Source organism: Pezoporus wallicus, unplaced genomic scaffold (genome assembly GCF_028554395.1).
Source record: "Pezoporus wallicus isolate ANWC-B61680 ecotype Strahan unplaced genomic scaffold, APGP_CSIRO_Pwel_v1 contig_7000, whole genome shotgun sequence".
NCBI classification, from domain to species: Eukaryota; Metazoa; Chordata; class Aves; order Psittaciformes; family Psittacidae; genus Pezoporus; species Pezoporus wallicus.
In genome coordinates, this window is record NW_026642512.1 from 420,564 (window position 1) to 708,921 (window position 288,358).

Consider the following 288,358-nt stretch of genomic DNA (forward strand, 5'->3'; position numbering starts at 1 on the left):
CGCACACTCCCACGCTAGCTACATGCACAGTCACACAAAAGAAACAAAGGAAAAAAAAAAAAACAAAGCCATTTTTCCCCAAAGAAGTATATGCAGCATCCTTCTGGAGCAGCAGGTAGCCACAGCAGGAGCCTGCCTGCCTGTCCTCGCTCCTTTAGCCCTGCGTGCTGCAAGATGTGCGGCCAGGCTTTCTGCAGGGCTGACCCCTCTCCCCGGTGCTTGTGGACAAAGGGGAACATACCGGCAGGGAACACACCAGCCCTGTTGGACAAAGGTGTTGGCAGGTTCCTGCTGCCCGGTGAGATGATCACCACACTGACAGGCAGTAAAGGGGGAGCAGGAGGTGGAGGAAGGCGGAACCCCCAGCATGGTGCCTTGTAGGTGGTTTTGAGGGAGGACTTGGCACAGCTATAAAGTCAAATCAAAGTGGAGGATATGGTGCTAGCCTAATTTCTTAAGGGACATGGGGTTATGACAATAACCACCACATTCTTCATTCTGTGTCTTTACTCCAGTTCTTTAAAGGGCTTGGAGGAGGAAGGATCAATAAATATTTGCATTACTCAAAGGGGAAAAAGAAAGGTTTTTACATACTACAGCTCACAAGTATACACAACTGAGGGTGTAAGGCACAAATTTACATGTGGAAGAAAACAGGCTATTCACAGATATATTTCCCACGAAAAACCCGTGTGATAAGACCATAATTTATGCATGGTAACAGCCGGCATATTAATTAGTTCACACTGTTTGAGGATTTTGTTTGCCGTCTCACATGCAAGGTGAAATGAGATGGCACATCACAAGCTGGTGCCTTCACAGAATGTATTAGCTACTGACAAAGCCATGTTGATAGCAATGGTGCACAAATGTGCAGCTTTTAAAGAGTTTCTCTTGCAGTTGCTTTAAAAGTTATGAACTCGCAGTATTTGTTTGTTGCTGTCTTAGGTCAGAGGCCAAGCCAGCTAATTAGCCGAGAGACTTAAACAGATATCCCCTTATTTTTTTTTTTTTTTTTTTTTTTTTTTGTTCCAGCTAATCAGGCAGTCCAGGCACAAAGTTCAGAATTTCAGCTCCAATTTATCTACCTCAGTGAATTTATTGGAAAAATAAAAGAGTTTTAATTACTCCAGTTAATGGGCTTCATGTTAAATAGGTATAGCTTTCAAGGTACTTCTCTGAAGAGCTGCTCTCAGGATGATATGCAGAAGTCATTTCTTTAGGAAAAAAGAAAGTTGAACAATAAATAAGAAGAGTTACTTGCGTTAACAGTCATGTGTGTTATTCGTTAAAAGAGAAGGGTAGCAGAAATCTATGACATAGTTTGCCCAACACGGCATTTAACTGCTGTAACCAAGTGGTTGTAATACTGATGGGCATCATTTCACAGTACCTGCACATAGTAAACTTCTGCCACTGTTAAGTCAGAGTTAGCTTTATCAATGGATTATTTTTTTTTCTTTTTATTTTTTGTATTTTTTAAATGTTTGTTTTTGTAATTATTTGTTTTGCTTTTCAGAGCACTCTTTCCCAGTTCAGGAATGCACCGTGCAGTTGGGGGTAGGGGGTGAAATGTCACAGTCATCTTTCACCTGTGTGCTTTTGGCTCAACGTTTCTGATGGAGGGTTACTCTTTTGAGCAAAGAACTGGTGGATTGTGGGGGCAAGTCCTGCAATTGCAAACCTTCAACCATGAGTCATATGGCTCGGGTTTAAAAAAATATTCCACTTTTCCCAGAGAGCAGAAATTCAACACATCTTCAACTTACAACAACCATCTTCTCAGAGGAGCAAGCGATAACAGTTGCAGAACAGTGGATTTTGAGGGCAACCTCTGCTTAATTGCCATCATCCCCCCTCCCCCCCCACTCTGATTATGTACATGCATCATTGGACTTCATGGACGTGGAGAGTGGAGCAAAGGAAGGTTTGGGAGGTACATCTGGCTTTAGCGAGGGTGTGCGTTTCAACCCTGACCTTGTCAGCGAATTGTAGGTGGTAAGACTTGGCTGTCGAGATACAGTCACAGCCTGTGCCTGCGCAGCGTGGACCTGTATGGAGTCCACCCGTTGCGGGGCTGGTGGCGGGTTGTCACCTCGGCCGAAGCTCTGATTGCGGGAGAGGTGGGACGAGTTAGAAGAGTTAGTGTTGTTTCTTTTGAGGGTTGACGTCTGGTGGCTTCTTGTGAGCGAGTTTGTAGGGTAGCTTCTCTTGTAGTCCACGTTGTAAGCAGAAGAGTGCATCTCCAGCCGCTTGCTCAGGCCACTTTGTGACAATGAGGTGTTCGGGGGCCCGAGGGAGGCTTCCCGCTGGGGTACTTTTGGTGGCATGCTCTCTAGATTTTCCACCAGGTTAACCCCATGGCTGGGGCTTTTGCTGCTGAGATGGTCCTTGATAGTTTTGTACTCAAGGGTGGCATTCTGGTCCTCCACAGACATCTGAGCTCCATCACTCATTTTTGGCTGGTCAACGTACTCATGCTGGTAGCCTTGCTGGGCTATGGGCAGGACGACAACACTGGGAATGTGGCTAGGAGAAGCCCTGAGTGGCAGGTCAGTTGGGATCACGGGAGAGGCCATTGGGGGGATATCTTTCGTGCAGGCATTGATGAGGTTCTGGTTTCTCTCCCATTCCCTGCTGCCACGGCTAGGCTTTCTCTTCTGTTGCAGGGTTGGGGTGGACTCAGGGGTTGGCAGGGCGGCCAGGTCCAGATGGTGCTGGTCAGCTTTGATTAGCATCTTGGCAGTGTTACCTGGGGTAGCCAGCTTGCCGTTGTGCATCAGAGGTGTGAGGATAGCTTCAGGCTTTGGCTCCTTGGACTGAGCATCCCCGAAGAGGCCACTGAGCTTGGTAACACTGCTCATGGAGTCACGGCGAGAGTGGGTCAATTCCTTCTCCTTCCTCTGCACAACGGCCACATCTCTGCGGCGGTGGTCACAGATGCAGTACACAATGATGCCCGAAAAGACGGCCCCCATGACAAAAGCAAGAATAACAGCAATGGCCAACAGGGTGACTGGCACCAGCTGATCATGACCCTTCAGGTAACTCTCACGAATCACTCCTGCAATAAATAGCATACAGTGGTTAAACAAACAAAGGACAGGGAAAAGCTACTTATCATTAACTACTTTGTTCAAAGGCATGCTCTGGAAGGTTGGTTTGTGTTTTGCAAGGTGATTTTTTTACCAGCTTGCCCAAATTTGAAGGCAAACTGTACCTGCCAGCTACATCTTGTATGTGCAGCCTTGGGCTTTCAGAACAGCTTTCAGATCTGGAGTTGAAGACTATGAAGTTCAGCAAGGGAGAGAAAATTCACTTGCAGGGCAAGTGCAATCAGTTTGAAACACTGGCCCTGGGCAACCACTCCTGACTTCAGGAGGTCAGAGCTATCATTTCTCCTACTCTGACATACTGCTTATTTCTCTCCTCCCTTCACCCAGTCTCTCCTCAGCTAATAGCATCTTATTTTTACTACGGTAAACTATTTACATTGAAAAATCTTCAAAAGGAGGAGAGGAGACAGAAGCTCTGTAAATACCAGAGAAGTGCATCCCATATTGTGTAAGGCTTCTTTCTCTGCTCATCATTCTGTTCTTTGTCATGTGTTTCAAAAGTCAGTGTCACATGCCTGAGAATCAGGAGGATGCTTAAATAACTTGGAAAGATAGAGCAGTGTTGAAATGTATTGAGACTGCTAGATGACTGCCTTTGCTATTTTCATTTTAAAAGCTCTCTCTTGTTCTGAACACATGATTAGGGCAACCTCTGTGCTGGAGCCTGCGCTTTCTCATCCGAAAGCCCTTACTCTGGGGGCCTCATCTTGTCTGCTGCTATGGTCAGAGACCACTGTCACACCTTACTTGGCCCTCCAAGAGCCCAGTGTCAGTGAAGGCATCTTTGGCAGAGTTTTCCTCCTTCATCTCAAGTCCCTAACTCAGCAACAATCAATACCCTGAATTTCTGAAGAAAGTTGTTTTTCTGATATAGTTGGGCACCAAGCCTGCAGCCCTAATGAAGCACAAACTTGCAGTTTGCTTTTCTTTCATTTCTGTTTTTGTTCTTCTGTGCCTAACAAGGAGCAGCCTCAACCTGACAAGGACTTGAAGAAACATCTCTTCCACCTCTTTCTCCAGACAGGGTCCAAGTGCCAGGGCATTAAAAGCTCCACATACTTGTCCTTATTACAGAAGAGGCAGCAAGACAGAAAACGTACCTCTAAGGCTCTCCTGAGACTTCATAAAGATACAAAACTTCCATGTCATAACTTAACTTCTTCTAGAATGTCTTTTCATGTATTTGGCAGAGAAGGTATTAATGGCCCAAAATTAGAAACAATGGAAAATTCTCCTCAGCAAACTATGCTAAGAAAGCATTGAAAAGTTGCCACAATCTCACAGAAATCTTTGATATAGTATTGCTTCTATAGCATGTATTTTTCTGTGCCCATTTAATTGCAGAGTTTAGGTGGGCAAGAGGTATTTCCTTAAAAGACAGGAACTTCATATGTAAAAACAAAACAGCTCTTGAAATCATAAGCCCCACTGTGTGACATCACAGCTGGTTGCTGTGGAAATTATTTTAATGTGAAAAATAATAAAAGATTATGATTTCATAAGGAGAATAAATAGCAAGAGCAGATGATCATTTACGAAAATAAGATCTGGCATTCATATAAATGTCTTAATAGTCAAAAAGTAAAGGGGGAGGAAGAAATAAATCTCAGGAAACAATACGTAATTAGAAACAATCTTCCAATTAAGTGTTTCTAAGAAAACCCTCTTTTAAAGCCCAGCAGCTTTTTAAGAGGCAGATTTTTCTACTCTTTGTCATCAGCACTTAACGAACAGCGGTTAAAGCCTAGCTCTGTAATTTAAATCCACATGCAAAATTGCTGTATTCAGACCAGAAGCACAGTCTAGTGGTTACGGCACAGTCAGCAGTAACTACATTTCACTGGAAAGGTGCTGGTCTTCTGCAGACCTTCATGTGCTGATATTTCCAGCCTAGACTATGCAGCATTTTGAGGCCAAATTTATTTACATTTCTAAAACTGTCTGTAGTCATTAACTGGAGAATCAGTTGGAAAGATAGTCAGGGAAGTGCGAAGTTTTATCGAGAAATGCATTGCTGGGAGTGGAGTTAAAAAAGCTCCAACTGAAAGAGCCTAATTTCACAGACACATTCTATCCACAAACTTCTAGAGATATGCCCTTTTGAGCACTGAAGTCCAATGTTTTCTGCATGAAAAAGGCTCAAAATCCCTGCTCAGTGCCTGTGTAAGGGTGTAAACATCTACGTCAAAGCCAGCATGGGTTCAGGAAGCGAAAGTCATGCCTTACTAACTTTATACCCTTTTATGTATAGACTGGGGGACAGGAGTCCTGCAGAAAGGGATCTGGCAGTTTTGACTGATGGTAAGCTTAATAAGAGCCAACAATGATGTTCCCTGTCGTCCAAAAGGGCCAACAGTAGAAAAACATCAGATTGTGTCCAAAGCTGGGCAATAAAGGTGTTGAAAAGACTACAGGGCATGACTCATGAGGAGCAGTTGAAGATACCCAGTTCGTTCAGCTTAGAGGAGACCTCACTGGATCTAAAACTTCCTTATGATAAGGAATGGAGGGGGAAGTGCTGATCTTCCTTTCAGGTGGCTGGTGACAGGATGCGAGGGAATGGCTTATACCTTGCATCCATGCCTAACACTTCCTACTGCCTAAGGGAGGCTGTTCTACACTCTCAGCCTTCTGCCATAGGTCGTATCTACTCTCTGAATGATAGCCTTAAGCACAAACTTGCATCACTGCATAAAATAGCATTTATACTACCAATGGATATTGAATCATTACAACTCATAAAATTACCACACAGTTCAGACTAAGTGACCATGTATGTTCAAGAAAGGGGTAGTTGAAATGATGTTGCTCACGCTGCAGGATTTTTATCAGTAGATATTTATAATGGTCTTAAACCAGACTGATTCCAGTTAGTCCCTCTTGAGCTAAAACCTTCCTGATGGTTTAGCTAGAGTTAAAGGATATTTAGCATTAGTGGCTTTGCTCTAGGCAGGTGGATCTTCTCTGGACACAATGTCAGGTAAACAATATAATTTGATTTTATCATGGATCACATCTATGTGTCTTCAAGCAAGTAATCCAAACAACTTTAACCTAAATGAAATAAGATGAGCAAGATTTGACCCTGCATTAATGTTTATGGAATAGTTACAATTAAGTAACGAAAAAGTATGAGGAATGTTTAGCATCCTACTGTCATGACCACATGGAAGGAAATTCTCATATGAAATAGACTGATAATTGCAGTCATTGTCAACATCTCAAGCCTCCAGCCTCAGTAGCAACTGCCTTCCCAAACTAGGAAGGCATCACACAGATATGTGATCCTAACTATGTCCCCAAAACAAGCCAGTTCGAAAGCAATCAGATAGGACAGTGTTCGTGTCTCACTATTCAAACAATTAAAATAAAGTGAGAAAATAAGAAGAAAAATGTAGGGCTTCCATGTTTGAAAGTCAAATAAGGTATTTGAGCTCCCAGCTTTGAGGAAATCCCTACTATTGAAAATTCTTAAAGCTATTTATTATCTGACATCCTTCTAAGACATTATGTATTGGGAAACTAACTGGGCTAGCTGCATAAAATGCTAAGGAGCCAGACTGTAAAGTATGATCGGTATAAATATTACTGTATTATTTTTATATTTAATAATAAAACAATTATTCTAAATTGGTTAGTTTTAAAATATTATGTCTAGCACTTCCCTGTTTGCAATATGTTCTTTCCAAATGTGAAAATACATTGCTTATTTCATTATGTGATCTGAAGTGCTCAGCCATATTCTTGACTGTATCCTGTAGTACGTGGATAATACACATATCAACATAGATAATAACCATCTATTCTTTGGAAAGGGATATTGTTGATAGAATTACTTGCATTAACATTATATGTGGGAGAGGTCTGGTGGTAAAAATAGTAGCAAAACTGAAAAAGCTTCAAAGACACAGATGAGATTAAATATTTGCACCTTCAAGGATCAGACCTTACATGTTGCTAATGCTGCAAACATACTGACACTTACCCATCTCCTTGAAGTCTTCTAGTTGGGTCAATCTCTGTCCCTTGCAAATCACAACTGGGCTTATGACTTCAGGATCTTCCCACATGTAATGTACCATTATTTCTGGCTATCAAAAGAGCCAAGCTAGTCCTCTGATATCCTCCACTTTTCATAGCATTCTGATTCCCATAGACAATCTGATCCTTCCTCCTCCACTAACTTTCTGTAATTTTATCCCATGTCCTTTTGTCTGCATATCCTAACATCCCCCTTCATCTTCTTAGTCAGTATGCCCTGTACTGTAACAGTCTGGAACTTGCAAAATCACCTCTTACTCATTCAATGAGAAAGAAGACCCAATATGGTTTCGTATTATTCTCCTATACATAATACATTCTTTCTTCCAGCAGTCCTTGAAGGTAAGGTACACAGTGTTGGGTGCCTGGTTGTTTAAGAAAAATGTTTCCAAACCTTCAAAGTGTTTAAATTCTGAAATGAGCTAGTGCTCATGGGTAAATCACATGAGCAGAGTATCAGGCTAGCTTGTTCACTAAAAGCAGATAGGGAAAAAAACAGGAGATGCGAAATTTTATGCCAATAATACATATGATTTTTCTAAAGTTCTGGAAAATGTGGGAAGCAGACTTGCTGAATGTCTCTGGGTGAAAATAAGAGAGAAAACACTGGAAGTGATGCAATGACATAGATTTACTGTACACTAGATCTTCAAAAGCAGGAAGATGAGGCTTCTTTTCATCAATTAAAAAAAGTATTTAAGGGTTAAGGTTGTGTCTCTGTATCTTCTAAAAAGACAAGTTAAAAAGCTAAATGTGCACAGTGAGGAAAGTATCATTGTATGGAAACGCTGATGAAGCTATTCTGGGCATGTTCTGTTCCTTCTAATGCTAACAGAAAAAAACTTCTGAGGGCAGAAATGTAATTAGGATGAATAATCACAAAGGGATACAGTTCACCGTTCTAAAGAATACATGGTATAAGCTTGACCAAATAAGAATAATGAGTATTAGTGCACCAAACTTCAATAAAGGAGAATAGATAAGGAAAGACATGGAGACTGATGCATTTACTCCTTTTCCCACTACACTTGTCAGCAAAAATCCCCACTCTGGTCTATGATCAGAAATGTAATAAGGTCAGGAAGTAAGTGCTGTCCATGACAGAAAAAAGAGGTAAAAATATTTCGGTAATGTAGGTGTTTTCAAGTTGGCTAAAGGAATTCATCCCTGACTGCTTACGGAGCTAGCCAAAGCAATCTCTAGGCACTGTGCAGTACCTCAGAGAATGCTTGAGGAAGTGTAAGCATCATAAGCTCTGGAAAAAGACAAGCATATTACCTGACTTTGAGATGAGCCAAAGAGAGGGCCTGACAAAAGACAGACCTGCCAGTGCACTTTTTAGAATGGGAATGACACTAGAACAAGTGACTAAACAATCAATCTTAGGAGCATCCAAAGGATAATAAAATAATTATTTAAAAAACAAAATAAATAAAAAAGCCAATGCAAATTTGCCAAGAATAAATTACATTAAACCAGACAAACTTCCTTTCTTCGCAGGATAAACGGCTTACTTTTTATGGGGAAACATTAAGCATGATACCCTTTGACTTCTGTAAAGTCTTTGACTTATTTTCTCAGAAGCAAAGGAAAGGGAGCTAAAATCTGCTGAAAAGCTGTGGTTAAAAAGTACTCTTCAAAGGTCTGCCTGGAAAGAGATCTGAAATAAGGTGTCTGTCTCAGGAGAACTGCACTTAATAGGAATCTGCTGAAAGGAGACGTCAACTCCAGAGGCCTGGTAGAAGAGCTGTGTCCTTTTAGCATGTAAGGTATAAAAAGAAGCATCCCATGACGAAGCCTAAATCTCTTCATTGCACCTATGGCCAGGGACAGGGATAGCAGTACATGAAGATGAGCCCCACAGTCACATTCCTCTAAGTCTAGGCTCTGGCATACACTTTGCGGTGAGCACAAATTGAAATTCCAGCTTATAACCTTCACAGCTGCTTGACGAATGAGAACAAATAGCAAAAAACTTCCCAGTTTGAATAGCTTAATGTGAGGCTGTTTAAGTGATACAACACTCTGGACATTGCCTTCTCTCACAACCAAGACAGTGAGAAAGACTCAGGGCAGACAGCAATACCTGGTCCCATAACTGCAAGTTCCCGTGTGTGAATAACCTAGTTATTTGTTACCAGAAATAACCTCTTCAGTCTGCTCACCACAGTTGGCTGTAGCACAAAGACAAAGGCACCTCTATCCTGAAATGATTTATGGTTGTGAGAGGTGTACCCTGGACAATGAGATGACTTCATGCCCTGTGCATCAAGAATGCTCTGTGATCACTTCTGCAGGAGCTGTCGTTGTCCAGCTTTCCAAAGTTGCCTGCTACTGATGGTGAAGTAATAACCCAAAACGGTGGCACACACAAAACTGAAACATGAAGAATGGTGTTTTGGCAGGGAAGTGAGGAATAGCTGTCAGGGAATAAGGTAATATTTAAGTCTAGACCACACATAACCAGCAGTCAGGGAGTGTCACTGCTTAAACTTCCCCTCTCTGGCTAAATGAGGATGACCCCACTTCTACCTCCAACACCTAGAAAATCACTTGAGACGTGCCACAGAATAACTCATTGCTCCAGAAAGGCAGAATGATTTCTTTACTGTTGTTATTTAAGGGGAAAACCTTGCAATTAATTTTGTTCTTCAGTGCAAGCTTCTCTGATGTAAGTCTCCCCTTTGCTTAGACTTGCAGGAAACCCTGGTACAGACTCATTATGAATGGAGGTTTTTATGGGCTTCAGGATATCTTTTTTAAATACCAGTGAATAAGTTTTCAACATGTGTCTCCAGGTGTTAGAACTGTGTTTACAGGCAGTCTCATGCTGCTAAAAGACTATCTCATCCTGGAAAATCCCTGCAGGTATTAACAAGCTTTCTTCCTCCTTTTTAACCAGCAACAGAAATAATAAAAAAACAGAAGATAAATTTAGACCAGACACCCAGATTTAAAGTTATAGCACATTCAGGAATGTCCAAAGTCTATCATGCATTTCTCAGTTCATATTTCATGTCTTTCTTGAAGGAATGGTTTCAAGGTTTAACGCAATCCAAACACATTATAATCCCAATGATTCGATGCTTGCCACTTTATCAGAACTGTTTTGTTGAAAACAGTAAGCAAACTTTTTCTTTCTGGCTGCAAAGACTTGTTCTGCTGACTCAGTGCAATTCTACCCAATACTCATTTTTCTGGACTCTTGGTGTCACCAGCTAGAAAAAAACAGCTTAGACATTTGTAGTTAAACCTGCTGGCAAATGCTTTTTTCTCCCACCCCTCGCAGTAAAGCTGTATTGTTGCTTTGTAAAGGTCTGCAACTGTAAGTTTTGCATGATTGTGCTGAGGAGAGCAATCCATCTTGATCCAGATTCCACTCTACAGCTCTCAAAGCCAGTTACCCAAGCTAGCAGCCTGAGATATCCAGCAAACAAAAAGTGGATGCATGCACTGGGAGAGAAGAACGATTCTGTTAAAGAGAAAATCTTCAGCGACAAGAGGCCTGAGGATCATTGAAGATATGAGGAGAAATTGTGCTTCAAAACTATGAAAAGAAAATCAATATATAGTGTGTCTGAAGTAACATATAACAAAGCCTTGAAAAAGATCTAAGCAATCAGATCAGCCATAGTGGCCTCTGTCAGGGTTTTCTGGCCCTTAATCAGAGCAGTTTCAGAAGCAGTCCCTCTAGGATAGGTTCATTTACTGATCTCTAAGGGTAGTTTTATTTCTTCTTTCAATTGGTCAAAATTATATCACTTCTCTCCACTTCTGATGACTGACAACATGACTCTTTACAGAAAAAAGATGGTCGTAACTTAGTAAAAGAAGGCCATGTCCATATCAGATAATCAGAGATTCTTGAAGTAACATTTTCAGAACAGAATTCAATTACCTGTTTTTAGTTTGATTATGAGTATGCAACCCAATTTTTCTGCATGTGACAACTGCCATACAAAACTACACTACTACGCCCATACCTGTGAATTTTAAGAAATGAGAAACAAGCAGTTCTTTTTTTTAAAGGGATTATAAATGGAAATTACAAGATCTGAACCAGGAAATTCATGCTTAGACGAGTTCCACTCTCACTGAAACAAAGGGGTGGGAGACTTGAAGAAGACTGGAAGAGCAAACTCTTAGAGCTTTTTAAATTGTGTCACTTCTAGGCAATATCTCTAAATTAATAAACCAGTTTATTAATTTTGCAGGTACTGGAGAAGGTTTGAGATACATGACCTCCTGGATCTATAATATAATGACGAAAGTCATTAGAGTCCTGAAGGTAGCCCAGTTGCATTTGTCCCAGTGGCTAGGCTCAAGTTCTTGCACTAGAAAGTGCTTGACAACCTTTCTCCAACTGGCAAGTGGTACACAGTGGCTGATCATTTTGAACTTTCCTGATTTCAGCACTTTCCTTCACCTCTCACCCTCTCCCAGTGAGCAATGATAATTTTAGATGCCTCTGTGTGATGTGGAATAATCACACATAGCAGATCCTTTAAAAGAGTAAAACACAGGCATTCACAGTAGTTAAAAAAAGATGTATAAAATCCAAATGTCAAGGAAAATTAATTCTTTTGTAGCCTGCTTCAGTGAGGCAAACTTTATGCTGCTTTGCATCTTAAAACACAAGTTCCCTTTAAAGTCTGCTGTGTTTCCTCTAATGACGTAAAAAAAGTTCAGTGCACATTCTGGGACCTTTCTACTATGCCTCGGATGAGCTTAAACATATCCAGCTGCTCTTTATTAGTTTACTTCAGGGGATCTTTCACAGCTGGCTTAAGCCAGATTTACATATGTTTGGCTGAATATGCATGAATTCAGGACTCCAGAGAAGTTGTTGTAGCCTGTAAAGTGAATCTCTCATCTTCACAGTTCCCATTTCACTGCATGGAGCTCCTCTGATGGCGCAGAACAAATGCTTTTTTTTTTTTCCCCTGCTGTGGGCATTATGTATTCTGGGCAGCCCAGTGCCTTTCTGGAAGCAGTTTTTATGAACAGTGTCAAGGAAAGAGAAGCTGTCACTGAGAAATCTGTGGCTTTCCCCCTCCTTTTTTACAGCCTGTTCTGAACTATGGCCTTTCTGCACAACAGGGAAAAGTGAAGTTCACTGAATGTCAACATAAGCAGCGCTGCTTAGCAGACTGAAGCTCAAAGCAGCCTTATGGAAGAACTGGGGTTAAATTTCAAACACTGCATATGACCTAAAAGCAAAAATTTTTTCCTCATCAGCTCTGATCTTCTCTAAAGACACAAAAATGGAAATACTAGTTTTGAGCTACTAATGCGACTGAACACATCACAGCTGAACTAACAAAGGAGCCATCCATTAAACATCCAAGGCTTTTAAAGAATAAGACTGTACCCTATATATCCTATTTACTGAGCTCCCTGGAAATTACTATTAAACTGCTGAACAGCTACATGATCAAGCTAACAATGTTTACTCATACACATAACTATAATGCTTAGGAACAATCCTTCTGCCCACAGCTGGGTTGCTGCTGCTCATTAGGAATATGGCTGGACTCCACAGAAGGTCTCTTACACATAAGAAGGATGAAGCCTCTTCTGTGATTAAAATGCCAGCACTGTATATTTTGTGACAGAAAGCAAACACTGGATTAACTCTTCATTTCTCTGACACTCATGAACACTGCAGGGGTAGTCAAAAGACCTGCTCCCTGTGATCAGTAAAGTCAAGACTGCTGCTTCTAGAAGTATTTGAAGGGCTGGTGCTGTAGATAAAAGGTAGCTTATACATGCCTGCTGTTAGGTTTATCATTTCCCTCTGTATTGCTGTCTCATAGCCTCATCTGCCTTTGAATACACTAAGTAACTGAGGAACTGCGATAAGTTTGAAACACTGGCCATAACAATCAGCAAGACTAATTTTACCACTAGTTGTTTTTTTGGTATCTCTCTACTCTTCCAATATAAATATCAGAAGCCTTCTTTCCTCTCAATTACATTAATTTGAATCCACAGCATCTCCAGTGAAGCAAGCACAGTTACTCCAGCCACATCCTGAGTTAAAAGCATTTCCCTGATGGACTTCTTGTCCTGGTGCTGCTATCATCTCTCTCACTTCATTTTCTGCATCTCCAGTGGTGGCTTCTTTCATGCATTTTTTCTTTCTGTTGAATTTGTAGTTCTCTGCATTTTTTAAGCTATTTTTTTTTAACCACCTGCCCATCTTGCAGGCACTTTGATGCCATAACTTCATTGATGTGTCCTGTCTGTGTATCTTTTTTTGTGTACTCAGTGCTTACTACAGCCTGCCTGCTTCCCTGAACAAGATGACTGTAGACAAGAGGGAATGGCTTAAGCTGAAAGAGGGGAGATTTAGACTAGATATAAGGAAGAAGTTCTTCCCTGTGAGGGTGCTGAGGCCTGGCACAGGTTGCCCAGAGAAGCTGTGGCTGCCCCATCCCTGGCAGTGTTCAAGACCAAGTTGGGCGGGGCTTGGAGCAACCTGGTCTAGTGGGAGGTGTCCCTGCCCATGGCAGGGGGTTGGAACTGGATGAGCTTTAAGGTCCCTTCCGACCCAAACCATTCTGTGATTAATCTCAGAGGACACATTTTAGCAAGCTGTGGCTAGTAGCACTCTAACCACAGAGCACTGTGGGCAAACGTGTCTTCTCCAACATACATTCTAAGCCCATCCAGATATCCTTGACTGTCCAGTGGCAGGCCAGGCAGACATACCTGTGTATTTGCTTTACCACACACCTCACAAACAGCAGTGTTTCTGCAATACCACTCCCCAGTCTTTCCCTCAGTTCTGGTACTGGATCGAATCTCCATTTCCTAGATTTACGGTAATGTTTGTTCAGTTTCTGCTCATGCTCTTCCTTTAAGCCAGTATTTTCCACTGCTGCATTCAAACCAGGCAACTTACACAGCTAGTTAATCAACATGAAGGTAGGTGCTATAACAAGGCTTTTTCATATCTGCAGACTAGCTCTCAAGGTATGTTTATGGATCTGCAAATACACAAACTTCCATGTGAGCGGTTAAAGCCTCATTTTTTTTCCTAGCATTCTGGACCCTAACAAATTTTATCACAGTATCTTTTCTCTCAGTGATATGCATTTATTCTCCCTCCCCCTTTCTAAACACAGTGCAGCTGAGACCAAACCTTTCAGGGAAGCACAGCTTATGTTATCAAATTGTCTTGCCATGAGCAAATAGAGATAAACTGTATTGTCTTTCCAGGTCTTGATGCTGCGTATATGAAAGTAGCTGCTGATTTCATATTCGTAATTCAGTCCCATGAGTGAGAACTGCACACTTCGATATACAAATCCCCCTGGGTATGGGAAATTAATAGGTCTTACTGTATGAGTGCCTGAGGGTAGCTTGGCCATAGCTTGTCCATATTTAGACAGACATATGAAGTGCTGCAGGACTGTAAGACCTCTTTAAAACACTGAATAGAGACTAGTGTATTTTGTAGAGATAAAGCTGCAAAAAAAAAAACCGGTGCTCTTTATGTTCTTCATTATGAGCCACGATTGCCCAAATCTCTGGGCAGGCTCTGTGGCGAATGCAAGAGGTTCAGTGGGGAGAGCATGCAGGAGAAGGGACAGAGGGCACTCTTGCTCCGTGCCCTCCTTTAAGAGCCTTTGACTGGGACTCACTCAGCAACAAATACACATGGAGAATTGTTGAACTGTTTGGTGGAAGCTGGTGGCAGGAATGAAATTTCTCCAGTGGTGATCACTGGGTCAAGCTACTAAAACATGCACCACATGACAAGATCACTTCTGTTGGCTTCTTTAAAAACAAGCACTGCTCGATGTTTACTCAGTATTATGGATTCTGTCTCACTCACCCTGCTCGCCTGCAAACAGGAACTCAGTAAGAATTTCTCACTTGAAGAATAAGGATACACCTGGAAAATATGTGCCTCTCAACAGACTTTTGGAACTATTTTAATGCAGGCTTCAGTGTGCGACTCTTCAGCAGGTGTTTCTGTGCATTCTTAAATTACCTGTGCTGGTAGTGTTTGTGTTTAGCAACCGCAGATCTTTTAGGCTCTCCAAAAAACTCTGTTTCTTTCTACAGGAACATGATAGTGAATAACAGTAGCTTTGTAGTGCTTTAAAAATGTGCCTGCTTCTCTCCCCAGCTCTTTTTTTTTAACAGCTGTTCTTTTATTTTCTATCATAATTGTGGGTAAGATGGGATGGAACATGCACAAGATGGCATATTATTGACAGCACGCAGCTGGTGTTATTTTCCAATTAAAAAAATCCTTGTTGGGCATATGAAAGAACTGTCTAGTTTATACCCAGTTTTGACAATGCTATCAAGCTGTACCTTCATCTGAGATTTTATTTCACAAAAGATAGCAATCTTTGGTTGCTGGTGGGAGAACTACAGCTTTATATCCAGGGCTAACCACTATAGTAGATGTGGGAGGTTGGAACTGGTCTGGAGGCTATCACTAGGACTCACTATTTCAGAGTATTACAGCTATTCTTCCCACCCAGTGCAAAGCTGGTGATGAATGTACTGTTTGCCATTTCCAAATTTTTGCTGTATTGTACAGTTGTGCCAGAAATGCCTCTTAATTATTCTTGAGCAACTTCTCTATAAATTGCCCTAAGCTCTTCTAATGCCAGTGGAGCTGTTAAAATCTACTTCAGCGGGGACTGTGACTTACTCTGATCTGCTGGGGCAGAGACAGCTGTCAGACTATCAGCTGGTCGTTAAAGTGCTTATCAGTCACAGCTCTGATGCTCAGTGTACACTGTGCTGCTGTGTATTTAGTTGCCTAATTGTGACAAGTCTCTTCTGGATATGAGGGACTGAGATTTTTCAAAAGCTTACAGCCTGGCCAATAAAACTCATTTTTTCCCTTACAGGGATGTCAGAATGCACATTTTTGATGTAAAGGTAAATTTGCACTATCTGCTTCAAAACTTCTCAATAAAATGCCCTTAAGAATCTTTTCTTTTCATAACATGAGAATAACAACATATTTTTCCCAACCCTTTTTCTCAGCTACTGACACAAAAATGTTAGAACACACAATTAAAATAATCTAGCAAAAGTCACAGCAAAAGTAACTGGATACCAGAGATTACAGTCTCACTAAATGACTGTCAAAGAGCTCGAAGCAGCACATGCCTAAACACCTGACTAAAGTAAGGATATTCACAGGAACAACTAGTTTCCAAACACAGTGACATTGGTCATCTGTATTTAATGTTCAATAAAATTAACATTGCAAAATCTACATTATGCCCTCTCCAGGTTCTTCTTTTAATTAACTTCATGCTGTTAATAAGTAAGCACCAGCCCATCCTGACATAAAGAACTGAGCTTGCCTTTTTTTTACAGTCTTAAAGAAAATCAAGAAAAAGGGAAAGAGTCAGACAGTGTCCTTCCTACATACTAAATGGGATGTTGACCCCATTCACTAAAAGGTTACCTGTATGAGAAGAATGTAGGTGGTATTTTGAGCAGAGGAATGTAGTTAACAGTTCACAGTCCACAGATCATATTAAAAGTGCTCTGAACCAGGACTGTTAATTGTTTAGGTTGCTGTAAAACTACTACAGGACATCTTACCTATTAATTAATACAGTTATTGAAACTAGGAACATCCTGTATGAGATAAATTAATTATTCAAGTATCTTTAACAGCATATTGACATTTTAATTGCATACTGGCAGTAACACCAAAAGGTGCTGTAAGTGTCTTTCACCTAGTATATTGTCTGCTCTCAAATCCCTTCAAATTTTAAAGCAATTTCAGACATTTCTTATTTAAAGGGCTAGGTTGCCCTCCCAATTCAGCATCTTTGCATGGCACAACATCTCACTATACTCAATATAAATGGCACAAAAATCAAACTGAGTGTTACTTAACATCCTGTCCACCAATTATGCTTTGCTATTTTCAGATAGAGTAGTGACACTGTAGGGCCAGCACACCCTACAGCAAATTCCCAGCTCTTGATAAATAAGTCAGTGCCGCAAGGGTCAAATAAGAGCATGAGGCAGTCTGTGCTGTCCTCACCGGGTGACTGCGGATGAATGCAGCTGGGGTTCTAGTCCATCACACAACAGCTCTAATGCCCTGAACCTTGAGCAGCTGCCTTGACAAATTAGACATGGCCTTTTTTATTGAGAAAGCAGATCAAGGTCCCAGGGCAATGATAGCTTTTCCCTGTTTTAGTAAGACAAGCTTCTATTGCTCATTGCAGCCTGGAAATTGATAGCCTGACTTTAAATCTACGCAGACAGACAGTTACAAGTCAAGGATACCTGCTGTTTCCTGTAGCCACGTTTACATCTTATGAGCTCTATTTTAAACTTCACCCTTCTTTTATTTGTAGGATCCAGTAACTTGGGAGCAGAAAAGGTCTGCTGATAGTTTTCCTAACCAGGGGTTGCACATTGACACAGCCTCTTCTATTACCAATGATGTCTTTTTTCAGCTACTAAGTAGAAAATGGCTCTTGGTTCCAAATTCACTATTCATATTTTCACTTTTAGATAGTTAAACCTGAAATCTGTACTGTCAGTGAAATGTAGAAATATTCTGATTTCTAAAAATTTTAAGATAGTGCCAGTGCTGAAGTATACTCATTTCTTCATCTGTGGCACTGGCAGTTGGTGTGTTTTGGAATATACTCTTTCCATTACTTTGATTTCCCTATACTTGTCTATGTTTTGCAGTGAAAACTGTTCCTATCCTTATACTTTCAGAAGGTTACTGTAAAAAAAACATGGTTAAGTTAGCTTGGGCTTTTTTTTACGTAAGGTTTGAAAGGAAGACTTAGTCACAGAAAAGACGCACTAAATCACGCCCTGTATTCTTTTACAATCCCCATGTTTGATTAAAATTGCCTTAAGAATTTGGTCCTGCCTGGAGACTTAGCTTCTGTAATTTTTTCTGCCTTATCTTCTCTCTGTCTCTTTGCTCTTATTCTCATAGAAACTCAGAAAAACACAATGAAAGCGAGTTTGAAGAAAGTCTATTGTCAGAAAAATCCTTCCAGCACTCTTTCATCAATTTTATATACAATATCCATTTTATTAATTAGCATCTAGTTTTCACTGCCACTGTTTGAACTTGAGGATGCATTCTGAGATGATTAGCTGTCTCTAGCCCTGGAAGTAGACAGCTCGTACATGCAAGACAGAACAGAGGAAGGATCAGTGTCATTCCTCTGGACAAGTCTTGTGTGTTCCCTTAATCCTACTGCACAGCCCTCTGGTGCATGTCATGGGATACCAGGAACTCCAGCATGGTGGGGTCATTCATCTGGCATGTTTGCTAATAATTAGCCTCTTATGGTGACACTGGTATCTGGCCATTAAAAACTCTGCTGAGAAATTTGGTCCCATTTAACTGATAACATGGCTTTCTGGTATTTATCTGATACGGAGCTAAAGTGGTGCTCCACAACATGTATGCCGTGATTAGTCTCTGAGACATTCAGTTCCTGGACAAGTTGCTCATTAGAGCCATTCCAGACAAATATATGGTTGATTGGTTGTTTTTTTTAAAAAGGATTTTTTTTTTTTTTTAGTATTTCACCCTAGCAGCTACTATATGTGACAAACACCTCTGCAAAACAGGGATGTCTACATTAAGCTGATGCTAATTTACGTAAGAACATTATTGAAAAAAAATAATCTATAGGGCTTTGTTTGACAGACTCATCCAGCCAACCTCTGTTAAAATCCTAATGGGAAAAGTAGGTTTTAATCTACATGTGAGTCTAGGATATCAGAGAGGGACTCTTCATCAGGGACTGCAGCAATAGGACAAGGGGCAGTGTGTTCAAACTTAAACAAGGGAAGTTCAGGTTAGATATAAGAAAGAGGTTCATGACTGAGGGTGGTGAGGCACTGGAACAGGTTCCCCAAAGAAGTGGTAAATGCTCCATTACTGGCAGTATTCAAGGCCAGGCTGGAAAGAGCCTTGAGTGACATGGTGTAGAGTGAGGGGTTCCTGCCCATGGCAGGAGAGTTGGAACTTGATGATCTTAAGGTCCTTTCCAACCCAAACCATTCTGTGATTCTATGATATCGTCTTGTGTAGGTGAAATTCCTTTGTGAAAAACTACAGCTTCAAGTAATCACACCTCATGCTTCATTTCTCAGTCACATGCTTACAGAATCATAAACAGAATAAGGGCAAATCCCCTACTCCCTTTCCCACAGCACTCTTCTATTAGACTGTGGGCAAGAGACATCTTTGCAAATGCACTTCCTGGTGTAAAATTCAGCCCTCCCAAGCTGAACACCAGTTGTTTATGCAAAAAAAGACTCCAAAGCTTTGCTTTGACACAGTTTTTTTTCACTTATTTCATGTCTACTTGTAAAGTATCTTGTTAAATCAGCACTTACCACTTTTTATCATAACTGTACCTGAAGTTTCATATAAATCTGTCTCACTGCAGCAAAATCTGCCTGAACATTTGCAGTCTCTCCAGAGATAAGCATTGGCAGCGCTTGGCAAATCTTCCAAGTAGCAATACTCACAGTAAAATTTAGTTAACAGAGGCTTGTGTACAATATGAAACATCTGCTGGAGTCAGGTTTTGAAATGAACATCCTTTGGGCTCTCCAAGAGCACAGCCCTCCCCAAACCGAGAAGTTGAATATTACTACTTATGTCTAATTCTGTACTGTAGGGCTGCAATTATTATTAATAACAATATAGATTCTACAATCTGTAATAGGTGCTATCAGACTCTTGTATCTACAGGAGCATTCTTGACAACCATATACATGAGCAACTCAACTCTGTATCCACCACATCCAGATTCTAATCAGCTTTTTAATTTTGTTACATAGATGTTGACAAAAGGATTGTTAAGGAAAGGAGGTACCACCTCATAATCTTCACTTAATGAGTGTTGAGATAACTAAGAATACAAACATTAAGCCTGCTAACAGCAATGCTACACTTTGGTCTTTCAGTGCCCAGCTCAGCCATGTGCACCTGAATGCTCTAGAGAAGAAGGTGTAACAGAACCACAAAAGTGAATTTACAACCAATTTATCAAAACTGTGATTAAAAGGTGGGCTCTGGGCATTCAGGGAGCAAGTGAGAAAACTAAACAGTAGGCTGCATTTGTGCTAATGAACCCTGGACTTGAAAAGCATGAGGCATTTCTCAAGGAAGCCTGGCAAGGACAGGAGGCAGCAGAGAAGGGCAGCAGGGTAATGAGGGGCAAGGCCAGCTTCTCCTGAAGAAAATCACTTTGTTTTCTTCCTGCAGGCCTTTTGACAAGTGGTACATGTCTAATCCCCCCTTCGTTAGTATTTTGACTACAGAGAGACACAGCGCTATGGCACTACTGGGGTGTAGAGGGTAAAGCCTTGGAGCGCTCCACAGAAGGAGCTTCATGACTGCGGAGGGAGGGAGACCAAGTACAATGGCAGCAGGGGGGAAGGTTAGACAGCAAGGAAAACTGTTTCAACAAAGGTGAGAAACACACAATTAAATTAACACTAAAACACAGCAAGAAAGCAAACAAAATGTAAACATACTCTAGAACTTTTTTTGTTGTTGTTGGTTTTTTCTTACTTTTTTTTTCTGGGGAGGAAAGAGGAAGAGAAGAGGAAAGAGGGGTGCAGTTTGCCCAATCAGAGCCAATATTTTTGTTGTTGTTCTGCAATATAAGGGCAGAATCCTTAATGGCTAAAATGAAAATGCCAGTGGGATGGCAACCCATAGTTCCCACTATATGGATTGCACTACACATTTTCATCTTGGCAAGAAATGTGATGTAGATCAGAAACAACAATCCCAGAGTATATTTAGCTACTAAAGCTGTGGCACACAAATGTCACATTCCCATGAGTCAACCCTTTTAAAGAACCCCCTCTTCACGCCCCCACAGATATTCCCCAAGATGCCTGCACTGAATTAAAAGTGAAGCATATGGATGGATGTGACATCATCAAAGCACCCATGCTACAGAAAAGAAAGCAGCAAGTGGATTCTGTACAATTAGTACAGATCTGTAAGACTCTGTTTGTGAGCACAGAAAAAGAAAGAAAACACTGTCCAAAGGATTAGACACAACCAAAGAAGAACAACACAAAGTACCTTGCAAAACAAAGAGAAAATGTTAAAAAAAAAAGTATTTTTTTCTTTGTGAATGTGTGAAAGTAAAAAAAATCACAGCAAAAGTGAAAACAAAATCTTTATAAAAGGATAGTATGCATAACATTTTCTGATTTATTTTTGAACAAGAACTCTTTCCGTTGCCCTTTTAAAACAACAAAAAAACAGTAATTTTGGAGCCAGCTGGCTCTGACTGGGCAAGGCAAGGAGTAGCAACACACAAGTGGATGGTAATGATAAACAACCATGCGGTCACCTCTGCCGCCATTGTTTTGATTCCGTGTAGACTGCTTCCAGCTTTGTTAATATTCATAATTAGGCACCAAAGAATGCATGATATTTAAATGACCCTGTCAAGTGCTAATAAGGCCCTTTGGTAACCATCACTCCCTGGGGAGGGAACTATTGAATGTAAGCTTCATCAGCCAGTGAGCTGAAGTGAAAATGATTAGAATCCAACAGCTATACATTTATTAATATTTTCAATGCACACTTTTCTGAAAGCTTCTATTGGCATACGAGATGCTTTTAAGAGCTAGCTTTCCATCTATTAAGCATTGCTTCACGAAAGATTTGTGAAGTAGGGACCCACACATAACAAATAGTGCCATTAAAATGCATGCATCTCTGCATTCCTCTGGGTACATAAAGGGCCAGATCTTTCACTGTCTGTGTTTCTGATGTCACTCCCCTGTCTCCCTTTTCTTCTCCTTTCCTTTCCTTTCCTTTCCTTTCCTTTCCTTTCCTTTCCTTTCCTTTCCTTTCCTTTCCTTTCCTTTCCTTTCCTTTCCTTTCCTTTCCTTTCCTTTCCTTTCCTTTCCTTTCCTTTCCTTTCCTTTCCTTTCCTTTCCTTTCCTTTCCTTTCCTGTCCTTTCCTTTCCTTTCCTTTCCTTTCCTTTCCCTTTCCCTTTCCCTTTCCCTTTCCCTTTCCCTTTCCCTTTCCCTTTCCCTTTCCTTTCTCCTTTCCTTTCCTTTTTTCCTTTCCATCCCTTCCTTTCCTTTCCTTTTTCCTTTCCTTTCTCCTTTCCTTTTTCCTTTCCTTTTTCCCTTCCCTTTTCCTTTTTCCCTTCCCTTCCCTTTCCCTTTCCCTTTCCCTTTCCCTTTCCCTTTCCCTTTCCCTTTCCCTTTCTTTAAATCTGCTTAATGAGATCCCCTCCTCTCAGGGTAGAGGAAAGAAGATACCACTTACTTTCAAAAGAGGGAACAACAGACTTTCTAAGAAATGTCCTCTCACCTCAAGCATTTTTGAATACCGGTGTTACTATCAGACTGGACAGAAAAATAAAATAGCTGTATTTTTCTGGCTGTCAGCATTATCACTGATTTATTGCTGAGAAGAAAAGGGACTGCTAGGTAAATCACATGCCATCTTTAGAAGAGCATGCAGGTTTATCTGCCTTCCCTCCTCTATATATCTGATACCTCAGAATCACTTTTTCTAAATAGCCCTTCTACTGCTGGAGAGCAAAGTATAAGGAATTAAAAAAATGAGGACAATATCTCAAACTGACCTTAAGTAGGAATATGAATCTGAGCTTTCACCTTCAGCACTCTCAATCACTTGCACCCTAAGTTATGAGTTTGAATTTGAGTTTGGCAGCTGTCTGAAGATTTTCCTTTGCTGAGTCCCAGCAGCTCACCCGCCTGCAGGGTGTAGAGAGGTTCTGTGTTTAACCCACATGTAAGCCTGTCGGGTTCTAGAAATTCACCTTTTTTGCTTTAGATTTACTTTTAATCCCCCCAGATGTCTACAGGATCAAGCTCTGACAAAAATTGTTCAAACAGGGGCCACTTCTAAAACCTAGCTGAAGGAAGAAAAGCAAATGGCAGTTTTCCTCTTTTTTTATAGGAAAAGATAATTGCTGAGAGGTAGGAGACAAATCTGCATCCTCTGCTTGAGGGAATTCAAATCTTCATATTCCATTTCCTGTCAATCAAGCCTAAAAGCCAAGGCTACTAGATTAATGTTTGCTATGGCATCTTCAGAAATTTTACTGCATCTCCTGCCTAATTTGACTGGCTGCCTCAGCTGGAAGAGAGCTTCACACTCTGTCTCTGCTGGGCCAGACAGGTAATGCCCATTGCCTTCATGGGTAGGAACCATGAAGGTTCTTCGAGGTCAACCCTAGGGAATTCAGTGAGAAATCCAAGATGTCCCAGGACTGTGGGAGGCACTGTGTATCTGGAGCTGTTGTGAATAGCAGGCACTGAGTTCACAGTCTGGGTTCAAACTGCTGCCAGCTGTTCATGCAGCTCTGCTGGAAACTGTTCTGTGATGTTAACAGGCTCATCACTCCCTGCTCAAAGTCTCCATGGTCAATGCAGAGAATTCAAGATTCACTGGGTCAGATGGAGGGGAAGGAATGAGAGTTAGTAACCTACCAGCCTGGGCAGACAAGGCAGAGCAGCAGGTCTGGCATGCCAGTAGCTTCTCTAGGAACAGCTGAGGCTTTTGTCTAATGAGTTTTTCATGTAAAATGCATGAACAATAGAGACCAGAATCCACATTTCAATTAATATTTTAAGTGTTTTATATCAAGTATTCATAGCAGAAAGGACTGAAGCTCATGTATGTTCTTGCCCCTGGTGACTGCCCTAACCACTCAGCAAGTGAGTTTTGCTCATTCCCATCCTTCTTCAGGCCCACTGAGTACTTAATTAGTCCATACAGAGTGAAATATCTTCAACAGGGAAAGAGATTGAAATAAACTACCTAAGAACACCCTGGAGAAGAGTAACAAGGACTCAGATCTCTCTAGGCAGTGGAGCTACTTGAACCTAAGTCCCCTATTTACAAAGGAACAATTTTAACTTCTTTTGAGACACAGATTAAAAGCAGATGGGATAACTATGGAGGGCCAAGATGGAATGAGGAGGAAACACCATCCTCACACAGGAGAAAAACTTCTTCTCTAAGCAAGTCCAAGTGGCAAGTTTTGGCAATTCTCTGCCTAATTCTGTGTATGTATAGCAAAGGTGATTGGAGGCCAGAGGACAGGGCTGTCACTTGTACTAGACCCAAGGGTTCTTCAGCACAGGGTTGAACAGTGTGAAGTGACACCTAACTCCAACCTTTTGATACTTTAAAAATGCAACACAGAATCTCTCTCCACCAGCAGTCACCTCAGCTAATGACGACCTCAGCCCCTGCTCTCAAAGGTATTTGATGCTCAAGTCTCACTGGGAGCAGGACTTAGGGCTAGTGTCTGGGACTACTGTCAGTTTTACTTCAATGGTTAAACTAGAGCAGACTTTCAGTATCTCTTATATGTTATTGAGAGGTGGAAGTGATGTAAAATCAGCCAAGATCTGCTGTGCTGCCCTGGGGATTCAGACAAAAAGGCAGTATAAAAACGGACCCTTAAGATCAATGGGAAGCTATAGATCTTCCTCTGCCAGAGAACAGGGCAGATCAAGTTTAAAGAGAGCTAAATCCCCACTGTTTCCCTCTTTCCTGTACACATGCAAAACACACTCTGCAACGGCATACACTTCTGTTTGTTTTGTGTGGTTTCCTCAGGCAGTGAATTATCTAGGACTGGGACAGAAATTGGCTGTTTAGTTTCAGGCTTTACAATAAGCTTTTAATTATAGCACAGGAGTTTCATTACATGTTACTCCGAGCCAGCTGGAAGCAGTTACACTTTAGTCCTCCCCCCACAATGCTCCTCACCACAGGACGTAATTTCCAAGGCCTTACCCTTCTTGTCTTGATGATTATGGGATGAAACTGCCACATATGGATCTGTATTTTCAGATGAACCAAGCGGATCCTTCCAATCCAGCATGCGTCCCCTAGCATCATTACCCTGTCGAGCGTGAGAGTCGGAAGTGGTGGTGCTTGGGACTAGGGAACTGGAGTGTCCTGTTTACATTATAAATACAGGTAGGGAAGACAAGTCTCATTAGTCACTTACCATGCTATCTTCCCACACTCAGGAACACACATACTGCTTTCTTTTGGTGATGGGTGAACTTCTTGTCTTAGGCTGAGCAGTGTTTCCAAAGTCCTTCAAAGCATGGCCTCAAGGAAATGGAATGTGAACCTTCCAGATCAGGGTGTTAAAAGGCGTGTGCACACCTTCAGCTGCCACTGAGCTGGCGGTTATGTTCTTTTATTCAACAGAGTTATATGCATGTGAAAGAGGGTGAGCACACTTCATCTGAGTCAAGCATCCTCCATCTAGATTTATACACACCTGACTGATGCTGAAATGTCAGCCCATGTGTCTAGTACTGGCTTAGCTAAAAAGCAATTTTAAAACCAATCTGAAATGGAATAACTTCTAATATGGCTGAAACAGAAGGGGAATGCCAGAAAGGCTATAAAATGGTGACAGCAGTGGCTCTCTGTCCCATGCTCCCAGAGGAATGAAGGACTGCCAGGCTGCAGCACTGCCCTCTGGATAGGAGATGTGCAGGGCCCAGCAGCCACTTGCACCTGTGTGCACCCTTGCTATTGGTTCTGTCTGAGCTCACAGAACCAACTGGCTCTGAGACAAGCATGAAGCCAAACATCATTACTGCTCAGAGAGATAGTGAAGATAACGTTTGACTAAATGGACCTCCCCAGAACCTGCGACTCCATCGGCTCCTGGACAGAGGTCTTGCATGCCTTTTTTCCATTACAGCTACTCTAGACATTGTTACTGTTGTCCTGAATAAGGCTGAGAAGTTCCTTGCCTATCAAATACATCCCAACAAACAGCACATTCATAGGACATGCCCTGAGGGAAACACCACACAGTTTTACCAGTGATTTGGCTGGGGTAGAGCTGTGTCTGTAGGCTCGCATGTCTTTCGCTGCTGGATCCTAATAAGTATGTCAGCACCCAAAATATTTGGATTGCATGGAGTCTGCCGTCTCTGAAAGATGGCTCCAACCTGGACTTCCCAGTGGCTTGGGCTGCTCTGTTGCTATTGTGATGGGGACACCAAAACTCCATTCATACCACAACATTTTGACCTCAAAACCACGCATGTCTCTGAAAGTTCCCTTCTGGCACATGTTTCCAAATGAATTATTTTCAGTGAGACTCAAGGAGTTCTGGGCCTAGTTAATTTGATGTGTAGTAATTTCCCTTTCCTACCTTCCTGAAAGACACCATCGGAAGAGGTTTCTGAAACATGCTCAAACACAAACTAAGAGAAGTGGATTATTCACAGGACAGAATGGCAGATAACGCTTAACTCTTCGGATAACACCGGACAGACTGACAGCAGCCCTCCTTTCTCCTGCCTCCTTTTTAACAGCCCATCAAATTTATTTTCCTTCCTTCGATGTGACTCCTTGGAGAGGAGTCCAATCACCAGGCTACACATTGCGAGGCAGTGACTCTCTCCTGCATCCTTCTCTTGACATTGTTTCACTGCTCAGAAAAATAACTTGAGACTCACTGGGGTGGAGGTAGAGCAACACAAGGAGCCCAAATTTAAAGCCTCACAGAGAAGGCACAGAGCTGGGCAGTTGGAGACTGTGCTTCTGTAGTTTATTTTAAACAGTCACTGGATAAGCACAAAGCTTTTGGATGCTTCATCTCAAAAAGGCTGCTTTGAACGGCTTCTAAAGCCATCCAGACCCAGCTCTCAGATGCACAAGAGAGAGCTGATGAACCCAGTTTCTCTCCCTCAGTCAAAAATCTAAATGTTGGCCACCAATGCTGCCACGCCTTACAGGCATCCATGTGCTTTGTTTTATCCATCCCTTTCACTACCTTCATGGGGCTGAACTACTGGCAAAGTCAGCAAAAATGCTGCAACTTCTGTTAAGATGGTGCTGTGATTTAAATAAGTACTGCTGAATATTAATGATCTTACAGGAAGAAAATGTCTGCTCGTCTGTATATTTTTGAGGAGCCCTTTTAATTTACTGCAAACAAATATATATATAGCAGCACTTTGGACAGTGTTTTGCATAGAACATAGACAAAACTAACTCCTGTAACTGGTATACTTAGCAGAAAAAAATGGTCAAATTCACAGTGTTCTCACCATGAAGCCAACCTTTGGCTACTACAGCTAATCATTAACACAATTCAGCTCTGGACCTCAGGCTGAAGGCATATGCTGACAAGGGCACTGGATTAATTTTTACCTCTCATGATAGGTACTGTGATTTTTCCCAGCCACCTTTCTTTAACACAACAAATTAGAGGCTGTATTTTGTTGAAGAGCTTTTAATGTTACTCAAATAGAGAACAGAAGCCAAACATTATCCACTTCTAAAAGGTTTTGATAAGCCACAGCATGGCTGGGAGCACTGGTAACACACATGTAGATGGGCGATACACTCTGATCCAAACGGGCTGCCTGCTCTGCAGCAGTCCTGCAGCAGGGCTGCTTATTTCCAAAAGGACAGGTAGAGGTACAGCAACTGAAAAGATGTGCCCTCTTGAAGCAAGAATACGCTGGAGCATGAAAGCGTTCAACTCTGCACCATTTTACGCTTGTCAACTCCTGTGCTCATCCCCAAGAAATAAGAGAAATAACTGGACAGAGAACAGGCCAGAAAATGGAAATCATGATATTTCTATGTCTTCTATTCCCTGAGGACTAAACCACAGTGTCAGCATTCATGGGGTTCGCCAAGTTAATACCCCATTCAGCAACCACAATTATGTGTACGATATTGGTCAGCCTGCAAAAAGTGCTGCATGCAACATAAGAAAACAATTAGTTGTAGCTTGATAAGGAGGCAAAAGAGAAGAAAATCTTGCCAAGTAGCAATCATATTTTATGCCTGTGTTTGATATGCATTTATATACTCATATATATCTTTGCCCAGACACTTGCACTTTAGGTGTGCTTAAAGGCGACATTCTAAAGAAAAGCCATAAGTATGGTTAAAGAAAAACATTCCTTAATACAGTAATTTAGAGGAAATATATGCCAAAGGGATACATTTTCTGGGGGAAAAAAAAAAAAAAAAGATTTCCTGAACCATATGCTGCAAATACACAGAAAACTTCTTTGTAATGGAAAGCTAAGGCTTTGTGAAGATACTGATGTGTACCAGATGGTCGTTAGGTAGAGAAGAGTTTCACCCAAACAAGAAATCAGTCTATTCACTCTGTTACTAAGGTGTTAGTCTAGTACACACTGAGAAACAACCTTCCACACCTAACCAAGACAACGTTTCTTCCACCTGACTTTGGGGAAACAAAGCAGGAGTAGATTAGACCTTAACAGCCTGTCCCACTTGTGTTTGAGCTGTATTTTGCAAACGCTTACTACTGGACAGTGGCTGTTCCCGTAAGCGGAATCACTGTGTCCTGTAAGTGCCCTTACAGCCAATACTGCTGGATGAACTTCACCTCTGAGCATAGTGGCACCACATATGCATGAGGTAGTTAAGTTTCTCTTATAAACAGAGAAAAGACTGAAGTGGCAGGCAATGCAGTCCTGGCCCTTTCACACACAGTCATTATTAAACCTTTACAATGTGTTGTATAGCTTGCAACATGTAGTGAGCCTTTTTTTCCCATTATACCATTTTTACCTGTGTAAATAAGCTTTCCTGCAATTTAAAGAGAGTTTAAAATTTTGAGGTGTGCCGAGGACCTCTGTTAATATTGGTTAATACCTAAACATCTAAGAAACAATTCTGCCTCTGTTTTAAAACAAACCACCTGAAAACCTGCAGAGACAGTACTTTTCAAACTTACATGTTTAAAGCAAACATGTAAAAATCAAAACATACACTCTTAAAAAAAAAAAAAAAGCCCAACTGGTTTACGTGCTTCCATTATTTGGAAAAACTTTTCAAGTAACAGAAGGAGAGGAAAAGCATTTAGTGTCTACAGGCATGGATAATGATTCAGAAGGGCTGCACTTTGTAACTATAGCTCATTCTGAAGTGTACTTGTAAAATATAAGCAGGTTTTTTTCAGGTTTAAAACAAAGACAGGTATTCAATACATATTTGATAGTTGCTCTAATATGTGCAAGTCATTAGGATCTCAGAGGTTAAGATGTCTGCACACTATCCTATTAACAGCTATAGCTGACAATTAGAAGGAAAGGCTAAATCAATACTACAGAGGGAGAAAGAACTATGTCTAGGGGGTAAAATAAGGGCCCAATTCACTAAGGATTGATGTTTCCAAAGGTAATTGAAGCTGCTTGAAATTTTGCAGAAGAATCTAGCCTAATCTCCTTGTTTAAATATGTGGTTCTTGCATCATTTCTCTCTGATGTTCTTCAGCCAGACCTTCAGCCTGCTATCTTCTCCTTGGGTTTCAAAAGGGATGCACTTGAGCAGTCACCTGTGTGGACTTTACTTGTTTACAACCCATCACATGAGACTGCCCCAGAAAAGGGAGCCCACCTGCCAAATTCAGGAGGAGGCTGATGACAAGAATACAAAGATTAAGGGCTTGGTTCTCCTTTCATTCATAGTGCCACAGATGGGGAGTAAGCCTGTTGAAGTGAATTGATTTACAGTGGAGTAAATCAAGGGAATCAGGCCTTATGATGTCTTTTGCAACTGGTGTTTCAAATGCCTTTAGATACATTTAGTCTACTGGGTCCAAAAGCACCCTGAGCATTCACTTGTTACTATTCTGGTATATCCCAGCATGCTGCAGTTTAATCTATTAAGAAATACAATTTGCTTATGCATTTAACTGTACTCAATAAAAATGCACCACTGATAAAATTTTCATTTTCTCAAGAAAAAGATTCAGAGCAGTCACTACAGTTACCAAACATGAGCATGTTTACTGAGACTGGTTTACTACCTCATGCTGTAATTTTATACACTCCTTATGTGGAAGATCAATAGAGGTGACTAGCACATTTCCTTTCATATTTTGCCGTGGTAGGTGAAAAAAATAACTGCAGTAATATCAGAATGGGTATTTTCACTAAACCCATAAAAGGAAGAGCTGACTTGTCTAAAGAGCTGACTTGTCTAAAGACCACTTTATCAGGACGTACCTGAGAGGGGTCAGTGAAGTCATCTGTGAAAGACAGGGCGTAAGTGGGAACCAATGCTAATGTTGGGTCTGCATTTCTCCACTGCATCTGCCAGTAGGGTCCTGCTCAAAGAGCTGGGTTAATTCCTGGAGTCTGTCTTGCCTGGACAGTAAAATGGACTCCCTTCTTACTTGTACTCCCAGCTTTTTTCACTCTGCTGCTCACTTGAATAACTTTTCAGGTTTCCTGGTCATATTAAAATATCAGCTTTTGCTAAAGTCCCTACTAATATGGTAGCTGATGGGATCAACAGCCCCAGCCCCACAGATGTAACTGTTCAGCCTACAAACGTGCTTAGAAGCAGGAAATCTAGAACATTTCTGGTAGCACATCAGCACTACGCAATGGCCATATTCTTTATCTTTACATTCAGCAGTACAAATTTAATTATTACTATTCTTTAATTACTGTTTTGTGCATTGGAAATACAATTTTCAAATGAAAGAAAGTACAAGCTGTATATGCAGATGAAACCATGAGTCTTCCACACGTTATTCAACTTGTCTTTGATCTTGTACATTTCCTTCAATGGTTTTCATTATCATACTTTCAAACAAGTTTCACCTGCACATTTTCCATTTCCTGGTAATAAAGAATATGGCGAATTTGATTTTATTTTTAAAATGCTGAACAGCATTACTGTGCCTCCAGTCATTTATATTCTGCTGTACTGAGCTGTCATTGGTTCTGGTTTGTACCTACATGTTTTGCAGGCACAAGATGAAAGTCTCTATTAAATGGTCATAGTAACTGCACGCTAACCTACCTCTTGCTACATTGAGCCAAACATATGGTGGATCTGCCCTACCGCTGGTGAACTACTAGTCTTTTGCAGCCTGCAAACAACTTCACAAGCAAGCTCCCATTCCACATGGCAATTCTCTGTTGACTTCACTGGGAGCTATACCACATATCCTCTTAGCTTGTGAGTACTTCTCTGTGTGCAGGATGTATATGAAGACAAATTACTGCAATATAGGTCTAGGTTTGAATTTAAAGTGATTATTTATTTTGCAATAATTCCTCATGAAGACATTTATTCTGTATTCCAAGTACTAGAGTAATCCACTTCCAAATATATAGAACAAAGTAGTGGAAAGCACTATGAGCACAGATTAACAGCTGCCTCATGGGAAACTGCTACTCTAGTCTTGCAGAAATGCTCTTCTTCAGCTCAGGTAATTTAATTTGCTATGTGAAACCCCCATTTTTTTTTTTTTTTTTTTTTGACAGATCAGATACTGCGAGCTTGGGTAACAGAAATGACTCACCCTAGCAGGGCCCTGCAGAAGTCAAGGCATAACCCAGTCTCAGCTCACATGGTTAACAGGTTAATTTTCCTTCTGAGAGATCTTTCTGTAACCCAGGGACAGTTCTGCCCCTTTCCCTGAGGTATCTCTGACTGTCTGCTGCAGCAGTCATGACACCAGCCTCATGACGAAACATGAGTGGGAAGTTGCTATCTTGTTTTTCCTGGTAAATAGGTAGGATGCATCATTGTACCCAAGTGTTCCTTTCTCTGTGCGTTCAGATGAAGCATGCTCCTGATGTCTGCTCATATCCCATTAAAACACGCCAAATCTTACTTCAATTCAATGGAGATAGTTTTGAGGGAAGACAAGAAAAGACAGATTGAAAATCAAGAGGTATGACTCAATCCTAGTTGTGATTAGTGAATCAGGCCCTCACATCAAGACAAAACAAGTATTATAGGGCAACGACTATTTGAGTACAGAAGCTACTAGCTAAGACAAGGATCAGGAGGAATTTTTAAAAACACCCATAAACTGACCATACACTGTGTCGTAAGACATTTCATGATCAGGTGAAGCTGTTGAGATGTCTATGAACAAAATAAATTGGGAAGAAACATTAAGCAAAACAAAAATATGAAAATACTTAAGATTTGAGTAAAAAGTGATTCCTCCAAAATGGATTTGCTGTCAGTAAATAATGAAACTAAGAACTTCCTTACCATTCAGGGCTACGAAGGAATCTGAAAGACAAATAACAGGGGAAAAATAATTATTTTTCTCTCTTTTTTATTTTTTACTCTTTTGCTGCTAGCAATCTTCTATTCTACAACTGATACTTATGTGATTAGTACCCTAATGACCCAGGCAAAACTAATATTCAGATATACCTGAAAACATTGTCTGTCTCTGAAAGTGTTCATGGCCAGCCTTGTGCAAGGGAAACCAACTAGGAAGGCCAATGTCCTCCCTGCCATGGCTTTCTTTGTAAGATCAAGTCTTTACCTAACATGAGGCAATACAAGTGATGCAGCCAGCAGTGGGAGTCAGTGAGGACGAAACTCAAATGACCCAAGACCACACGAAGTAGTAAGATCAGCTGGGTTATCAGGGAATTAAATCAATGCCTTTGCAGTGTCAAGGTTCAATGCATCATTCAGGGATAAAGAGGGATTTAAGCAGGGTATAGGCTTTGATCTCTCTGCACAGAAACAGACGTTTCACCATGAGCAAAATGTGCTGTTTCTGAACAATTTGCTACCTCTATTTTATATTTAACTGATATTAGGTACCCTTCACTTTTGTCTAACCTATTTGCCCAAGGAGAGCAGAACAGTCTGAAAGGGCAAAGTTGCATCAGCTGGGAATTGACCTGATTTTGGTGCTAACAACACTAACAGGGAGAACAGGAGGGACTATGTGTACATCTCCTTCAAAAAACTTTGAGACAGCCTACATAACCCTGTCTTAGGGCAGAGGAATGCGTAGCTGAGAAGAAGGGAGGGCATGCAGAGGCTGAATCCTTGTACTCCCCCAAGCACAGTGACCACAGTAGTAAGTGGCTCTTGAACAAGGATGCACAAGGCATGAGAAGGCTCTGTCTTTCTCCAGAGCAGCTGGCCAGCACTGTATCCCAAGGCACATTCTAGCCCTTCATTATTTTGTTCTGTATTCCAAAAAGTAATGACTCTCTCACTGTACATTACTTCCTCACCTTCAGCAGTTTTATTGCATGTACAGGCATCAGTGCAAACTGCACTGAAAAGAATTCTTGATTTTGTAAGGTTTATAAACAATATTCAGGGCTCAGAATTACACTTGGCAAGAACATTTGGAAAAAGAGCTGCCCTGAACATAGACGTTGGTATTCCTGAAGGTTGAGAAACTAGCATGTAAGGTTTCTTTGCATGCAGTGCAATCTGTACACTTTTAAGCACCTCAGTGAAAAATGTAAATGGTTAAAGACTGTGTTTAAGGTTCCAACTCAAGCTGTCAGTACCTAAGGTTTACCATTAATATTTCTTAGGCAGGGTCAGTACTGACTGGCTCTTAATACTGCTATGTTGTCCAGCCTGTATGTAAAATCCACTAAGGTTCACAAAGTAAGTAGCTGCCACTTCTTGATCTGGATCCAAAGCTGAAGATATATTTCAGTCTCTCCCTGTCCTTCATGGGAATGTAGTACAAGTCACATTCTACATGAAGAAACCAAGCCGCTTCTTGTGCAGCTACATAAACAACCCAACTATGATGGGTAACAAAGACAATGAACATCCAATTCATTATGTCATTGCTACAATCAATATCCTCTAGAACTGAGGTTTTCTCACAACTAACTGCTTTGAAGTCTGGTGTTTGCATAAATCACACCAACTGAGCAATTTTCCTTATAAACATTTAAACAACCATTCCTCTTCTGAACCTGTACCATTAGCTGTCATTGCTGTCCCTGTTGTGGCTTACATATTGCTACCAAAGAACGTCCAACAGGTAATGGTGATTTGAGGCATTCAGAAGAACTCTGTGACACATGGTAAATAGAGGGTAGAAGATTTGCTTACTTTGGCAGTCACCCAGTCCATCTGTATTGCCATGTTCTATGTCCTGTTCAAATGCCAGTCTAAATAATAGGAAAATACAAAACAGTATGAATAACAACAATCATAGGCATGACCAGAAAGAAATTATCAAATGTTCAACTGAAATAAAGCCCTGCCATAAAACTGGCCATTCCTTTGGAACCTTCACAAAAAGGCTGAAAAATTGCTACACAGAGCTATTTATCATTGCTTAATGATTTCTTGGCTTCTGATAATGCTTCTTCTTTACATTATTACTTTTTAAAAATCCACTGTATGCCTTGTTGTCAAAGAAGGTGAACAGATTCAAACCTTTTAAACTCTTAACTCTATCATAAATTATACTATCAGGAGCAATTATGATACTACCTTCACTTGTCCATATAGTAGACAAGGTGCACTAATACTTGATGTGAGAAGGAAGGTCACCCATTGGGTAGGTAGTGCCCTGGGGAAAGACGACCTGTGTTTGAACAGTCACTTAGGTACTGCGCTGGATGAGGATGCAAGGCGTTAAGTACCAGTCCACTGATGGCATTCCACTGAACTCAAGGGTCTTTTCTGAAAAAACACTCACAGGCTATTCTAGCTGGCATACCCAATTTACACTGCTAACCTCTGCCTGTGATTTTGGGTAACTAGTCAAGCTGTTCTTTCAACTTCCTGTACAATTAAAGATGAGTGACAAGAGCCTTGGAAAACGTCCAAAACAAGCCCTTGTCTGCATTAGTTAGGATCCTGCCCTTGAGGCATAATCATCCTTGCAGACACCTCATTCCCAACTCCGTATTCTTAAAATTCCTGCTCAAGTGTCACCTACTTCAGGAGGGCACCTAACATCTCTGCCAACTGTTGGCTAGTTTACAAGTTCCCTAGACATCTTCTCTGCTGAGCTGGATCCCCTTCCTAAATGTTATGCACTGGATGGAGAGCGACCTGCCTTGCTCACCTCTGGAATGCACCACTGCAAATTGCGCTGCCTCTGTCTCTATGGATCTATTGATAAACATGGAAGCTGCTTTTATAGTAAGGTATGTAAGTTCCCTACAACATGCTATCAAAGTGCAAAAAGACTCAAGCATTTTGGGAATACTGAGAAAACCTGGTATGGACACAGGTCAATTTTAACATTATTCTACCAAATGTCCAGTCAGGAACAGTCCACACGCTCACAGTAAAGCATATAAAAAAAAAATACAGCTGTAGCATGCCCAATGGACAAAACCATTTAAGTTGAATTAGGAAATTAAGAGCAAGACACAAGCACAGGAATAGTAACTCATCCATTACATATTGAAGGAGCAGGGTTAAGTGGGGGGAGCAGTGGGTCTGTCGAGGTTGTGTGGTGTTGTGCTACATTTGCACCGCTACCCTGAGGAAGTATAGCTGTACCTTAGAGTGGGCAAGCATGAGGTGTGTCAGATGTGGCCAAGAAATGATATCTCTGAAGGGGATCAGCTCCCTGCAAGAAGGCTTTAGTAACCACATTTAAACAAACCTTCACAGACTTTCATTATTGTAAGATAATTAAATTCCATGGTTAAGGAAGGGGAGATCCAGCACTTCTCTGAATCTGCTTTAAGCTCTTATTGTGCTCTGATTCCTCTTAGTAATGCACAGTAAATTAGAAGGACTGGTTTTGTTTTCAATGGACAAATTGCTTCAGTAATTTAATTTGGATTCTACTGCCTCTTTAATCAGCTGTGATGGCTCCAGTGTGGGCTGGTCCAGATATACCCATCCAGTTCCCTCCTTTCAATAACACACGACCTTAGTACAGCTCTTTCATTTTCTTCCTCCTCCTCCTTTAGCAGTTACCAATCAGCTGAGAGTTCACATCAGAAAACTTTGTAAGACATTTCAGGGTTGAATGCAAATAAGGTAGAAACAAATACTTCCCACATTTTTCCTTTCCTAAGAGCTCCATGTTTCACATAGCTCTGCCCAAGACTGCCCGGCGCCACTGCCAGACCTTCACGTCCCGTCCAGCCAGAGCCCTTACTCACTTGGAGCCAAGGACCAGCTGTGTGCACACTCCGCTCTCCTTCATCCACCCGCAATATGGGTCCCTGGATGCTATGCAGGCCCTTGAGAAAGAAAAGCACAAGGTGGCATTCACGATTGCTCCCGCCTTCCCCATGCCTGCAGTGGCAAGAAAACATGTTCTGACAGCCACCTGAAAACACGTACTTTTTGCATTTGCCATGACGCTCGCAACGTCCCAGGGGAACCTTGATGACACAGGTGGAGAAGGCGACATACAGGGCACTGCTGGGCTTGTCAAGCTGCATGCCCACAATCCGCTTGTCCTCCACACCGTCGTAGCTGCACCTGATACAAAAACAAGTTTCAAATGGGTTCTGCTGGGAAGCCAGATGAAAACTTAATGATTCCTCAAGCTAAAGAATAAAACAAATCAACCCCAAAAGCTCCCCCAAAACAACCCAAGAATGGCAGAATTGAATACGGCAAAGACCACACAATATAGCCACTAGAGCCACTGATACCATAAAAGTCAGTATTAAAAATACTGACAGGGGAATAAGAAGTGGAGAAAGACGGCACATCAGACAAGCTTTCTGAAGGGCCCTTCATATTTTTGTGTTTATTCTTCTCCAGTACTCAAAGTAGCTGAAATTTCTACATGATTATGGCTCACTTCAAAGCCCTTTAGGCATATTTGAGGAAGGTTGAAATGCAGGAAATTTCCCTTGGAGAGCAGCTTGCCGGTTGTTGAGTTATTTGGAGAGGAATCAGGTATTTTTTACAGGATTAGAAAATTAATCTTCCTTTGCAGAATTCACTTTTAATTATCCAGCAACGGCTGCATAGGATGGGCTATTTTCTACACGTACTGGAAAAAAAAATCTTGTTGCAATGTAGAGACTGATAAGCAGACATCCCCTTCTCAAACAATTTAAAATTACTCAAAAAAACTTGGCTTCTCTAACTACTTCCCTTTTCATGGGACAATCTACTCTGAGAAATTGGAAGTTCAAAGTCACCCATACACAAGTACAAAAAGTCAGATACACACTTTTCAGGATTGTAAATGTTCATCTCCTCCAGGAAAAGGCTGTCATTCAGGAAACCACTGTTTCCTGTCCGTGCCAAAAACTTCAGGATGATTCCCTTCTCTGATCCCAAGAAAACCACAGTGTAGTTCTGATATGGCCCAGCAGCAGAGTCCACAGCAATTTTGGTCAGGCGGTATCTAGAATAGCAACACAGCATTTTGCATCACTTGGGATTAGACTGCCATTTATTTTATTACATTTTCCATTTCAGAGAACTGCGCAGTAGCTTTCTAGCAACCATGTAACGTATTTAAGCACTCTTCCTAGCTGAATAACCCTGTAAGTCAACACAGACAGCACCAGTTTGGGTACCAAATGGTGAGGAATTTTTGTGCGTTTGCCTGCAAGTCCACGTGTCCAACAGCCAGCAGAAGTGTTTGCAGAAAGCTGAATGGGGCCATTTAGGAATTACCCCAATCAAAAGCAAAGCACTGGCCTGGTGAGTTCTTCAGGCAGGGAAATAAAATTAGCACAGTGAATTTTATATTTTAATTTCAAGCTCTGTCACATTAAAAGCAGCAATAATGATAACTGATCTACATCCAACTTTCTTGGCAGGAAAAGCTGCGCCATTGCAATAGTGAAAAGCTAAAATGCCTTTTTCCTCACTAAAAATAACCACACAACTGCCAGTAAGTGAGTTGGGTGCTGAGATGATACTGAATCTTGGGATGACACAATTTGTTAAAACCGAGTAGTGGTGATTTGGTACCAGTTATTGGGTACTGGTGATCAAAGGAAAATATTTCGTAGAACTTGCTGCTCTCACCTTTGGTTAGAGGTATAGAACCTGACATAAAAACCTGACAGAAGGTACATTACTAGAACTAAGTCACACCCTTCCAAAGCTAAACAGTACCTGGCATAAAACTCTACCCTTGTTCAGAGGGAGTGAGGAAAAACGGCAAAAGTTAGTCATTCTATTCTGTTCACAACTGAAGGGTAGATAAGTAGTATAGTGACCCCAGCAGAGAGTGGGAATGTATTTGATAGGAAGGGGAAGGTGTACTTGAGGCTTGCTGATTCATGAGTCTTTGTTCAAATCCTTTCATTATTATTTTTCTCTTGTTGCCATAGAAAGGATACAGATTATGTGATTACTTCTGCCTGTACACTTCTGTAAACATTAAAACATACCAGCACATAACCCGACAGACATCTTCATATCCTGTGAACATATCCTGGTAGACATATTTGTATCCTGTGTACATATCCCTGGGCTCTCTGCTGATCCTTGCCCAAAGTTTTCTACCGAGATGCCCCAAACACTTGACCCATAAGCCAAGAGGAGGGGTCAACCTTCCCCTCACAGCATTTCCTCCAACATCCGGTTTCAGCACAGCGTGGCTGGAAAGGACTGAGGTTTTTTCCTATCTATCTTGAAAGCTGCTCAGGGAATTCTGCAGCATCTGCTCAGTGCTGCCATTGTTCCTACTTGGATTCATGCCCAGCACACCAAGGATGTTTAGAGAGTTTAGGATTATTCTGAGCAAGACTATCAGCACAACTTGACAGCTACAATGAGCACAAGAGGTACGTACCTGACCATTGTTCTCAGGAACCAGGGTCGATTGACAATGGAAGGTACAGCCTCATCCATCAGAGGATGTGTTTTGATGAAGTTCAGAGTATCATCCGGGAACTCGTTAGAGGTTACGTATTTTTCTAAGGACACAGAGCCAGCACAGCAACCAGGCCTAAATAAAACAAGAGGGTAAAGCCAGAACACTTACTTGATGTCTAGTTCAAATCTCCTTTTGTAATGAGGCCCTCAGTGAAATCTGACATGCATTACAAGGATTTAAATGGGGGATTGAAAAGTTTGGTGTACTTGTTCAGCCCCTCAGGGAAGGCCTAAAATCCTGCTATATCCTCCACTCAAAAGGACTTAACATGTCACCTAGAAGCACAAAGACAAATTTCTTTAGCAGGAGTGTGACATGCACAGTTTGTACTTCATCCACTGACATGGAACATAATCACTGCATGTGTGCATGGCTTGATGGGGCAAGGCGCAAGGGGCTTTCTGATCTGTAAATATCCTAGTGGACTGCTCTTTCCTGGAATAAAGGTAGTCCCTAACATACAGAAGGAAGTTGATCTTTTCAGCATCTGTGAAAGAAAGTTGCTTTCAGTCCTGTCAGGTAGAAAGTGGACTATCGGAGAAGACAACCCAGCAAGCAAACATCTAAACATAGGTTTTACCCTTCTTTCAATTTGGATGAGACAATTCAAATACAGTAAAACATTGAGGCTTTCACTAAAACTTAAATGCAAACCCGCTCACCCTATTTCCTAAAATCCACCCTGCTCTTCACAGGTACATTAACCTTTCTTTCTGGAGAGGTCATCTCTACACAGGAAGAAGCAAAATGATTCACCTATTATTAATATTTTGTGGGTTATTTTCGCCAACAAAAGGTCTATTTGCTCCCATTTCATAGAGCATTATGATTCTTCAAGCCTTTGAGCCACTCTGAGATGGGAAGATAAAAGATGGACTACCCACTCATAAGTATGCTGCAGTGCCCAATTTTCATCTGATTTGATGTGGGTAGAGCCACCATCCTGAGTGGAATTATGCCAACTTGAACAAAATATAGAGTGGTTCTGTCATATCTGTCGCTTAGATTTAGATAAATATTCAAACCTTAGGAATCTAAATGTTATGTAGGAAGGTAGCATAGGACTAGAGGAGATTAGCTGGGTCAGTGGGTCTGGTCCCACACAGCTGCACAATAAGCACTACATGTAGAGACTCTGTGTTATTTCTTTTTGTATCCAAAATATTTTGGTTGTTTTGTAACTGCATATAGAATTAGCAATAGAGGCAGAGAAGGAGAAACCAAAGGCATCAGCAGTCCTTGCCAGGGCACTGATTCATAAGGTGACATTCTCAGAGAACTCTAGGGAGCAGCCTACCCCTTTTGGCACCATGGTCCCTATCATTTATGTATACCTAATCTGGAGGCCTATTTCCTCCTAAATGCTAATCACATGATAGGATTAATTCTTCTTTTTAATCTCAAAACTGATTTAATCGAATAAACATAAAACCAAGTAAACCCTGCTGTGCATCTCAGCCAAAAAAGGGAAGAGAGGCCCCTGAAAGGCTCAATGTGGTTCTTAGAAACGTTAGGATCAATAGGAGCACTAATGTTTCTGCACCATACAAAGATACCCAAATAAAACATATTATTTCAAAGGTGTCTTTTGGCTCTCATGCATTTCAATATGAGTTATAAGTAATGATTATTTCTACTAAGCAGATTAATGGCCAAATGTTACATGAAACAGTGTTCACCACTTCACTAGTGGCTAAGAAGGAGCTGTATTTTCCTGTCTTCATCATAACTGTTAGCTTGTTATTGGCTTATTCCACAAACTTCTGATGCAGCGCTCCCTTCTTCCTTCCCATCAGAAGAGAAGATTTCTCTCTCCTTTCCCCCTTTCCTGCCAGTATTTTCTGAGTAAGGCCCAAACAAAAGACCCTAGAGCCCTCAGGCAGCCCTGCACTACCAAGGTAGTCCATTGTGTCAATGAATTGTTGAAACACTGCAAAAAGGAGAAGAAAATCCAGCAGCAGTGCTAGCAGGTGCCTTACTAAGGCTGGGACTGGAAAAAGACACAGAAGTTACCAGATTTTCCAGTCATCTTCAGGCTCTTCTTTTGAGTGACAACTTCAAAATAAAGACAGCATAGGAATACTGTACTCAGCAACTCTAAAACATGATGGGTCAAATCTGGATTTAGGCAGAGACTCAGTTGCCACTAAAAAGTTTCATGCAATATTTTCTTCTGAAGTTATTTAGGATACCCCAAGCAATGTAAAACATACATTAAAGTGGTAGAGCTCAACTGAGATAGATAAATTAATTTGCTTCACCTACATTCATATCATGTTCTCAGGGCAAAGTGCCATTGGTGTAAATGAGTTAACAAGGGGCTGTCAACAGCAACCTGTACAAAACGAGCGCTTGTAGGAAATACGAAGAGGGTGTAATAGAGGAGCCACATGCAAAAAGGATGGAAGTGGAAGCAGTGAAAACAACTCATAGGAGGAATGAGGTAAACTGAATCTCCATTTTGATGGAATGCTGGTTTTTTGTCCCCATGATGCTTCCTCTGTGGCACATTAATTGCATGTTAGCTGCAGAACAGCAATCCACAGAACTGGTGCAGGCCTTGTAATAAGATATCCATTACTGAACCAATTTGCAACAGGTGTGTAATGCACACCACTCTTATGTGATAGATTATTCTGACCAAGTGGATCTGATGTTGGTTTGATTTATGTTACACAAATCTTGCTAAAGTGGAAAAATTCTCACTCAAATACCTTACATTCAAATGCAACTCAACTTCTAATTCACTGTTACAACATATATTTTCAACTGTATATGCACCTTACAAGGCTGTTCAAATTATCAAACCCCTCTGTTTTCTGTGCAGGAACAGAAGAACATCACTATACACGAAACATACCTGGGCTTGGGCACTCGTTCATCAGGAACTGGTGTCCATGTTGAGTCTGGAGACTTTTGTTCTTTGAATCTTCCAGTAAATACATTGGCAATGTCAAGCATGTCATAGGCACAGACTGCAGAGCCAGGGATGCTGCAAAGTGACATTTCCCATAAATTGTTACTGATTCTGCAGTTACGCATTAGATCTTGACTGAAAAAATGCTATATAGAAGACTTCCTGTCAGAGGCTACTTAATCCTGAACTCTGTAACCTCTGAGCATTGACAGGAAAAGCCAGCCCCATGGAAAAACCTGAAATATACCAGTTATCAGAGAGCTCCTTCTAGAACAGTATGTTGCAAAGCCTCTACAGTAAGAAGCAATTGTAATAATCCTGAAGAAATGAAAGAATGTGTGAGACTCTGGGTACCACTGACAATGCATAAGGAGTAATAGCCAGTCTCATTCAGAGCCCATTATGTGAAAATTCAAGTTCTTGTAAGTTGCAACATCTCTTGGCATTAATTCTCACAGTCCCTGTCATGGCTTCACTGCAGAAAGCTCAGAAGTTGGTGCTGATCAAACTGGGAGAATGCTGGAATGTACCACTGACCTGGCATTTACGTGTTATTACTCCATCCTCCCACAGCCTGATCTCCAAGTTTTCCCAGAAGAAAGGAGTGAATTATGCTCAAGAATTTGCTTAACTCAATGAGGTGTAAAGAGCTTATAGAAGCAAATTCCATTTTATTTTTAGATCATAAAGTTGTAAATTTCAGCTTTTTGATTATATGCATGCAAATCCCTAAACCTAATGATATCCTTACCTACATACTCTCTAAAAGGCTCAGGGGTTTTCCATGGTCAGTTACTTGGAAGCATGAACTATTCATTTACCCACCTTTCATTTTTTTAACACGAACTACTATGTTTATGTCCGACTTCCACTGCTTGATTTTATCAGGTAAATAGCATCAACCCAGCTGGCTGAGGCTTTCAATCTTGCTTTTAGCTACTAGGTTATATATACACCAAAGAAAAATTGCAGGAACTATAATACTGTTGCAGAGAATAAAATTAAATTCATAAAGGTATACACATTGATAGTAACTGTTTAAATATTAAAACATTTTGAAATGATTATTACTGAAGAAAACAAGAAGCAGGGAGACAGTATTAGTCTTACTTCGATCTCCCCAGATTGTGTTTTTTTATGGAAGGGAGATTCAAAGCTCTGTATTAATCTGATACTACACAGGAGGAGTTTTAAACAGAGGCAGCCACACGTATGTTGATGTAAGAGTTGGTGAAGGGTCTATTTGGCCACACATAGGACCTCACCCTAAAAGACACCTCGAGCTAAAAGACCCACTCCAGCTAGAAGATTTTGCACTTTGTTGAATTAAGCCCTAAAGAAAAAAAAACCCTAAAGTCTTGAGGAGTGCTGTAAAGAACTAAAAGCTCTGAGAACTGTGCTCAACCCATAACTACACAGTGACTACACGGAGTCATTGTGCTCAACCCTTAACTACACAGAGAAGACTGCAACAACTTTCACTCTTGAGGATGGCATTTTGCAGGTCCACAGTGTGATAATGCCAAAAGGATGGAGTACTGTGGCTCACGGCTAAGGCATCGCCCAACCTGTCACCAGCTCCTGTCCTGAGTGAGTTTAGATTAGACCAGGGAGCCTCTTTCAGCTCACCCAAAGAGAAAACTTTGTTCCAATGATCAAAGATATTTGTTGTAGCTTTTTCTCAGTAGGGGAGGAAGGAAAGAGATCTGTCCATGTGAGAGGCAGGTTTGTTAATGAGGTGCCTCCAAACCTATGCACCTTTCTGTCATCTTCAATATCTGACAAAAAATGGAGCCTATAAAATAGTAGCTTGATTTTAACACCAAGTACTTAGATATTAAATGTGGGGAAAACTATTATTCATGACACACCACAGGAAATACTATAAGAATGGGAAGACAATCTCAGTTTTGAGATAATGTTAAGATACAATCTATTTTCTGATGCTGAATCTCTGTTCGTTCACTTCTTTTTATTAAGCTAGTTTGCATAAAAAGAGATCATCCTAATTTAATTCTTATTCCCTATTGGTGTCATAATCATTCCACTGCAGTTCCTCGCGTTTTGATGTCAAAAGCAGCAATTATGCATTACAGGCCTGGGCTTACTCTCACATGAAGTCAGTTCACTGCATGACCTCACTGAGGTCAGGCTTGAAAAGACATGGTGAGTGTACAGCAAAACCAGATGAATTTCAGCAATAAGGTTCTCCTTTCAGCTCAAACATTACTCTGTGAAACAGCAATATATTTTTTAATTAGAGTGCTACTATTTTTTTAACTTCTCTGGGGGACCTTGATAATTAGATCCAGTTACTTTCCTAATAACTTCTGGAGAAACATGTTATAATGTGCAGTGGTAATAAATTCTTTGCAGATGAACTGATGCTTTGGAAAACCACATGAACAATGAAATTCGTATGTTCTCAGGACCCTCTGCCCCAGCCAGCAGGACGGTTTAGGTTCTTGGCTCTCCCAGGAGAAAATGTAAGAACCTGTAGGGATACATGAAATAAAGGGAACGAGTACTAATGTGGCTTAGATGTAAACAGCACAGGCCTAGTCCTCTCTTTGTGAGAAAAACAATAATCATATTTTCTCTTCGGAATAACATTCTGCTAAACTTCTTGGTGGCTGGTCTGAATTAGTCCCACGTATAAGAAAGTATGACCAAGGAACATGTCCAGATAGTAAATGGCTGAAAGCTGCTCTAAGTTATCAGATATAAAATGCAGTAAGCAATACAAGGGTATCTTAAAATGAAACATGAACTACTGGTATGAACGTGGTAAATAATAACTACATTGTGCGAGCAATCACTTTTGGTACCCTCATAAAGTAAAAAGAAACTGCAGTGAAAAGCAAAACATGAAGGAAGTAGAAGGTAAAAGGTTATTGTCCTTATTACCTATTATACGGAGTGGAGAAGGTTGCTAAAACAACATCCCGACCATTGAAATGGATAACATCTGTAACTGCCTGGAGTATGTTAAAGTAAAAGTGTGAATCGCCAGGAACTGAGCAGTTCAAACGAGCCTTGAGAAAGGAAGTCCACTGTTTTTCCAGCACTCTCTGAGATCCTCCCATGTCATTTTTGCAAACCTGAGCCACCCTTGGGAAAACTACCTAGAAGGAGTAGAGCAAAAATAATGGAGAAAATTAAATGCTTGTTTGAACTAAAGATTTTGTTGGAATTCTGCTTTTACAACAAGGTGCTTAATTTAATCCCACGTTTCCATAATCTGTAACAAATAAGAAACAGAGAAAAATTAAGCTTTGGAACAGTGTGCTATAAAAGATAAGGCTGTAGCATTTACTATACAGCCATAAATCCTTCAGGAGATCTGTCCTCAACCCACATAAAACTCATTTCCATACCAACTGCTTAGCTTTCTATTTCCCCAAACAAAAGCACATTTTATATTCACAATCCCTGCAACCCATGCTGCCTGTTCTGACTCTTGTGTTTTCAGCACTTAAAACCTATGCAGATCTCGCTGGGCTTTTATTCCTACCTTCCACCTTTCTGACCTTGGTCAGCTCTTCTGACTACTTAGTCAGAAAGATATTATGAAATTAGCAAAAATGCAGAAAGTGTTTAATTATTCTTTGCAGAATGGCAGAGCACAGAATGCCTGCCCCTGTTTTTTCAGCACTCCAAGTCAGATTTCTTAAAGAATAATATCTCCCTGCTTTGGAGTTTGTTTTCAACAATTTCCTACTAATCTGAACTACCTACATTTGCCTTGTTCTTTTTATGATTTTAGAAAAGAGGCTCAGGTATACACCATCACTGTAAGAAACCACCCTGTTTCTTTTCAAGGCAGAACGTTTCACTCCAACCAACCTTTTGGCTTAAGCGATAGGAATCTTCTCAAAATGATGACCTTGTCATCATGATTTATGGTTCTCATTTCAAGGTCGCTCCTAACGGCATTGGTCCAAGAATAGCATATGTTTTGTTCCTCCTGAATCTGACAAAGTCATTCAAGGCAATATTTTTGCCCTTACCTTTCCCATGCTGTTGTACTCCACTGCTATTTCTCGGAAGAAGAAGTAAATGTAATTGCCATAGTCCACTGCCTGGACAAAGTATGGTTCTAGGAAAAAAAATGAGACATCCTATTTAGGCACCGCGTACAGCATATAGCATGCAAAGAGAAGCCGAATACATTCACACTAAACACCCAAAGGTGAAATGCTTGCTGAAGCTTGCTCAGATTTCAGAACTAGCAACATCACCACTGCAGAAGAATCACCGTCTGGGGAGAGGACAGCTGGGGAGAAGTCTGTGCCAACATCAGTGCAAGGTAGTTAAAGTGTTTGCCACTAATACGTCTGCCCTGCTTGAAAGTATGAGGAAAGGTAAAGAGGCAATACATGTAGCAGTATGCCTGAGGGGTCCAAGCAGTGCTCTTCATGGCTGTGTGTGGAGGGAAAACCAAACATGTAACTGCTTTTGCCCACACATGACCGTAGTAGCAAGCAAAGTGGGACTAAGTCAAGACCTGGCAAAACATTTCTGCACTCAGAAAAAGACTTCAAACTATGACTTTGCTCACTGTTAAAATCATTCCAAATGCTAACTATTTGTAATGCCTACATGAAGCTAAACAGCACTGTTCTTAATGAGGGCATTTAGAGCACAGAAATTGCCTAATTCAATGGCAGCTGTACAGTCCCTAAGAACCTAAAAGAAAGGCTTTGTGCAATATTCACATAATTTTATTTTCATTGATGAATCTTAATGTTACAGGACAAACCCTCTATCCTTCATGAAGCCTTGACTGTTACCTAACACACTCCTGGGGGGCAAGAATATTTTCTAACACAGTTCAAGCACACCTAGGTCTGCAAGTTCCAACCTTTACATCCAACAGCTGTAAGCTGATGGATTTCAGCTTGGAAAGATGCTGGAATATATATTGTGATCTACCATGCTCACAGTTTCTGCCAGGTGCAGTAACTTGGGGTCAGGAGAAGAAGGAGAGAGATAAACAGGAAGCGGTGGTGAAATTAAATAACAGAGAGGTCTGTCAGGAATACAAGACTCATCAGAGATGCTGCTTGTTTTGTTTTGTTTGTTTATCTACCTTTCAACCACTTTGAGTCATGCTTAACTGTCCGCAGAGTTGGGCTGTCTCCAAGGCTCCGGTATATGACTGCATCTATTGCAAGGAAGTCGGTCACTGTGGCAGAATACAGCTTTCCCTCTGAGGAGGAAAGAAATTAAAAACAAGAGGGGAGGTGCATTAGAAATAACCTAATTCGTTTCTCTCATCAGTCAAATGAGATGGGGCAAACAATATCATCACAATCTCCTTAGGAACATGAAGGGAAAAAATTCAGCTAGGTAAAGGGGACTGAGCACTGAACAAGCATGTCACCAATTTTCAGAACTGTCATATCAGAGGGATGCTGTGGGAGAAGAAACCTTATGGGGTAATTTTTCTCCAGCTTAGGTAAGTCATACCCTGTCCAGTTTCTTTGCACATGCCTCTGGTTCAATGCTCATAAATTCTGCCTACATTTGTAAGCAAAACAAATATGGGAAAACTGTGACAGAACTGTTAGTTTTAACTGAGAAGGCAAGCCAGACAGGTCTTATGGACTGCAAACTAATTGACATGTAAATTTCTCCCTTTGAGAGCACTCTTCCTCTGCCAAAGATCACTAGCAAAAAAATCAAACAGCATGCACAGAGCCCAGGAGAAACAGGGATACAAAGAGATGGAGGAGGATTGCCTATCTATGTTTCTTTTCTAAAATGTGTTTTAGGCATTTTCTGCATGAATTATGCATTCCTCTCTGTTAAATAACTGAAGGACAAGCAATCAAAAGGACAACCAAAAAAATTCAAACCTATGAGGAGGTAAAAGCATTAGTTCCAAAATTTTTAAATTACATTTGCTGTTTAATCAGTTTGCGGGTCATGGTAACTGTACAGGGCTGTTTTCCTGTGTGAGACACACCTTGGAACATGAGGTATGGTAGAAGCACAAATATTGCAGCATGAGGACACAACTCTGTTGTGTCTACATAAAAATCAGAATGGCCTTCATCTCATTTGACAGAGATTATGTTGCATGCTGGGCCTTAAAGTCACCAGCACTGAGGACATATCCAGCAGAAAGCATAGAGGCTGCTATTGGTCAAGATCTTCTCATTGCACTTAGAGACAATGTTTTATTTCAGCTTAAGATTTAAAACTCAGACTCTTCTTTATTAGCAGGACTATACTCTGAGCCTTCATATTTCCCATCATTATTTGGCTATTTAAAAATGGGCTTCTTCTCTTAGCAAAACAGAAAAAAATAATTACAAAATAAAAAAGCGGATAGTAAAAATGATTTTAAAATAGAATAAAAAGCTGAATTGCTTAGATATGGATATCTGAACTCATATTAATATAATCACACTTTTATTTCCTGCTAAATTCCTGAAGACCATGTGACCAATTATAATTTGCGCATGTAATAGCTACAGGCTGCAAGAAGAGCCATATTCATGTAACTGCACCCAACAGACTCGGATGAGCTGGATCAGTGCCCTAAACTGCTCTGAAAATGCTTTTCACTGCACTCCAAAAAGTTACCATGAGTATTAATATGTATGGCATATAAAATGGTGATTTCCTGAAGCTAGCAGATTTACACAGTATATTCTACAAGAATGTATTTGAACAGTATCACATTTATTCTGAATCATCATGAAAGAGCATGATCATTTCCATAAATATATTTTTTATTTTCAAATACTGCGAGGACTTCTTCAGTGACTGGGAGTCATCTTACTAAACTTCAGCTGCATGTAAAGTAAATTAGTCATAAGCGCTTCCTTGGCCAGTACTGTGAGAAGTGCTCTTCTGAAAGATTGTTCAGACTGCCCTAAAGATAGGGAATCTGAGACACATGGGATAAATCTTTCCCTGAAGGTGTCTCTCTCTTTCCATGGTTTATGAATTACCTGCTGCAATCAGAGAATTTCTACTTTATGTTCTTTTGACTGCAATTAAGAAACTACATACTACCACCATCATCATCACTATTTTGAAACAAAAAGACCCATCTATTTACACTTTAAAAAGTAAAAAAGAAAAAAAAATTGCAACCTGCTATAAAATCTCTCATTTTTGAGGCAGATGATGACCCCTCAAACACAGTAGTGCTTACTACAGCTCTTCAGCCACAGATTCAGTTGAGAATGGATGAAATACTTGCACTCTTAAATCTTCAGAGGAACATATAAAGTATGTCCATGTGAGCACCCAAGCTCTGCTTTCTAGTATCACATCTGCTGAAGAGGACTGACATTATCATGTCTGACTTTGGTATTATGTTTACCACCTAGTTTACAGGCAAATCTAACAAAAGATCAGCATGGTTCACACTAAGGGAAGTTCAATAAAGAAACAATTTAATCTGGAACTCATGAAAAGAGGTAAAAAACTACCACACAATCAACAGCCCAAATCAACTCCATTAATAATCGCTCACTTTTCTTAAATATTGTAATAGAAATCAGAGTTAACTGTATTCTGCTGCATGCAGCATAATTCATTATTAATCAACCCATTTCTTTTCATGTCTGCAACAGCCAGTAACACAACACTGAGATGTTTTCTGCTTTAAAATAAAATCACCTTCCCTCTCCTCCTAGATCTAGAAAAGGGTACACCACAGCATGTTACCTAACTTCCTTTTATTACGAAGTTTAACTTAAGCTTAGAGTTGTTAAAGTGCATGTCATAGAATCACAGAATCATTAGGGCTGGAAAAGACGTTATGATCATCTAGTTCCAATCCCCTGCCATGGGCAGGGACACCTCACACTAAACCAGACCACCTAAGACTCCATCCAACCTGGCCTTGAACACCACCAGGGATGGAGCATTCACAGCTTCTTCGGGCAACCCATTCCAGTGCCTCACCACCCTCACAGTAATAGAATCACAGAATAGTTAGGGTTGGAAAGAACCTTAAGATCATCTAATTCCAAGCCCCCTGCCATGTCCTGCCCACCTCTCATTAAAGTTCACATAAACCTTGACTTTCCTTGACTTCTGCAGAAGCTGGATGCAGCCAGAAATGGTGCCTCACACTGGTCTGGCATAATATTATCACAAATCCAGGAAATACTGAAGTATTGAATCAGGAAACTGAGCCTTTGGGCAGTGTTCATGATAGTGAAGTTACTACCAAAGAAGGCGAAGCTTCTGTGCTAGTGATTTCCTTATGTCGCTTATTTTTAGTCACTATTCACTCCCTTTGCCACTTCTTAGATTTTCACATTCTGTTGTCAAGGGTCAGAGTGTTATGTCAAGCCTGGGCTGCAGGACAGAAAGCAAAACGTTTATCTCTGTCACTTTACCTGCAAACAATGCAACGTTGGCATGCTTTGCATCATAGGGGCACCTGGCCATCCCACTGAATTCATCTCCTAGAACTTCCAGGGTATCCATCTGAAAAATGAAAAGAAGCTCCTTAGAGAGAGAAAAAACTTCTTACACAGCATGAGGCTTGTGACAATGTTTCTTCTTTTCTGGGCAGGGAGGAAGGTGCTTTCTCTAACTATGCACCTACTACGAGTTAAAAACCCGACAAAAGTCATGGTGTTAAAATCAGTCTGAAAAAAGTGCATGCAGTAAATCAGGCGTTCTTTCGGATCTGATCACTCTTACCCCAACACATTTTACAAAAGTCTTCAGTCTATATTTTATCTGTACACAAGCTTCCTGTTGAACTGTAGCAGGCTATGTGGCCCGTGGTTCTGGCAAGGATTCAAAATTTATCCTCAACAGTGATCCAACAGAAGCGCTCTTATACACAGAAAAGACTGCAAGCCACAGCAGTCAGAAGAAACAACACTAGGACAATTATCTGTGTGTGCATTTTTCTCCCCAAAGTCCAGAGATCCTTCTGCTCTAGTCTCAACAGTGGTGCTCTCTTTCTTGATTTGCATACTCAGAAGGATGCTCTTGAAGTCTAACTCTATCAGTTGACTCTGTGTCACAGAGAAATCCTCTTAACTGTCAGGCAAGAATTAATCTGTGCAGGAACTGTAAAATCTGAAGCTTAAGTATAGCTCCTGGGAAATACATTCACCCTGAGCACTGATAATCATACAAATGTACAGGTCAACTTCACACTACATTCAAGAGGGTTTAGTGAGCTACGGGGGAATGATACAGTGCTTACCTCTTTAAGATCCTTATACTATCATATTTTGGGAGTAAGAATCTTTCTAGTATATTCAAGTCACTTCAGCAGCTCATACTGTATAAACCACATACAATACAAATTCACAGAGCATGAAAAATAACCCACCTGGCACCATCAACTTTTAGCTTGCATGTTATAGCACCCAAGACCTCCACTGGTCACCATTTGTTTTCTGTCATGTACCCTTCCTGTCAGAACCCACTCTGAAAGGAACTGTGTTTATTCAAGGGCCCATCCACACTTCCATTGGCAGGATGGACGAACAGCCCTGTTTTCTGCTTGGCACAACTTTAGTTCTCTATATACACTGCAGAAATACATGGAGGAAAAGCCAGGACAGCTACTGGAGAGACCTCCAGCTGACTCCAAGAGGTATGACTATCCAGCCTCTGCAGCTGAGCAGCAGGTGAAGCAAGTGTGCAGAGGCCATATGTCAGTGAATGAGATGTCTGCAGTAAGGGTAAGGAGGGCCATTTATATTCCTTCCATCAGGATGCCAACGAAATAGCTGTATTAAAAGACACCTTTCTTACAAGTGGTCTGGTTGAGATTTGTCAGCTCCACTAATGGCATTAAAAGCTAAACAATTACAAACTGTGCTGGAAGACTAAAGACAGCATTGAGACCAAGCAGCTTCATTACATGCTAGCAGCAGGAAGCAAGAAAAGAAGAAATGGCTGTCAACAAAGTAGCTATCTGCACCACACAATTAGCATGACACAGGCATGTGTTTTTATTCAAATTTGATTCTTCCTTCACAGATGGAAAGAAAAGCCTATTCTGAACTTCAGTGTTTCCTAGAACTAGCCATCACAGTAGCTAAACAAGGTAAAGCAGCACTGCAGAAAAAGCAAGGAAGAGAAGCAGTCACAGTGAATACCAATAAGGAAGTCGATTTCCTGGATGTTTTGGTTTTTCTCTTACAGTAACTCTGAGCCCAGTGAAATGAATGAGATTGTACTGTGACTTTATCAGAAAAAGCGCTATCAAAGCTGAATTTTCTTTTTCCTAAAGAAGGATGAGAAATGACCTGTGGGACGTAGCAGTGCCTGGAAAAGCAGAGTCTGTATATTAAAAGGGCCTAAATAAATTCACTTCAAGGTTACTTTAGAGACATACACTGTTGGGGGCAATATCGGATTATACTGGTGCAAACCTGAGAAAATGGGAAGCATTTGAATAAATGCAGATAACCAGGATACACTTTGTCAAAGGAAGACACTGGGGTCAGTGAATTAATGTTGAGTACCCATAGATCAGCACAGTTTTCTACATTGCTCAGGACAATGTTTTGGTTTTACAGGGTCTCCGTTAGTGAGGAATACATCACCCTCCTGCTGTACCTTTCCCTGTTGAGATCTGCTGTCAACCACTTTTACAGCACACAGTGCCATAGGATATCCACAGCTATCTGCTGGGTGCCAACACCAGTCTTCTTGGAGTTTCCTGTGCTAAGCCCTCAAGCGTCTTAAGTACTGGCTTTGGTATTGAGAAAAGTACAACAGAGACATTTAAAATGTGCTACTCCAGAGGTAACCCTTAGCATAAGCCTACAACTTGATATGGGTGTCAGTAACATGCTGAGGAACTTTCTGAAGAGTGACTGCATCCCCAAGAGATCTGAAGGACTCTGCATCTGTGGAGGGCAATACAAACTAGCAATAAACTCTTGACGTGCAGGAGTTGAAAAGAGGAAGGTAATCAGCCCAAGAAATCCTCAGAAATACAATCAATATTGAGCTCTGTAGCACTGAAACAAGTGGGGATAAATGCTACAGAGCTGAATGATGCACTGTTGAATGACAACCTCATGCTGCTGCCAGCAGAGTCACAACAAATCCAACAGAAATACAAGGCGCAAACGAAATCTCACAAAAAGATCACATACCTTGTAATTCCTGCAAGAAGGGTTGAATGCATTTGTTCCACAGATAAACAGTGTATCCTCATTTCTTTTTAGGAGAACCTTAATAAAATTATGACATTCATCCTGAAGAAAAATAATAAAATAATTTCAACTACTGTATTTTAAGTGTCTGGTTTTATTTTTATGCCATGATATTTCATTATCAGGTCTAAAATGAAATTGGCTGGTAGCCACTGTGATATTTTCAGCTTTATTTCATCTACATTTAACCGACAATGAGCAAGATGCAATTGATTTATATTCCAGTGGTTTAAAAATGGTTACAAAGAGCTAAAGATATTATATTAATATCATAGCTCAGATTTTGCTATTGTTCACATAGGTGAATTCTGTTGTAAAGCTGCTGCTTTTCCCAAGAGTGAAAAATCTGATCTTCCTCTCACCTACGTTGCTGTAAGACAGTAGCATCACCAATGCAATGTATTGGCATAAAGCATCTGTAACTAGAAGGGGAACAGGTGTAAAGAATCAAAGAGTCTGCATCTAATTCTGATACCACATGTGCTAATCATAGGTCATATACAGTAGGCTAAAACTGGTGTGAGAAACAGTCCTTCAACATCTGTACACATTCATGCTTTCCGATGCTTTACATGCTTTCTGATGCTTTACACAAACTTATTCGTAAATTCCTTCCGAAGGATGCACAGCAGCATTTACCTTTTGAGGCAACTGGTAAGCAAAATCGGTACACTAAGCATTATGTCCAAAATCCTCAGTGCCTTAAGTATTTCAGGATATTCCTCTGTCTCCTGTTGTAATGTTTTATCACATTAAAATATTTTTGCAAATTAAAGGCTTCAGTAAGTTGATGGAAAAAGCAATTACTGGCAAGAAGTGAATGGCATGATCCATTCCACATCACAGACAGCAGCCTGAGATAATAGTGAAGCAACTAAACTAAAGTGGCAGATGCAGAAGAAATGAAAATTGCCTACCTTATGTTTTCCCTTCATTCTGCATGTGTCTACATCAGCTTGTCTAGATTTCCATGTCAATTTCTGCAAGGATCAAGAAAGAAATCAATTAGAGCCCAGAGGTTGTTGCATTTAATTTCAGAAGTATAAGTCCCTTAGGGAAGACTAGCTGTTGAACATATATTTATTGAAAGCTTTCTGCACACTTTCTCCATGATTAATTCACCACAACAATGAAAGATCAGTGATGTGGAGCATGCACTTAATTTTGTATTGTCATCTATTCATTAGACTAGAAATGTATCCCCTTTTTTATAAAGCCTAAGCCAACAAAATTCGGCAACAGACCAGGTTGCAGAAATATGTGAATTTTTCTTAAAAACACTAGATCCTCTCTTCTTTTAACTTGATGTTGTAAATCAGAAGAAACATTTATGGATGAGATACTCTAACTGGATTCTAAATAAAACATGTATTCTGGAAGATAATATTTTAGCTTAGAAAAGAAATCAAATTCACATAATTCTTATCACCTCAATTCAGCTACCAGACCCAGGAAGCCCTCTACCTATTAAGACACTGCTGACTTTATCTGCTAACACTCTTTTACCAGAACATTTACAGGCAAATCCTAGCCTGGATATTTTTGTGATGAGTTTCAGGAGTGGTCAAATGTGGTAGGCTGATCAATTATAATAAAACTTTAAAACCATATAGCCTAAATTAGTAATTCCTCAGGCACTATTGACACGATAGGCCTGATAGTGTTTCCCATCAGTAAACTGAGACACTGTGCATTCATGAAGGGCTCCAAGCTGAAAGAGTAACCATGACTGTTTATTTCCATTACAAGCTTGTACCCTCACTTCTGATGAGTAACTGGCCATAAGCTCATCTTCAACATCACTCACAGTTACAATGAAATCTCTGACCTCCTACAGTAATCTAATGTCCAAATTCATATGATTTTCTGTTGGACCAAGGCTGTATATGGCACATATTGCACTGTATGAATGCAATGCAAAGAAGATGAAGGGAAATTTTTTCTAGTGTGTTTATGTTAATACACAATATGGTAATGCAGACAAAGCTCTTAGGTTGAATGAAACTTCCCATGGAGATAATGTGAATATATCTACAAAGTGATGTTATAATAAGATTTTATTTAGTGAGTACTTGCATGAGTGAATAAAATTTGTGTGCATGAAAATATGTAAATAGCACTGGCTTTTTATGATGAAAGTTCCCGTATACTTAATTGGGATAGTATAGCTATTACAGAAAACTGCTGAATATAAATTAATAGATGTTTGACAGATGTTCCATCAGGGACTTCACAGTATTTCAGTATAGATTGCTTATCAGCGCAGCTAAATCACTTATCAGAAATTCACAGAGGACATGATTGCTATTCTAGCTTTCCTCAAATATGATTAGCAATGCCATCTTACTTGCTTGTTACAGCTTTTACAGCAGCACAGGCAAGTTGTTTGAAACAATGCCATCGCTTGTTCTAGTGTTTTGAAGTTTGCTCTAGTGTCCTTGCTTTTTGGATGATGATAAAAGCTACTTACTTTGCTGAAATAAATTTCTTCTGTATGTGATGTGTCCATATCAACAGTATAAATATGGTCCCTGTAAACGAAGACAAATGAACACAAAGTCAAATGGAATAGTCAGTTCATTTTCTATGAAGAGAGTTATCTATCACAAGATAATCCATAATCCATTCAAAAAAGATCACAGGTTTTACCATGGAACATTACTGGCAGCACTGAGTGCTTCTCCCAGAAAAGCACTTTCATATATAAACTGTTTTCCTTCCCATTAAGAAAAAAAAAAGAAAAACGCTACAAAACTTCAAAGAAAGATTCTATCCCAAAAGCAATTATTTGAACAAATGAGATTTTGGAAAGATGAGCCTCATATAACTTCTGCTCTATAGGTCCTATGGCAGATGTCACAATCTAGCATGCAGATGCTTTTGCTCTCTTCCTTTCTTCCTCTCTCCCTTTTTATTTATTTATTTAAAATTACATGCCTAACCTCAGCTGTGATAATTTGATTGATAATTTGGTAGATATGAGGCTGACAGCCACAAAGCTATTCACAGAAATCATTCTTCACACACTGGTGGCCAAACTAAACTAAATAAATACTCTGCTGGAAAAAGTTCACATTTCTTAATTGCAATCCCTTTCCTGTTTTCCTGAGAACCTGTCCTTCTCTACAATTAGCTGCCAATCTCTCCCTGGAAAGAGGAAACAGGCTCAGCTACTCAGGTGAAGAGATATTCATAAACATTCTCCTCTCTGGAAACTGAGAACAAGGACACATCTATATGAAACCTAAAATGTGGGAAAAAAACCCAAAACAAAACAAAAAAAAAAAACAAAACAAAACCCCACCAACCCCTTAACACTGTAGTAACTGCCACATCAAATTTGGACTGAGCATCTCATTTTTCCTGGAAGTAACACAGGCTTTTTTTAAAATGCAGGAAATTGTGCAGCTGGAGCATGATCCACAGCATTGAAGGGGTCTGTTGAAAGTAGGATACAGACTCCTTCCGTTATTAGAGAAATCCTTGCTCTCAGAGTTAACTTCATTTCTTGGGTTTTGGGGAAACAATGCTAGTCTCTTCAATAAAGCAAACACAAAGTACTGCCATAAAAGGAATAAGCAACACTTCTCTCACGTGGAGAAAAGAGGCATCATTGTTGCAGGGAACTGGCTTTTAAAAATCTGTTTCTTATGGTGCTCAAGGCTGTTTGCTTTGTGTGACACCAAAGTGAGGAGTGGTTTGTTTCTTCTCTTCCAGACACTGTAAAACCAGAGCTGTCATTTACTTCCAAGATTGGTTTAATTTTTCAGTTTACTCTTTGCCCGACTTTACTGGCAGAGCATTAGTTTGGGGTTGGTACTGGAATATACCAGTACCTATTATACCAGCTTCATAGATTACTGCACAGTTACCTTTTTATGTACATCACCCTTTGTTACTGTCACTCATACTACATAAAAGTAGGCACAAAATCTCTTGAATTGCAAACTAGGTGCAGCTGGAGCTCTAAAATCCTTCTTCCAGTGAAGCTCTTGATTTTAATCATTGGTGTTGCTTTCCAACGATTATGATTTTTTTCTTTTTAAACAAGACAATTAGAAAACATAGTGGCTGTACTCAGAATGAATCTTGAGTTATTTAGTTCTACTTTCAATAAAAGAGCTTCCAGAAGAGCTAACTTTCTGGTTCAAGAAACAGTTCAAAGAAAACTCTGATGTTAAGTTACAGGATCATCTGAAAGAGAGTTAGTATCAGGCAAATTACCTATCATTTTCTCATGCTGTACGTGAAAGGTAGTCACTGACAAGGTCAGCAGAGCGAAAGAGGTGTCAAATTGAGGGGAGGGCTCTCTAACCACAGACAATGCGGGATTGTCCTTGCCCTCCTTTTCCCACTGCTGCCCGACTGCTACTATCTACTAGCCATGGTGTGTGTACAGCTCACTGCTAATTAAGTTATTCTAACACAAATTGACTTAATCCTGGAGCTTCCGTTTTTCCTACCTCCAGTCAGCAGAACCCGGTTTTGTTGCCATGGCATAATCTTGCAGAGGAAGGGAATTTAAATAATGCCACCGGCTGTGCATGACCCTTGGCCACTCAGTGCATCATCTGGAAATGTGTCACTGCAAATGAGGAGGCAGCCATCCCAATGCTTCAAGGGCTCAATAAACTGTTTTGTACATACACATGAGGGGTGGCAGATAATGTGAACAAAAGCTGCCACCACACAAGACATTGGGAGGAGTAGTCATGGAAAACCTATAAAAGCGTGTGTGTGCTTGGGTGCGGGTGAGTGTGAGACAGACAGTGAGGGAGAACCCTTCCCACGAGAAAAAAAAAACCCAGAGCTGCTCCTCTGCAGACTGCAAGCCAGATATTTGCACAGCATGGCTACATGGGCTTCAGCTAAGTTACTCTCATTTGTATTGGCTGGATACCTTTGCCTGATAATGTGAAATAAAGGCTTTCTGAAGTGACACAAGATTTTATTTGGTATTAGCTAAATACATGAGTCATGTATCCTGTATGACAAAATGAGCAGCTGATAGACAGAGATTTTGTTCTACACCAGTCGATCAGTAATAAACTGTTAGAAGCTCTCGAATCTTGAGTTAGTCCTCTCCTGCACACGGAAATGGTCTCCAAAATCAACGCTGTATTTTCTAAAGCAAGCAAACAAACAGAAAACCCCAACCCAAACCCAGCAACCCCAAAATAGAAACTATCAATGTTTACGCATTTGTTTTGATTGCTTTTCAGATAATTGGGTACAAACAATAACTCAGCACCACTGCATTTCAATGTCTAAAAAAAGCATGAAAGCAACATCTGATATGACAGCTAAGGGATTTATGTTAGCTTCAGTTTTCAATCTTGCTACAAAACTCTTTGAGAAACACTTTCAATTGTGTAGAAATTTGCCTCAGTGTCTAGATTTACTGTTATCTCTAAAAGAGATGCAGTATTGCAGTTATAAACTTTTATTCACACTAGCTATTCATGGATGACTCATTTTCTGAATTTTATTACTTAAAGATAAAAATGACCTTTGAATTTTAACTGGTATCACATAGGCTTCTCAGCCCAGCAGGGAATTCATTCAGTTACATGTGGAGGGGGAAAAGAATACGTCAAAGAGGTTTTGAGTTACCAAAGTGTAAGAAGATATTTTTTGTGTTTGTGTAAGTAAAAAACAGATCAGGTCTTTATTCTTTTTTTGTAGGTTGCAAGAACCTAGGAGTTATATGAGCACTTTCAGTGTAGTAAACTGTTTTATAAAAATACATAGTCACATAATACGTAAGAATGCATGTTTCACATCCCCCAAGTGTTAGCATTCTTTATATAATTTGTGCATACAGTGGTTCCATATCCCAAAATGTTTGCTGGGTTTTCCTGCTGTAATGCCAGTTGCTCGGGCACCGCGACAGTCTAATTGCGTCAATCTCAGTCTGGGAATAAACTATGAATACAGCAGACCAAAATCCACAAAGCGGATTTACCACCTTCTCACTGCAAATGATTTCCTAATTTAAAGGAAAACAAGGAAAACAAAGGGAACTCAGCCATGAAAAGGAGGAAATCCTGCCACAACTTTTCAAACGCGCTCAACCCGCTCCCCCGCCCCTCTCATTATCACACTAAATGCAGCAAAAATACTAATCCCTGAGCTCAGGCAAAGTGCAGGGAGGCCTTGCTGTGGGCTAGCTGCTTTTTGTGCTGTACAACCAACACCAGGGCAGCTCCCGTGGAAGGGTACATGCTCTCTGCATAGACTTGATGCAGGGGCTTGGCGTGAGTGAGAACCCAGAGCTCTGCCACCCCACACAAACTGGCCTATGTGAGAAGCCTGAAGAAGCTGCATTTAGCTGGCACAGCAGCAATGCCTGGGTAGGAGACCAGGCAGAAGTGTGGTTGTCTCAGCCAGGGACATGAGCGACAACAGCTCTCAGTGACCCTGCTGTTGTAGTGCAACTAATTACTTGGTGCCAAGTGGAGACTGACAGACAGATTTATAACACAGGACACATCTGATCACCCATAAGATGGGGAGAGACTGTTGGAGAAGAAAGACAGGCAGCTCCCGGCTGCTGCCAAGGGCTCTTAGGACAAGGCTTGTGGTGAGAGGCTGCCGGTTCAGCAGCTGTTCCCTCTCACCTCCTGGCCATCCCACCCACCACTTCTCCCATCTGCAGCAACGGCCTGGTTCCCTGTGGCAGGTCCCAAATGGGATTTGGGACCAAGAGCTCCTAAACTGGACAACCCATCCTTGCTAATCTGGACCTTTCTCTCCTTCTGCCTGCATCCGTCAGGTAATGGATCTAAGATCATTAATCTCCTTTGCTAGCAACAGGCAGGGAGAGGAAGTGTTAACGTCTGATCCGTGTCAGGTTGGAAGCTGTATATATTGGTGTAGCTCCATCATCAGTATGGCACTCATGGTGTCACGCTGAGCTATTCAAACTGAATGGGTAGCTCCACATGGAATTTTGACAAAAAGGCATGTGCTTATATCTGCACAGTATAGCTCTCCAAAAAATCCATGCACCAAATTCAATTAACCTTGCTGAACACAGCAAAAGAATAGCAGCAAACACATTTGCCTCTTTTTTGTCTTAAAACGTTAAAAATATGCCTAAACCAGCAATGTTACAGTTTAATAACTCTTGTCCCAAAACGCATTTGTGCACCAGCTGAATCATTCTTTAGAATATGTCATTAACGGTGTGCACAAACAAAATTACAGGATGAGGACAAACTCCCTCTTCCATGGGACTAAACAATCTCTCTGGCACCTTCTCGGCTGCTGAGGCAAGGTGCAGTCCAAAAGGAGATGGAGGTGTGAAGATCTGAAATGACTGGTTCAGCACCTCACAAAACTGAACCTCAGTTGAGGTTTCCAGCATGTCTTACTAACAGGCTGCAAACCTGTCTCTGAGTGTGAGAAAATCCTGAAATTAACATGAAAAAGAACTTGGAATATCCCAAGTCTTCTCCTTTCTCCTCTGAAAGCAGCAAGGGAGGAGCAGCAAAGCAGGGGACTACCGACCTAGCAGCAACGTAGAGGGTCCTGTTCATGACCATGACCAGCTGGATGTCCAGCCGGTGCCTCTGCGTGGTGTTCCGCCCTGGTTTGTGACCCACAAACACCGGATACTGTCTTGTATCTGTGGAAAGGTAAAAAACCAAACAGGGTCAAAACAGAATCACAAACTGAAGCAGTGCTAACATGGAGCACCAGGGGGCCCCGCTACAGCCAGCTCCTGTGGTTTCTGTTCTACCCCAGCAGCATAGCCTGGAGTTGGAAGGCAGGAGTACAGAGGGCTGGAGAGTTCTTCAAGGTTACAGTCGTCTTTGCAGCTGTAAAGGAGAAAGTCATCACCTCTGTAGAACACAAAAATTGCGAGGATTTTTAGAGTGTAAAGCCATTCTGGAGCTCTTGGCACAAAGGTACACAGCCCTTTCTCACAGTTTTTCTTTCAGTGTTTGCAAAGCTTAAACACTTGCTCCTGGCTGCCAAAGTGTGTCTAGCAGGACAAAGCTGTTTCACAGTGGCCTATCAATCACCATACTGACTGGACTGGTAGTGGTTAAAGCAAAAGACTTGGCTTTCCTTAGTCCAAACTGCCAGCTCCCTGGGTTTCCTACAGGATTGGACTGCCATCATAGAACAGCTGTGGGGATTTCTGAGAAACGGTGGGAAACCATGACTTGAACTTTATAATATGAAAATCACTGCATACTATTTGGCAACCAGTCTGATACTCCAGTTCTTCTGGCAGCTGGACAGCAATACTGATTGGAAGCCCTGGACTGAGCATATGCTATTGACAAGTCAGCTCTACCCCCCTGCTCTATCAGTGTGTGTTTCCATGATTTTTTTAATGAGACCTCAGCATACACGGTGTCTACTGCTGCTCCCCAGCTATTTGTGTGTACAGCCTATAACAAGAGTGAATACTTCTGCCCAAGGGCCACCTTGCTGGTAGACTTCACATGTATACATGATCATGACATCTAGATGCACAAAATAAGGTACCCATTAAGTAAACAAAATGACAGAAAACAGGAGGAGGATAAACCTCTGATGAGCACCATCATCAATGCAGAACTGCTGCATGTGCATGTTATACAGAGTTGACTAGCATCTAGCTGTCCCTGAGCTTTTTCCCCATCAATAAGCCTTACCAGAAACCTGGAGCTGTTTGAAGGAGCCTCCTTCTTCTGAAACTCACCTTCTGCTTTAGTGTTTTTAGCTATTGTCTTCTAAAAGTATTTTCTCTGTTAAGCTTGGTTGAAGTATTGATTCCTATCATGGCTTCAGCAAAGCACCCAAGAGTGCTGTGTGTCAGAAAGCCTGGGGATAAAACTGGACAGAAACAGGAACTTCCCTGTGATCCGGATACTGAGAACTCTTGGAGAAACAAAATAAGACAGCCCAGGCAGGATTTATGTTCAGAAGCTTAATCTTTCTGACCAAGTCCTACATGCAAATGCCAAGTTTAACTGTCAGTCTGTTCTTTGTCCAGTACCAGTAGTTTCCTCTGCAACTCATGGATCCATCATGAGCTTGGGGCCTGCACATTCATGTTCATTTCAGCATGCCATGCTGCAGAGGAAGAAGCTCTCCCATGTTCCATTTCTCCCAAAGGATGAAGACTGGCTATTTCTTCATTTTCAAGAATGGCTAGTATCACGCTTCTGGAGAGTGAAAATATTGGTGCTAAAGACCCAGTGGTCACACTAGACATGTTTCAGTAGGGTGTGCCTCAGAGCAGTTCTGCTCTGTTCTTCTGTCCCAGACACAAGATACTTATTAGCATCTGGAACACATCAAGTGTGTCCCTGGAGTCTGTCCTTTGGCTTGGTGTTACCCAAGACAGACAGGTTTACAGGTGCCAAGGCCACCCCAAAGCACAGTAAGCAATGACAAGCAAGAAATTCACTTTAAAACCAAATTCCTGACCCAAAGTAGGCTTAAACGTAAGCCTATTAATTTCTGTCTTGCTTCCCCTTAGCATATTTTTAGAGACCCCAGCGCTAAAGACTTCCTTTTAAACATCTGAACCTTTGGGACTTTGTAAGCCTTTTCTTCGTTGTAACTGTAATTGAACTGAGGTACATGTGAAACAATCAGTTATGCTAAGCCTGACTGGCACGGTAAAATGCACAGAAAGCTCTCCACCTGTTTAGCTAGCAAATCTCAATACTGATTCACAGCTGTTTGCATTACCCTAGATTTTGGAGTGTTTGCAAATTACTGCTGGTAAGAAAGAAGAGAGATTTCTGTTACAAAAGATTCTTTGTCTTGATTTGCTTTTTACCTACATTTCCAGCTTAGCAAAAAATGCCTAATGCTAAAGCGGAATCCATCAGAGCTTAAAAGAGTAAATTTAATTATTAGTATTAGATCAACAAATTATACTTTCAAAGCTCAGTTACTTTAGTATTCTATGCCTGATACTCTGAGGTACTTCACTGGATATTCAGTACTACATTTCCACAAGTCAGGTGAGGGACACTTTGATTACAGGACAGGGAAGGGGGGAGAAGGCTTCTCTTCTTTGCTGCTGGATAGAGCAAGATACGTGGTTTGATTATGTGATGGAAATGTCTATTTGAGAAGGAGGAGGGTAATGGTTCTGGAAGTTCAAGCAGTTTTCCACCTAGTAGCCATAAGTCAATGTGAAAAAGTCATGTTCCAATTGTTAACTGGCTGATCTGAGATATTCACTGCATTCAACAAAATACTGTTGAAGTCCCCTGATTAAGCAAATGAAGTCCTCTGGCCTCTTATACTTACAGTTGCCATGCGAAATACTGATTGGCTCAGAATCTTCTGGGAAACCAGCCCCAGCAAAGTGTAGCAGTGTGAAATATAGCAGCAAGGCTTCTGACCTCATAGTAATTTAGCTGGGAGGCTTCACTTCTTCACTTCACCCTGTGGAAGACAAATGGGTTTAAGCACCTTCTGTTGGTTCAGTTTTAATCACTGCATACAGAAAACTAAAAAGAGTCAATGGAAAGCAAAGGGAGCTTTCCTTCTCCTCAAGCGTCTCACCATACCTGAGGAAGTATGCTATGTTTTCAAGCAGAAACTGCCCTACCACATCAGTTTCCCTTTAGCCCATGCCCCAACAGTGTCCCATCTTGCTTGAGGATAGACTTCATTACCTGTGAGTTACAAAGAATTTTCTTCCTCAACTGCTTATATGCAATAAAGAACCTTAATCCCCTACACTGATCAACAGCTGGCAAGAGTTTTCTCGGAAATGTTTTACTTTCCCCTTTTTTGGTTTACATAATTAGATGATGATATAATGATGCATACCATAAATAAAAAAAAAAAAATCACACTATATTTTCTGGTTAAAAAGAGACTAAGGATTATACCATGGGCTTGATTCATACCCTGCAGAGTTGTGAATCAAATGAAGAAACACTGAGAGAACTTGATGGAGCATGCATAACATGTCATTGGGCTTTACCATAAAAATATGTACCCATAAATCTAGGTGCCATAAAACCAATACTCCAACTTGAGATAAAATAAGGGAGAACAGAACTGTCTAAACCCAGCATTTTTTCCCCATGTTCCACTGACGCATTCACTCATTCACATTTCATGTACAAAAATATCCCTAAATCTTTAAGATACAAGGAACCATAGGGGCCTCTGGATACAGTGAAAGAAAACAGCACATAATACAGTAAATAGCTCATAATTCGCAGGCAAATTTCACAGAGACGTTGATCTACAGGGGAAATTAGTGTAAAAGTGGGGTTTTCTTTTCATCCCTTCCAGAGTTTCAAACCTTTGATGCCGCCTGCCAAAGATTCCTTTTGAACAAAACAGTTTTACAGTACCCTGTCAGTCATTCAAGATTTACGGGCAGAAAGTCAAACTTCATAACCTACATAGTCTTTGAAACTTAATTTGGCAAACTAAGTGCTACCTTGCTCTTCTGCAACACCATTTAATATTAGATACCTATGTCTCCTTTCTCAGTGGCAAAAAAGTCATTAGCAAGCCTGGAGAGTTGCATTTTCATTTGTAATTTCATAGACACAGTTGATTCCTCAACTTTTACCCAATTAAAAAATGTCACAATAATTAATTTGTTTTATCAGATATTTGCTTTCAAATGAAATTTTTGCTCCTACAACTGGACTGGAGTAGGGACTCCATTGTAGGGCAATACAGTCCGTAAGGACTAATGATTTATTATACTCTGCGTTTGCCTATTGCTATTCAAACACACAAATTGGAAACTTGGCTGATTCTCTCTCAACAAAATAACTGAGAGGCTGAGCTAGACTGAGACTAGAAAAAATAAAATTTAATGTAAATCAATGACTGACACCTTAACTGAACAAAGTGTCAGATGGATGGCAAAGGATAAAAATAGCAAGAATAAATGAAACACAATGCAGACACTGACTGTCTGTTATACCTTATGTGAGAATGCCTACTAGAAGACAGTACACACAAGCCCCAGGAGAAGCATTTCTATCTAGCACTGGTTAGGCCGATAGCTATGCATGATTAGTGACACAGCTGTGTCTGCCTTCAGACACTTTCTTTACCCGTTTCCTTCATTTTTCTATTTAATTACCTCTTACATTTTCTCTTCACTCCTAGCTGTCTGGGGCAGGCACTGTTTCTTTCTATTTGTTGCCATCTGGGGCCCTTAGGAATGCCCCAGGTAGAAATAAGCAGCAGAAGTAAATATAATACTTGGAAGCATACTTTCCCTCAAAAGGTTTGAATTAAGAGTAAGATATACACATTACAGGGATTAAATCCTTTCTCTCTACCCAATTTTTCAAGATGTAATTTTGCTGCTTTAAAAATTTTGCCCCGTAAATACACTGCAAAATGACAAAACAAAGTGCCTTATCTTCATTCACAAACAGACTGAAATTCTTGACTTCCTGAAATTATTACAGTTCAATGCAAAATTCTTTTCTGAAGCACACATAAGGAGAAATGGTTTAATGGGAAGAACTTATCAAGCAATCCAATTCTTCCACTTAAACCGTATTCATCCACGGTATCAGCCTGCAGGCTGTTGATTCAAAGCACTTGGCTCACAGTAAGACTCTGGAGTGTAAGAATAGCTTCTCTCTGTTACTCCCTATCAGCACATCATCCACCATCTAACAGTGTGTGTACTCCATGAGGAAAGCATTATGGTACTGAAGACACATAGCTGCCACTCCCCTTTACAGCTTAAAAAACTTTTCCTATGGGTGATTCTGCACCATGACTCCCTGCTTCTCATTCAGACGTGTACTGCTCTGTGTAAATGTACATGGGGGACAGCTTCCAGGAAAATGAACAATGCCCAGCACATTTACTTTGCCATCTTACATACATGTGATTAGGTCAGATCTTTTCAATTTTACCTGAAAAGAATTAACCAACAAATGAACTGACATGTTGCCTTCTAACAAAGACTAGATAAATAGGGTTTTAACTAAATGAAATTCTCTGTCATTCTTAAGGGTAGGTTCTGGGGAACAAAAAGGGAGAAGAGAGAAAAAAAGCATAATTCTCTGTTACTGTAGTGTTAACATAATTGTTCAAATTTGTAAAAGTATTTGCAAAATACCTACTTCAATCTGTCAATGATTCAAGTGGACTACACATCTGTATTAATGCCGGTGCCAATAAAAACATCAAGTAGGACTCAAGGTGCATGCAAAGGCAGCCTTTTACTAGGAGGTAATTATTCAAACATAAAGGTTTGCTGTTCTTACAATGGTGGAGAGAGCCACACTGTTTCAGTGGAATTTCAGAAAAGTGCTGATTCGAGAAGGTCACACTTATTTTTAGTAAAAATTTCCTTTTCAGCAAATACTCAGCTCTGGTTGGGCTCCTGGGAGTGATGCGAATGTTCTCACTTGCAACTGTGCTGAAATGACTTTCTAATCGAAAGTGCTTGTGAACACAGCGTCTGATGAAGCATGAGTGACTAGACTGTGATGCCGAGCAAGTACAGGCACTGTCTTCACACAAAAAATTTGCAAACATCAATGGAGAGATCTTCAGTCAATGTAATGTAGACCACTGCTGTTCAACCTGGCCTGCATTAAGCCATACTTGTTGAGGAGAACTTGCTCTGAGAACTCCAGTTCTCTCCACTCAAAACATGATCGCTGCTCCTATTGAAGGAAACTAATGGTGACAAGAAGAGTGAGTTTTGGTGGTGTTCTTTTATTAGTGGTCATGAGAATAAAATACAGCACTGCAAATATTTAAGAGCGTATTTTACAATCTGTGTCTAGTGCAATGACTTGTAGCCATTGAGTAGGTGGAATAGAAGATATTTCTTCCAAGTTTCAGACTCATAACTAATCTGATTCTTGCATGCCCAAGACCAATGCAAGTATAACTTTATGCAAGATACTTAAGATACTTCAGTGCTCTGATTCTTCTTTCTGAAGTTGATGGTTTCCAATACCTGTGTAAGATGACCTGTTTGGTTATTTCTGTGCTCCCTCCTTTCTGTCATACTCTATGATTAAGTATAAATAAACCATATGATCTCTTAACATACATACGAACCAAAGTTTTGCCTTCCTAGATGGAATAAGCTTTTCTATTTGCACACTGCATCCAAAAGGCGAACCACCTCTAACTACGACATTTGGATACCAGTGCAATATAGTTGCTATTACTATTATATTTAATCACTCAAAGCCTATGAATACATATACATATAAATATACATATTCATATACATGTATCCCTTCACATACATAGATGCTTGACATAGAGGCATTTAATTTCATGAAAATGATGTTACTGGCATGATGGGAGTTTCTGAAGCTAGGAAAGTAATGATCATTCCAAACCAATGAGAAAAGTCTAATTTTTCCATGTCAAGTGCCTCCCACTGTGGTGATCCATGCCTGTCTGAGCCATCCAGAGGCCACCATGATGAGCTCTGCTTTTTGCTGTCTGATATTTTTAGCATTTAATAAACAATGGTCAGGATGGCAATGCATATAAAATAACTGCTTGGCTATTCCACTGCAAACGATTACAAGGCTGTTGCCATAATATCCTAGTAATCAGGTTATTGTATCTACAGCTTCTAAGTTCCAGCAAGGTTGTACAAATAGCAAGAAAAATCTTAAATGGAAGAGCTAACTTCTTGGCAAACTCCAGAAAAGTGTAAGGCCAGATTTCATCTGGAGAACAAATTCAACAGCAATGCCAATGACTGCATTGATATATCTATAAATAACTATCGAAAGGGACATTCTTCCATGTTAGAAAACCTCCCATCTTATTTCTTTGGCCTCACTGTGTGTTCAGCTAACCCCAGCGTAATTCCAAGTAAAATCCAAGTATGTAACCACGTCAGAATTTTCCCATGGCACAGTAAGCCTCCTCAGTAATGGACAGACCTTGTTACAGTCATTTATTACAAACCTTCTTTATACCATGGTGGGTTGTGTTCATACATGACAGCTGCACTCCGATCCACAAATTATTAAGCTTAATGTGAAAATTTCCAGACAAATTTTAATGGTCTGTGTTATGCATGAAGCAAGACTAGAAAACCTAATGGATATAAAAAGCCATGACTGTCTTCAACAAATTCTTTTATTTCTACAAACATGCAGAAATAACTTACTCTTCAAAAAGACAGTAACTCTAGTGAGAAGAAACAGCACTTAACCAAACAGTGAGGAAACTAAAAGCTGAAGCCAAATGAATTTCAACTACTGCATAAGGAAAAATGCATGACCAAAAAAGCAGCAGCCTCTGTGAACTGACCCTGGAAATGCGCAGCAAACAGCCATTCTCACCACATTCAGCAATTTCTGGGAAAAACAAAAGGACCATAAAAAAGCAGGGAAGAAACTGTTCTGAGCTTCGTAACAGAGATAACAAAAAGATTTGAGATTCTCTTGGGGTAAGAGCTTTGAAGGCATACAAGTGAATCAGAAACCCAAATCCTTCTCAAGTTTCTCATTGAAAGAGACTTACAGAGCGAGAGCTACCTACCCACATTAAAAAAGTACGCATTAATCTAGACAGCACATGCTGAAGGGAGAGTGCAGAAACCAGTAGGCTGACCTGACTGCTGTTTCCCTGCTATGGCAAGATTTTCCATGCAATGCTGCAGGCGTCCTTCATCTCTTTTGGCTAACCACTAGGAAATCTCTGGAAGATGCCGTTACTGCCATTTACCCCTTTAAATTCACAGATTTTAAAAAGTGAAAGACAAGAGCTCTGTGCAAGACAGAGAAAGGAATTAGGAACAATGCAACAACAACAGCAAAAAGAGAGGAATACAACCTGCAGGCTGCAGCTTCCAGAAAATGAGGGAAGGTGGGCCAGCACAGTGGAGCTGTTCAGGAGAGCATCCTTTGTCTATGCCTGTTTCAGTGGTGGGCTAGTAGCCTCTCAGCCACCTTGCACGGCTGCACCTGGCAGCAGAAGGCATCATGCAAAATGCCTGGGCTGAGTGGTGCCAAGGGGATCAGACAGATGTGAATGAACAGAAGCTCAGCAGGTGCTTAGGGAGCTCAAGAGAGAAGAGACACAAGTGGCTATCAGCAAGACACAGTGTGGAGTGCCAGACACTGCGACTGAATTGGCACATGGCAGGACAGTGCCTGGGATAGCCAGCTTTTTTGCTCATGTTGTCCTTTCTCTATCAATTGCTGCTCAGTCACCTGAATGGTGGTGCAGGTGGCCATTGAGACTTAACGCCAGCTCTGTGCCCATCATTGCTACTAACCTCCAACATCCTTCTGTGACTGATGATGCGGCTATCATTCATCTTTTCTCTCCTGCCCTGCTCCTGTTGTCTCTACAGCTGGCCATTCATTTCAAGTGGCCAGAAAATCACTTTAGCACTCCAGGTAGCTGGCCCGTATGCCAGAGAGGCCGGTGTGCGAATGCATGGGGGGTAATCACCTATACTCCTTCAAATTATACAGTAACAAGGGGTTGCTTCTGAGTGCTGGTGAGGGGAGGGAGGCACTGCCCAAAGGAAGTCCCCAGCTGTCCGGCATCCCTGTTGACCCTGGATTATGCGTATGAAGCACTCTCACTCATCTCTGGCACGTATAAAAAAATTCTCCCTGACTATAAGAGGAATACATAGGTGCCCTCTGTCATACATGCTTTACTAACATTTTAATTGGACTCAGTACTGCTTACTCATTGCCCAGCTGCTGTAGGCTCCATGCCAGATGTGACTATTAGGTCCAAGGGATAGACATCAGTGAGAATGATTTTACCACATATAGTAAGCAACAGCATCAACCTTCATTGAAAAGAGTAATAAAAATTTCCTTACTACTTTGATGAAACACAGATACATGGACCATGCGGATCTGCTCACTAAGACTTGCAAAAATGCATGTCTAAAATAAAATTTCAGACAAAATACAGAGTACTTTTCATGTAAGTTTCAGTAGTACTTGCTTATTTTGGTCAGGTTTGTGCAAATGGGAATCCTTACCAGTTTCCCTCTCCCCTCATTTGCAACTTTACAAGGCCATACATCACGCACAATAATGTCAGCTATGATATGTAACATTACTAGCTCCTGCTTCAGTAAGTGATAAGCTGAAAAGATTTGGACAACCCCAGGCAGCAGTGATGAGCCCCGGCCTGCCGAACAGTAGTAGCAGGTGTCAAGTCAGTAGGCAAAACCCAGCATGCTTAATGCTGGCAACCTGTCTTGTCAAGATCAACATTACTACTCGATCCAGCGCAGTGCAGAAAGAAAATGTAAAGAACAAATGGAGGCCTAAATAGAAGAAACCTTCTGGTGACCCGAGTAAGACATCCCTGATGACTGCAGCATTAATAGGATGCTGCTGTTCAGAGTGGGAACAGTCAGATGGAAGATGAACATCTCCCAGATGGAATGAGAAGCATCTCAGGCCCTATCGATTTTGGTTGTAACCTTTACTGTAAACAGTCCACGGGGGCCTCATCAGCCACCTGTTCAGTGGTATTTGCATTGAAACATAGAGGCAAGGCAAATGAGAAAATTGCCACAGTTCCTTGCTAAAGCATCTGCTGTGTTCTGTCCCTCTATCTGCACATCACCAGCAGTAGCAACGGTACACGTTTACAGGTTTTAAAGGCAGGGGTACCACAGTGGCACTAGGTCTCTCACACAGTACCAGAAACAATGAACACTCCATTTGTCATGATGTTGACCGTGGTGATAGTGGTATTATATCATGCAATATTTCACTTTCTAATAATTGCTCAGTTATATACTGAAATCAGGCTTGCCAAAACTGGGAGGAAAGCCATCTGTGCAGGGAGGATGACTGCCAGAAACATTTTCAATTTTATTTTTGGGGTTATAAACCTGCAGAATAGAACAAAGGCAGTGCCTAAATAACCCCTTTCACTCACCACCCCCAACCACACAGAGTAACAGACCTAAATCTGGAACAGCTTGGTTGGTCATTACAAAGATGTCTTTATTATTTTTAAAAGCTTCACTCATTTAAGAGATAAAAATAGCTCTATTGATTATTTGAGGGACTTCAGCAAACCTCTGTCAAGATTCTGAATTGATTTAAGAGCTAAATGTAGCAATCACTGCCTTTTGACAGGAGAGAATGCCATCTCTAATATATACTTTGCTGTTTTATCTCAGCATGCTTAATAGAAAACAGATACACTAACAGAAACACCATTACTCTCCCCAACACTCACTTTGCTTGGGAAATAACCAGTGCCAGTCAACTGACCTTCCATTCTCTCATGTGATGGATGGTGTAAAAATCATGTAGCTGCAGGTGACCCAAAGCTGTAATGGGAAAGAAATGCGGCCTCCCTTTGTTTTCCTCTCCTTTTAGAGAACAAAGATGAACGAGGAGCCTGATACATTTTCACAACAATATTGACAATTGCCACTAATAAGAAGTTTGACACAGCCCTGCAGACATCGTCTCATCTTCCACGACTGCTGTAAACGTAACATTAGGATAAGCCAGTAATCCTGAAACAATTCCTACCGCTCAACCAAATAATCATGTCAGATTCCCCCCTGATACTTAGCACTTACTTCTTTTTACTGCTGGTATATACTTAAATGGATTGCAGTCCTACTTCATCCTGTAACCAGTTAGAAAAGCTTAATTTCCAGTCCTCTTATGTCTGCATAACGCATCTGATCATAGAATGGTTCTGGTTGGAAAGGACCTTAAGATCATCTAGTTTCAACCCTCCTGCCATGGGCAGAGATGCCTCACACAGCCATGTTGCCCAGGATCTCTCCAGCCTGGCCCTGAACGCTGCCAGAGATACCTGTTCTTTGAGCAACCTCTGCCAGTGCCTCACCACCCTCACAGTAAAGAACTTTTTCCTTACATCTGATCTGAACTTCCCTTGTTAAAGTTTAAACCCATTGCCTCATTCCTATCACTACAGTCCGTAATGAAGAGTCCCTCCCCAGCATCTTTACAGGCCCCCTTCAGATACTGGAAGGCTGCTATGAGGTCTCCACGCAGCCTTCTCTTCTCCAGGCTGAACAGCTCCAACTTCCTCAGCCTGTCTTCATACAGGAGGTGCTCCAGTCCCCTGATCATCCTCGTGGCCCTTCTCTGGACTTGTTCCAACAGTTCCATGTCCTTTTTATGTGGAGGACACCAGAACTGCACACAATACTCCAGGTGAGGTCTCACGAGAGAAGAGTAGAGGGGCAGGATCACCTCCTTTGACCTGCTGGTCACGCTTCTTTTGATGCAGCCCAGGATACGGTTGGCTTTCTGGGTGTGAGCGCACACTGAAGCCAGTTCATGTTAAGTTTCTCATTGACCAACACCCCCAAGTCTTCTCCACAGGGCTGCTCTGAATCTCTTCTCTGCCCAACCTGTAGCTGTGCCTGGGATTGCTCCGACCCAGGTGTAGGACCTTGCACTTGGCATTGTTAAACTTCGTAAGGTTGACATCAGCCCACCTCACAAGCATGTCAAGGTCCCTCTGGACGGCATTCCTTCCCTCCAGTGTATCAACTGAACCACACAGCTTGGTGTCATCGGCAAACTTGCTGAGGGCGCACTCAATCCCACTGTCCATGTCACTGACAAAGATGTTGAACAAGACCGGTCCCAACACCAATCCCTGAGGGACACCACTTGTTACTGGTCTCCAGCTGGACATTGAGCAGTTGACCACAACTCTGTGTGTGGCCATCCAGCCAGTTCTTTATCCACCGAGTGGTTCATCCATCAAATTGATGTCTCTCCAATTTAGAGACAAGGATGTCATGTGGGACAGTGTCGAACGCTTTACACAAGTCCAGGTAGATGACATCAACTGCTCTACCCCTACCCATCAGTTCTGTAGCCCCATCACAGAAGGCCACCAAATCGGTCAGGCAGGATTTCCCCTTAGTGAAGCCATGCTGGCTGTCACCAAGCACCTTGTTGTTTTTCATGTGCCTTAGTATGCCTTCCAGGAGAATCTGCTCCAAGACTTTGCCAGGCACAGAGGGGAGACTGACTGGTCTGTAGTTCCCCGGGTCACCCATTTTCCCCTTCTTAAAAATGGGGCTTATATTTCCCTTTTCCCAGTCATTGGGAACTTCACCTGACTGCCATGATTTTTCAAATATGATGGACAGTGGCTGAGCAACTTCATTCACCAGCTTCTTCAGGACCTGTAGATGGATTTTATCAGGTCCCATGATCTCAAACCTGATCCTCTCCTACAGTGGGCCTGAGGTCTTCATTCTCACAGTCCCTGCCTCTGCCTTCCAAGACTTGGTTGGTGTGGTCAGAGCATTTGCCAGTGAAGACTGAGGCAAAGAAGTCATTCAGAACCTCAGCCTCCTCCAAATCCAGGGTAGCCAGTTCTCCTGATAGCTTCTGGAGAGAGCCCAGCTAATTAATAATGCTGCACGTTTTTTGCTACATACCTATAGAAGCCTTTCCTGTTATCTTTAACATCCCTGGCCAGACTCAATTCCAGCTGGGCCTTAGCTTTCCTGACCTGATCCCTAGCTACCCAGGCAGCATCCCTTTATTCTTCCCAGGCTGGCTGTCCTTGCTTTCACCTTCTATAAGCTTCTTTTTTTCCTTCTAAGTTTTCTAGTCATGGCAGCCAAAAAATTCAGTACAAACTTCAGCACTGCATTATGGAGAACCCCGCTCAGCACAAGGATACACAGACATACTGTGGTCAGGCAAGCTGAGTCCTACAAGCAGAAAAAAGGATAAGGCTTTTTCTTCTGGAAACCAGGCAAACTCATCGTGGAAAGTTATGTTTGTCCCTAACTGATAAAAAAATGCAGGTAGGCAAAACGAATTCTCAATATGTATTTATGATTTTAGCCCCTAATTTGTTTATGAAATCAGTTCTTTTCCAGGTTTCTTGGCAGCTTGCAGAAAAGCATGAAATATATTACTGTAAAAATGAAAAATGTACACAAACCAAATGTAATCCTAAGGGAAATTTTAAAAATACCTGTGGATAAGCACAAGTAGGTAGGGCAAAACTCCCAGAAGATTCTGAGTGCCAAGAAAGCAATCAAATTAACTGAGAACATTGTCTCTCAGCACTGCCTCTGACATCTCTCTCCCTTAGACCTCCAGCCATGTGCCAATACACTCATAGATATTCAACCAAATTTAAAATGCTCAAATATCACAGGACAGATTTTGTATTAAAACTTCAGAAAAAAATCATAGATCTCTGTCTTTCATGATTGCTCTTTGTTGCCCAATGTTTTTTGCTGATAGTTTCAGAGACCATAAAGGAGTAGAATAAATCTGATGCTGAGACAGACAATCCATGTAGTTTGCTTTTCCTTTGAGATGAGCATGATGCTTGCAATAATCCAGTTCCTGCAGTTTGCTAGTAATTGCTAGCTGCAAGTGGCACACTCTGAGCTTTGCTGTGCCTAGATTCATGCCCCAAAACCTCCAGATTTTACATCATATATCCTTTCCTTAAGAATGAAGTCTGAGTGAAGGGATCACCTCAATATGTGAATATGACACATTTTTTTACTCTTCATCACTTCAGGGTTATGAAGAAAACAGTAGGCAAAGCAAGAAGCCAAGAGATACGTAAGAAACCCAGCTTTCAGCATACTGCTAAGATAAATGATATTGTCTGTTAACCTGGACAAGGTTAATTACTGTAATTCAGTTTATTTTAAGGGAAACTGCTATATGCAGATATCATCAATTAACATCTGAATATAGAAATTTCAATTCCTGTAATTAACAGAACAGTGTAAGATCCTTTTAATTACTGGGGGTCTGTTTCTGCGAGGAAACATGAACTATCTAATGTGATTTCAAGGGCAAAGTTAAAATTGAGGTGATGTAGGTCAGAAAAAGTAAAAAAAAAAAAAACTAAAAAGAATACAGTCAGTCAGAGGTAAGCCCCTGCACCACATAAATATACACTACTCTTCTTCTGACACACATTCGCCCATATATTGAAGAATACAAGCATCCTTACACATTTGTTCACACCTGCTTCTTAGCACAGCATGAAGGAATTAGAGCAGCATAGAAAATTAAGTCAAAGCAGCATTGACAAATGCCTGTAGTACAAGTTACAAAAGCAATAGCTCTGTTATTATGTGCTCTACTTCTTTGGAAAAGCTGTGGAAAAAAAGATTCAGTGTAGCAAGAGAGAACAAGCCCACTGAGTATGACTGCCTGAATGGGGCATGATGGATGATCTTCCTTGTGGATAGGAAAAGCCTCTAATCTGTTCTCTGTCTCATTGGTAGAGCAAGGCAAAGTCATTCTCTTCTGCAGGAAATATCCTCTGCCTTCTCGGTACCACGTGCAGGGTTTTTGCAAAGGACAATCCAGACTGTCACCCAGATGAGACAGCAGCCTGTTTCCAGGTCCTCTGCTAGGGCAGGCTCAGCTATGCAGCTCAAAACCCCCCAGCAAGACAAAGACGTTTCTATATTGCTCATGCTTCCTACGGCTATTTTAGGAATGATTGGCTGCATTCAGGTTCTGACTGCAAATAAATCTCACACACGGGAAGAGAAGTCATTTTCATGGCACCAGCACACAGTTAACGACTGATGCTGAAAACATCATTACTAATATTCCAGCTGATTTTCTGAAGTTGAAGAAACCCACACTGTGCAACTGACAGAAGAATGCAGGCATCATCCCAGTGAAGCAGTAACATCCACCAGCACCAGGACAAGAAATCCCTCACTCCTGGGTTCACTGAAGAAGTTTGGCTCTAACTGGAATACTAAAGCTTTCTCAGACAAAGACCTATATCCAAAACTCTTCCTCTCCTCCCCACTCCCTGTAACTTCACTTCTTAAAGGTGGGGGATGCAGGAAAAGCAGTGGCTCATTATCTAAGTGCATCTATGTGAATTCAGCAAGATTGCTTGATGAGTAGGCACACAGAGTTACAGGTTTTTAACAAGCCTGCCAGGTGTTTTTGAACCTAAATGATCCTTCTCAGCTTGCCTGAGAGAACAGAAATTCCTGTGTAGGAACAAGGAAGAAGACAGTGTAGCTGGCAAACTGCTGCTGTTATTTCTTAATCTGCAGTTCTGCTGCTTATGTGATTTATATCAAATGCTGCAGAGAGAGTTTCCTCTAACTTTGGGTTGGCCTCAATAATGGGGACATTCAGCTGATCAGCTGCCAGGAGCTGATCTACAGCCAAGACCCAAATTCCTGCCAGCAGAGAGAAGAGAAAAATAAACAAAACACAGAAGACTTTAGACCAAAAAATCAAAAATCACATTACTTTTTAAAGAGACTGAAGGCTGTATGCATGGGCCATGCTGAACTCACTAGAAAAGCTCGAAGAGATCCAGGTTGACATCAAGGTGTGACGTTTGCTGGACTGGACTCCAATTCAGCAACCCCATGTCAAGCCTTGCCTACATATATGAATGATGTCTAGCAGATTATGGTTGCTTGTACCACAGGGCAGTGACTCTCCAGTCTGCAGCACAGTCACATAGTTAGCAGATACAACTAAAGGGCATTGGCTTGTTTTCATTTATGCTAGTGGAAATGGTGACACTGACATCTGCTAGATTGTGAAGTACTGATTCCCAATGGACTTCACAAAGAATTGTAGTGGCTCTACCACCCACTTCATCTGCATCAGCTTGCAGGTGATGCTGCTTTATCTATTTATAAGCCTTCCAGTTATAGAGAATTGTATATATTTAATTCTTTAATCCTTATAAAAGTACACATCCTTACCTAAAGACTTAGTTTAATTCTGCTAACTGGCTTCTGGGCAAAGTCTCCCAAATAATGTGAAGAAAGGGAAATATCACATCCAAATTTCCTATGAAATTTGAAGTTATACTTCATCTTTTAAAAGAAGAAATTCTTTTTAATTCTTGCTTTCTTAAAGTAAGCAAATTAGATGCTCTTGGTGATATTCCATGCTGCATTTTTTTCTTGTTAAAATTTGCCTGTAAGGAAGTCAAAACAAAATCTCGTGGGTATTAGTCTTCTGTGGTAAACATCACTACATCAGCTTTAAATAAGACACTATTCTTTGCAAATGGATGTCCCTGTTTTCAACTTGTGGTTGTTGAAAAGTCAATTTTGCAGTGTCTGTGACTATGTACATTGATATATTCTGAACAACAGGACCAATGCCACCTACAAAATGGTCTGTGATGCCTCTACGAAAAAGCTTTTTTGGAAGAAGACTTCTAATGACTTGCAGTACTACAAAGAGATCTGAAGGCCATCTCTTCAGGCATTCCCCTCTTCTAATGGAAAAATGTAATTCTGAAAGAACATACTAAACCTACAGAATCTTTTCTGGAAGCTCTGAGGGACCCTGTTATTTGACAACTGCTTTGCCTCAGGTTTGTCAGAAATAGCTTCCTGGACACCAGCCATAGAGGTACGTTCCTCAATGGGACAAACAGCCCAGAGCTTCTCCATGCTCCCACAACACTTCCACAAAGGAGAAAGACCTTTATTTATTTCAGTGGATTCAGAAACGTATACAGCCACAGAACAAACAGCACTCTCAGAACATGCTGAAGAAACAATAGATAAAAAAAATTAAAAAAAAAAAAATTTGCTTATGTTCCTAGATGTTTAAAAAACATAAGAAAAAAGGTGGAAATTGATACTTTACAATTACCTCGTTGATTATTGGTGCCTCTCACATGTCCCCTCCCAGTTTAGAGCTAGAAAACAATTCTCTTCCCTTCATCAACTAACCATACTTTTTTTCCCTGGTGTCCTAAAAGTATCAATTACTGCCTTGAACAGGAAGACACAAACTGCACAGTGTCTGCATGGATAAGCCTGCAGCTGGGAGAGGCAACACAAATCTATGAGTAGCAAGATGAAGTTGCAAGCCAGCAATGCTCTAAAATAAAGTGCTTTTATAAAGAATGGTTTCTGAGGCGGACAACTCTGATGCTGCCCTGATACAGGCTGTGAGAAATGCTTGTTCACTCCCCTTCTCAATCCTGAGGAGCTCTCCACAATCCCTTGCCTTCCAGGCACTTACACACAGGGTCTCTCTCTCGTAAAAGGACTTGGCTTTCCTCATGCAAGAACAGATTTGGCTTTCCTTACACCAGAACAGATTACTCCCCTTACTTACACACACCCTTACATTCCCCAAAAGCTGAGAACCTTATTTCTGCTGCAAGCTCATGGAGACAGATGGTATCTTCCCTCCTTTTTTGGACAGCTTTAAGAAGATTGCTAGCGCTTCACATAAACAAAAACCCCCCGCTCTTTATGATCAAAGGATGACTAAACTTGGAATATACCTCTTAATGTCCATTTTAATGAAGCTGACTTGTGCCTTAATTTATCTTAGCTGAATGCTGGTAACCTCTGTAGGCAGGTTTCATATGGAGAAACCAACATGGAGAGATGCAGTAGCTTTCCCCAAAGGGATGGACAATGAAGAAGATGGAGAGAAAGCTGTTTCCTCCTAGAGCTCATAAGGTGTGCTCCTTCTTTCTCCATCATGGAAACAGATCAACTGCTCTGCTCTTTCTGAGTTGACAGAGATAGGCAGCCTCCATTCCCCCAACCCGCCGAAGACAACCATTTCCCTCTGCCAGGAACGAAGCGCGTTGCCCTGCTGTGCGTTCCCCAGAGGCAGGACATAGTAACCCTGAAGAATTTTGCCTGACGGGAGATGCAAATGAGGTCAGAAATCTTTTCACCACAACTTCCCCTTCAGCCTCTTCTCCTGCTATGCATGCTTAGCAATACACAAGGTCAAGCATATCAGGACAAAAATGCTAAGCCACACATCCTCTGTAGGGTCTTCCCTCCTAGATCTCTCTCAAGTAGGATTAATTGTAATGCATGAATCAACACACACAAACTCTATGAAAACCTTTCATTTCCATTATGCTGCTTTCAAGGTATTTCTAATGTAAACGCAGACAAAACGTATGCTCTCTTTTATGACAGGCCTGAAATAAAGCAGCTCTAATTAGCAAAACCAGATACAACTTCAGAGGAAACACAGTTTTGAATGCAAGAAACCTCTCCTTTGAGCTTATTTAGTAGCAAGCAGTCTTCCACCTTTCTTCTTTCTTATACCCTTTTCTCTTTGACATTGCAAATCTATACGATAGATGAATTGATGACTTCCTACAATAGCAATTTCATTACTGATTGCTGTTTTGTCACAAACCAACTGCACAGCATCTACAGTCAACCAATATCCTGCATCAACTGAATGAAGCAGTGCGCTATGCAGCCCTGTCCATGCTATCACTCCTATTGCTGTTCGGAATTAACTATAAACTAGGATGCTGTAACCTACTTTCTGTCTGTCACTGGTGCAATAATAAGTTTGGGCTACAACTAGTATGCCAAAATACTGCTTGGATTTAAAGTACTGCTACCAGCAGAAAAAAACTGAAACCAAAAAAAGTACCTTCACCAGCAGATATATTACTGCACTGTATTTTCCCTTTTAGTTGTTTTTCCTATTTTACCCCAAGAATGCAAGGTGCTGTGCAATTTTTAAGTAAAAAAGGCTTGTCCTGAAAAGTTTACAATCCACATAGACAACACATACATGTATGGATAAAGGAGAGTTGCTGGTGTCTTTTAGTTTTTACAAGTATAAGAAAAACTGTTCCCACCTGCAGTTCTCCTCATTCAAAAACACAAGTTTTCCTTGGCCCTGTTGTTTCTCTAAGCAAACATTCTAGTTACTAAACTGTAAAAATATTAACAGCATTTCTACAGCATAACAGCATCCCTAGTTACCGACTTCCAACATCCCAAACTGCTCAGATCAACGTTTTGGGCTCAAACAAATGCATTTAATTGCTCACCTCCAGCCCAGCACCACGTCCTTAAAAACTGAATCATGCACACACGCACACACATGGGATGCATTCTCCCAGACAGATGAGTTATTGCTTGCAGTTTCTGTTTCAGCAGGGACATGGCTTCAGAGTACAGTTTTGTAGTTCAAGAAGCACAAACAGACAAACAATGATTCATCTCACATTAAACTCATAATCCTGCATTTGTTTAGTTTTTCCATCGTTACCAACTGGTCAGTAAGAGCTACATTTCTTTTGCTATACCTGCAAAAGCTACCCAAATAATAAAAGAGTCATTATCAAATATTTCTCCTAAACAACAGACTTTAGAAACATTAATGTGTGAAAAACCCTGGGCAGCGTCCGGCAATGGACTGCAGAATTAACCACTCAGTCTTGCTTCAGTCACAAGAGAGATGATGCCCCGCATTTTTCACTTGGTTTAAGAAAGATTTCCTCATTCTGTCTAATCAATCAAGTTAAATTATGTTTAATTATTAGACTCCACCAGCTGGGCTTAAACAAAATCATCTAGTAATCACAACAAATTCACACTTAAAAAGCAAACCTCAGTCAGAATGTCTTGGACAAATTGAAGGTTTAACATGCAAACAGTTACTAGATGATACAACTAAAAGAATATGGTTTCACCCAACAGTCATTAAGTTTCTATTCTAGAAGTAAGAAGTAGGAAGATATTAAATATTACCAGAAAGAGAGAAAGAGAGAAAAAGAGAGAAAGAAAAGAGAGAAAAAGAGAGAAAGAAAGAGAAAGGGAGAAGAAGGGGAGGGTAGGGGAGGGTAGGGGAGCTGAGGGGAGGGGAGGGAAGGGGAGGGGAGGGGAGGAGAGGGGAGGAGGGAAAATGAATAGGAAAGGGAAAAGGAAAAGGAAAGGAAAAGAGAAAAGAGAAGAGAAAAGAAAAAGAAAAAAACGAAAAGAAAGAAAAGAAAAAAAGGAAAAGAAAAAGAAAAGAGAAACGAGAAAAGAAATGAGAAAAGAAAAGAAAGATTGAGCTCTGAAGAAGAGTGTCATGAGCACAAGGGTCTTTTAGAACAGAAGATGTAGAACAGCCATCTCAGCACATTGCAGCTTTCTGTTAAAGCCACATCTAGATCTGGTACAATCCAAACAGCAGCAGCAATTCCCTTGGGACTGCAATGTTGTGTGAACCTACACACAAAACACTTAATTGATGTCTCCCAGGGACTAGAAGAGGCTAAAGGTCTATTTTAGCTAACTACTCTAATCCTCCCATTTCCTCCTCCCAAACTAACACTTACCTTCTTCTTCAACAACAGCAGTGGCTGATAGCCTAACTACGCACTGCTTTGAAGATCTTGCACTTAATAAAGCTTTGCAAGTTTGATTTCTAAGTAGAAATTACTAAAATAAACTTTATAAAGCTTACTAGTCTGTAGCTTTAATATCCAAAAGCAATGGAGAGATTAGCAAGTATCTCTGAAAAAAGGAATAAACACCACCACATCTCAGTCTTGCATTGCTTAACATTTACTCCTCCAGCTGCCCCTTATTTTGCTGACAGCAAGATGGACCATACATGAAAATTTGATTCGTGGTAAGCCTAGTCATGCAAATTAGCTTAATGAAATAGATGACTGTGTATGTCCCTTTGATACTGATTAAGCTCAAGTATCCACTCAGCTAATGACTAAAGCAATACCATGAGAGCTCTTGTGGAGGTGTCATAGCTATACTTTTTCTTCCTTTTTTTTTTAAACAGCCCTTTACTCAGCACTTATTTCCATCTCAGATCCCCTGGCCAGGAAAACAGGCCAGCTTCCAAACAGCAGACAGAAGCAGTTAACTGCTTAAGACACATCTGATGTAACAAAAATCTGCAGCTACTTTGCACAGCTTGGGACTGAAAACATAAAGGAGATATGCCTTTGTGCCCCCAGTTTTCAAAGCAGATTACCAGTGCACTGCAAGGGGCTGCTTTGACTCTGTAATTATAGCCATCCTAGTAATGATCTGTTCAATGTCTGCCTACTGCTGGTGCCCAGACAGTTTAATCACTATGCATTCGGCTGGAGAGAACTAGCTATCCTGTCATTTGAAACATGGGACATGTTATGTGAAGGTGGTGTAAATGAGCTCCCCCAGAACTAGTAGGCTAATACACTTTCATCATTTAAAGCCTAAATTCTAAAATAGACTAGTAAAAATGATAATACTTTGCCTCTTATCACAAAAAGATGTCTCATACCAGCTGCACTAGATGAGCAGTCAATCCCTACCAGGCCTATACATATATTATTTATTGAGCACCAGCTGTGTGCTCGGCACTGTATAGACACAGAAAGATGCACTCCCTACTCCTGGGAAGCTTTTATATTCTGAAGTAGTGGGGTTTGGCATTCATTCTGCATGCAGAAATCCCACTGACTTCACTATGGGGAGCAGTTGCAGAAGCAGGTATTTAGGCGTATTGTACAAGTTAGTACAGTATCAAGTGGGAGGTACAGTGAGAGATAAAATTCAAGCACTACTCCTACATGGACTATGGTTTAAGTCTTGTGGAAACTACTGTAAAGACCAACACAAAAGAGGTATAAAGACAGCTGAGCATATGCGAAGATGGAGAAAGATGATGCAGCATTAGAAGTTCCAACAACCCTTTACACTGATGCTGGCTGCATCCCTCTACACCCCACTGCGATGTGGCTGCTGTCTTAATCTGTTCTCATAATACAATGGTTTTAAGGTAACACTGATCCAATAACTACCATCAACAGAAGAACCAAATGTCCAAAATCCTCCCATGCTAGGGATTTCCTAGGACTCGTAACTAAATAGTAGGTGTGGGCCTAATGTGAGGAGGCATGAATCACCACCACCATCTCCAAAATGCATTTTACACTTGAGATTAAATTCTACTCTCTAATTCCTACAAAAAAAAAAAAAAAAAAAACAGAAGTGGCTGAAGGTATATTTACACACAGTGGATGGAAAACCAGGGAAAGAAATGGGGAAGAGTAAGGCTAAAGTGGGAAAAAAGGCAGCACACCTGAGTACAGGCACTGGGAAGCAGAGAAAAAAAAAAAACATGAAAACTGAGGAGTTGGAGGTTCAAACAGATGAAGCCAGCCAGGGAGGGATAGCTGTCGTGGCATTTGGGCATGGGGCAGAAAAATGATCGGCAAGTGGAAGACGAAGCAAAAAATACAAAGATGAGAAGGACATTTCAAAATGAATATAGCTGTAACAAGACTGTGAGACAGAAGGACAGATACAGGTATGTGTAAAGGAATCTTTAGAATTGAAGGAAGGCAATTATAGGCAAAGAGAGAAGAAAGGGAAAAGATGCAGAGGAGATTCCTAAGAAAGTGGAAATTAGAGAAGAACATCAGCTGGATGGGAGGAATTGAAGAGTAAGAAAACACATCGTTAAAGCTATTATTGTGTTTCACACTCATTTTCATTTTGAGTCTGTGCTTGGAAATTAGGTCTCATGGGTGTATGGTTTTTTTGTTCCTTTTCTAACGCATCAACTTTTCAATCTTAAGAAATAATTCAAGAAGAGGAAAACACAGAAGGAAGCCTGCGTATTGACTAATGCCACATATTACAGGAGGCAATGATGCTGCCCTCCCAGCATCTGGCTCAGAGGATGACTGCTGGTCCCAGTAAGATGGCTACATCCAAACACAGGTTCACAGTTTGTTGCATGGGTCACTACTGGATGAAAAACAATTCCCAATCATTTCTGTTAGCACCTCTCTGGTCACAAAGCCATCAAAATACATTAAATACTATCTTATATGCACTCTTTCCATGTCAGCAATTACTAATTGTCCCAGAGATGCAATTTAATCATAAGTGAAAAGGAACGTAAGTAGCTTTTAGATCATGGGTGGGAACGCAGGTGGTCCACCAAACAAAATCACTCTTGTGAGATCCAAACTAAAAAAACCCTGGAGACTTACCGAGCCAAGTGAATTTTGCCTGGGCATGAGAATTGCCCTTATGTTTCAAAGATGACGTATTTGGAGTCTGGGCCCAGTTACTGTGTGTATCCATGTGTGCCTTGATTTATATAGTAATGGTGTTTGCTGCCTGCAGCACAGGGACTTGTTATAAAAGCACAGGAAAATGTCTTCCTGCAGAGCCCTATCGCACACCTCACTCAGCGGCTGCATCAGAGAGAATTGAAAAATGGCCCACAAGGAGAGGAAAAGACTTCTAAGCCTCAAGATGGGATAGGAGAAGAGCAAAATAGGAAAGACAGAATTGGGGGAGAAGCACAGGCAGTAGAACAGGAATCTGCAAGAAATAGGACAGAGCAAGGATATATAAAGAAAGCCCAACGCAATATGCACCTAACTTGTCTCTTGAGAGTTAGGTAGACAAGTCTACCTGGAATAGACCTCTATTTTCATACAGCTGCAAAGATAAACATCCTTCCCATGAAACCATTATAAATCCCTCATCTTCAGGGTTGATTTAAAAACTGTAACTCAGCTGTTGCAATTTGTGTCAGAGTGGAATTTGGCACTCCCAGACATCAAATCAATTCCACATGAGAAAGGGATCTACAATGCTCCATTTTAAAGTCTGAAATTGTACTTTCAAGGGTTTTAAATGTTTTCTACACCACTCAAAAGTGAAAGAAAGACAAGGTTAATTTTTAAAACGAGGTACCAGTTCAGCTTTCAGTAGAGTCAGTGGAAAGATTCCCACTGTATTTAAAGGATCCAGTCAGAAACACAGATGACATGCCTCCAGCATTCTTCCTCTCAAGAACCACCAAAAAAAATGAAAAAGCAACAAACAAAGCACAAATATTTAAGATGAGAACATTTAAGTCCTAAGCATATATAAATATAGATATTTGACACTGGTGTATCACTTAGCAGCCTGCTATGCTGTTATCCAAAACACTGCTGATGCTTGCACGCAGTCAGTCATTCATTGATTTCCATGCGTTTTTCCATGCTTTTTTTGTTTTTTCTACTACTATCTTAATTTAATGGGGGTTACATCTCCCGCACAAGGTGCACAAGGTTAGTATCCCATATGGCAAAGATCAGGAGCCATGCACTGTTATACCTTCAAACTGTTAAAAACATGCAAACTGTGGGTCTGGATCCTGAAAAACATAGGCAAACAAAACTGCCATTTAATTTAATAAAGGCAATGGGAGTGTAGCCAGCAAGTCAGACCTTATGAAATTAATATTCTGCACTAGCTAGTCTGCTAGTTTACGTTATAGGATGTGTCGGGCACTGCGAAATGCAACATACCAAATTCAGCTTCACACAACCCTACAGGAGGAATGTTCTGTTTACTTATACGGAAACGTCACTACTAAACAAGCACTGGCACCAGAGCCTGGTTGTTAGGAATTTATGACCTGATGCTGATGTCTTTAAAAGGACAGAGTTCCCCACATGCCCTTGGCCTCTTCGAAGGTGCACTCTTTCACCCTCTTGCCTGAGTTCAGGAGGGATCTTGCAAACCCATCAACTTGCAGCCTGGGCTAAGTCAACCCAAAAGTTCACAAGTTACTGGGAGCTGTCAACTGTGTATACACAGACAATATGATCACACAAGTCTTGTTTCTTTAGGATGCCAGGCTAGAAATATAGCCATTTGCAGTAATTGCTCAGAAGAATTTCAGCCTTCAGCTACAGTGGGAATTGTACCCTCAGTTGCACAGAGCCAAATTCAGCCCTGGAGCCAGAATGAGGCTGGGCTTGCCCCTTATCCTCCTCTCTTATGTGGATTTCAGACACTTCTTTCACCCTGTGCTCACGCAGTTGTTTGTGCTCAACTGGAAACCGTTGAATTTCCTGTTAGCTCATAAGCAAACAAAGCAGCCTCTCCACCAGTCTTGGGACCCCTGCTCGGCTGACTTTAAATAGATGAGGTTGCCCAGATACTGACCATCAGTTCAGTGAAGAAAGGGCCATTGTGGGAGAAAGCCTCACCCCGCCCTAACTCAGGGACCCAGGCAGCACAGTGCTGCCATTGCCCACCACAGCCCCACACTCAGCTCTGGGGAGGTGGGCCTGGAAGACAAAAAGCATGGACCTTCATTGCATTGGGAAGACATCATCATGCAAAATCCCACAACAGATGCTGGCAGGTGGACAAAAATTTGTTACTTATTTACAAGGATTTTGGAGTGGGAAAGGCAGAGGAAGAGAAAATACCTCTGCTCTCCACACAGGGATCTGACAAATCCCGAAGCCCAGCTCCCCTGAAAAGCTCAGTGTGCCAGTGTTTCCTGCAGGTACCGCTTCTGTGTCAGCAGCAAGATGTTCTCAGCAGCAGAATAACAGCTGCACAATACAAGCAGCAACTGAATGGCTGAACGGCTCTTTATACAGGCATGGTGTGATAAAAACCTGGTGTTCTTTTGTGCTGCACAAAGCCCCTACTTTGCTGACTCCAAGTTCAAATCTCACGGGCTATTAGGAGAAGGAAGGAGGACAATGCACTAACATGCATGGTAGAAAAGAATGTGCTTTATTCTGGAAACCAAGCCTGAGCTAGGCGCAGTGTTACATCCTAAATACCAAGCCAAAAGCTGCTTTCATGTCAATTAGAAGGTATGCATGCGGGGTTCAACAACTTAATCAATGCAACTCAAGCCAGCTCTTCATGCTGAGGTGTAAATAGAGCATTTTACCTTACTATTTGTGCTCCCCAGTAGGGGCAAACACAGGAGATACAATGCTGTCACCAACTGATGATCTTGCCGCTTATTTTTCTAAAGGTTGAGAAATGTACGATTTTTCCCAGTTCCCAATATTTTCCCCCCAAAGAACATACCATAGCCAAATAAATGAGAAGTGGGAAATTCTTTTTAGACTGCGGAGCTGAACCCTGCGTTTGCAGAGCCAGCTAAGCCACTGCTAACTCATTTGAATTGCATTGGAGGAACAAGAAGAGAAACAAAGCAAAGGAGGAAAAAGCAGAGTAGGGCTAGGGTGGTTGTTCAAAGTGCTAAGACAGTAGCCAAGTGAAAAAACAGGTCTCTAAACTTGTTTTTCTGAGGTAGGGGGAGGGAAGTTCTTTAACGCTCTCCTCTTCACATTCAAACCCGATTCCTTCCAGGAGAGGAATGTCAGGCAGCCATGCGGAATTAAGACTGAGCACTGCATGGGTGGTTCACTGGCTCATACCAGTCTATGGTATGTTAGTTTGTCTTTGCTTTCTCTTCCCAATCTTCCCTTAAGAACATTTATGATTGTGCTGAGAGTCACAGGATTGCATGAGGCCCTTGATTATTCATCTGCAAATCAGTATTTTAACCCAGTACCTGCCTCTCAAGGAAGTTATGAGGCTCTATTAATTCTAGTAACGCACTTCAAGATAATCAAATAAAGAATGCCAGGCAAGTGTATGGTAATGTTATTGTTCCCTGGAAATTCCCTCTTTTCCTAGTTGGCACAATTCTCCCTCTTCCCTGCTTAATTTTAATCTCTTTTTGCCCTTAGGCTACAGTTTATTGCTCTGTCTCTAAATCGAGGCCAAAACCTGTGCAAATAAATTTCCACCAGCAAAGCTGAGTCAGTGTCAGAGCTTTTAGTGTAAACTACAGGAATTAGAAGAAGCCATATCGTCAATAACATAAAAATTCAGTTCTGTCATCCCTGCTGCTAAAGCTTTTTATGGAGCTCTGTAAAATACGACGAAGTGTGTGAAGGTCAGCAATTGGTTTTGTGCCATATGGGCTGAAGGCTGAATATCCCTGTAAACACACAAATTTTGGGGTAAGGGGTAGGTGCAAGGTTTGGTGAGAAAAAGCCCATCAGTAAAGGAAAGCCTAAATTTACATGCTGGACTTGCTGAAGCAAACTACTAAGTAACTGGAATTAGCTTAGTCTAAAAACCCTGAACTTGTTGAAAGTGAAATGAGACAACACAGTCCTTCCACCTATCAGTCTTAGAAAAACAAGGTGTCCATTTTGATAAAAGAACAACTGCAGTGATATTTCATTTGAAAGCCATGATGTTCTGAATTAATAAATCATACAAGGCAGAGTACTAAAAATATAGTTGAAGTAACTGCTATAAAGGAGATTGCCACAGGAAAGGGTTAATGATTATATACTGATAATGACAGTCCACTCACATAATTTCTGGCTGCCAGCACTTAACGCATTATTGTCATTACAGGTTCAAACACTGTAGTAATTCTAGCACACTTGCTACTATGTTAGATGGGGCTGGATATCTAGGACAGGAAAAAGCTCTAAGTTCTGTAAGCCTTTAAGAAGATGGATTTATCCACATGGGAGTTCTCTGGCACAGCTGTATCATGCCCTTGTTCTCATGATTTTTGCTTTCTGTAACCCCCATTACTAAATTAGAGCGCTGTTATTTCAGTGAGTTATTTCACTCTGCTAGATTTTATAAAATCCCTTCAATCGCAACAAGAGCATTCAAAAAGCATTCATAGCAGACCCTGTGCTGGTGGACTGCAGAAAGCACTTTCAAGGCTTAGAGACTCAGGATAACCTCCATGGGTATTCGTTCACTGACACGGTGTTCCTTTCAGTGGAACAAAAAAAAGTACTCAGGCTTCAACCTACCAAAAAATACGCACCCCACTAGTCTCAGCAAAGAATATCATGCCAGGAGTAGTGAAAACCATGCAGGAACTCTTGCTATTTAAATTCTGCTCTGCAGGAAAATTCCATGTTAGGTTCCCACTGAAATAAAAGACTCTTACCAAACTGCCACTAGGTTGACTCATACTCAACAACGGTATTTATTTCAGTGGTATAATTCCTGCCTTCCTCTGCTGTGAGAGCAAAATGAGTTATGATTTTTACTAAAATTTAATGGATAGCTAACCTCCATGGTTCTCATTAGAAGGTAGACATTTTTAGTCTTTACAGTGCTTAACAACAAATTTTTTTTGCTAAGCCAGCTTTGGGGGCCTTTCCCCTGAAATAATAAATGATAAATATAATGCACATCATCCACTGCCCTCCTCAAACTCCAATTTACTTGTTATTTTTCTCTTTGCCTAATGAACTGGAAAATCTGGTTTGCAAATGACTAAGAACATGTAAGTTCAAGTATAAAGAATATTTTTTCTCAAGAAGTGCACACATGAAGGTCATGGCATTTCCCACGTCAAGGAACTTTCAGAATACCCTATTTTTTTTTATTTTTTCTTTTTGAGGCTTTTAACTTCATTCTTTGCTTCTTAAATAGTCCAGCTATCCAGTCACAAGGCTCGCTTCTCAAGACTTTCTGCACTCACGTTTGTTGACTCTGCTTGTGATGAATAATCAACATGTTAAAACAAGCTGATAAATATGAGCTTCCATAAATCCCAGCATTGTGACTTGAGACCTGTTTTGAGCCTAAGTGGCATTTTTATTTACTTGAAGATTATAAAAAGTTGGGCAGCTGAAACACGGGAAACAGCATATGCCTTCACCTCTTAGCAAAATGTTCTTTCGAAGGCGGGAGAGGTGATGACAGCTTTGAATAAGTGCCAGCTGCAACTGCAGCAACTTTAAAGAGTACCAGAGGGTGTGCTCGCTATTTTTTTCTGGCCAGACCTGAGCAACTGTGTCTTGGATACACTGCTTGTTAATACACCGAAACAACCCCTGTCACTAGGGATTCCAGCTGGACTGCTTCTGCAATCTACTTGCAAGCTGAACCTGGGAAATGAAAGGTGAGCTGACTCTTCCCTTTCTCGTCTTCCATTTCTAGCTCCTTTAGAGAATTTGTTTTCAATTGAAGGGTTATCTCCATCTCTACTTTCACTTTTGACCGACCAGCATTAAAATCAACAGAACAAACTGCAAGCTATGTATGGCCCACAGTTAATGTAAAAAATGCTTAAATTACTACAGGCTTTCCAAACTAGGGAGCAGTATATACTGCTCTTAGACACACAGAGCCCGTGTATGCACTAGTACTGCTTCTGAATTCCAGCTTTCAGAATGGGAGAGAAAGCAGCCTTGATCCAGATGCAAGCAAGAAGAGAGGCATCTGCACCAGAGGCAGCTCTGACTGCTACCAGTTCAGAGGGCTTGAGAGCACAGACAGCTCTGACAGAGAGTAATGAAGGACACCTCAGCTGTTTCACCCCTGGATAAATCCACACGTGTTCAGAACAGTCGAGCAAGAACTTGGAACAAAATCACATCTAGTGAGAGTTTTTCCATTGACCTCACAAGAGCAAGTATTTCTCTGTTGCTGCAAGGCTCACATTCACTCTGACGTCAACAGGAAAGCACCCATTCTTCTACAATGGAGATCTGTTGGTGGATATTTCTGCTTGTTTTGCATGTAAAGGTTGATAACCTAAACAAAAGGCTAAAAAGGTACAAGATTTGGAGCTAATCATGTAGACAGATGCAGATGACTGGTTCCTCTGACGCTCATTCCCAAGCACACACTATAGCTAATACTTTCTGTTGCTGCAAGAACAGGCGTTATTAAGAAAGATTCAACTACCAAAACAGTTCTGCTAGTGATGATTCTGCTTATATTAGTAGGTTAATTATTGGTCAAAGTATTTTTGATTATACTGAAAAATTAAAACAATTTTTTTCCTTCAATACAAAATTAAATCTTGAGTTAGCAGTAGTTGCTTTAGTCTGGGGAAATATTGAGAACCAGCCGCAACTGGAACTCCAGCTCAAATCATGAACCCCATCCACATTTTCTTTACATTTGCCTTATGTCTATGCCAGGTTCACAATTTACAGAAAAAAACCTATGTTAATATAAGGGGGGGGGGGGGGGGCAGCAAATGCAAAGTTCTCTGCTTCTCGAGAATCTCCTAAATTCAGGAGATTCAAGTTTTCCTCAAAGATTGATAGTACAATGCATCAAAGATCCTGAAGCTCAGACCTTCTGAGATGTTGTCACATACTGGAAGACAATGGCAAACAAACAAGAGGTAAAGAGTCAGAAACTCAGCCAAAGAAAGAAGAATACAGAGGAGCAGGCTCCACTGCAATCAAGATGTAGAGAGAAAGGCAGCCACAATTACAGAGAAGAAAGGAGAAAAGGAGAAAGGCCTGAAATATGAACCCTTCAAAGGGAGAAAGGATTTGGTTGAACTGCAGTAAATATTGGGAGCTTGTCAATACTGTGATCCTGAAGAAAGTCAGGACAATTCAAGAAACTTGTTTATTTAGAAGTTAATTCCTAAAACATACTAATCTTCCAAAGCATGAAGAGTTAAGGTGAGGTAAGGCCACTTCAGAGTAAGATCACTCATATGGGATCAAGGCACTTTAATTAAAGCATAGCTGTAGATAATGAGTCTTACCTCTCTATGCCCTGAAGAATAAGGGCATGGTGACACACTGAAAAGAAGATATGAGAAGACAAAAGACACAGAGAAAAGATGAGACCTGAAAAAGTCTGGTCGACAAAAATAATGGTAAGACTTTATTGTAGCTGACCAGACCCTTGACATCTTCATCTGTACTCAGTTTCTCCAAAACCTTTATATGCAGAAGCAATATTTGGTATTGCTAACAAGTTGTAGAAGTTTATTCTGCAGGTTCAGTAAGAGATTACACCCTAGAAGGTTCCTTAGATGTTGTGAAGATCACATAGCCTGCTGTGGCTAATCAGCTGGATATCCTGTGCATTACTACAGGAAATAATGAAAGCAGCAAAGGCATTTCAAGTAAGAGCACAGGATATTTCACCGCCCTTGTTCCTGTTATTTAAAAAATTAGCTAAGGCAGTAAGACTGCAGGACTTTGACATGCATCTGATGGTTTCCTCACACATGAACCCACTTCCCACTTCAGTCCTGCCAGCAGTGGTTGGCAAGCTACCCCTAACTCCTTTCTAGCTACCCGTATGACATCTGCACACAGAAGGTGTTTATTTCCCTCGCTCCTTTCAGACAAAAGGTTTTTGAGATGTTTTTGACTATAAGCTACAAGAGCTCATAGAGCAAATAAAATAGAAGCACCTTTCTCAAGTAACTTGTTGAATTCTCCAATGAGGATAAAGCTAGTACAAACAACTGCCTGATGCGGGGTAACTTTTCCAACCATTTCCAGCCAGCAACGTCTGGAGTCTCTGTTTACACTGGTAGAAGATGGCTCCAGACCTATCAATGGAGAATTCAGTCCTGTGAAGTACAGGTGGTGCACGCCATACGGCATCCAAAGATGCTGAGGTCTACTGTAATTAGTTATTAGATCAAGTTTGGCAGTTTAGCATGTTTTATGTGCAATGAGTAGCAAAAATAAAAAAAAATGTTCTAAAATTAAAGGGAATTTAAAAAAAAAAAAGACAGCAAAGCTAAGAAATATTTTCTTGTCCTTTCTTGTTTCATGATAAAGAACTATTTCTTCTTTTTGAACTGCAAAAGAAGTTCATAGCAGAAGTTTTTTTGGTTTAGACCTTTTCAGTGCTGTCATCCCTGCTCTGAGTGTAAACTGGAAGCAGACCTTTGCAGCCTAGCTGCAACAAGACTTTTCCAGAAAGAGTTGTCTGATGTTGGCACAGCACTGCCATGTTGTTCCCTTAATTATTGCTTCCTAAAACACCACTGTGTGGGAAATAAAGAAAGGAAAGAAGCTGTGAACAATGCATCTTTGTGTCCTACTGACTTCCAAGAACAGTACAGGCAGCCCCTGGCTGTGATACACCTCTCCCCAGCACACATCCAAGCCAGCCCTTCGTAACTGAGGGCTGCTCTAACGGCCCATGATGCCACATGCATGCTTCCCGCAGGTTCCTGCCACTCTTCGGAGAGCTTACAAGCTATTTGAGACAATGGGAACTGTCTTCTATAGAGTCTTCATTCAGGGTCTGTAGCTTCACCCCCTCCTTTTAAAACCTGAAAATTACAGTATTGTTAGCTCTCTAAAGCAAGGAGTTTGAAAGAACTGCAAATTAGTTATGTGAAACTGGGGTGAATAATACCTTCTAACTGTGGCGAATTCCAGAAAGAAATTCATTCACACTTACTGACTTCATCTCAAAATGTTCATACACTGAAAGGCTGGCTCCACATATGGTTTCTACATGAACTGAAAAAGTAGTGTTTTTTTTTTTATGGCAAGTATTTATTTAGACAAATATTTGGTCTTTCTGTAAGGAAGAGAGATATGCCACTTAGCATCAATTTAACATATCTACTTTACCTGGTGGCTGTACCCTGTTTTTGAAAGCAAGTGTAAAATCTCAATATCCCTAACATCCATAAGCTTATCTGATTTATTTATGAACATCACCAGAAAATATTTCTGTTTACAGTTTTTATATTACATTTCACTTTCTATACAGAAATACCCAAGTAAATGAGTTCGTTTCCTGGAATATTCCATTGGAGCAGTAAGTATTACCTTGTGTGAGCTTCATATGCATTGATAAGGTAAAGCAACAGTAAGCCTATATAAAACAAGAGAATAGGTATATTACAACGCCCTAAAAGGAAGAGTTTATTCACCCTGCACCGCTTCTGCACAAAATCACAAAACACCTCTGCACACTGAACCATGATGATGCTCCTCCTGTTTCTACACTCCATTGCCTACATACAGGGGGTTAAAAATGCTGTTCCTCATCAGTTTGCTCTCAGGAGCACCTAGTTGGTGCAGGCACAGGGCTGCTGCAAATCCATTCAACAGAGAGTGCAAGAACTTGCAGCAAATTTACTGCAAACTGGACCAATTCCCAGCTCTTCAGCAGATTTTTTTAATAGCTAGATGTCATTGCTAGATGTGCTGGTGGCTGTGGAACTACCCTCAGCCTGTTCACAAAGACCTTCACTTTTCATATATATTTTCTCAGTCATCCCTGATTCAGAACCTTTGGTTCCTACTTTCAAATCCAGTAGGGCTGACAATCGGATAAAATCCTGGAAACTGCTGTGGTTTTGGGTGGTTTTTGAGAGAAGGGTTCACTGCAGCAAATACTTCTTTTCCTAGTGACAGTCTAATTGTTGATGACAGCCTAAAATTCTTATATAAAGTTCAAGAATCAAACTGCAATGCCACTGCTCTTCATATTCTTCACAAGTTGTAAAGAAGTATTTCCCAAGAGTCATGGTCTTCCAAATTTCCCACTCCAGAGTTTTTGAAGTTATTCTTATTTTTCTCTCAGAAATACATGCTCACTGCCTAAAAGACCCACACAACTTGAGATGCCTTTTCTTTTTTTTATTTTGCATTTAAATATGCAAAACAGCTGTAGATGTCTGCCTGCATTTTTCAACCATCTGCTTCAATAACTACAGGATGGACTCTACACTGACCTTGCTTTCCAGTCCCATAGTCTATGAATAAAGCTGCTTAAAACATGACTTAAATCCAATGACTGATTTGCAAGGAAGCCATCACTACACAAGCCTGGAGTCTGAAGGCACACCACTGGTTCACACATTGTCTTCTAACAGTGGAATGTCTCCTTGTTTACTCTGACATACCTGGCAATGACTGGACAGTAACACCAAAGTTTACAAACTTGCTTTCTTTACTCATAAAATCATCTTTTGGGGTAAGTGGCAGCTGACAAAAACATATACTCTTTTTGAAGATAACTTAAGAGTCACCAGAAGACCACTTGTCAGCAAATTCAATGCATATTTATACCTTTATTTAAAGTTTTTTGTCTGGGCCAGCCTTGTTAACTCCTACAATTTTTCTCACAAGGCTATATAACATTGTCTATTTTCTTTGATGCTCTGGCTTCTGTAATCAAGATACTAGATTAATTTCCAGGAGTAAGAGAACTCCTTGGTCCCCCAGGACATCTTGCAAGCTTCTCCATTTCATCGTGAAGCCCTGATCAGTAGAGCTTGGCAACACTGTGTGTCTCTTCACAGAGACTCCAGAAAACCAGCACTCTCCTATGAGTGTTATGAAAGGCTCTGTGATGTATTTTATCGCCACTTGTTAGACCCAGGTTAAGGAATTCAGACCACTGATAAAGACAAGCTTTTCGAGTACCACATGTGCCAGAAAGAGGTGGGCTTGTTCTGACCCTTGGGCAGAGCCCAGCGCAACCCAGCAGAGCCACGTGAGGGGCCGAGCAGGCTGGGATGGCTACACCAGGTGGGCTCACCCTACCTAATCCCAGTGGGCTATGGGGATTTTGCATCTACAGAAGGATCCAGTTAAAGAAAAGACAAGAAAGAAAAGAAAAATGAGAAGCATAAATCTGTGGCCACAAATGCAAATGAAGCTAAAGCATAACAGCAACCCCCTGGAGAAAATAAAACACTAAAATATCTTTATTTGTAAAGAGAAAAAATTATCAAATGCATCTCTAGTAAAACATCCCCGTTAGCATTAACCTTCATTATCGAGCAAAGTAACAAAACTGCTATCTCCTTGATATTTCCACTAAAAATACAAAGCAGGTGATTAATATTGCACTTCTTCATGTCTCTATTAAAAAAAAAAAATCTGTTTTGAAAGAAAAAAAAAAGAGACAATATATATTTAGTGGTCAACCCAAGACATGATCACTGAAGGAATGAGAATGAAAATAACTACCTACAATGCTTCCCTGCCAGTCCAACTCTCCCATGCACAGCCTGCAAGTAGGTCTCTGATAATTAATTCACATTCCTCTTCTACATAATCCTACAAAGAAAAATTACTTAGTCATATTTCTATTTTCTTTACAATATCTAGACCAGCTCTCATACATACTGAATACTTGCTAGATAAAAAGGCTACCTTCCTTAGGAAGCAAAATGCAAGTAAGGTCATCGAAAGTGTGTAATAAATGCTATTTAGCCTCTGACTGTCATTCATCATGGAGGTCACTGGGCATGTGTGGCGTACACAAAAACATTAATAAATTTCACAAAATGCATTTCCCACACAGTGGTTTTTTTTTTGCTTCTAAACTGTAGGCTTGGTCTAGGTTAAGCTTTAGATTTTTTTTAAATTACATTGCATTATCTGTGTTAGAAGGAACAAAGCAGTATTTTACAAACTTTATTTCAATGTTGATAAAGCAAAATACAAACTCAGCAACCACTTACCAGACCTCTTCCCTCAAGACCACCCTGAAACTCTGAACAAGTTAAAAGGGCCGCACTGAGAATAAGTATCAAAGACATTGCCAACTTTGTCTTTCTGTTTAATTAGGAGACAAGCTCATTAACAGAACAGCTGTATAGGAGAGTATGCCTGCAGTCCTTGCTCACATAAAGGAGCGCGGTGACAAAGGTTGCAGTCACACATGCAGAAAGCAGCCCAGTGCTGGCAGCAATAGCACTAGATATAGCTGAGGACAGGGAAGCCTGTCCCCTAATGAAGGTGAAACGGCAGCACAGTGTCATAAAGTGAGATTGGGCATCTCTTGGGACAAGCCACAGAGTGGATTCAATAGAACAGAGCACAACAGATAGAGCAGATCCTTCCTCCGCTAACCAGCATGAGTAGGTGGGAAAGACAACCCATGTCCTCAGCATCCAAATGCTGTCTTTTCCCATGGATACCGTATCATGAGCAAATGAAAACAAACATGGGTGGCAAACGAACATTACCATCAGAAAACATATGTGGTATATGTGCGTGTGGGAGCAGTGAGTGTGGGCACCTAGACTGTGTGGGGTAGGGAGGGCAACGCACATTGCACCACAGCAGCCTGCTTCTGGGTTCAAATAGCCTGTCACTGAGCAGCACTATTTATAAATTAGTTAGATTTTAGTACTTGTTCAGCAAACAGCAACTAATATTCACAAAGTGCTCCAGGAACTGAAAAGACGGTTTGAACTAAAGACAGTTCATTGCAGGCTCTCCAAGCAGGAGCGTGTCCACCTAATTATTGCTGGGATATTGTCAAGCACATTTTAGCTTAAAATACAAACAAAATCTTCATTTACAATAATTTGAGGATTTGTTCAAATTTTTTCTATTGAGAAAATAAAATTTGGGAGACTTGAGTCACAGCTGTTACTAATCAAATTTATTTAAGAGAGTAATGTGAAACAGCATGTTTGCAAAAGTTCATAATCACAGCAGAATTAAATCATTTTTACAGAGCATTTATTTGAAACATTCTGTACACAAACTTTGAACATGGCAGAGAATATTTCCCTTGCAGTTTAGGTTTGATTTCATTCCTGGAAACCGCTATGAAAATCATGCTCGTTTGCAGCAGGGTTCTTTATTTACACTTGGTTTTAGTTTTAAGACCTGTGACAAACACCAGATTGCTCACGTTCATCATGACACAGGCAGAGCTGCCACACATCCTGCCTTGCCTCCTGTACTACCCGGCCAGCATGCTGCGTTCCTGGCTCACTCAGGAGGAGCTGGCTCTGCAGGTTTTTCCTCTGTGGACATCCAGGTCCAGAGCTGGAAAAGGTGCTTTGAACTTCATATGCCTCAGCCACATCAGCAGTTACAGCCATAGGGTGACAGACACACCTCAAAGTTATGATCCTTGCACTGGTTGATGTTATTCTGTCCCTACTACAAAGACCAACCCTGTACTCATTGCCCACACAAAGACAAGCCCTGAGAATCTCAGCAGGAGTTTTAGGTCCAGCACAGACCTGGGGTCCTCTTTCCTCCAGAGCCACTGGCTTCTTTCTCTCCCTTCCCCACCCACAGACCCCTTCTCTTCAAAAAGACAGGCTGTGAGTCTTTTAAAAAGGGTATAATACATCAAAATCTAACTTTCAGGGATTTTAATCTGTGTTCTGTGAGGCTTTTGTTTCCCCATGGAGGCTACTGACAATTTTCCTAAATAGTGCCAGGTGTAGGTGTTTTTTTTCAAAGGAAGTTTTACTAGTTCAATGGAAACTGGCCAAAAGCCATGAACTTGTTCCAGACACCTGACCAGCCAGCTGCAAAGGGTAATGCCTGCCAGTGCCTCATGGCTGCAAACATGTCAACACACCACTGGCCCGGCAGCAAGATCATACAGCCCACTAGCAGTTTCCCTCAAAATGCACATACTGTAAAGCCTCCTTCCACCAATTTGCCCAAGATTTATTACAACAAAATTGCTTACTGTACTTCTTTCAGTGCTTCTTCTCCCTGCACTGCTATGTGTCAATCTCTCTTCCATACAGGAAAAACACCTTTCTGAGCCAGTGACTCGAGATGCTCAGCAATGATGGAAAACCTTCTTCTCTTCTCTACCAATAGTTTGTTAGAGAGGAATTGAAGGAGTCTTGTGAGATCTCCCAGGGCAGGGAGGAGGGTGTGGGGATGGAGGAGAGTCCCATCTGGGCTTTTTCTCTCCCCCACCTACCAAATTCTGTGTGAAGGGTAAAGAAATCCGGAAAAGAGATGAACGATGTCACCTGCACTTCCCGTTTGCCATCTGTGGTTTTTTTTTCACTCCAAACTTTCTATATAGTTTAGACGGTGACAGCTCATCAGAAACAAACTGTCCCACAGCATACTGCCAATGTGTAAGGTAGAGAGAGCAATGAAATACAGCACTTTCATTTTGCCCTCCCCTCTTATACCTTGGCACTTTGGCTATCCCTCTGTACCAGTATGGATATATATCTACAGTTACTACCTTAATCCCTGTGCCTGTAGAAACCTTCCATCCCTCAGCCTTGACCTTACAGCTGCTTTCCTTGCTCCCTATAACCATTTTTTCCTTAGAAGTTACTCTATGTATCTGTGTTTGCCCCACCACTTCTGGGGGTAGCTGGGATCCAGCAAGAGCAGTATGGTACTGCAGCTGTATCCACTCATAATTTCAGGATTTATAGGTTTCTTCTGGACTTAGTCATGATGCTATCTTTTGAAAGATAATGTTTTTGAGAGATTGCACATACCAAAAGCCCTGATATGCCTCCATAAATTTAACTTCAACTTTATTAACTGGGAAGCACTTATCAAAACCAAACATTTTTCTCTTGATTAAAGTATTTTGAATGAAGCTGTAGTAAAAAAAAAAAAAAAAAATGCAGTCAAGATAAAGCGATACGTCAACACAGACCATCTTAGTGGGTTTGCTATGGGGGAAATAAAACCCTAACAACCAACCCAAATTCTGCAAACTATGACTAGCTTTCTTGCAATCTCTCACCTCGCACAAGCTCTCAGAGCAGGCATTAACCTGACATACAAACTTTTCCAAATATTTTTAACACTTCAAAGACAGATATATTCTCTACTACTTATTCTTCTTCAATGCATCCTTCAGCAGGCCAACACAGCTTCCTATCTTTTGCCTGCTGAGTCAATGCTAAAAATACAGATTAGGCATGAAGTACTTGGTTCAATAAAATTTAAACTGATAAAAAGTGAGGATTTTTCCTGCAGTTAAGGGTGACATTTTGTCCTTAATTTCCCATTTAATCTCTTTTTATATTGCATGCTATCACATAAAGTTGCAATGGAGTTTAAAGCAGAGAATGATAGCAGTGACTTTAAGCCATCCTAGTGTTTTCTAAGACAAAACCATAGCCAAAGACAGTGTCCTTGTTTCGCACCTGCTGTTGTAAATGGAAATACTGCTTATGTTCCTAGGAGATCACAGGTTCATCATGAGAGTGTAACATAATATTTTAGGGACTGTAGTGACAGGACAAGGGGTAATGAGTTAAAACTTAAACAGAGGAAGTTTAGATTGGATATAAGGAAGAAGTTCTTTACTGTGAGGGTGGGGAGGCACTGGAATGCGTTTCCCAGGGAAGCTGTGAATGCTCCATCCCTGGTGGTGTTCCAGGCCAGGTTGGACAGAGCCTTGGGTGACATGGTTTAGTGTGAGGTGTCCCTGCCCATGGCAGGGTGGTTGGAACTTGATGATCTTAAGGTTCTTTCCAACCCGAACTACTCTATGATTCTATGGAGCATCCCACCTGTTTCTTCAAAGAGGATCAGTCTTGTTAGTATGAGCCATGTTGTCACTCAGCAGCACCTCATAATTCTTTTGGAACATGTAACTTACTTCTGCATGCATTTGAGTTGTGTCTCTAGATATTTTAAACACATGCAACTCGCTATTTTTTTTAAAAGTGAGACTTGATCAGATGCGACTGAAGAACTGAATGCTTTCTTTATGAACGCATCACCTTTCTTCTACACACAATGTCAGCTGTTCAACAGCAGCTTTCTACCCAAGGCTCTGTCTAAAACCATCTGCAGGCTTACACGTCTAAGTCTGAGGTGTGGATTGAGAAGAGGGCAAAGGTGTGAACTAGGATCAGAAGCAAGCATCTGTCCACACAATAACTGCAGGGTACAAACACAAACATGCCACCTTTTCAGAAAGGTTTTCACCACTTGGGAGTCCACCGTACCCGGACAAAACGGATTTAGGGAAGGCATGAATTTAAAGCACATGAGCACAGGCGTCTTGATCAGCAGCTGTGCCCTTCTGCTGATTTCTTAGCCTGTGTGGGTGTCCCAAGATCAGCAGGAGTGGGAGCAGAATGACTCCAAAACATAAAAAAAATCTCTCCCTGGGTATCTTGCTTTGAAGTAAAAAAACAACCAACCAATAAACCTAAAATATGCTAACCCCTGCAAGTTCTTGGGCTTGAGTCCTTAATGCAAAAGTAACTCTTGGATGGCTGAAAGAACAACTTCCAGAACCTGCATTTTGCCTGTTCTGGACCCATAATATGACTATTGTTAAGAAAATGAAAGCTGAAAGATGCTGTGTCTCAAGCGAGACACAAATGAAACGGTTTAAAATATGCACTGAGTTCACATGGAACTCACCTGAGGCAAAATCCAAATATGAATGCATGCTATTTCTTTAAAATGGGATTTGAGTTAAAAAAAAAGAAAAAGCAAAATCGAAAATTTAAATTGCCTTAGATTTGTGGGTCAAGCCCATTTCTAGCTGATTTCTAAGTGACTTTTAAAACAAAGAATTATTTGAATTACCATTTCTTTATTCTTCCAAACACTTGGGAAACATACAGCTGCTGCAGTCTATTTTTCTACATCTTGCAAAAAATATTTACAGTTCTAAATTCTGGAAGCTCTTTAAGAGAGTATTTAAATACCTTTTGAGCTACAGAAAATATCCTTCATACGAGCAAGGGGATGTGCTACAACTACTGCCAGAGACTATGTAATAGCTTGAAGCAATTTCTACCCTCCTGTTTGAGCAGGAGAAAAAAATAACAACCCTGTTTAAGGGACATGGAATCTCTTTCTATCTTCCCTTCTCTTTCTAAAATCCAACTAATTTGCCTCGACTTAAACTGTGCTTTTAGTCTCCCTTCCCCATGATTACTGAAGAACTAAGCAGTAAAGAGAACAGGACCCCAAGACAGACCAAGCAAATGTTGATCTGGGACTCTGTTTTGCTAATATGCAGAACCACCATTTCTACTCAGTGCAAATTCTGAAATGTGTTCAACTGGAGGCACTTGTATACCTATCCTGTAAGGCTGAGCAAAAACGGTGCAAGCACTGAAACTAAACATGAATATATTTTCTGTAAAAGCAAGGCTGAGACATGAAAGCTGTGAAAGAATCTTGTTAGCAATTCCTTGTGTAGGCAGCATGTCTCACTTTAATCATATGCATTACGGCCTTTACCCGTCACTGTGAATTCACTCCTAGAGCTTTTCTGCACATCAGTTTGGCTAACCCACTTTCTAATGTCTATGTCTCTGTGTAAGAAAGCTGAAAACTATATTGCTTCTTATACTGCAAACAGCAAGACAACACACACACAGACAAAATCAGTGCCTTTGAAGAGCATGGCTTGTGTCCATCGTTTTTTGGTTTTGTTCCATGTTCTTCACTACCCTTCATTATCATCTGGATGCCTGAAGCATCTGCACTGAGATTTTGAAACACAAGAGGGCAGGGTACATGCGAAGGAAAAAGCACAGTGCATTTTCCTGTTATTTTTTACAGTGTAAATTGCCTAGTTGAACAGGCTGCTGTAAAACTTTAAAAAACTTATTTCTCACTTTCAGCATAAAAAATACGCGACCAAGCTCCTTTTCTTTCTCTCTAGACATTATGCTGTTAGTTACAGCTGTACCCTTGCACTTAGAAACTGTGTGGAAAAGTTCTTTGTCTTGAAATCTGTAGCAATTTCTAAGGCCACTATGTAACAGTAGACAAAGTTACCTTGCCCTCTTTCCACACTGACAAATACCCATTTCATTCAGAATTTCTATTTTCAGCAGATTGACATGCAATCTGATATAAATGCAGTGGATTCTCTCTCAGTAAATTCCACCCATTGAAATTGTTAAGGCCCTCCCCGTGTAAATGTATTTTGGTAAATGTGTTGTGTTTGTTCTTACACAACCCTGTTTTTAAACACGGGTAGTTAGAGCAGGCTGTCATACAATGGTTGTCTACAAGCAGGCAGCACAGCTGCGAAGTAGCACTCCAGCCTCCCCGCTAACACATTCTCTGATGGTTTACCATTGAAAAATTTCCACTACTAGACTCTTTGAAGCTAAATGTCAGTTCAATGTACAGATACTACTATGGTACAATGCCTCCTTGATGGTTCTGATATTCATTTGCTTATGAATTAATTTCCTCCAAAATTTTTAAGTGTCAGTAATTATGACTCCTGAAGTCAGCAAGGTTTGTCACCAATATAAACAAAAGCTTGTTTAGTAATTAGCTTTTCTAGACAAATCCCATGTCTGATGAAATAAATATGGACCTGCAATCCGAAGCAAAACTGTGTCCTCATTTTTCTGTTTGATGTTAACAGATCAAATGTTAGATTCTGCTTTTAATCCATATTTTTGTGCTGTGGCCCAGCTCCTCTGCACTTATCTACATGAGCAATGTAATTGGTTCTGATGACATACTCATATGAGATAAGGCAACTAGTTTCAGTAAAGGTTTACAGCTGGATATACAGGTATTTGGATCTTGGGAGCCTGGGACAAAGGAGGAGGTCAGGATTAGTCCTTCCATAAAACCAGTGCTGTAAGCATCCATGAAGGTGCTCCATGTTTTGAAAAGTTCTTTAAGTTCTTTGACTGTGACAACAATGAATTCTTTCATCCATTTGAAACTAAAGCAGATTACTGACTATTGGGGGGGGAAGAGGGAAAGTCTAAAGAACTGATTTGCTATTCAAGGTACATCAATGCAAGCATTCTTACAGACCCCTTCTTCAATATTAGCAGTCATTGTACAGTCTACCCTTCTGCAGCAGGCCACCAGCATTCAGTAGCACCAACATGTTACCAGAAAGAGCCTGGCTGAATTGGGTGCTCTTCAGCTGCTTTGATTTTTGCAAATGACATTACCTCCAGGATTTCAGCTGCTACAAGAGAGCTGAACAAGCATGGATGAACACAAACAAAAACAATTGGTCAGAAATGTAAAGGGTGCACTGGAAAGGAATTAGAATTTGTGTGTTAGAGATGTTACTCTATGCCACACTTCATGTTTTATTTTCTGTGTTTTCTCTGATAGATACTTTAACACATGTATGTAGTATTCTAAGAAAAATGTCCCAACAAATCAAAACTGCATTATTCTCAGTCAGCCGGTCAGTCACCAGCCTTCATCTCACACCTTCAGGTTATTAGCTCCAGGTTGGTTAAATTTGCCTTTTGGACTATACATGCTGTTGAACAAGCACAGGATTTTATTTTTTTTTTATCTTGGGAAAGGAAGTGTTCTGGCAGTATCTCCAGGTCTTACGCTTAAAACAGGATAAAGCAAAAAAGACACCACCACCCTACAATATACACATCTCGTGACGGAATTAATCAGTGTATCTGAACGTGCTGAACTTCCCTACAACAGAATTAAAAAGGAAACACCTTGCAGATAATAATGAAAAAGTGTAGCAGCTCATTCAAAAATCTTTCCTCTTCCCACAACAGCTCTTCAAGGATTCAGTTCTTAATTTCTTCTGAAAAAAACCCTCACAAACTAAACAAATTCCTATTCAAATTCAACAATAATTTCCCTAGGTGAGATAAAAGCTTACCAAAGAATCACCACAAAAAAGTTTGCCTTCCAACTTCTTCATGAAAGTTGAAAACTTCCATCTTTAATTCCTTTCCAAGAACAAACAAACAAACAAACAAAAAAAAAAAAAAAAAAAAAAAAAAAAATTCTACACAATGTGTTTCTACAAAATGCAAATGATACGAACAAGTCAGAGATTTGCACGGACACAGTTCTTAAAAAATATTTCATCTAATCACCCTCCTATAACAGACTACAGCAAATTTTAAAGATCAATTTAACTGCAGTAATTTCTGATTAATATGGCTAGGATCAGTAAGTTGTAATTGCAAAAGCTGTGCATTTCTAATTAATAAGTACAAATGGCTCAGAATTAGAAAGGGTTGAATGCTATTAGAAGTTTATACACATAGTACCAAACACTGTTCATACAGAAAACTAAATTCAAAAGTTGGTTTTAATGCATGATGCTCTTCTTTGATTAGACAGATATGATGAAAAGCCAGTACTATGCTGTACAGACTATGACTGGAGGTTCAAGACTACAGTTAAACAGCCTGTGATGCTGATATAATAAAAAAGGCATTTTAAATCAAATATCAGGCTGTATTTAACCATGCTCATGGTGTGTAGTACTACTCAAGAAAGATAAACCGGTGGGACTCAACCTCTATTTTGCCATCAAGCAACAGACAGCGGGCTGTACAATGCATTGAGAGCAAGTGACATAAACGCAGCTCCAGACAGCACATCTTTTTCCTTGTTCTGTTGTTTTGGGGCAGGATGCAGTAGTATCCTCTCAGCCCGTGTCAGTGGCAATCACAGCATTTCCCAGGCAGACCTAGGCATGTGGCCAGGGCTCCGGCTGCCCTCGTGTCCTTCCTTCCCATCCACCCACTCCAAAGGACCAGTGGGCAGTGGCGTACTCTGCCCAGAGAGGAGGACTGGCTGCAGGCAGCAGGGAGCTCTGAGGCTGAAGAGAGGACAGCTTTCCTGTCTCTGAGGTCCCTTTGTGAGCAGGAAGCCAAAGCCAAGCTTTAGCCTCCCAGGAATATTCAGGCAGTAAGATGCTATTCAACACGTGCAAGATTTGTGAAGCAAAATCCCTAACTTTGCTAAAAAGACACAAATACAGCAACTACTTTCCCAGAAATTGTCATTTTTTTTTTCCTTGATGAGGTTAGTACCTTTGATGCTTGAATTCAGCTGCTTAGGGATGCAGAAGAACTTCTATGATCAAAGATAAATGAACTGAAAAAACTATACCGAAATGGAGTTAAGGGCTTGCTGCTGAGGTGTTCAGTAGAAACCCTTCTTTACTCTCCATCAGAAACAAGACTGGGCGTCTATACTGACTGTACGATCACTTATCACTCTCTTTTCTGTTTCTTGGAGGTATACGATTAAATAATAAGCAATAAAAATAATGTTAAAGAAGTGTAAACATACCTTACAGAACTGCCTAAATTAATTTCTGTGCAGTTATTCTATACCTAACGTGCAACTAAACAGCGTAAAACAAACTCTAAGAAGAAAAACACAACAGAATTTGTATCTCACAAAATGACCATGGCATATTATTTTGTTACATCAGACTGCCAACCTGCTAGATACATGCACACTGTGAGTTTAACATGAAAAAAGACTAGGATTAACTTCATGTAAATATGCATATATAACTGAGTACGCAAAAGCCAGACTATAAAACAGAAACTTCCATACTTTGTGAGAGTATAAAATACAAACACAGATTTTCTGTGCATCTAGCAGCAACCAGAGCTTTGTAATCTTCAAAACTGATGTGAAATTTTTAGACTCCAATTTGTTCAGTTGGTAGGACTCCTGAGGATGATTACAAATAACACGCACATGCTCTCAATCTGCTTGTCGATCTCACTTGAAAAAATGACCACAAGATTGGGTAGTAAAGTCCCAAGCTGAAGCTTTAAAACTCATCTCTGAATGCAAGCTAACCATCTGAAAGTTAAAAAAGTGGCCAGTTTTCCAGATTAGTTCCAATTATGCTGAATTCTTTCATCTACACTGCACAGCTTTTAATATTATTTACTTGATGTGAATATTCAAGGCTCTCATTAATTTTTTTTTCAAGCACAAGATACATATCAACCTTATCTGTGCAAGAACCAAATTGCTTTATTAGAACTGGAGGGAAATTGTGTTATTTTGGAGACACTGTAAAGTGCAAAAGAAATGGGACTGAAGTATCTGGTAAAACATGGGCCCTGCTCACACAGATGTAATTAATTTTTTTTTCTCAATGGGAAAAGGGGAGCATGATTTGCTTAGTGAAAAATGTTTGTGCATTATTTTATATTACGCATAACTGACAAAACAATTAATACTCAGCACTACATTTACCAGTTGGTCTCCCAGCTACTTTCTTGTTAGATCTATTTACTACTTTCCCATTTGTCAAAAAGCTATTTCTGACTACTCACAGCTCCGCATTTCTCAAAATATTCATGTTTTAATGCTGAAGTTGTGGACAGATATTGAAACATTGTCAAAAAAAAAAAAAAAATACCACCACGCCAACACAATGCTGAAAGAGCACTGGTGCTGTCTGAAAGAAGTTTATTTCCTCTTCTCTCCTTTGTAATTCAACCTGCTCTGCAGCTAACAAAAGGGTACTTACTGTCATTTTATTAAATTTAAGGCAACAATAAACATTAACTCGGTCTCAAACATGATGTCATGCAATAAAACAAATTACCTGGATTGCTTAGGAAACCCTAAATCCCCTAATTTTTATCAGCAGAACTAATGAAAAGCCTCTTTTGTTCTTGCAATGGATAAAGGTAGCCATTAGTCTCTGAAGTGTACCATTTTACCAGCAAGAGAAAGCAAAAAGCAAATCTTAGGAGTAAATATCAGCTAGATGTTCACATAACAAGGTCCAGAGAGACATATCCAGAAGTTTCCTCTTTTAATCCAACTCTGAATAATGTTGGATGCTGTTTTCTGTTCCTTTAGAGCTCTTCTACTGCCAAAATAACTGCAAGGCTTGCAAGTCCAAGTATATCTTAAGCCTTTCCCAAGGCACCCCAACACTATGTGAGGCACTGAAACTATGGCAACCGAATAAGAAAGCAGCTTCCATGATTAATAGATGAAGATCCCAGCGACAGTGCCTAGCTAGGCCATAATTCAGGAATGCGGGAGGAATTAGCATAGAATCCATCTCAGTCTACCAATAAAAAGTAGATTTTGAATGGCATCAACAAAACAGCAATTTTTTTTTTCTGCTTAAAAACCTCCAAAAGTACAGAACTATAAACTTCAAATTCTCATTAACATTTCAATGAAAGGCTGCCTCAAGTGCAAGTAATGGATAAATGTTCATGAACAATGGTGAAGGAACCAACACTGCAAATTTCCCATCTGATTATCAAAGCCATACACAGGAATACTCAATATATAGAACATCTGAGTGAAGCTGAGCAGATGGAGATGATAAAATAGAAATAATGTTTCCTGCAGTCAGGAATATATTTGGACACAGTTTTTCCCATTGTGTGTGGGATTCATGAGAGTACTTTTTCCATCCACTGAACTGAAACACCCGACCATATCTATTATATACTCCACACATTTTTATTACTAGAAGGCCTTGTGATTCTGTCAGGGTCATTGCAAAATTGATGAGGGTTAGAAATACCTTTTTTTTTTTTAAGTGCGTAATCAAACTTACGCTATTATCGCCAGTAAAAATACTAGTATTATAATCTTCATCCACTTGATGGTCTCAGACTAAGTTGAAAGGGCATGATAAAAATATTCTTTATTTATTTCCACTTTCATAAACATTATGTTTTCACTAAAGGAAATTGGCTACAGAGGACATAAAAGCATAGGAAATGCTTCTTTTGCCTGTATCACACAAAGAGTATAACCCTCCAGTCAAGGCAGAGCTTTACCTGGGGAGGGCAAGGGAGAAGAAACCAAAGACTTCTCATATCAAGGACAGCACACATGCTGTCATGTCGCACAGCACATGCTGTGTGCTGCAATCCTGTGCACCTGCCCCTTTAAACTCTAACTTCAGCACCTCATGAATGTTGTAAAACTGTATTTCTGCAGAAAGTTCCTCAGTAGCAGTTTTGTCAGTAGCTAAAAAAAAAACCTGGAAAAAATGGCATGGGGTAGTCCACAATATGTGAATTTCAAGTATCCAGTATAAATATGTAGAAATGCCTATTATTAACAATACTTTTAATGGAAAGTCATCCTTGAATGTAGTGAATTACCATATGTCCCCACTCTAGAGATACAGCAACTGGCAGTTCTGTTAATAGCTGGTTTATCTACTTCATTTTACATCTCTATTTCAGCCACTAAACAAGCACATTGGGGCTTAGGGAAAAATTCCTTTCATATAAAAATGACTGTAATTCTCATAGAGCATACTATACCCCTCCTTTTGGCTGATAAATAACTATAGTTCTATATTGGGACTGACTTCAAGAGGTTTTGCAGTGAATTATGGGATAATTCATGTTGGGTTTTTCTTGTTTTCTTCCTACTTTTTTGAAAGCTGTTTGGTGGGGTTTTTTTATTTTATTTTTGTTTGTTTTGTTTGAAAAAAAACAAAAACCTACTTCCTTTTTAAATCAAACTGTAGCTGGAGCTGAACTCTGCATTTCAGAGGGCATAAGTCTGGCAGCCTCATTTATGTTCATCTGGTGCACAAAAGCTGGCAATATGATTATTTTATGGGGGAAGGCGTAGCTCTTTCATCCCCTTCCCTATTTCCAGTGGCACCACTATTAACTGTGAGCAGCTTTTATAAGTCTGAAGTGACAAAACCTGAAAATGCCTCTATGCCTGTCTTTTACTGAACCCCTCCTAAGACTTCCAGAATACCCTGCTGTTGTAGGTGCCTACATCTTCTGTTTTTCTTTTCTCCCTCAGTTCCCATACCACATTTAATTTTGAATCCTTTCACATCTTCCAGCTGCTAAAATAGGATAGGCAAAACGAGCAGCTTGGGAACTCTCTAAGACACACAGGACACGTAATATATGTAATTATATCACAGTAGGTGGCACTCTTCCCTTTAAATCTTAAAGCAGTGCCCTTGAGCTGTGCTGCCATATTGCCGTGCTGCAACCAAGACCCACAGCCAAAGCATTGTTCACCATGGACAATTAAAAGATCTCTTAACACTATATAAACGTGAACATTTTTTTATTTCCATGACCATAGGTAATGGTTTGTCTCAAAGACAGTACATAACGAAAATAAAGACATGCAAACTCCAGTCTGTCAGGTTTTCACTTGAATTGGGTAAGTCCACTCTGCTTTCACAGACCCTATCGTATCTATGAAAATATTCCTATGAAGAGGTGTCAGGCTCAGGCACAGGCTTTCCCCCAGCTGTTTGTTTCTGCCTTTGAACACTGTTCATGGTTGCTGCATGCTGCTGATTAGCAGCCAGACTCCATGCTATTATTGACTGCACCCCATTGCCAGAATTATCTCTGTGTATATCTCACCCCCTCCTGATACACAGAATTAATGTGCATAAAGTGCTCAAATGGTCACAGTAAAAAACACTGATTATGCCTCTTCGTTTACTGTTGCCCCATCAAGACAAAGCTTGTCACAATTTGTCAGATGCGACAGGCAGACCTAGGTCTGATCTTAACATTAAAGACTGATCTAGAGCAAACATACTTGCACAATAGCTTCAGGTCCTCACAAAGACTCCCAACAGAGAGCAGTATTTTCAGACTGAGGCCTAAACATCAGAAAAGTCCCATTTTGAGTAATACTGAAGCCTTTAATCTCAGAAAATTAAGCAAGCAAGGCTTCAACTGCATAAGCAAAGCTTACTTGGGGGAATGAGACTGGGAAAGATAAGGGCTAAAAAATTACCTTCTCAATAAATGAACAGTAGGAGGTAAAATACTGCAGCATCTGTACCAAATGGGATACTTCTCATTTAGTACAGTTCAACTTTTCTCTAGCATATGCTGCATCTAATAGAGTTGAATGTTATTTTCCAGAATTTACCCGGTGGTTTGTTTCCAGCACTCTGCTATAGTGTATGGGAATCAGGTACTAAACACAAAACAGTTGTTTGGGTAGTATAACAACATTTTCTCGCAAACAAGTTGGATGTAAAGCATGTATTAGCTCAGGTCAATTTAATCCTAAAACATTTTATGTCTCCCCTGCTGTAAACCACGTGAACTCCTTTCATGTGTATTTATGTGTGGCTCTTCAAAACAAGATGACAAATTTCCCCTTCCCTTCACAAAACAAGCACAAGCAAGTTCACAGTCACCTACTTCCTTTTTAATGCAAACAGTTTCTAGTCTGATTTATCACAGGTCATTAATTTGATCTCTGTCTTGTCTTTGTCTTTTTTTTTTTCTTTTAAAAAATTCAATGAAGACAACTCCTCATCCTTAGCCCAATCTATCTCCTTCTTCAGTCTTAAATGCAAATAACTCTGATCCTCTATTTACAAACATTAAGAGGAGACTGGCTAATATTTGCTTTCAACTTCAAGGATCTAGAGACTTTAGCTTGTCATGTTTCTCCCAGCTGTTAATGCACAGTTATTTTTGGTTCAAGTAGTATAAGGTCAGTTGATAAGGTTGGTTTTGCCATTAAGTAAGAATATACAGTTTTAATGTAGACTAATTGGGAATACATAGAACATCTGTGACCACGAGATTTATCTTTCCTGAAAGTATTCACCCATGCTTCAAGAATACATGAAAAGTAAATGTTGCACATACACTTTACAGTATTACCATTTTAAAATTCGTTTAGCATTCAGACAGAAGATTCATCTGGGCATTTGGTACTAAACTTCCATGAATGCCAGAGATTTCCTCCAGTAAGGAATGGTGGAGAACAGAGATCAACCTTTTTATGCATAGGAAATTGTTTGGCTTTAGAGAGAGTTAGCTCTCTTTGCCTTATACTTTATGAGAAGCTACCATATTAAAACCAGGTTCTTTTTAGATAAAATTATACCCTAGAAACTGAAATGCCTTGGCAACTGTACTTTTTTTAAGAGTGACAAATGTTCCTGATTTTACTGAAGCTACTAGTATTTGCTTTCAACCATGTATGAGGCAATTCCATGAAGAAAGGGGGTTGCTGGAGCAGACCCAAATTTCTTCACAATACACTAGACTGGTCTCATTTAAAACAAAAACTGAAAAAAAAAACCAAAAAAACAAACAAAAATCAGAGCAAGCTCATTTTGCTTTTCTGGTCTGGAAACAAACAGCAAAGGAAGCCCTGAACATGATAACAGCTGCATAAATCTTCCTCTAAGAGAAACGCCACAGACTCCTCAAAATCTCCTCGAGTTCTGTGATTAAAAGAGCCTGACTCTGCTGGACTTTCTCATGTTGATGCCAAAGGATTTACCCGCCAACCAAAGATTACTTGGATGAGAATGGTTTACTGGATGACAGATTAAATGAATGCAAACCAAAAGCAGTCACTGAACTAATTTTTGCAAAGACAGTGGGAAAATCACACCTCTAGTTGCTAACTTTGAGTTAGTTTGATGATTAATACTGCTCAGGACTAAACAAAAATTAGCAGAATCTGTGTCAAATAATAAGACACTGCGTAGAGCCTCATAACTGAAAATGGCTGTGGACATACAGCTCTTCATTATTTAGAACACCTGCAAGCCGCATATGCTCCTCTGGAAGATCAAGCATTCACCTTACAGTCAGGAATTATTATCTTTTACAGTTTATTGCAGAACCGACTAAAGCTTTTACTTCTTGCCATTTCATTACCGGAATAATTTTCAGCCTACAGCAATCAAAGATGCGCGCTGAACAGATGCGATCACAAGCGCGCATGTTTACAAACTTCAAAAGCAGCAATTAGTTCAGGAGCGGAACAAGAGAACGAATCTTCCCCTGAACAAGAGGTCAAGGTTAGAAAAAGAGCCATTTGCCTAAAGAAACCCCAGCAGTTACCGCCTTGCTACTCACCCTGGGAAGAGCCGGGCAGGACGGAGACGGTGGGCAGAAGGGCATCTCCGCTGCAACTGTCCGGGATGCAGCCTCAGCCCCGCTCCTCCGACAGCCCCCGCCCCCACGACGGCTGGAGCCACCCCCGAGAAACGCCTCCCTCGGATGGGAAGGGTGGAAGGAAGGAAGGAAGGGGCGGTGGGACGGCCGAACCCTCGCAAGAAGCAGGTACTTTCTGCACGCGTTATGCAGGAGACCCAAAGTTTTTGCCGCCCTCCCCGTCAGCGAGGCGGTCTGACGTTCACCGGCTGCAGGGGCTGCCCGAGACGCCGCTGCTCCAGATCTCTCCAAACTCCCAACCTCCCAGCTCCGCGTTCCCCGCGTACTGCCGGCGGGAGCACAGCCCGGGGAGTGCTGCGGACTGCCGCTCAAGTGGAGCCGCAGCCACGGCACCTAACGCGCTTTGCTCTCAGTTGGGAGCCTTCTCTGCCCGTGCCTCCACGGGGACGGGGCGTGCAAACCTATCGACCTCCTGAGCATCCTTTACCCCGGCACCACTCTGTCCCCTCCTCGGCATCAGCTGACCAAACGAGCCCCGCTCCCGCCCCCCCCACGTCCCATCAGCCAGTCCCGGGGCTCCCCGGCGGGGCGGGACGTGTGCGGGGCTCCGCGCTGCCAGCCCGCAGCCCCTCTGGGAGGGCTGGCCGAACAGGATCTCCTTTGTTTCGGGTGCCTCTGTTATTCCCCCTTAGAAAAACTTTCTTTCTTCCGACCTTTCGCCCGGATTCCCCATGGAGGAGAGGGGCTGAAGGAGCCGTGGTGCGAGGGCGCGGGCAGAGGCAAAGGAGCTGGGCTGCCCCGCGGCGTCCTGCCCCGCCGGGCCTCCCCGAAGGGTCCGGTCTGCCCCATGGTAGGCGCCCTCCCGCCTGCTCTCACCAGCCAGGGAGAAGTGGCTCGCAGAGCCACCGGCCCGCCGGGGAGAGGCTGGCGGCACCCGGTAGAGAGGGGTGGGGAGCAGCCCTGCCCCACAGCCACCCTTCTCCCGGGGCTGAGGGACGGCAGGCTGCAGCCCTCCTCGGCCGGGACCGGGTCGGAGGGAAAGGGTAGGCGGCCGCTGTCCGCGGGAAAAGGGCGCGGAAGGGAGCCCGCGGCCCCAGCCCACGATCGCGAACAAAGCCCGCGGCAACGCCGGGGTCTGCGCCACGGAAGAAGTTTCCTCGGTTCCCGGCCACTTCCCCCAGAACACAACCCCAGCCTTGGGAAAAAAAAAAAAAAAAAAAATATATATATATATATATATATATATATGAACCACAGCCCAAGCACCCCGCATGGAAAAGCTGAGACCGCAGGGTTACGCCTCTGCGTGGAGAGCCCACATTGTCCCTCTAACAAAGACACCCCCCTCCGACCCAGCCCCACTCGATGCCCTGCTGCCCCGGGGAGAGCGGGCGGCAGCCGCGGCCCCAGCCCCGCAGGCGGCGTCCCGCGGCCGCCCAGCTCCCCGCTGCGAGACCCCCCGGCTCACTGCGGGCAGGGCTGGGAGCTGGCGTGGCGGAGGGGAGGCCGAGCACCGCGCATACAAGCCTTGTCAGGGGGCTGGGGAGCACGGCTAGCGCGTTAACCAGGTGGGGGTAGAAAAAGAGGACAAAACAGGAAAGAAAGGCGAAGCCACGGTATGCCTGGAAAGTGGCAACAGCAAGCGCAGCGCGTGCACTTGCAGGCAGCTCTTCTCCTTCTCCCTAAGCGCTGCAAACGGTGTCGAGGCAGAACGCAGCAGCCAGCCTTAAACCGCACACCATCCTCGCTCCTCCCCATCCTGCCGGGGCGGCCCGGGAGCCCCCCTTAACAAGCAACCCCAAAACATCAGGTAGAGATACGGACGGGGGAGTACTGTACCTTTTCGGTGCATGTATGTAGGCAGCTAGAGGACAACTAGCTGATGTAGTGTCCCATTTAGTAATCCATTTAAGGGGATCTCTCTGGGAAACTGGTGCCACTCTCTCCTTTGCAATCCTTTGTCATTACTACATGTGTGATTCCCGGGGGATGGGATATTTAGTATTTCTACTTTCTGAATTGCAAATGCAATCTGTTCATTTCCAATGATAGGCGAGAAGAGGGGAGGGCACAGACAGAAGAACAAAAAAAGACAAAAAAAGAAAAAAAACAAAAAAAAAAACGAAAAAGCGTTAGCAACTCCTCTCCAGACCCAAATTCCACTACGTTTCCACTCCAGTTAAGTCCCGTTCAGTCGCGCTTCTGGAGGTAAGTCATTTCGGGGTCTCCTCCTGCTCCCTCTCTACCAAAGTGCTCCCGGTGTGACGGCTGCTTCAGGAAAACTCCGAGGCCGGAGGCACTCGCCGTGCCGCGACAGGAAGACGCAGTAGCTCCTCGCCCCGCGCTGCCAGGCATCGGACCGAGGAGCCGCTGTGCCCCGCCGCTGCCCTGCCTCGCCGTCCTGCCCCAGGGACGCTGCTTCGCCGGCAGAGGCGGAGACAAAGCCCGGACTGGAGCAGGGCGGGCGGGGGCGCCGCGCCCCGCCCCCTTCCCCGCCGCCGCTCACCGAGACGGGCGGGGCGCGTGCCCGGCCGTCCCGTCCCGCCCCGGCGGGCGGCATCCCCGAGGGGGAGGAGCTAGCGAGTGAGGGGCGGGGCCCCGGCGGCGCGGATTGAGGTGTAGGTGGGGGTCGCCCGCTTTCGGTCCAGTCGTGCTCCGACAGTGGCAACTCCCGGCCGGCCCCGGCCTTAATGCGGGCAGGTGCAACCGGAGGGTACCCACTGTCCCCGGCTTCCACCCGTTCCCTCGGAACCGCCGAGGGGCGGCGGGGTGGCGCGACGAACGCGGCGGGACAGAGACACGACCGGCCAGAGTCGCCCGAACCGCCCATACCGGTGGAGGCGCTCGGTGCCGGGCCGCTGGCCGCAGCCCCACGGGGGATGGGCGGCTGTTCCGCGGGCTGCGGGCGCGACGGCAGGCGCTGCGGAGCCTGGGGCGGCGGAAACCCGCACGTGCTGCAGCCTGGCACAGGGCGCGGGGATGGGCCGTAACCCCAGCGCGCGTTCACCCTGTACCCGGCGGGAGCGGGCACCGGGGCAAAGGGCCCTGCCGGCTGCTTGTCTTCACCTTCCTTCCGCCCGAGTCCCGCCTTGGTGGTCGGTGGCGGCGCTGGTGCCTGTGGGGGAGACAATCCAGCCGGGAGCAGAAGCAAGCGACGCTAAAACATGAATCTCTCTCTCCCCGAGCCCGCGCCGAGGGCCCCCTCACGCGCCGACGGTAATCCCCCTGGGCGGCGGGGCGGCGAAAGGCTGTGTCCGGGACCGCTCCTCACCAGCTGTGCTCGGAGCTCAGGGTCCCGCGCCTTCCCCCCGCCCCGCTCCGCCGCGGCCCCCAGTGCGGGCGCTGTGGAGCACTGGGCTCGCAGAGCCTCCGGGGCCCGGGTTTGCTCCCGCCGTGGCGTCCGACCCGCCCGTCCGCCGGTGCGGCCCCTCGCGCCCCGCTGACCTCTCGGAGCGTTGGGGCTCGGACGGACGAGCTGCGGGAGTGGGCTGCGGTGTAACCCCGCCAAAACAGCCCAAAGTGGTCAGCTGAAAATCCGCATGCACGCTCCTTTGGCGGCGGCATGCGATCGATCGCTCAGGAGTTCTAGCGGTGATTTCCACCCTCTGGGCTTGCCGGAGTAGCGCTGCGAGGAGAACCTCTGGTTGTTTCAACGCGAAGGCATCTAGTTTCCAGAGGGTTCATTTACATGTGCAATTGCCTTAACATGATTTATACTACTTTTTGGGTTTGTTTTTTTTTTTTTTCTTTCAAGCCAGATGCGTGAAAGGACAGAATGGAGCTAGGGGATTTGCTGACAGGACACGAAGTGTGGCATTAAAATTAAAATAATGACTTGTTTATGACAGCTGTTTCTCTGCCTTTTATTTTCAGATAATGAAAGGACTCTCAAAAATTGGTTTTGGTTTGGTATTTGATTTGGGGTCTAAAATAGCACACGCATTCATTCTATTTCTAGTTGTTAGATTACAAGGGAAACATTAATCTGTATCAGGGAAAAGTTTCTTCTTTCCTTTCAGGCAGTTTAAACTGAATGTATACTTAAGGTAATTTTCTGACCAAAGGAACTGAGACTTAATATATATTTTCTTTCTTTCCCTGAAAATTTAAAACAGAAGCGAGTTCTGCACCAAACAGAGTAATTGCTGGGGACAGATAAATTTTAGTGAAACAAACTTACCCTAGATCTGAAAGCAATTAGAGAAACTGAACTGGTACAAATAATTTCTGGGTACCCATGCATGAGTCAGAGGGGTAAACCAGATGAATGAACCTTGATTTGCCAAGACCCCCAACTCCATTTCCACAAAGAGGCCCTTGATCATCTCATGCTGCTTCTCCCTCTGTCAGGAAACAAGAGTAGAGACTGAACACAGTCAGGATTTGCAGGAAATACCCATTCAACTGTATACCAAAGGCTGACATTCAGTCATTACATATGCTCAATCACTACATAAGTTTTAAGGTGTTCAGGGCTTCCACTGTCTTTGTTGGGGTTTTGAACTATAAGCAGATCTAGATTGGGGCCTAACAGTGTGCTTCTTCAGATACTTCACAAATATTTCCTCAATACCAAATGGTTTATTTTACATTTGCATCTCTTCATTAATCAAAAAAGACTCTCGTGACAGAAAGCCCTCCTATACTTAGGGTTTTGAAAAACACAGACCAGATTTTTGTATTATGAAAGTTCTACAAGAAGCAGAAAGCACTAAGAAAATGCTATTTTCCAGGCACTAGTCTTAGCTAAGGCATCAACTGCTAGAAATTTGATATTCAGGTTCTTCCACAAAAGTGTTTTCCATTCATCCATTTTCTTTCCCTTTCATTTCCAAGCCTGCACTGGCTAATTTCTTCACTTAAACCCACATTGCAGCCCTTTTTCATTTAGCTGTCTGCCAAAACTGAAGTCAGCTCTTCTGTCCTTCATTCCCTTACTGCTCCTTCTGCTCTTAACTTACTAGAATCAATATGCGAAATCAGATGTGTCTTTGTGGTTGAAAAAAACAGTCTTCTCTATTACCTAACTCCCTGTGCTCTTTACCCCACTCCGTAAAGTATTCTCATTTTTAATCTCTCACCATTTTTTAGGCTATTTTTGTGAAACTTTAATGTCAATCTCAATTCTCCGTGCTATCAGATTTTCTGAAAACAGAGACACAAGCTTATTTATTTTGCCTGAACTAGTTAACAACTGTGGGCTACTCATACTGGCTTGGGGAAGGGAATTATTACCCTTATTGATGAGAAAAGACATATTTTCTCACTGGCTGCTTTTTGGCAGCTGCAGAGGTAGAGTGCAGTGGGATTTTTCCAGTCAGGAATTCTTGGTGAGGTCTCAATGGAGCTGTGCATTTTAAAAGCCTTATCTGAACAATTCACTCAAGCTATAGCAAAGTTCTCCAGCTCATGCCAACCCCTCTACCAGAGACTTGATTTGGGTTTATATGAAAACATTGACCTCTACCCTTTTCTTCCTGATCACGTATGAAATGTTGACTTGAAGTTCATGGGAGTCCTGGCCTATGTGTGGGAAGGGCACTTGAATCTCTTTCACTGGCAGCAGCTGACTCCTTCACTTGGGTTGTGTGAGGTTCAACGCCAGCCAGCATGCTGAGACCCACACTGTTTACAGCCATGTATTTTCTACTTTAGCAACTTCCATGTGATGGCAGGAGCAGCATCCCATTTGATACAGCTTAGAGGAGCTGGGGTACTCCAGGGGTTCCGTGGCACTTTATTACTGATCACGTCCCCATTCACTGTCTTCACACATCAGGATAACCTGTGCAACGTTTCCCAATTTCTGTATCAGTTGTTATTGTCAGATTCAGTACCTATTTCCAAGGTTCAAAGTGCAGCAGACTTTTACATTGACAATAAACAACACGCGAGAGTGGCAGAGCTGAGGCTTTTGACAGCTGTCTGAGAAACACAAGGGGTGTTAGCTCCAAGGAAGGTTTGAGATGGTTTCAATGCCTTAGAGGCACTTGAATCCTGTCATCTTGAGATGGGTTGTAACTCCTTTTTCCCCTCTCCCATTGTGGCATCAGAGGAGATTCCTTTACCTGTGGGGATGCATCTCATTACCAGCAAAAAGAAAATGTTGAGTGCAGGGACATCTTAATATAAGGTAGTGTTGACTTCTTTAATCTTACAGCGATAGTGAAAGCTTATGAAACTTGAAAATATGGTTCTTGTCAAGATGACGTTATTGAATGCCTGGCAAAGTAATTACTCCTACACAGAGAAAAATAAGATCTTTCTTTTAATCACTTCAGAGGAATTCACCGAACTCAGCTGTATTCAGAAAATGTGGTTGGAAGTGGGCAGGTTTCTAATCAGCAAATAGCTGCTCTTGGGCACACTTCAGCTAAGGGAAAGAAGATTCATACAATCCAACGTGCACCCAGTTCTCAGTCTCTTAATGTAAAATGGCAAGGGGTCTTTTGCTCAACTAAATCCTGCAGACTCAGGCTCACAGTTTATGAGTGCTAGACGTTTAACAGATCTCTGTAAATGTAAACTGAAGTTAGACTGAGAACAGGTAGGCCATGATCTCCTCCAAGGATGTGATTTTTAATGGTTTCTGAGTCTCTGCAAAATTCTGTCTGTAACTAAAAATCTTACTAGAAATGCCACATTTTTAGGTTTCTGGGTGGTGTACATAGATTTGCTTTTCTTAATCACTTTTTTTGGACATCTTCCAAATGGGTACCAATATAACTGTAGACTGGCCTGGGGTGTGCTCAGCAGGAGCACCCAGAATACTAAAAATCCAGGAAAGTAGTTAAAAATATTTGCTGGAAATACCAGAGACTCCACTGGAGGATTTGCCTCTGCCTGGGAACCCAAGGGGAGTCTCTCTGTGCCAATTGTGTGCAGGTTGGTCTCTACAGCTATGGAGGATTTTGGAAGGCAAACAAGGCTGTGGAGCAGATGTTTTATGCAGGAGGCTGCCCTGGTCAGCCCCTGCTGTACTGTGCCAAAAAAATCAGCAGAAATTCATGTTGTGCTGTGAGCAACATTCACATGTCACCGTGTCATCTAGTTCCCAGGAGAAGAGAGTGTTACATGATGGTGAAATAAGCAGAGAATGCTGTGGATAGTGGCTGGACCATATGGTGAAGGGAGTGGTTCCCTGTTGAAAAAACAAAACAACAAAAGCATAGAAAATCAATATGGAAAAGTGATGTAGAATTTAAGAGTTGTTAAAAGCAACAGAAATTTGCAGAGATTCATTATCAAATTACTCTAAACACGCACGGACTGGATCTTCCTCTGAAGTAAATTGGCACAATCTTACTAATATTAGTGCATCCATATAAATTTCACCTGCTAATGATCTGATTTGTAAAATTTCAGCAGGAAGGGAGTGTATGGTACATTTAACTAGGTTGTGGAGCTCCATAACAGGAGCATAACTGATCTGTTGTATTCCATAGACAGTTGTTTAAGTCACTAGAAAAATTATTTGCTATTGAACTTCCCATAAAGGGAAACTTACTTTCTTCGCACACTGGGTGTTGATGATCTCATATTAGTCTCTTCTAGTTAGTCTCTGAGAGGAAAATTAATCAGAAGCTGTAGAGGCAGCATATAAAGAGAGTTTCCAAGGCTTCTTTCCTATCAGTTTTATTATGGGAGAAGACAGCATGCTCCTCAGTTACTTCACAGTGGCTTAATTTCAGGTATTGTGCTCCACATTTTTAATTCACTATTTCACTATTCACTGCCCCTCCTCACACCCAGCTTTTCCAGAACTGTGTTTAGATGTCATATCCTTTTAGGTACAGTGAGGAACTGGACAGAATAAAATGTATCTCTCAGCTGCTGTTTCTCTTTATGTGATTAAGGTTTGATACTAACTACTGAGTTGTTTGGAGAGCATGTGAAGAGGTGTAGAGACTCTCTGAAAACATGCCACATGTATTTTGATTGGAAAGTTAAGTCAAATTCATAGAATTTTCCTGGGCTAAGTCCAGTCCTCTGTTCCTCTGTAAAATCAATGTCTTGATCAACATCTTAAGGAAAGCAGTGAGAAAAGAGATTTGGCTTTGCCTGTGTTCTTGCAGTCGATAAATATGGTCCAAAGCGAACCTTTGCAGTGGCTCTGAAAAAAAGCAATGAACATTTCAGATCTAGATGGGTGAACTAAGTGTAAAATTATCATAATGAAAAGACAGCACTGAAAGAAGTCAATATTATGATAAAAATATTTGAAATACTATTACAGCATCAAACTGAGAGCAAATCCAATTTTAAATAGTAAGAAGTGGTTAGTTTAATAAGTCAAAATAATTTCTTTCAGTGTCCTTTCAACTGAACTGAGCCCTCAGGAACACTCACTAAGTGGAATTGCCAGACAATACGGTATCACCAAAGAGAACTCTTTAATGGTTTCAGTGTCTGAAATAAAGAGGCTTTATTCTATTCTCCTCCCCAACACATTCACCTTAATTCATTATATTACATCTCATCCATCTGACTTTTTTGACCCTTCGAATTGATGGCAGTTGGAAAAAAAAAGACTCTGTGACTGACAGACAAAAAAACATAGAGGAAGAAGAAAAGAGGGGAGAAGAACGGCCAGGACAGAATGGAAGAGACGAGGAGAAGGCTCCAGCTGGGAAAATTTGTGAAGCTGAGTGTGCAGCGGGTGAGAGGAAGGGAAGCCAGGGAGAGGTGATGGGGGGAATGAGAAAGAAAGAGGACCAAAGGGAGACAAGAGCAAATAGTCTCTACGTGAAGCAAAAGATTAGCAAGATGTAGTAAAGCAATATAAGGATTGGTTAAACATTGATAAATGAGCAGCTGATGGAAAATGATCTTTTAGTCAGGTTTTATCCTTTGATCCAATGATATTACTGATATTAAATCAACAAGAAATGAGAGGATGAGTTGCTCTAGGTTTACAATTGCTTTTAAACTATATGAATAATTTTACATACTAAAGGAGAAATTAATGTCAAACACATTATGGCATGCTAAGATAGAGAAGAGTGACTGAAAATGTGTTGAAAGACATGACAAAGTATTTGGGGAGAAAAGACCATGTCCTGCTTTTGACAGAGCAGTTTTTATCAGTGTCAGTCACTCCCCAGACAGACTGATCAGATATTTGGACCTAATTCTGTGTGGAAAAAGTGACACAGGATAGCCAGGAAACAACAGTGCTCAGGGACACGGATGGTGGGTCAGTCTAGAAAGGCACTGGGGTGACCAGCAGTCGTCATCCCTGGGTGGGCTGGCTGGAGTTCAGCTCCTCTTGTCTCACACCTGCGAGCAAGGCAAAAACAGGAGGCAAGCAGAAACACATCTCTCCCAGCCTCACCGAACACCTGCCCCTCACCAAGGGCAAGTTAATGTCTCTGCTGTCTTGTGGGGAAGAACAGAAAATCATTCCTCTCCAAGGGGAGTGTGGGATGAAGCGTCAGTTTATAGCACAGTGTGCCTTTTACAGGATACATTGGGAAATTGGCAGTAGGGAGTTGATGGGGTCTTTTCAGTGATTTCTGAGTATGCTTTGTCTAGCAAAGAAGTTATTCAGCAAAAAGAGCTGAAATGGATATTTTCTTTTGGCTGCTTGTCTGTAATCTTTTTCCTAAAGGGAAAACTGACAGGATGGCGTTTCTAGCTCAGGTTCAATTAACTGGTGTAGAAAGAGCTCTCTTTTTGCTTTTCTCTGTATTTCATTAGACCAGGAAAAGTAATAATAAGAATGCTGGAGATGCAAATTCAGTGGTCTAGATTTTTCCAGGTGACTATATGTACTCTGCCAGTGGTACTTGTATTTGAAAAGGTTTTACTCGACCAGAAGTTGCACTGAAGTACAGGTATCTGTGGAGTCTGGTGTTTCTTACTGTGTACAGGAGTGATACCTTCTGGCCCCTATGATGATGATAACAGCATTCAGCATTACTGCCAGGTACAACCCCACCCTCCCACCCACAAGGCTGGTTGCTCTCTGGAGTTTCCTGGTGATTATTAGAGCTGAAAAACATGTGCTAATGGAGCCTAAGCTATTATCAGGGAATGAGGGAAGCAGAGTGGAGACTTCCTGTGTTTGCTCAGTCCTTGGGATTATTAGCTAGCTCTTGTTTGGAGTGTGACTGTCCCAGGTAAATCACAACCCAGGCATTCCAGGCCTGCCTAAATTAATTTCTGTCACTCTACTGCGCCTGATACCAGTGCAGCAAAATTGAGAGGAAGTGAGTGAAAGCCTTTTGGAAGATTTGTCACTGATCCAACAGAAAGGGCAAGACACCAAGCAGAAACTGGCTGCTAGCAGAAGCCTGTTTGACTTATTGTGAAAGAAGGGATTCCATTTCTTAGAGGCACATATTTGATTTCTGAGGCAATCCATTGTCTTTTCCTTAAACCATCATATCAAACAGTGTGTTAGTCTACTTGGCATTGTGCTGTGTGGAAGCTTAGTAGGTAAAGACAGATACCTCATAGGTGCAAGAAGTGGCAAGACTATGCATAAAGAAGAAGAAGTGTGGAAGAAAACATCGACTTGCATGAAATAAACCACAGGCGTTCTCATTTATGTGCCATCAGTGATGAAACTCCCACTAGCTGAAAAATAAATTCACATATTATTACCCAGGGTATCATTTATAGCAATATTCTTGGTGTCTAACTCTTTATTTGGCCTGTCCTGAAGACTTTGGCAGGGATTTCCTGAGGATGTTGCTTGGATTGTACATTCAGCCCTGTGTGGAATATTCATTAGCGTTCACAGAAAATCAGTCAAAAACATATGTGCATTTTAATATCTACTTACATACTATGTCAAAGACGCAAATCAAATTTGATTTAAGAGTATTACAGTTTTGCTTTGGAGTATTCTATTGAAATCTTTAATTTGCATGTTCAGTTTATAAAACCCAAAGTAGATTTATAAATAAGCTACATTTGATGTGGGCTAAAGTGCTTGGGGTAAAGAGGAGGCCTTATAGAAGTCTTTGGGAGTACTGTCATTGACTTTCATGGGACCAGGACACCACCCAAGATGCAGAATCTGTAACATTAATCAGTTTGTAACCGTCCTAACTCTGTGAAAACAGAAGATTAAGAAGACTTTAACTGTAAAATAAAATAAATAAGATAAAAGAGGCATCAAACCAGAAAATCTGATTCCATTCTTGGTCTCGCTAGAGTCAGTGGCTAAGATTTAGCTGACCTCAGTGTGGTGAGACACTGTGTTTCAAGTTCAAATCCAGATCTAGCATGGCTGTCGTGTATGTCAGATAAGACATCTGCAAGCCACCCTTTCCCACAGTCTACTTCATGGTAATGAAATTAATATCCCATTACTGCTTCTTAGGAGGAGTCACTTGGTGTCAGAGTGACCTTACCTGCAGTATTTGCAATCTGGGTAGTGTCTGACACCAACATATATATCATATAGATCTATATATATCATTTGATTTTTTATTTTTTTTTAATGTTTTGGTATCTTCGGAGGTTAAAAATAGGCAAGAGTACTGCAAAAAAGACTCCTTGATTATCCTTAAATTTTCCAGCAAAGTTATAAAACCTTGCAAGTAGGGGGCTTATAATGAAAACTCTACACTGACCTTAATGATGGTGTCAGATTATAATTTGCAGGTGGCTAAAATGTCTACTTAATGAATGTCAGTAGGATTAGAATATGATGAAGGCATTTTTTAAGGTAGTCATGCTGTGATAGATCTCTATCACTTGTTACAGTGAAAAGTGCACAGGAATCTATGGACCCTGCCCCTTTCCTCCAGAAATTGACACCGTGTCTTATTAATTGAATTGAATACAGAACGATATAAATCTCCTAGTGCTTTTTCCACTCATTTCATACATACTAATGAGGATGAGCTTCTGAAGCTGGTGGTTGGGATCATTTATTCAGTGGTGGGAAAAATAACATCAGGTTTCAGACCCCCTGCTGACTTTGCACACTGTTGTGCTAGATTTATATTGGCCTACTAATAAGTAACTGAATACATTAAATGAGGCTCTCCTCACTGCAAGGGTTACAAGGTAACCCTTGTTTTTCTTCGTTGTGTATTCTTTGGTGAGGAGATTAGGGGAGATGGGCCCATTATGTAAGTCTCTCCTCCTTGTATTTCATCCACCACTTCAAAGCCCTCTTTTCCAAACAGAAACTATGCCAAAGCTCTCATCAATCATTAAAAGTCCCAGCAGTTACAAACTCACTGATTTTGATGTGAAGTGCAACAGTCCTGCCTTTTTTTCACATAAGAAAGTAAATCATACTACGCTGAGCAGTTCAAACTCTACAACACACAGTATGCATGATTAGTGAAGAGAAAAAATACAGGGCATTCAGCAGCCAAAGAAATGTCTCCTTAGAACTCCTCTTTGGGAGAAAATACAATGGAACAAGCAAGCTGGCTGTTCCAGTGCTGCATATGTGGCAGCAAAAAAAAAAAAAGAAAAGAAATGCTGTGTATCCACATTTAATTTTGAACTGATAGACTCAACTTCTCAGCCTTCTAGATTTAAGGATGAGAAAACAGTATGCGCTATGCTGCCAGACAAATGGTTGGTGTTACAAACCTAAAATACAACACTGTTACCACACTTCATAGTGAATACCCTGTATCTGTGTGTTTAAGTTTCGTGGGAAACCACTGAAAACAGTACTGTGCAGCAACTGGCAATAAATGAGGATGTCTGACAATCAGTGGCTGCAGTATTCGCTCCGTCCACCAGTTGCAGAAGACGGGTAAAATGCACCAGCTGTATAGATCAGCAGACTGATTCCTTCTACAGATGAGTTTACAGTATGACATGGGAAACTCAATTGGCCTTATTAGCTCATCTTGTATAACGGCACCGGTAATCAAGTAAGGGTGGCCACCTCTTTGAAAAGCCCCAGCTGTGGTGTTGGCCTGTACACAAGGGTGGGAAGCACTTTTAACATGTTTTGCAAGTAAACTTGTGGGAAAAGACAACAATTTCTGAAGAACAGGTAAAGTATGGGATATGGATTTGTTCAAGTGGGGCTTCTATGCAACCATTGTCTCCAAGGTGGCCAAACAATTTTCTTTGCTTGAATGAGCTGAGCAGAGCATTCCAGTATACAGCTAATTGCCCTAAAGTTATTTGACTGAAAGATCACGACTCAACGAATTCAGTGGTGAATGAGGAAACTAAAAAAATGTATAGTGGAGTTTACAGTCAATTTCTCATTCGTATTGTAGTGGCAATGTACAAATGAAGCTTTCTAAGAGACTTTATTATATGATGTATATGGTCAGGTTGGCTTTGCATAACACCCTCTGGAAAAAAAAAAAAATCTGTAATCTTTGCATGGCCTTTTTTTTTTTTTTTTTTTTTTTGAGTGGCGGTGGAGGGAACAGAGGGAAGGGGCTACTGCAGGATATCTCAGTAAACGTACTTTCCAGTTTTATGGAAGGAAAGCATCTTGCTTGCTGTGTTTTTCTTCCTCATGCTGGTGACCTGTTTTGTGACTGGAGCTATGCTTTGAAGTTGCAATTTGTCTTGGAAGAACTACCTAGGAAGCACTGTTTTATTATTAGACCTTGAAGGAGGGTGGGGATTGTTAGTCACCTCTGAGGATGTGGGTAAATCACAAATAGTATCTTTCACCTTAGAAACTCGGTTTTACGTTATAACTTTTCCCTTGAAAGGTGATGCTCTGCACACACTTTCTTGTTTATGGAAATTAATGTTCCAACAACAGTACTAAATGTGATTTATTTGTAATGTGTATATTTATTTATAACAGGTAGCATGTCAAATGGTAGTGTGTGGAAATAGTGACTATGAAGTAAAGCAGCATTTGGAGAAATTAGAGGAAATACAGACAACAGTCAATCATTTTTACTATACTGATAGGAGAAAAATGTAGAAATCTTATCTCATTGAACTTACCTCCCTTATCTCACTGCTGGTTTGGGGTTTATTTTTAAATTTTTTTTTTTTTTCCTCATTGCTTCGTCATAGAATCACAGGTTTTGTGGAGGTACTTCACAGTATCTCCTTGTTTTTTTTCAAAGCCATGACCTTTTTCTTCTGGCCCCAGTAGCTGCAGGACAGAGTTTTTATAATGCATCAGCTATGTGCCCATGAGAAAGGAAATAAAATAAACTCGAGAAACCTCTGTTACTTAAAGTATGTGTACTGAGTATGGAAATAGAGCTTTAGCAGCAATCCTTTCTTTGCAATCTTGAGAGCTTGTTGCTCAGTGTATTTACTGGAAGTATCTATGAGTCTATCCCCTAATTGTGGGGCAGAAGGAAAGCAGTCATCTGTATGGATGAGTCAGAAATGGAAGTTGCTATGGTAAGTCTCTAAGAAGTTGTAGGAGCCTGAAGATCTTCTCTGGATGATATCCAGCTCTGGGATGCAAATTTTCCTGGCTGTAGTTAACAACATTAAGAGTCTAAAATTATGGCAGATACTTAGCACTTTTAAGCCACTTCCTGCTCAAATGTCTGATTCCTAGACTTTTGGACCACATCTAAAATTACACCATTACATGCTGAAGATTATAATCCATTCTCCATTAAAAGAGGTCCATTAAAACTACATGTGTTTATTATTAATCACTTATTCTTGCAGGTGTTCTACTTCTGTGCACTATTTACCTTTTGCATTACAAATATAATGAGAAAAATGATGTGTAGGGATTTTCTAGGCAAAATATCCTATGTAAGCAGCACATAATATATGTAGGGCAATCAGGAGGAGTCAGATCCACAAAGGGATGTATGTATCTTATATGCAATTAAGATACTGTATCCACACTGTAACCTGTATTTGTGACTTGACTTCCAAAGCAAGCGACTTAACTAGCCACAGTGATACTGACTATTGCCAGTTACCTCTACCTTTTTGAAACTGGGATTTAATTCGCAGTGCTTCCCTGGGCAAAAAAAGTCATGTAGGAGAGGGGTCGTGCTTAAATATGTAAACTTATAAGTGCTGTAATTCTGTATGTTAGATCAGGACCATTATAAAAGAAGTCCAGTTAAAGCTGGACCCAGATCCAATGCAAATTTCCATAAAGGAATAAAACTGTCCAGATAAATAGCTTAGAAAAATTTCTGCAACTTAGATATGTTGTAATCGTTACCTGACCAGTTTTTATATGGATTTGAATCCATTAAATTCCTTGGCATTATTCCTGATTTCCAACTCTAGTAATACACATTATGTTATTAATGTCTCATATGGTATAAATGCTCAGTTCTCTCTGCTTCCTTATATTTTATATATATATACATATATTAAATGATATCCAAGATACGCGTTCTTGTCTGTGGCTGATAGAAATTCTTAATGAATTACCGCGTGACTGAATTCACCTGTTTGTTGAAGCAGCATGCAAATGATGCTTTGCTAGCTTAGATCTCCTCTCTTTGCTGATGTTTTCTTCCCTTGCAACACTCATGTACCTTCTGCAAGGATGGGGTAGGCAGGTCCTCTCATGACCCTCATCTTGCTCTATTTTATTAAGAAGCAGTAAGAGAAGAACACACCTGTGTGCATGATCAATAGGCCTTGGGGGAGGCGAGGTGTTTAATCTCCATGACATGTGTTGTCTCAAACAGCCCTAGGAGCTGGGATGCCAGGGCTGTTCCCAACACTGGTCATTTGGGTATGTCCACAAAGTAAGCAAGTTGGACTGACCTCCAGAAAACAATTTTTAACTGCAGCTAGTAGGAAAACACTGTCAAAGCTTCAAAAGATTTAGCAACATTTCTACACGAAACATTTGAAGGGTCTTGTTATATTGAGCATTCCTATCTAGCTCCAGAGACATTCGCATCCCAGGCCTGCAATGTTTGGTTACACTGCTATTGTTTGATGTAGAGCCTTAGATCTTCAAGTAATATGCAATTCAGTGTTCACTGAGACAATGGCAGGATCTACTCAGCATTTTGGCAGCTTGTGAAACTCAGATAAACCCTAATCTTTGCCAAATACAAAGGATGATAACAGCAGAAGCTGCTGTTTCCAGCTGAATTAAAATAAACTGCCAATGACTTTGTAGTCCTCATCTTTTTTGCTGCTTTACTGTAGTAACCTTCAGCTGGCATTGCATGGTGCCTGTAAAATACCCACTGCAGAATAAATAATTAGAGCTTCAGCAGCAAGCAGAAAGCCAGAGAGGTGAGTCTGCCCTCAACCACTTCTCATCCATTAGATTGCTAGATTTCTCTAGGCTATTCCTGGAAATAGGTAAGGAGTCCAGTGCTACAGCAACTTACCTTAAAATGCCTTTGAGTTCAGTGGGGCAGGATTTCACTGAGGTGTTAGCTGGGAGCAGATTGAGATAGCACCATGAAGATCTTTTCATGTGCATATCTCAGGGCTGAGATACTGAAAAAGCAGAGTACAAAACCTATATGAAAACCTGGTTTCCTGTAAAATTATTTGAAAATTATGGGACCACTGTTTTCTGCAAAAAAGATAAAATGTAACATTATTCTTTACAGTAGTAAGGAGACAGTACAGAGGCAGGGAAAAAAAAATGCAAAACCAAAGACCTAAAATATGGTTGAGGGTTTTTGTTTTGCATCATTTGAAAACCTGTGTGTGTGATTTGAGAGTTTATCCGTCATGGCCGAGATCTGGTCCCGTATAAAACAGGATAGCACATTTATGATTGTTTTTCTCTCATTTCACCAGACACAGGTTAAAAAAAGAATATCCCATGATGTGCTATTTTTAGTCACTCACAAAGTCGCAACAGTTTTACATTTCTCCTGCTTAGTGCAAGGTCTGTTTAGTTTCTGAAATATTTTCGGGGAGAATAGGTGTGAAAGGCCCTCACGTGCCTGTTTAAACAGTGTTTTATCTGACTTAAACAATTCAAATGGTAGGGTTTTGCCAGCCTGACACATCTAGATTGAAGTTTATTAAAAAGAGAATCACACAAACAGCTCCCCTGGCAGATCGAAGAGGGTGATAATCCAGGCGAGCTGCAGAAAGCTGACCTCAGAGAGCTGGGGTGGGCACTGGCTGATGGAGTTTTTAAAAGATCAAGTGATTAACCGTGGTCATGTGGGACTTTGCATCCAAAGGTTAACACAACGTGAGTTGCAGCCTGGATAAGCAGACCAGGAGGCTGAGGGGTAAACAGAGGAAAACTTCACATGCTCTGTGTCAAAGTGGAGCGGAGTCTGCTTTTGTTGGGAGAGTTTTTAGTAGTGATACATGGGATTGATGTAGCTGCAGTGGCAGCTTCATCCATCTGGTAGTCTGGGGACTGGTCTATTTGACAGCTTGGGCAAGGCTGGGGATCAATCCTCTCCTTTGTGTGAGAAAACTCATGAGTTTGGAGGCCCCAGTGGATGCTGCTGCTGTTGTGCTACCAGGCACGCGAGACTGAGTTACTCACAGCCTCGTTTATGACACTGTTCCACTTCACGTGACAGATCCAAAGAGCCATTGCACTGAGACAGCAGTGCGGCTGACAAGATACGAACAGGGAGATTGATCGTCCTGGAATAAACTTTGGCATGTTGATAGAGGCAGTGTACTGCAAGAGATGTCAGCTGAAATCCCCATCAGAGGGACGAGGGAGCTGATTGCAGGTGAGCACACATATCACTAGTCAGTGAGCTGAAAAAGGGCATAGGCAGCATCGATATCTGTTCCTCAGTTTTCTGAAGCCTACTTTGAAGATTGCTTTCTTCTCAAGTCAAAATGATTTAGCGAGTTTATAACTAGTTTCAGAACCACTAAGCCAGGGTTATGGCTTAAATAAATGGGCTTGTAACTGGTTTCAAAAGACAAAATATAACCCCACACAGTTCTGATACTGTCTAATTCTTGTTAAGTGAGCGCATCAGAAATCACACTACATAGAAACCAGTTTAGACATGCAGTTTATACTGAGTTATTTCACCACAGGGATATGAAGTCAAATGCAGGCATTTATGGGAAAATATTTTAAGGTTATTTTTACTCACATTATGTATATTAAGTAGCAATTGCACTCCTAGTGATCTTAAAGAAAGACCAGCAGGAAGGGGGATGAAGTTTACATAACTTATCCATGACCAGAAGAGTTGATACCAGTTAAATCACTGGCCATTTAAGTCTGTTCACGTTTCCTCTGTTGATTTGCTGCTTTAATTTTCTACATTTGATTTATCCAGGGATTTTAAATTAGCTCCTCTTCAATTTTAAAAAAAGGTTAGATCGTCAAGCTTTCAAGTGAGTTTGCTGACCAGAAGAATCTCTTAAGAGGCTCACAGTAAATCCAGTAGAACAGTGCATTTTGTTTAAGTGCTTGTTGTTAAAGGTTGGAGTGCACAGTAGGCTTGAAAAAGAGTTTGGAAGACTGATGCAAGAAGCAGCACTATTTTTCACATGAGTGCATCAAGAAAGAGCAAAAAGGGTTATAAGAAAAAATGGCAAGCATGGCAAACAATCGATTCACATTCTCATCTCTTTTTAATTAACTTGACTTCTTTATAGTGTTTGTCATTTACACATAGCTAGTAAGGCATACCTTAGGCCCCACTGTTTTGACAGATAGAACAAGGAATTAATTTATAGCAGTGATTCTGCCTATATAATAATTATTATCTCTGAAAAAGAAAGAAAATCTATGAAGCCCTAAACAAGTCTTATTTATTCTAGATGAAAGCAATTCATCTAGAATAAACAATAGGATATTGCTGGTTGATTGACATGAATGTGTTCAACTTCCATGGTATCTTTTCGCTTTCTCTTGGTTTACGGTGTTTGAAATTAGTCACTGAGCACCATCTTTACAGCTTCTTCCTTAAGAAATCTATATGATAAAGCTGTGAAGTCTCCAGTACAAAGCTTTACTCACAGAACTAGCACAAATTCCCCCATCCAAAATCATGCACTTTCTGGAACAATTTGTAGCACAAACCTGTATACCCGAGAAACCATAACACCATAAAAACCATAAGCCATAACACCATAAACCATAGCATCAGCACAGCACTGCACAGTGCAGCACATTACTGCTGGGGTGTTTGTAGAGGCTTAAACTGTCCCGCTAGCAGCCCCCCCAAATGATGGGGCTGCTAGCGGGACAGGCTCAACATGTCCTCACAGGCAAGACTTTCTTTCCCTCTCAGCCCACGGGTTCTCTGGCTATTTTTTTACACCTACCCAATGGTACTGCAGGCTTGCCTTTTTCAGGCTTGTGGGAGTGATAGATGTGAGCAGCCCAAGCAACTACAATAGCAGCTAGAGACAGAACCACATCAAAACTGACACCACAACCAATGGTGTTCACACCAATGCCTTCAAGCTGCACTTTCTGTCTTCCCAGTGGAGCTCCTGATAACTGGCTGCTGCTAGTAGTTGCTTTTTCCTCCTCACCACCGCTCCTCCTGCTCTTTGAAGAGCCATAATCTTCTTCTTTTCTTCCTCCTTTCTCTCTTATTCTCACTCCTTTGCTCTCTTTCTCCTGCTCACCTTCTCTCTCTCATGTTCCATGGTGACTAAAGGGGATAAATGTTGCATAGCCATACCAGCAGGTAGCGTGTGGTACATTGCTGGCTGCGAATATGCGCAGCCTCCCATTGCAGCGCCTCTTATCTCTCCCTGAGGATGTGTTATTGTCGGATCTAGCCTTAAGCCTGTCAGTAACCACATGGATTAAAGGAAAGGCATTCTGTTTAGTATGAAAGTCATTAAATATTTCTGTCTTAATACAGAACCTGGACAGTAGAGCACTGCACTTGAGGGGAAACACCAAAGCAATTGGTGACTGATGCTATATATTTGTGTATGTATTTATATAGTGACCATTATGGAATTAAAAGATCTTTGACTTGTATCTAGGTACATGCACTGATTGATGCTTGAGATGATGAACCTTTACTGCATGACAAAATGTTCAGAGGTTAAGACTGCAAAATAGGTGGAAGCCCTTATCAGAGATTTTTGTTACCATGAAAGAGTCTAAAAAAGAGAGTTGCACTGTTACAGGAGACTAATAATGTCTAGGTGATTGGGATGTGTTTATGGAGGATAAGCGAGAGCTGGGTACTAACTGGATAGGTGCAGATTTTCGAAAGCTGAATATCTGGGGCTGGTTTTATAGACAATGGCACACCTATTATAAATCTGTTGAAACTGGAGCCTTTATACACCAAGAGCAAGTGTAGCAGGGGTTGAATAGGAGTCAAGGATAAGCCGTGCACAAATAGCTCCAGTAATAAAGAAGAATATCTGCTGCAGCTTAATCTTTGATTTACAGATATTTTATTTTATCTCTGAAAACTAATTATAGAATCTCCTACTCTGATTTTCAGTTCTCAGATCTAAAATGTAATTTTGTCAGGATACACTATTGTCAGGGGTAATTGCCTACAAAAGAAAAACAGAACGGGGATACAGTCCTCAACAGAGTGCATTATGAAGACAGAAGGTACTTGTAAAGCATACCTCTACATTGTGATTAAAAAAATCTTTCATAACATGATAACCTAATGATTCAGGATCCAAAAATTAGTCCTATTTATAGTCTTTTCTTCATGAACAGGCATTGTCTAAGGTATCTAAATATATCTTAAGAAAACAGTTTTAGCTTCAGGTCTTATCTTCAAAAAGGTAGAGATATTTATACTAAAAAGTCATTGGTTTTTCATAGATACAGATGTTTGGGTATTCTGAAGGCTAGAAAAAGGTACCATAAAAGAACTCATAAAAGAACTCTCTTTTATATGTGAGGAGTCTTGTGAGCTCTAGATTTTAATAATCACCATCACAACCTTGGTTTGCTGAATGCCAATCATACGAATTTCCCACTCCAAGATCTCTATTCATTCTTACTTATGAGCTTGTAAATGAAAGACTCCAAATGACTTATTTTTTTAGCCTCTTTGGCTGCGATAAAAAAATTGGCTTGTCTCTCAAATGTGAAAGGAAAAAACGAGGGGCAGGCGCTGAGGGGACAGGTGTGAACACACGAGTGAGATGAAACAGCTCACCCAGAGTTTATGAAGTGTCACAAAACACTCCTCTGTGTTTCACAAGATGAACACCTGCAGTTATCTAAGGCACTTGGTGTTTAAAGCTCTGGCCCCTGTATTTCAATTCCCTCTGCTTATAATGCAGGAGATTCACAAAAGTTTGTCTTAGAAATGAGGAACAACAATGCACTTGTGGCAGAAAACCTGTCTTTCCCAGTCAAATGACACAAAGAGGCTGCTGTTGCCGTGACACATGTGAGGTGAGCTGACCTAACAGAAATATTAGGTTGCAAAGATGCGGCTATGCCAGCATAACTCATTTAAGACCATCCCTCTGAGTCTGCCCAGGCTTCTATATGGATATTTGCTTCCCTGCTAGCTGCTTTCTCTGTGAGCTCACGTTTGCTGAGGACCAGGGAAGGCAACACAGAACACGTCTTTGCCACAGGGAGCACGAGGGAAGGCTTGCTCAAGCTTCCTCCCTATTTTTAGGCATGCACATATAAGCAAACCCTGACTTCACTCTCACAGTGAATGCATGCATGTACCATATCAAATCTCCTTTGCAGCAGTTTTTTTTTGAAGGTGATTACTGTAGAAACTAAGGAGAAAGGCAATTGGTTGGGTGTTTGGAGCTAGAATGCATATAGAGTCTAAAAACCAGAGTAATGTGGAGGAAACAGTGTTGCATTCACAGCTCTGCAGATCACAGCCGTGCTACTACCAAATGTAATAACACAGGCATTCTACAGGGCAGTTTTTATAGACAAGTAAAACTCCTGAAAAGAGATGCAGCACTGAAATCACATGAATACATGTGTCACACCTCAAACTGTGTGTGTATATGAAGGTGTGACTTTCAGTTGCTGTTTGTGAAGATGCTGAGCATACGTTTGCATTCTGAAAACTACTGTTACTTTCAAAATTATCTGGGGTTTTTTTGTTTGTTTTTTTTTTCATTTTTTTTTTAATTGGTTATTTCACAAACAAGGTCAAAATTATAGAGTTCACAATCCTTAGGTTTAAAAAGATTAGAAATTTCCTAATTTCCCTGGCAGTTCCAGAAAGTATTCTCACTCTCTGCCTAACACCACAGATGGTCTTACCTCTTTATAAGCCTTCCACTGATTCAGCCAGAGAGCTAAACGATACCATGCAAATAAGAGGATTGCTTCAACAATGAACAAGGAGAAAGGTATTGTCTCAAAACTTTCAGCAGTAGACAGCTGTAAAAGGTCTGGATATCTTGCAAGAAACTCTGTGCTTCAAGCAAAATATTTGAAAACTTCAGTATTTTCAGTTGTGTAAGTTATCTATCCTCTAATATCTGTGAGTCTCTCTTTCTTTTTTTTAGGGTGTGGGGTGGTGGGGAGGAGAAGGGTAGAAAACAGTATGTCTTTTTAAACTTGACAAATGAGAAATTTTGCATCATATACATAAGGGTGAAGCAGTACTTCCTTTGAATAAACAAATAGAGTAGAGGCAACACCCCAACACCATATATATTGCCAATTAACAGCAGAGTTAGATCATGTCAAAGCAAATAATTGATTTCTCTTTGATTTGCAGCACTACTCTGTTGTACTTACTGTTTAGGAGACAGTGAGGCTCATCAATTTCCACACATGGCATTATGCTATTCAATCCAGTGCACATCAAGTAAAACATAAACCCAAGGCAAGAGATTTCACTGACAGAAAGCAGAAGAGCAGCATTATTTTTTAGTGGGACTTGTTCAAAGTTAGCAGACAAAGCCTGTGTGGTTTGGTATATGCAGCAGTAGTGAAGCGAGTGACAGGAAATGACCAGGTGCTTGACAGTTTCTGTTGGCTGCATCAGGTTCTCTTCCTGTAGGATACAGCTGTTCACGTATTCTTTAGTGAAAGCAGATGGAAAATGCATGTATCTAATTGGTACTACTGACATGGGAGTCAAAGAAATGTTGTTACTTTTTTTTTCTTCCCTTTGACTTCCTTTTCTTTATGCCGAGTATTAACATTCCAGATGGGAAACATTAAATTATGTAGAATTTCAAACAGAAAATGTCTGAAAGTTGATGAAAAATGTCCATAAAATAAATAAAGGCTGCTGAAGTGAAGACACATGTTATCTATTTCTTCAATTAGCAATAAAGTCCTTGTGGTATTCTTAAAGAACTATGGGAGTTCTAACTGGAACATTCATTATTTTTGAGGATACCACTGTTGAATAAAGGGAAAATAAAACTCCCAAACTGAGCTGTGGAAAGATGCTGCTCTGTAGATGCAGAGGTGCTGGTAGTGAAGCTTTATATAAATATGCTTAATGAAGTATTTGTAAATTCTTTCTCCTTAGGACCCTAAGAGATTATTTTAATCTGCAGAGTTGAAAGTAAGACAGACCACTTGATTTCACTTCCAGGCAAAGTACGAATATATAAAAAATTAAACTACATAAGTATACTGTGTCTAGGCTTTACTTGTAATGCCTTCCTCAGCTTAAATATGTAGGATCATTAAGAGTAGTTCTAGAAATAAAATGAAACATCTTGTCTACCTTTCCTAAAACATTTCCTATGATTTATATACTGAAAAGTATTAATATATTTTGTTTTCTCACAAAGCCTGGTGTTTTGATTTCTTATATATCCCTAAAAACAGAAACAAAGGCAGAAATTTGTGGAAAGACCCATCAAAGGCTGCTAACAACTGAACAATGAAGATAAAAAATTTTAGTGTAAATGCTGCCTTAGCTAAAAATGCTGTTAATTGAAAGACACATGAGACTTAGTTCCTTTAACTACCATTTTTAGTGTTGTAATTTTTCACTCAAATGCAAAATACTTCGCTGTACCAGCTGAACTAATAAGACAGGGTTTTATAGGGCCCTTACGTCTCTCTTTCCTATTCAGTCAAAAGAAACTTGAATGGAATTAAAAGAAAAAAATTTTTTTTTTTTTGTATTTTCCATTTTACTAAAGCCCAGCGAGGAAAAAAAAAATCACACAGCCTCGTTTTTCAACAAAGTGCCTGATGAAATTATTAGCTTTACTTACGTGCTTTATATTTCTTCTAATTACTTGGGATCGCTATCCAAAACACTGAGGTATCTTAGAAACCATAATTCATTTACAATGAGGGTCTGATTGTTCCCCTGAGAAGCCTGTAATGAAGTGACCTGTTTTTTTTTTTAACCACAGGGAAGGGAAATCTTAATCACCTTCCTCTGCTTCCCTCACCAGATCTGCTGGAGGTCTCTCTGCAAGATCAGAGTGCAGTAACAAGACAGGACAAAGCAATAAATAGGAGCAACAACATTTTTATTAGTCTTATCTTGGACTGTGGCTTTTCCTTAGAAAATATCGTGCAGCCTAGGCTTACATTATTTTGATATGTTCCTGGGAATAAAGGAGTAATTTCAGAGTTGCACTTCTGGGGAATGAGGGAATGGGAGCAATAAATGGCTGGAAGACCCCTAGGCAAATGTACATCTTATTGGGCATCTATATAGGTCTTGGAGATGGGTTTAGTGACTATTAGGTGAAGGCAGGGCGGCAGAACCACAGGGCAATATGCTGATGTAATGTCAGACTGAACAATTCTGGTGTGTTAGTAAAATACTGATAATATTGCTAGTGGTAATGGCTTGGCACAGGGCTTTAGCAGAGCTTTAAGTTTCATTTCAAAGCCTAATCCAACTTGCCTGAACATCTTTGGGTGAGAAACAGGCCTGTAAATTTCTGAAACTGTAACTACACTAAAAACTCCTTTCCTTCCTTCCTTCCTTCCTTCCTTCCTTCCTTCCTTCCTTCCTTCCTTCCTTCCTTCCTTCCTTCCTTCCTTCCTTCCTTCCTTCCTTCCTTCCTTCCTTCCTTCCTTCCTTCCTTCCTTCCTTCCTTCCTTCCTTCCTTCCTTCCTTCCTTCCTTCCTTCCTTCCTTCCTTCCTTCCTTCCTTCCTTCCTTCCTTCCTTCCTTCCTTCCTTCCTCCTTCCTTTTCCCTCCTTCCTTTTCCCTCCTTCCTTTTCCCTCCTTCCTTCCTTCCTCCCTCCCTCCCCTGGAGGATGAGCTCTCACAATATGGATTTTATGGAGCTGTTCAGCAGCAACAGATCTGGACTGTGCGACTCCATGTGGATTGCATATGAGATAGAAGTGTGCTGTGTGGTACCGTCAGGGCTTCCTAGTCATTTTGGGAAAGTGCTCAAAACTTTCCATATTTAGGCAACAGCCAAGGGATATTTCTGAGGACTGTAATTTGTATTTAGGCAGCTAAAGCCTGTCTCAGATCCGTAAAGGCTTTTATGGATACTGGCTTATGATCTGAGAGACAGGAGGCATTTTGTACGATAGGTTTTACACCACAGATCCTTGATCTGACCAGGATACTAGGAGGGTCTTAAGCAAATGCATGGAGTTTCTTCAGTGCCTACAGCCAACAGCATCACTTGCAGACTATTTTATGGCTTTTTTTTCCAAAGAAGAGTAGATAATTTCATATTAGTTTTAGGTATGAAGGAGAAGGAAGACTACATGAAACATCTAAAAAGAGAAGCTTTGCAATATCACATCCATTTCAGGACAGTAATGGCTTAACTGTTGGACAGCTTCTACGGGCCATTTATAAATGAAGCTCAGACTGTCATAAAAATTAGTATGCTCATGCTCATAGAAAGTTATGCTCAGACACACCCTTGAGATGGTTTTCATGCAATTTGCTTTTAGCACTAGGAGAAGGTATTAAAGAGTGGATTACCGCTGTAGTAAGGTTTTCTTGCAGGGGTTTAGAAAGAAAGGTACATTATTAAAATACGTATTAATGGGTTTCTAACACTAAATTCCCTGTCTCATATTAGTAATTTTATTTTTACGCATATTTGGAAAATTTAAAAGGGAGAAACTTAAGCATTGAGGAGCACTCAGCTCCTGAGGACATTTAAACTGAAACTGAACTTCCAGAATCAGCTCTCTATGTGATTCATTACTACTGAATATTAGGAGATTAGAGTGAAAAAATCCCTATCTCTCCTCACATGCATGTTTGGAGGACTCATCTCGCAATGACTACAACTAACTATCTATAAACCATGAACACACTGTGACAAAGGTAAACTTCCACATAGTTAAGGGATGAATAACTTCATCCAACATCTTGCACTGCATGTGCACTTCTTGGAATGATTCAGAAGCAACTTCAAAGTTGTTTAATGAGGATCTTTTGAGGGCACTAGTTTGGAATAGACATGGTGAACATGAAATAGTTTCTGTTTCATAGGCCTCCGTAATATGTAGGGCATGTATATGGTATTACAGGGAGAAAAACAATTACGTAATTGCTGGTAGTAATTTCAGAAACTGCAATCAGTTGCCCTTTAGCTGTGATATTTTTAGCACATTCTCTCTCACACTATGGGTACATTACAAGCACCTCTATATCTGATGAACTACTTGGGGTTTTCTTTGTAAAACATTATTATTCATTGGTTAAGGAGTTATCATCAGGAAAGATGCTGAAGTTTCGTAGTTTTGTATATTTAAGAATTCTTGAATTTATTCCGGAGTTAGGGACACAAAGTGTGTTTGCAAGGATAACTCTACTTGAGCCTTCCTGAACGCATGTAGTGCTGAGCAAGTGGGGTTTTATGGATTCTGGAGCAGCCTATAGCAGCAACACTGTTGAGCTCTCATGCTCCCTTCCTGCAGTTCAACCTCATTTTTCATCTGTTATACTGAAGGGCCTACTTCAGCATAACACATGAAGAAGGTTTTATTTTAGGGTGAAAGAAATTTTTCTTTGGCATGTGGCATGCAAGGGAAGGTGAAGTAACGATCTTATGGATCTATGCGGTTTAAAAATCTCTTGCATGCTTGTCTATACTTGATGACCAAAATGGCCCTTTCTAGGTTCTTTCTTTCTATACAAAACCTATGTGGGCATCTTTGATATGCTAAGATGGGAAATACTAGTAAGTCCCTTCATGTTCACATTACAAGGTCTGTATCTGCTGTTTGATATGCTTGTTACACAACTGTCATTCTTCTGGGACAAGGTGGAGCAGCCTGAAAGCTTAAATGAAACTAGAACAAACTAGATGCTTTTCCATATTTCAGGTCTCACTGGCATGTCTTACCTTCAGACCTTCATCCAGCCTCAGTCTGAACTCCTGAATGGAACATTTCTTTAAGCTTTTGAATATGTTCAAGTTTTACACTCCTCCCTGATGCCCATCTTTGGAGTAATTCATGAAGACTTTACTTGTTTTAATTATGTCAAAGCTTATCAGGAAAGATAAAACTTAAAGGTGTCACAGAAAATTACCTGTTTTCTTGTATTTGCAGCCAGATTTGGGTTGTTTTGTTGTATGGGCTTTGTTTGTTTGTTTGGGGGGTTTGTTTGTTTTTTGGTTTTGATTATGGTTTTTTGGTGTTATGTATGCTTGTATGTATGTATTTATATATTTATTTAGTGTTTGAATTTTTCACATGTGATGACAGGAAAATATACCAAACAGCTTTAACTAATTTGCATTAACTTGCAAATGTTTGTCCTAGTACAAATCTTGATTGAAAAGTAATTTTGCTTCAGTTTTGCAAGCTCATGTTCAGTGAAAAGGCCCATAGTTCACTGGATATATTTTGGTCTAAGAGACCCCTTGTACCAGCTTGCCAAGCCACAGCCCCTCTTAGAAATTAAACTATTTTGGAGAGAAAGTTACATTCCATGTCATTATATCATCTTAAGTTATTAACACAGAAACTCTGCATCTGGCATTAATGAAAAAATACAAACTTACTGTTTCCACTTTTAGAATTATGACCTATATTTAAAACCAGGAAGTGGTTTGTCATCAGAAACAACATGCCAATACCTAGTCTGATTTGCTCCTTTAAAGTAATTGACAGCTTTTTTAAAAAGCCTATAAACTTAATCATCCTTTTCATTCTGGAAAAACACAGCCGCTTTTCCACCTTTGAACACACCAGTGTTTGACAGACAGTGGAAATCCACTTTTTTTGAAGAGGCTTTTACAATCCCTGTCCAAAATAAAAGTAAAGTTTAATACCTCTGTAGGCTTGTTCTTTATCTTAGCTGGTTTTGCAATCTTTTCCAAAGGTAGCTTGCAGTTGCCTATTGTATGTACCTTTACTTCAAGACCATTATGACCACCTAAGGAGAGGACATACACAGGCCTGCACCTGAGAACTGACAGCACTGCTGATGCATATGTTGATGATCTAGCTGTCTTCCTACTCATCCATAGCAGGCTGCTGCTTGCCTGGCTACAAATGGGCAACTTCCCTTCTAGCCCAGGCTTCACAAGAAATAACACTGAAAATCAATCCTGCTGCTTTCAAAGACAGCTTCTCTTCTGAAGGCGATCGTCATGTACTGCCACTGATGCCAACAAAGCAAAGAGTAAGACTCTAAAATAGGTTCAGCTGTTTGGAGGGTCCAGTTATATTTGTAGATCAAAAAATGGGAAGCTTTTTATGCCTGAAAGTCATTCTTACAAAGAAATTTAAATTACAGTCCATGAACAGGGAGACAGACAGTTGCACCTGGGCATGCAGCTCCTCTTGCATCTGTTTAATTTGGCTCAAAGTAGGCAGATTTTACTTGACAGTGAAACTGAGCCACAAAAATGCTGTTTATTTGTTTTCAAGCAGCAGAGAAGGCACCTTCATAGAGCTGGCACTCAGTAGAGAGCTGCTGTTTCATTTTGGGTAATGCATTCCCTATTATACGTATTGTTCTGCATTTATTCTATTGCCTGGTACTGTAATACACTGCTCTCAGTGTGCTAATGGGATTTCATGGGGCTGCCATCACCAGCTTGATGTGTAACAGGAAGCCAGGACAATAAGGCTTTGAGAAGATTAATGTGAGAAATGCATGCCTCTGTAGAGGGGCATCAATGCAAAATGAAAAACAACACTGTGTTCCATTGCTTGTTACTGCCATCTCATTTTCACCAGTAAATAACTAGTGCATTTCTCTCCACAATGAACACCAACAAAAGGAAGACAGCTTTTATTAACAATGGGCGTACTGTAGGAGGGGACAGAGAGGGCAGCATTCCTGACAGGCGTTTCACATAGTCACCTGTCATTCCTCATCTCTCCCAAGACCACTGTGTTTAGAGAAGCTCCATCAAATTTTGCCTCACTGAGCATTTCCTGATAAGCTGCAACTTTATATCAGAAACCCCACAAAGGTTGACAAAAGCTCTGGCAGTTTAAGAACAGGTTCTGACAATCTGCTCATGAACATATTCCAGTGAAGCTATTTGGTCTGCCACCATCACTTAGATGCTAAACTGCATTTGGTAGCACAGAGTGCACAGCTGTGCTGTTGGCTTAAAACCAGTCAGACAGCAGCAAATTAAGGTGGCCTCAGGAAGTGGCTTCTTAATTTTCATTAGACATACAGTATTGTTACACATGCTGATCAAAGTCCCTGTCTGTTTTCTGAGTCCCACAGTGTTCTCACATTAATTTGGAAATTCAGAGAACTAAAAGAAGTTAGGTATTTTTACTAATTCCTGCCTTACCTATCTGCGTTTCAATTATGTTGTTATTTTGGGGGAAAAACTACAGATGGAGAAAAAATGAGAAGAATGACTAATATAAGGTTATTTCCTTTCCTGAAGGCTAGATTAATCTTTCATGAGCCTTTGGCAGGACACACATCAGGTGCCATCTGAAAACATGAAAACAGAATGAGCTGGTATGGCAGGCATGCAGGGGCAGTATAGAATGTATACAGCCCACAGGCTTCCAGGGAAAGGTTGCATCAGTGTGCAGAAACTAGCATTATCCTGAAGCAGTTACTCAGCAGTTTAGGTAGCCATGGAGTCTTTTACTCTACCTTGGAGAGAAGCTGGAGTCCCATGACTCTGGGGTGGTGCAAGAAACGGCCATCGTGCAAACAGATCAACCCAGGCCATGAGCGTTTCTGCTTACCTCCTTCCACAGCTATCCTCATGCTCTGCTATCTCCAGGTTATGTTATTCAGTGCTTCCAAAGGCATTTTTACAGTGCTATTTCTGTGTTAAATTTACTTCTATTTAACTTGGGAATTTCTTATCTCATGTATCTTGTATGCCATTTATCTAATTCTGTTCACGTGCTGACTCTGTGAAGCTCAAGGAGCCACATATTAGCAGAAGGCAGCAGCTGTATCTGGTACGGCTCCTCCTGGTTTCCATATGTCCAGCAGTGTCAGAATTTGTTGACCCAAGACACACAGCTTACAAGATAGTTCAAGTTTGCTACAAGGAGGGTTTGAATGTGATAAACACAACAGCATTTTTGAACACTGCCTGTCTGTTAATAAACTAGAATGTAAATAAATAAAAAAGTAATGAGGAATTGGGAGAGCCTTTCTGCCTCCTGTCAAAATAAAGCATGCTGGAAGACTACTGTGGGTCCATTTGCCGTTTCTAGTTAACAATGCAGTGTATTGAGGTGTCACATTTCTCATGCACCCTGAACAAGTACGCATGGTAGCAGCACCTGTAATTACTATAATAGCTCTGCTGGGAAAGTAATAACAAACAGGCTACTTTGTGATATATGTCTTCCCTCAAGTCTGGTAGAGGGGTTCTAAATTAATGTGTGACTTAGTTAAACTGGATTAAAGTCTGCACTCCATCAAAACATAGCCAGTTTATGTGCCTTGCAGGATTTTTACTTTATGAACAGGACTGGGCTTCAGAGATGACTTTCTCCAAAAGACTGATTTTGTCTCCTGTTTTCCTCATCAGCCTCCTGCAATCTCAACTCAAATGAACGTATGAGCAAGTAATTCAAACCTGTGGCTGTTCCGCTGTTCTTTGCCATAGCTCTGATGTCCCTGTAGCTTCTCTCCTTTTACTGCATGGATATGCAGATGTGCATAATTGACTGCCACAGGCCTAGGAAACTTTCTTGATTTGATAAGGATGAACAGAGAGGTGACAAAGTCTGCTGACAAAACCAAGTTGCTGAGGTTAGTCATGATGGAGCTACCTGTGCAGAACTGCAGAAGAACTTTATGGGACTTTGTACTTAGGGATTAAAATGACAGATGAAATTTAATGAGATAAATACAGACTGATGCACACAGGACCTTGCCTTACTCTCCCTTCCCCTGTGAATTTGTGGGGAAAATATAGAATAGATAGTCTGTGAGCTGAATGTAATGAGTCAGGAATGAGTTCTTGAGTTTATAACAGACCGTTTCATGACAATGTCAGGTTAGTGGTCAAAAAAGCATGCACACTGTTGGGAGTTATTAGGAAAGAACTAGGAAAGAACACAGGGAATAGAATTTTACTGCTGTATAAACCTATGGCAAATCCTATAGCTTTTTGCTCTCAAAAAAGGTTGTAGATTTAGAACAGGAATCAGAGCAAATCAGAACAATCACAGGAGCTGGATCTTACACACACTATAGGTTATTACATGGTGGAAATTCTTCACCACAGGATGCTGTGAAACCTAATGTTTCACACAGGGTCAAATGAAAATTGAACTAGCTACTGGAAGACAAATACCTGAAGCCTTCTAAAGATGTAAAAAATGAGCTCTGACTCAGGAACCCTACCAGCTGCAAATTCTGGCAAGCTAGAGAGAATTTAGGGGAAGTCTAACCATATCTTTGCTTTTCTCTGAAGATACTTCTTTGGGAAATCACTTTTGACACTTCTTTGAGAAATGTATTAGGCTGGAAGTTCTGACCTGCTCTGGAAATTCCTATAATCATATGGTGTAAAATACCCTAATAATCCTCCTAAAGCTCCTACAGGGAGGGATGGCACAAAATTAGCACAAAGGCTCAGACTTCTATGTCTGTTGTGATAGGGTTCTGAAAATGTATAGAAACACGCACAAAAACTGAAATCCAATCTGGTCTTAAACTACTGATAATGTCTGAGGTTCTTTAGACAAGAATTTCTCTGACTGAAAAAAAGTTGCTTGAATATTGCAGTTGTAGTTTGGAGTTGTGGATCTTCTGATTAATATAAATGTTTGTCTTTGAGAATTTTAAATCATCCCAGAAGATCAAGCTGAGAAGGATTTCTCAAATGCTTGTCTTTAAATGGGAAAAAAATAACACAATGAAGAATGAATAACCATGTTGGAAAAAAAAGGTTTGGGTTTTTTTTTAAGCATACACAGTTAAAATGAACTCAAGGTTGTGTTAATTTCATTGTTTCATACTTGCACTTGCAGGGAGCTTTGGTTTTCTGCCAGTTTGTTTCCAAGTGTGTCCTGGGTTCAGCGGTAGCAGTCATGTTTCTCCTTCTTGGTAGCTGGTGCAGTGCAGTGTTTTGACTTTCAGCTCAGGAACAGAGCTGATAACAAGGATGTTTTGGTTTGGCCAAGGACTTTGTGAGCCTCATGCTCTGCCAGGGGGGAGGGGAAGCTGGGAGGAAGCAGAGACAGGACACCTGACCCAAACTGACCAAAGAGGTATTCCATACCACAGCACGTCATGCCCAGGATGTAACTGGGAGTTAGCCGGAAGGGTTGGGACTGCGGGGTTGGAGGAGGTATGGGTCGGTGCTTGGTTGGGCCTGGGGGGTGAGTTATCGGTCGGCTGGTGGTGAGGTGATGTATTCTCTTCCCTTGTTATTTCCTTTATCATTGTTATTATTGGTGGTAGCAGTAGTGATTTGTGTTATACCTTAGTTACTAAACTGTTCTTATCTCAACCTGTGGGAGTTCATTCTTTTCGATTCTCCTCTCCGTCCCTCCGGGAGCAAGGGGAGGGCAAGAAGGGGGGGGAAGTGAGTGAATGAATTGCCTGACTGGGTTTAAACCACGACAAAGTGTTATTTGACGTATGCCTGGCCAGGAAGTATTAACAAACAGGGCTCCAGTGATTGCGTGTTCCTTTTTTTTAACCGTGTATTCATGGAAAAGTTATTTTCAATCTACTAATGATTATTTATGTCGCTTCTATTTTCTTCTGTATATAACATTTTGCTCCAAGACTGCAAAATTTATAATACTGTGGTCCTGAAAATAACACACAGTTTGCATAAAACTGAGCAGACAATCTGAAGAATTCTGTTAGTGCAGAACACTTTTCTGCTCCTTTTTAATTTTTTACTTTTTTTTTTTTAAAGAAACGTGGCAGTTTTGACACAGGCACTTTCTTTAGTGATTATCCATCAATAAACATCTCACCATTTTGGAAAGACAATGACTATGACATCACCAAGATACCAAAGATTACTTTTGTCCTAGAGTTTCTTGTGAGTTTGTGCACAATTATAAAATGACAATCTAATATAAATATGTCATATTCTCATCTTAGCTTTTTTAAATCTTGCTTTTAAAAATCAAACATCTGGAAACATATCACACATTTGGAAATATCAGTGATTCAACCATAGTTCATCCTAATTTGAAGATCCAGTTATTTGAGTCAAGATGAAAGCATGAACTATACTCAGTAAAGCCCTTTGATAGCTAAAGTAGAACTTGGGTGGAACTGTGCCATGACAGTGTAAAACTGAGTCCATATATACCCTCTTCCAAATGCTGCTCAGCCCTTGGCACATCCTTTTTTGATTTCAGAGTCCCTGGTGTGCCCAGAGCTCTGCTGCAGAGATTCTTTTGCAGCTCTCAATGCAACTGAGGTCCTTGTTTCTGCCTAATACAACACAGAACCCCATCCAGTTGTTCTCCAAAAACGTGTGACTGCTTACTGGGGGGATCAGATTCTCATCCAAATGCTGATGTGATCAATTTGTTTGTCTCAGGAGAGAAAGGAGCAGCCACTGCTCATTAGATAGCAAAAGTAGTCAGCTAACTCATGAGAGATTTTGATTCAGTCATTGTCACAGCCTAAGAAAGCTTGTATGTCGTTTCCCACTACTGTGTATCCAAAGAAAGAAGGAGAAATGCTGATTGTCGTCATCATCCTCTTGTCTTTTAGTCATGAGAGAGGACGCTGAAAACAGCAGAATGCTCTCCTTGGTGAAAGCACAGCATTCCTGTTTCTGTGCAGCACCACATTATCTCTTCGATAGCTGAGGCGCTCCACACTGGAATCAAACTGTGGCACTGTGGTATGAAAGTTTCCATAATATTATAAGGAGTAGGAAACAAGAAATTACAGGGAGAGGCAGTTTGTTAACCCCTCTTACTTTACTTTGCCTCTTATTAAAACACAAGTATACTTTTACCCATGCACTAAAGCAAGCCTCTGGGCTGCAACATATGAAAAGGAATGCAGCCCTGATTCTGGCATCTGCTTCTAGACTGGGTGAAGTTTCAGGCACACTGAGTTCCTAGTTGCTTGCTCAAGTTACAATATTCTCAGATTGTCCTCCCAAGGAGATTCTGTCTCTCTCCCAGTGGTATGTATGGAGCAGAAAGCACCCAATTCAGAATTCTGGATCGCACTCCAGAGGCCTGCATGTTTCCTATAATTTATTGCATCTAATTGTATATGACCTTATTTGGTGATTCATCGCTCTACATATTGTATACATTTGTGTTTTATGAAAGCTCTCAAGTGAAAGCAATTGTACAGTGGAAATACCCTTCTCTGCCATGTGTATTATCATTGTTGGACATGCATCACTTATGCATGAATTACGGTATTTTTAGTAACATAAATGACATAGTATTTGTAATAAAAAAATAACTAAAAATAGAGACAACTATCTTACGTGCTGTAATGTGGCAAGTGTGTCTTTAATCTACCAAAGAGATAGTTTACCCCCAAAATCTGGTTAAACTGCACTTTTAAAACCTACAGGTTATTCATACCTATGGAGTTGGCTCTTCTTTTACTTATGTTAGCAAGAACTGAGCTCAACTGACATACATAGATGTAAAACTAGTGAAAGAGGAAATAAGATAAATTTCATATATATCTGCACATAGCAACAAATGTATTGAACTTAACACATGGTTCAGGTACAATGCTGAGTTACTATGTCTACCATGCACCAATGAGTTGTGATAGGTGATTACTTGAACGATTACTTAAAAGGTAAGATAAAATGTGTTCTCCCCCATGAAAGCTGAAACTTATATGAGATTGCATTTTGCTGCATGTTTGAGACAGGTTATGAGTGTGTATGAGGTCAGTTATCTTAATATGAATTATAGCTGGTTCAATATGTTAAGTGAGGGTGACACGGACTGTTGGCCATCTGGGACCTCATTCCCACTGGCTGCTGGGATAGCTTGTAGGGTAACTGAGCTAATTTTGCAGAAACCTCAGAGCCTCTCTTCTTTGCCGCTTAGAAGGTGCAAAAATGCTGTCCAGTACAGCCATCATCAACATAGATGGTGTAAGAATGCTGTTGAGTATAGCCATCACCAACACCTTCTCTACAGCTCTTCTTACAAAGGAAATAATGAGGGCATATTAAAGGCGAAGAGGAGTAACTAAAAGGGATGACTAGAAAGTCATTGTCACTTGCTGAGGATAACTCCATATCCTGAGTAGCTTTGACTCTAGACAGTGTGCCAGGCTACAGGAAAAAGGAAATGGCAGGCCACCTCTCTGTTGCTAAGCTGGGCTTTAGAGGCGGTATCTCGTTAATGGACAGTCTTTGATACACTTAAAGTAAGCTGGAATTAGAGAAGCCTCAAAGTCTGCAGGTAAGTCATTGTAAATATTAGTTACTTCTAATTAATATTACTGCAAATATTAGATTACCTTTATTACTGTAAAAGGTAAAGCCTGATAATGTAACACCCTTTCCAATATTTCTCCGAGTAATAGAAGGCCTGAAAAGGGACTGCTTGCTCCATACTGGAGTAACAATCAGATGCTGTTTCCTGTTGTATCTGTTCTCATACTTGAAAAAAGCCCAACAAATATCTATTTCTATATGTTATACCTCTTTCTGGAAAATCTCCACTCCATTCATTCAATTCATGCATGGAGCTGCACTATCAGCACATAGCACTTGTTCATCCACTCCCAGGAGCAGCCTCCCATAATGTGTCCTGATGCTAGTGTGCTTTATATTAGCTGGGTTTTTTGGGGTGTGATCTGCATTCTTGTAGTAGTGATGCATATATTGATATAGAAAAATTAGACAGGACTTTGTAATTATAAAATCTAAGGATGGAACTAAATCAGCACTTCAGTGCTTGTGCTTTGAAAAAAATTGGGACTAAAAGATTACAAGGCTTTGTCAGGGAAAGGTTTTTCTTTACAGAGCTAATTGTGTAAAGCCAGACCTTACTATTTCTGTTACACTAATGGCATTTTACTGTTTGAGGTGGTTTAGTTGCTTTGAATCATATCATACAACAGAAGATAAAGTAATGGGAGAATCTGTCCTTTAACACTACTCTTCCTGCATTTGGTTGACCTTGTCTGGCTGCCAGGTGCCCACCAAACTGCTCTAACACTGTCCCTCCATCAACAGTACAGGGGGGAGAAACTATGATGAAAGGCTTGTAGGTCAAGATAAGTACAGAGTTGTGGGTAAAACAGACTCAACTTGGGTATATAACTTTAACTTGCTGCCAACTAATTGTAACAGAGAATAAGAACAAAACTGGAAAACCTTCCCTCACCCCTGCCTTCTTCCCAAGCTCAGCTTCACTCTCGTTTCTTCTGCCTCCTGCCCCCAAGTGGAACAGAGGAACAGGGAATGGAGGTTGTGGAATGCTTCGTCACTGCTACTCTTTCCCCCTCATGCTCTTCCTCATGGGGACATTGCTATGGGATACAGTCCTTCACAAACTGCTCCAGAGTGGGTCCTTCTCACAGGATGTAGTTCTTCAAGCACTTCTCCAGCATGGGTCCTTTTATGGGGTGCAGACCTTCAGGAGCAGACTTTAGGAACATGGTGGAGCTTCGGTGCCTGGAGCACCTCCTCCCCTTCTTCTGCACTGACCTTGGTGTCTGCAGGGCTGTTTCTCTTGCATTTTCTCACTCCTTTCTTACAGTTGCTGTTGTACAGCTTTTTTTACCCTTCCTTAAATATGTTATCACAGAGTGATACCAATGTTGCTGACAGGCTCAGCTTTGGCCAGTGGTGGATCTGTCCTGGAGCCAGCTGGAACTGAGGGGAGCCAGCTCTCCAACAGCAGGGGTATCTTCTGGTGTCTTCATACAGAAGCAGCCCATGCAGCCCCCTTGTTACCAAAACCTTGCTGCATAAACTCCATAGACTCTAACATCTAAATACACCATGGAGGTTAAAAGGAAACACAACAGCATAAAGTCATGCATTATAAATGAAGGATGGTTATTTATCCTATAACAGTGGCTGTCATTTTGTATTTGACAGTGACAACCCAGTCTCTTCAGGAACCTCTTCTGTACTGAAGTTCAGACCTCATAATTTCCTCAGAGGACAAAAAGAGTGTGCTCTGCACATTTTACCAATTCATTTCACACAGCAGATGATGTGATAGATATTGGCAATACTTCTAAATCATATAAAAAGTAATGGTCTTCAATATATTATCCATTCCAGGAACCACATTGTCCCTCCACCACAAAGAATTTCCTCATAGACCTCATTCTATGCATATATATACAGCATATAATGCATATTCCATATTAGATTTTAGCTCTGTCTATCCAATACATCTGCAAGGCTCATGTTTTCTTGCTCCTCTGTAAAACATTGAACACATTACAGATAGGTCCCAAGTCTCAAATCAAGCTTCTACAAGAATTCCAACAATACTTTTTTGCTGACTATCATGTTACTGTCTTACTTTCCACCTTTCTAAAGTCACCTAATTGTCATGCATTACCAGATGAACATGTAATGTAGAAAGCTTAGCAATTCAATGTGACCCTTGGTTCAGACTTCTTCCTGCTCTTCAGTTCCTGATTTTTTAATACACCATTTCTTGCTTGAACAGAAAGGTTTAATCTCTCTCATACAAGACTCTTGTGACATTTTACAATTTGTGTTTCCCTCCCAGCCCACACATTTTTCCTGTGTGTAATCTGGGTGAAATACTTTTTTTCCCTGCTGAATGGCACACACTGCAGAACTGGAAGGATTTGAAATGTGTTCAGTTATAATTTTAAACACAGTGAGGGTACTTAATTTTTTCAAGCCTGTCTTCTGCACAGTATTTGCACTGATCAGATTGCACAGAGTGGTGACATGCTGGCGTATTTTCCTACAGATAATGTTATAGTAAGGCATAAAGGTACTTTATATACCTTTAATGTACTGCTGTTCTTTTACAAGACTAAGTTCCATGGTTTTACATACTTCTATATCAAGCTGACTGCATCTGTCCTCGAGGCCAACGTTGTACTTTCGTGTGTAGACAAACCCTCAGGGCTCAGACAGACACTAAAGTTACTGCAGCTCAACAAGTTGGTGCACATCAGCAGAGCCACAGTAACCAATCATATACATGCACTTAGTCTGCCCCAGATGTGAGCTAAAATATAAGTGCTTAAGCCTCTGTTTCTGAGTCTCTTTTTTTCTTACTTAACCAATACTAAAAATATGATTAAGTTCTGTACAAGGAAGAAACAAATCAGACTGAGTCTATAACATAAAGTTGATCACTTCTATAAAAGGTGAAGGGGACAAAAGTTCCATGGGACAGAGCTGCTCCGTTTAAAAAGAGATACTGAAGGAAAATAAATGGAATGGAAGTTGCCTTTAAAATGAGTTTGCAGAGCTTCGTTTCCTGACTGTAGTCAACTTTAAACTCCAGAACTCGTCTGCAAAGCCTGCTGACAGTATAAGGACGCTATGAATCCAACCTATACTTTTGGGCAAAGTGTAGGCCTTTCATGGGGCACCTAGGCTTAGATGGAGAGATGATTTCGTTTTCCCTAATTTGTTTCCCACCTATGTAAGTCATCAAAGAAATTTTAAAATAATTCGAAACTCTGAAAATGATCCAATGCCATTCCCTCATGATTATTGTGACATGCTGATACAGCTCCCTCTGAGTTAAGAGTGACAGCAGTGCTTTGCACATGTTAGAGTTTAGGCAGCATAATGTAGGAGGCCATAAAGTAAAGCAGTAAGTACAGTAGTCCACCTTACAGAACATGACTATGTGTACACCAACTATCTGTGATGATAGCTCTGGCTAAACTCTGTGTGCTGGGAGTGACCCATCAAACAGACATGATGAGTATAAACTTTCCCACTGTTTGCAGACAGAAGGAGCAATCCGCTCACATGCACCATGTTGAGGAAGAGCCTCCATATAGTGATTTGAAATAGGGAGCAGGAAAAATAAGAAGCAGCTGAAGCACAAATTGTCTCTGAAACTTAGAATGGTCCTAATGGACCACTGATTTGGATAAATAAACCACTGTGCTGATAGCAGCCTGCCCTTGGGATGGTATCAGACCAATTCTGCTGCTACAAAATATGAATTATCCTCCTGACGGCCCAAGTGCTGGATTAGCCTTTCTTAAACTGAACCGGAAATGTTCTTAGGGAAAAAAGACACTTCCACTAAACTGTTGCTTTTATACTGTCTCCCTTCTGCTTCACATTTAGTTTTCTACTTAACGCCTTCCCAAGCCCTTACTGTCCTGCCCTGTGATTGAGCTTAAAGGAAACAGTGCGCATTATTACTACCACTTGCAGTGAAGCCAAAACTGTGGGCTGCAGTTTTGGTGTGTGTTGGGTTTTTGTTTTTTTTCTGTCTGTCTACTCACCAAGCCTGTTCTTCATATTCTAGGAGGATCCTTAAACAAGGTACATTAAGAGCTGCTGACAGTTTCAGTCTGATATGGGGTAATGGCACATCTTCAATATACTGGGCTCAGTGTTTCTGAGTATATGGTGCAGAAATTTCTAGCCAGAGTTTTTAATCAGTTGAGTCTATTTTTAAAACACTTTTAGTTCTGTGTTCTTTTTCATATTTATATATTCAGACATTCTCAGGTACTAAAGCTTTATAATACATAATCTTATGACAACTGCAAACATTATGATGGCTTGTTTAGAAATTGAAAAATGCAGTTTTGAGGTGGAATTACTAATATTATTTAGAAAATTACTTGAAAATGTTATCTGAGGCTGGCACAGTGTAAGTCTGCTTAATAGCAGCATTCAGTACTTCTAATTTTTCATAAATATCAGGAAACTGTTTCTTGCAATGTCACTGATCTGGACTAAAGACAATATGGTAAATATGGTAAGATGAAAACATGATAGAGATATCTGTTGACTATACGTACAAGTCTGCACAGTTGGAACCAGTTATCAAAATCATTTCAAGACTACCAGGCATGTATTCTTTGATGGAGAGCAAAGAAAGTGTCACACGAAGTTAGGCCCTTCCACAGACCACGTCAAACAACTTGACAATTTGTGTCAGCATCAGTGTGGAAGAATAGAAGACTCTATAGTTTGCATAAGAACAAAATCTGAACATTCTCATATCAGCCTAAAGAACTTTAGGCAGGATTGTCATGGATATGGGAATAGGAATGAATTAATATCCAAAATTACATGCGGGCATGTGGGGATTATTTTGCAATAAAATAATTTCAATCTATTAAAAAATTATAGGCATGAGAAACATTCCAGGCTAATGATGATCATTACTGGGAAAAAACTGTAGCTGCTGATTTACAGTGAAATCATTTATGTGTAGTATATGTTTACTCAGTCTTAATCAACATCACAGTAATCTAAAGCATGATTAAATATTAAGGTGAAAGCTTGAGGTCATGGAGGGCTCTGTTATATTCTCCTTTCAGAACTCAAGGGATCACTGCTGTGATCTCCAAGGCAGCAAGCATCAGGCAGGCCAGGTGACAGCACTGAATGGAGCACCCCTGCACCAGCTCAGGTGCTCCTTGCCTCTGGGGCTGAGGAAGAAGGAGGAGCTCATCTGAGGCTTAGAAGAAGAAACAAATGCTGTTTGCAAAAGGAGAAACCAGAAAGAATTACCCTGATTTTAAAGGCAGGGAAGGCTTTCTTGCTAGTCGGGTCTTTCTGTGATAATAGAAAGCACAACCCTGAGGGTGATAGGAGGAAGAAAGCATCCCCCTATGGAATTACATAGGATAAAAATAAGGGCTTGAATCTGAAACCACATCTCCTTTTGCCTCTTTTTCTACCTCCCACAGAGAAATGGGTAAAGCGCAGTGAACAGAGTGAATGTATCAGCTATTGCCACCAGAGAGCTGCCAGATGTCTGCTTTGCAATTGGAAACAAGAAAAGGAAGAAAACAAAACCTCAGCCCAGAGACACGGGGGTGGTGGAATTTGATAGTTAGTATCAGAACCCAAGGAAAATTAACTAATGTGTGTGTCAGAACAAGAAATCCTCCATTTGTTGCAATTACTCAAAATCTTGGCTTGCCATTGAGAATGCATTTTAGAGGCTGGCATGATTAAATGGGGAGCAGGAGCCAAAAGAGAAATTGCAAACCCTGAAAAGGAGAGCTAAGAGGCTAAAATCATACCTCATTTACATATTTTGCCATAATTTCAGCACATTTAGCCAAATTGCATCGGGCCAAATTGATATTGATGTTAAGCAGCAACAACTCTACTGGCCTAAACTCTGCTGGCTTAAGCTCTGCTGGCTTACTGTTGTTAAGCAGCAGCAACTCAACTGGCTGAGAAATTGGCCCAGTGTTTGAAGAGTGCTTTGATCATACATAAGTTTCCTTATGGAACTGGAATTTCCTATAAAACTTGTGACTGAGGCTGCTGTCCCTGCTGGGAGGACCTATTTATTCAGTAGCCATAGCCTGACTTCACCCCACGTTTCCTTCTGCCTGGTAGCCATCACACCAGCCACAGAAGTAAAGCATGACCTTACTTCAGGTCTACATTGTGCTGACTTTTAATTTTACCTTGCTGACTCTTGAGCTAATGCAAGCACTTTGAAGGTGGTGCAGTGCATCTACATCCAATCCTGACACTTTGGATGAGAGAGAGAAGGAGGATGTTGTGCTTCCCTGTCTACTGGCCAAGGGCTCCCCAGGGCTGCAAGAAGCATTTGGTCCACTTTGAGTTCTGCATTTAGCAAAGAGGGCTTCACAGAAAGGAAGCCCAGGAAAACTGCAGGTTTGGAGTGAATCTGACCCCAGCTTTTGTTTCATAAATTTGATGCCAAAGCTAGCCAGAACAGAGTTGCTTTACCAGCGCTTAGCTGTGAGATTTGGGGGTTCCTCTGAAACCCCCACAAGCAGTAAAAAAAAGCCTACCAACTTCTGCAAGCTGAAGCCTAGCAGTTCACATAGCTGTATTTAATATTCACACTGAAGGACTAAATTGCAGCTTTGCTACAAAGAACAGCCTTCTTTACATTCTTGTGCTGAAAAGGTTAAGAAAAAAAAAAACCCTTAACCAGGTTCTTTCCAGTACAAAAGAATCAGCCTTCACCCACTGATTGTTACAACAGCTGGGAGTTAAAGTTTACTACTGGCACTTTTTCATTGCTGTTTTCAGTGGTGGGGCTTGATTTCTTTCTGGCTTAGCAGCCTTTCATATTTGTTTATAGCAATGGGAAGGGAAGTAGCTTTCTAAATGTTATAAATGGTTAACTCATTGCCTAGCGTACACTTTCCAGGCCCTCTGCTTGTTGTTGAGTATTGAAGAGACACAGCAACCAACAGAGCTGTCTCTTCTTCCAGAAATAAAATGAGTTAGTAAAACTGAGATAAAAATGGTCCATTTGTGAGAATCTTACAAGGAGAGGGGAAGGGACAGACAAGAGGTCTCAACAAGGATTGAATGTAAGCAGAAAGAATAAGATGCATTTTTATATCACACAATGAAAGCTTTCCAGTCCCACACGGTATTTATTGTTTCTGTTACTCTTAGTTAAATGGACTGCTAATTTTTCCTTCTTTTGGTCTGTATCCAGTGGATTGTTATTTTTGTTCTGCTACAGCTTCAGTGTATTCAATGATTAAATCTCCCCTAAGGATCTGTTTTTGCAAAGCCTAGCAGTTTATGTCATCTTTCTTTATACATTTAGTATACTTTGGCTGTGGCTAGGCTAATGGGAGGGATGCTTTCATATTATTGTTCACATTAAAGAACATGTATATGATCTCCAGGTCAGGGAATTAGTAGGTGGACATTTTTAGTCAAGGTGTAACTATTGTAATAAAATCTTTTAAGCCTGAAGCCTACTCTGCAGCATTTATTCTGGAGGCATGAGCCAATCATCTGCATCAAAAGGAATTACAGAGGGGAAAAGCTGAGGGGAAAAAGAAGAGGCTGGAATGTGGTGCAGCATGTATCAGAGCCAACACCCACTTACAGAAGGCCTCCATTGCAAGACATAAAAAGCGTCATCAGGCCTTCACCCTTACAGGTGGGGGAGAAGGAGACCTTGGCTCATACTTCAAGGTCCCAAAATTATCCCCTCATTGCAGGGCAGTCCAGCTAATTACAGACAGATCTGGAGAGTAGACAGGCAAAGGCAAACCCCAGAAATATGGCAACTCACTGTCTGCACTGTCATTCATAGAGGTCATTTATGAGTATTCAGAGTACATAACTGCTCAGTGTTTGCTGCATACTCCCTCTGTCTCAAGGGCCTGCCACGGCTGGGCAGTCAACCTCCTTCCTTCATGTTTCTCACTGTGCTTGGTCACAAATGTCACCTGGTTTTGGTTAGGACAAGAAGCTCTGTGAAGTAGGTCCCTGTACCTTCCTCTCCCATTAAGGCACTCACCTATGAGAAAGAAAAAGGGTTCCAGCAACATTCAGATTATTACAAAAAACTTCTCTATAATTCAGTTATAGTACAGTGTGCAAACATGTAAGTAAAGCGATACTATATCACTTTAATGTGTAAAATTTCTCAAGTAATAGCTGTGATGGAACAGGATCAACTGTAGGTTAATAACCCATTTTTGTATTAACTACAGTGTTTTTCATGGTTCCTTTAACTGATGCTTGCAATATCCGGGGCTGTTCAGGAGGCAGGATGCCCAATTACAGAGCAGAATCCCTGTGTAGCTTTCTGTATCATAATTCTTTCTGAGGATAATTGTTCAGATCTGCTTCTTACTATTAAATTTTCTACAGAAAACGTAACTGCAGCATGTAAGACCCTTTTCATCAGATTACATAGAAACAAAACCGTGAAAAGACTGCTCTATACAGGCCCACATCTTTTTAGACATAATTGTCAGAAGTTTTTTGCAGGCTCTGTCCCAAACTCTGTGGGACTAACATTAGTTTAAGCAAATCAAGGAAGTTAATCTCCTTGATTTGGTTTCAAACAGTCTATAGGGCACCTCTTGTTTTTGGGTTTGCTGTGACTGCCGTCTGAGCTTGAGGCCTGCATTTCTTTTCTGTGTGTAGGAGCACAGTCAGAGGTTTTGGGGGCTGAGACAAGATACATTTTGGATAACCGTTTGGGTGCTGTAGCTTCTACATTCTCCTGAAGCCCCAGTTAGACCCAGGCTTGCCATCTTTCAAGTGAGAGGCATACCTTTCCAAGGAATGATTTAACAGTGCTTTGAATTGCTCTCTGGAAGTGCTGTCTCTCTATAGAAACATTGCACTTCTTTGCTGAATGTGTAAAGGCTTGATCATTTCCACCTTCAGTGCTGACAGATTTCAGCCCATTCGGAGTCAAACAACAAGGACCACTTGACCTGACACCTGATGAAGGAAGATGATGCAAAAATAAGCGTAAAGTGTAGAGCAGTTCAGGTCCCTCATCATGCTCAGAAGACACCTATCCACATCTGCCAAAAGCTTAGGTATGCTCCCAAGAGGAATGCAGCAGAACAGGACTGTCAGAAACAGTGGGTGTGTGTTCAGGGTAGGACTAGAAGCTGTTGCATTTACCTCAGCAACTAGTAAAAGGTGTACCTCTGTCAGCATCTTCTAATTACTGCCCCAGCTCTGTGGTTAAAGGTGACTGAACCTGTCTCTGATGAAATCGTCTGCCACAAGGCTGGTGCTGGCCACGGGCAGACCGTGCAGATGGTGGAGATGGGACATTCCCTGGGAGACAGCTCTGGGGACAGAGACTGCCAGACTAAGGAGTAGCAGTGGCTTTGGTACCTGTGCAGTGACTGCTCCCTGCCAATGGACATGCTTCCTTCTCACCAGCCGTTCTGTTCCCTTTTTAGGGTGCCATTTAACAATGGCAGGACTGAGCTCCTACAGCTGGATAGAGTCAGCAGCAAGTTGCTCTTCAAAACCAGGGCCCATGGAGGAGGCAAGGGGTGGTGATGACTTTCCCAGCTGCCATCCTTGCTTGGGTCCCTGTCAAGCTCACAGCTCAGGGCAAGGAGAAGTCCATCCAACCTGGTTGCATCAGTTTCTGTAGAGGAATAAGGGCTCCTTTAAGTCTGGATGAGCTGAGAATCTGTCCAGAGAAGAGATTTCCTTTCCATCTCTATGCCAGCAAAATTTGGTTAGCCTACACTGCTGAGAAGACTTGACAAACTAACCATTTTGTGCTTCAGTGCATGAACTGGGAGGAATGAACACTGTGGACAAAGTCCCAGGCCATTCCTGGTGGGCTCTGGGTCAGTCTGGAGGGGTAAAACACCAAAGGTGATGGTGGCAGCAGCTTAAACTTGTAGTTGCTTCTGCTCTTTCCCTCTCTGTCTTCATGCTAACAGGCTCAAACCTGGGAAATCAGGCAGGGGCTGCAGAAAAGCCATAGTGCTCCAATAGCACAACTTCTGTTTTAATTGTGCACCAGTGTCTCTTCTGTAAGATAGGCTTTACATCACTGGGGGTTAGGGTGAGCTTCTTGGCTGTGGTGGTTGGTGTTGTGACATCCCAGTGCCCTTAGCCACAGTGGAAACGGCTGGATAATGGCTAGTGGAACAGCAAGTCTATGCAGAAAAATGTCTCCTCAGCGGTGGCACAACTGGTATCACTTTCAAGTATGATGTGTAAAGCTGTGACCAGAGCCATTTGTGGTAACTAAAACCCTTTCTGTATATATTTGCTGTATTTGGGATATGCTAATGGAGTCACTGTGAGTTTTGTACTGAATTAGAGCTGATCTCATGAGCAGCATGCACTAGCCCATGCAAGATCTGGTCTAAGCCCAGTTCACTCCAGTGAACTGGTTTTGGACAAGGCTAAAAGAAACTTCCAGTGTCTCTAGGCAAAGAGAAGAACACAATATTGCATTAATTTTCCACAAATTGCTCAATATGGAATGTGTCTACAGTAGGACAAAAGTCCTTCCTTTTGTGGAAAAAGCTACAGGACCACCAATGAACTCTATTTACCACTCATGAAAAAATCCAGCACTGCTGTGCCAACCATACTAGTGCAGTTGCCCTAGGCAAACAAGCACATCCGTATTTACAACTGGCCAGCCTTCTCCCACAGGCTTTAACATTGCTCTAGTGATTCTGAGAACCAGCATCTCACATCCACAACTCCCATACAGAAAGAAAAAGTCACAGCTCAGTTTATGTCTGTATGCTACATCTCTATGGATACCTCCAAAAGCTCCTGGGAGGAAGAAAATAAAAGTCAAGTATTTCTAATAGAAGAAAGTGACAAAAATGTCTAGTTTGCTGTCTAAGAAGAAAAACAAAAACCTTACGCATCTTTTGCAACTGTAAGTAGACCATAAAGAAATAATACTAAGAGACTGGAGAAACTCTAAAGTTATTGCTAATGTATTTAGATTCCTAGTAATTTGCACAGTGTCATGCAAGAAGATGATGTAAGTTTTTACTGCATGAGGTATCTGTTCTCTAATTGTTAACAGTACCAAGGTAGATGAAACATTGTCACTGTCATGAAAAGATGCTTGTCCAAAGAGCTTGAAAATGAAGCCTTCTATGGTCTACAGTCTATGGGTGATGCTGCAAGCAGTTGCACTGGTGTAGCCAGGATACTAAATGGATGCACTGGTCTTGTAATATGGATGAGGTTGTGGAACTGGGATCCAAGCAGACAGGAAAGGTCATGAGAAGAAAAATGCAATGAGCAGCTGCCTGCATGTTTTATTAGCCTGGCTCTAAGGGAATAAGACTTGCATAATAGTACTGCTTTGCCCATTTGTTTTTCCGTCATTCTCTCAAATAACTTCTGATTCTGTTGGCTTATTTCAGCTAAATTTAACAGAGAGGTATCAGACTTAGATATATATTATGTTCCTTCAGGTTTCATGAAAACTGGCAGCTAGACAGGGAAAAGAGCTAAATTAGTACTCCCAATGAGGGGAGAGTTTCAATGTGAATTAAACAATTACCTGCTCTGTTTTGCCTGCCAACTGGCCAGCCAACATGGCCAAACAACTTCAAGCCATCAGAGAATAATGAATCAAGCTTTTATTTTTTCGATTTGGTGTGGAAGAGAACTGGAAAGGAAGCAAGAGGTAGGTGTATGGAGCCCAAGGTGAGGTGAGGAAGATGATGGAAATATTAAGCAGGAAACAGGGCTGGAGGCAGATGAAGGAAGAGGAGGAGCATGGGCTGAAGGGGCTCTAGGAACAGTGTGAGGGGACCTGAGGTTACAGGGGTGAGAGAGGAACATGGTGGAAGGACTGGGAATTATGATACGGCAGGCAAGCCTGAACACAGTCTTCCTGAAATCAGACCTAATTAGTGCTGCTGTTCACAGGATCGCTCGTGTATACAAAGCCTGTCATGAATACATTACTATCCTGCTTTCAGAAGTGATGAGCACCCTTAGCTTCTATGGATTTCAGCAGGAGTTGCGGGTGCCCAGCATCAATAATTCTCAGATCCTGTCTATATAATATTAGTTAAATAAATTTGCAGCAGTTCTATGTGGCTGCCCTGCAGCATGAGAATTATTAGATCATTACAGTTTCTTATATCCATCACAGTAAAAGCAGATCTGCAGAGGCTATTAATTTATATACAGTAGTAAAAAAAATAAAAAGAAATATATCACATAAACTGTCATCCTGATTATCAGAGGTCGACATACTACGTTGCACAGCTAGATACTCAATGCTTATTTCCTTAATTACTGTAAAATATATATATAGTTCAAATCAACTAAAAAGAAATGTTTGGGCAACATCAATAGTGAGACAGACACAAGAAGATTTACCAGCCACAACTGAACTGAAAGCACTATGGAACTGTAAGAGGTGATTCACACCTAAGTCAAGGAACTTAATTGACTGAAGCATAAACTAGAGCAACAGAGAGGTAAATAAAGCCAGCAGAATGAATAAGCCTGGCAAGAGACCTCCAGAAAGGACTTTGTCCTCTGTGTTACTGGTAAAACCCTTTATCCCTTGAGGAAGTTGTTTAAGCATCCATATCAAGGTTTTCATACTTAATTATTTTGCAACTTCTTTTGGAGATGTGAAACCCTGCAACTAACTCCACAGGTCCAAAATGAAGATGTGTTGGAAAAAAAAATCACTCAAGGCTTGGAGATCCTCATTCCAATTTTACTGTCAAGTAAATTTGGACTTGCCCTGGAGTTATTTCTCTCCATCTCACAGAGTTTGTCTCTTTGGTTACAGCTAAATGATTCTTGATATAGTGGACTTCTCTCAGGAGCTTCGGTTCTTGCTCTCAGAAAAAAATGTCTTTCACCAAAAGTTACATGCATTACCACAAATCTCCCAGGTAAATATTTGTGTCTTACAAAAGTGACACTCAACCCTGCCTTTACCTTACGGGTTGAACGCTAGGCAGTATAGTTTGGTATATCTTAAGGAACAACATGTTCTTATTATCAGAAAGTCCTGCTAGGGCTACATTTTCCAAAGGGCTTTGAGGGATGAAAATCTGAGTTCTGAACAGCTCTCTATACACGTCTTTCTCCAGGTATTTTAATTGTCCCTGCAATTACAAACACAGAGGAGCAATTTTTCTGATTTACACTTGTATTTAAATTGCAGGTGCAAATTCCTCCCATGTCTGAAATTTGAAAACAATATAGGGCTGAAATTAGATCTGCCCATATTGCTTGATATGCTTTTACAAGCAAGAAGCCTCTGTCTTATTCAGAAATATTACTCATTTGACAGGCTGTTTTGCCTGCTTTTTGGTTGAGAGAAAATGTTTTATTTTCCACTAAGTTTCCCAGTGACATAGGATATGCAGCCAGCTAAGCAAGGAACTGCACGGGAGCTTTTGTCAAAATATTCAACACACATTGCTGTTTCAATGTGTCTTCTACCAAGACATGCATGTTACCAGATACCAAATACAGAACTGTAATTTATGGCAAAGATTTTTTTTGCAGGTGACATAAGGATGCACTATTTTTTCAACATTTCAAAATAGCTTAATTGAAAAGCTTTGTGCCACACTTTTTATCAGCATGCCACCCTGATAACTTTTTATCCTGTAAACAGTAGCATGCTCTAACAACAGTGGATTCTTCTTTGCTGGTCCTTATGGGTCTCAGAGAGTTTGAGAAGATGGAGTTATGTGGGACTTCTCAAGGGATATAAATATTAATAAATACATTTTATGGATGAGTAAACTCTAAAAGGTAAAGTGGCATCTCCAGATGGCACAGCAGTTGATGGACGAATGCGGTAAGAGAATCAGTGACTCAGTCTAGCCACACTATGATGTGTGGCTTGCAGTAGAGTGCTGCCTCCATTAAAGGAGAGAAAGACAGAAGTAGTGCAGCTGACTAAAGCTGCATTATCATAATTTTCAAACTGACTAATGCCCTGGCAGAGTACAGGCTGATCTGGATCTCTATTAAGTTTTAAAGAAGAGATTGTGATCTTTATTTACGCCCATTTTCAACTTTGAAACTTTGAGGTATTCTTAGCAGTTTCTGCTTGGGCATGAGAAAAATCAGGTGTGAAGGGGGCAGCTTACATGAATATCTTCTAAATAATTAAGCAGTTGATCAAGAGACAGTGAGGTGTATCATGGTGTGGATACCCCACATAGTATCCTTTAAAAAAATGCATCAGTTGTGTCTACCCTGAAGCAGTGCTCTTCTCAGGCATAGAAGCTGGCTAAAGCAGGGCTAAGAGCTAGGTTAAGAGTAACTGTGATTATTAGTTTATTACTTTACTGGGAAGACTGCCATAAAGATACACATGGATCTACCTACTGTGCTGCACACTGCCCACCAGCCATAAAAACCTGCAATGCACTCCTTAGTGCAGTTTGAGGAAGATGCAAATACAAGCTGATTTGATTTACATAGCTTTGAAAAGTGGGTTTAAACATATGGGTCAGATTCTCAGTTCTCAGCAGAGGAACTCCGATTTACACCAGCCAAAGAGCTGGTCCTGAAAGCATGTGTGTATGTGTACATGGGCAAGTTATTGGAATACACACACACACAAACATAACTTGCAGCAAGTTTCTAATTGCATCTGTAATTTCAAAAGACTAATTTTACACTCAGCTTGCAATCTGAGAATCTTCTTGTTGCCACTTAGTTATCAAAGTCACCCATTCAGGCAAAGCCAATCAGTATCATGTAATATATCTAACTGAATGGCACATCTTCATTTCTGAATATTTGCAGTGAACTATTGCTGAATGGGCTTAAGATTAAAAAATGATTCATGGAACACGGCAGCAAATACCTTTGCCTGCTTTTGAGAACATAACTCCTTGAAGACAGTGCCTGAACAGAAAAGAAGCAATATTAGTGAATAGTTAAAAGTTTTTAATTATTTACCCTTGTGGGAGATTTAAAACAGCACACCTTCTATGGGTCAAAAGTCCTTTAGAGCCACTTTTGAAAATCACTTTAAAGTTCTACAAAGCCTGCAGATGAAGGACCTGTTTCTGTTTTCATAAACATCTATATTCCTACTTTCTATAGAAGTTGGATGCTTATGTGTGTTTGAACACATCTTGTGATTTTTATATGCAGTTTTTACCAGTCAATGAATGGATTGCTGAGGTGCTTGTGCTATCCTAGATTCTCTCTTGGTCAATATTGAATAATAGCATCTTAGGCAAGAATGAGCTAGCAGCGCACATGCAGACAATGTATTATGCTGTTAAGTCCTGATTTGTTTATTCACAGCAATCTGTTTGTGTATCTGAGATCATGTCATCATTTCTGAAACAATGTCTTAGGTGCTTCTGAAAACTTTACCACATGACCAGGATTTCCAAAGCAGCTGGGCATTCACAAATGTTTTCCTCATTATGTTAAATTCTGAGCTCTTTTGAAAACACCGCTACACGAACCATGCAGGGGCAGTGTTAAGCACTGAATGCTTTTGGAAAATTCAGCTTTTGTTCTGATGAAAGTCTGCTTTTCTGAGAATGCTGACGTTACTGGGGAAGCTGAGCTCCTTCAAAAGCAATCATGTTAAGACAATGTGTCTTAAAATTAATGGAAGACATTGTGACAATTTTGCTTCTGATTAACAAAAATGTAATCTTTGTAATGTCATGAGGTCATACGATTCATTACAATTAACTGTATGTGTGTGGTTATGCTAGTCTAAAAGTGATGGATGTTGGTCTTATCACTCTCTTACTGTTTAATTAGTTGTGTAATTGAACCAAAGAGCATCTTCTGTTTAATCTGAAGGTCTATTGTTGAGTTACTCATGCATAGTTTTAAATGGATGTCAACAGGAAGACTCACACATAGTAAGTTACTCCCAGCTGTTGTAGCACAAGATGTAGGAAGAATTGTACCTAAGGGGATCATATGGTTAATTGTGGCCTGTATCAGATATAATACCCACCTTCTACAAACTACAGATTGCATGGAATTTACATAGAATTAGGCTAATCCCAAGCGAATTGACAATTAATTTCATAGGATTTGGAGATACGACAGCTCCTGTCTGACTGAAGAGTAAGAGCATCTGTGTATGGCACCATACTGCCATATCCCTTTTTCACTGAAGTTCAATGATATGCTGTTGGATTTGTTTTCCACATTACTTTCTTTCTCCTTTTGAATAACTTCAGAAAGCTTTTAAAGAAAATTTTATTGTCAGCAGATTGCCTGCACATGAGGGAGGGAAGAAGAAAAGCTCAGGTTTGATGAGCGAGATTCCAATGCACACGCCTAAGCACCAACCTAAATTTCAGCCAGCTTAAAACCAAATAAAAATATTTGTCTTATAAATTGATCTCCTAATTTCTGTGGTTACAAAAGGAAAGAAGACAGAGGAAAAAAGTTGTACTGAATCAGGACTCATAGCTAATGGCTTCTGGGTATATTTTGTTTGTCTTTTTACCTCTGTGGACTCTTACTAATTGTTGAGGGTTTCAGGCATGATAAATGAATGATCCATAGACTTCTGTCTTGAAAAAAAGACTTTCTCCTTGAAGTTTTTACTTATGTTAAATAGAGGGGCATTAATACACTTAGACACAACATACTCACTGTCATTTGCTGACATCCTGATATGAAAGGCATGGTTCTGTGCTGCAGGCAGAGAAAGCAAGAAAAAAAATGAAATAATCCTCTTAATTTAGTTTGTTAAAGTGGCCAAGTGACTTCCAGAGAGTTGCAGAGGAAATAAAAGTCTTAAGTGATTTTCTTCAATTAGAAGAGCAAGGGGTCAGTGAACACTCTACAGCTCTGATGTTGAACATACATAACAGAATGTTGACCTCCTCACAGCCAGCACTGAACAGTAAGTACTGTGGCAAAGACACAAAACAAGGTTTCTTAATTAACGTCTCAATCTTCACCCTGTTCACTGAGCTCGAAGGATGTCTCCATGCAGCTGCATGAGTCTCTGCAGCTTGTGCCATGTGCCGTGGGTGCAGCAGGAACTTCAGGCTGGGGTGTGCAGCAAGCAGACCAGTTTACATTCATGAGTGGTGGAGTATGTCTTTCTTGCCAAGGAGGCTGTCTTTGTCTGAGACTGCCAAGGATACTACTGGCTGAAGAGTCACTGAGCCAGAGGCAAATATTCACTTGAACAATAAACAAATGATTGTAAAATATATTTTCTTTTATACTGCAGCATGTCATAACTTTTTTTCAGTCTAATTTGCTATTGCATGCCAGTAATTTATGGTGTATTACCTCATAGTCATGCCATTTCATGAGGTCCAGTACTGCAGTGTTACAAGAGAGAAACTCGGGGGAAAAAAAGTCATGCCCTAAGCTGATGAGATGCTGAAACATCTGTATTGCTTATACTCCAAACAGCATTCCATTTTTCCAAGACATTATATGTCTTGACACATAACTAATCTTTTTTTTTTTTCAAATGAAAATAAGTATCATTAATATTGGTATTCCATAAAACAAAATACAGCCTGACTAATGCAGAATTACTGAGCTCTGGAGCAACTTGGTGACAATCAAGCTAACCCCCACATACACCGCAAAATACTCTGGTGTTTGCTAGGGAACATCTGAAGAAAGACCCTGAAATCACTAGAGATATTTCCCGCAAGCACTGTGAATTTTGATCCAAGGCAAAAATTTACAAAGATATAGTTTTGCATTGTCAAATAGATGTCATGCTAACAGAATCTCCTTAATATTTTCAAAATCTAGCACTATGGTTTTAGGATGAAATATTAAAAGGAAATATATGGGGATAGACACAGCAAGATAAAGCATTTTTTCATGTAGGTTTTGAATAGGCTTTTTTAAAATGCAAGCATGTAAAGGGCATATTGTCTTACTTGTGCCTCTGATGTTCTGGTGGGAAATACCATAGATCTCAAGCTGTGTTAAGTTAAACTGCTCCTAAACTCAAGTAAAAGAAGTATTTCTGGTAGGCACTAGCTAAACTGTACGGTGTGTTTCTTCCTTACAAAAACTGTCTTTTTGTTAAGCATTTGTGCAGACATCAGCACATAATTTATGACTTGGCCCTCAGGCTCATTGATTTGCAGAGCAACATCAGCAATAGTCAGAAATGGTTTCTGGCAGAAGGAGATGAAGAAGTGAAGGCCTTTTTGCTGCTGGAAACTGGTGGACACATTATGCATTCGGAAAATATTTTTGTTTGGGGTTTAGTTTTTACTTTCTTTTTTATTTTCTCCCCCAAAGTGAGAGAGGCTTGGTTTACATAGGGTCTGAAACCAGCGAAGTTGCACCAGAAACTTGGGTAGAATATATAGGAATGCTGGTTTGCTACTTTGAAAACTCCACTAGCAGAGATTCTGATGTTGGAGCTGGATCCGTGGAAAAAACACAGGAAGGCAAGATAAAAGATTGTTAGTAACTAAGATTTTATACTAGATGTAAAATATTAAAATCTTAGTTCCTTGCTTCAGCTTTTTAGTCTGTAAAGCAGAGATAATAAGACTTGCTCTCATCACATACGCAGTGCTAGTAAAGTGTTTTCAGGATGAAAAGGTGGCAATATTATATAAGCACTGAGGATTATTTTTATTATTAATTTTATTACTTATTATCTTTCCTTGAGCTGTAGCTTTCATAAGCCTGAAATCTCTACATTAATAAAGCAAAATTAGTGGAATCATCTTGAATGATCAAACTTCTAGAATAAAGTTTCAGATACATGTATTATGAGAGGGGATTGTTGCAAAGGCATATGCTCTTGGCTTCATATGTTGAAATCTGTTTCCCGCCAAAGTCATCCTACAGCTAAGCAAAACAAAAGATATATTGGCTTTTTACTTGGGTGCAGCTCATTAAAAGCCCTTATCCATCTTTGCAAACCAAGGTTCCCAGAAGCCTTCACAGTTCTCATGAATGTGGAGAAAACCAATTTGCTGTGCGCTGACTGGCATGAATATCACCTTTGGCCCAACAAATACCAGGTGCCTTTTTAACACCTGGATGTTTTACAACCCTGAAACAGCTTTGATGCAAAATAACTAGACAAAAGCCACTGGAGCAAACGGTTTCAACAGCTCAGGTGAGGATATGATTTCCCCTCCCCCTGTTTCTTACCCTTAACTTTCACCACTGGATCCTTTATGACATCTCACATGGAGATATGAAACTGCTGTTAAAACTCCTATGTTTGTGTATAAAAGCTTAACTGGAAGTACTAACTAATTACATGAGAAAAAGCTGTAATTTTGTTTGCTTTTCTGAGGTCATAGTTTTTATTTTTTTTTTTTCCCCCATTGAAGGAAAGAAAACCATTGCATTTAATTACATTTAATTATTCTGTAACCCCAGGTGGCCTACACTTCTCCATGCCTGTTAGCCACTGAATGCTATAAGAACTGCTTAGCTGAAAGCTACCTTTTACACGTTGATAGGCATTGCAAATCCTCCTGCAGAGTTGCTTTCATGTCAAGACAGTGTCAAGCACAGCAAAACATCACCATATGTCCTTCCCTCCGCTTTTCCTTGTGCTTTGCAGGTTGTATTCTCTTTCTCTGTCAGGCAAACAGTTAGCTTCCTTAGTGATGAGTGCGTGTGCGTGCGCATGGGTGTGTATGTGTGTGTTCGCAATGTCATATTGTGATGAGAGGGGAGGGGAAGCAGCGTGCCTTCCCTCAAGATCCTGCTTTTTAGCTAAAAAGAATAGCCACATCTGCTGCTTTGTCCACAGTGTGCCTACTCTAATTGCCAATTCCTGTTCTGATTTATTAATATTTAGATCCTTAGATACAGAAATCCTTCTTTCAGAGCAGATGAGTGACTATTTCCCAGCTTTTTTCCCTTCTGATTAGCGTCATAGCATTCTTGTTTCTTGACAGCAAGAGTTAATTGTGCCACAGAGCCTGATTCTTTGGGGGAGGAAGTTCCTAAAAGTATGAAGTAAAAGATGAAGGTAAACAACCTTGGTCTGTTTTAGAATCCTATTCTTATTAACCTCAACTAATTTTGGACATGAAAATTTTCTACAAACTCTAGTTTAGTGTTAGGACTGGAATTACAAAGATGAGGAGAAGGAGAGAGGAAATCCCACTTGGGAGCCTTTAAATGCTTCTGTTGGATTTGTGCTAAATTTTTAATTTCTGTCCATTTGATTGAAAACTTAAATAATTTTGCATTTCATTACATTAGTTGCCTCTTAAAATACAGAATTTGATAGTTTATGGCCTCAATCATGCTGCCTTTAAAGGAAAGGTAGTAAAATGAATTAAGAAAACCAGATAAATAAATACCAAAATCTTAAGATGGTGCAACTTGTAATTATCACATCTGCTGCAAAGCACCTGAAAAATAGCTTTGGAAGCCTGCCATGCTACAAACTGCTTCACGCAATGAAGGGGAGCAGGACAGTAAAGTGCAATTGTAAGAATTGACAATGAGATTTTTAAATGGACTTTCAACCTTATAGCAGGAGCTCTTACGCCTTTCACTTTTTGTTGTGGCTCCTTTTTGGTTTTCATATAAAAAAATATTTTCATGATGCCCTCTGATGTCATGTTTGGAAATGTGGCACAGTAACAAATTTGTCAGTGACAAGAATGGAAGAAGGGATGAAGACCAAAGAGGGAATTAATTCCTGCCTTGGAAAAGCATCAGCATCAGTCTTTTCATTCATCTTTTTCCTAAGGGTTATAAATTCATTTGCAAGGTCGTTGTGCCTCTGGTAGCAGCTTCGTTTGCCTTTTGTTTATAACATGATGTTTAGAGTCTGAGTTGCTGCTAGTAGCACTATTTTGTGACTTAGGAACCTGCAATACAGTTTTGTGCTGAAAAACATAGTGGAATCAGCAGTTCAAAAGAGCTGGATGCAAACTTGAAGGAAATTTGTGAGCTAGCCCTTGATCTTCAGATTAATTATCTGTGGAGAATCATATGTATTTGCACATAATTACATGTTTAGATCATCACTGCAAACCATCTTTTTTTCACAAGTGACTCATCAGTGATTTGGTCTTATGCTTCTAAGGCCTTTCAAAGGAAAAAAATGACTAGATAGTAAAAATAATAATTAACTCTTCCAAAATAATCAGTTGCTTGCAGTAAAGTTTTCAACACAGGACCTTTGTCTTTCCTACTGCCACAACTTTGGCACCATTAATACATGAGGATGGAAAATACTTCTTCTTTTTAAGTAACTCTAGAAAGATTAAGGCCCTGTGGGGTGCTTAAAAGGAAAAAAGTTATAGAAAGCACAAACAGAAGGGCTACCCAGGGTTGTTAGCAATATTATCTACATCTCCCATTATGAAAATCTGTCTTCTGACCTCCTGTGCTCAACTATGTTGAGTTGATTTCCCATAGGTTGGGAAGAGAATGTCCTTCTGCCAACTCAGAAAATTTAGAAGCCTTCTGGGACAATACCTTTGCTTTCCTGGGTAGAGAAGAAACAGACTGTGTATACTTCCCTTCTACTGCTAATGTTCCAAATAAAAGGTTAAGAGCAGCCTCTCCTCTTTTTTGCTCAGAAAGGAGTGAACCCTGCTTCTTTCAGCAAAGTGAGGGGAAGGTATCACAAGCACTGGAAGACATGGAGTCAGAGTGTAGGAAGGCATGGCCTGCTCATATTGCCTAGGGCATTATAAGCTCCACAGAGAAGCATGATTTGCTTTTCTCTCCACTGGTTAAAATTAGGGACTTCCTTGTTCATGGAGCTGATGCTGCATCTCTCTCTCTCTATCTGTCCTTGTACATTGCCTCTTGCAATCCCTAAATCACACCACATGTTATTCAGGGGACCTAGCCAGCCAGCTCAGAATCTGGCAAAGCAGGCATAAAAACGTTTGAAGAAAAAGCACAAAATCAAATTCTCTTTGGTTCTGCAACTAAATTTTTATAGGCATCTCAGAAAAGCCTAGGAAGAAGTAAACAGCCTTAACAACAGAGCAAGTCTTGTGCTCTGCAAGAGCCCAGTTCAGTGCCTTTGGAAATGGAATAGGAAAAAGTATCATTTAATGAAACGAAAAAAAAATCAAATTCCAGTGTACCATACAGGCTACAGTTCTACATGTGCTTCTCTCATCCATCCCATGACACCATCAGCCTAGGAATATCACTGCAAGAACAGTTCTTGCGATTCCCTATCTGGGATGACTGCAAATGTTATATGTTCATACAGATTCATGATGGCATTTTTCTTCAGAAACATCTGTAAGGATCTGTTACATTACTGACTCAAATATTTGAATATACATTTGTACTGCAGACTTCATCTATGGCATCTGAAGCTATTACTATTTCATATGTTGCTTCAATAATCTGCAGTCAGTCTGTAGCAGATTTCTGCAAAGGAGGTTTGGAAAAAACCCTACTTTGGTGTTGTGTCGGTCTCTTTCTATTAATATCTTGGATAATTTTGGCAATATTTCTAAATATGAATAAAATATTAATCTGCAGGTTAAATACTAAGACCTACTTTGAGCTCAGTTGTGCGGCAATAGGTCAGGTAGGCTGAAGAACAGTTCTGTAACTATAGAATGCAATTTGGATCAGAATCTGCCCAACTCACACTCTGTTGGAACAAAAACTACTGTATTTTCTCTGACAGGATAACAACAATGTTTATGATAAGCTGTCATATGCAATTTCAGAGGCTTTTTTTAAAAAAAACTTTGCTCCTCTCATAAATGAAATAATAATAAAGACCAGACTTCACTGCTCTTACAACATAAGTGTCTGAGAAGTACATTCTCTTCAGCACACATAACAGGATCAGAAGTCAACCCAGAAACAAGTCAATATAAGAGTGTTCAGAGACCTTGAGATGCAAGTTTTATGTTATTTTCTTGCCTGTCATAGAGAGGTGTTATGCAAGCCCATGAATACCCTCTATTCCTGCAGGCTTGTATGTAAGGGTACTATGGCTTCAGTGCTGTGAGTGCAATGCTTTAACTATGAATTAACTGAGTTTGTGCAGAGTTAGAGCAGATACAACAGAGCCCCTTATTTACTTATTAACTACTATTCAACTATTAGCACAGACGTGACAATGTAAGAAGCACATATCAATACAGATGACAAAAGGGGTATATGATCGAACTCTGAATTTATTAGACTCTATTAGGGGCTGTATTTATGCTTCACATTTATGAAATGTTTAGTACAAAAAGAAATTCAGTCACTAGATGGGTCCTCCAGGCAGAACAGTAACATGAACAATAAATGGTAACAGCCCTTGAGCAGTGCAAGGGTTAATTCTTAGCTCCAACTACCAGGGCCAAGGTTGCAAAGTAAAATCAGGAAGTTCCACAGATGTTGGTGTAGGAAGATTATTTTCTGCTTTAATTGTTGCGGTAATCTTTATTTTTTTCTGTCCTTCATTTTTTTTTTTAATGGGAAAATGCAAATTATTTGAAGCTGGAGACTTGGCAGAAAGATAGCAGAAAATGTTGCCCCATTCCCATACAAGTGGTTTCTTGGGAAACAGCCATAAGAGTCCTTTGTGCTCAAGAAATGACTGAACTTAATACATTAAATCAGAAAGTAAAAATCCTGGAATGAAATAAAGACAAGTCTCTTGTTGCTTGGCTGCTGGGAATGCTGAGCACCTGTGTGCTAATGATCATGAATTTATACTGATAGACAAAGTAGGAGAGGTGAACGCATGGTGAAAACTCATTGATATTATATGAGAATCATCCTTCCACTTGTCAAGCAGACATATTTTCTTAATTCTGAGGATTAAACTCCAGGAGATTTTCAGAAATTGCTCTCTTGTCTTCTTTTTCCACAAGATCGTTGTAATCACACACTGACATATAACTGCTCTGAGGAAAACTGACAATGGTGCAGCACTGAAAAAATGCTTGAAGTTATTAGATGATAGAAGTGCTCAGGTTTCCAAATCTCAGCTCCTTCTCTAACACTAATTACTGCAATGTTCCCTTTAATGGGACCAACCAATAATGAGAAACAGATGGGAAATAAAACTGATGCTGTGTTTGGTTTTGGAAAACAATCATCATCATCAGGAGAAACAGTTCAAACCAATCAGGTGAATAAAAAAATCAAATAAAAAAGTCTTCCTAAATGAAGGTGTGTCGTGGTTTAAACCCTAGGCAGACAGCTTGTTCACTCACTCCCAGTGAGTGGTGCCAGGCTGAGAGCAACCAAGGGCGCCCCCTCCCCCCTGGGGCACTCCCCTTCCTCGCTCCCGGAGGAATGGGGAGGAGGATCGAGAGAGTGCAACTCCTACGGGTTGAGACAAGAACAGTACAGTACAACACAAATCACCACTGCTACTATCAGCTAAAACAATGATAAGAGAAAATAACAAGGGAAGAGAATACGATACCACCGCCCAAGAAATGAGTGCCACCCGGAAGCCCATGTCCTTCCGGGTAACTCCCAGTTACACCCCACCCCGGGCATGATGTGCTGTGGTGTGGAATACCTCTTTGGCTAGCCTGGGCCAGGTGCCCCATCTCTGCTTCCTCACGGCTTCCCCTCCTCCCTGGCAGAGCATGAGCCTCACAAAGTCCTTGGTCAGGGTAAACATCACTTAGGAACAACCGAAAACATCGGTATCACCAGCACTGTTCCCAGGCTGGAAGTCAAAACACTGCACTGCACCAGCTACCATGAAGGAGAAACATGACTGCTACTGCTGAACCCAGGACATTATCCACCCCTTATTCCATACCATTCATGTCGTGCTCAGATCCCACATTTTCAATACACCATCGCTCTCCCACGTATATACATCCATATACACACAGACCAAGAGAAAAAGATCATTTTCTTAGTGCATGGACCAATCCCTATAATGCTGCTGAGTCCATTCGGTCCATGATGTCAGGTTCCATCTCTTGTAACACTCTTTCAGGGCAGGAAAGGCTGTGTGCAGTATTGGATCGTTGCGTGCTGATGCTGGTCGTTCCTTTACTGCGGAACTCATCCGGTTCTATCAAAGTTCATTCTCTATTGGGATGATGGTTGGAGGGAAGTCAGGGCTAGTCGCTGGTGACCTGAAGACATCTAGCTGATGGGCTATAAAAGTATTACACAGCAGGGAACAGCATACAATTAAGTTCATTGGCTGTTTTCCCCTAAAATCAAATCCCCTTGAGGTATACATCGGACTTCCCCATCTTCCCGCATTACCCACCAAGTATATCTGGGTCCCTGAGCAAAAGCAATCCCACAAGAGGGTTTGCCTTTACCTGAAGCAGGAATAACCCAGACTGTCTTCCCCAGCAAATTCTTCATATGCACCACGGGAACTTTGTCCCCCTCTACAATATGTAAAAGTTCTGACTGGGCTGGGCCGGCCCTGTTGGCAGATCCTCTGGTGTTGACCAACCAGGTGGCCTTTGGTAAGTGTGTATCCCAGTGCTTGAAAGTTCCCCACCCATTGCTCTCAGTGTAGTTTTTAACAGCCCATTGTACCGTTCGATTTTTCCAGAGGCTGGTGCATGGTAGGGGATGTGATATACCCACTCAATGCCATGCTCTTTGGCCCAAATATCTATAAGGTTATTGCGGAAATGAGTCCCATTGTCTGACTCAATTCTCTCTGGGGTGCCGTGTCACCACAAAATCTGTTTCTCAAGGCCCAGGATAGTGTTCCGGGCAGTGGCATGGGGCACAGCGTATGTTTCCAGCCACCCGGTGGTTGCTTCCACCATGGTAAGCACATGGCGCTTGCCTTGGCGAGTTGGTGGCAGTGTGATATAGTCAATCTGCCAGGCCTCCCCATATTTATACTTCAACCATCGTCCTCCAAACCAAAGAGGCTTTAACCACTTGGCTTGTTTAATTGCAGCACATGTTTCACACTCATGAATAACCTGGGCAATAGTGTCCATTGTTAAGTCCACCCCTCGATCACAAGCCCATCTATATATTGCATCTCTGCCCTGATGGCCTGAAGTGTCATGGGCCCACCGGGCCAAAAATAATTCACCTTTATGCTGCCAATCTAAGTCCATCTGAGCCACTTCAATCTTAGCCGCTTTATCCACTTGTTGGTTGTTCTGGTGTTCCTCAGTGGCCCGACTCTTGGGTACATGGGCATCTACATGACGTACCTTCACCACCAGGTTCTGCACCCTGGCAGCAATATCTTTCCACAGTGCAGCAGCCCAGATGGGTTTACCTCTGCGTTGCCAGTTGCTCTGCTTCCATTGCTTCAACCACCCCCACAGGGCATTTGCCACCATCCAGGAGTCAGTATAGAGATAAGTACTGGCCACTTTTCTCGTTCAGCAATGTCCAGGGCCAGCTGGATGGCTTTCACCTCAGCAAACTGACTCGATTCACCCTCTCCGTCAGCAGTTTCTGCAACTTGTCGTCCAGGACTCCATACAGCTGCCTTCCATCTCCGATGCTTTCCCACAGTACGGCAAGACCCATCAGTAAACAAGGCATACTGCTTTTCACTTTCTGACAGTTTATTATATGGTGGGGCCTCTTCAGCACGCACCACCCCCTCCTCTGGTGACATTCCGAAATCGTTGCCCTCTGGCCAGTCCATGATGACTTCTAGAATGCCTGGACGACTGAGATTTCCTATTCAAGTTTGTTGTGTAGTTAGTGCTGTCTACGTCCATCTTGCCATTTTATTCCCCAAAATTGAATCTCCTGTGCAGGTCCCTTGACCTTACTCCGTTTTATGGCAAAACCAGCTTTCAGCAGGATTTGGATTATTTTCCTCCCTTTCTCAAAGACTTCTTCTGCTGTATCGCCCCACACAATAATGTCATCAATGTATTGCAGGTGTTCTGGAGCTTGCCCCTGTTCCAGTGCAGTCTGGATCAGTCCATGGCAAATGGTAGGGCTGTGTTTCCATCCCTGGGGCAGTCGATTCCAAGTGAACTGGACACCCCTCCAAATAAAAGCAAACTGTGGCCTGCACTCTGCTGCCAAAGGAATGGAGAAAAATGCATTGGCAATATCAATCGTGGCATACCACTTGGCTGCCTTTGACTCCAGTTCATACTGAAGTTCTAGCATGTCTGGTACGACAGCACTCAATGGTGCTGTGACTTCATTCAGGCCACGATAGTCTACTGTTAGTCTCCATTCTCCATTAGACTTTCGCACTGGCCATATGGGGCTACTAAAGGGCGAGCGGGTCCTTCTGATCACTCCCTGACTCTCCAGTCTACGGATCAGCTGATGGATGGGAATCAGGGAGTCTCGGTTGGTGCGATCTTGCCACCAGTGCACTGTTGTGGTCGCACTTGGCACTTGTTGTTCTTCAACTTTCAACCCCACAACAGAAAGATCCTCTGAGAGACCAGGCAACGTGGACAGCTGCTCAATTTCCTCAGTCTCCAAAGCGGCAATACCAAAAGCCCATCGGTACCCTTTTGGGTCTTTGAAGTACCCTCTCTTGAGGTAGTCTATGCCGAGGATGCATGGAGCCTCTGGACCAGTCACAATAGGGTGCTTTTGCCACTCCCTCCCAGTCAGGCTGATTTCAGCCTCCAGCACAGTCAACTCTTGGGATCCTCCTGTTACTCCAGAAATATAGATGGGTTCCACCCCTTGACAGCTTGATGGCATCAGGGTACACTGTGCACCGGTATCTACTAGAGCCTTATACTTCTGTGGGACTGATGTGCCAGGCCATCTGATCCACACAGTCCAGTAAATCCGATTGTCCCCTACCTCCACCTGGCTGGAGGCAGGGCCCCTCTAATGGTCATCACAGCGTTGGACACTTAAGTCGTGGTGAAAGGGATTATTCTTTGTTATCACAGGAGCTGGAGTAAAATCAGCTCTTCCACTCCATCTGGGAAACTGCTCACCAGAGACTGAAGCCGTAGCTCTCATGTGGTGATCAGTCTTGGCCCTTGCTCCCCTCTTCAGTTCACTCACCCGTTCCTCCAAAGCTGAAGTAGGTTTTCCATCCCACTTTGTCATGTCTTCTCCGTGATCCCACAGGTAAAACCATAGGGTACCCCGTGGCGTATACCTTCTGTATCCCCTCTCTCAAACAAGAGGACGCCTTTTGTTAATAGCTGAGACGTGTGTTGGTACACGTGAGGAGCTGGATAAATCAGATAGATCATCCCTCAATTGCCTGAGGTCCTGGGACAGTTTTTCCACAGCTGAGATGATGGAAGGGTTGAGATTGTCTTCGAACTCTCGGAGTTTATGAACCATTTCACCCACTGTTAGTGGTACTATGTCATTCCAGGTTACTGTTGCCAATGAATGGGCATATGATGACGGTGCATTCCGTGTAAGTTTTCACCACATGGGTCGTGTACATTCAACTTCATCTGGATCTATAGGTGTATCCCCGTTATTCGGCTTGATGTGATAGATCATCTCCACGATGGCTGATTTCCTCAGAGACTGGATGCCTTTGTCTGTAGTAGTCCACTTGGCCGAACGACTCATAACATCGTCCTTGTATGGAAACCTTTCTTTCACAGCTGCCAAGAGCCGCCTCCAAAGGCTGAGGGACTTTTTCTCTCTTGCAATTGCTTTGTCAATTCCCCCTTCTCTAGCAAGTGATCCCAGCTGCTTGGCTTCTGTACCTTCTAGTTCGTGACCATCGGCCCCATTGTCCCAGCATCGGAGTAACCAGGTGATGATGTGCTCCCCTGGTTGACGGGTAAAATCTTTTCGCATATTCCGCAGCTCGGTTGAGGTCCGAGGTCGAGAAGTTACCTCTTCTTCTTCTTCTTCGTCATGTGATGATGACTCCTGATCACATTCTGGACCGGGTGGTGAATTCATTGGTTCTTCATCTCGCTTTACCCTTCTTGACTCCTTTTTGCTTGTTCTGTTGCGTACAGAGGCAATCGATATTGGTATGAATTGGTCCTCTGGTTTGGCTGCAGTGATTATCACTGTGGTTTGAGTAGCAACTGTACTTGTCGTTGGGGGTGGTGAAGCTGCTGTGCCTGGAGCTGGAGTAGCTGCGCTGACTGTTGCTTTGCCCCCAGATCCACCGACATTCTTTTCCTTTTGAAGGTGCTGGATAGTGTTGAACAAGGTCCTGTAAGCATAGGCCAAGCCCCAGCACATTGCCATGGTTTGTCCGTCTCTGGTATGGCCAGAATGACCACACACCTCATTTAAGTGTTTTACTAATTCTTCTGGATTTTGCAGTTGTTCAGTAGTGCCCCTCCAAAGTACTGGAGGGGCCCACTGACCTAGATACTTGCCCATACTATCCCACACACCCTGCCACTCATGGCTGTCCAGCCTCAGGGAAAATCTCTTGGTCCTCCTACATCGTCGTTTGACCCCAGACAAGACCCAGACCTGACTCTGCTTAACTCTTGAAATCAGTTGTGGGCAAACCACACTCTGTATGTGTGCTAGCATGGTGATTCCCATCACGATCAGCAAGCAAGTCTCAACAGCATTAAAAGGCCATTCAAAAACTTCAAAACTCTCAAATGTAAATGGTCTGGGGGGAGGACTGGAGGGTAAAGGATGTCTCCTTCACAGGTTGAGCACTCGAGAAGGAGAAAAAAGATGTGTAATTGCTAAGCACTTCTATTATATACCTCCCAAAGTATAAAGGTGGTGACCACACTGGGAACATAAGCCAGATTAGTTTCATGATCAATGGTTCTATTGTATTACAAGTCATTACCATAAAGTACAATGGGATAAAAACCTTAGCCCAAGCCCCACACTTGAAAAACACTAATACAGCAAATACCGGATGGAAGTAAGATACGATATACTGAAACTGTGAGATCAAGAGGAACAACCTTGAGAGCCAATAAATCAGCACTGTGACGAGTGACTATTAATCCAGTCAGATCTGTCGTTATCTCAACCCCTCGTGCCCCACGTTGGGCACCAAAAATAAACTGTTGTAGTTTAAACCCTAGCCAGACACCTTGTTCACTCACTCCCAGTGAGTGGTGGGGGTCTGAGAGCAATCGAGGCCCGTTGGCGCGCCCCCCCCCCCCCCCCCCCAGGGGCTCTCCCCTTCCCCACTCCCGTGAGGGATGGGGAGGAGGATCGAAAGAGTGCAACTCCTACAGGTTGAGACAAGAACAGTCCAGCAACCAACGTACAACACAAATCACCACCGCTACCACCAACGACAACAATGATAAGAGAAAATAACAAGGGAAGAGAATACAGTACCACCGGCCAAGAAACGAGTCCCACCCGGAAGCCCGTGTCCTTCCGGGTAACTCCCAGTTACTGCCACCCCGGGCATGACGTGCTGTGGTATGGAATACCTCTTTGGCTAGCCTGGGTCAGGCGCCCCCTCTCTGCTTCCTCCCAGCTTCCCCTCCTCCCTGGCAGAGCATGAGCCTCACAAAGTCCTTGGTCAGGGTAAACATCACTTAGGAACAACTGAAAACATCGGTATCACCAGCACTGTTCCCAGGCCGGAAGTCAAAACACAGCACTGCACCAGCTACCATGAAGGAGAAACATGACTGCTACTGCTGAACCCAGGACAAGGTGCATGAATGAAACTGACAAGTTCCATGGAGCTAATGTTTTACACACTGTTCAATGTGGTTCATCCCTTTTGCGCATCTACGATGCAAAACATAGATGTAGGCACAGAACTGTTATGCAAATGGGATAATCTGCTAGAGAGGTGTCAGTAAAAAACTGCACCTAAGTTTGTGTCTGTGACCTGCTTGCGTACTTCGTAATCCCTCCCAACTACACACACAAAGCAATTTAGTTCTGCTGATCACCATCTAGTCTCTGCCTTTCCCTTGTTGTCAAAAACCAGGAAACAGCACTGGTTCTCCCCATCATAGTACACCTCCTAATGATTAAGCACATCTCCATTTTCACCTGTGTTTCCATACTTACACTTTCTACTGCCTGGGTATTCCCAAATAGCTAGGGACTGCTAAGAGGAGTATGGATGGTCAGTTAAGATAAGTTACTCCGGCCTTTAGTCTCTGAACATGAACTGGACTGCTATGCTTGCCATCCTCTGCAAGAAGGGTCAGAGAGAACACTTCCTCTCTGTGTTGCAGATCACGATACGATCTGTAACTCAGGGAGCAAGGTAGTCCCGTGTACCTCTGCACACCAGCTAGAGCTGGCATCTCCCCCAGCCTCCTACCCATCTGCGGAAGGTGGGGAGACCTGGCTGTGAACCCAGGAGCAGATGGGCAGGCATGTCAGGGCTGCCAGGAGAGCCTGCGGGATAGAATCAGCACAGATCAGTTAACAGCTACCAACTAGTGCCATTTCCTAGCTTTTATGAATATAAAGACAGTGGGCCATACGCACTATCTGAGGGGTTAACAATGGTCTCTGCTCATTGGGTTTAAGGAAAGTTCATGGGCATTTCAGGACCTGATTAAGCTAAGTTCAGGCCTATTCCCTAATGTGATGCTCTAAACTTCAGTAACAGCAAAAAGATCTGAGGAGCCAATCAGGGATTTGAGGGGATAGGATATCTTCAGGAACCCAAAAGACAGGTTAAACTGTTGAAGATTGATGAAACTGTAATCCTTGTCCGTTTTTTCAATCACCATAAAGCCATTAGATTTTAATGAAACAAAACTTTTTTAATAGTTGCATTACTTTGTTACCCAGGGAGAAGCAAGAAACCTGAACTTTATTGTCCAGTTAGCAGGCAGAGTTTTTGCTTATATTTTTTCATTAAGTCCAATCGATGTGCATCTGTGTTTTCTATGGACTCAAACACAATTTCACAAACCTATTTTAAAGGCGTTCTTGATCGCCATGCAAGATGAAATACTGCCCCAATATCTGAACTTGTAGCCTCTTCCTAGGGGGCAAAGCTGGTGTTAAATATCTTTTCTCTGCTCTAAAATGAGGCATTCGTCTCGCCAAGTGAAGAAGCTGAATGACTAATCTCCAGTTCCTGTGACCTGCCACCACATCACATCAATCACATGCATCACATCTGCATGTATGTGGTTGTGAAATTGTACTTGTTTAGACTCTGAGAAGATTTTATATGGTATCAGGAGAATGCAGAGGTTTCATTTTAAACTTTTTTTTGATAACTATTGAAACATTTTCCTAACTTTATAAAAAAATCCAAGAGGCTGCAAGAAATTAAAGATGTACTTATTTACATGTAAAAAAAAATAAAATCCCATTATGCCACAGCACATTTTCCTCACCAAAGATTATCAAACCTTCCAACCTTTTACCATCAGTTGTGGATTCTTTGATCAATACTGTCCTGGGTTCAGCAGTAGCAGTCATGTTTCTCCTCCTTGGTAGCTGGTGCAGTGCAGTGTTTTGACTTTCGGCTCAGGAACAGAGCTGATAGAGATGTTTTGGTTTGGCCAAGGACTTTGTGAGCCTCATGCTCTGCCAGGGAGGAGGGGAAGCTGGGAGGAAGCAGAGACAGGACACCTGACCCAAACTGACCAAAGAGCTATTCCATACCACAGCATTTCATGCCCAGGATGTAACTGGGAGTTAGCCGGAAGGGCTGGGAGACTGCAGGGTTGGAGGAGGTATCGGTCGGAGCTTGGTTGGGCTTGGGGGGCGAGTTATCGGTCAGTGGGTGGTGAGGTGTTGTATTCTCTTCCCTTGTTATTTCCTTTATCATTGTTACTATTGGTAGTAGCAGTAGTGATTTGTGTTACACCTTAGTTACTAAACTGTTCTTATCTCAACCCGTGGGAGTTGCATTCTTTTGATTCTCCTCTCCATCCCTCCGAGAGCAGGGGGAGGGCAAGAAAGGGGGGGGGGAAGTGAGCGAACGAGTTACCTGACTGGGTTTAAACCACGACAAATACATATATTTATGTGCCAGCTGCTATTGAGATATGATTTGAGATGCAAGCTCAAGTTTATTTGCTTTGTAGCTATAAAAAAAACCCAAACATTTTGTCCAGTCTCATGTCATTGATTAAGTATTTATTACGAATCTAAATCTTCCTTAGAATCATAGAATCATAGAGTCAACTAGATAGGCTGGAAAAATACCTTTAAGATCATCCAGTCCAACGTTTACCCCAGGACTGTCAAGACCACCACTAAACCATATCACTGGGCCCTCACCTACACGGTTTTTGCATGCTTCCAGGGACGGTGACTCCACCACTGCCCTGGGCAACCTGTTCCAATGCCTGACCCCCCTCTCTAATACCCAGTCTAAACCTGCCCTGGTGCTGCTTGAGGCTGTTACCCCTTGCTCTATCGCTTGTTACTTGGGAGAAGATGCCGACCTCATCTCACTACAGCCTCCTTTCCAGTAATTGCAGAGAGTGATAAGGTCTCCCCAGAGCCTCCTCTGCTCGAGACTAAACAACTAAAACCTTTTGAACACCTGATGATGGAGCAGAGGAACCACTGACCTATGATGCAAGACTTCTGTGTTTTTAGCACCCAACAGTCTTAACGCACAAGCTGAAATCCAGAGCTGTTTTATCATTCATAGAGGGTCCCCTCCCAGTGCAGATATGAGTCACGTTGGCAGGAGATCATGCAAAGACTCCCTGAGTGGCTCCTAACTTGATTTGTGTCAATGACTTTCACAGCGTTACACCGCTACTAAGTTACACCAATGGGAGGGGTCATAAAACCTGGGAAACACTGAATATGGTACCATGAGCAAACACTCTTGCTACAGAACAGACATACCCCAAAATCTTGGCTGTTCTGAGACATACCCTTCCTGTCAAAATGAGGCCTCTGCAACAGGAGTCTTAAGTTATCCAGCTAAGTGAGAGAGAGGCATCAAAATCCCTTCTCCCCTTGGACAACTTAGTATTTTCATCTGTTTGCATCCCTCTGAATGTCTTCAGCTGCCTTGGTAGTCAAGTAATGACACTGAAGTCTCTTTGCAAGGTGGATGACCTTCTGAGTATAAGCAACCAGGGTGCTGTGCTCCACACTTGCATCAAAAGCCCAGTGAGTTGCGTAGCTGGAACAAACACTCATGGCCACCTGTGCAGCTCCACAGGGATTAATGGATCAGCTGAGGCAGCAAAAATGTCACAACCAAACTTATGCTTTCACTACTCAGCACTGTGTTGTTTAGCCCCAGAAAATGTAAATAAAAGAGAATGGCAGAGAGGAAGGAAATAAATCAGCCAGCAAATAATCCCTTCTATTTTGAGGACAATAAAGTCTTTCCCCTTCACCTCACTTAATAGGATCAAGTTGGTCCAAATCTCTTTTAAGAATCAGAATCAATTTTTCATGATAATTTATTTTATCCCAGCAAAGCAGAAATGTTTCCTTAATCATTTTTACTTACATAATGTGTTCTACAAATTTATACTGAGAGATGCACCTCCCACATATGCCAGGCACACAGACATGCATCAAATTTTCATGCTTTTCAAGGTACGTATTTTAATATAAAAATTGATTACATAGCAGGTTAAGCCTCTGATGTGAAATTGCCTGAGCCTGCAGATCCTAATTTTGAGATTCATCAATTAAAAAACTACCTTACTTCACACAATACCCTTTTCCTGGAAAGCGTTTCCCTAGTATTGTCCCTTAGGGTAGGGCTGCTCAACTTGTGTTATTTTTGGACATTGAATAGCTCTTTATTAAAGCAAATTATTCACTAATATAAGGCAGCAAACAACAGATTAAATGGAAGTATGAATAATTTAAAGTGGATGTGGGAAAGGCTTGAAAAATTACCACATTCCTCATGCCAACTTGGTCTGTGTGTGATCTCTTTGCTTTATTTCTTTCTTCCTGTTTGTGAGATGCTCTGACAACTCTTTTAGTGATAAACGTACGCATAAACCAGTGTCATCATCATGCATAGGCTCCAATTCCTTTCCCATATTGCTGTACTGTGCAACCTGTACGACAATTTCATTTTGTCATTCTACACTGTGTCTGAAATATAATCCCATTCTATGGAATTTTATCAGCCTTTGCAGGCTGATTCCAGGAAGCTTTTGGCAAGTTTTGGTCCTATGTTAGCTCTGATGATATGGTGACATTGTACAAAGCATTTTTCTGGTATCTTCCAATCAACCATAGCTAATTAGCTACAAGCTGGAAAAGCATTACAGTAATGAAATGGCTAATCAAACGACATTAGAAAAAACCCAACCAACCTTCTTTCTTACAACTTCCATCATCACGTTTCTTCCAATAACTTTTTCAATGATTCATATTTTCATATGTATTTTTTCTGTTTATTTTACCCTCAACATAGTAACATTTTGCTTGGATTTTTTCACTGTCCATGTCCATTCCCAAGTTTGTCTCTGATTATACATAAGCAGTGATCACAGAATCATAGAATAATTAGGGTTGGAAAGCACCTCAAGATCATCCAGTTCCGATCCCCCCTGCCATGGGCAGGGACACCTCCCACTATAGGTATCAATAGCTACCTCAATGGCTATACTCTCATTTTCATGTAAATGTAGCTCCCAACTGCCTAAATACATTAATTAAGCTGAGAGCAAACTCAGAAGCCAAAAGCTAGTTAATGAGTGTCAGCTTCATTCAGTACATGGGAATATTGGAAAAGCACTTAAAGATATCACAGACTGTCAAAACAGTGACAAAATAAACCTTGGATTCTAGATGCATAATCTTTTTCATTAGCAAAAGACCTATTGTTAGTGGATACTATCCCCTCAATTTACACTATCAGGAAAAGACTCTTTTCAAAACATTTCCCAGTGTCAAATGAATATCTTCTTCAGATAATTGTCTCAGGCAGTGTTTTCTGCAGGCTTTCAGCTTGCCACGTCTAGCAGCGATAGAAGTTAGTAAGTCTTAACTTTTCTGACTTTGCTCCCTTGCCTCACTCTGCAAACCTTTGAATAAAAGAAAACCTTAAAGGTCTCTTTACAGAGAATTGATCAACCACAGCTTTACCAAATGGCAACGCGTGGATGGTCTGAGGAGGAGGGGGGCCTGGGACTAGCACAATGGATCATTTATGATAAAAACTGAATAATGAGGAAACCCTTCTAAGCTTCATAGTACCTACAGGAAAAGAAGGCAAGCAAGAAACAGACTGCAGCATCCCTGAAGAAAGAATAATCCCATTAGGGTGATCTACTGTGACCATTCAGGGTCTCCTCCCAGCAAAAGTTTTTTATTATTGTTAGAAAATATTAAAAAGGCAGTTGCATTCCCTTGAAAGTTTACCCAATGGGTAGGTGTTTCATAACTGCCCTCATTAATAGTTTTCCTTCTCTCACTTTTGTTTAGCACTGACATACAAAGAGACCTTCCTGCAAATTAGCAAATTATGTATTTTTATGGAATATTTTAGGGATGATAAATCAGGTATTTAAGAATTTACAAGAGTCATGTAGCAGGGAACCAGTCTGTAAGACTGTTTTTGGGTCTGTAGGTTCTTGTACAATAAAAATATGTGTTGTCCATGGGCTATGTGTACAGCTACCTTATGCTCTGTCAAACTAACGAATTTCCTGTTAAAACAAGATGAAGTTTTAATGGATTACCTGTGTGTTCTAAACTGTCTATAGCAGCAAATGAACCAGACAGAGGCCTGAAAGCTAGAAATTCCTCTGCTCTAAGCTTGCCACTGATTTCACGGACAAGCCACAAAAGATCATAGTTTTAAAACCAGAGAATCGCTAGTCTGCATATTTTCAAACCAGCCTGTTCAGCTCTTGATTGTGGAAACCAGAAACATACTGAAGTTGATGATAATTATGGGTTTTCTACAACTCTGATGATTGAGCTATTTGTTTATGTACCATAAATCTGATTACAGAAGTCTAAATATAGGTCTACAGGTCCAGAAACTCTGGACTTAATTTTCCTCTAAAGAATAGTTTTGAAAAAGAAAAAAAAAAGAAATAAAAAAAGACCCCAAACACAAAAAGTCTAGAAGAAATAAAGAAGAAAGCAGAAAAAAGATACTTGTACATGAAATAAACAAGTTATTAATGCTGTAAAGAACAATAACATTCCAGCAGGAAGCAAAATACAAGCAGAGATCACAGGTGAACACACCCTGTACATGAGATTCATCAGATAATGATGATGCACATAATTGGAAGAATAATATCAGTCTGATTTAAAATACCCCAACCTGGCAGTTCAGTGTGAGACACATTCCAGACGTCTCTCAGTGACAATCACAGCTCTGTATGTTTGCGTATGTAATTACTTAATTGACATTTACATATTACTAAACACACATGTAATTACATGCAAAACTATGGTTTATACTTGCTAGTATATATTTTTTTAAAGGGCCTTTTGATCATGTAAGTCTTAGTGTAAAAATATAATGGTGGTAACTACGTTGATTTCAAATATTTGGGGAGTTTCTGCCTTTACAGTGTCTAAGTAAGATAATGATAAACAAAAGATACTGACATTGCTGCATGTCAGCAGAAGGAGATTGTGAATCCCTGACCAAAGTCCTGCCAAATCAGAGGGCTGGTTCTAGGGGCTGCATTCAGCTGGTGAGAATAACCAGTACATGCTCTGCCCTACAGTCTAAATTAATTACATACAAGGTGTTGCAAAGACATGCTGTCCCCGTAAGTGCTTTCTGACTGCTGATGACATACCTTCCCATCTCTGGATTAGCTAGATAGTAAATTGGGTGTATACTCTATGATCTTTTCTGCTTAGCTCTTATGGCTCCTCAGGTACCAAAGAACATGCCTATTGCTCTTTTCTAAATGGACTGATGACAGGACTGCAATCTTGGCTAATGTCCCTTTTCTTAATAAAGGCAATTTCTACTGCCTGCAGATGGTAGAGATGTAACTACACTGTACACAGCAAGCACTCGGTTCCTCAGTGTAGCTGTATAGTGTGCATTTGCACACCCAGATCTGACCTCCTGTCCTGTGCCAGGCACCGATAACAACGCTGTGTGTGTTAGTGGGGTGTCTGGGACTTGCGTTTCCTCTTTTATGCTGAGCAAAGCAAGAGCCGAATCAGGTCTCTGCTGCCTCATGCAAGAGTGTGCAAAGAACTACAGTGTATAATATCAAGCCTTTTGGTTTTAACCCTTCTACGTGTTACTGTATGTGTTAATATATTAAGATCATTTAGTGGTCAGAAGAGTGTGGACGGTGCCGTCTCTGTTGGATTAATGATTCAAGATGTAAGTATTAACAGCCTAACTAAATAATCAAATGGAAACACATACATATCTTCCAAGTAACCTTTGAAGTTGACTTGGGAAGATTTTAAGTCAGTCCATAATCAGCTCCACTAGATTATTTTTTTTATGAGAATATGAACATTTTCTCAAGAAACCAGATTCACCTGCTAAGCACCTAAAGATTACCAAACCAGACTTTGAGCAAACTCCACGTAAATTCACATGATGCCTACAAAAAATGAGAACGGTAGTCTCATGATGATCTTACTTCTCAGGCCAATCAGATGGAGAGGAGTTTTTAAAGAGGCCATAAAATAAGAGTGGTCTTCAGGTAACTGTATTATGGAAGTGGTGATAAGTTAACAGCTCAAATATTTATAACCCTTATGGTAGTTAGCAAATGCCATGCATAGTCTCCTCTGTCCCTCTTGAATTGAGCTCAGTACTCTTGCAGTGAGACACCAACTGTGGGTAGTTTGGGCTGAATTAACAGAAAAGAAATAACAGGGATAAGTAACTATAGAACAGTATTTTCGGTTATTAGAACAATTTGCCTAGAGGTGTAGTGGAGTCATGAGTGGGTAAGCCTTAGCTCAAAAAGAACTATGGACTTGATGAAGAATGACTGGATGCTGTAAACCAGTTTGTGCCATAGAGATGCAGTGGTGTCAGGAGAAGCCTGACTAGGTAATCATTTTGTGTCATGTCACCTTGAATTTGATTGATCTCTCAATTTCAATTGACGTTAGGTAAATAAAAAAAAAAAATTGAAACTATTTAAACATCAGATAAGTGAAGTCAATCCGCTTTCCAGGGCTTTAATTGCAATTTTTAAGGTTTTCATGTAAGTTGCTTGTCCACATATATCTCATGAGAAAATCAGTCATAAGATCTATAGTCCCCCAAATACATCCAGAAATATGTTCCACTATTGACGAAATCTTGCCAAATATCTCTCTCCTCTTTGCTCCTAAATATACCTGGAAAGAGGGCAGAAACAGGTAGAAACAGCTGTGAGAGACAGTTCCTTGAGGTAAAGATGCTCATAAATACCCAATGTGCCCTTTTTCCTCTCCCCTCTGTGCTAATTTTGCTCTCTGGGCTCTGAGGATCAGTGCCAGAGTGTACATTAGCAGCATACTAGTCCTCCTATCCTCTTCTCAGATATATAAACTGAAGCTACCACAGAAAATGCTTGGATGTTGGCATTTTTTGACTAACCCTGGCACACATCCTGTTTAAAAGGTGATTTGTATTTTACTAATTAATTCATCAGTGGTAAATGTGCTTTAATGACAAATTTTTTGGATGAGGTTCAGAGTCTCATTAGCCTTAATCATATTAACCTAATACAGTTATTTTTATCAGGCAGAACAAAGTGCAGCACTTCACCACAGGATGTTCTTTAAAGATAATTCCAGTGTGTGAATTAAAGGAACCTGTAATACTTCTTGCTGGTTGAGCTGAATGGAATGGTAATGTCAGACTAAGGTGAATTCACCATCCCAGTTCCTTAAGGGTTTCCATCAAAAAAAAAAAAAAAAAAAATTAGCATGCTGGTGAAGAGGTTTGTCCTTACAATTTCTTAAAGTTAGGCAGGATAGTCATTACATACTTACTTACATGAAAATTTGCACAAGTCTTACATATTATTGAAGATATCAAGTACGCAATACATCTCATAATGTTTAGTTTGTTTGAGTTTGGATCAGATCATGTTCCAGATGTCTGAGTGATATTACAATTTTGGTTTCCTAGATACTAAAAGAAAACTGGGGTGGGGAATAAGAGAAAAGAATAAGAGAAAGCTCATTGTAGACAAAAAAGAAGCAAAGCTGAAAGGAAACACCCAAGAGTAAACTAAGCTAAGGATTAAGTTTTGTAAAGACTGTCTCTTATTAGTAATGGATTCATTGCAATTTGCTCACTTAAACATATGACAAGCATAAACACATAATTTGTTCTTCATCTGTAATTTGTTCAGAAGCTGTTTTTTCAGTTAAACAAGGCTTACTTAATTGTTAACCCTTAAGTATCAAAGCTAGGGTACAATTAAGCACCTTAATCTACTACTAAGACTACTCTTAAGAAGTAAATAGAAGCTTCAGGTAACTGAATTTGAAGCAGCTCAGTAGTGATACACTGTGCAGCACTGTTTGCCGCCAAGCCTGATTTTCAAGCCATTAAATATATGCAGTCCAAAAACTCTGTAACAGTTATCTTTCAATTGTTCGTCATAGTGGTCTCATTTTGTTGGGTGCTGCTGTAAGCCAGTAAGGTCCAAGTGATTATTTCACTCCCTGTGATGTTTGAAGCTCCTAGGTTTGCCAAGCTCAGGGAGTGAGAGCTGTTTATGGCCTTTTATTTAGCAGCTGCCATTATGCCAAAGCTTGTGTGTGTGTCCATGTGACTTACTGGTAATAAGAACAAAGCATTTATATTATGAATCTCAGTGGCAACCCAAATCCATCTTTAACCTTCTAAATAAACACCTGAAGCATGAAAAGAAAAATACAAATCAATTAATTTAGCACTGCAGTCACCATTTTAATGGAATTTAACATAGCAAGGGTGTCTGGCTTTAAACACATAGGAGAGGTCTTTTAATACAAGAAGAGCTTGAAGTAAGCAAAATAAACATCAGACATTCACATTTTTCCTACAGCTTTGAGAATCTTATTGCTAAATTTGTAAGCCCTAGCCTAATAGGTGTGAGACATCCAGGTGCCCAGAAGACAAACATCATTTAAAAGTTTTGAAGTTCTAAAAACTAATTAATCAACTAGGAATAACATAAAGGTGAACTGAAAATATCCTTAATTTGGTGAAGCCTTTCTGATTATTCTTACCTTGTTATACATGCATGATTTTTTTTCAGTTTTCCACCTGGAAAAAAAAAGTATAATCCTCTAAATCCATTTTTGTCAACCAAAATTGATATTGTTCCATCCATTTTGGAGAGAAGAAAGAAGAAAAAGGCTGATTTTTCACAAGGAATACTGAGGTTTGCTGTTGTTTTACTCTATAGTACAGAATGTGTTTAATATAGTTTTGAATGTGTTGAATGACATTTTATGAAAGTTTTCCCCATTAAGTCTTCAGCAATGCATAATGTTTCACTGTTTCATTTTTTTTTAATAAGTTGCTAGTATTCTGTGTTTCATTTTAGCAAGTCAAGAGACAGAAGTTTAAGTGACAAGGTAGAACTGAAACAAAGCTTTTGGCAAGACAAAAGAAACAGAGCAAAATAATGGACTAGTAAAACTGCATTCAAGTCTAATAAAACAGGTCTGTTCTTCAACCCACCACAACTGTTCAGAGGTCTAATTATCATCAGAGTCTTTGCTCTGTAGTTGGATCTTCAAACAGGTTTTCAGGGAGAATGTTTCTGAGTCTTGAACAAGAGAAGATTTTGAATAAGTTAGCTCATCACTTACTCCTAAAATGATTTTCCACTCACCTCGTCCAGAGCTGCACTCATTCTCATGATGAAATATCACGGGAACAAGGTCATGGTGCCTACCGTGCCAGATGCTACACTAAAACAGTGAAAGATGAATTAACAAGGTAAGCTGGAGACTGAAGATTCCTGATGCTTTCTTCTTGACCTCTGGAGTTCCCCTCCCTCTGAAGGGCACCAGCACCTGGTCAGATTTCCCTTCCTTCTCTAATGTTTTTCATGTTTGGAAGGCAGTGACCTGTGTGAAATAGGAGCAAATCCAGCTGCTGTGTGTCAGAGTGGAAGGGAAGAAGAAGGGAGCTTCTCACACCACAGACATGCTCTTGTATACAGCCCAGAGTTGCAGGACAGTGCGCTCACTAAAGAACAATTGGAAGTCAAAAGCTCAGTTCAGTGGCAAGCAGAATGCATACACAGAGTCACGGGTTGCTCTCCTCTTCCCAGCTCTCACAGGGACCCTTACCATATTTAGGTTATCTTTTTCTTCCAGTTCCTCTCCAAGAGTCCTTGCTGGAATATGATATGTGTAATTAGACTGATCCCAGATAAGGACTGTGGCTAATTGCAGTGTTGCCTCCAGCAACGTAGTGCATGCGGCAGCTCTCTGCAACATGCGCACAATGCGGCCGTGCAGGCATGGCGGGGGAGCAGCCCTCTGCTTTGCAAAGGGAACTATTCACTGATTCAGCCAGCAAGTCCCAAAAGAAACTGGTCTATCTCTGTAGAAATGACAATTCACAGACAAAGTGAACCTGAACATTAATCTATGGAGTAGCAGCCTTCAGCCAGTGACCATTTATACCCAGCTCTTAATTCCTTTGAGTGCAAGAACTGGGCTCCTCTTATGTGTTTGTTGTGCAAGAATTTGAAGTAAAACAAATGCACTATTGGCCTGCACTGAGGCTTAGAATAACAACAGCAGAAGCTTAGAAACTGGCAAGCAGCAGCTAAAGCAAGCTGACCTGAAAGCCAAGCTCTTCTGCAACAGCATTCAGAACAATGGCTAAATGCTCAAAAAGGATAGTTAGCTAGGAGAAGATACAGTTATTCCACAGGAATATCTATTCATAATGCTAATGCTTATCTCTCAAAAGATTTTCATTGCCTACTATTGTTACCCATTTTGGTCACAAAGTGAGGGAAGAGCAGTTGCTGCAATTTGCGTAGCAGTTTCTAGAAATTTTGGCTTACTGGAAAGCACATCAAGGAAGAGAAAAGACAGCTCAGACACGTGCATTCAAGCATGATTTGCTTTCTTTCTATATGAAGCTTTCTGTGACATACCATGCCATGCTATGACTATCATCAGACTGCTGGTAGAGAGAAATGTAACGAGAATTGGTCCTAGGAGGGCAGCTGTGCTGCTCCTCGCTTGGTGATCTTGTACCCACCTAGCGAGTTCGAGCATCTCAAAACTAAAAGGCAGACAGCTGTAACAAGCCCAAGCCACAGATGACCTGAGTCTATTTCATGATAACCAATTCTCTCAATCCAGGCTTTGGTGGACAGTCATAAAATGGATGATGTCAGTGTTTCTGAATGCACCTCTGGTTTTTGGTCTCTTCTGCTGAGCTGGGTGGATTGGTGAAAGGGATAACAGTTGTAACAGCCCCCTCTGCATTGCTTCACCAGGCTGAATTGTGCAAAGCACTCTGACCCAGCCCTGCACCTTCTGCCCCAGGCAAACCTGGACCACCTTGAGTAAGTGGATCAGGTCACAGGGACTTCATAAGGGCAGCAATGCCAGCTTTCAGCAGCTGGAGTTCTCCAGTGCTGCCCCTGCAGAGTCTGGTTGTCCATCTTGGTAACTTCTATGTCCCTTTGGTAGTGACAGCTGTGCAATGTGGCATTAGTCAAGTAGACTTTCTTTCTCCTTTAAATTAAGTTTCTTTCAAATTTTTCAAACATGCCACTCATCTGTGCTTTATATCTGGACATTATTGCACCTTTTCCAATAGGAGCTCTGACCAAGGAATCCAGGGACTTTTCTGCCCTTTCACCCATACTCCTTTAGAAGGGAAGATAAAATAAATGCCCTTTCTCAAATAGGAAACCCTAACACTGGAAAAACTTTCAAAACCAGAGCAACTTACCAGTGCCCACTGTATACAGATATTGGCATAGATAAGGCTTCAGAAGGATTACAAAGCAAGACCTTTAAAATTTCTGATATAAAAACCTAAATTCCCTTCTGGCCCACTAACAGAGTTACTTGGTGTTGGGTGGTACTCTAGTCCACAGTGTGCTCTACTGCTATCTAATTGCGACTTGTAACCTTTCTGAATCATTGAGACCAGCCTTGCTGAAGCCATGGGTTTAGTAGGATTCAAAATTAATTAAACATTTAATGTAGATGATTAGACCATCCACAGCTACATTAGATAGGTTAAATTGTAACTAGGGATAACTCTTCATGGTCTAAGGTGTGTTAAAACCATCCTCTAGCCTCGTTCCATCTGATGGTGTGTGTTTATGTAGGGAAACAGGTGGTATGATTAAGGTTGTAGTTTAAAAACCAGACCTTAATGACTGTTTCACTCAGGCACTCTCAGCTCAGTTTTCGTGATGCGATTCACAGGTTCTGTCTCCAAGACTGTTATCAATAGTCCAGATGCTGACTTGAAGCTGAGAAGGGAAAGTAATGAGTCTGTCAGACAGACTGTCCACAATAGGGCAGGTTCAGGTCTCAGGCTCACTGATGCAAATTGAAACAACTCAGCAGGTTTTAAAATTCAGAATTATTTGGCTTCAGAACCAGTAGCTGAGAGCTGACTCTGCCTAAAAGGATATAGTCCTCAGGAGTACTGAGGGTCCACTGCTCAGGGCTCTGCCACAAGACTGCAGAATCCCTCTCCCACAGCTGCCAGCAGAAAGTTTTCTCTTTAGACCCACATGGCTTTGCCATCCTAATGGGCACATTTAGGCTGCATGATAAACAGTTTTTCTTCATGGGAAACCAGTGTTGAGTTTGTGAACTTAGAGGGGATTGTTTGCTACACTGACTGTGGAGGTGAACAGTTCACTGGAGCTTTCATGCTCACCCAAATTCACCCATATGGTATTACATAGATTACTAATAGCGATTCTTATTTTTTTAACTGTGCATGCACATCCCAAGCATTAGACATTCTGCTATAAATCTGAGACTGAGCAGAGAGGCAACATTTTCTAAATTCATGTGGGAAAGGTCATAAAAAGTGGAGCATTTTTCACAGAGAGGATTCAGACGGAGTGTAAAACAGAAAAGAAATAAGACTGTTTAATTTTTTCCCTCCCCCATCTCTGTGCGTTATAAATCAAAGGAAATACTGAGTCTATTACTTTTTTTTTTATGGCTTTACACTTCAAGAAGTAGGAACCCATTTGACTCTCAAATATGGGGGGAAAATAATTCCTAAGTAAGTTTGTCACCATTCTTTCCTGTCTTTTGTGTTTGCATCTAAGGCACACTGCCAGCTTTATGCCCCTGGTTTTCAGTACTTTATCAAAAAAGATAAATATGCAGATTTCTATAGAAAGAAAACATGGCTTTTGGTCACACCTGTGTAAATCCAGCTATAACTCCAGAGAGGTCAATAGCGGAACTCCAGCTTTTCACCACTGTAAGTGACACCAGAAACTGGATTGTTGAACCTACCTGAGAGAGGAGTGATATGTATAGATCGTTTGATGTCAACTTTCTTTTCCTCCCCACAACCTACATGTGTGCCTGTGGATTTATGAAGCCCTGATGGAAGGAGCAGAGACTGCATGACAGCTTGTGAGGAGACCCTCTGCAGAGACACATCCAGCTTGGCCAGTGAAATCTATCTGTGTGGCACCTGTTAGTTACGCACAGTGGGACTGTCCATCATCCCTTGTAGAAGCTCTGCATTTCCATAGCACACTGCGGTGCAGCAGAGGAGAAATTACTCTCTAACTATGAGACAGTGAATGAGAAATTTCTGTCCCTGTTTATGCTGTCAGACCACCACCCAGGATGCTGTACATCAGCCGAAGAGGGGGAAGGGAATGCAGTTCATTTCACAGGCAGCTGCCAAAGCTTACTATTCAAAACAACTTCTCAAGCATTTATCTTTGCTTTCTCCCTTATAAAATCCTGTAGAAATATTGTTACGAGGTTGACAAATGTTTAAAGAGGAATGTGGAGCACCTCGTGCCACTTAAAAGGGAAAATCACCACATGGTGTAAAGAGACATTGTGGTGAAACAAAGAGCATACAGTGTCTATCCCTTTTGCAATCTGATGCCTGGATCACAAATGGATAGGCAGCAATTTCCACTGCTGAACTGCAACAAAATGTCCTTGAAACACTTGGATTTGCTGCTTTAGCATGATAAATAAAAGGAAAAAAAGAATATAAACCACATGAAAATAAGAAAATAAACACATACAAGTCCATGTGGGTTGGAGAACTTTAGCTTTGTATTGTAATAATCACAAGGCAGTTTGGGAGTGAGACTGTCATAGAATCATAGAATTGTTAGGGTTGGAAAGGCCCTTAACATCATCTAGTTCCAACCCCCCTGCCATGGGCAGGGACACCTTACACTAAATCATATCACCCAAGGCCTCATCCAACCTGGCCTTGAACACTGCCAGGGTTGGAGCATTCACAACCTCCCTGGGCAACCCATTCCAGTGCCTCACCACCCTAACGGGAAAGAATTTCCTTCTTATATCCAACCTAAACTTCCCCTGTTTAAGTTTTAACCTGTTACCCCTTGTCCTGTCACTACAGTCCCTAAAGAAGAGTCCCTCCCCAGCATCCCTATAGGCCCCCTTCAGATACTGGAAGGCTGCTATGAGGTCTCCACGCAGCCTTCTCTTCTCCAGGCTCAACAGCCCCAACTTTCTCAGCCTGTCTTCATAGGGGAGGTGTTCCAGTCCCCTGATCATCCTCGTGGCCCTCCTCTGGACTTGTTCCAACAGTTCCATGTCCTTTTTATGTTGAGGACACCAGAACTGCACACAATACTCCAGGTGAGGTCTCACGCAAGCAGAGTAGAGGGGCAGGATCACCTCCTTTGACCTGCTGGTCACGCTCCTTTTGATGCAGCCCAGGATACGGTTGGCTTTCTGGGCTGCAAGCGCACACTGCCGGCCCCTGTTCATTTTCTCATCAACCAACACCCCCAAGTCCTTCTTTGCAGGGCTGCTCTGAATCTCTTCTCTGCCCAGCCTGTAGCTGTGCCTGGGATTGCTCTGACCCAGGTGTAGGACCTTTCACTTGGCATGGTTAAACTTCATGAGGTTGGCATCAGCCCACCTCACAAGTGTGTCAAGGTCCCTCTGGATGGCATTCCTTCCCTCCAACGAACCACACAGCTTGGCGTCATCGGCAAACTTGCTGAGGGCACACTCAATTCCACTGTCCATGTCAGTGACAAAGATGTTAAACAAGACCGGTCCCACCACCAATCCCTGAGGGACACCACTCGTTAACTGGTCTCCAGCCTGACACTGAGCCATTGACCACAACACTTTGCGTGAGGCCATCCAGCCAGTTCTTTATCCACTGAGTGGTCCATCCATCAAATTGATGTCTCTCCGATTTAGAGACAAGGATGTCGTGTGGGACTGTGTTGAACACCTTGCACAAGTCCAGGTAGATGACATCAACTGTTCTACCCCTGTCCATCAGTTCTGTAGCCCCATCATAGAAGGCCACCAGATTGGTCAGGCAGGATTTTCCCTTAGTGAAGCCATGCTGGCTGTCACCAAGCACCTTGTTGTTTTTCATGTGCCTTAGCATGCCTTCCAGGAGAATCTGCTCCAAGATTTTGCCAGGCACAGAGGTGAGACTTGACTGGTCTGTAATTCCCCGGGTCATTCATTTTCCCCTTCTTGAAAATGGGGGTTATATTTCCCTTTTTCCAGTCATCGGGAACTTCACCTGACTGCCATGATTTTTCAAATATGATGGACAGCGGCTTCGCAACTTCATTTGCCAGCTCCTTCAGGACCCACAGATGGATTTCATCAGGACCCACGGACTTGTGCACGTTCAGATTTTTAAGATGGTCTCGAACGAGATCCTCTCCTACAGTGGGCGCAAAGTCTTCATTCTCACAGTCCCTGCATCTGCCTTCCAAGACTTGGGTGGTTTGATCAGAGCCTTTGCCAGTGAAGACCAAGGCAAAGAAGTCATTCAGAACCTCAGCCTTCTCCAAATCCAGGGTAGTCAGTTCTCCCGAGAGCTTCCTTAGGGGGCCTACATTCTCCCTAGTCTGTTTTTTATTTGCTATGTACCTGTAGAATCCCTTCCTGTTATCTTTAATACCTCTAGCTAAGTTTAATTCTAACTGAGCCTTAGCTTTCCTAACCTGGTCCCTAGCTTCTCAGACAACATCCCTGTACTCTTCCCATGCCACCTGTCCTTGCTTCCACTTATTATAAGCCTCTTTTTTCAACTGAATTTTCCTCAGGAGCTCCTTATCCATCCAAGGAGGTCTCCTGGCCCTCCTGCTGCACTTCCTTCTAGTTGGGATGCAACACTCCTGAGCTTGCAGCAGGTGATACTTGAATATCAACCAACAGTCTTGGGCCACTCTGCCCTCTAGGGCTGTATCCCATGGAACCTTACTAAGCAGGTTCCTGAAGAGGCCAAAGTCTGCTCTTTTGTAGTCCAGGGCAGTGAGCTTGCTGCACGCTCTTCTCACTGTCCTGAGGATCTCAAATTCAACCATCTCATGATCGCTGCATCCAAGGCTGCCCTGGAGAGTCACATTTCCAACGAGCCCTTCCCTGTTGGTGAGCACGAGGTCAAGCATGGCACCTCTCCTTGTCAGCTCCTCTATTACTTGCAGAAGGAAGTTGTCTTCTACACAATCGAGGAACCTCCTGGATTGCTTGTGCCGGGCTGTACCGTCCTTCCAGCAGATGTCAGGGTGGTTGAAGTCACCCATGAGAACAAGGGCCTGCGAGCGTGAGGCTTTTCCTATCTGTCTATGGAATGCTTCATCCACAGGTTCTCCTTGATCTCCTTGTCCGTGATTTTATCAGTTTTTCAGGTGGGAGAGGAAGGGCAGGATTCCTCTTGAATATCTCCACAAAGTCTCACCTACATGACCACCCAAACAACCCCAAAACTTTGCCCATCCCGAGTTGTTCTTTCCATCTAATACTGATCTTCATTGACCTCTATAGCTCAACTCTGCTGAACTGTCTTGCACTTCTTTCTGATCATAATGGACTGTGGCTGCAGCTCATTGTACTAGTGTGTCACCTCCAAACAAGACACCACTACTTTTTGTCTTTAGGACCTGACTGAAGAAGCATGAAGAACCAATGACTTCTTGCTCTGCTCTCTATGGCAGATGAGTCATTACTTTATGTCACTTAGATACTGCATTGTAACTGATTGCTCCATCCAAAAACTAAGCCATTAAGCAAGAACTTATACTGCTATGTATATTCTGAGATTCATGTGAGCACTGCATTACAAGGCTAGACCCCTGTTTAAGGCCTTAGTATGGTTACATACCTGAAGAAAGAAACAGGTAGGATGAGAAGTAATATTATTTAGAGGAGTTCCAAATTCAAAATAAAGAACCTGTATTTTGAGGCATTGTCTTGTTATTTTTTATTGTTCACTGTCATGATATTTTTGTTAGGTAGTAGGGTATTACTAACACAGAAAAAATAGCAGGGAAGTACAATATTCCCATTTACTATTGTGAACTGAAGCCTAAAACAATTTATGAAGCTAATCAATGCATATGCCCTTCTGCAGTCTTTTCTTTTGACCTGAAATGATAGTCAGAAAGTGGTCTAGAATAGAAATCCTGAAAGATGTGCAGGACATTACTGAGAAGTAAAACCTACTTTCAAAGCAGTCTTTCTACTTTAAGTTCTTAGCTAACCCGTACCTCATGAGCCTGTACAAGCCCAGTTTGTTCAGTTATTTGAAGGAGACTGTGTCTGTATCACTGGGAATGTTAACTGCAGTGAAATCTCTGATATTCTGACAGATAATCAAATAAATAAACAAAAAGAAATGGATCACAGAGGTGATACTGCTACTGCTAACTGGTAATTGTTAATTATTAATTGAAGTGTAACAGTTCCATTAATAACACATGTAAGAAATAGCAAAAAGTAATAAAGTACAAAAAGCTCTTGTGGAAAAATTTAATGTTATGATCTTATAAACTATTTATTCTGTGACTGCTAAACAAGATGATGTGAAACTTTTAAGTATGAAATGAAGCATGCAGCAGGAGTTAAAATTCTATAAATATCCACTCTGTGCGATTCTGGTAGGTTTTAACCAAAATCTTGAATAAAGCTACTCAAATTTGTAATTGTCCTTGCATGTTCAAAGCATTGCTGAGGGGCTTCAGTGACATGATATCACAAAGGAAGGAGGCATGTGATGTAAGTCACACAGTGTTTTCCTAATGTGAATGTTTCCATCTGCTGATTTTTTCCTTCATGTCTTCTCTGAGTCATATAAAGAGACTACACCTAGAGCACATCGTTAGAATGTCTTCGTGTCTTCTTTATTTAGATGTGGATTTTAGTTGAAACTATACAAGCCTTGGTCTTGTGGCTTATACTGTCACCAAAATTCCTTGATCAAAATCCAAATTCATATTACACTGTTGGGCATGGTTTGTTTGAGGAAGACAAGAATTAAATGCATGACACCCTCTTGAAACAACTCAAATTTTGTGGATTAAAAAGTCTGATTTATGCATTAAGGAGGGATGGCTGTTCTCATAGACCTAGTGCAAAGCTCTTATTATACAGGCTTGGAGGACAGGTTAGAAATCAGGGTAATAGACCTGCCTAAATTATAGGAAAATGTATTTGCAAAGACAAAGTGAAAAAATACTCTGAGAAGTTCAAAAGATTTTAACTCTACAAATTTTTCTCAGTGAAGTTTTGTTATTATGATTACCGACTTTTCTCATACTTGTACTAGGCACTTTGCAGTATAATGCAGAGATAGCCTTCCTTTCAAGGGACTGCAATTTAAATCCACAAAGGATCAGTTAATATAATCCCCGAGGACAGCAGAGTGGGGATCAGGCATTTGGGCTGAAGTTGCAGAATTGGGACCAATTTGAACCACATCAGATGTAACAGAAGGTAAAACAAAAGAGCAAGAACCCCTTCCACTTTCTCTTCTCCTTTGCATATACGTAGCAGGAAGAAGCTAGGAGCAGCAGAGCACGAGAGAAAACACAAGATGACTACATGGTCACTAAGGAGAAGCTAGTATCATGAAACAAAAGGAAGTCTTAGTAAAATGGTGTCTTATAAGTGGCAATTTAGATGTATTTGAGAAAGAAAAGAGAGAATATTTTGTTAAGTTTTAGGTAACATTTTTTCACTTGCATTGGGCCTTTCTTAGGGGGCATGAATGAAATATATAACAAGATTTTCACACTAAGAAAACAATGAAAATGATCTGCCATATTTGTGCTTATTACACACATGTTAACCAGGAGCACAAGGGACATCTTTTGCTTTACAGTATCTTTTCAATAATGAAATTAATGCCTAATTGCATAGGATTGATTTTATTGCCCCAAGTTACACAAGGCACTAAGGACAGGCATTGCAGGCTGATCTCTATCAGTTTTCTCTGTGACTCTGGGTACTCTCATAATGATGCACGGGTAGCCAGCTGTAGCGCAGCTACAGCTCGATTAGATGTCACTGGTAATCTAAACTCAGAAAACAGGTTATCACCTGCTGCAATTTTTAATGGTGAGACTTAATATAAAATACTTTAAATTCTATTTTGTTCTGTCATGTACACTTATTAACAACCACACACAAAGACACACACACTTAGAATAGGAAACACAGGAGAATCATGGTATATCATTCATGCATACACAAATACTATTTTTTTATTGTTGGTTTGAGTGTATTTTTCTGCTTTCAGTAGAAGTTACTTATTGCCCTTTTTTTCTCTTGGTTACCAATCAGACCTGCTCTCTGCAAGACTGCCAGTTGTATACCGCTTTTGCCTCAACTATGCTCTTTGCCTCAGCTCAGATACTGTTTTTGAGGGCTGAGAGAAGCAACACATCAGGTCTATGCCTGTATCCACACTCTTTGCAGCTACCATGAAGATATGAATGTCACTCAGCCATACTGGTATATATCAGCTGAAAGTAAGTTGTAAAGTCCCTCTTCTAGGAGCTTAAATAAATATAGCATTAAAGAACTCACCGCATGCCTAAGGTGAATGTATACACACACGTGCATATGTAGATATATATGTATAAGTATATATATGTATCACAGAATCATAGAATGGTTAGGGTTGTGAGGACCTCAAGATCACCTAGCATGGGCAGGGACACCACACACTAGACCATGTGGCCCAAGGCTCTGTCCAGCCTGGCCTTGAACACTGCAAGGGATGGAGCATTTACCAGTTCTTTGGGCAACCTCTTCCAGTGCCTCACCACACAGTGACAGTGTTACAAAATATTTTTTAAATAGTGAAAAAACATGCCAAGACCTGTACCCCATTAATGTCACCTCTGAAAAATATTTACTATTGAATTCAATAAAGTGATGAATGACTCAAATTTCCCATCCTGTATCTTGGTAGAGGTCAAATTGCAAGGTCCCGTTTAGTCTTACAATCTATTACTTCACCTTATTAGGGTTAGATTAACTTACATCACCTGAGCATCCAGCCATCTGCCTTTGTAAGAACTATGTAAATAATTTGCCACAAGGTAATATTTTAATTTCAGCTCCTTCCTCCTATCATGCTTGTGACAAATCAGACGACAGCATGCTACTTGCTGTGATTTATTCTGTACTCAGAGATATTCACCCTGTGAGTAACTCCTGGGCTGGCTCTTGCTTTCTGCATGGTAAGCATTTGCTGTTCAGAACTAGACTGGAGTAGCTGGTCATTTAAATCATATGGTGAGTGTTAAGCTAAAAAGCCCTTGGGAGGTGACAGCTCACGTATGCTTCACAGAGACTTAGAGCAGGATAGCCATCTCTCTGATGAGCTCCTCTATGCTGTGCATGCTACAGCCCACAGCTATTCAACCACTAAATTTGGGTGGTTGATTTTTCTGCATCCTTCCTGCGTCTGTCCCAGAGGAGCCAGGTTGGTAGCAAGGGCTATGTTTTGGAGGTGGAGGAATGTGCCTCCTGTGCTCTCTCTGCAGATGCTCAAGAATGTAATGCTTGCCTCAAGGAGAAAAAATGCCACATCAGCTCATAAGATGCTGCAGCAGCCTGAATCAGGACAGGGACTTTCTTGACTTAGAGACTAGAATTAGCTGAAGGGGAGCATGAGGAGCCAGAAATTAAGGGGCTGTAACAGCAGAACACTGGACTCAAAGAATGGCTGATTCTGGACAAGGAATACTGGGCAGCCCTGCCAGAAAAAGGGGACTGATCTTAAAGGGACCCCTTATTAAACAATATCAAAGTGAGGCTGGAAGACGTTATACTGAAGCAAAAAAGTTGTTTCCTAGACTTGTACACTGCACAGGTGTAAATGACCATGGAACAGGTCACAACAGTGAGGAACTGACTCAAAAAGGTCATCAATAGATTAGAAGAATATGTCATTTCCTGTTCAAGAGAATTATGTCAATGTTTTTTTCTTGCTAATGTCAGTAAAAGAAGTGTTTTTTTTCTTGATCTATATTTTGCCCAAACACTTTTTTCCTTTTTTGCTTTCTTGCCTTGACTTTGGTCCAATGTTTGTATTCTGCTGGAAGTCTGTAGAAAGCTTGATGAAAGAGGTTTGTCCTCTCTGTATGTACCCTTATATGCACCCACAGAGACTGCCATACACACACGCCCAAGGACACAATAGTTTTACGCACAGGATGCTCTGCCTGAAGAGGGCAGGTCACACAGCCTGGGCTTGGCAGCATCAGCTTCAGGGGACATTTTAAGGAATAGGTTAGCTGCTATCAGTCAAAGTCAAGTATCCTGGAGAAGGAAATCATAGTCCGTAGTTTTGCATCAGGAAGGAATCTCCCATTCTGAGGAAGAAAGATTAGCTTAACTGTATGTGCAATTGCTCAGGAACAATTACATGCAAATTACAATGCATGAAAGGACCCAATTTAGTACATTATAGGAGTAAGAGGACAGGGCTGCATGCAGATTAAAGTTCACCTTCGCTATTGTTATTAAGTAGTATTATTAAGCAGTCTTTTTTGAAGACCCCCTTGCCCTATTTCACATGAATTAAAAGCACAGTGATGTTAAAATGTTAAGCAGAAATTCAAATAATAGACATCATATCTGCATATGTCTCAGAAATAATAATAATATATAATGACAACATGTGATTAAACATGAAAGTGTTCTATGTTGGCAGAGCTGGCAACCGAGTACATTTTCTTAATATCTTCATTGGATAAACACATATACAACACATGCATAATGACAAACCATATATACAAGAAAATTCGATGACACTTTCATTCTTGCAATAGTGGGTGATTTTGCTAGATAAGAATCAGGTACTCACCCCAGGTGAACGTTAAAAGTCTTATTAAATTGGAAAATCTTGGGAAAACTGACCTGGAAAAAATTAAAAAGAAGATAACAGAAGCTGTGGATAATACGGAAGCAATTTCAATGCATAAGGAAATTCCTGCTTGAGAAAAACAGGAACACTGCACCGTGAAAGAGGACACAATACTTCTTTATATTTTAGTCCAGAGTCTTATCTTTGTGAGAATAATTAGACTGTGCTTCTCCGCTGCCAATTTCTCTTCATTCAAAGATGATTATCTGTTTAGGTTAGCTAGAAATTAACTGACTGAAGAAAAAGTAAAGGCATAAACTATACCCCATTTACAACCTGTGCAGCAGGACTTCCACCTACTTATCCTCCCTTCCTGTGAGGTGTTATTATTCAGAGAAGAACTGGAAGTTTTCAGGCTAAAGTGAACAGGCACACACCATCAGTCAAAGGGTGAGGACATTTCCTCACTAGCCCTCCTTTGGGTTTTGTTGATTTGTATTTTTTTCAGTCAAGCCCTGTTTTCAACAAAGGTCCTGTCTGCCTGAGTCAGAGGGTATCTGCCTGTCTAGAGAGGTCACTGCTGTTCCAATTCAGGCAGACTGGCAATGCCTGACATAACCAGGTACAACCATGTGCACGTGGTACCAAGAGAGCTGTTGTACATATGACCAGGCCTAGAAGCAGACAAGCTCTTTAGTGAAACCTTTCAGGAAAGAGCTCACTGCCTATAGTCAAAGAGTTCACATTGCCATTAGCTGCTGGAAAAACAAGAAAAAGCATAAATGATGGTTATATAGCCCTGCATGCATTTTCTGAAGCACCAGCGTCTTAATTTCAATGTCCAGTTTTCAGGTTCCTGGTATTATCCTTCAGGGGAATGGACTCTAGTTACAGAAACAGTGAACTAGACCACAGCTTACTCTGTTTCCCCTGCAAAGGGTCAGCACAGCCCTCCTCAGTATGTTGTCTGTAAAATATGAATGATAATCATTTTTTGTCCTTCTTCCCACACTTTCCCTGTACAGCTTATACAAGTAGTAATCTGTGCCAAGCAGTCACTGACACATATTTTTGGACAAACCAGCATAAAGGGTCCCTGATCTTGGTCACAGCTGTCTTAACATAATTAAAAATATTAGATTTGTAAAGATACTCCTTTGGGTGTCTTCAGATAAACAGTACGAAAGCAACTCAAGGTCAGGAATATTCTCTCCTTCCTCTGGATAAATGAATTTTTTTTCAATGTGAGTTCAAAATCTGTCATATAGTGTCTTATTACACAAATTGTCTTTATTTTTCCTGCTTTATTAGAGAATGTTAAGACAAGCACTTTAAGATGGAAGGTATATACCTAATGCTTGTAACAGAGCCAATGGCTATTAGGGTTGGCTGATTAAAGAAACCTTAGTTCTCAATGATAAATGGCTTAAAGTCTGACTTAAGGCAAAGGCACTTCCAAAGGAATCTTTCATGTCATGGAAGAGGAAGTGAATTTGTGAGTGGACATTAAGGATTGTTATTGGATGCTCTTTATAACCAATGGTACTGGAAATTAATTAATTGTTTTTTGTCTGTACTCAGTAACCTAAATCAGCTGGATCTGATAGGAAAAAGATTCATGGGAGTTTGGCTCAAAATATTAAAAAAAAAAAAAAGGAAGTATTGTTACTACAGATGATGTCACAGTATGCAGCTGTGACGACTGTGTGAAAGTAAAAAGAGAAAACCAAATGCAGCAGCCAAATACTGCAATTATATTTTATACAAAGTCATTGAAAATGTGCTTTCTGTTAGATTACCTTTGGAAGAAACACATATTTTAAATTTGAAAAGAGTCAGAAATTGGATTTAAATTAGTCTGTAATTTTGCATGGAAGGAGGTAACAGTGTAAAGGTGATGATGACACTGCAAGTTGTAAGAAATTAAAAAAATGGTTCCTAAAATAAAAAGAAAAAATTCTGAATCTGTGCTGGGCTTGATCAGAAATCCTTTGGAGAGATGAATGAGGAGGCGTAGAAAAGAGCTTATCTCAGAGACTATTTCTTATGATTTCATGCATCATTCATTTTCTCAAGAGAAATAGGTAGGAGATACAGTCCTTTCTGTGAATAACTATAAAGACAGCTAGCTTCTCCTCTACCTTGCATAGTCATTTATACCTTAATAAAGTGTGTCCAGGTCTGCACAAGACAAAAAAATGCAAGATCATTGCTCATGCTAAGGGGAACATTTTGTATGTGCTGTAGAAAAGCCCAGAGTAAGGCAAGAGATAATGAGGTTCTTGCCATGAAAACTTCACTTTAAGTAGTAAAAAGTCATGTAAATGTGTTTAATTGCAACTGGGTAGAATAAAAAAATACAGAAATATTATTTATTCTGCTGGTCTTGGTATTGTGCATTCTTCCAGCTGCTGTCAGTATTCAGGAGTGAGAAGGGCAGGTATAACTACTTTGTTTCTCAGAGCTGCTCCTTCCATAAGAGAAAAAAACCCTATTCCATCAAATTCATCATTGACTGTAAGCACACTAGGTTATCAGCTTTCTTGCAAACACCCTCTGAAAAGACAAGTTTGACCCAGAGCAGAGAGTCCTGCAGCCTCCTCCATCTCCTCACTGGTATCTGTGGGCAAGGATGTCAGGGGAAGCCGGGACCACTTCAAACGGCCCCCCACGGCCTGACTGCAGGGATGACAGGCCAAGAGCATGGTAAACCCTGCGGAGGCAGTGGGGCAGGGGTTTCCACGGGGCAGAAGAAGATGGAGCTGAAGAGGCCGTTCATAGCTACCACCTTCTACTGCTGGGCCCCAGAGCTTATCCAGAGTTCCCGTCACTGCCAGGGCAGGGGAGGGCTTGGGGTCTCTGCGTGCTCCCAGAAAAGGGACACACATATCACTTGTCAGTCATTCTGGCTGTAGCACAAGTCTCCAGCAGAGATTTCTAAGAGGCCTGTTTAACTGGGTGTCCTGGGTTCACCTGTAACAGTTATTTTTCTTCATCCTAGTACCTGGCACAGGGCTGTGTTTCAGCTTCAGTCTGAGAACAATACTGATAACACACCAATGATTTATTTGTTGCTCAGTAGCATTTAACCTAATCAAGGGCTTTTCAGTCTCATGCTGTGCCAGTGAGGAGGAGCACAGGAAGCCAGGAGGGAGCAGAGACAGGACCCCTGACTCAGACTAGCCAAAGGGGTATTCCATACCACAGCACATCATGACCAGTATATAAACTGGGGGGAGTTACCCGGAAGGGCAAATCACTGCTTGTGTCAGGCTGGGCATTGGTTGGTGGTGAGAAATTGCATTGTGCATCAATTACTTGTGTTTATTGTTGGTTTTTCCCTTTCCCCTTTAGGTTTATATTCTGTCCACTTACTTCCATTATTATTATTATTATTGTGTTTATGTTTATGTGTATGTTTATGTTGTACTTTAGTTACTGGACTGTTCTTATCTCAGCCCGTAGGGTTTACATTCTTTTGATTCCCCTCCCCATCCTGCCTGGAGGGGTGTGAGAAAGTGGTTACTTGATGCTGAGTTACCAGCTGGACTTAAACCATGACACTTGGAAAGGTCTCACTGACTGGAACCATTTCCAGCCCCAAAAGAACTCTTTCCAGAAAGTGACATATGCCTCAATATATAAAAGATCACTTGTTTTTTATCCCTCCTCCCCCAAACCCCCCACCACATGTCAGCTGTCATGAAAATGAACAAACTTAAAATGTTTTTTCTGACTGAAGCTTTCTGTTCACACTTGACAAGTTAAATGAAGACTCAGTGGAAGGAAAGCTTTGGCATGGCCAGTGAGAAGGTGCTATTATCACCACCTCTGCATTACTCGGTAGAGTGCTGGTAGATATACTGTGTCCCAATGTTAAAGAAAGCACCTGCAAAAGCATTATTTCTCAGCAGTGAATCTTGCACCCCACTCCCTCTTCAGAACTTATACCTGCCTTAAAATCAGCTGTGATACTTTAGGAGTGTGTGCCTAGTACTGTCATTCATCATTAGCCCTATAGTGGAACACAGAAGTAATTTCTATTCCTTTTCTATTCCTACTTATGCACCTCTTTGGTATTTATTAGAAAAAAACAACAAAGAGACAAACCGCTAAAGAGCTGTATGGTAATATAGATCAGAAGATCAGAATGGACTTTTGGAGGTCCAACTGCCCACTGAAATCAGGGCCAACTTAGATGAGGTTGTCCACATGAGCTCTGAATATCTTCTTAGGGTGCATTGGCTGAAACAAAGAAACAATGAATTAATATTTGCAAGTCGAAATAAAGGCAGTAGTAGAAAATAATATTTTGCTTGGTTCAGAGTCAGATAGTGCCTCTGTGTTAGTATACTCTTTTTACTCTTTGTCCAACTCCATAGATATTTTTCTTTTGGCTGCAAATGAAAACATTTACGTATTCAGTCTGCTACTGTTATGCACTGTTTGTCTAAAACTGGCATGCTGTGTATCCCAGTATGTCTGCATCTTCTATAACCAACTCTTTTATCATCTTTGCTGTGTTTGAGGCTGGTATTTAGCTAGTATTTTTATGAGGGATAAAAAAAAAGAAGAAAAAAACCAATGTCCATCTGGAGCGTCTCCTTCAAGTAGCTCATTGTTGGAAGAGACAGTGGGTAACAAGCCTTAGTCAAGACTTTCATTGGTGAAAATGAGATGCATTTTGAAGCATTTCAGTCTTGTTTCCTTGGAAAGCAGCCTAGAGAAATGCAGCCACAAGTGTCCCAAGGGAATGAAGGCTAAGTATTTTTTGCAAATTCCACTGATTTTTGAATACATCAGTGAATTTTTAATGTTGTTAAAAAATCCATATAAGTAATTCAGTAAATCAGAATAACAAAATGTTTCAAGTGGGAACATTTTGGCTCAGGAATGAGATTTTGATGAGATTAAGGAGCTTAATTTGTTGTCTTTCACTTCAACTGACGCTACATTTTATTCATCAAAACTAAAATACATTCCATTTGGACAATATCTGAGCAGTTACATTTAAAAACAATATAATAGTTCTTTGTCAGAATTCTTATAATGGAATACATTATTGTTATCCTTCAGCACTACATATCTGCTAGCATAAAGTAGCTACAAGAATAAATTTTATAGGTTGCTGTATTTTTTTGAGCTGATTCTGTCTGAGAACATGATCTTTTCCACCTAATCATCTAATGACATCCTGGTAAGATGTATTACTCAGGCAACCCCATCTTTTCTGTGACAATTAGATATAGAGCAAAGCAGCAGCAGACATCCCAACTTCATCAGGCTCTATGAAAGCTGATTTCTGTATCTGCAATTTGTCCTTACTATAGTAACAAGTGAGACATGTCCTCTGTGTTCGACCTGTTACCAAGTGTTGCTCATCTAGAATGAAATGCTTCCCTAAGCAGATAGCATAAACAAAAAGGCATCTCTCCTGAGTTGCACTTAACTCCTCAAATAAAATTCTATAGGATATAGGTGGCACACGGGCTTTGTGACCAGCAATGAACTGTATTGCGAAAGTAGCTGAAAAGGGCCAGAGTTTTCAGAGAAAAAAAATCTCCATGACTACTTTTCCTTATGTGTTTTTTTTTTTTTGGGGTGTTTTCTTGTTTTTTCTTTTTAGACTTTGTTTTAATGCTGTTTTGTTCCCTGCTGCTTTCACCAAGGAAACGAGACCTATATAACCACTCTGCCTTTTTGCTTGCCTGGCATCCACTGTTTCTTCCTTGAGCTCTGAACTCATTAGCCAATTTCTATCAAGCAGTCAGGCATTTCAGAGTTACCACACATAAATTACCACAAGTTTACTGGATTTTCTCTTTTTGTGCTCGTTTACTCACTCCTCTTTTTGCCCCCTTCTCGTTTTACCACAAGTTTACTGGATTTTCTCATTTTGTGCATGTTTGCTCACACCTCTTTTTGCCCCCTCCTCATTTTCTTGCACTTGCAATTAGTAAAGCAGCCAGTTAACACGCTTAATAGGACAAGTCAGCAAATGCAGATACCTGTAAATTGTTAGCTTTCCTGTCGTTTTAGCAAGCATACAGGCAGGAGAGTCCTAGCTGGGTGTAATGTGATTTACATCAGGAAAGGGCTCAGTAGGACCTCTCTGCAGTGAAGAGCAGCTCCAGTGATTCAGAAAGAACAAGCAAAGACTGAATGCGGAAATTTTCACGTTAAAGTGCTTCATCTCCTACAGGAATTGACGATGCTGTAATACGTATTCAGAAAACAGGTTCTTGTTATTGTGTGGGGATTTGGGGCATTTCTACAGGATCTGTTGTAGTAACAATAGTGATCTGTGACAGCAGAGTTATGGTATTGGCCTCAGGAAGGATCCTACTTTCTGTCCCTCTCTGAGCATGCTGACCTACAGGCTGCTTCCAAACTGCAGCTGGGGCAAAGATTTCCAGTGCTGGGCTGCTGCCAGCCACTGTACCCATATGTTTAATAGACATGAGACAATAAAAAAAAACAATGCATGAGTCACAGATGCAGCAGCATTACCATCATTAAACGGTTCAAGGGCATTTTGGTGATGATGCAGTTTTTGCTCTGCATTCTCAACTGAAAAGAATAAACAACGAATCCACCTCAATACTTGCTTGTGGATTTTCTCTCCTTGTGGTCCTTCATGAGAAGATCCTCCTTTTACCCCCATTTTTCACATGCTCAGTAGAGGGTATGTTCTGATTTTTAGGGAAGATGCCAGGTAGACCCCAGGCAGAGCATTCTGTTCTTACTCTGGAGTTGACCATAAAGGTGTGCTCTTCCTGCCTCTGAATTGTTCCAAAGCAGAAGTAAAGTGAAACTAAGGTAAGCTAAACTCTGATTTCCTCATGAGTCCAATGAACCAGCACATGATTTTGCGAAAAAAAATTACATATATGATCAGTCTGTATTTTTGTGATAAGGGCAAACAATCTTTGTCATATCAGCTGTATAAAAAGACAGTAGATCTCACTGGTTTAGCTGAAAGTTCCACTGTGCACCAACAAACCCATACTGATGATGAATACCAACTGTGTAAAGCCTACAAGAATGAATATGTTGCATAATTTTCCTTGTACCTTGATTAATACTGCTAAAAATATTTCTGTACCTCACCTACCGTAAAGCACTTTTCAGAAGTACTCATTTTTTTTCTCTTTCATCTATACATTTTTACTGTGCTTTACACCTTTGGCAACTCAGCTCCTCACAAATCCAAAATGTAAAGTAATATTGTTCTTTTTCAGCAAGTGATGGTTTTGGAAATTCATTTCACTCATAACTGCACTAAAAGCAGAAACATATAGGGCCTTATAGCCCTCCAAAGCTGAAAGTTGGCAGCTACACAAAGATTTGGACATTGTTTGTGCCCTGTAGACGAGTACACTGCCATGTATTTCTTTCATTGCATGAGAACTGTATGAAGAGTAGGTTGGACAGGCTATAATAAGGAAATCTAGTCCACAAGAATGGGAAAGCTCTAACACGTTTAAAAGACAGGTGGAAATTCTGACCCTATGGTATTCAGTAACTCTAAAAATAACTTCCACTGAGTACAAGAGCAGAGCTTCCTTTCTCTCAGATTAAAGAAAAGGTTTTAAGTTGCTCAGGTGAAAACAACCATAGTGATGCTTTCCTAATCAGAGATAAGTATCAGCTACTTCTGATCTGCTACATTGTCAGCTAAGTAATGCCTCATTTTCTGCATTGTTCTCAGTATGTGAAGGACAACAGGAGAGCAAACCTTATCCACAGGCTTCTGTTACACTCAGGCATTTCCTTCAATCAGAGGCAGGCATTATGAAACACAGTGCATTCACAAATTAAAAGCAGAAACATGCTCAGCAATTACAAAGGCTGTTGATACACCTAACTGATTGTCCCGCAGCATTTCAAGGCTGTATGGCCTTGATTGGCTGAGACAGGAGAGAGTTATAGCAAGTAGGTCTACAGGTCAGTTTAGTTTCTTCTTCTCCCTTTATTTGTACATGTAATCTACAACTTTCCCAAGACAGGCAGGATCATCCTGTTAACTTGCGCTTCACCTGCTCTCAAATGGGCTGTCAGCTATTCCCCACCGCTAGTGCACACATACATCCCAGCTCATACTTGTTCAACTCCGAAAAAAAACAATCCAGTGTCTTTGTCTGGGAACAGGGGAACTGGAGGGCCTGCCACTACCCCTCACTTTGATGCTTGCAAAAGTCAAGAAGAGATTTATTGGGCAACTGTTATGAGACAAGTTACTTATGGAGCTGTGCTACCCATAAAATGCCTTTATGCAGCACTTCTGGCACTGGAATAGGAGATTAGATTTAGGGTTGAAATCCAAGGCAAAAGTCTCCATTGCATAAGAATGAAGCAGTAGGTGTTCCTTGTGGGGATTCTTAAAAAGCTGTCCTTATCAGGTTCCTACCTATCATATGACTGCTTCTTCTAAATGGCATAAGCTAAACCTATGAGGACTATCTAGTATTTTCTGGGAAATGCCAAGAGTTTAAACAATAATTTAACATGTGTTAGATGGTTTGGTTCCACTCCTTCTGACCTAGGTCACTGTCTGGCAAACTGTGTCCTTCCCACCTGGGAAGAAGACAGCCTTCACAGACCTACTTGATCCTTTCACCTTTTGTTTTTGAAATCAAGATGGATGTCATGTCACCTCCTGAATTACAGTATTTGAGTTCAGGTTTCTTACTATTTTGCTTCAGTTAAACTGCCTACATTAAGAACTACATATTATACAGATTTTAGTAATCTAGTATGTGCATTGTCATTCTCCTGTCATATTACATTATAACCCGTGTGTAAGACGAATTTGTGTTGTGTTGTCATCTATTTCAGAGATTCACTGCAAATTGAGCATACGGCTGAATTCTGTCCTGCAAAAGTATAGAGGGTTTAAAACTGTGACTTTAAGCTCTTGCCTATGCTGGTTGAAACTGTCTTATACATGAACAGACCATTTTTAAAAGACACAATAATTTTTGAGCCACTATGTAAATAATTGTTTATATACCACCAATTGGAATATACATTGCTGGCAAGAAAATGGGTTACGATTATTTATATGTAAACAACCATTTATTTTCATTTAGAACAGCAAACAATTATTCAGATAACCAATAGTGAGAGCAAGTAAATTTCCACCCCAATAGCTTTTGTTTTTACCTGAGAAGAAACACAAAGCAATTTTGATAATGCATTATGTGTCTAGTGAAGTAATGTCCCTGTTCCTGACTTACAATGAGGCTTTGCAATTAAATAACTTCAGAGGAAGGTATTAGAAGAAAAGAATAGCCAACACAGTTCCACATTCATTTACTTTGGGAAGGCCCAGAATGGTCACACAGCAAGTAATGGCTTTATCCTGAGAAGCTCTGAGTGGTCTTCCATATGAAGAAAGTTGGGGCTGTTCAGCCTGGAGAAGAGAAGGCTGTGTGGGGACCTCATAGCAGCCTTCCAGTACCTGAAGGGGCCTGTAAAGATGCTGGGGAGGGACTCTTTGTTAGGTACTGTAGTGATAGGACAAGGGGTAGCAGGTTAAAACTTAAAACAGGTGAAGTTTAGATTGGATGTAAGGAAGAAGTTCTTTACTGTAAGGGTGATGAGGCACTGGAATGGGTTGCCCATGGAAGCTGCGAATGCTCTATCCCTGGTGGTGTTCAAGGCCAGGTTGGACAAAGCCTTGGGTGACATGGTTTAGTGTAAGGTGTCCCTGACCATGCAGGGGGGTTGGAACTTGATGATCTTAAGGTCTTTTCCAACCCTAACTATTCTATGAGTCTATGATTCCTAAGACTTTTGTTACCTCAGGACTGAGTACTGAGAAAATACCTGAAGATGAACCTTTCAGACAGAAATAATATTCCTGCATAGGTCTAGATAATCTAATATTCCCCTTTCCTCTTAAAGGGACAGGTTTGGCTACTCATGATCTTGGAGACTGTGCATGCAATTTGGTAGGATGACCAGGTCAGACTGAGGATCATTGTTCTGGCTGCTGGACATTGTTTATAAAGGCAAAATTCCATTTTACCTATTTATGCAATTCGAATGTGTTTATTGCATGGGCACAACACACTTTGCAGGGTGCTAGTACAGGCCTTACGCAATATTGAAGGACATCACTTGAGCTTAACCTGTGTTGGGAGGTGAAATTTCATGCAATACTGCTTTTTTCCTCTGCAAGGCTGTAAGACTGATCTCTGCCAGCCTTCTAATATACAAACTTACATCCAAGAAAAGCTGTGAAAGACTGCATTTAAAAGAAGAAAAATAAAACTTTACTTGCTTTTTGAGATTTAGTTTTTCCTTTATATTCGATGAAAGAACCCTGTCAGTATCAATTCAGTATCATGTCATATTAAGTTTCACATCATAACATGCCAAGGCAATAACCAGTTAGTCAAACACTTTGGAAATTCATTTTTTGCAGTACTTTTCTTATTAAGGTAACAGTTTCTTTGGGAAAAATGCAGATAATAATAATAACAATAGAGTTCGTTAAACATAAAAAAAATAGTATCCAAACCTGCCTTCCTTCTAACCCTGTTTGCATATATCATGAAGAACAGCAAAGGCTGTTCTTTGGACAGCAGACTCATTAGTAATGAAATATGATCAAACCCAAGATTTATTGCAAATGATGCTTCAGGAAGCCATATTTAGTGTGTGCAAATTAAGGTCTGCTGTTTTGATGAACTGACAGGCCTTTACCAGGCAACAGAAAGGCAGAGGCAGAACTCCAAATAGTACCTATTAATGTTCATTCTTACCCTCATTATAACATGGCCTGGGGCCTGGAGCATGACTCTATTTTTTTTTTCCCTTGGTAGACGATAACGAGCTTTGTAGATTTGTATTGTAATGAAAGTGTTTGAAATTGATTTGACTGCTACTATTATAAAAGTTCCAGATCAAAGAATTCAGCATCCACCCAAAATGGGGTTAAAATGTCTTTTGAAAATGGCTTTGAGTAAGAAATATAACCCCCACCTGGCCCATTGATCCCATCATGTTTATTTTGGCTAACTCTAAATCACTCACAAACTACCAGATGGTGCTGGATGAATTTGAGAAACATTATTTTGAGGAATATTCTGAGTTCTGCTTTAATTTCAACCTCATTCCACAATGTTTTTACATCTCTTCTTCTATCAGAGTCATGGACACCCTCCCATGCCAATTTATAAAATGAATTTTACTGAATACCATCTAATCTTATTGCCATAGTTACAACCAAGAAATCAAAGATTGCTACTTTGAGCTCAAAATAGCTGACTTGATACAAGGACTAATTCTTATGCAAATCTCTGTACTCAGATGCAATCTCTTACTCAAAGAACAATGGGAAGTTTGCTTTCTGGAAGCTTGGCCTACTGTCTTTTCATTCTAGCAACAATCTGCAGAAAAGGCTGAATAAAATGCATAAAAACAATAGGAGAAATACAGTGCTAGGCCTGAATGTTTATCATACATGTTATTTGCTGATAGGAAAAAGAAAATAAGTAGCAGAAGTACTTATTCTGTTAAAACCTGAAGTTGTTAATGACTGAGATCCTGCTGGCTGGAACAGCAGTCACACAATCTTCCCGCCAAGTCCCCTCTGCAGGATACATTAAACAAGTAGGAGGAAGGGTCTGGTTAAAGCCAGGAATTTCAGCATTTGAACTTTTACTGATTTCTATGCCATCCCTTCATGCTTGTACATTGCACAGGTTTTTTCTGTTATGAAAAAGAGATGAAAAAGTTATATCACATATTACTCCAAATACCCTTGAATCAAGTGGAGGAGAGTACCACATATCTGTAGCATTTCTCCTTTGTGCAAGGACTTTCTGAGGACATTCCTTGAGGTGACCCCAGGGAACAGAGAAAAGATCTTTACTTAGGTTGTGCATGAAAAGGAACTGGGGCAGCAGATTGTGTGACAGTCTTAACTCCTGAAGCCACCACAGACCCTCTCACCCCAACTCTGGAAGACATGGCAACTAGAAATGATCCTCATTAGTTTGTGCTAGTAAAAATAAACAATAAAAAGAAACAGAAGGAAAAAAAGAGAAGTATTTAAGAGAAAACACAGAGAGGAAAATCTCAGAGAGAAAAGAGACAGGAAGGGGGAGAAGTGATGAAGAGATACTAAAGTGATACAGAAGACCAAATAATAACAAACAGCTGAAGGCAACAAGAGTTTTCAGAGGAAGAGGAGGAGGGTGTAATAAACATATGAGACAGAGCAATAATGAAATAAACCTTCCAACCCAACAGTTGGAAAAGGAAAATAAAATTGTCTCTGTGGAGTTAGAATTTAAAACTTACTAGCATGTTCCTATATAGCACACTGTGCACTTCTTCTGGATGAATGAAGCCTAATTCTATTGACTGGAATAATCTGACATATTAATGAGTTTTTACAAGTCCTAATATGCTGCTTTACTGGTGAACAGCCAGGATAGGAAATTTTACACTTAGTCCTGCAAACAGGGACAGTTGGAGGAATACAAATCTTCCAAGAGGATAGTGCATCACAAAACCAAGCCCCATCTGTTACCATTATTTTGCTCTTGCACAATACTCTCTAGCCTGTCCGTTACTCTTTCGTTCCACTCCTTCCTATTTTTTGGTCAGACCACTACTGGCCCTTTCCATACCTCTCAGCAGCTGAAAAAGGAGAAACATTTAAGCTGTTCATGTTAAACTAGCTCAGTGACACTTAAAATAGCAAGGTCTGCACAGTTAAATCAGATACTTGAACATCAAACAGTTCATACAGAAGGAGCAACATGAAATGTTAGAATGCCTGCTGTACTCAGAGCATGACCAATAATCACGACTGGAGAGGCAGGCAGCCTTTTTTGTAGTTGCTCTACACACGTTCCCAGTGTAGAATGATCAAGTACAACTAAATCTTGACCTTGACTACCCAGATCCATCCCCACAGGAAGAATTTAAAGATTTGCCTTTTGTTAGAAAGCTTGTGGTTTTGTGCACAGGTAGTGACACTCATTCTTGATCACACACATATGATCAGAGTGCAATGAGCATATATTAAGAAATGAGATAGCTACTATCTCCTCAAAAACTTTTCTGGAGCATAACACTTTGCAATTCTTGTTTCAGCTGCTGATTGCTGGTACTACTCAACCAGTGCAGAGAATACCTGTACTAACACAGATGAGAAGTGCTGGTTAAGGTCTTCTCAGTGGCATGAGAAAAAGTTATGTTCTGCTAGTCCGGAGGAAGAACAGAATAGACATCCTGATACAGGTGTCACTCTGTTGCCCTCTTATCTGTTTCGACCTGGACTGTCAAAAGTGCCCTGCGGAGACAAAGCAAATCCCCTTCCCCTCACCTATGCAAGACTTTCTCCTCTGGGAGATTCCCCTTGGAAAGCTACAGCCTGCAGCATGTGCAGAGTCAGAAGCCCTCTTGTCTTGGCTTATGGGGAGCCATCCCAGCAGTATCCTATTCCCATAGAGTAGCTTGCTCCTGTCAAGTTGCTCTTCCACATCTTGTCCCCAGATTAGTGGGGGAAAGATGAAAGATGTGGCTGTGCAGGGATTAAATGCCTCTTGCTGGAGTAATCTGCTACCCTGAGCAAAACCACCAGGCAAACCTTGGCTCTAGCTATTCTTCTCTTGACATTTCTCTGACCAGCCATGAGACTTAGGAAAAAGGATGAATTTTACGCAAAAGTGGAACCACTAAATAAGAGGTGCTTGGAAATGTCATATTTGATGTATGCATTGGAAATTGCTAAGACTACTTTTGTAAAAAAAATAGCTAAAAGCTCCAGTGCATGGATATTTACATTAACTGCAGCTAAAACAAACTATAACATGACAGCGAAAGTATATCTGGAGAGAGACATCAGCTGCGTTTCCTTAGAGTTTTATTGGCCAAAACAAAAGTTACGACAATAACATTTTGAAGGTTGCCATAAAATACATCAAATTATACAGAAAAACTGACTAGCATAATATAATTTAGAAAAAGCTACAGCAAACAGAAAGAGAAAGGGGTGGAAGGTTTTACAGTGCTAGAGTTCTATATTCCTATTATTAAGGAAAACTGCCAAATATTAAGGCAGTTTGCAACCAGTATTTAATAACATGCTGTATTGTTGGAATAACTGTAGCTATTCCAATCAGCGTTAACATGTGTGCTTAAAAAGAGAAAAGGGCATTCTATTCTTGTACATGGCAGGTTATAAAAAAATCTTCCAATATTACATTCTAAATCGCACAATTGAAATTAAACTTCTCCTCCGTCTTTTCTTCCTCCTTTTTTCTTAAAAAAAACTCACAAAACCAGAAAAACTAAGAAGAATCTCTATTTTAATAGATGTTATTTTCTATATATTGAAAGTTTACAATTAGAAAGTGGTGCATAGTTATATGTATCTAGAATTTTGGCAATAATTTAGTTCTATAAATATTTACTCGTTTGCTCAACCTCTTACAGCCAGTAGTATCTTATTGCAGTAAATGAGACTATTTACATACTTGGAAGATAAGCATTTGGAGAAATGTTAGGTTTACCTATATACATAAATTACTCAATCCAGGGAAACTCTTTCAATTAAATGGCTTGTTTACCAAGTTAACTGTGGATGGACTGTCATTTGGAGGCTTCTTTTGCATTTGATGTATCCTGAAAACACTGGGGTGTTCTAAACTAGGTAGAGTCAAGGTAATCTTATTAAAGGTTTTCTGACTCCTAGTATCTTTCATTAGGAAAAGAGCTTTGATATATGGTTATTGCCCTTCCAGTTGTTATTTGCATACATAACAAAACTGATTAGCAAACAACTCTTGAGTGGTTTACAATGAGATATCTAGTTTCATAGCAGAAATCCATTGCTCATAGTAACCAATATGCAATATCATAGGCCATCTTGGGTTGGGAGGGGCTCCTGAAAGGGCCTCCTCAAAGTAGCATCAGTTCAAAGTTACATTGGGTTGCTCTGTGCGTTAGTTGTTTCCATGTAATTTTTGGAATCTCCCACAACTGTAGGGTATAGACTTTGTTCAAATGTCTGTTCAAGTATTTGTTTGATTGAAAAATTGTCAGAATACAGTATTACAGAATCTAGCTCCTGCTTGTTTTATGCTGTCCCTGAAGTTCTGTTTGCTCAAAGGAAAATCAGTTCAGCAACTGATTTCAGTTCAGTTTTTGTGATTTCTTGTGTAAAACAGCTGGATATTTTTGACTGGGCAATACTTAATGTAAGTGGAAGCATGTAGTAGTCTTTGAGGAATGGCTGATATCTTCATTTGAGGATTATTTAAGCCCCTTTTGAAAGTTTGTGTGAATTAAAAGTGTAGGGCTTTCAAGCATGCTAACAATAAAAACAATAAAAAAGCACTGTATGCAAAATGACTCAAAGCAACTTGTTGCGTAATCACAATTTTGATCAGGGAGTTTTACTCAGCTGAGATGGTTACATGGTACAAAGTGAACAAACAATGGCCATTTAACTGTATTGGTCCCATTGCTTGTCCTCCATCTAGTTTATCTTGAAATGTACTGTCACTATTGCTAAAGGCCAAAGGTTGTTATGTCACACTACTCCTTTTTTGGTTTTAGCAAACTGAACAAGAAATTCTGAGTTCTGTTCAAGAATAAGTCCACTATCACTGGCTAATGAGCCATGGTGCTACCTTAGCTGTTACACTGGTGAGATAGCTGTCATTTTGTGTAAATAGATTTTGCATGCAGTCATTGTTCTGCTCATTCCAGGGAAGCACTACAGCAGCTGACACCAAGCTATAACAAGATTCCTTCATTTTGCTTTTTATGTAATCAAGTGTCAATTTGCTTTCAGCTGAGAAATTGTTACAGGTTCTAAGTATGTCAAAGATGTTTTCTCTTATTTAGCAGACACAGAAGCTTCTTGCTGAATGCTTCAAACAAAATTTCCTAATGAGATGATATAACAGGCTTTCAGTCAATTTTTGATATTTTTGTTCATACTATGTTATTATGCCATCACAATCTGAACAGACATTTGATGCTTACTATTTTAAAGGTATTGATCAGTTGCCACTGATCAAGTTTATCACAACAAACGTAATCTTTTCCATCTTCTGTCAAGTAAAATTGATTTTTATATATACCTACTTTAAAGATTCAGGTTCTCTGAATCTGCAACAAATAATCATGTCAATAAGACTGCTTGAATGTCTTCAGATGGCAAATTCTAAAGCATCTGTGGTAAGATTTTTATGCAGTTTTGGTGGTGGTTTTCTGATTTTTTTTTCTCTTTAATTAATACGAATATTTATTTTGTAACATGGTACAATCTAAGGCTTGCTGAACATGTCCTATGCTATCCATTTTGTTCAAGCCATGTCAGGTACATCATGACACTGCTACAGATATTAGCAATATAGCACTGTAAAAAATGTCACTAAGTGCCTTCCATTCTCTGTGATGCTTGTTGATATTCAAAGAAGGAAAAATTGTTATTGATTTGTATGGGTATTGCATGAGACCTTTAATAAATGCTAATAGAAACTGCTAAGTCTGTTAAGATTTACTTTGCTTTCTTTATATTATCAAAAGGAGATTTTCTCTTCCACCAGTATAAATCCAGGCTTACATATAGAGTTAGGCCAAGGCAGCCTGGACACTGTCATGCCAACACGTGTTTAGGGACTTCAATAGATGAATATAGTGTTGCCAAAAACATACATCTGCCAAAAGTGAAAAAAGCATGCAAAAATGAAGATACACCCACATCACTGAAATGCTGATGGAATATAGCTGTGTTGAAACTGGAAAATGAGAAATAATTTTATGAAGCCACTTATATTTGCAGTAACCTATCTCTGCTCTGCATTTTTATTATCTACTTCCCATAAATACATGTTTACTGCATTCACTCTACAATGAAAAAGAGAGGTCACACAATGCACGCAAGCCTTTTTATCCAATTAGTTCTACTATGGAGATGCAACAGAGTAAAACAAATCAAAGATACATGAGCATGAGTGCTTGAAGGGTGTTCAGTGAACTTAGTAGACGGCAGGTTTCGGTTACAGTGATAAGGAAAGCTCATTAGAAACCTTTTGTTTGTGCAATTCACTTGATATTTCCCCATAGCTTTTCAGGATTTGGTATTGCTTTAGTTTGAACAGGTGATTTGAACAATAGTCACTCACTAAACTTCAGAGTGACAACAAAATTTCGAATGAGATATTCGGTTCTCAAGATTATAGCCAGTCTCTATTAGCAAAGACCAAGGAACAGTTTATTCAGCTTTAGCCTAAAACTTTGGGGCATTTGACATTCATCACCACCAACAGGAGACATATGCTGTTGGATGGGACCCCACGGCTGATTTGATATGATAAATGGTGTCCTTCAAGGTATCGGTATTGAACAGGAAGGCAGGTGGAAAAAAAGCAAGATACTTCCATACTGCCAGAGAGCTTAAGGAGTATTGCAAAAGTTTTTTTAATTTTCAAAGGAATTTAACTACTATGTTTATAGTTTTCTGTATCTTACACAGATACTGAAGAATGTTTGTGTGAAATCTAAGTACATTCTCTCTCTCAAAAAAAAAAAAGGTATTGTTTCTGTCCTTTCATAGATGCAAAATCTGATGCAGGAAGACTGCTCACAGAGCTGTTTCAAATGCTGATACAATAAAGTGCACACACTTTGACTTACTGGATAAATAAGAATGCTGTAATTAATTTTTGACCATTTAAAAGCAACAGCATCCAGTTTCTCTGATTCTCTAATTCTAATTCCACCTAATTCTAATTCACTTATACTGAAATGAGATTATATATTTTAAACTATGCTTATTTGCTGGACAGAGTGAATAAAATCACACTTTTTATACAAGACTCAAACTAATTTCTGACAGAAATAAAGAAGCTGAATAGGTATTTACTGGGGTATGCATATTGTTAAATGCTGCAATTTACTACCAGGAAAGAATTATTTTTAACAATTCAACTAGGTACAGAAGAACTTTAGCTTGAAAATATACATTCAAGCTGGCTGTACTGTTAAAAGACTTAAGACACTAAAGCTTGAGTTGTTCTTATACATATTTCCTGTATCAGATAAAAGGAATAGTGTTGATAGTGACCTTTTCTATTAGTCTACTGGGAGCAACACAGAAATATGAAGGTATAAACTTAGAACTGTTAGACATGCAGAATCAATAGCCTTTGCTTTTTGATAACTGTATACAGATTTTGAACACTATAAGAACAAATAATACAGCTGGAGAATGGCTCTGTTTGAAAAACAATGTCACTAAGAGACTCACTAATAGACAAAGGTAGCCAATGTTTCCTACAGTACTAGGAAAGTAGTTAAAACAATCATTTGCTGTTTCTCTGATGATTCACTGGTAATGCTGAAGAAATGTAAGAGGTCGTGTCCCACTTGGATACATGACATTCTGGCAGGTAGTTCACACAAAGGAAAAAAACACTTTCCTGTCAGCCTAGGGAAATACTTCCCTAAATAGTGCAGGTGCAAGCAGGCTACGAATGGCATCGCTGTAGTAAGAGTTTGAGGGGCAGATAGGAAAAACATGTTTTTCATGTCACCATACGTTTTGGGAGTTTGTCTCATTAGCAAGAAACAGGCTTAAGCCTCATAATGATTCTTTTTCAGAAATCTTTCTGACTGATCCAAATATCAGGGGGTATATCTTAACCCTCTTAGGCATTACAATACCTTTGTAGAGATTAGGAAATAAGCCCTTGCAGTCTCTCTAGCATGGATAGTCTGCTCTGCATTTCTTAATCCCTGTCTTTTTTTTCTCTTTTTTTTCCCTGTGCTTTTTATAATAAAGAGTTTAGTGCTCCATGATGTGAAGAATGACTCCTTTGTCTCTTTCCATCTGTTTTGTTCTTGAGCTGAGCTGTTCAAATGTGCTTTCATATGTGGACGAGCTCAAGGGTTTAATGCCTTAAATAAGGAAAAAAAAAAAAAAGGAATGGACTGATGAACTTGATTACATCGAAAAATCAAGAGAGAGAATTTAATTTAAAGGTTCCATCATTACAGATTCATTGGAAATACTGCTGATCACAATGAATTTGTTTAGTATTCATGGGACGCTACATACATTTCCATAGATTATACTCTTGTGAGATATAGCCTCACTTACCATTGGCTATTCCTACTGAATGAATTAGAGTAAACAGTTTTATCAAATGGTGAATTCCATCTATTGCCAAGTGTTCAGGGTACAATCGTTATGCTTGACCAGCCAGATACTTAGCTTCTCTCTGCAACAGAAGTGACTGACCTCCTGCATAAACATGTGCAATTTACCTCAGGATTACAGTTAATCAAGAGGTTTCTGCACACTGATTATTTTCTTTCCATGACGTTTTTATTAATCATTTTGTCTGTATTAAAAATTGTGGGGGAACCTTGCACAAATGTTTTAGGGATATTTTGTAAGCAACATGAAGGTATATGCTTACTGAGGTGCTTTCTTTCTCATTTTCACTCAATGCTACCAGGACTCTGCAGTACACTGGTGAGCCATTGCACAAACATTCCTTGAAAAACTCAAAATAGCATCTTATTGGAAGTCACAATGATAACTCTAACTCCATCTGCCTAATATATTTTGCTTTTCCTTTTCTTTCTTTTTCTTTCTTTCTTTCTCTTTCCCTCCCTCCCTCCCTCCCTCCCTCCCTCCCTCCCTCCCTCCCTTCCTCCCTTCCTCCCTTCCTTCCTTCCTTCCTTCCCCCTCCCCCCACAAAAGAAAAGGTATATTTAAGATTTAGTAGTAGAAGCACACTCCTTCAGGAGTCAAAAATCACAGCATTTTTCTCCCTTAATATGTTTTTCCTTATCTAGAAGCTGTAAGCTCTCACAAATTCTGCAGGACCATTTCGGTGAGAGATGGAAGTGCAGAAGAAGACTAATAGCAGAAAATGGAGACAGTAGCTATAAATGATCTAGCTGCTGACAGGCCTGGTTTTGCAGTCCTGGGGCTATAGAATATTTACTTCCAAGAGCAACCCACTACTTTTTTGCACTATACTCCTACTTACAGACAGCAAATGTTGGATATATACCTTGAAGTCTTTATTCTCTGAGTGTTGTCATTCAAGAAGTATTTAAAAAGAACTCTTTTTCTGAGATTTAATGCCTTATTTGAACTATAATGGTGACAACACCGTGTGTCAAGACCATACTTGTCTGCATACTTATAACACACAAAGCATCTGTGCCTATGTTCTGCTAAGAGCACTGTACAAGAGCTGCAGAGAGTGCAGGGATCCTGTTGCTGTCCTAATGCTGCCAGCAACAATGCCACTATTACTAAAGCATAAGTTAAAAGAAGACCACTATACCAGCTGCAAGTGGTAGCATTTTCAGCCTGCCTGAAACTTATTTCATCAGTATCCCAACAAGTTAGCAAGATTTCAATGGCTGAGGGGAGAAGACTGGGGCAGATAAACCCAGCCTTTTAGAAAAGGATAGCAGAGCAATCCCAGCTGCTGCAATAGAGCTGTTGCAGAGACATGGGACATTAAAACCCTGAAGCCTCATTAATGTCAGTCCTATAGTTCCTTTCCTTATGTTTCAAGACCCATCCACCATAGCCTAATTTTTTCATGCTATATGTAAATGAGAAACACTAGCAGCTGTCCCTGATACACTGCAGGCACAGCAACTACTTTGGCTTTGTTTGGCTGTTCCACTGAGTCTCTCTTCCCCTTTTCTATATATCATTGCAGAGTGCTATCATACACACAAAGCATTTTATTAAGCTTGCTCAGTCAGTCAGCAAATATGGCATGACTTAGGACAGATGTTCTACAACAGCTGGAAAAAACTTGCATAGTAATGGTAACAACCTATGTCTCTCTCTTTCAAGGAGTTAGCAATGTGACAGGGAGTGTGTATTACCCACTTGGCCCTAGTTTGCACAAAATGACCTGTTTCACATGTTGCTGCTCAAGATGATCCTACCGTGAAAGTCAAATTATCTGGTTAAATATGTGGCTATGCAATGAAATTTTGGAAGGACTGCTCGAGATTAGTAATCACCACCATACACAGACCTTTAGCACATATCTGCCTTATTGCAGTTACGATTGGTCTTGGCTAGAGGGGAGTTTCATGACTATGATGTAGGCAAGATGATACTTGGTGGAGCATTTGACATTCTGCTGACTAGAGGGCATGCCTTTTTAGTTCAAACTGGCATTGCCTTAGCCATGCAGAGCACTTTAATTTTTCCCAGCCATATTTAATTTCCTAAGAAGTAAGAAACAATAATACATATGTGTATATATATATATACGTATTACTTTTGTGTGTGTATGTTTGTGGCTGGGAGGGACATCACAGATAACCATTAAAAATCTGGATATTAAGAAAGCCCATGGCTTTTTTTTATTACTGAATCACTGTGTGACTTCAGTTGCCTGTGCCAGGATTCTCACATCTAGAGAACAGAATACTTGAGGTAATTAATTCAGATCCCCAAACACACATGCTGAAGATATATGTACAAACAGGATGTGGGTAATTGACCTACATAGAACAGAGACATATATCAAAACAGTTTGTTAGGAGCAGAAATCCTTATATCTTTGAGACAAAACTTAGGAAAGTGAAATACCACATAATCTACATAAGAAAAAAAATCTCAACCCTGCAACAAAATCAGTCACAGAGAAAAACTGTATTATTCTTACAGAATTTGCATAAACAAGCTAGGATGTACATGGATGTATACCCTTTTCTAGGCCCTAAATATTGTCTCACATCCCAAGGAATAATTCATATTTAGATGTGAACTTTAATATCAAACTCTAAAATACTACTCCTCTGATGGTCTTGCATAGACCCAGTCACACCCATATCCCAAGGTCATTTTATTGGTGCCATCTTTCTGCATATATCTATGGATTAAGTACTAAAGGAGTATGTAACTCACTTTCAGATCATTTTTTTTTCTGATAAAAGGGTAGATTAGCTTCACTTTTCATTACATTTTGTTTACACATAGAGTTCTGAAGTAAAGAGTGAGTTTTGTTTGCAGTCAGCATTTACAGCTAACTTTTAATTAACTTCACTTCATAATTTTTAATATAGCTCTTTTGCTGAATAATATTTCTATTCCACAATAGCTGAAAGTGCAACTAATACTGCATAGAGGGGGAAAAAGTGGCCCTAAATTACTGAACTATTGTATTTGCAGAAGCTCTCTTCCAAGAGACTTTTCAAAGCAGTCAAACAATAAATTCATTAGAATGCCAAAATAGGGCATCAGGGGCCAAACTTTCATCCCATTGAAATCAGTAGCTGATGTACTGAATAGTCCTAGTATTTGGTCCTTAAAGCTATTCAAATATCTTTGGTTCAAGCAAAATAACAGACTATTACTGCAAATCTAACCTTCATTAATTTTTCTATGCACTGAGATCTTTGTATGAATTGGGGAATAGGTTTTTGTTTGAACTGAATACTACTTATATTTGATTTTTAAAATTATTCTCAATGTTTTATTCTCTCCAGATTTCTATTACTTTCAGTGAACAAAAGCGCAGCTAGTAAACTCTCATATATATATATATATGTATATATACATTCCTGTGGAGACCAGGTAGCCAAATGGATAAAAGTCCTACTTCTTATTTCAAAGGTTGCAAGTTCAATCTGACTGAGCTCTGTTTTAATTAAACTTTCTGTTTGCTTCTCCAAAAGCTATGACATATAAGTCTACCATGGTTAAAAAAGGTTTACACCTATGGTTAAATGGAGTCCACTCTTTTGTGCAAAACACAGAAAAGAAAAAAAAGATCAGGAACAGTTAACACAGACATGTCTTTATCGACGTACAAAACCACCCTGTAGTTCAACAAAAACTGGGCAACTTTCTGGTTCCTAAGCTGTGTATTTACTGGAAAAGAAGAGTCTTGACATGGGATCTGTATTTCTGCTTCCCTATACTGGTGTAAAGCATCTATGGGCCAGAGATGCTGAAAGAAGCATGATATGCAAACACATAATTAATTCACGTCTACCTGCGAGCCCCGCAATACTAAAGATTGAGATTGCTGAGAACACCATGACTAATAGGCACAATAATTGGGAATTTCTAGTGCACATCTTTGAGAGAAGTTTCAAATGACTTGTGTTTTATGGGACATTGAAAAAATCGCTACATTTGGTTGGAGGTGGATACCTGAAGCTCTGCGCATCTTACAGTCTTTGGGAAAGGGTGAGGTCTGTGACAGACAGCAGCAGACAGACTGTGCTCTTTGGTCCAGTGGTTAACTTGTTCCTGTAGGGATGATATGAGTAACAGGAGTGCCAAACACAGTTAGACATTTGGATATGTTCTACTTCTATGTATCTTGCCAGAGATACCCAAAATTCAGGTCAACTTTTCAGGTAGTTTTCTTACCCTTACCGGAACGAATGGTGCATAGAACAGAAGGTAGTGCAGCTTAGTGTGTTTCCTGCCTGTGTGTTATTTTAGGAATATGGGTGGATAGGGACAAATAATTACTTGTGGAAATAAACACAAAAAACTATTAGCTTTCACAGATTTATTTCTATGGGCCAAGACAATAGACTTCATTTCAGAAGTAAAGATACAGAGAAAGAAATTTTCTGCAAAATAGAATGCTCTATATCAGCAAAGACCAGAAATTACAAGGAACACACATACGTCATTGCAGAGTATTCATCAACAGACAGATGTTTTCTGTAGTCTGAGACATGTTTTCAGTGGAGAAAGCAGCGTGTCAAAAATGATAAAGATGCAATGGATTTGCAGCTGCACAGTAAAGTGATGTGTTTCTATGCAGACTGGAGGTGAAGCAAACGAATATTACACACTTTATTGAGAAAATGAGGACTGATATACAGTACAATTAACCGATGTTAACATTCAGACAGTCTGCCTTGTATACGTACAATTTCCGTAATTAAAAGAAAACAATGTACCCAGGACTTATCACGTGCAAAAAGATTGAAATGATCAGTCAATCATTTTGGCCATCTAATGAGCTGTCTTTAAAGTGGTAGTTAGTTAAATGGTGGAATCAAATATGCAAAGTTAAAAATAAGAAACTTAAGCCGTAAAGTGTTTTAAAGCCCACAGAATGCAACTGCAGTTTCAAGGAGACTTGGATAGGGTTTACATGGCTAATTCTCTATGTTTCTGAAGGTCAAGCCATTTTGTTTATTTTTTGAAGGGATTTTATGAGTCTTAAAATTAATTTAACCACTACCTGTGAGTATGTTGGATTATGATTGTTTTTATTGTAATCTACATGCTATGTGAGGCTCTATGTTTTTAAACCATTTCATTATTTTTTAAGTTTTGGAAGTAGTGGTGTTTTAAAATATATCTTGTTTGAGAAGCAGCCAAGTCTTACAACTTATTACCTTATCAGCTTGGATGCAGTACTTTATTTTATGATGTATGTACCTTGCAACCACATGAAAGACTTTTTTTATACGTTAGATGCTTAATGAATGTTCTTCTTTCACACGTTGTAAAGTCAGGCCCAGAGCTAAAATATTGTAATCATTAAACCTTTTGGGATAGTTTAGAAGGAATTAGTCATAATCTGGTTTCTTTCTTTATTATTACCCTAATGAAAATTTTCAGAGGGAAGCTCAGATGTATTTTCGCTGACCTGGCTGGCTAAGTTACTCGTTAGGATATGAAGCATTTTAATAATATGGAATAATATAAATTTACTACTTATAGTCCAGAGTCACAAGCACTGAAATACACTGCAGTGAGGTATAGCTATGCATTGTGAAGGTCTATTCTTTTTTCAGGTTTGAGGAATGGGGTACTGCCAACAAATCATATATGGGTCTACATGGAAGTCTATTTTCTTCTAACCACATATAACAGAGTAATTTGTATATCATATGAATCTTGAAATTTTTATTATCTACTAATCTCTATTTCTTGGATCATAAAATTTTACTCTTACACTAAGTTTGATTTTGGCTGTTTGTCTGGTTGTTCTGATACCTAGTGAAGTCAGGACAGGAACATTCCACGTTTGAATTTTCGCTTGTTTCTTGAGCAATTTTGGCTCTTAGAGATTACATCCTGAAATCCTACCTATTCTTTACTTTTTCCAGAATTAAATTAGGAACAGAGACATTTTAAATTCTTTTGAACACTGGAGACCTCAGCTGCTTCAGAGAACTCCTATGGCCAAACCCATCCCAGGCAGCTATGAGGAGAAAGGTATTTCAAATTGCAGCAGCAACTTCCCCCCAGATGCTGTATTCTGCTGTTTTATTTTTGTTACTGTCCTCTTCATTTATTGTTTTATAAGGTCTTTTCTCATTAAGAAGTAGAGTGCTTACCAGTTTCCGAAGTCAGACTATCATACTAATAATAATTGAGTATGTGTCCATGCATGGGGTAACAGGACAAACAGTTAAATTTACTTGAAACCATATATCAGTACCTGCATTTTCTAAGAGCTTACTGACTCACACAGTGAGTAAATCTAAACCTAGCTTTGAACATATTCCTCTAAGATATCAGTTTGTTCATGTTTTAGAAATATTAAGGTTCCCCCTGCCCAGCTAAATAACCAGTTATGAATGAGGTGTTCATATACATGTGTGAAAGAAAGAAAAAAAAAAGGTTTGCCTGATGTTCAGCTCTGATCCAGACTGTCTGAATTTCACAAAGGTTACACAGTGCTTCCCAGGTCACTGGGTTAGAAAGCAACTCAACAAGTGTCTGCTGCTAGAGAGGCTGCAGCAGCTGCGGGATGATTCATGCTGGGGGCCTGGGGGCGGACGGGCTCACATCCTGCTGTTCCCAGACCCTCCCTCCCAGACCACCCCAAGGACGTTTCTCCTCCCACTTTCTTGCTACAGTCTTGACTGAAGCTGGGTGCCCCACTAACGATCTGGAGAGGGCAGAAACATGCTGGCACAGTTTGGGACTGGACGCATCCTTAAACTTTGAGATGAAATCATATTCACTTTTGTGCTTCAGAACCAAATGTTTCTGAGGGGTGGGAAACACTGCAGTTTCCACCTCCCTCATATATCCCTGTTGTCTTTTAACTTAACAAACTGACTTGACTGACACAATGACACATAAAATGTTTTGAAGTTGCTTTGGAGAAGGGACTGCAGCCCCGCAAAGGGTCCTAGGCTGGAAATGAGAAAGTTTCATTGTTAAGGACAACCAGTTCTCAGTTGCTTTTCCTGACTCTATTGCAAGCACTTGGGAGACAAATGATGTGCTTTACATAAGCATGGCCATGGATTATTTTCTTCATTTCCTGAATGGAAGGGAGATTTAAACCACATTTGACTTAGAAGCCCAAAACTCTTGGTACATCTGGAAACAAAAATGAAAACCACCTCAAAGAGCTCCAAAAAAGTGTGAAGGAAATGAACTTTATCCTACAATGATCAGAAAGGATATCACAGGACATACTGAAGAATTAATGAAGCACACTTCAAGAACCAAGACTGCGTGACAGGAGGCTGGTTATAGCCAGGTTTGCTCAGTAAAATATTAAAGGCCATTTCTCCCTACCCATTTACTTTGACTTACTACAGAGCACTTTAGGAAGGATAGGAGACTAATAGGTACTGAAGAGGCTGTGACTGCAGAGTGCAATAGAGGGTAATAGCATGAAAGTTCTGCAGAGAAAATTTGGTCAGAATGTGTAAATCAAATAGGGTTGCCCCAGAAACAGGCTTTTCAGTAAAGCTGATAACTTTTAAACAGCATTTCATAGACCAGCATTTGTTTTAGAAACAGAATTGTTTTAAAAACATAAAAATGGCATATTGCACCATTTTATTTATTTTTACTTTGAAATGGCCTTCAATAATGTTAAATATTGCAATGTTTATACAGATATTTTGAGGGCTGGAATGTGACCACAGCTTTTTTAACAAAACAGTTTCCCCTCCCAAGTGAACCTCATGAATCATTTCTGAATGCCAACTTTTTCTACCCACTCTCTATTAAGAATTAAAACAAAGTTAGGTGGAAACTCATTCTCTAACAAGTTCTTCTATGCGATTTAGTTGTTGGTCTTAAACATGTACTCTATAGTATTTTGCAAATACTGCTGCTTGTTAACTACCCAGATAGAAACAGGGCCCTGAAAAAGTACCCAGATGAGCAACAAGGCTTAGTCATGCTCCTTCAGGTGACCTCGAAGAGCATCAAGTCATTAAAACATGCCATTGAAAGCACTCAAGCACACAGCTTCATTCTTCGACTAAAGCTAAGCATGGGCAGCTCCCTGACTGCTCAGAAGATCAAAGAACAATTCTGCCTCTCCTTCAGGCATGGTCTTTCCCGAGGCTCAGTGGAGATGATCACCAGACCTGCCAGGGGCCTGTGCGGTGCCCATGAAGACAGAACACTCAACAATTAATGTTAGGCTTGCCTGAATAACTTGTCCCAAAGCTGTCACTATTGTGAATATTAATCGTTCCTTCTTAGTCCCATGTTATAATGAACAGTATTTAATATTGAAATAGACAGATGATAAATCAAAGCAGTAAGTGTGGTGAAATCTCCTCAAAATGTAAAATACATTTTTTTTTTTTTTAAGTAATACAAATCATCCAGAACAGCACCTGTAGGTTTCACTTTTATAGCTCAGAAACAAGAATATTTTGCAATTTCCTTTGAGCACACACGAGTTTAAGGCTGGAAAGGAAGTAGATGCTCACAGGTTTTGTGGTATGATTTCTTCTTAAATGTACACTTATTTTTTTGAGAACCACCAAACTAGACAATATACATAAATCACTGAATCTCTCAGTCATTCAAACTGGAACAAACACTGAATACTCCATTCCAGGCAGCAGATCTTCAGATTTTTCTAACTCCTGAGCTTTACTGGAATGGTGAAAGACATTTGCCAAGTTTTGCTATATCAAAGTTTGTTGGGCTACCTCAGGGCTTGTTAGATTATCTTTTAACTGATGATGGGTGAACTGTGGTAGATTTAGAGATCTGAGTGACTCAAAAGAGATCTGAAATGGTTAAGGTGTTTTCTGAGCACCTTTGTTGACTGCAAGATATGTAAAGTATCATTAAAGAGGGTGAATTCGATGCGGTGGCATTGTTCACAAAAAGAGACACTTTGAAAGATCCATAGGAGTAAAGCCTGTGTTGTCACACTTCAGTTATTCTGAATTAAGTTTCAGTAAATTTATAAGATTTTAGTCCTTCACTGGTAATTCAGCAGTTTAGGAGGACTATAAAAGAGACAAAAAGACATAGAAGATCGTTCTAGGAATATTCTTACATAAAAATCCTAGCAATAAGAGTGATGCACTTCAAAATCAGCTAATTTATGCTTGACCTGAGCTGGAAACCAATCTTCCTGAAGCTGGAGCCTCAGCTCCCCAACAGAATAATTAAACAGGTGTTTCTAGCTAGAATGTTTTACATTTTATCATAACATTTTAACAGTTCACTGTGTCTAGGATTGGCTCTGACTGTTCCTGATTTTGTCTGAAAGAAGAAATTGCTCTTTTTTTTTTTTTTTGTGGAGGGGTTGTTTTTTGCTTGCATGTTTGTTTGTTTGTTTGGGGTTTTTTTGGGGTTTTGGTTTGTTTTGGTGTTTCATTGTTTTGGGTGGGAGGTTTTTTTGTCTTCTAAGTAGGCAAAAGCAGAAACGTTTGAAGCCACCCAGGAGGTGTAGGATTATAGAAGCAGTCCTGCTGTCAACACAAGGGCAAGCGATGACAAAAATGCTGTGGAATAGACAGAGTGAAGTTAATCATGGCATTCACTGAATGCATTATACCACAGCACAGGGCCAGAGGGATGGGCTGGCTGCAGAAGAGCTCCCAGGCCTCCCCTCTCACCAAATGCTCCAGCTGGCAGGTCCTGCTCTTGATCTCACAAGCACTTGAATATTGTGAGACACAGCAAAGGACAGGCAGCAAGATGTGGATCTAGGAACCAAAGCCTCCTGAGCTGCTTTGATGGTGCAGTATAGGCTTGTCAGTATGCTGACTCTGTCTCTTCTGTGCTTCAGTTTCTACCTCTTCCACAGCAGCTGGAAGGAACTACCCAAGTGAAACTCCCAGCCTGCTATCAGGGCCTCCATTATCACTTCCGGCTGTTACTGAGTCTCTACACTTCTAATACTCTTCTGGCAGCCCTTGCTGCTGACATCTTTAAATGGGAATCCTTTAGAGAATTGCCTTTTTCATTCTCTGCTCCCACTCTCTGCTTTCAGCAGTTCCAGCATCAACTAGAAGTTATTATTTCTTCCCTAAATCTGCAAGTTACTCCTACACTGCTCCCATAGTCGCACAGTTTCTATGCCTGCCCAATGCCCCACAGCTCTGATCCCTAACTACACAGACCATTCCTTGTGCAGGATGCAAAGCCCACCACAAAGGGCCATGACCTTGGAAAGCAATAATTTTTGTTTAAGTACAGCCATTCATAAGTGGGCTAAGAGTCTAACGGGTAAACATAAGTCCTGGCCCTGTAGATGCTTTTTAAGATCTTTTAGAAGCCTGTTTATCAGATCTTGAAAGAAATCTCATGGTGGCCTTACAGTAAATCAAACAATCCTTTTCCCTGTGCTCACATTTGTGGTTTGAATAATTTACAATAAGCCTGTTTTCAGAAGCAGAAACAGGTGGTTGGCTTGGTGGATAAATCTCAAAGCTCTTTCATGAATGCCATTTCCCAGGAAATATGGTAAAAATATGGCTATAACTGACCTGCACATAAAAATATGGGATGAAACTAGAAGGTGTAGCCCAAGGTGGCTTGTAATCAGCTCAGTCTGATAGTGAGAGCAGCCTTCATTTGAAAAGGCACAAACAGTGACCCAGAATACTGATTGTGTGGCAACAGCTTCATGCTGATGGGCCAACATGTGGGAACTATAAATCCAGACCTGGAGAGTTCTACCTGCAAAATTAAATTGTCAGGTAATGCTGGCCTCACACACCACCTCACATAGCATGTTTCTTCCAGCTGCTGGAGAGCTGAGGAAAAGACAAATCTGGATTACTTCAGTGGCCCTCGAAGGCCTCTGGACACTGACACTAAGCAAATATGCTGTACACCTTCTCTGCTATTCTTGGGGCTGTGAGTGAACAGTCAGGCAGCAATGCTGCCAAGGGAAGGTAAGCTAAGGTTGTAGTCTGCCCAGAATAAATTCCACAAAGTGATTTTTTTTTTTTTTTCCAGTGCAAGGTATTTGCAGTCATTTGGTGCTATCAGCTCAGGAATGTGAGAATACAAACAACTGGCTGTGTCCTGGCACTATGGGAGAGTTACCTTTAAGAAACTAGTGATGATGAGAATGCTTTATGTCTTCTGTGACCCAGAAAAGGCAGTACACCCAGTTCAGTGCTGGGTGTTTATATGAGATACACAAGATCAATGAGGTTACTAAGAACTTCACTCATATCTTTAGTGGCTTTAAAAATTAATCTAATTCATGAAGCCTTCATAAATCCATATTGTGGGCTAGCTCTTGCTTTCCAAATCTTCCCCACACTCCCCTGGAATGCCTTTTCTTTCACACCATAAGCTCTGGGGAAGAAGCAATGCTTGTTTTTCCACTGGCCTTACTACTAAGTGCCCTGCTTTTAGCAAAGATATTGGTACATAAGCAATGTACCTTTTAGTAGGCTCAGACTTCTGAGATATTTTAAGTTTGGAGCTACATGACAGAAGCTGCCAACAAGTGATCCATCAAAAAAGAATGGTACAGGAGATGAAGAAAGTATTCATAATGCCTGAAGACTTCTACAGGTTTAATGCTTTTTTTTTTTTTTAAGTCGTTTATCCTCAGGAACAAACCATGAGAAAACATGAAATAACATCTCGTCCATTAAGCACTACTTTCACACACGCATACCATTATAAGAAAAGGTTGCTCAGAAAAGTCAGAGGAATATTTTCTGTCCTAGGTTACATTAAGTTGCTGATAAAAAATTTGAACTTAAACTTCTCAATTTGGTCTAGAGAATCATGCAAGGCAGCACAAATCCCCTAGCAAGTTCCAGCATAGGCTAGCTGCATCTCAGGCCTGAGTGTGCAGGATAAGAATATGCCATCTATCTGCACACTCCTTTCCAAAGCAAGCAGATGGTTGACACAGACAGAGAACAAATGGGAACTCAGTTCATTTGACCTCCAAGAACAACTGTGGTAAACTGCTTTAATGCTGATGCTGGTGGTGTTGCACATATTTGTCCTAAGCAACAAGCAGGACCCTCATTTTGACTGGAGTGTTACGGCCAGATATCTCTCTTCAAATATTCTGTGCCAAAATCTCAGCCTACCCATCAAAACTTATGCAAAGAAGACAGGCAGTGCCCAACTGGGAGAAATGCTGAATCCGCACCAGAGGGACTGCTGGGCATGGACTGGATCCTGGGAACTGCATTAACCAGCTGGCACAGTGTTACATAGAGCACAGTTTGGGACCCTACGTCCCTGCCCCATGTGCCAAGTGTCACAAAGCCTCCAGTGCTTTGGGACATTTTACAACTGAAGTTACTAAAAGCTTCTGGTCAGCATTTTGTATGTTTTAAAATAAAACGTTCAGCAGAGCTGAAATTTACTAATTTTGAAAACTAAGCCATCTGGAGCATTAGCTGCTTAATTACAGCAGAAAAAGTCATGAATGAACAATGTGAAACACTTTCTATTTTCCATTGCAGGATTCTTGATAAAATTCTTGAGCCTTTTTATTCCTTGATTAAATAAAAAAGAAATTAAAAAAAAATGCAAGCAGTCATGTTGTGATATTCCTTCAGCATAGTTTTTCTGTTTTCCTTTTTTCATAGGGTAAAAAATCCCCAGAAAATCAAAGAACAAACCCTTCCACCCAAAAAACCAACACCTAAACCTTAATTATGTAGTGATAAAATTCAGTCTGTCTTTACAAAGCAGCGATGACAACAATCACCATATATAGATGAGTGCAGAAGAAAAATAATCAAAGAAAGATATTTCATTTCTCAGTTTCTTATTGCATTTAATGCAATTTTTCCCCACAGGGTTATAAATCACTTATCTTTTTGTGCTTTCATTCATTCTAACCATTTCTGATTCCAGGTTAAAACCCAACTTGAAACAATGTGGACTTGATGAGTTTACTCTGCTTGAAACAGGGAAGCCTTTGTCCCATATGCCCTAGGGAACTTAAAGCACAATGCTCCTATCCTCCTTTGCCATGAGACCTTCAGTCAACATTCCTCATGGTTTATGACAACTGAACCAACAATTAGGCCTGAGGCATTCAAGCATGACATTTGAAATAGAGGGTGCATTGACATGTGTGAACCCTGTAGTGTTCCGAAGTTGTCTCCTGCAATATAAAGGTACAAAGGTAAATTTAGAGGTTGCTGCTACAACCAATCATTTTCCATGGCTGCTTTTTCATGATTGCTGTTCTGTGAAAGAGTGAAATCTAGAAGCTGCTCTATATAACATGAATTTTCCTGCATTTTTGAGAGGGGAATTTCACCAAACATTTATAAATGTTTCCCTTCTCCCACTCTGATGCCACAGTGGCATCTAAAGCACTAAAGCACTCTTCCACCCTGTCCCAGGGCATGTCCCAGCCCTGAAGCTGTTCCCTGTTGCACGTTGATAAAGAATGAATGCTACCTAACAGGTTTGTCCTGAAGAGAAACTGTCTGATATAGCAGATTCCCAGATCCTGCAATGCCTGTTCCACCGAAATCCAGAAACCCCAGGTGCTGGTGCGACTAGTCAGGGGTGTTTAAAGCAGCCCCTGAGATGTTCTGTATTTGCCCCACTGCTCAGTGCCTGGGGGTACCAGAAGGAGGGAAGACTGAGTTCAGGTGCAACCAGCTAGTTAAAGAGGCAACCACAAAGCAGACTGAAACACCGTTTCTGCACATAGGTATCTCTGGGTGTACTTGAAGGTCACTTAACTGACGCTGGGGGAATGGGGTGGTGATGCTGTTGCCAGCTAGCTTTTCCGTGGTCATTACTGCCATTTAGCGGTGAGGTCTGCCAATAGATGAAACAGCTTTCCTACTGGGAAGGCCACACCTGGATGAATGGTTGCGTGTAGATTATCAACAGCATCATTTGGGTGGTTACTTTCAAAAACAAAACAGTTTTCAGAGTGCTGTAAAAACATATTGCGAGATTCTGAGACCGGATGGATCACTAATAATCAGTATAAATACAGGATGGGAAAATAACAGCAGCCTACAGATTTATCAGCTGAAAGACTGACAAGAAATGAGGATTGCCCAGCTTCACAGGGGAAAGAATAGGCAAAGAAAAGAAAGAAAAGATATTTCAATGCAGAGAGCAAATCACTGATAGAACTGAACTATATTCCCACTTCAGACTGCTAGGACACAGTCACTTGTATACTCCTAGGTAATAAGTGGTTGGAGATCATTCCTGCCCATCTGGCAACAGTCCTTGACTAGTTTCAAAATGTGTATAATGTGACATGTATTACACAGCATTCTTCAAAGACTTAACTTCACGTGCTGTGGTTGAAAATTCCATATTTTTGATAATGGCAGAAAATACTTTGGCTATATTTGTGCATTGCTCAAATACATGACATTTCTGTATTTTTTATATTGCAATCAGCCTAAAAGCTCATATACCAATTTTGTGCTCACTGTTTTGAGCAAGTCAGTGCAAAACTTGATTTGCTTTCACCCATCTGATTCAGGGAGAGTGTAAAATATACTTGTTGCACCATTTTCGCATGTTACAGTAATTTCCTCAGCGCAACTTCCTGGAGCTGAATCAAGTGGCTGAAAACAGCTAGCATTCAGGACTCCTACCACAGCAGACAGTAACAGAAAAACACCCTAGAAACACTAAAACAGAAAGAAAAACAGGCTGAATAGAAGACAAGCATTTCTTAACTGTTCATTATCTTTTCTTTAACCTGTCTCTGAAACAAAGCAACACCTGAGACATGGGGAGCTGTATTGCAGAAACGACAGATTAAATACTTTGGAGTCCAGATAACCTGCTACAGTTTGAGTTTTGCCATGGTTCGCCAGGGGATTTTCCAAGAGATACTGAGCAAACTAGACAACTGCTACACAAATCATCTTCACAGGCTTTTACTTTCACTGTGTTCCATCTTATTCTTCCATTTGCTAAAACTGTATCTCACACAAATGACGTACCATTTTAATCAGTGTAAATGAAGTAACTGAGAATGTAATGCGTTCCTTAAACACACCCCATACAGCAAAGCATTTAGGCATATGCTTACCTTTAAGAAGGTGAATCAGTCCAGTGGATTACGCCTTGCTAAAACTGAGAGTCTAAAGTTAAGCTCATGCTTTTATACTTGGATAGACCAAGTTGCCACTTATGCATTTTTCCCTGTTTGCTCTCACGTGAGGCTTCTATTTAAATCACCTGCGCTGTTTGCACACCAGCGCTGTGTAGGTGAAACATGCAGCTGCCGCAGTGCAATCACTGACAATGTCTTAGCTCTTCAGGGTACTGAAACAGGTCTAGGTCTTTTAAAATCATTGATTCTACAGGAGGTGACAAAGAGAGGCAAAACAATTCCTTTGTAATGCTCAAGAGTCTCTTCAATTTATTAGGATGGCAAACAACGACTGCTAAGCTTTTTTGCAGCCTGTCATTTTCCTGGATGATTTCCAAGTGTGAGTGGAAATAGCAGCAACAGCAGTTGAGGTTTATCTGCAATAGGATTACCAGATTTCCTACAATAGTTCTTGGAGGCAAATCTCTCTATTGTGCTCCAGTGGAAGAGATCTGAGACCTGCAAGAGAGGGAAGTCTTCACTACAGCTTCTATTCAACAGCACCCACTTTTTTCCTACTATGTTGCACAACCTGCTGCCTTTGCCTTCTCACCTGCTCTGCCCTCATGTGCCTCTTTTCTGTTATTCTTGTGCTGGCAAGGGAGCTGCTTAATCTTCTGGACTGCTGTGCCAAGATGCTTCACCCTTCCTCCCTATATCCCACAAGGCAGTGGCCATATTTTTACAGTTTTCTGCCTGCAACATGTAGAAAGCCATTTCTTATACCATCCTGCCTGTTCCTGCTCCCCAAATTCTTAACTTATGAATTCAACTGATTTTTCCACGTGTCTTCTTTTTCTCCATGGTTAGAGTTTATAAAGGAAAGATACGACAGAGCAAAATTGATACTGTATTAAAAAAAGAAGGTATAAAGAAGTGTTTGCAAAGAGAGCGAGTGTACTCCTGTCAGTCTTTCCATGGCTTGCATGATATGATCAGTGCAGTAATTGGGGCTTCCTTAATGCCCATTGTGGCACATACACTTCCTGTTACATGGTCCTTCCTTCTTCATCTTTGGCATGTCAAACAAGTGAGGGCAGCGCTGATTATGGCTAGACTGTACTGCAAGTAGTCATCCCGGCCACCAGGCAGCTGCCAGACAAAATGGATATGGCTGTTCTCCCTACTTCTCTCTCTAAAACTGGTAGTGCCAGTATTAGAGTTACAATTCTTTCCTTAGCTGTCAAAGGTATTAAATATATGGGAACTTTGTTTCCTGAAGACCTCTTCTGTCTGTCAAATTCAGTGAAAGCTGACCAAAAAGGAATGTTATTATGAGAAAAGGGATGATGAGAAGCAAAGCAGTCACACAGGTCTTCCTTTCTTCAGATAAAACAAATAAACATATGCACACACTTACTTTCCTAAACTTCTCCAAATTCATTTGACCTCCTAGGCAGTACTTTTGGTCTTGCTACCCATCACCCTCTTCTGGACTTCAAAGTCACAGTCCCTGCTGTCTGAGTACCATATATATATATATATATATATATACATCCCCAAAACCCCTGTAATTTAACCCTTTCACATCTTGAAGGAAAAAGCTACATGCAATGTGTGAAAAGCTATATGCAATGTGTGAATATTAGGGAAATAACTGATGTGCAAGACATAGAAATAAGCATTGATTCAGCTAATACCCTTTACAGTGCAATTTTATCTAATAGCCAACTGCATTTCAGCATTTTAAATTCAAAATTTAATGCTGGAAGGAGGAGGAGGTCAACTGTACTTCAATCTCCTTGCAAAACCAATCACTACAGAATAGTGGTATAATATCTAGTAAAGTACAACAGAAGGACTGAACCCTGCAGTATATTTGGTTTTACTGACCTTTGCTTTGCAACCGTACATTCCCACTCCCCTTACTATAGACATTTATTCAGATTTTTTTTTTTTAAGGTACTACTTTTATAAACAGTCTCTGGATGATTGCCTCAAGGGGTTACTCAATTATTTATAATGCTAATGCAGATAAGCAATATATTCTGAGGAGGATATACCATTAATTAACATGTCTTCTTCCTTATCATTACCTTATTCACATTTTAATCCCTTTGTCAAGGATGTTGCATTCATAAATAACTCTGGCAAGCGACTTTTGCCACACTGTAAAACACAACATTTGTTGACTGGAATGTAAAACAGACTTTTGTGTCATCTCTCCTTGAGCAAGAAATCTCATTTTAATGTGATGTCACATACCTAAATAGTTACTTTGGAGTTTATTTTGAAATGCATCAGTCACTGTAGACTTTATTTTTTCTTTTGCTATCATACAGGCCAGTAAAGTAAGTGCCTCTACATTAACTTTTATTTTTTTGCTGTAGGGAATTGCATTATTGATATTGCTACCTCTCCCAAAGTCACAAATAATTTATTTCATTTAAGTTCTTGCTCAGACTAATCAGTCCCAAACTACCAATTCAAACACTGATGCTGAGATGAACTCATTGCCCTCACATGCTGAGCCAAACAATTTTCCAGATTGCACTTGATAGATGGTTCCCTAAAATGTTTATAAAGTTGAAAATGTAGGATTTTCATTTCATATATTATAATCTAACAGAATATCAGATGGACCTTCAAACTCCTTATTTCATTTACATAGAGCTCAGTCAGATACCCTAACAAAACCTGTGGACTCAGTTGGAGAGTGTCTTCCTCATACTCTGTAAACACGACAGAAAGGCTCAAGCCAAATAAAATGATAGTCAGGATGCTATGATGAACAGGCATGGAGATGTTTTCCTTTCCAGCATCTTTCTGCCTTTCTCCCTGACTCTGAATGATAAAATCGATGTGAATGTCTGTCTGTGTGGTCAGGCAGGGCAAGAGCTCTCAGTGTTTCAGTCATTTACTGTGGGTAAGGGGCTAGCTGTTCTCCCACCTTTCCTGTACAGCTGTGTTTCCCTGAAGGAGGGGTTTCATTCCCATATGGAGCCAGACAAAATGCTTTTGAGAGATGGGTGGTAAAGGCGCCCTTTGAAGTCAGGAGTGATCACAGGGCTTCAATGAAAGTATTATGCAAAGGAACCAATTCCCTCTTCCTTTCGTACTGATGAAAGTTTCAATATCTGGAGGAGTAACCTAGAGGAATCTCATAAAAGGAACACTTTTGGTGTATTCTGTCAATGATGTTTTGGTCTTACATATGGGGTTTATTAGTATTTCTAAAAGTAGGTTCCAGATATAAACATTTTGATTAGAGGCAAGACACATGCATTTTAAATGTATGCTAAGTGATGACACAAAAGTGACAAAAAAAAAAACTAGATAAAAAAACCTACACAATGCTAAATGAGAAGTGATGAATTTCATTAATTAAATACCTAAATTCATCTAATTTTCAGAGCTTGTTACAAACTCTGAATTCTCTCAGTAAGAATTTCTTATGTCTTAAGGCCCAAAGATAATGTCTGATGACCACTGACACATGAAGATACAACAGCACTAATGAAACATTTAAGAGGAAGTATATTGCTAGGATCATTTTAAAGCATTAGCAACAGTAAACTGCACTGATTTGTATGAATTCATTAGGATAGACTCTATCAGAAATGCTTTAGTAGTTTACTGCCACTGCTAAACCCAGGACACCTGTTAAGAGGCCATTCAAGGTTCAAGTGAACTTCAATAGTTCTATACGTACTATAAAAAAGAATTAAAATTAAAAGCAAGAATAATATCTGCTTATATAAATGAAGGAAGCTGATCTAGTTTTACATATTTTCCAAATGGGGAAAATTAACTCATTTCCATTTGGGAACAATTGACTACAAATTATTACTTATTAAAAAAAATTACAGTTAGTTTTGAGTTCTCTAAGCAGAAAAATTATTTGAAACCATAAAATGTACTTTAAATGGTTCAAAATTAGGACAGACTGATTGAAATCCAATTAATGGAAGAATATTTAATCCTTATACTAAAATCTTGGGGTCTATTTTCTCCTTTGTACATTTGTGAAGCTCTCAGCAGCATTACTTGGATGTAACTGATGAAACATATGCCCTTTCCAGCTTATGTCTGAGGCAACTGAGGCATGGACCCCAGTTGTGGTGCAACTGAAATCGTTTATTGAGCTTACAGGCTTTTATAGACCCCTGTCTAGCAGTTAGTAACTGTTAATATTGGTTAGTTTCTTTCCGGTACTTTTCACAACATCATAACGCTTTTCCCAGACAATGACATTACTGATCATGCACCTTTGCTTGAACAACTTATTTGTACCCAGATGTATAAGCACATTTTTCTGTTACCACTTTCTGCTACATTATTACTTTCCATTTTCCCTGAACACACGTTCTTTGTCCCCTCAGTCCATATTGGAGACTTTCATTAGCTCCTGGGAAAGTCCCGGGTGCAATATCTCATCTTTGTCTTCAGTAACTTCTTTGTTTCATGTCTACAGTTCTCGGACATTATCTTGGTGTTCTAAGTTTGACTCCTCTTGACTTGTCTTGCTCACTTCTCTCATGGTCTGCAGCTGTTGAGGGTCAGGATGTTCGTGCTCTCTTTCAGGTCTGCTGGAGCAGCTTCTTGTGCAACATTCCCCACATATGTCTTAATGACAATGGTGCTTACTAGAGTGTACAGAGCTGAACTGAATTCCAAGTTTGAGATCAGAAACAAATTATTCTTCTGGGTGTATGGACCAGAGTTTTTATTCTCTCTCCCTTTCGCTCTGCCTCAACAATTCCCCTTTGCCTTCGCCTTCTGTTTCCCCTTCACTTTACCATTCCCCCTCCCCTCCCCCAATTCTCCTTAGTTTTATTTATCAGATTTCCATAAGTGTGCTGGTTTGACACACACAGACAATTTTGCACATATATGAGACTAATGTGGACACCCTTACACTTTGGTATTTCCTGTTTTACTTCAAGTAGTCATTGTATGTGCGTATCAAAGGAATTGCACTTTGAAGCACTCTTCCAAAGAACAAAGCTCAGCCTCAGAAAAATGGAACAGTTTGAAAAAAGTCTTCGAAATAATAGATTCAGAAAGCTGAAATGCTTGTGACATTATGACTTGGTGAGATAAATGGCAGAATTGGTACTATGACTCTTGAAAAACGAATTACACTCCATCTCCTTCAATCATTGCTGCTCTTTCACCCCTACTTCCTTCCCAGGGAAAGTGGTGTGTTAACATCTCCTCCTGTATGGGAGGTGCTGCACTCTGGAATACAACTACAGAATCATGGAGGAGCTGCGTTCTGCATATGTTCCTGTGAAAGACCAGGAAGGTAACCTGTGAACTCTGAACAGGATGACAAAAAGCCATCATGAATGTTCCTGTTGAAGATTATGGCTAGCAGCCCATGGTGCAGACCACGGTGAGGCAGCAGTGGCCCCTGTGTCCCTGCAGCCCATGGAGGTCCACAGTGGAGCAGATTCCCTCTGCAGCCCATGGAGGATCCCCACACCAGAGCAGAGGGATGCCCAAAAGAGGCTGTTACTCCACGGGCAGCCCATGCTGGAGCAGGGTCCTGGCAGGAGCTGTGGCTCCATGGAGAGAGGAGCCCGCACTGGAGCAGGTTTGCTGCAGGACTTGTGACCTCACAGGGATCCACACTGGAGCTGCCTGCTCCTGAAAGGCTGCACCCTGCAAAAAAGGAATCCACGCTGGGCAGGGGAAGAGTGTGAGGAGTCCTCCCCTAAGAAGGAAAGAGCAGCAGAAACAACATGTGATGAACTGACCCCTACACCCATTCCATGAGCCCTGAAGGGGGAGAAGGTAGAGAAATTTGAGAGTAAAGTTGAGCTCAGGAAGAAGAGAGGAGTGGGGGAGGAAGGTGTTTTAAGATTTAGGTTTTATTTTTAGTATCCTAGGCTAATTTGATTGGTAATAAATTCAAGTTCCTGGAATTGTATCTTGCATGTGACAGTAATTGATAAGTGATCTCTCCCTGTCCTTATCTAGACCAGTGAGTCTTTTGGTATATTTCCTCTCCCCAGTCCAGCCGTGGATGGGAGTGATCGGGAGGCTTTGGTGGGCACCTGGTGTCCAGTTAAGATCAACCCACCAGACTCTTCAGTGTCATCAAATATATATTTCACTATTATTTAAAAGTTTTGCTTCATCCTTTATTCTGGCCAAAATTTACAGCGTGACATTTACACCAAAGTTTTAATTAGCTTTATTTTATTTTTGGGACTTATTAATGAATGTTTTTATGCATCACAGTGCTATGGGGTTACTGCAGCTTCTCCCCAGCATGTGATTAAGTATGCATCACTAAAGCTGTAAATTACTTTTTCCACCTACCCTAACAAAATTGCAGCTTGACATTTTTTGATGCTGATAATCAGAAAGCCAACCTGGTTAAATCCCGATGTCAGAAGGAAGAGCTGGTGAAAGCAAGGCACTCTGGTTTACCTCCCCTTACTGCTGTTTCAAAATCTTATTTTGTTGAAGTTGCTTATAAATAAACAATTAATATGTTCTTTCATTTCAAAACTATTGCTGACATTTAAGAATGAATCTTAATAAGCAGGAAGGACTATTTGTTCCTTCTCCAGTCTGGACATAATTTTTCCCTCTGTTTTAGTGAATGAAATACAAAATATTTGAATCAATCCCAAAGACTCACAAAATTTCTAGTTCATGGTCTATTTGCAGTGGCCACAGTTACATATACATCCTGTCCAGATATATCCAACAAAAGGCAAGTACAAAGGTTTGAAATTTCTCTGTGAAGTCAAGGTTTCTGCACTACTTTCCTGTGCATGGTCCTTCCAGGGACACCACATGTCATCTCACTTGGATAAGCTCATTTGGGATCCCTGGTTTGACTCCGCACTCTGTGTGAAGCCAGAGCTTCTTGAGATCTGAAGCTACTTTTCCTTGCTGACCACGGTAAGGGTTCAACAAGATAAAAAGACAATGACTTTACCTTTACATAGTTTTTGACAATATAATCCTATACAGTTTCCTCTTGTAACATTCTATCTTCGGTTCACAGGCTGGACTGCAATCTCTGAATTTATAGTCATCAACCTTGCTTTTTATTATATGGCAGTCAAGCCTTGTGCTCAATGCAGAATCATTATTTTCCTTATAGATTTTTCTATGATTCTCCTCACTACATTATCCGAGAGCTTTGTAAGTACTGCCTTTACTCTTACAATCTGCATCAGATGAAGTGTTGTTATTTTCCTTATCTCATCATGGAGAGAGATAGGTCCATTAATGGTGAAATTAAAGTGTTCAGAAGAGTGCATTAATTGTAGGTGTCCATTTTAAATGAGGGAGGAGCTGACTTTCTCAAAAGGATTAACTTTGAGCATATTACAAGGTGCACAACACAGATTTCATTGATTTTCCTAGCAGCTGAAAGTCTTCAAGATTTCCTTTGTTCCTGGTGCAAAACTATCTGTGAGCACTCACCATCTCTGCAAGTTTTCTTTTACTTGATGGCAGGTGGGCACTAGGGCATCTGTGGCTAAATTTCTCTAGAGAGTCTTTGGAGAAGGTGCCATTTAGCTAGTTCAAGGCAAATCTGGATGGTCTAATTCTTTCTTTCTCTCTTTGTTCCTCCCTCCGTTGAAACAGCATATCCACTAGGAGATAAATGAGAAGTTTATCCCTGCTGGTCATATTCACTTAGGAAATGTCAACGTAAATTTCAGTGCAGAATTTCTACAAGTGCCTTTGAAGACCTCATAAAATATTTCCACAGGAAGAAGCAAAACCAGCAGCAAAATTCCATAATTAAAAGACATTTCCACTATTCAGCTCTACAAGAACATACCTGAATAAGAAAGCACCCAGTTCCATAAACTTCTGCATGGATTTTCTTGCCTCCAGAATGTAAGAATGAGGCTCATTAATGCCTATATCTGAGGTTTGATCCCTCTGCAGTATAATAGATATTGTTATATTGTCTCTGAAGTGACAACAGGTTTCTGAAGCTAATACAGTCCTGCAGGAGCATAAACACAATTCAGAACCACTTCTTAGGGTTTCCCATGTTTCAGGGTTTAACCCCAGCTGGCAAATAAACCCTACAGAGCCTCGCTCACTTTGCTGCCAGTAGGATTGCGGAGAAAATTAGAAGGGTAAAAGTAAGAAAACTCGTGGGTTGTTGTAAAGACAATGTAATGGGTAGAGCAAAAGTCATGTACGCAAGCAGAGCAGAACAAGGAATTCATTCACCACTACCCATGGCCAGGCAGGTAGGTGTTCAACCATCTCCAGGAAGCAGGGATCTGTCATGTGTAATGGTGACTTGGGAAGACAAACATCATCACTCCCAATGTCCCCTTTTTCTTCTTCTTCCCCAGCTTTCTGTGTTGCTCATGACACCATATAGTGTGGGATACCCCTTTGGTCAGTTGGGGTCAGCTGTCCTGGCTGTGTCCCCCCCAACTCCTTGTGCACTCCCAGCCTGGTCGTTGGTGGGATGAGGAGAAGAACAGGCCTTGGCTCTGTGTAAGCACTGCTCAGCAGTAAGGAAAACATCTCTGTACCGTCAACACTGTTTCCAGCACAAATCTAAAACTTAGCCTAGACTAGCCATTATGAGGAAAATTAATTCTACCCAACCAAAACCAGCAGACCATGCTGGCATCTTAAATTGTAATCGCTGAGTCAGCTTCTATACAGCAAAATAAGAGCTACACAGAAAAAAATTGTTGTCTGTGCTTGCTAAGTGCTGCTGCCTGCCTTGTCCACCAAGATGTAGGGGCTTTGTTTAAACTGTCAAATGCTCAAATGCCCCACTCTTATCCCAATGGAAGAATATGTGGGAGCATTTCCTAAAAAAGTCCATCTACACAAAAAAACCCAGTACCTCCCATAACTTTCACTACATCTTGAATGTGCTGAGATACTCTTAAAAAGCAGTTCTAATGTCCTAAGGTTGCACACTGGATTAGCATTTGGATTTGCTTTTGCTCATAGTGATATTTGTTTAGTGGCTATAGCAATACATTTAACAATAACAAGACAGCCCTAAGAAGTTCTCACGATGAATTGCAAAAGATGAATGGGAAATCCAGGAAAGATGGACACTAAAACCAAAGTACTAACTCCCAGAAAGAAAAAAAATATTTGCATAAATTTGTGGTTCTAAAGAAAGGCTGTGGAACCTGAATTTGCATAATCTAAATGATGAGAAAAGTTGAGGAAACTAAAGAGTGCTTAGACTTGTTGGTGCCAGGTCTAGCTGTTAACTTGCACAAATCACTTTGTGAGAAAAAACCCTGTGTGCCCTGATCCTAGAGCCAGAGAAAGTACTAAGACAGATTTCCCAGGAGAAAAGCACAAAAGGCTGTCGTCTACTGGGAAACAACAGAAAAAGAAGGAAAAAGGAAAAAAAAAAGGAAAAAAAGAAAAACAAAGAAGGTCTGTGTAACAGTTTCTAGCAGAGTGACTGGACACGCTATACTGTTCTGTACTGGGGAATGGAAATACAGACTTTGGTAGTCTTGATCCATCCTTACTGCGAGTTTAGGGATCAATAGGTGAAGATGCGTCTGTTATAGTCAGCACTCTTATAACTTTATTACAACTGAAATGCCCAGGAACTGCTGAATCCTGAAGCTGACAGCGGAGTTGTTGTTGCACATCTGCCAGAAGCAGAAAGGCAGACAAGATGTGTGGACTTTGATACCATAGCAATGTGGGCTTAGATACCCTGACACTCCTCCAGTGGTTTTCTGTCCACTGCCTTCTACTGCATGCCAAAATCTATATTGCATTTTCCCCAGTAGCGCCATTTAATGTAAAATACAAGAAAGTAGGAAGAATAAGGCAGACTGTCTGCTCTAAATTCCAGGGAGGAAGGAAGGAAGGAAACGAAGGAAAGGAAAGGAAAGAAGGAAAAGAAGGAAGGGTCTCTTAAAAGAGATACAGGTGATTCTCTGCTTTGGTTGTTTTTTTTTTTTTTTAATCTCATTTTTTTAAGAGTCCTGTTTTTTCTAATTTCAGTTAAAGAAAATAGGAAAATATTGCCCAAGATACAAGTTTTTAGTGTAGTTACAGCTTCAGAAATTTACATTCTTGTTTCTCACCCAAAGATGTTCAGGCAAGTTGGATTAGGCTTTGAAATGAAACATAAAGCTCTGCTAAAGCTCTCCTAACGTCCTATGCCAAGCCATTACCCCTAGCAATATTATCAGCATTGTACTAACATGCTGGAGTTGTTCAGTCTGACATTACATCAGCATATCACCCTGTGGTTCTGCTGCCCTGCCTTCACCTAATAGTCACTAAACCCCTCTCCAAGACCTGTATAGATCCCCAATAAGATGTACATTTGCCTAGGGGTCTTAGAGCTAGAAGGAACATGTGAAAAAGTATACCTTTTCCAGTTTACTCTTTGTGTGAAGCATGTAACTCTCTAAACTACCTCATAAATAATATGTGTTTTTTAAGGTCTTGTCTGTACTGAAACATGAACAGAGAGCAGAATTCAGCAAATGACATGCCAAGTTGCCTTTTAAGATTTAGAGCCTGCCCAAGGAATGCTCAAACTCTCTTTAAACAGAATCTCCATTTGTGTCAGTATTTCATGTGTGGGGTCAGGGTATGAAGTACATACTGAGGCTTTTTGCTAAGGCTGGTAAGTGGCTAGATGGCCGCACACAAAGAGTTGTGGTCAATGGCTCAATGTCCAGCTGGAGACCAGTAACGAGTGGTGTCCCTCAGGGATCGGTGTTGGGACTGGTCTTGTTCAACATCTTCATCGCTGACATGGACAGTGGGATTGAGTGCGCCCTCAGCAAGTTTGCCAATGATACCAAGCTGTGTGGTTCGGTTGATGCCCTGGAGGGAAGGGATGCCATCAGAGGGACCTCGACATGCTTGAGGGTGGGCTGATGCCAACCTCATGAAGTTTAACCATGACAAGTGCAAGGTCCTACACCTGGGTCAGAGCAATCCCAGGCACAGATACAGGTTGGGCAGAGAAGAAATCCAGAGCAGCCCTGTGGAGAAGGACTTGGGGGTGTTGGTTGATGAGAAAATGAACATGGGCCAGCTTCAGTGTGCGCTTGCAGCCCAGAAAGCCAACCGTATCCTGGGCTGCATCAAAAGGAGCATGACCAGCAGGTCAAAGGAGGTGATCCTGCCCCTCTATTCTGCTCGCGTGAGACCTCACCTGGAGTATTGTGTGCAGTTCTGGTGTCCTCAACATAAAAAGGACATGGAACTGTCGGAAGAAGTCCAGAGAAGGGCCACGAGGATGATCAGGGGACTGGAGCACCTCCTGTATGAAGACAGGCTGAGGAAGTTGGGGCTGTTGAGCCTGGAGAAGAGAAGGCTGTGTGGAGACCTCATAGCAGCCTTCCAGTATCTGAAGGGGGCCTATAGGGATGCTGGAGAGGGACTCTTCATTAGGGCAGTGGCATGGCAGCTACCACTCAAAGGTGCATACCACCTTCCTTCCTGGTCCTATTCACACTCTGAGCGCTTGTCACCTGTTTTCACTGTTCGCATCAATGTCTACATTTCTCCTTTAATGGCTCTTATGGCTACTTATTTTATGGCTTTTGAAAACTTGCTTGTTCCCGGTTCAGTATGAGACCCTGGAAGAAGTCATGCTCCAGGTGTCACCAAAAGTTGGGAGAATAAAACTCCTTAACACCAAAGTAGCATTAAGAAGCAGGCATTTCTTTATTGCAGTGCTGGGTGCTAGGCAGAATTTCCAGAAATAAGCACACCCAATGCCAATTTCATAGTTACAGTTATGCACAAAAATTACAAGGTAGTACACTCACAGTTGCAACAATTGGTTAGTAATTTATATACAATTATAATCTGTGCAATGTAATTCTCTTCTGTTACTATGCTTGTGCGAGGGAAGGGTCTTCACCTGAGCAAGAGTCTTCTTAATCTGTGGGTGTTTTTTAGTATTATAATGAAGGCAATTTACTTCAGGTCACTTTAAAAGTAAGTTTTGTTGCCAAGTTGGCTGGCTAGATTTCTACCTTGCCAGGTTGTCACATAACTCACCCTATATACAATAGACCCTAGGTGCTCTGATTATGCTCTAGAGTAAGGACTAAGACTAACACATCACAGAGAACAGGGACTGCAAGCAACACAGCATCTAATTTCAAGTAACACAGCAACCCATGCTAACATAAAGGCTAACGTCTTAAATCAAGATGTTCCTATAGATAATTGTTTCACAAACAAACACAAAATATAGAAAGATTCAGGTAAACTTAATCTGCAACACAGGCATTTCTACGGTGTCGGTGCAAGTAGGGACATGTTACTGTGTCTTATGTGAAAAATGGCAGGTTACAATTTTTATTAATTGATGAAAACATGTTTCTAAGGGAAAGTCTGTGCTGTGAAAATGAAAGAAACTCATTTGGCAGACAAGAGCTGCTATCTCTTCTTCTACACCTAAGCTGACGCAGATTATAGGACTTCCTTTTACCTGCACATGGAGGAATATTTCTTTAAAAGGCCTAATATGAAAACCTGTTTTTAATCAGGTGGAATTGGTTAACAGAAAGTTGCTTTCTCAGTGGTGATTAGTTTACTATCACACCAAAGTAATCTCTACCATATACAGCAAATTGGAAAACTGGAAAATGCACCTGTTTACATTAACCCAAAGGAATATTAAGAGCTCCCAGAGAGATGTTGAAAAGAGTTTCTTCACAAACAAAACCAAATAACTATTGAAGGTCATTTTGCAGTCTGGTAGGGGAAAGGATTTATACTGGTAATGTGTAGATAGGCCAGATCAGAGTGAAAGCAGTGGTTATACAAAGAAAGTTAACAAAATACACACCTTAGAGGGATAAAAGATTGCAGTGTCACAGCACCCACCCAGGTGCAAACCGAGCATAATCCAAACTAAGTTATTTTAGCATACAATAAAGGCAGTGTGCTTTGCCTATTAGACATCTTTAAAATAAGTTAATTGGTCGGTACTAGTAACACATCATTCTTCTGTGCAAGCCAAGCCCAAGGGTACATACAGTTTGTAGACATGATAAACAATTTGCACTTCTGCAGTATCTTTAGTCAGAGGATTTCCAAGAACCTTATAAGCAATGTCTTTATTTCAAAAAGCCACTGTGAAAAAAGCTATTACTTTTCCTCATTTGACAGCTGTAGAAATTATTTGGATAAAACTCAGCTTTTTGCATGAGCCACCACCCCCCACTTGCACCCTCTGTGTGGGCTCCCTGAACAGTAGCCAGCTTCATCCTCCTGCCCCAAGTCTAGTCAGCAGTTGGGATTTGTATGTAGTTCTCATATAACTCAGTCTAATGTTTTCATCATTACGCTCTTTTTTTCAGGTGACAGATTTTGGAATCCAGAAGACTGTTGAATGTGGACTCACTGATACATGAACAGCATGCAATGTTATAGTCACCATTACTAGGTAATGAGATGTCATAATTATCAAGTGGCACCAGGGTTGCTATAATTACATGCCTTAGTCAAGACATACACCAGAATCTAAAATGTTGGCTCTCAGTTTGAAGAATGATGCAGAATAGTGTACATGATTCAGTCAGCAATCATATAAATTACATTCAAGTACATCTGAACACTAGTCAGCTTCAAATTTGCTCTCTGGGAACTGAAACCTTTGAGAAAATATTTACTTTGCAAATACAGTTAATTTACAATGTCAGACAAGGTGACTCTTTAACATCATGGCAAACACTGGAAATTCCAGTATAATCATAGCACCTCATTAAACATGAAATTTAGCCTTCACGCACAGGCATGTTTTGGGGTTGCCAAGTATCTGAAGAGCTCAGTGAGTAGCCTTGGAGATGCAGGGATGTAAAATAGAGAGGAGCACCAGGCCTTGAGAAGAGTTGTGAAGAAAGCCATGAAGCTGAGAAAGGCAACAGGATGTGGAAGAGAGAAATATTTTACTGAGAAGCTCAGATCCAAAGGAATCCTTATACCATTTGTGAATGAAAAGACAGAAGTGTTTGTTTTCAAACCATGAATTTGTTTTGATGGCCTTACAGCATAGGAATTACTTCCACGTTATTTCATTAAATATGTATAAAATATAAATATATGCATAATATATAGTATAAAGATAATCTTTTCAGACCTTAGAAAAACTATAAAGTAGCAGAGACAAAAATTAAGACATCATGAGTAGCTTCAATTTGCAATGTTTTAAAGATTATAATTTTTCCATTTCAGAAAATGGAAAATTATGCTGCTTATGGTTAAGTGGCATAATGACACAATGTTCTACCATGATCAAGCTATAGCTGTCAACATCAGCCTAAACAGAAACATTCCAGGATGAGTGTCCTTTTCCCGAGTTTTCACTCGTCCTCCGTAGCAATCCCACCCCCACAGTAACATGATGTCAAATCCAACTCTTCAGAAACACTGCAGTGTGCCAGGGTGAATAAGGATAAACCACAATTTTACCCACAAATGGCTGGAAAAAGATAGTCTTGCAAAATGTATATATAGGTTGAACCCTTGTGTTAGTATTCAGAGCCTGTCTGAGCCTGCAAAACATGTCCATCCTCCCCCACAAAAATGTAACCTATTCTTGTCCACAGAGCAAAGATCCAGCCTACAGATTTAGAGAAATAACCGGGAAGATTACTTTAGGTTAACTGCCAATGTAACTGGTTCCTTGCTAAAGAGCTTGTGTGCATTCATTTGTACATATTTACGCATAATTTACTTATTGGTCTGTTCCTCTGCTCTCCAGCCATTTATAAAAAAAAATGCAGTAACAGAAATAGCCTACTGTGCATTGGTTTACATTTTAAAGCCCTATTTTGACAGGGCAGTCAGCTAAAACTACTCTTTCAGGAAAAGCCAAGATTCTCACTTATTTTCCTAGAAGCCTGTCATGCAGAGAAAACCAGAGGGAATTCCCTGCAGCACAAGAGTCCAAGTGCACAAAATAAAGTCTATAATCATTAAAGGGTTCATTCTGCATTAAATATTAATCAGCTATTGTGCTGCCTATATAACATAGCAGGTAAAAATTGTTTACTGGAAAATTTTAGAGCTGTCTATATATAGAAGGTAACTGTAGACGTTTTCTGTCATGAAAGCTTCTTCGTTAATGGTTTCATTTACAGTTAGGCATATTTCAAGTTGTGCAATATCTTAGGACACTTTTTTCATCATTCTTGAGTGGTCTCTTTCATACTGATTTGGACTTCTTTTTTTGAGAAAGTTATTCAGACACCAGACCTGTCTATGCTCCATACACTGATCTCAGTTGCCTGCACAGTGATTAGTTATGTTATTTAGTTGCATTTTTCAGTCTTTAATAAAAATGTTACATTTAGAAAGAAGACATTAGAAGCATTTTCTTTCTTAAAAACTTGTTTTGATTTTCATATTGCTTCTTCTGTCCTTTTTTTTTTGGATTTTATTACTAAATTTCTTTTTATTTGCTGTGAAACTCTTAAACATGTTAAATTTTTTATCCCATGAAAGCAAGCTTTCTAGTTTACCCAAGGTGATAATGAATCTATATTAGAGTTTACCAGGATGTATAATGTTGAAAACTTGAAAATACTCATTTTGGAAATTTAGATTAGTGTAGAGCTACCAAAGAAAAAGGGATTAGGGGTTTTAACTGTTAATCCCAGAAATAATCTTACACTTCAGTTGTCTGGGATCTTTATTAGCAACATTGCTCTGTATGGTCAAATCTAATAGGCACATACGCTTTCAACCTTTTTTTGTTCTCTGAATAGTTTAACAGCAAAAGAAATTAAGAGCATGAAGAAGAAACCATAAGGGCAGTGGTTCTAATGTGAATTATTCAAGCTGAGAAAGCGAAGGAGGGAAGCTTGGGGAAAAAAAGGTGCAAGCATGAGTAGCTTTTACTTTTAGAGTAAGTAGGTGTAACACTTCATGCTTAGAGGAATCTACCATAGAAATCAGCTCCCGACTGCTGAACTAAACAGAAGTTACACGTGCAGATCAAGGAATCAGGATCTATCCTGTAAGCTTGATCAGTCATATTAGCAGATGTACAAGCATTACACACACACTTTTTTTTTTTTCTTATGAGCTATTTCCTGATATTAATGACAGGTGCAATCAGATGTAGGTGTGGATGAGTACATCTCCTGTGGGTAATCACAGTGTTTGGCCACAAACACCTAGAAAAACTGTGATACAGTGCATCATGCTAACACTCTAAAATTCCTGGAATAATCAGAATAAGTATCTGTGTATTCACTGGTGATTGTTCCGATTTGCTTGTCAGTCACCCAGGACTCAAGTGGAATATGCCTAAGGACTGTACATTTTCTAATTAAAAACCCCATTACATCATTACTGCTTATCTTCATTAAAACTTGAAATTAATCTGGTAGCAAACTCTCTAGGGGCATCAACAAGCTGCCTGATGCTTGCCTTTTCCATTCAGTCAGTATTCTGGACAACACAGAATATTTTCTAGACAAAGGTCAGCACCTGCCATCTCTGCTGGACTTGCTGGAAGCTGGTACACTGCCGACCTGGCTTGGAGATATTCAGTACTTTGCTGGATTCTGTTGTACACAAAAAACCAGAGCCTGCACTCTTTCTGTGTGTCAGTTTTCCAATTTACTTCCCATTTAAAGTAATAATAACTAAGCAATTGTATACTAGATTTCCACCTTTGGATGAGAACCTGAGCATACACTAATGAAGAATTTGGGCGTGATTTAAATGTAATGTATACAAATGGCATTTATTCCGCAGTATAAGAGCACTGTTCACATCCTGCTCACCTTATTCATGTTGAAGCATAACAGCAAAAAGTGGAAAAAGCAGTTTTTGCTTGATGGTTTCATGGTCATATCTAAGAAAATGATGAATCAAATTAAAACCAGGCATTAGGAGGTCTGTAGATTTCTCTCTTCTCTATAGATCTTAGTCAGGGACTTTATTTAAACAACTCCTTCTCCCTCAAAGAGATTAAGACTCTTTCCCCCTCCTTAGCCTACAGCAGAAAATATATTCCAGCACTCATAATATACTTCTAAAGAGACTGTTTCTGGGGTAGTATCACATCTCACTGATTTAAACACTGCTGTTCTCAGTGGAGCATCTAGGGAAAGATATAATGAAAGTCTAGCTTTGTACCTATGGGGAGCTTTTGGTTTCAGGTTCAGTCAACAGGGATCTAACTTCCTCATCACCTCCAAGCTGAATAGTCTAAAACACACACTTCTCTTGCTACTCCATCAAGTCAAGGTTTTAGACAAAGTTTAAACTCTAACAGGTGCTACTTGATGTACGTGCTTCTGAAATGGCGCTGCCTGCTGTCTGGGGGTTGACACGGGGAATTTCTTCACATATGGATAGATTTCCCAGTCACGCATCAACTTTGCCAGAGTCTTAGGGGAAAAAGAGGAGGAGGAGAAACATTTGTTAAAATATTTGCAATATATCTCCTGATCAGATGGCAACAGCTGCTTACAATCAAAATGTATCTCTCTCTATTGGATGTTCATATTGTGAATACAGAAAGGGATTCTGCTTATAATAAAATTAAGACAATTCCATCTGGAAGTAGGAGCCACAGAGAAACTGACTGCTTTTGTTGTGCCATAAGTGACACAGGGATGGTTATGATTCCTGTTTGTATTAGAAATAGTGAATTTGCTTCTCCTAGGACCATGAACCTACCACTATTATTACAGGAAGCACTTATGTCTTAGGGAACAAAGAAGCTTTGCTCCTCCACACTAGCTCCTACATTTCTTGGCAGAGTGTATAGCTGGATTAACCATGGCACTTCCCATACAACTCCTGTGTCTGCGTCCAGCAATAATACACAAAAGGAAACTGTTTCAGAAGAAATGCTGATCTTGGATAGGGCTCAAAGACTGGGGCTGCTGCTTCTTTTTTCTTCCTTTTTTTTTCCTATATTCACCTCTGAGTTTAACAAAACCATGCACTAAAAAAGCAGAAGGCAGAAGGTACCTATGGATGGCACTGTTTGCACTGGGTTTCTAAGAGAATGATTTTGCTCTGCACATTAAAAAATATTTAAAGGAGCACTCTAGACTGCTAGGGATACTTCATGATTGGTGAGTGAAAGATGAATATACTACAAAGTCAAAATATTAAGTCTCTTGTTCATCATGATGGGGCTTCTTCTCTGGCCAAATAAAGTTCTGAATGTAAGTCCTAGAGAAAGGTCTTTAGTAGCAGTCAACAGCAAGACAAGAAAGAGGCAATAAACAGGGCTTAAAGAAGGCAGAGGCACATGCATATTTTATGTAAGAATTGGAATTTGTTTTAAAGATGTTCACATAATTCACACAGTCAAGCAAAGAGCTTGTGCTATTGAGTTGTTTGTAAAACTGCAAAAATCTGTTCTATTTAAAAATGGGATTATTATGCTGTGCTTCTGTCTTATAAAGATATACCAACCACAAAGAGTTTGGCATAATAAGTAGGAGCACTTCTGAGGCTGCTGTTAGAGAAAACCAGGCTGACACATTTTGCCAGGATGAAGGAGGCAAAAGCAAATGAACAAAACAAAATGCCAAATTTTTCACATTGACTATTCATAAGTACCTGTGATTGCTCAAGTGATGAAGAAAATCAGTTTACCTTTAAACAACTGAGAAATATCTTAAGTCGAACAAGCTCTTAGGGAGAAAAGACTAACTTTCAACTGTGCTTAACCTATTCATCAGCGCTAAGCTCTCATAATAAGAGAGCCTAGCCATGCAGAAAGTTAAAAGAAACACATCTCATTGTTATTATTTTAATTTCCACGTCCAGAGGAGAAATACAAGACATGTTACCTTTGATGGTTTTGAAATATAACTGAAAAGTGCTATAACCACACAGCATGTACTTTGCAGTTTCACTGTACTGGTTTAAAACAGCCTAGGACAATAGATATCTGAACAGTCTAATATTCACTCCTCTTAATTGTTTACAGTTTTAATTCAAATTATAACTGGGAGCAAGCTAATATATAGTAAAGCAGGCATCCTTCATCTATTAGTACAGTCAGGACACCCTGTTCATTACATTATTATGTCTTGCACCTTATATGACTGCAGTACCTAAAAGCCCCATTCAAGATTAGAGTTACACTGAGGAAAGGCAGAATTACACCTAGCATAGTCTGTGCTCCAAAGAGCTCACTGTGCAGTAGGAAGTTTTATGGAATTGCCTAGGTGTTGTGCATCTCCAACAGGAGGACACATCAATTGCAGTTTTATGTGCCCTACCATTTTCTGGATCATTGATATAGGATTTCTGGACATGCAGACTCCCATTTGAAACACCAGCAAGTAGTAAGTAGCTAAACACAAGATCTTCACCTTCTGAAAAGTAAGGATTCTAATTTCTGTGAAAATGAATGGAAAATTCTTATTAGTAAAGCTGCTGCTTCTGTTGTAAGCATACACCAAAAATACTCTAAACCCACGAAGACAAACACCTACTGAACGTTAGATTAGGTAGATTATGTCCACACTGCATGCACATCAAAGAAGTGTCCCCCTAAGTATATGGATTTATTGCACGTAGAGGTACATGTTTAAGAAAACCTTAGGACCTCACACTTTTTGCATGTGGTTTTGAGAATTCTAAAATAGAGCAGCAAGTGTTTCTGGAAGATAGAAGCATGTTGTATCAGTTCTGCAGCAAAGATGCATTCCCCTTTACTTTTCAAAAGGAAAGATGCTGATTAGAATTTGGGACTTTAAGAGGAAAGTGAGCAAAACCAGGATAGAAAGCAATACCTCAGGGAAGAAGAGACAGTCTAGGAAAAAAGAAAGGGAAAAGTCTGTTGAATTTAAACTTTTTGATAAGGTTTCTTTGTACTCGTGTGCTTCCTGCTCTTCACAGATAGCAGCCATGTTCTTGGAACTAGAACTATCATTTTATTAGATATATATGGACAAGTGTACACCATGGGGGAGACTTCAGTCCCCACACAAAATACTAAGGTGCAGAAATAGCTGCACAGGAAGAACAGCTGTAATAGGAGTTTTATTATCCGGACTACTACCTCTATCTCTTGAGAAGACGATCTGACTTGAAATCTAGAAATGAAAGGATAAAACAATGTTCTTTTTAAATTAAATCATGGCACAGAAGTTTCACCACCACTATAGCTGGTCTTTTAAGTCTCCCCAGAGCATAAAACTTTTTATTTCTTCTCAAATTATTCTGTTGATGAATTTTGCTTTAATGCACAATGTATCAAAATAACAATTGTGCAGCATTTGACAGGTGCAAGCTAATTTGTTCAGCTTGGAATGTTTGATGACTTTTTATTATGGCTGTGACACTACATTTGTTTGACTAGTGCATTGAACAAACAGTAAGATGCCAAAAGGCAAATTCATGATGAAAGAACTGACCTGAAAAGAAAACCATTTAAGAGGGCTGTTTATATTGGCATTCTTTACTGACTGAGCAGTTTGAAAGACTGTGTAACAACCACAAGCACAAAAGTTATACAGCCTTTAACAGAGCTGCAGGTTTGCAATATCTGTGTGTCTCTTCTCCTCTCAACAAGTTTTTTGCAAATCTGTAACTTAAAAAGTATTTTTAAAAATCTTGACTATTTTACAAATTCTTAACTTTAATTTTAAAAGTATTTTTAAGATATATATTTTTTAAAACTAGTGTTTCTCTGGCAAAATTTTACACTTTTATAAGGTGAACTTCATACTTGAATAGGTGCTTACCAAGTCATCTGTATTTTCAGAGCACTTCCTTACTTCTTGCTTCACTTTCTACTCCTAGACAGAATTCATGAGAATGGTATATATGTAAAGAAGCATTAAAATATTATGCAAAAAACCTTTGAGAATTCTTGGCCAGCTAGATTTAACAGGTTTAAATTTAAATCAACAATACAACGCAATTTATACATGTTCTCAAAGGAAGGTCTTTCATTCTATTTTGCAAAACAATTTTACACAATTTTTCCTAATACTGTGTTTAAGTTTCCAGAGACATTCTCTTGTGCATTATTATTACTGCAGTATATTTCTCCACAGTTTGATTTTGATATCCTAGTATCCTATCTGCTACTAAGATTTAAACCCATGTTCTCCCTCAAAAGATTTATATCTCATAGCTTCCAATATATCCTTCTTTCCTGTAGGCACAAAAGCCAAAGTTTGTTTCTTGTAACAATTGCCTAAATGCATTCACTGGCATGGCAGCAGATCCTGGTAACAGATGTGGCAACAGCTGGAAAAATCTTGGGTTTGTTTTTGAAGTTAATGCTTGAGTCTATGTTCAGCCAAATAAATCTTTGGCATTGGAAACATGTAAATTCTTGAGAATGCCTTTGACTACACTGATGATACACTGCAGTTTCTCTAACAATGGCTATTTTCTCCAAGGATTGATAGACATCAGAGCTTATCCATCTAGCATAAAGAACATAATTTTGGCAACGTAAAAATGAATTCCACATGTTTACATATGTAATGTCTTGAGTTATGCATTACATTCCTGTATTGAATTGGCTGCCTGAGAGTTCTTTTAGTAAAAGTGGAATTCTGTACAATTTCAATTACTTCAGGTAATTCTCAGGAAATCTGAGAGTGTAAGAATGTACACAAATCTTTGAAAACTCAGAAACTACTTTTGCCTGTTTGTAGAATGGTTAGGAACTGGATGCTACCTTGTGACTTCTCTGAAGTAATGCTAAATTTTCTCAAGGTTGAAAGACCTCCAAGGTATGCAGCAAAGTGTGAAGTATCCAGTATCTAAGTAAGGGAGAGTGAGAATTTATGATTTTTATTCTTCTATTTTTCTTCATTAAAATCAATAAGCCTCTTATAAACCTACAGTGCCTAGTCTTTTAACGAAAGTCCAAACTGAGTAAAAAGTATTCCATAAATTACCAATTAAGACTATATAAAACTTACACCTAACTGTTTCTGTTGATGTCATCCCCATTGCAACTCTTTCTTTCAACCATGGCCTCAAATTTTTGCTTAACTTTAGTCAGGTGAAATTCAAGTTTCAGCTTCTTGTAGCACACTACTAAGGCTAAAGTCTATAAGGATCAACACATTCTTATGAAACAGGCTCCCTTGTTATGTTTTTTGCGCTTAGTCTCTATTAGGGCACAAACTAGGAATGTATGTTGCTGGAACACTATCAAGAACCAACCAAAAGTCTACCTGTTTCTTAAAATCATCTGTTACTTCAGTCTGCAATACACATGAATGGAATGCCAAAAAAGAACAACAATTCCTGTTTATGAAGAAAATTCTGACCAGCCTCTGTTTTCTCCAAGACCCAGATTTCCTGCAATAACTTCTCTGATGCCCAAGCTTTTGTGGTCAAGCCCAGGCTCTTCTAAGTGTTGTCTAAGTGCACTTTGCAGCAGATACTGCATATGGGATCTAGAAAAAACTCTCTAGCAGAAAAAGAGATTTTTCTTTGACAAGATAACCCCCAAATCAGTGAGCTTTTAGCAGCACAAAGCTTAACCACAGGCAACAAACCTTTGACAACTTAAGGTCTATATAGAAGAAACTCATGCTGTTTCCCTTCTGCTTGCCACTCTCCTTATTTTATCTGCCCTTCAGGCAATCAGGCACCTGGAATTGATCAGACGAGCCCTTATTCTGAAAGGCTTTCCCAATATCTATTAAACACAAATGTGGGATTTCAGGTAGCAGCTGCAGATGTTTGGCTAAGGATAACAGGAATGTAACTCTGCTTTCTGCTTACTAACCTGGAAAAATTAATCCCTTTATGAGATTAAAGTCAGTACATAGACTTGTATGTAAGTTAGTGGATGACTCTATGATTGATTGATTGATGGCTTGGCTTTGCGAACGAAGATTCAGGAAGGGCTTTAACCATGCTTACTACAAGCACGATGACCAAGGGCAAGTGGGATATCCAAATCTGATTGGAAAACAGGCTGCTTATGTGATGTGTAACAAGTCATTTCACCCAGAAGTGTTGAGAATGTGTCTTATACTTTCTTTTCCAATGCATTTTGACATCCAAGAAAGAAAGACATGAAAGAACTAAGGTTGAAACATAGCCCTGCGTGGGTCAATAGGGATTTGAATTAAGCAAGGATTTCTCTCCAGTTAGTGTTTTATTGCAATACGTAACTTACCCTTATATATTAGGCAGCGTTAGTGAAATGCATATGTGAACTCATAGTTGGGATGAGTCCAATCAAAATAATTACGTTAAGTGGATGATTTCTGAGATTAGGCAGTTACTTTTGTTTTTTACTTCCTGAGACTCAAAGCTATATGATATACGCTGAAGTAGCACACAAGGTGATCTAGCATTTAAAGGACAGCTTTCTACTTTGCTTATGAATGTTTGTTTGGTTTGTTTGCATTGTTTTTCATTTTTGTACTTCCATGATAAACACAAAACTTAATTCTGAGGTTTTAACCTTTTGTTTCATGTTTAACTTCTCTTCTACCCTGAAAGATTACTCAAGTTTTAACCAAGGATGTGTCCAATTTTGGGGAAATTGTGGATTAGTTCCTAATGAACTTAAAACTAATTTCAATGTATTGTAGGTACAAAACAAGATTTTTTCCTACAACTTTGAACCCGCACTGGGCAAAATACAAGGTTGGGTGGATTTTTGAATTACTGGGTGGAGCTTCTATAAATGTAGGCCTTTCAAAACTCTTACGAAGCATGCAGAAATTCTTATTTTTGTCTTTTCCACTACAGATCAAGGAACTGAAGCACATACATGCCACAAGTCATTTAGAAGTAATAAGCTTGAGCTCCCTAATGTAAGTGGAAGAGCTTTAAGCTAAGGTAACATTTTAACTATTTGACCATACTCTTTTCATGTAACTTCCACTCTGAAATTAAGTGCCTAAATGGAGAAAAGCTCATACAAGGTCTCTGACATTACAGACTTCATAAGAAATTTGTATTTTTTGCAAATAAAGAATCTTTTCAGAAATAAGAACTACCTCTTACATAACCTACAATTCTCTGAAACAGTGCTTTGATCAAGAAGTAAAGAATTTAAATCCTGAAGCAAATAAAGGGCTATTATAACAGGACAACTGCTGCCAGAATTCTGTTTCATTTGAAAAATCAAAGACCATATAGTTAGACTGAGAGTTGAGAAAATTGTAAAAGCCATTGTGTGACATTCTACAGTGATTGGGCAGTCGTGATAATCATTACACTCAATGGGATACTGCGATGTCGAGATTCATTTTCACCTTGTTCAACAAGCAGATTTTTTTTTCCCCAGATTCATGTTTTCAGTTCCACAAAGGAAAATCAGGGGGAAACCCCATTGCTTGGGGGGAAGAGAAGCATGAAAAAACTATGAGAGGAAATATATTGAGTATCATAGATAAAAAACTTGAGTAACACTATGTGTGAAGTTCGATGACAATCCCACTTCAGCTTCCTAAATGCATGTAATGTATAACAATGTGTATTTACATTCTTAAAGAGTGACCCTCATATGTTCTCACATTATGCATGAGTGTTTAAGCTGCAAAATATTTAGTATATTTAAAAAAAAACCAAAACCTCAACAAATCATAGGCTTCATAAATTCTTTATGTAGAGAGGCACTAACCAAGTCTTTAAAAAATTTTAATTTTTCTCATAGCTGTTACTATAATCATTAAAATACTAGAACTGTTATAAAGAAAAGTAAATAAAAAAGTCATCTTCAGGCATGTTTGTGGTATGACCTTAACCACTTATGCAGCAAATAAAACAAGTTCACACACATAATACAAATATTCTGGTTCATGTCTCAGTGATGTAATTTTTTTGGCTTCTCTGGAGGTATGCTTAACTGGGATGAAGCAAAACACATATTCAGGGTAGTCTGTTCACCAAATGTGAAGGAACACTCAAAGGAAAAAGAATGTCTCATAGTCCATTTAGTACTGTGACCTCTTGATCCAGAGGCTGCTAGGAAACTGGCATGAATTAGGGAAGTATAATGGCTGTTCTTATGTACAAGAACAGCAGTCAGCCTTGCTGAGCCAATACAACATGCCAGGATTGTTAGGAGCAGATTTTTTTCCACAAACGCCTCAGGACACCGGAGGTGTTAAGGTACTACTTGGGTAATTTAGAGTTCCCTGGTGAATACCTCCCACTCATGAATAACTCCTGGCTAGCAGCACGGGCCTTGGTGAAAGTGGGCAACATAAAGCTTCAAAGTTGTAGATAAGAACTGAGACCAAACAGCTTAACCTTTCTTGGAAGGAATTTCGCCTAGAAAGCCAGTTATCATAGTTGATAAAATTAAGTCAGAGATGCTCCACATGGCTTACAGAGTAGCGTCCAGGGCTTGCTGAGATCTGGGGGATTACATATGTCTGGCTCTTTTGCATTTTAATGAAATCCACAAGGTGTATTTTTTTTTTATAAGTAATACATATATACATATATATATAAGTAATTTCTCCATTTTAAAAACAGCTATTAAAAAATGTTTTACCATTTCTAATTGGAAGGTCTGATCTATGCGGTCATATAGAAAAGGCAAAGGATTAGTAAGACAACTTGTATTAAAAGATGGTCTCTACCTTAAAAGAGTCTCAAAAGTCCAAATATAAACACTACAGGCCTACATTTCATAAAACAGGACTGCCTTGGGAAGTCATGAAACTAGGCATGACTAGGTATGAAGCTAGGCATGTGTTACAGGTTTTTGAACAATTTCTGGTGATAGGGGCAACCTTTAAGGAGTTAGAACAAAGAAGCACAGGTTGCAGGAAAAGTGATTGAAAGAACCTGCACCATGTCAATCCATGCACATGTAGATAAGTTGCAGGCATAGCACTGCTAAGTCCAGCTCATCCACAATCAGTTAAATTTACTAGTACTGAATCCCTTCATCTTATTATCTAAAGCATTGCAGTTGAAACAACAAACATGCTATTATAAGTTTTATAAGCATAACATATTTCTATGATATACACATAATATTAAATATTAATATTCATCATCATCAGTACTGGGAGGGTCCCTTAAAGCATTCAATCTCCAAAGCTACTTGTTGAGCTTGTTTAGAGCCCTTCAGACTGCAGAGCTGGAGACAGCTTGGGTTCCTACCCCAGGGATTCACAAGCAGATGTTGAGCAGAGCACCATGTGGCTTTCCAGATGAAAAAGCATAGCAAAGAGAAGTGGAAGGGGGAACAGAGGAAGTGAGTGGGAAGAGAGAAAAAAATTGGAGTGGAAGAGTGCAAAGGCAAGGAGCTGACAGAGTGATAAATCTTTAACCATTTAGAAACAAAAGAAGCATGACTCAGACCTTTTGTTTGTGTGCTGTGTCTGTTCTTTGTGCTACTATGTGCTCCTGCTACATGTTCACCCGCAAACATCTGTACTAAGTATTTAATTCCACTCATGCAGATTAGCTGATGGGATGCTTTATGGTCTTTCTGATATCTCCATCAACTCCATTTTAGGCAGCACTTCCTCTCCTAATAATTGGTAGGAAGACCCATTTCTATGAGAATACAAACACTTAGGATTTGACTACCTGTTCCTAAAATATTGAAGCAATCCTAGGGGAGGTGATCTTCATCTAAACACAGAAAAAATTTCAAAAACATAGGATGTCTAGGTGACAATGGTCATGTGGTCTTGAGAATTTTAGCCAACCTCAGAGTTTTTTCTTTTCTGACTTTAGGGACTCTTCAACTTTTGTCTGTTCATCATAGTTCCTAAGGGACCATGCAGAGACATGCAGTCGTTCAGCTCCTGACATGCCTGCCTCTCCATACCTCCAGTGGGAAGGACTCAGCACAGCCCTGCCTTTTGCCTTCAGTCCCAGCCTCCACTGCCTGCTCCAGCAAAGATGCACCTGGGTCATGGCTCTGCAAGCAGCTATGTGAAGTGGCATTTACATGCTACACAGGACTGGAAGGAAGGGAATGAGAAATCTAGGATCAAACTAAAACATCTACTCCCTGAACCTCAAAGACTTCATTCTCTCCTCTGATGGGGGGGAGGCACATAAAACACTGATGATAACAGAAATTAATAGGTCAAGCAGCAAATACAGTTGCTTTGCATTTTGTTCAACATCTTTAACTTTTTGATGTTTTTGTTTGTTTTTTTTTTTAACCACAGTTTTAATTATATGAGCAGTCTAAAACAACAATATTTTTTTTTCAATTCTGCCTATTTACATGCATTTATATTCCCAAAAGTTGTCAAGTGGCAGATGATAGCTCTAATTACTTCTTCAATACACCATGCTTGTCACATCACGGTTAATTTTTTTGAATGTTTCTGACCTTTTAATCAGTTGATCAAAAAAATAAGATGATCTGGGTTGCTGATCTGGGGTCTTTGGGCATTACTTCGATAACTGCTCTGAAGTAGCTTGGGTGACTGGAAGGATAATTAGAAATACAGCAACAATACCTGCAGTACTAGGAAAAAAGTCCACAGTGACAAAAGAAATTACTGTTAATTGCCAGTTCATTACCATACTTAATTCTGAACTTTCTAGGCTATTCAAACTATGTAAAACAAAATCACATTTTGTTCCTCCAGCAAGGTGGCAGTACTGTTCCTATATCATACTCTTTAGGGATGTTGGATTTTTGTTAATGAATTAGATTTACTGCCTTATAGCTGGTACATAGAGGTTAAAAAATTTACTTTGAAACATCAGCTGTTCTCTTTCAGGGTGATTACATGCATACACAGGTGTTCGGTCTCCTGAAAACATTACATCTAGTGTTGTGGCGCAGTTATTTTATTCCTTCTTTACAGCCAACCTGGCAAAGCAGGAGGCTGTGCCAAGCAGAAATAGGCTTTACTGACTATAAAATCTTATAGCTCAAAAACTCCAGGCACAAAAATCTCACCCAGACTAGAGCTTGTAGGAAAAATATGAAAACTGTGACTCTAGGGGAATACTGGGAAATAGACCAAAATTAATTCATTTTCATTATGACTAATTCAAGAAAATGTCTCTCTTCTGGAAAGTGTTTAAGCACATGCCCTTTGATTTCTATGGGAGCTGAGGGAACCTTACAAGTACTGAGTTGGCAAGTTTTCATCTTGAGGGTCTATTTTAATGTTTTAAAAGTATACACGTTTTTCTTCTCTTTGGAAATCATATAGATGGCTTTTAAAATACTGATTTGAATTAAAACACAAAGTTAGATCTTGTCTCTGTTAGATCCTGTATGCAAAGGTTTCTCACTGGGTGTAGATAATTTTGTAGATATTGAGAAAAAGAAGATTCTTTAAAAAGTCATATATCTGCTCTGCAAAATCTAAAGGGTGATTCTAAAACCTACTGAAGTGAAGCCATGCTTGCACTGTCAGTTGTTACAGAATCACAGAACATTTCCCTGGAAAATAACTGGTTTTATTCCTTGAAAAGTCATTGAAATTTTCCTGGAATGAATGTGAACAAGACATGATCCTCAGCATTTTTTTTTGTAAAATCAGTAACAAACACACCTTATGTATAACAGTGCCAAAGCATGAATTTCATCTGTCGTCTCCTACAGTTTACATTATTTTTCTTAAGCTTTGAATACAATACTTTTTCTAGTCAGCAGTTTTCATGTCGTCTTGGTGGCTTTTCTCATCAAAAGCTGCTGAAAACCTGGTTTCTCCCTGCTCATCTTAATTTTCTTATTATTACAGTGCAAATGACAAATCAGGAAGTATTTCACTCTCTGCTACTCTCCTCTGCCTGCTCTTTCTGTTGTACGGGCTGAACAATTCCTGACACAAGAATGGCAAGGAACAGGCAGGAGCTGACTGGCAGGATCTGTTGGTTTGCAGTGCTAAGTGATACAAAAATCAGAGGCATGACTCACTTCCAAGCATCCTGTTGCTCTCACTGTTCTTCACTCTATATATTCCTCTCTCTCTTACATTCACAAGACATTGAATCAAAGGTGCTTCTCACAGTGACTTACACATTAAAAAGGCCTCAGTACACTAATCAGTCTAGATCCCATACCACATCTCTTGCAGCTCCATTCTTTGACTGACTCAAGTAAAAGAAGTCTTTCCATTCAGTGCAGTGGATTTCAAATTGGGTCCTAAAATATTCTAAGATTGGGTCCTAAAAGAGCCTAAGGTGGCTCGAATGTTGCAATCATCTTTAGACAGCCGTTGTTGGGTTGTAAAGTGAGCTATAGCAATAAGAAGATTTTTATATGGTGTAATAAAGTTAAAATTTGTGTGAAAAGTAAGGCTTGATCGTGAAAAAAACATACAGCAATTTGTCTGCTCCTTCACAGTTATTGTTGACCAGTGTTTTTTTTCCGTAGGACCATAGCTTTTCTCTATAAACCTCAGTAATGATTTAAATAAGATAAGCTAAATTACAAATATCTGCTTTAGGACTAGAATGTAATGACCCTTTGATAGGTAAGATTCTGGATCTCAAAAAAAAATCTGAAACCTAGCTCTCCCTCCCAGTTTAGATGTGAAGTATGCAGTTTCAAATTTTCTCTGCAATGAATTTTAGAAAGACTTAAAATGTCTGAAAAATATCATTAAAATGTATTAGCCTGAAAAGCAACAGTAACAACAAACCTAGAGAAATAATTGATCCCTAAGAAATTTTGTGGATGTGTGTTGTGTGGATGTGGGAACAACAAAAAAGTTAAAAGCTTAGCTAACATACAGTGTAAATTCTTTATAGTAAAAATTTCATTATTACAGACTAGAGTTTTGTACACTTATTGCATTTTATCTAAAAATGCTTCAGACATCTGAGCTGTATTCCTTGGGTGAACTACTGTATCTTCTATTTTCTCATTTTTTTTTAAGTAGATGTTTGAGAGTCTTTGTTATTAGAAAAAAATAATAGACAAAAAGCAAAACACCCTTGCTTGTATTCCATCTCTCGGCTAATACCACTGCAGATTAACACAGATTGCAGTAAAACAAATGATCCTTAGTCTAAGATGACACTTTCTGAATAAGTGAGTTACTGCATGTGTCTGCGTGCAATTAATTCATAAGCAGGCTGAAAATACCCACAGAGAGCTTTGAGATGCAAAATGTGGGAGACATAGGACACCATAAGAGTGTATTTCAGTTATGAATGACTGAAATTAATCCAGAACCCCTTAAACACACAACTATAATATCCATTGCTTCAGTGTGCCTTGTATACAGGCTGTAGTTCTGGTGTCCTCAACATAAAAAGGACATGGAACTGTTGGAACAAGTCCAGAGGAGGGCCATGAGGATGATCAGGGGACTGGAGCACCTCCCCTATGAAGACAGGCTGAGAAAGTTGTGGCTCTTCAGCCTGGAGAAGAGAAGGCTGCGTGGAGGCCTCATAGCAGCCTTCCAGTATCTGAAGGGGGCCTATAGGGATGCTGGGGAGGGACTCTTCATTAAGGACTGTAGTGATAGGACAAGGGGCAACGGGTTAAAACTTAAACAGGGGAAGTTTAGGTTGGATATAAGAAGGAAATTCTTTCCTGTTAGGGTGGTGAGGCACTGGAATGGGTTGCCCAGGGAGGTTGTGAATGCTCCATCCCTGGCAGTGTTCAAGACCAGGTTGGACGAGGCCTTGGGTGATATGATTTATCGTAAGGTGTCCCTGCCCATGGCAGGGGGGTTGGAGCTAGATGATCTTAAGGTCCCTTCCAACCCTAACTATTCTATGATTCTATGTAGTTCAAAGATGTGACAGTTACACTTCTGCAGCAGAATAGTGACTTGATTTACATGAATTGAAAGATAGCTTCTTCAGGAGCAAGTGCTTTAGTAAACCATGCAGTTATTTTTCATTTTTGAGTTAGTAGTTTAAATAAGCTGGTATTTTAAATGACCTAAATAATCACTTCTTTTCTTGTTTAAATTCAGTTCCAAGGTTTAGTTCAAAAGACAGTAAGTTTTGAATAAAATACAGATACTGTTGAAATTGGCTGCAAGCACTCTTCATCTTCAGTATGACTAGGAATGAATACTACACTTTGATTAAGAAATAACCCTTTTTTTCATGAACCTAATGATCCTTATGTACCTGACCTAGGTAGGTTTTGCTAATTATTTTACATTTTTCCTAAGTAATACCAGTCATTGTGTCTAAATCACTGAGTTAACTTGCATGGGGAAGAAAAGCACAATTAATTTTTTTTTCCTAAAGCTCTTTTGTCAACTAACTGAAAGGGAATAAAAATTTTAAAATCTGGTTAAAAAAACAAAATGGTTTTATATTTCCTTTCCTGGAAATGTGTAGAAAAATAGAGCCAGCGTTTTATGATTCCATTCTCTGGCTAACAGTCCATTTTATTGCACAGCAAATGGTCAGAATTTACCTTTCCATGCATTTGCAGATTCTTTTTTGCAATTTATGTCTGATATATAATCAATCCCATGTGCCTCAGTGAGGTTAGATTATTTTTCTAGCTTTAACTAATTCGCAAAATTCTATGCTCATGTATAAACGGTTTTGCACTTTGATAGAGTTTGGCTTTTTTTTTCCGTTTCCTTCTTTTTACTTTTTGAGAATGCTGAGTCTGAGATTAATAGCTGTCAGTGAGTGTATATAATTACATCCTTCCCTATACCTGAAATTTTGCAGAACTAGCATAGGATATTTTGAAAAGTGTCTTTTGTTCATTAAAATGGTAAGTTTATCTGGGCACAGGAGCCATGTTTTCTGTGAAAGGAAGCAGGGCCAGTGTTGAATGGCATTACTCCTTCAGGAAACCGAATAGGCTTTGGGGACTATTAGCATTAGAAAAGCCTGCTTCTTACATGGGGAAGGATTGTAGAAAGAAGTCTACACAGACGCAACTCCTGACACGTCTGACATGTTGATTAAGGCCTTTTATGAGTAGAGAATTTGGTTTCAGCCTCCCACTAATATGTTAGGCTTTATTATCTGCTCTGCAGTTCTATAAGAAATGTGTTGGGATAAAAGGGAGATATATGCTTTGCTCAGTGTCTCTTTGCAGAGAAAAAACATGAGGACCAGGTAAAATACAGTCTCCAAGTCTACTTCTAACCAAGAGAGTCCTCCAGTAAAGTAAAAGTGTGTGTTTTACAGTGTATAAAAGAACTGCAAAACTATCTGCAGATCCCTTTGGAGTGGCATCAGAGCAGCTTTGCCTTGCCCATGCCTTGGTGCTGGAGACTGAGTGGTGTAGTACCAGGTATAATGTTGTCCTTTCAGCATTATGAAATAGTGTTCCCTCAGTTGAGAAGTGGGAACAAGAAGCATGAAAGCAACACAGGGATGTCTGAGTCCAAGCAAGGAATTTTGTGTTGAAGCTGAAGTGGGCTTAAAACTTTCGTGGGGAGGACTTTTCTGCTAATCCAAGCGTAGGATATATGTCCTCAGGGACACACACGTAAAAAGAACAGGGCTTACTGAAGGCAAGCTGTAGCAGTCTAGGAGACAGCAGAGATTTGCCTTGATGGTTTAACTTGATCTGCCTGAGCCACCTTCAGGAGAGCTATGAAAAAAGACATGTTTGACAGACTACTGTAACTGAAACTGGTCTGTCAGGGCTTTTCGGTTACACCACAAGCCATGCAGCAGCATAGAAAGGGAAACTGAAGAAGTGGCTGATATCCATCCTTGCTCATTTTCTTTCCTCAGGCTACGAATTGTATGTTTTGTAGGTGACAACCCTCCTGAGCAGGCACCATGAAAAACAGGCATTCTGATCTGGTGGGTAATGTTAAAAAAACTTATCTTACAGTTAGAAGATACTCCTGGGCAGTTTCATCCTAATAAGAAAAGGGAGCCCTAAGTATTCAGGATAACAGTTAAACAGGGCAACGAAGGCTACATGCAAAAATTCTTCTCCTTCAAGAAGTCTAGTGAAAAGGGAGATGTAATGCTCAGGGGCTCTGATACAATCAGTCTTGGGAAGATGGGCCGGAGTAGTCATATTCAAGAAGCCAATGCTACAGCTCACTAGTTGATATACAGTGTCCTGGTTTCAGCTGTAACAGTTATTTTTCTCCTTCCTGTCACCTGGTGCAGTGCTCTGTTTCAGCTTCAGTCTGAGAACAATGCTGGTAACACAACAGTGGTTTAATTGTTGCTAAGTAATGCTTATTCCAATCAAGTACTTTTCAGTCCCATATTCTGCCAGTGAGGAGGGGCACAAGAAGCTGGGAGGAAGAAGAAACAGGACACCTGACCCAAAGTATCCAAAGGGGTATTCCATACCACAGCACATCATGCCTAGAATATAAACTGGGTGCAGTTACCTGGAAGGCCCAGATAGTTACTCAGGTCAGGCTGGGTATTGGTCGGCAGGTCTTGAGCAATTGTGTTGTGCATCACTGCTGTTTATGGTATTTTTTTCTTTCCCTTTTTAGTTTTATATTCTCTCTCCTTGTAATTTCCCTTTTCATTATTATTATTATTTTTTTATATTATACTTTAGTTATTAAACCATTCTTATCTAGATCTGTGTGGTTTACATTCTTTCAGTTCTCCTCCACATCTTGCCTGGAGGGTGAGGAGGGAAGGTGGGTATGAGCAAAAAAGGCTGTGTGAAGCTGAGTTACCGGCTGGGCTTAAACCATGACATACATGTTACATGTATGCTACATGTACGTTACATGCATGACATACATGATATACATGAATGTGTATGTAAACTAGTTACATATAGAGCATGCAGAGGCCTTTCCTATCAGAGAAATTTTAACCCGAATGAAAAATGTCAACCATATTATATGTAGGCAAACTGGAGTTTCAGTGTCCCATTATTCAGTAACACCAAAACCAATGTCTATTTGAATAACGAAAGGCATTTCTTATAAATGAAGCATAATTTCTCACCCTCAAATCAAAGCCAAAAACCACTCTCAGCAACTAATTGAAAATACAAACTTCTCTACAATATTTGCTAGAAGAAGAAATTAAGAGGCAATGGGATGACAGAATTCAAGGCCACCTGTTTTTAAAGCCCAACCTGTTTTGCTGGTCTGACTTGAGTATGTGCTTCTGTCAGCAATTAATTAAAAAGAGATTCAGGACTTCAGTTTAAATAAAAAGTTGCAAACGGCTGCATATCATCTCACCTTAACAGAAAAAGTGTATGTTCAAATACCTAATACACATAAATATTGAGGTCTACTCTTACTACTCAAACCATACATGTTTTGGAGCATTGCTAATTTAATGAAAGATACTGATAGACATGAGAGACCTGAGGATGGAGGGCAGATCAGAAAGGTGATCAGAAAGTAAAGGAATTGAAAGAGCTGTATACATATAACGAAGTGATGCTTAATGACAGTAGGAAGCCAGACAGAGTCTATATATACATACTTGAATCCTCTAGCTTTGCTATCCTCCTTGAGTCTTTATGGTGAAAAATCAACTTCACAATGGGCTCAAGGCCCAAACTTTAGGATAAATTGTCAACAGACAGTGATGCTACAGCCATTGCTAAGCCTCCTTGGATCCTGCCTACAGGCTTTGCTAACTTATTTGTCTGTGAAGTTACTCTGTAATATGATTCTAATTAACAGTTATCATATTATGGAAAGTGTCAGGGTGCTACGATGCAACAGTATTAGCCAGTGTCACTGACAGAGGCAACTGTACCTCCTTTCCATCACTGGTTGTTATAACTTCCACACAGTCCTCTTCTCCCAGGGGAACAAAACTTTGGTCTGACCAGGTGGTAAATGAGATCTAAGGCATGATCCAGATCACAGTGAGATGCCAGCAGAGTAGCTGGATCATGCCTCATCATTAGCATCCTTGCATGCTGTTTTTTTGCAGTTCTTCTCAGTGTCTAAAGAGCATTTTATTTTTGGCTAATACACCTAGAATTAAATTACATTTGGAATTTGATTCCCATGCAAATTCAATAGGATGAAAGCAGTGTGTGAGGAAGCAAACAGCGATAGGACAAAAAGATAAAGTGGTGGTGATGTAGTTTCTCATAATAGGAATAGGAGAGCACTATTTTTGTTCCAACAGCAAAACTAAACAAATGTCTGGATGTGAAAATAAGAAGTTTTATAGCTGTATAAAACCACATAAAAATATGCCAAGATAAGAAATAACAATTTTTCACCCAGAATATAAAAAGACAAGTTTTGAGACAGAGAAGGCACGGTGAGTTGGCATCCTAGGTTCTGTTAAATCAGTTCTTGAACACTTCTTTTATTGAAATGGGAACATAAGCAGGCCTTTGACCAGTGACCTTCGTCTGGCTATGGCCACCCAAATGCACATGTTGATTTGGACTGAGCAGAACTTAAGAGGAATGCTCACTTGGAAATACTTGAATGTTATCCATTAACATCTTCGCATTGTGAAGATGCTTCATATGCTGGAATATTCTTGTTTCAAACAAAATCCAAGTTTGTTCTCGGAAGCCTTCCAGATAGAGTGAGTGTGCTACATTTAGGCAGCTCTGCTCTGTGCGTTCATACCACTAGGCCTGAGAAAAGCCCTCCCTATTCTTTCTGTTATTAATTCACAAAGCCATCTACATTTTTTCTGTTCTATATGAAAGGACAAAAGCAGGAGAGTGCTGATAATGCTGCTGACCTGAGCATCAGCCTTTTATCCTTCCAAAGCAGACTGTGGTGTGAGGGAGGGAGTCATGAATCTGTGCTCAAGGCTGCCAAAGAAAGAATTTTTCCTTAAATTAAGAATGGTGAGGCTCCAAGCCATTCTCAGAATACAAAAATATTGATCAGACTAGTTTTATGACCCACTAGAATGTATATAATAACTTGACATGAGCCATCATTCTGAGTCTATATGTTTTGGTGAGAAATTACAACAAATTTTAATACTTCAGCTCAAACTATAAAATTATTCATAGCTTTGAATGCCTGTAGCAAAGTGAATGAACCAAACTCTGATCTGCTGCTCACTGCTGCAAACCCCAAGTCATTCATGCAGTTATTTAGGAATACAGCAATTGTGAAGGAAGAATCTGGACACAAACATTTGTAACTAGACTTTGTTTTCAGATTACCAATTTACAGCTAACTTTTTGAATAAATTCTCTTACAGTTTCCTACTTTTTCCTCCTCATTTGCCAAGCTAAAGGACAGCTCCACGTTTCCCTGAAAATTGCGATACTATTGGCTTCTTTCCTTTTTTTTGAATTCGTATGACCATTGCTAACTGTCATGAGCAATGAGACTTTTAATCAAGTACAAATATGGTAGCTGTGACATCTTAACAGCTACCAGTGTGAGCAAGACACTGTCTAAACAGAGATGTGGAAACATAGTGTAAGTAAAGGCACATACATATTGCAATTCTACTTTATCTCTGAGTCTTGAAGCTAACCTTCTGAGTGAATATAAATTTCTAAAGCAATCATTAGTAGTTTGTGGGTCATGTAAATCCACGGGTCAAAGAACAAGGGGTTACAGCAAAATTAATAGCAAAGTTCAATATTTTTGAAAGACTTAGCCTCCTGGCATTTCCTATGGAGATTTAATTTTGACATTCCATTGACATGTTTTTCTTTTAAGGTGCCCACACGAACATCTGTTCACCACTATACAAGTTTATACTGACCTGTGAATTTGAAATTTAAATCAGGTTACATTTCAGCTTATAACTTTTAGATTAAAAAGAAACAGCTCAGCATTGTATATGAGCTAACACTGGCAGAATGGTTGGAGTATAACTACCTTTTATTTTTTTTACCTTGAAACAAAAAGCATATGGGATTCATGTTAGCCAATGCCATTTTCTCAAGGAACAATTATATGCATCTGTTATTGCAATAAAGAAAACAGCTCTTTAGCAAGATGCATCTGCTGGCAGAAAATTTTCCAAAATTAATATTAGCATATAAACCTGCTTTTTTACTGATACTCATTCTTTCTATTCCAAATGTCCCTCTAATATTTTTCAGCTACCTCCTGCTATTTTTCTCCATTCTGTTTATGGCTTCTTTGATTGAGAGGCATACGGAACCAAATCCTGTTCCCTCACACAACTAGCCCCATCTGTCTTCCTATGTACACTTAGGGTATGTCTTCACTGTCAAAAAAGCTTTTTTTTTTTTTTTTTTCCCCCACAATGAGATAACTGAATACATTAGCTAGCTTTCTGTCAAAATCCTAGTGGAAATGAAATTTTTCACCGTGATGTAGGTAGTTGAGGTCAGGCTTTAATGTCAACCTCACCTAGTGACACTGTGGTAGCAAAAAAATTACTCAGGCCTTGTCTCTGTTCGGATCTTAAATTGAGACAGCTAATGCACATTAGTTATTTGGCTGTAAGATAACTGCCTGGTTTTGGAAAAGAATTGAAAGAAATATAGTAAAAGCATTATTTTTTAAAAATCATTGCAAATTCATTGGTGTCATACAGTTCTTAATCTTTGTATCTGTCAAGTTATAAGATTTAATGAATTGAAAATACAGCTACTGCTTCAAACTGTGGATTTCAGCTGTGTTCTGGTTTTGTGTTGATGCAGAAGAAATGGACAAGAGAAAAAGTTCTGATAAATGTAGGCTATTAGTGCAGTGCATAATGTGGGGCATACCAATGGAGAGAGTTACAAAGCATTTTATACTTACTTATTCAGCATCTTTCTCATGTATTGAGTTTCAAGAAGTCTCTGTCACATTAAAATTACTGTAAGATTTTCCCTGGCTTCATTATGTTGTAGATACATATGTGAAAATGTTTACAATGATTTCATATAAGCTGTTCACTGAACTTTGGGAATAGTTTCTCTACCAAAACTATATGGTATGAAGATGGCATCACATAATCTAGAGGGATATTATACCACCATTCATTAAATGCATGTTAGTCCTAAAAAAATTTCTTGTTGTTACTCACCCATTGCTCCAGCTCAGCCTAGGCCCTGGTAAGCTGATAATATTTTCAAAAGACAGATTTTAGTTCTTCAGAGGCACTGTTGTTCAGTTATAAGTTATTTGAAGAAGCAGCTAGAAAATAGATAATTTTTTTCTGAAATTACTACAGTCAGCATGACTAACTCCTGGTTTTTAGCCAACTCTTTAACTTATCAAAACTCCCACAAACATTTAAAAAATATTTTGGATAATAGTATAAATGAAAATTTTATGTGACTTCTGCTTTTTGAAAATAGGAATCAAATGAAAAAAAGAAGTCTTTTTTACTTTTTTTTTTTCCCCAGACTCTACTTTTTTTTTCTGGAAAGTCATGAAGTGTAGCCAGGAGTTGCATGGTAAGCTGGATCTTCTTCCTGATCACGATGTTCTCTGTAAAGTGATGTGCCCTCAAAATTATGCAGATTTGTCCCTCTTCCTTGCTCTCTGCTTCTCAACCGCCACTTGTCCAAATCAAGCTTCCAACTTCACTTTCACATTTTTTTCATCCCACTTTCAAGCTCTCTCTTATACTTTCATTTTATCTTTCATTTCCACAGGCATGAGTTCCATAAAACTTGGCTTCACTTGCACCAGTTTCTATGTTCTTTAAAGGGTTAAAACTTGAACTAAAGTATCTTCAAGGCTGGTGTTGTGGGAAAGGTGTGTTTAAGTAACAGAGCAGCCTATGAAAAACTGGAGCCAGTTGCAAGAGTTGACAATGGTTCTCAGTTCTTAAGCGCTAAAAAATGAAACAAGCCTGTGTAATGAAAGGAATCCTGGAAAGCCAGAGGCACAGGCAATGTGCAGGCTTTGTCTGGATTCCAGAAAGCATGAAGAAATACAAGTTCAGCATGGCAGTTTGGTAAGCATCCAAGAGCTGGGAGCAGGGCAAGCTTGACCAGGGTTGTGTTAGCATACATCATTTTTTTTTTATGACAATAAGTTACTTATGTAAGCTATATGGCTGTAAAGATTTTAATTCCCTTTAATTTGCATACAGTAGGGCATTAAGTTTATACAATGTGTACTTGCAGAACAGGATTTCACTTTTAGTGTCTCACATTACCACTATGCAAGCATACTGCAATTACTTTTCAATGACTGAAAGTACCTTTCAAGAAGGTACTAAATTTCTGTTTCTGGGGGAAATACCCCACAGTAACTAACAATTAGTTTTCATAACACTCATTATGCCTCCCATTCCCTGAATAGAGATCAAAGTACAGAAAACTGCAGCACAGAAAATTGCAGCACAGCTCCCTATATATCACATAAATATATACAGAACAGCTCAGTACTTTTTCCCTTGGCTAATTCTGCTATACCATAAGAAGTCTGTGGGTTGTGTATTCCTAATGATGTTTTTCTCAAATCTATGTAACTTGAAGATAATTAGAGTGAATGTTAAGAAGGAATAATAAATGTTACTGCCTTTCAATGATTAAAGTATTTGACCTAAAAGCCAGGAGTAACTCAAAGGTCTGAAGAAACTGTGAACTGGCATTTTCAAATACAATACAGATAAAATGTTTCAGTATTTATTTCACTCTTAAGATCCCTCTAGGTCCTTATCAGAAGAAAAAACCCTTATATCGCAGCTGAGAAAAGAGGGGAAGAGGGAAAAGAGAGAGATAGATGTATATGGTTAGAGAGACCTAATGTGTAGTTACTGCAGGAGAACTTCAAATCACATAATCTTGTTTGTTTGAAGATCTATTTTTTTTGACCTTGCTTAGTATCTACATTAATTACGTTTATGTTTACTTCAGCATTAGGAACCTAATCCTCCACTTATACCTTCATGCAGCACTAAAAGGCACTAAGTTATACCTTGAAAACATGCTGGAATAAGAGCTTCCTACTGTGTTACATATTGACACAGAAAAGTATTATGACTGTTGTCCTAGTCTAGTGTTAGAGTCTGTTAAAAAATGATTGTAATAAAGGGGTGAGATAGCTGATGGAAAAATCCACTTTAAAAAAAAAAAAAACCAAAACCAAACAACCTGTAGTTTTAATGCAGATGGAGAAGCTTAGCATGAGATTAAAAGACATGAAATAAAGTTCAGTGACAAGTGGCCATGCAGGCATGCAACAAAAAGTAACGCCCCCGCCAATAAAGTAGGTAGTGTGGACAATTCTTTTTGGCTGCATGAAGTAATTCCTAGCTCAAATTAGGAAGGTAATTTATATTCTTGTAAATCTCTGATAGAAATGATGATATCTTGAATGTTTTTCAGAAACAGTAGACTAGTCACATAATGAAAGGAGCAGCCAACAAAGTATTCTGTACATGAGGTTTTAATCAGAGGTAAACCAGGCATCCCATCAACATTCTCCAATATTATTCTAGATGTAAATAGCCTTGTGATTCTGATGAATCCGGTTTTAGTGATTGTCAGTGGTCCAGAGTTAATTCTGCACATGATACATGTATGTGGATTTGTCAAAATTATTTCACAATATCAAACCATAAACAAATGTATAATTTACTCTAGATGTTATTACAGCTACCTAAATTTGGTGGACTGTAAAGTTTAATAACAATGTGTGTTGGCTGTGGCTAGGATAGAGTTAATTTTCTTCATAATAGCTGATATGGGCTATGTTTTGGGTTTGTGCTGAAAACAGTGAAAACTGCTGAGCAGTGCTTACATAGAACCAAGGCCTTTTCTGCCTCTCACCTCCCCAACAGTGAGCTCGCTGGGGGTGCATAAGGAGTTGGGATGAGATACAACTAGGACAGTTAACCTCAATTAACCCAAGGTGTATCTCACACCGTATGGTGTCATGAGCAGCATATGAAGCTGGGGAAGAAGAAGGAAGGGGTGGACATTGGGAGTGGTGGTGTTTGTCTTCATGAGTAACTCTTAAGTGTGATGGGGCCCTAGTGTCGTGGAGATGGTTGAATGCCTGCCTGCCCATGATAAGCGGTGAATGAATTCCTTGTTCTGCTTGCATGCATAGCTTTTTCTGTATCTATTAAACTGTCTTTATCTCAACCCATGAGTTTTCTCACTTTTCTACTTCTGATTTTCTTCCCCATCCAACTGGGTTCGACTGAGCAAGTGGATGTGGGGGGGGTTTAGTTGCCAGCCAGGGTTAAATAGTAATAGAGTGAAATATAAAGTATGGAAAATACATTCACAACCTTAGAGGCAAAACAGTAGTAAAATGCCTCAAAACAAGATTGTGTTGTCAATTAATATTTGTACATATCACAGTTGAGGCAGGAGACCTATAACCCAAGAGCAGGAAATATCCCTCCATGGTGCTCTGTATGCACCTTCAACCTGATCTACAGGAAAGATGATGCTTCCAGTCAGTCTCTGCTCTCAGCGTTTGTCATGAAAAATACACTCTTACTAAACTGTACAATTCTCTAAGATGGCACAGAAAGAACTGCATATAGGCCAGAGGCTTTTCATGTCGAAACCAGTGTATATCCTAAGGGAGCAATTCAGCTGTCTATGCATGGTTTCTAGTACCATTTAAAAATTATCAGTGTACTCCATTTGGACTTATGCTGCTGCTCCAGACAGATGGGGGGCTCCTGGTAGTTCTGTGCCATACTGTATTACTCTGCAGATGTCTCCGAAACCTTAAGGCATTGAAATGCCTATGCTTTTTTTAAGCATGTAAATGACTCTGTAAGTAACTGGGAAGCAGAATGTTTCTAACAAGCTTCTTCCATTTTCAAATGTAGGCAAACAAAAGCAGTTAGCCTTATTCCAGGTATAACTTCATCCCTTTCCACCTTGAATTGTAAAAACTTGAAAGTGGAAAAAGTGAGTAAGCTAAGGAGGAAGGTATTGCTATGACAAAATAAAGATACAAAAATGGATACAAATACAGCGAAACAGGAACTTTGTTGCTTTTAAGTGCTCTTAGTGAGGTCTTAGTGGAGATCTGCAAAAACACAATAGAGTTGCTGTGCAAAAGCCATTTTGAATTTCATGAACAGAATTCAGGAATTTTCTTGTACTAAAATATGTATCTGAATATGTAAATATATGTAAATATCTGAATATGTAAAATATGCATATTCAGCTGTATTTTACTGCATAGTTGAAAAGGAGGAAAAGCAACAAAGCAAAATGCTTAGTAATCTCATGAAAAGATAGAGGGAAAAGACCAGGCTGCACAACGAGGATGCCAGCTTAAGACCATCACTTGTGATAAGAAGAAAGTCTGGATGCTCTTGTCTCATGGTAATACTGGGGGATTAAATGGACAAAATATTCCACATCACTTTTAACAGCAGGAAGCTACTAGCTAAGCATTCTTCCTTACTTTATGAAGAGCTCTCAAAGGCATGTTGGATGGACATAAAAAGGTATTAGGATACCCTGCTGTGTCTTTGGGAGCTGTTGCATATAGCTGAGAAATTCACCACCCTTTCAAAAGAGTGTGCCCTGTTCAGTGCTGTTGATTTTAGAATGTAAAAAGCTAAAAAGTGGAGAAATAAGTTCAATATAAAAAAAAAAAGGTAGGTGGACTTATCTCTGCCTCCTAAAGCAGAGGTTGCTGAGAGACTGCTGGGGGGGGGGGGGGGGGGTGCGAGGATAAGAAGACACCTGAGTTTTAGTCCAAAGAAAAATTAGTATAAAATATTTAATCATGCAGTCACATCAGAACAGTCTATATTCCAATAGATGTATTTTTAATGTATTTTTAGCAAAACAATGCAAATACTAGAGAAAGCTCTGACACTTAAAAACAGAGAAGACACATACATTGATGATTTTGACAGACAGTTCCTTTTAGAGAACCGCACAAAAGTTACTATTACAGATTTTTGCAGAAGCATATGTATGTCAGACAAAATTTTTAGACCAAAATCTATGTGACTATATACAGCTAGACAAAAATGTTAAAATTTGTAGCATGTCATTCACAAGATAAGCTCAATACATGGGAAATATTTCACCCTGAAGTATACCAAATAGCTAGATTATATAGCTGCATAAAAACCCCAATTCCATAGGACTGGATATGCTACCTTGAATAAAAATAAAGAAAAAAACAAACAAACAAAAAAAGAAATAAATTTATGAGAAGTACAAAAAGAAACTGAAGTCAATTTATGTAAAAAGTAAGGATATTTAAGTAAGAAAGTAAAAAAATTACTAAAAGTGCCAGAAAAGAGAATTTGGAAGAAAACAATGAATCACATAGTCTTATCCCAAAAGCCATACTATCAAACAGCTCTAGTAATTTTTTTTGAAGATGCAACAAAGCACCAGCTCATAGGTATGGAACTGAGCACAAACACAGAAGACCATTGTACCTGGAAATGAACTTCAAATCTTCATAGAAGTAATTTAAAAAAAAAAGACAAATTTCAAAAGGTGGGTGAAAAACTAAAAATGTCTGAGATTGATGCTGAATTGTGTCAATTTGAGTCAACATTACAATGTCATCTAATTGTGGCTCCTCCCCTAGTCCTTAGAGTCATTTTGTGTCTTCTGAAGTTCCATTAGCAGAAGGTTAAATCTGCATAAATGTAATGCTGTTACTCTTACATTATGGAGAAAAGTCCTGATCTCAGTGGTCTCAAAATTATAAATGCAGCTAAGTCAAGGAAATAATAACACTGATATATGGAAAAAAAAGACATTGGAGGTGCATACCATCTAAATAATATGAGACAGAGACAAAAGTGGGGTGTTGTGATAGCCTGATTTCAAGATGTGGAGATAACTGGCACCAATAGCAGTTAGCAAATAATGTGCAAGCAGTACATCAAAAGACAGTTTTACAAAGGAAAATTAAGAAGGAAAAAAATCCACTTCTGAGTAACTACCAACTGCTGGTGAAATTATGCAAAGGGACAATTGAAGGATAATTGGTGATTTTTCATGAAAAGGTTTGAAAACAAAGACCAAACTCCTCATGTTGGACAAAGTGGAAAGCAGAAAATAATGGTCAGAAAAACATCCCCTGTAGCTGCATTCAGGATGGGCACTTATGGGTAAAAACAGCATTTGTCAAGAGTAATGAAAAGGAAGCTGGAATAATCGATTAAGGGCTGCAAAGAGTCTGAGATTTTCACATTCAACTATACCATGGAAGTGAGAATTTAGTCATAGTTCTAAGAAGAAAATGATTGCTTGCACTAATATGTCTGAGTTATAAATTGTTTTACAGAAGCACCAAGAAAAACTGGACAATAGGAGTGAATGTGAAATCTGTTTATGTCATGCTGAGCCTAAGGTGAATGTAAGTTACCATTACGGAAACATCAGAAAGACTGCATGAGCCTTTGGTTTGAAGGCAAAGAGGCAGGCTGTGAATGATGGTTATAAAGGTGGTGGCTGTGTTTGTGCATCAGGTAAGATGAGGAGGGAGAACTAAAGGGTATCAGTGAAGACTTCTTTGGAAGAAGAAGAAAGTATAACACCAATGAGACTCATTGAATTCATACAACAGAGGTGCACAAACATGTAAAAGGGCAGAAGGTGGGAAGCACAGGACTGGTAGATACTCGACATGTCAAGAAAAGAAGATATAAACATTGTCTCTGGGATTTAAGTTGAGAAAAATGGTGAAAAAGAATATGTAGCAGGTAAAGGAAGAACAACAGATGGTGGGGGTTTGAAGATAAGAAGTCATATAAAGCATCCATGTTTTCTGGGTGCTTTAAAGATACTTAATATCGAAGCATCTGTAGTTCACTTTATACCATGAGATGAAAAAAGACAGCAAAAAGCTGAGGAGGGCACCAAGAGGGAGATGAAACAATAAAAGCACGGCTGATGAAGGATAATGGAACCATCAGGAAAGAGTGTTAGATGCTAAAACAGGCAAGGCATGGACGGAAGCAAGAAATCTTAGCAGAATTTTAAAGTAAAAGTGGAAGTGGTGAAAATTGGAAAAATGAAAGAAGCACAATAAGAAAAATAGCTTACATGCTGTTGCTTGGCATTCCTAAGTTATTCAAAGCCATGTAGTATGCAAAACAAAAAAAGGAACGATGGGATTCAAGTTATTCTGGAGAAAAGAATTTAGTCAGAGCTGCCTGTTCAAGTGGTACAACTCCAAACTATGGTCATCCCTAATGATAAGTGTAAAAGAAAGACCTTGCCCTTGTATTGAAAAGCCAGGTCAGAACCTCTTGTGTGATCCATACAAACGGTGATCATTTAAAGCCACTTTACTATGCTATATACCATCAATTAATCTTTTAATTTTTCATTCATTATTACATCACCATAAACACTTGTGTCACTAAGAGGATCTTCCACACGGTGTAGCTTTGGCACCAGCTGTTTTTTCCAGTTATTAACAGATAAGGATCTGAAAAGACTTTCAGTAAGATGCATACAGATGATTTGATGGCTGCTGAAGAAGGGCTAACAAGCTCATTCAAAATTTGACACCTTTTTACAGTATTTGGATGAGTATGAAAAGATTGCTTAAAGGAGGGATTTTTTTTAAAACACTAATGAATATTATTGTTAGATCTGCAAAAATATAAGTAACCCACTTGTGCCTACCCTGTGTGAGGCTCTAAAAAAACCTAAGAACAGTACAAGACAAAAGGCTGAGAGAGGCTGTTCTAACTATGTACTAGGACATCTTGGTAGTCATGAGCAGCAGAGTTAAATAGTCCAAAAGGAGGACTGGAAAGAGCATGTTATTGATCACTGTCCTGCTACATGTGATAGTTCAATGCTATGCCATTCGTAAACTTGAAATACAGATTTTAGGCCAATTTGAAACACTCTACAAAATTCTGGAATCCTTTTCTTTCCTTCTATTTAATTGGTGTGCGTGTGTGTATGTGCATGTGAGACAGTCATGTAACAAAACCAAAATGTATTTTGACACTGGAGAAAGTAAGAAAAGGAGAGGAAGAAGTTAAAGGTTAGAAAATTCAGGAGCTAGTTTGGTGCTGCAAGTTGACTTAGATAAAAGCAAACAGTTAAATAAAATCCAATTCAATTCAAACAGACAGTTTTGACATTTAAAGGAAATTTCCAAAGCATGTACTGTGGTTAAACAAGGAGTGTGGCTGGCTTCCAGGTACATATGGTAATTGTGATGAAGTAGTTTTATTGATGGCAATTAAAGCTGGCAAGAAAATTTTCGGCCCATGAACACAAGAAAAAGCCAGGGCCCTTTGTATAATCGATGTCATCTTCTACTCCATCTAATATGTTTTCCTTTTCCTCGCTTTCTATCTGTGTCTTTCTGTAATGCTCCCTAACTTTTCTTCTAAATGCTCTCCTTGATTGCATCCTCTCTTTGATTGATTGGTGAAGTATCCCCCTTCCACGTCATTCTCTTTCCATCATGCTTCCACTCTAACCTTCATCATTCTCTAATATGCAGATACACTAGAAAAATACTGCCATAACAATCTTGTAAAGATCAGTGAAATCTCCTTGCAGTATTTGTATTTCATGTAGTTACAAATACACATGTAACAACTGCAATCAATAGGACAGCTGGCAAAAATAGGGCACTGATTTTTATTTAGACCTGAAGAATTTAGTCTGGTTTTGAGTATTGACAAACCATATGTGACAAATGCTTAATGACTGCTGGTATATGAATATATCATGCCGTTACCAACGTTAAAAACAAGTCTCTAAATGCAACATAGCTAAACAAAGTCCTGCAAAGTATTTCTTCTCTTCCCGTTCCTTTCAATAACAGCTGTCACCAATTTCATATAATACACTGAAGAAATTCAGTGTGTGCCCCTTTAGTGTAGTAGCTTATTTTAAAAATGGAACAAAACAAGGTAGTGTCCACAACAGCATTGCTAGGAGCCGTCTGTAATCCAAGACCGGGAAAGGCAGAACAAAGAGATGAGACTTTTATCCTACCTTACAGGAGTTAAGATTAGCTCAGATGGATCTCCAGCTCCAGTGAATGCCATGTTCTAGGGCTCTTTCAATGGAATGCATCTTGTCTTTGCTGTTTCTGCCCACTGAACTAAAAGCCAAATCCTCTTTCACTGGAAAAAGTATTACCAGAAAGAGCTGTAAGGATGTGGGTCAAAAACTTGAATTAAATCCTAAACTGACTTAACAGCAACTAGACATTTGGGCACAAGAAAAAATTCTCTTTGCTCTGCCCCAGATCTGAAGCCTTAAGAGTTTCTAGGCAACTCTACAGTAGTAGTAGGTGGAGGGTTTTTTAGCTCTTAGCTCTGGAAGGAATTAAATCACAGTTCTCACTAGTTACATCTGGAAGAAAAGATCAAGTTTTAGAATTACCAGGCAACACAGAAAGACCAAAGGAGTCAAACGAAATCCAGAATGCTTTGAGATTTACTGTCTTACTTCACAGCGAAAAAACTATGCCCTCATATAAAATGAAAGTCAATATCCATGTAGTTTTATCCACTTGCCAGCCAACATAACCTCTTTCAGTTTTAGACTGAATACAAAGCAATAAGATTGTGGCCATCCACTCCTCCCTGCTGAAATTGGCAGATGTTTTGACCTCACTCAACAAAGATCAAAGTGCAAGATGACAGTTAACAGAAGACACAGTTTTACCAAATTCTGACATTTTCCCAGCTATAACTAATAATGTGATGCCAGTTGAATTTCAAGAAAAAAACTTCTCTTTCTGGAAATGTTGAACTAGTTTTGATAAAGGTTATCATATAACTTCAATGAAATGAAAGATTTAACTAAGAGGTGCACGGTAAATAAAACCAGGCAGACTAAGTTTCCAGTATGTTAGTGAATTTAAGATATTTTTTACATCAGACACTGAAGTTAATGCTGGAGTGACTGATTAAGAGAAAAATTTAGCTGCCATAATCATAGAACCATAGAATGCTTTGGGTTGGAAAGGACCTTAAGATCATCTAGCTTCAACCCCAATTGACACTTAGAACACAATGGCCCAATAAGGCATATAGTTCTTATTCTAAAGATGAGTTTATGCTTCCCTCAGCCTTTTCACTGTGACATCCTGGCTCTGCTGATTTTTTTTTTTTTTCTCACGAATGGGAGTATTATACCATATTGATGCCAAGCAGTGTGCATGTAGCTTCTGGTGCAAATCCATTCTCAAGACTCCTTAGTAAAGAGCAGCCTTTCAAAACTGAAGATACTGTCTTGATTATAGTCAGACTTTTGAAACTCCATCTTAATCTGTGATATTATCTGTACACAATAGCTCTCTCTAGCAAGTTATGCTCAGATATTCACCTCCTTCCCCAATTGCTGTTAGAAAATAGTTTCAAAATAAAATTTTCTTTTTCATTTAATCCACAGACAACTGTAATTTCTAGGTAGGCTGCCAAGATACAATTGGCATGTACTTAACCTGTGATCAGCCAAATAATAGCACACAGATTATATGAATACATTATAGCTGTTTCAGCTAGAATCAGATCCTTTAGTTTGTCTGCCATCACCATCAATTTCATAAAGTGCTATTTGAGTGTGTTCTCATGTTCTGCTTGTCAGTATAAAAACTCAAGTGATATTTTTATGACTACCAAGGCTTCAGAATGCAGGAAAACCCAATATATTCTATTGAAACACCCAGAGAAAGTTGGAACATTATTATGCAATTGTCAGTTTAAAAGATAACTGGACTAAATACATAGGAAATAAAAATCATAGAAAATTTTCTACAGTGTAGGGATACATATTTACACAGGTATACCTATGTGACTGATAGAACATATGGACAGATGTCGTGGTTTAAGCCCAGCCATCAACCCAGAACCACACATCCTCTTGACCACTTCCCCTCTTCCTCCCCCTGCTCCCGGAGGGATGGGAAGGAGAATTGAAAGAGTGTAACTCCCACGGGTTGAGATAGAACAGTCCAGTAACTAAGGTATAACCCAAACCACTACTGGTACCACCAAAAATAATAATGATAAGGGAAATAACAAGGGAAGAGAATACAATCGCTCACCACCTGCTGACTGATACCCAGCCTGACCGAGCAGTGATCTCACCCTTCCGGATAACTGCCCCCAGTTCTACATCCTGGGCATGACATGCTGTGATATGGAACACCTCTTTGTTTGGGTCAGGTGTCCTGTCTCTGCTTCCTCCTGGCTTCCCCTCCTCCCTGGCAGAGCATGAGACTCAGAGAGTCCTTGGTCAGAGTAAACATTACTGATCAGCAAGTAAAAGCATCGGTGTTATCAGTGCTGTTCCCAGGTTGAAAGTCAAAAACACAGCACTGCACCAGCTACTAAGAAGAAAAATGACTGCTACTGCTGAACCCAGGACAACTAGCAGCGTAAGTACTGAATGTACATAGAAAAGTATTTAGTTGCAAGGTAGGTGAACGAGCCAGCCTATTTCCAGCTGAAAAAGAAAGCATACTTGCTCCTGACTTGTTCACAATGTTCACCTACTAATGCCCCAACTCACCAAAAAGATATTTGCTTCCTCTATTGCCCGGGTTGGTCCCTGAAAGGTACGAGAACCATTGGTATATATTTAATAGTTCAAATATACAACCAAGAAGTGCCTAGTTAGACAGCAATTGTATTCACATGAAAACATTTTCATTTATAAAATGTAGATGAACTTTTCAATCATGTAACACCTTTCTGAGCTGCATGAGATCATGACTTCCATCATCCTGAAACTGGTACATGTTTTGCCCTGCGTGTATCTGAACATTGCACCATTACTACCCAAGAAGTTTCCACACAGACTACAAACTTCCTGTTTTTGCCTTACTTTCCTTTTTTAGTCTTTATTTTTTAGTAGCAGTTGCTTGAATCTAACTAATCTATCTTACACTTATTTTTTTTTAATTCAGTGTGTGTCTTGCAGAAATGTATGGCCACATCCAAATCCAAAAAGGTTGATGTGGTTAGAATTCACAAAATGCATTGAGTAAAAGAAAGCAAGGTGTTATTATATTTTTATTGTCACCAGATGCTGGAAAGATGCACGTGGAACATTGTTCTTTTTCAGTCATTTAGATTTTTGATAGGTTGGTTTAGTATATATTAACAAAAGCTATTCTCTTCTTATGCAAACTTTTTTTATTTCTGTATCTATATTGTTGCAACTACAAAAGCCTGCCACTGACGATGAAGTCTTTCACAATACATAAACCACCTTTTTATCCACATCTGTGCATTTTGTATATATGTGCTTTCATATCTTATGGCTATTCTGCTTTCCCGTCTGTCAGCATTTGACATCTAATTACTGGACTATTTAATATACTTTAATAAAATTGATAACTGGATAGCTAAAAGTTAATATTAACACTGATTCTTTTACCTTTTGTTTATTTTAATTGTGTTTCACTCCCTCATTATTAATATCAGTATATTAAAAAAGGGGAAGAAATATATTTTAGACTTTCTGATACCAAATATGAGCAACTCCACATCCAAATTAGATCTAACCTGGACACCCCTTGTTGGTTGTTCACAAAACCACTGTCCTGTGTCAGCAGACTTAGCTGGTGTTCTGTGGGAGCTGACTTCTCCTGGCAAGCAACATATATCACATACTTTCAGAGTCTTCTGACTGCTTTGTGAAACAAGTCTATACTTGTAACATCAGTTATCTCTATGGCAATATATAGAGATATCATCCTGGGTAAAACATTCTTAGGGGTCCTTTCACACAAATAAGCTCTTGAAATACATGATCTGACCTTGAAGGTAACTTGCATTCAGCATCACATTGTAATATTTGTGACGAAGGGTCCTGACACACCAGAATGTTGATTTTATGACCATCATCTCCACAGACACTGGAGTTTTTGCTAATTGTCTTTCTCTTTGATTGAAACATCTCTATGATTTATATGCTAATCTTTGACTGCTATTACTAAATTTTCATTATTATGGAAACTTTCTCGATTTTCAGTGTTCTGTTTGGTTCATCATCCTCTTGGAAGTTACCTCAACATACCAACTAACTTGCAAAAGAGAAAATGTGGGGTATAGTATGGGAAAAAGAAGCACAGACACAATGTATTCCCACAGAAAATAAAATGGAATTAAATAAATCTGTTCCTCTATACCCATGTTCTCCAATATATGTAATTTTTTTCAGTGAATCAGAGGGACACCAATCCTGCAGTCGTGGTATCCCTTTTTGCCTCTGAGAAATAAGGGTAACTCAGTCTACCCCACACTTCATACAAGGAAAACATAGAAATTTTTAAATTATTATTTACTTTAAAACTTGTTTTATAAATGAATTATCCTCAATTTCCAACATTTCTTAGAAATATTGTTTTGTTAGAAAAGAAAAACAAATGAAAATATAAAACAATTTAATCTGAATGATTGTAGCATAATCTGGCAACAATACAGAAAAGCAATGCATTAACATTGTTAGCAAAATTTATATTTGCTAGATAGGATGCCCACTTTACAGTTACTGACTCACATCCTAGCCAAACACTTATGATATTACAATTGCATTAATTTGGAAATATTCAGCAAAGTTTTGAGAAAACACTTTCTCAGCATGTTTTATTTCTAAACATAAGTCACATGCTACTATTTATTCTCTCAAACTGGATATATTTTAAATATGAACATAATATTTATGGCTTGAATGTTGATCAATCTGCAACTCTTTAATGTTAATCTGAGTGCAAGAGCTGGAAAATATCTAGACACCTAATTGCTGGTAGGATTTTTGCAAATAATGAATGATGTAATATCATAACATATAACAATAACATGATGTTTTATATAACAATTAATGAATTTTGCTTCTTGAACAACTCTAGTAAAAGGGTTGTTGCTATCAGCACAAACAGATCTTTAGTTAGCCTCTGTGATTATTATTAAATGTATGTTAATTTTGTCTCTGTCCAATTCAAAACCAGAGACTGGAACATTTCTAAATTTGGAAAAGTTTAGATCTAAAGAGTGATCTGGCTGCGGATTTTTCTCCTTTGGATCATTTCTACCATTTACAGAACTGTTGCTTAATAATGACAAACAAAATAAAGGACACTAATGTATTTTCTATCTGGCCTCCTGTTTCCATTGGGTTGAATTTCGGACAAATGGCAGAGGCAACTGGGGAGCTGGCCAGTGAGTACCCTGAAGCTACATTTCCAATAGTTTATGATCATTTAAGTGGAAAAGGGTGTATGGGAGCTAGGTTTGATAATTAGCTGACAGTCATGGGTCTAATAAAAGGTCTCAGAACATTTTGCTCTGAGAAATATAGGCTAAACTGGCAAGGATGGCAGCCCTACCTCTCTTTCATTTAAACAGGATATTTTTGGAATTTTTTGAAATTTTTTGGAAACCACCTACTGCTCTCTCTGAGGAGAGTCCACTATCTGTGGACCTTGGACATTACCAACTGGCACGGTATTCGCTATGCAGTCTTGTGAAGTTCCCATTTTGTATCAATAACCTAATCCAGTCATTCAGATTTTGAGTGCCTTTCTCAGGTGACCTTTACTGTACTTACAGGGTAATCTTACTTACAGGGTAATCCTGATATTCCAGGCTTACTTACAGGTACTTACTTACCGGGTAATCCTGATGTTCCAGGCTTTGGAAAGGGTGAATTTTTTGTTTAGACAAAATAACAACATTGGTATTTACAGAAGACTTTTTTTAAAGAAGAATATAACATATTGACAAAGACTACATTAAAAATTTGAACCCAAGCAAACAAACACCCAATCTCTTCCTACCCCTAAAATCTCACAAGATTGAACAAAATCACATCTGCAGTGCCTTATAATGTACTTAATTGAATAGTCTGTGGATAATTAACTTATATATAGATCCACATGGATACTTGTGCAAACAATATAAGCTAATCATCAAAGTATTTATTAACTCCATAATCCTGATAGAATTTCTGAAAATTGGTATAAATGAAGAAATACAATAAAGAAATAATGTATAAATAATACTGAGATTGAAACAATGAAAGTGTGGAGAGAAAGAAATACTTATTAAAGATCTTAAATCAATCTTACATCTTTTTGAATAGAAAGTGCGTCTGTACACATCCATATGAGTATGTATGTATGTGCATACAGGCATGCATGTATGTGTAGCTAGTAGAGAGTGGAAGGCAGTTTGTGTTGACTTCCTTGAAAAATTTTGATTAGAGTTTAGGCAAACTCTACAGGATTAGCCAAGAAATTCAGTCTGAGGTCATGATACAAGCTTCAAACTGTCTTCCGCCAAGAAGTTTAACAAGCACAATTATAAAAATGGAAAATACTTTTTTATTCTGCAGGCTGTGAGGAAGGGGAAGAGAAGAAAGAATTAAACTTTGCTATTTTTTATTTTTTTAAGAAAATAATGTAAAGATCCTGGAGTGCATTTTCATTCAACCTTCAGAATTTATGGATAGAGTGCATTAAAAATCATCCAGAGAACAAATTTAAAAGGAAAA

General features: G+C 40.2%; 1 protein-coding gene across 6 annotated transcripts; it reads right to left on the reverse strand.

Annotated features, from left to right (window-relative positions):
• Nucleotides 1–572: 572 nt before the first annotated feature.
• On the reverse strand, nt 573–113,587 carry SEMA6A (semaphorin 6A). Of its 6 annotated transcripts, none has more exons than XM_057430824.1 (20): nt 113,327–113,587; nt 63,129–63,266; nt 60,375–60,492; nt 55,333–55,393; nt 53,780–53,842; nt 52,803–52,904; nt 50,064–50,154; nt 46,787–46,906; nt 45,705–45,793; nt 44,602–44,819; nt 41,638–41,769; nt 38,694–38,849; nt 37,113–37,289; nt 36,266–36,406; nt 36,082–36,162; nt 34,058–34,116; nt 32,219–32,239; nt 32,036–32,086; nt 24,968–25,132; nt 573–3,064 (listed from the first exon to the last, which is right to left on the reverse strand). In XM_057430824.1, the coding sequence occupies exons 2-20, from the start codon at nt 63,226–63,228 to the stop codon at nt 1,875–1,877; spliced, it is 3,135 nt and encodes a 1,044-aa protein (XP_057286807.1). In that variant the 5' UTR covers nt 63,229–63,266; nt 113,327–113,587; the 3' UTR covers nt 573–1,874. The 6 variants fall into 6 exon arrangements, with proteins under 6 accessions (XP_057286807.1, XP_057286808.1, XP_057286809.1 ...); XM_057430825.1 differs by lacking the exon at nt 113,327–113,587 and adding an exon at nt 111,449–111,593; XM_057430826.1 differs by lacking the exon at nt 32,036–32,086.
• Nucleotides 113,588–288,358: the final 174,771 nt, after the last annotated feature.

Coding starts and splice junctions, on each gene's coding strand:
- SEMA6A (XM_057430824.1), bottom strand. CDS start 63,228: ATGAGGTCAGAAGCCTTGCTGCTATATTTCACACTGCTACACTTTGCT. Junction 36,407..37,112: donor AACATTTACAATCCTGAAAA/GTGTGTATCTGA, acceptor TTTTTGTATCAG/GTGCAGCTACGACGGTGTGG. Junction 32,087..32,218: donor TTCCTTCGTAGCCCTGAATG/GTAAGGAAGTTC, acceptor TTTTGTTCATAG/ACATCTCAACAGCTTCACCT.